The following is a 217,461-nucleotide window of genomic DNA, read 5'->3' on the forward strand; positions in this document are numbered from 1 at the left end:
CTCCTCGCAAACGAAACGTTTTACGTATCGTTAAAGAAATGCTCACTAAAGTACATCTCTCAAACATCGTTTTTAAGGGTAGTTCCCAGAATTCGAATTCTGCCCGTTTGAATAATATGGTCAAAGTGTGATGTAAAATTTTTTTTTACCTTCTTCTGTTACAATTTGACTTCATGTTTGCAGGAGGGTTACAGCGTCTAAAAAATTATTCGTTGAGCAAAATTCATATCTCAATCGGATCGAAGGTTGTAATTAAGCCTCGCACGTCTATTCGTGTAAACATTCACCTTTTAACGTCTCAAGTGGCTAAACTTTTGACATTACGGTAAACATTGAAGTGATAAATTGGCGGGCAATTCCCCATAGAAATGCCTGTAGAGCAGTCTGTGGCTTCCACGGCTTACGAGTCATCAGTTCCGTAATTACATAGATGTATATGTATGCATAGAAAGGCCCCCGCCTTGTTCAATATCTCGAGAAATTACCAGTATAGTGATTGAAAAAACTAAGTATAATTTTCGGGCACATTCTTTATCAACGTATCACGAAGGGAAATAAATTTTCATTATTACATGAATCAACAATATTAAAAAAAAAAAAAATGTGTTTGCCAATTACGTGAAATCAATGCATACTTTAATTGAATCGCTTGTTTTGTAATCTTAGATTAGCAAAGTTTGATAATATATTGTCGAATGATAGATTTTGAAGGTTATCGTTTTCGAGTGATCGAAATCTAGAAAATCTGCATTTTTTTCGTACGTCTTCATCGACCTCTGACCTTCTTCACTAATTGATTTGCGAAGAGTCTATCATAGGAATGATAGAATTGATTCGAAGTTTGTCTTTTGCTGATAATCATCGATATCTGAGGCATTGCTCTCGTCATTTTTTCTCTAACCCTTTGTCTCTCATTTGCAGATTTATAATCCACAGCTGGTAAAGTTTCTACAGCCTTCTGTTCGATTTCGTTAAAATGGTTTCTAGTATTTTTTAAACAAGCCGATAAATTTGCGTGTAGTTACGTACTCGATGGTGTTTGAGTTCACTGTAGGGTTTTGCGTGGTTTATTTTATTTTTTTAATACTTCATTCAGGAAAACTAGCATGCATAAACTCGTATTCTTCCGTTTCGTCAATTTATATTTTCGACTGGTTTTTTTTTTTTTTGTGCAGCCACTTTCACTTTTATCGTACTGAATTTCATTTGAAACGTTATTCATTGTACCATAATTATTTGTAGTTTCTGCGGTAATTTTTGTTTCGTTGAAATAGGAAAAAAAGTATTTTGCTGTAGCACAGGAAATAAATTCATTGTGTATAAACAGCTATTAACTGCAGTTCGCACCAGCTGCGTTATCGTATGATTTTTCTCTGCATTTGTTAAAGTCAACGTTACATTCGCTAATAATATAATCAAGTACCAGATTAGTTACGGTTCCTTGAAAACGGTTATCTAATGAAAGAAATTGTGAAAGAAGTGAATTTCCTCCAAATGCATTAAAATCTATTTTCGTAATGATTCATTATCCATTTGTTTAGTAATATCAGAAACCAAATTTTCAAATTCTGTGTACTGTGTCGCAATATTATTACAGATTTGTATATTTTTTACTAAAAGTGATGCTGTTCTTGATAGTGTGATTTTTATTTCCAACATAGAAGCGTATTCGAATTTCAGTACTAAAGCTTACAGAATTTAGTGTACAAGGTTCGTAATTTAAAAATAATTAAAGCGCATCGATTGGATGCGTCTTTTTTTATACCAGAACAGACGTACGTCGCTTATCACTTTGTTCAGTCTATTTATACTTATCCGCCTGGTGATTAAAATGCATTTTCAATCTGATTAACGTCACATAATTGTCATGATCGGGACTTGAACTCAAAACAGACGCAACACTCGCATTACTAGCCGCTCGCTCTGTACCTGTTGCGCTAATCGTAAACGCTGGCATGAAAAATGATGAACTTATCTACTCTTTGACATTAAAGGCATGATTATAAAAGCAATTTTCGAAACAAAATTCATGAATGTTTCACTTTTCTCGTCTCTTTTATCGTTCGTATATCTACACTTGACAATCTTAGACGTATCTTATAGTCAACACTTGAATCAAGAATGTAATAATAATTTTAATAGAAATGATGAGTGAAATTGGAAATCGTACAGATGATAATTTTTACTCGAGTAGGCAAAACTCGACAAATGTTAGGAAATTTGAATGAAACGTTGATTGTGAGGAAGCTCAGATCGTTGCGTCTAATTTGATCGGGTCTCGCACGTTTGCGATAGCAAAAGAATCGTGTGTGCGATTGAAATGCGAAATTGCAAGTCAAAAGAAAAGAACGAAAAGTAATGCTAATTTAACAAATCGAAATAAAAAAAAAAAAAACTGTGACTCCAGACAAGGGCATCAATGCTCGCAGTTCGATTGTTAACTCTTCTTTTCCTCTGAAGATCACGTAGTACTTTTTGGCCCCTGAAATGCGGAAAATGTGAAAATAGTAACACATGTCAAAAAACCGCACAATTTTTTGACGATTTTCAGGATTTGAGTAACTTTTCTGAATGTCGCTACAAAAGAGCGATGCACCGTCAAAATTTGAACCCCTTCCGATGGTTTGGTTATACAATCTAGGGAAAAAAAAGGTCGAGATTGCTCGGTCGGTAAAGGTGGCAGTACTACGTGACCTTAAATTGAGGATTTACCGAAGCGAACGAAGCTCGTAGTGTCCGAGGCCGAAATATCGGTTCTACGTTTTCCCATTATTGTACAAGTAATCCAGGAATACTAGTTTTAGTACCTACTACGAGGTTAAGTCGAGTGTGGATGAGACCACCGCACGAAGATGCAGCGGAAGAATACTGACCAGTAAATTTTCTTCGTTACTTGAAATTTCATGGCTAGTCTTTGTTTGTTTGAAGCAAGTCACGCTGCAATTCATAGATACAACGTGATCGATGATATCACTCGGTTCAATTCCGTGAAAATGATAATAAATTAATTTTTGACGTACGTAATAGAAGAAGAAATATCGCGAAATTTCAGAAAAATAAAGTAATGGAAATAGACTGTAATTGACTTGACAACAATTACTAGTCTTAACTATCGTACGATTGTCTCGCGGGTTGGCTGCTCGTCTGTCGATTGTGTATTGCGGGCTGTCTACCTGCAGGCGTCGTTCTCTGTCTATTCTAATTGAATTTGGCTATGCTTTGTACCACGCGCGTTTTGTCTTGTTCATTAGACTGGTCCTTTGAGTCCTTGGTATGGCGTATTGTCTGTTGGATCGGTTACCCAGGTGGTTTGATACTAGATATAAATGAAACGTTTCAAACTGTTTCACAAAAGATTTAATATTCATGTATTCGTTCAATTTAGTATCATTTGCTGTGAATTCAACTGAATATATAATACGTCCAATGAATTATCGGGTTGAATATTAATAAAACAATATACCATAGTAATTGTTAAATCATCACGCGTCGATAATATGTATAGATTTTACCGCAGGTTCATTGTGGTTTTTGGCTGATAACGACTTATCGTTGTCATCCTGAACGCGCTTAACGTGGGATGAAATTCTTTAAATGAGTCTGAAATTTCATTTCGTTCGTTGGCCATTACAAGAACCTCCATGGCTTTTGAGAGAGTCATGTTAATTACGTATTCATTGTTAATTACGACAACTTTGGAAAATACACTACCATTAGTTTTAATTAATTTCCGTATATGAGTTATTCCACGTTAAACCACATACTCTCGAAACGGTCAGGTTTTCAAATTTGACGAAAGTTCGTAATTATATTGTCTTTGATCCGAGAGAGTTCTTGAAGTTTAGGGTCGAAAGCTTCAAAAACTTTCCTCGTGATCAAATGTATTTGTCTATTGGTATAAATATTCAAACAGATTTTTTATCATGACTTATACAACCCGAAATTCTCAAAAAGGAATACTAGCTTTTTGCTCCTTTATTTTTCAACAGAAACTGAAATTTTTACGATTCAAAGACGATGGAGTGTATGTGAAAAAAACGTGAAACACTAAAATATGCACCGCAGCATTCGCTCGCTGCCACGCTAGTTCTGAGTATTAAAACGAGAAAAATAAACCTGTGTTGCTTTACTATTTATATAATTTAATCATTTATTATTTTAAATCTTATACAACAACTGTAAACGTGCGAGGTTTCTTTAGTTGACGTTTATATGTTCAGTTTCAATATTCTGCTACCATGAATGTGCTACTCGATTCATGAAGATTTATGAGTAATTTGACAGATTTATTGTATTGCTACAAGAGTATTCCCTCCTTAGTGTAGTACAAAATATTTTTTCGTTTGCTGAGATTAGTTTACTAAAACTCGAAGGGAAGTTGCGTACAACAATTTATTTTTGAAGGACCTTCAACGATTTACTTTTACGATTTATTATACAATTTATTTTTGAAGAACCTTCAACAATTTACTCTAACAATTTACCTGTAAAATTTATTGTACAACACATTAATTTTTAAAGAGTTATAACGAAAAATTGTCACACAAAACCCTTGGAAGAGTGCTGTGCGATTAGAAAAATGAACAATTTTTTCGTGGTTTCATTCAACAATTAACATCCATAAATGTATTCAACTTTCAATGAGTTCAATGTAAAAGTGCAAAAATGCATGAGAAGTTTCTACTGCCGAGCATCATACGACGGCTACACCCATTTTTTTTCAAAACGATCCGCGGCACGCTGCCATGTCAGACCATTTTGCTTTTCTGCCACGATCAGAAAATAAAATAACTGCCAACACTTCTCCTTTTGCAAAAGAATATATTTATTGTAGCCAACTCTCGAGTTGGTCGGCAAAACCGTATTTCGGTTCGGGGCTGAAAAAAAGAAATCGAGGCGTGACGCCCAATTTTCGGACGTAAGATTGAGATGGAAATTTCGCACCTTTTGTATCCCTCCATACTTTTCGGGAATTTGCTTACCTGATTGTAAGCAGGGTGTTTTTCTGCAATATCCTGGAGGGAAATTTCATTAGCTACAAAATGAGCTCCATTCAGACCTTGTGAACAGATCCGGAGATATGAGCATTTTAAGATCACCGCGCGCGATTGTTCTACCGTTTTTTATTTAAAATTTTAGATCTTCTATAACTCCCAAAGTAAGGACACTAAATTTCGAAAAAATTAGAGGAATTACATTGACGCAAAGACGATATATTCTCAAACTTTTGTGAAATTTGAAGATATCAAAATAAATTTTCCCTCTCAAGTGTGTGTTTGGCGTGTAATATGACGATTTTTTTTTTGTTATGAACCACTATAACGGATCTAGGATTATAAATTTTGGAAGTCTGATCTTGGATTCGTTATCGGTGACCCAAAATCGCCGCTTACTAATCTCTACTACAATCGGAATATTTTTAGATTTTTTCAGACCATATTGGACCCCCGTTTTGGATTTTACAATCTGACTTCAGATTCATAATCAGCTACCCATTTATGCATTATCGAGTTATCATTATTATTATATGATTCTTTGGAACGTTATTATTTGAATAATTGAAAAAGTACCGAACCGACCAACGTCAAAATCTAACTGGTTCTAAGTTTGAAAAAGCCGCGTCGTTTGAGACCAACGTCAATTACGTAATAGGTAATTCGTTCTCGAGATATCGTCGGATAAAAAAATTGAACACGCAAATTCAGAAACACACAAACGTGCGTCCGAAAATGGTCAGGGGTGATTCTCCAGGCCTCGAAACTCAACTTTTCATCTCCGGGGTGACTGCAACAAGTTCCTTTTTGCTCTGTTCTCAGAGCAACGGGAAGTTAAAAAAACGCATGAAACATGCTGCGTTATACCAAGAATATCATCGTCAGTCAGTACCAGAGTTGTCTAATATCGGAGCGACTGACTCGATATGAGGCGGACGCCGGCTTGCGTTGCTACCCTGCAAGCACTCGACTCTTCAGCTACGCTCCCTGGCTGACGCTACGTTTACTCACACCTTGTAGCTTCGACCAATCGAATGCGCAGTAGCCGTGTGTGCGTGCCCGACTTGTAGCGTAGCTGCGCAGCGGCGAAGTGCAAGCTGTGTAAGCTGGACTTTACTGCCGCCACGGTCACACGACGAACTTCGGAGTCGAGCCGCGGAACTTGCGCACACACGACGGAGAGGACGATCACTTCGGCTGGCTACGATGTCGATGCCGTTCCCGGATTCGGCCCGAATTTCCATAAGTTTCTAAGGATGAAAATGCTCGTACCGAGGGATTCGAAGACGGTAAATAATAATTTTCATTATCAAGATATCACTGACAATAAGTCGAACAACTATGTTCACATGAGGCTTCTTATACGATAATTTTTTCTTTGTAAATTTCTTCTCGTCTATTTCGTGATATGAATTAAGAAAATGCAGATCTTGCCGACGTGAAAAGATAAATTTCCGAAATCGGATATGGAAGATAACTAATATTTTCAGTCATGTGTTTTTTAAGTAAATGTGTCGAGAGTTTAAATTTCAGGTCGGTGAAACTTGGGTAAATAATATTCGGAAAGATTAGAAATAACGAAACGCCGAAATTCCTGTAACTAATGTACTACATTTTTTTTTTTTTTTAGCTTACTTTTGTAATTTTGTTTAATTATCGCTAAAATTTCCTTACACCGCTTTTCTAACTGACAAAAATCAGAAGTTTCTTTGCTTGTTTCTTTGTCTGTGTGGGAAATTCTGATGTTTTCTTTTATGCGTTTAAATGAGGCACCTGGTGAACTGATTGCAATGGAATGAAACCTTTCGTAATTGCTAAGGAATCACTCTACTTTTGTGGTTAACGTTGATTTCTGACACTGTTTTTTATTTTACGTTGATCCCTAGCTTACTGACTAGAGATGAAACCTGCTGTTTGTTTTCTATTTTTATTTATAACTGGAGGGTTTTCATATCAACTGAAACCGAGAACTTACCGTAATCCCAGGAACAGTCCTTGGTCAATTTTGAAATAACCACTAACAAATTATAAAATCCAAATACTTTTCAAATTAGTTACATTTTCAAAATGTTATTCAAATTTCGTCAGAAATCGTAATGAAAGTTACTAACGGTATTTCCCAAAGAATACGAACAGTATCTGTCGATCATATTCCACGACGTTTGGTTCCGAGTAGCAAGTACGCGTGATAAAATAACTGACACTAACATTTAGAGTACTAAATTGTTCTGCGAAAGAGATTTTTACGGTTTTTTGAAAAAATAGATGTTTCAGGTTTAGGTTGCGTCGAAGGCCATTCACAGTCACCCATTGATATTAGAAGTGACACGTACATATCCATCAGACTGTTACTTGAAATTTTATTATATATCAAATTCCACACTCGTCGAAAATTTCCCACTTCGTGAATTTGTAACACCATATACTATTCCAGGTGTTTCAGAAGTTGTTTTTTTACTCGAAGCGCTGTTTGACAGTAATAGTTTTGATCATTTTGATAATTTTTTTGAATCAGTGAAACGAAGCGTATCTCATGTATTCGTTTCTCGTCGCATATGATTTTGAGAATTTGAGATCAAGGCATCAAAAGAGTACCTACACTTACCTGAAAAATTTCCAACATGACCCATAAATGTTCAGAAAGTATACACCACGAATACAATATTTTCGAGGATTTCTTCTTCAGTAATGCCTTTGCGCAGTCCACTACCGAATATCAACTTGATAACAGAAATAGATAGAGAGAAATATCGGAAACCGTCGATACGTAATACGGGGGAATTAATTTCACGACACGGCATTTCAGTCACAAAATAATTATTCTGCATTTCATGATATTCACAAGTCAATGCATTGTCATCATTGTTCGAAAACTTAGTTTGCTTTTTCATCATGAAATACGGGACAAAGCATAAGTTTGATCAAATTCAATACGGACACTACTTGTAACTTATCTTCTGTCCTTCGGACCTTACGGTATGAATCCTAAAAGGATGTAATCAAGTCTGAGTAGCAGTATGGAATGTTATCTCCTTGCGGAGACGGCACTCGCGTTCACTGTTGTAGTACTTTCTGCATCAGTGGTGATAGTGGTGACAGTGGTAGTTGACTGCTCGTAATCATTCCATCTGAGGATACGAAAAAGGACATCAAAATTCGGGGGTGTAATCTTAGATTGATTCAAAGTGAATTAGCATGGGGAAAAGTGTTGAACCGATTTTTCTTAAATCTCCCAAGATTTTTTTTTACAATAAACAGAGTCTGGAAAATGGTAATGCCATGTAGCTTATAGTCTTGATTAACGAATCTGTATAGGTTTTTAAATAGTAAACTGCCTTAAAGTTGATTCTATGCTCGGAATTATCACACGTTTTTACACGGGAAATACATCCGGTTCAACTTTTTTTCCGACGACAGGAAGTGCTAAAAATTCGAAGTCAAAGGTCCAATTTGAAAAAGTGATTAACTGATTAACTTGTTTCTTAAAAACAATAAGGGCTAGAGACCGAAGAATTGCAGTATTTTCATATCTCGATGCACACTACGATAAATCCAAATTTTTACCATATCGAAAGTTTTACCAGAAAAAGCTGGCTGTAAGTTCGTGGATCAGCTTATACATAATACATTCAGTCTCAGTGTGTCAAGACAGCGACTTCTAGGGTTAATCACTATTTCAAGGTTACTCAAAAGTAGTAAATGTCATATTCGAGGCGAATTATATACGACAACTACGGTATACGTGGCTCGAAGCTCACTTCGGTTCGAGGTATAACAGTTTTCTCCTAGACCTACTGCACATGTGATAGAACGATACGCGAATAGAATATAAAGTTTTACTCACTCTATAGCCGTCTGACAAGCTCCTGCTGTCAAATTTTCCGCTTCCTGAGCATTACCCAATTCTTGAATATCTATAATATCCTCATACGGCGACTCACTGGCCAGCGATGTACTAACCTGGACAGAAAAAGATTCATCGTATTAATACAGAACCAACGGTGGTCCCGTTTTTTCAGGCGTCAACTGACATTTGACGTGCACGGCACTGGCAGCTAATGCAGGAATTTTAAAAGAAACTGTTGGATGAAGAAAATGAAACTGTGATATGAAATCGGACAATTATTTTACTGGGTAAATCCCCATTTTTTATGTGACTGATTTTTTGAAACGCATGCGAATGATTACTTTTCAAGAATTGACGAAGTATTTGAGATAGGTGTGACGGGGCTTTCTCATCGGAAGCTCAAGAAGCACTCACTGTCAGCAGTGACGCATGATCAATTATTTTATCATCGTGATTTTCAGATCTCTAAATGGTAGATGAAATTGTAGTCAGTGCCGATTTGTATCTATATCGATAAGGCATGACGTGCAACAAATACCAGCGGCAGTCAATAGCTAATCCGCAAGTGTGTATCGTATAATAAGAAGTCTTTGATAGCTTCGATGTAAAGCTCTTGTGCGGGTACACAGCGATTACAAATATTCGCAAGTAAAATTCCGTAACTCACTTCTTCAATAGCTGTGAAAACTCTGATAAGATTCCGGCCAGCTAAATTTTCCAGATCCTCGTTAGTCCAGGATGGCTCATCGTCCAGATTGTTATAGAGACGATCAAACAGGTCTGGATACTTGGAAACGTCCTCTAATCCGGTTGGCATGCTGGGAAGAATTTCAGTATTCAAATTGAAATTAACTTTTATAACCATTTAACCAAATTGTACAAATACTAATTAATTACCTACTGACTCCGTCGTAATCTGCTCCAATACCAACGTGCGTGGCACCAATCCGATTTCGAATATAATTTATGTGATCTGTAACGTACGAAATAAGATGAACTCGAACAAATTGACGGTTGTGCACGATTTGTGAAAGCAGCTGCTTACCAACAACATCGTCAATGGTTGCGTTTCTACTGTCGTTGCAATTTACAAATCCGCTATAAAAGTTGACCATCACGATTCCATCGTTTTCTTTCTAAAAATGTGCAGAATTTTCCAGAAAAAATATTACCACTCCTAAACCATTTGCTGTTTGATCAATGCTAATCCATGCAAACTGATATCGTAATCACATCATATCTAAATAGTTGTTGAAGTAGAGTGTAACTCACCACTAAATCTAAAACGTCATCCGGCACATTTCTGTAATGATCGCAAAGCGTGTAGGCTGATGAATGGGAAAATATGACCGGTGCTTTTGTGATCGCCAAAACTTCCCTCATCACGTTGTGAGAAACATGTGACAAATCGACCATCATACCAAGACGATTCATTTCCCAGACGATTGTCTGTCGATTAAAACTCCTGTGAGTACTTTCTTATATACCGCGAGGATTCTGTGAAGGTGAACGATGCGAACGACGTTGTACCGGGAGATAGGCAACCACGGTTACATCTGGTTTTTGTTAGGATGGTACCCATGAGACCGTGCACAACATAAGCCACAAGTCCGTCTAATTTAGCGCTAATCTAGCAGATGTGGACTTTGCAAACATAGCTTGGAACAGCTTCAAGAAGAATGATGGATTTCCTGCGCTCTGTGTTGCTTTCCTGAGACACTTTTACTGGACTCTGATCAATATTTCCTATACGTCAAAGTTTCAAAACCTTTTTTCTGTTTGTCCTTGTTGAAGGAGCTGGTTTATTTGGATCCACCGACATGAAATTATCTACGATATGTTGATGACTAGCTCTTGCTCATCGCCAATTCCCACTATAGGAAATAATAATTCACGTCCAGCACTGAAAAACTATTTTCACCCGTCCACCATGTGGATATAAAATTCAATGTATACCATAAACAACTTTTGTTAAAATTTCTAAACCTGATTTTCTAAACACTATCCGAGGTCGTTTTATGTGAGAAGATCAGTTGTGTTACACTTGTCGTTAGCCAATAGAAATCGACCCCCTGCTCCGATAATGGATAGGGAAGTGAAATAAATTTTCCACCTTATTTGCGTCTTTTCAATTGCTTCAATTCCGATGTAAATGTCCAAATGTTCTATAGAAATATTATTACGCCAACTCTAACTTCTGTTTGCAAAGTTCGGACCGGCTACTTAGACGGACTTGTGGCTTACACCGTATATGGTCTCATAATTACCGTCCTGAAAGAAATCAGATGTCACTTCAGTTGTTTATCTGCCGACACAGCGTCGTTCGCATCGTCTGCTTTCACACGATCCTCCCGGTATATTGTCTGGCTTGTAAGCCCCTAATCAATTGATTCAATTGTTTCAAGAGCATATCTCTTCTTTTGATATCATGATTTACGACGCTGAGTCTTCATTAGATTAATACTGCTAATCCTCGAGATTGTACGATAATGTAGGAGAGCAGGAGTGAGTCAATAATCAAATAATTTTATATTCCGTTGCTCTCGGTAGAACGTGATTTTCCTAATCGGGAAGCCCATCGGAAAGTAACCAACCGGCGTAAAATGAATATGGTTTTCTCATCAATTACCGGGTAGCAACTGTAAGTCAGAAGTCAATATCGATTGAATTGAATTCGTTTGAAGATATGAAACACTCCTAGCGTGGGTATTTCGAAAAGGTCTTTAGCCATACTATTGGTTATGTGTGTCTAAACTTTTTTGGCAGTTAAAAGGAAGAAGTGGAAGAAGTCATTAAGCATTCGAGCTCTGATACGATTCATTTGATTTTGCCACGTCAAGTCAACGCTCTTTGTAAAATGAATCTTTTGCTTGGCTGTACTGAACAAATCCCATTTCATGTACCTGACCAAACTCCGTTAAATTGTAGACAGGTGATCCAGTTGCTGGCGAAGCGTCAGCCCTAGAAATTGAATAAAAAAGTTATCTGGGAACTGCTATTCAGAATGGCTCGATCAACAACCGGATTCCAGGATGGCTTGCTAAAGTTGTAAACCATGTGAAAAATTTCTATTAACATTCTTGGTGTGGAGGGTGGTGAACACGAATCAAACAACATTTCCGCTATTCAAAAAAAAAAGAAAAAAAAATTACTCTAACCAAATTCGAACAAACACTACAAGTCTAAAATTACAACAATTTGAGGAAAGTTTCAGCAATTAATATATCTAATGAATCTCGGTTGTTGTCCCTCAAGCTTATTTGGTTCACTATGTAAGAAAGAGTGAGTAAAATGATTCCAAAAAACATCACGATCGGACCAAAAACACTAGAGCGTCGTCATATCAGATTTTCTGATTACAAAACCTTTATCTCAAATTGTTGATATCTTTTGTGATTCGAATAAGGCCAGATTCATTTGTGTTCGATTGTAGATATGTTTTCAATATATTCGTATATTCACTGGAATTGGCATAAAGAATATCTTTGTACAGTTTCGTCAATTTTCGTAGTCAGACGGCACGGTTCGTACATTATTTAACGAATGACCTTACCATGGCGTGTTGCAGCTGTGAGTCAAAGTGAGGTAACGAGCACCGAGCTCGTAGTAAAGTCTCAAAATTGCCAAGCTAGAATCCATCGAATGTCCACCTTCAACGCCGATAAGTGACGCGATCTTTCCACTACTCCATGTTGTCTCGATGTCAGCAGCGTTGGTCACCAATGTCAGGTTCTCAGGGTAATTGTTGATCAGTCGTTTGATCACATCGATCTGTCGGAGCGTCAATTGAACCGAATCTTTATACTGCGAAGAGCAGCTCGTGTAAGCCACCCAGAACTGAAACAATCCGTTGAAATATACACCTGTTCTCAATCCAACAAGTTATATGCAGACAAGAGTTACACTATGCGATAGTAGATGTTGCAAAGTCCCCAAAATCCGTAGCTTTATATGAACCGTTTACTCTCGGCACGCTTTTACAATTTCTGGGACAAGTCGAACATGACTTTTTTTTCACACACAGTGCTATAATGTAGAATTGCGGATGATCAAAGTTGGAAGAAATCTTATATCTTTAAACCGAACGTAGTACCGTAGTATCAGCATGCGAGGTTACATATTAAAAGGACTTGAGCTTAAATTCCGAGCGAGTCGAGGAGGACCTGAGTGGTAGACGGAAAAAGTTATAAAATGGGTAATGTCATTCACGCGTTGAGTCGACAAGCTGAGGTTTAAACTCTCACAATTAATTAATTGGACTACACTTTGACAAGATTTTGTACAGTCTTTCTTGCTCCCTTTGCGAATGTGGATATATTATTGAGAACCTCGAGATGGCTATAGACGTACAATGTAGATGGTTGCCAACCCATCCCTTCATCGATCTTTACAAGCTAATCCGAGTCCATCAGAAATCGCTAGAAGTGAGGGTATCAAGTGCCCGTGGCTTCTGATAGCGCGGGCGCGTATACTAGCGGAGTCATTTCGTTATTTGATAAAATCACGAAATCTTTTCAATTTTAAAGCTTCGTGTATCGATGGATTAACATTGTATCAAATTTCAGGTTTTTTAAATTACTTACACGAATTGATTTCCATGATATGAAGTGGTGGACTTTTACGACACTAAACAGATACAATTGTAAAGTAAACTCAACTAAACCAAACTAATGCGGTGGTGCTGACGCGATGTTGCCCATCACTGCGCTATCTGATTATTCTGCAGTTTTTCATTGCATAGAGTACTTGTGGATCAATTTTCAGCATCTTCCACACGTTTTAATGACACCCATTTTTTTTTTTACGTCTTTCGAAGCGTACTGACATTAGATGTGTCCGTACCTGACTTTCTGACTGTAGTACGTAAATTTATACTCTGAATATAATCTACTATTAAAATTCTGCTCTATGAAAATTTTTGCAGTTTTTGGTCAGGTGCTTGTCCACTGTAATGAATCGAGCTTACTTAAAATTAGATATTTTAAGTGACTTACCTGACCCCCAACTTTTCCAGTTTGTAGTCGAGGTAAATCCGTGAAGCAAGACGAGCATGCGGTCGTTCCCCAAACGGAATCATTTTCCAAATTGGCGGAAAAATTGAACTCCGACAATTTATTGTTCAATAAAGCGTACAAATTGTACGGCAAATCATTATGCCTGCGTTTCAAAATATCAATTATGATTAACTGAAACGGCCATCGCACTGAACATTTATATAGCGTACTAATACGGCAATGGTTCCGGCGTTAAAGTAGTTTCGGCCAGCGTTTTAGGGTAAAATTTTTTACACGACTGACATTTGAATACGTTATAATATAAACTGAGTAATCTCTAGACGTCACTGTTTTCGAGAAATACGTCGATCAATTTTATTAATTTTTCGAATTAGAACCTTGTCTTGGAATTATCAGCTCTCTTCTAAGAGTTGGTTGGTTTTCTACTTTATCATTGAGAAATAACCGGGAGAACGAACAGAAGGGTTTGATTAACGCTGATTGTGAGTATAATTGATAAAATACGTGTTTGGTGTTAAATACTCGTCGAAAATGGTGACAAAGTATGGGGTTTAGAGAGTGGGGAAAAAGTTTACTGTTCATAAAGACGATGCAAAGTGACTTGGAATGATCAGAGCGAAGTGTTAGTGATCGCAGAAGTGAAATAAAAAGGCTTACGGATAAGTGGGACGGAAAATGAGTTGTGGGTGTGATGTGAAAATGAGTACGTAACTCGATCTACTCTAAAACTTTAAAGATCCACTCCAAAATGTGTACTTTCTTGCTCATGAAAATCAAAACAATCAATTTTTTGATCCGTTATTTGTATACTACCGATAAAATTATAATCTCATATTTATGCCACTTAAAAATCTTTTGCATATACACTAAAATATTTATTTCTTGGCATAAAAAAACAAACAACCTATTGTACAATTTTTTTTTTTTCACAAAGTTCCGAAACTACGACCTCTAACGTATTTACACTAATTCAATTGAGAACTCATTTTCATACCACTCCTAAATTCGAAATGTATATTTTTTTAATCAATAAAATTGAAACAATTTACTGTTTGGGCCTCCATATGTACATTGCGTATGACTGAAAACGTGAAAGAAAAGTGTTTCGAAATGCATTTCATATTTGGAAAGATTAGACTCTCTTATAAAATAAATACTGTCGGTCTCATTATTTCCCGACGATAAAAAGCGCTAAAATTTCGAAGATGAAGGTTCAATTTGAGGAAGTAATAAAATTGATCAACGTTTTTCTCGTGGGTGGTGAGGTCTAAAAAAGCTGAAAATTGAAGGAATTGTACTTTTAGTGTACAACGAAACATGTCAAAATTTCAGCAAGTTTGAAATTTTTCATGCAAAAAGTTGGCCGAAAGTTCGTGGATCAGCCGAAATACGTTATCGTCATTCAAAAGACCAATTCACCCGTCGATTAGTGGCGCCGTTGTCAATGCCTGACTTCCTGAGTACGTGTCCGACGTGGCGGAAGAATTAGAAAGTCCCACGGATAATCCAATGATCACGATGAGAATAGCGACGATTGCCGCTCCGCCGACGTACAGCGTTTTCCCTGAAACGAAGATGAAAATACACGGGTCATAAAATCGAACAAAACGTCCAATTTTAATTGAAAATACCCTGCAAATTGAAGGTTGCGTGATTTTGCAAAAAATTCGTGAAAAAAAACTGTTTGAAAAAGAATTTTGAAGCCTCAAACCTCAGCTTCAAGATAATTTTTACTGATTTGATCTACGTCAGTTCAAAATTGAATATCTCGGTAAAAATTGATTGTTAAATAAATTTGAAACAAACGTTATTAAGGGATCGTTCTAATCTTCAAGATCATGAGCCACCCAAGTCACGATTATCACGTGAGATTCTTACTGAAACTAGTGAAACTTGTTTGAGTTGATGATTTTCGAGGGTACTCTTTGACGTAGTCTCAGCAGTGCCAAAGGAATTTGATTAGATGTTTAGGTGTGCGATGCAGAAGACGAATATTTAATTAGGTTCAAAACCTTTCATCAGAGACCCTTGAAAGATGATTTGTTAAGATTAGAATTAGGCTAGATCAGACGATTCCTTCATCATTACAAGGATGTCACTTGATTTCTAATGCATGGCACTATTTTGTCTTACATATTTTAGTTTGCATGTTTTTTCAGATTTCCGACAAGCTTATTAACGTAACTTATGGCCGTGAATTTCTCTGTTCTTTATTTATTTCCAGCTGTTGTATCAACTTACTTTTGGTTACTGTAAAATTGTCCTTATACGCTTGCGCGAGTTCCTTTTAGTGATAATCGATTGCCGCCAGAATGTATTTTTCACGTAGTTTCAGTGGCTTTGCACCTACTACATTAGTCCGGTTCCGTCGAAAGGTTATTAATTTTATTACGTACCTACTGCATTCAACGGACCAATGACTGTTGTAGACGCAGACCCCCGGGCTATGATTTCATAGCGTGCCACACTTTAGTACAGCCCATAAACAATTGCACGTATAAAGTTTTTTAGTGACAATAATTTTTACCTCATTTTTTATCATCCCAAGTTCAAACGATGATGCCTAAGTATTTACTAACAATAAGTAGTACCAAAGTAATAGCCTGAATTTTTTTGCTAACGTCTAACGCCATAACATTTTTATCTAGCCACTTTGTTTATCAATTCCAGCAAGTTTCAAAACTACACTGCACCACAATTTAGTAGTAGGTATGTATGGTAGTAAAACAGTATTATCCGGGAATGATATTGAACCGCACTCTTTGGTATTTCAGTTTATGATGTCAATAATAGAAATGATAAAGAGAAACGGTTGTAGCATCGCACCTTGTAGGACGCCCCTTTCAACTTTCATGACATCATTCAGTTTGACAAGTGTTTTACACCTTCTAGATAATTTCTAATAAAGTTCAATGTCAACCTTATGCGTACAATAAATAATAATAACACGATCAGCGCATGAGCAATTTTTTCCTTATTCTGGCAATTGACTAAACAAGCCCGAGCCACCGTCTGAAAAATATAAAATATTGAAAAAAAACTCGCGTCTACTTTAACTCGTTATTGTTGAAAGAGTATTTTCGGCGCCAAAATCTTCCCCTTTGCACTGCTAAATTAAACATTCTTGAAAAGTATAATTTGTGAACGGGTTTTTAAAAAAGTTGCAGTGTTTCGGTCTGCGGCGGAAGGATAAATAACTTATCTACTATCAAAATTTTACCGGAGATACAGTGCCTTTAATACTTTTGAGATCCAAAAATGCGTAGGTTACTTTGCTTCGTTTTTTTTTTTTATTTATTAAAAATGTTCTTAACTTGTTTTATCGTCGACTGGAAAACAGTTTTTATTTCCTAAAAAATCATGACTGACTTACTTCTTGTTAGGGTTTTCATGGGCTTAGTAGATGCGTATTTATGTATGGAATTTCCTAAAAATGGAGGCAAACAGTACCCAACATCAGTAGCAAATAATAGCATGTAGCGAAAGTGTCTCAGTTTTGTTAATAAAATTTTCAGGCTATGAAAATCAAACTCTCAAAAATTCATATTTTTAATACTTATGAGGCTCGTATTTTATTGAAGATGGTCCTCTGTGTTTCAGTTTTCTGGAAACCAGCTTTTGCTATTATCAAAAAAATATCTCAACAAAAACGATAAAACATACTTTTCTGCCGGGAAACAACCACTGCCGTATATTTCGAACCTCTGGCTGTATGTTGTAAGCTCTATGAGCAATAAAAAACACGCCGCACCGCTAACAATAGAATAATATAGAAGCCCCGATTTTCATTACGAACCGAATCACTACTTCCTATTTATTGTTATTATTATTACCATTGTCGTTGTCGTTTTAATGACATATTCTTGTAGCTATTACTTTTTTCAAGAAAATCCCTTGAAACGTAAAAACTATGCACATGAAATAAAAAACGGATGAACTGATTCATATTTAGATCTCAAACCGTATGAGCATGAACGCGTCGATTTATTCGATTACTGATCTCACTATCATTTACTAACTGCAAGAATACACAATAGTTGTGTGACAGTTGGAGCTTCAGCTTACGAATGCCATTCAAATATCACTAACATTTCATTACGTATTTCCAATCGATGACGACAAAGAATTGTGTGTATTTATTAGTTATTTCTCTAACCAGTAATCTGTGACTCACTTTTTGGGTTAACGAATCTCTCCATCTTCAGCGTAACGAGGGATCAAAGTTTTGCGGAACATTTAAGATGAAACTTAGTTGAGTAATAGAACAGAAAATATTGAGGACTGTCTGCTAACGTCTGTGACGTGGCAATGCCGATTCATAGTTCACCTACCGTTCCGTGAACAACCGAGGCCTCAAGGCGTATTTAACGAAGTTACGGCATATACTGTACTATTTAATGTTATTAAAGTAATGATAACTCACGCGGATTCTACTGGCTTATGATCTCTCCGTGTAGCCAAACAATTACCAAGCAGTATTGTCCGCAGACAATACAGTTCATATACAGTTCGTGTAACAGAGGTTTATTTTTGTTAAGGATATCTAGTACTCCTACCTTTACCGACCGAGCAAACTCACCCCTCTTGTCTTCCTATATTAAATGCACAAATGAACGAAAAGTGTTCGAATTTCGACGGTGCATCGCTCTTTTGTAACGGAATTCAGGAAGGTTACTCATCTCGAAAACTGTAAAAAAATGTGCGGTTTTTTGACACATGTTACTATTCGCACGTTTCAAAAGTCAAAAGTCAAAAAGTGCAAGTGTTGAGATAGTTTGTGAGCCATCGTGAGACCGTTTTCATGCAATACTGAGGTCCCTAGACGAGAACTGGGAATTGCAATAATTTCGCAAACTAAAGATGCTCTCATGATCGGCTGGACGCACGGCTGAGCGTTTCTTGATTGGCTTGGTCCCCGCAGCACGAAGTAGCGCTTGCGGTCAGTGGGGCCTGCTGCAGCTCGCCCAAAAGCGTAGTTATTCATTAGGCCCAAGATCAGTGGCGTTACGAAAATCATAGAATACGACTACCGGATTTTTTGACCCGTGGTAAAGCCGAATGAATAACCGCGCTTGGCCACTTCGTGCTTGCGGCGACAACGCAAACCAAGGAAAGCTCCGCCGTGCGCTCAGTTGATCTTGAGTACATCTTTTATTTACGAAGTTATTGCAATTCCTAGTTCTTGTCTTGCGACCTCAATATTGCATGAAAACAGTCTCACAATGGATCAATTTAGTTCTCATTTTTTCCGGAGTTGTGCAAAGTAGGTATCTCAGTTATTCGCTTTTTGACCTCTGAAATTTGGGAAATGTGGGAATAGTAACGAGTGTCAAAAAACTACACATTTTGCCGAAGGTTTTTGGGATGAGTAACATTTCCTGAGTCCCGCTACGAAAGAGCGATGCACCGACGAAATTGTTGATTCTCAAGTACTGCAGTAATTCAGATTTTTGGAGCTTACGTCGAAGAAAATTATTTTTTGAAAATCATGAATCAAAAAGTTACGAATCTTTAAGCCCGTGAACGACTTTCGCACATTTTCGCTTCGATTCCCACTTACGAAAAAATTCAAGACGATAATAGATCTTATACAACAAATTACCTAGGTTCTTAATGCCTTCGCAAAAAATGCTTGTATTTTTTCAGGTTTTTTTGTCAGAATTACAGCAAGCCGAAAGGTCTCAACTTGCAGGCGGATTAACAAAATTCAACTGTATACATGAACCATCACAAAAGATAATGATTTGAGTTCTCGGTGAATATTCACAAATTTTATGGTGGAGAACGATGAATTTACGACTCAAACGGAAGAGAAATTCCGAGTTTTTTAGTTTTTTCCAAAGTGACTTGAATTTTTCATGTCAATAATTTTGACAGTCAGTTGAAACGTTGTTTCTCGTGGCCAGTTCTTCAAGTCTCGCAAACGATATTTTCCGATTCTCTCCCTTCCAACGGACATCGCTAGCATTGTTCCAATCATTTAAGAGTAACTCTAAAGAGACTTACAGATAGCTATGTCCTATCTATTTTCAGGCCTGTAAGCACAATTTGATGTCCCCTGCATTGAAAACAACAATTAATAAACGAATTGGTTTTGGATCATTGTTACGTATGTAGAGACACTTAGATCGATCCTGACCCCTTCGATATCCCTAGTAATTTTGCGACTCACGGTTCCGGATGAGCACCGTTGGCACTACTGGCATCCCACTTCGGGCTTTTTCCACTCTTTTTTCCGTTTGTTGCTCGATCTGAGGCGCAAAGCCGGCACTGTCAACGGTGCTCATTCGGAACCGTGAGTCGCAAAGTTACTAAGGATATCGAAGGAGTCAGGATGAATCTAAGTGTCTGTACATGCATCAAGTCAGAAGCTACAAGGGTTTAACAAAGTTCGTTACATGTCAGTATTCCACGAAGTGCATTTGACTGTCGTTATTAACGTTGTCGCAGCTGACGATGAGTTCGCTAATTGGACTTCGAGTATTGTTCATTCTGTCGCTCCTCGTGATACGGCTGTTTGCGAGATTGTTGTTTCCAAATAGACGTATTCCTTTACAACATCTTTTTAAGAGTGCGCAATTAAGAGCGAGGGGGTATTTATTACTATGGCCATGTTCACCTTTATCAAAAATGATGATTATTGTTTTTCTTAGATTCGTTACTAGTTTGTTTACATTACTGTATCGGGGGCGGAATCCGCTGGAATATCCAGATCATTAGCATATACTAGCCTTTATATTCCAATTCAATGCGTTACTGAGACTCTCCTTGCTCCCCTGAACCTCCGAAAATCCTTAGGAATTTCAATAAGCGCAAAAATTAACGGTCTTAACCCCTTCAGCAGTCAGGGAAAATGAGATTTTCGTGCCACTTTTGTGTTGGAAAACAATGTCATAGATTTATCCTATAATTCAGTGATCTCAAAAATGATGATTTACCAAATTACAGTCAAATCGATGCAGTAAAAACATTTTTTTTTTTTTTTTTTTATTTAAATACCAACATATGTGTCACGATACAAAAGTTGCACGACTTTTTTCTGCCCATATGTGTGTCACTGACAGTCAAGGCGTTAAAATTTCTCTTTAAATCACGGTTTTCGTAAATTTTACCCGATAAGAAATTCAATTACTTTTCTTTACTGCGTTATTTCATTTCGAACATACAGCTTTAAGTATTTTTATAATTTTTGAACCTAGACCGGTGTTTGATAATTTTTTCTTGTGTATTATTGAATAGTAGGTTTATATGAAAAAATCCAATTTGGTAGACACATATTGAAGATATTGATAATCAGTAGAATTATATTGCCGTTGAATGCTTCACTAAGCCGTATTAGAGACTTATTTCGATAACCTCATTTGTGGTATTTATTACCCTAATACGTCATTGATCGTACTTGGGAGATAAAATTATGATATCTAGTAAACAATATAAAAAAAAAATACGTGTGATTCTAGTTGACTGTATTAATCGGACAGAGACGATGTAAAGGGTTATCGACAGCAATGTCTGAAAGCTTGCAAAGTTTTTCAAGAATTTTTATAGCAGACAATATTCACTGATTATCCCTAAGCAATCCAAGTCACAATTTCGTTTTTCCTTAAATTTTGATATCACATAGTAGATATACTATCAATAAGATGCGAGTAATAGACCTAAAGATTAATATCAAGTTCATGATCAAGTCCACCTTCTCAAGTCCGCCCTCTTTTGCATTCCAACATCTACCATGAAAACTTAATTCTTGCAAGTTATTCAAGAGTTCGGGTATTCTTAGGACACCTTGTTTACAGGGGGAGGACTATGTCCCAACAGTTCGATGCATTTTCAATGGGATTGAAAAAGACTCCGGTGTAATTTGCGACGTCAAAGATAAAAGAAAAACGTCGACATGTTTCCTTTACGTTCATATAACTTTCCTGAGATTTTGTCTCAGTCTATGTGCGATTGTCGACCGCACAACGGTCTCTATGTATTTGAAAATCCGCCAACTGTACACCTGTATTGTAATATCTGACATCACATATCGATGCGAAAGGTGAGGCGACGATACAGAAAGGCATGCACTTGCTAAATTACGACAGGGGTAAGGGTATTAATTCGACGTTAACTGTCACGAAGAAAAGGAAAAGTTGCCCGGCAAAGCTCCGGAAAAATCGGAAGACTCGCATCGAGTTATAGGCGACAACTTTCATCATCTACCTCTCATCGATACCGTCATTTATACACATGTTGTACAAATTATACTGAGAAAATCCGTTCAAACCTCGGATAATCAGCTTCGAACGTGTAATTTAAATACCAGTATGTCACGCTCGTACACGTCTGCCACAGCATGAATCGCGTAGCGTTTCATTTGGTGACAATAGTCAAATGTACTTATAAATCACGTACAGAAATCGGAGATGTTTCCGTTTCTTACATCGGCTCACGCTCTCGACCAACATCCTAGCGTAAACACGATATGATGTATCTACGAAATGTGTTTTAAAAAAATCGATCAGAATCGTCACGTAATAATTCAAATTATCGTACGTTTTTGGTATACCAATTATTTAAAAAGAAATTTGCATCGATGCACATTCAAATGCTTAGTATTACCGAATCAAATTTGACAATGATCGTAAAGCATATTCCTCTGCGACTTGTGGTTTGTATCGTTCAATCTTCTAAATAATACAAATTATACGCAAATTAATTCTTCGTCGTGAGTTAAATTACGTGGCTTTGTGCCAAAACGATCAGATTGTAATGCAGCATTTTCGGTATCTTTTTTTTTCTAGATTTTACAATTAACGAGTTCTGTGACGACTTTTGACAATTATTGCTCTTGCATTTTTTTTCCCCAACAGTCTAGAAGACTACATATTATAATCGGAAGTCGGTGGATATTCAAAGAAGTTGTGTCGTATCTCCATCGAATAATGCATTTTTTCCCGAAATTTTAGTGAAATCGATTTGTCCGCTTGTTAGAAATTCGGCACGCACGTAACTGGATGTAATTTAAGTTCCAAAAGTCCTGTGACTCATTTTTATCGAATACTTGACATATAATTACTAAAATTTCGTCCCAACTGGTCGTGATATTCCTGTATAATTCATGATGCGCAAAATGATTAGTATCGAGTTTAAAAATTCGCCGATCTGTAACCGGAAACGGTTGAAGCTTGAAAAATTTTTATCTCGTCGCCCGCCAAACACTTTGTATTCATGTAAATTTCATTCGAACGGATTAAGCCGTTTTCCTCCAATTCCGGAAATAAAATTTTTCGGTAAAACCATTGTTTATATTTTTATTACGACCTTTACTTAAATTCGAATTCATAATTGCCACGTGATGTAATTTATAACGCGATGGCGTTGAAATAAAAATCTAATAAATATATATGCATACGTATACATTTCGTTACAAAAAACTCCTCACAAATGTTATTATAAGTACCCTGAAAAATACTCAGGGATTTTGAAACGAAGGACCGGTAGACACTCCGATCAAGCATCAGAATTAGAATTTTTCAAGTTATTTAGGTTCTTTTTTTAAACAAAATTGCGGTATTTGGCGAAAAAATAATATTTCGAATTGTATCGACGCAACGGTACTTCGGTGCATCGAATGTAAAAATTTTCCGTCACCGAACGACCCTACGATGCATCGAAAGTGCACCAATCGTGCACCTGATAGATCTCGAAACCGTAAAAACAGCAATATCCTAGTTTCAACAAGGCATATACATCCACTTTTAGACAAACGGGCAACTCGCTTTACGCGCACGCATGGCCAGACGTACGAGACTTGTGACTCTTTGTTGCCACTACAAACATGTTTCGTCGGCGCTGGCTCGTCTATGCTTATCAGTCTCTTGAAAAAATAGATACTCACGCGTTGTGTGAAAAAGTCCCAACACGTTTACGTACTCGGGCATTACGACTTGGGCACTGAACTGCTGGAAGTCGACACAGATCACTAGTCGTACTTGACGACTGACAAGAAGAGAAATACCTGATATCCAGACTGGCGGAGTACCATTTTCTTATCAACATCAGCAGCTCGATAAGATAAAATTTTCACTATTTTACTCGTGTTCTGTTATGCACGAGAGATGGGGCTCCGTTCTGCTTATCATTTAGGCGTTCGTTCGTACATCTGCTGCGATATTCCAATAGTTACTCACCGACTTGAATGAATAAATAAAACATAAGCTCGCTGTTGTCTCAGCTGTACTGAAATTGTTGCTCGGCATTACCTTGTTCGGTAATGTATATCGGATTCTACAATTCTACAAAGAAGAGAAAGGCCATTGCCGGTTAAGAATGGTCGAACGGCACCCGACAGAAATTTTTCTCGAAATTAATCTGAAGTTCCCTCGTAACGAGAAACTAATCCATGCCAAGTATTTAATCCCATCCGCAAATATAACTAGAGTACTCAAGACAAGAGATTTCTTAATTTTCATTATTTATCTTCTTCTCAAAGCGAACGATTTCGATGAAACAATTGCATCACGTCAAGAGCTCAAACGTCAAGAGAAAACATATTTTTTGTCCAAAATGGATCGGTTCGAAGAAAATGAGGTCAATTTTTTTGTGTCACATGTTTTCTGAAAAAAGTTTTATGAGTGTACTAATGGAATACAATGGAAACTAGCATTCGAAAATCGAGAATTAAAAAATGTAACTCGGACTGTAAAATCTAAGAGTTCAAAACAATTTTTTCACTATTTAGTTTTGAGCTCTCAATGCAGCATAATTTTTTTTACTCAATTTAAAAAAAAAAAAAAAAAAACAAGACCGCGTGCCTATCGAACTATATTTGTTCAGTAGTCTAAAAGACTTGTATGAGTATGAAAATATAGAAAATCTCTTTGCCTAGATGTAATTTAAATGAAGATAAAAATAAGGAGGTACGATGTTTTTTGTCCAAATTCTGTGTCCAATATTTTTCGATAAAATCGAGGTAAACGTGTAGGGTAATACTTGTATTGAAAAATGAGTTTGATTTATTTTCATTGACAGTTTAATTCAGACTTCAGACAAGTATAATGAGATAAAAGTAGAGCATAACGAACGAATTGAGTGACCTCCTCCCCACTTTTGGCTTAAATTACGTAAGAATCATGTATCGGGTTCACAGAATGATAATCTTTCGTTTAAAAGGAGAAATTTATTTCTACCAGCGAAAAGATGAATAACAGGTCTGTGAAATATAACTTTTAATTTTCTTTCAAGTAATAATTTTTCAGGTATTTTTTTTTTTTTTAGGTATTTCGGTATGTCGAATTACAATATAGCGCAAGTTTTTTTATAGCACATCCAGATTTATTTTTATCCATTTTTGGTCTATTTTTATAGAAAAAAAAAAATAAAATGAATGTAAAACTGAATGCTTGGGTATAAAATGAACGGCATTAGGTCCAAACAAGACTTAAAAGATTAGATAAATAAAACAGACTTGTGATATCTTCTTATACTTTCTTCAAAACTCCTGTTCAATCATTTTCTTTCGTAATGACGATTCGGTTCATCTCATCGTTAAAAGTTATACGTCGCTGGCCTGTGTTATTCGTATCACAATATAAAAAAATGTAGCATGAAAAAATTACCCAGCAATTTGGAACAATTGTTATGTATTACAAATATTCCTGACCCTGATTTGTCACACTAGCGCAATAACTCAGACTATGCAATTTAGTGCTTTTTGTGCTATTACGAAAATGTCAGAGCCTTAATTCGTGACGTTAGCTGCTTGTTGCGAGACGCCTTGACGAAACCTTAGAAGCCAAGCTGTCTTTATATTCTGCGGTTGATATGACAATAAAATTCTATTTCACAGTTGAATTCGACGGAAGTCTGTATCCCCGGAATAGAATGACAATATTTTGGATGCTCTACATATTTCTAATCACTGTCTATTGATACCATTATCGAATCCACTAAAAATAATTGCATGTACTTTACGAAATTACCCATTTTAATTGGCGATAGCTGAGTCAGCGCTGTTGACAGTTGAATCCTTCGAAACGTCTCCCCAAAAACTATGACATTCTCCGTCGTCTGCTTCGCTCGAGACCTTTGAGATTTTTGCAGCTTGGTGGGGCAGATTTTGAAGACTCATCATCCACGTCATTCGAACCGAGTGACGAAATTACTTCACGTTTTTGCCGAAGCTATACGACGCTACATACTATGATGTAAGTGTAAGGAATTCCACACTCTGAAATGTAGGCTGAATGATGTCGAATGCGATCTGCTGGATTTCCGATACGGCATTCATACGGTTGGGGTACGCGATTCGTTCTCAGAGATTTCTGTGCAAGAGCACACGTTATATTTTTTACACCATGCGACTTCGCATCGCATCTTAAAAACCAAAATACTCGCCTACTAAAAAAAGAAAATATTTTTTTTTAACAGAACTACTCCTAATATCTATCGAACTCTTGCGCTCGCAAACCACAACACTATTAGCCTGCATTAACTGAGTGCGAGAAGAAGGAAGTTTCGCATCATTAAATGCATGTGCCAGTCGTTATTTCGGTGACGAGGCGCTAACAACTAATTGCGTTAACCGCGACACCGCGAAGAAAACAAAATAAGGAAAACAAGTGATATTACTCGAAAGCACTAATCGCGGACAAGTATTTTTTCTTCGCTCGGTATTGTTAAAGAGCACTGATTTCCCCGCAGGTCGCAATCGTTCTTTCTTTGTGCACTCACTTGTGAAGTGTCGACGTATGGAATTGAATTATAGCTAGACTTACCGATACAAGTTGAAAGTTCTCCAACGCACCATTGTAAATCACTATTTCATTTGCTGGGACATATTTCAACGGTCTTCGGTAGCAACGCTTCAGCCGCAACACCAAACAAATTTATTTTTGTTATGTTTTTGTGTAGGTATAGCAATTGCGGAAAATAGTTTTGAGTTTAAAAATCCTGGCTGAAATGAATTGTAAGATAATGCATCGAGATGATCATAGTTTCTGAATTCGTACACGAATTAAAATGCATAGATCAACGCATTTTATTATCAACAATTTACATCAAAAGATAACATGTTCAAAAGTAACTGTATATAGTTTGTGTATTATTACTTGTCACTTCAATAAAAATTATCCACCTATCTACATGATACATAGTAACATACATAACTGGAAGCCCTAGCTACTAGGTTGACATGGACGACGTGTTCGGGTCAGTGAGAGGAATCGATGCCCTTTTTGTAAAAGAGCTATCTGCTCCAGGTTGCGGCTGCTGCCAAGGATAACATGAGGACGCCAATCTCTAATAAAGAGTTCGGACGGGATCCACTTGATTCTGTAAAACGAACATTTCACTCGCATTTATGTATGATCTAAGATATTCATGTATTTTTATTGTGATTGCTACACAGGGTAGGAGTATTACAATAATAATGTCAACAGGGTGGCCACTGGTCCGGGAATCGTGGAAAACCTGTAAATTTCATGGAATTCTGAATTTCTGGAATAGTCAGGGAAATGTCAGGGACTTTTGCGGAAAATCAGGGAATCGTTTACTATATTGTTTTTTCATAGAAATACGTTCCGCAATTTTTCCAACCCTTAGACGAATTAGAAGGAATACAAATTTTTTTCACTATCGTGGGGAAGGTTCTCTTCAAACTTTGAATATTCCCAAACATTACCTTACAAACGATTGTGCGTATCGGCTAGATGGGACAGTGTAATTTACACAACTTATCCGAATTGGTTAGGGAAAATTAAAAGACTTTGATCTGGAAAACCTGGAGAAGTCAGGGAATTTCGTGATGGAGATTTAGTGTCCACTCTGGTTAGGTGAAACGAAAGCATTCTTATGTCGCTTGTCAAACTTATTTTTATATAATATTTATCAAAAATATGGTAAACTGAAATAAATATTTGTTTCTTTCGTACTGTGCGGTTATCACACAATTGCAAATGCACGGATACCTCTGTTCAGAAAAATCTCTTCATAATAAGATTATCGTACCCTTATCAAGTTTGGTTATCACCTGCAACGATACCAGGCATCATTGAAAGGCCACCACTAAACGTGTGTATTACATATGTAATTGATAAGCGTACACTTTGTTAATATGAAGCTCGGCTGGAATGGAATTAGTACCAAGTAATTCGACCAGGTGAAGAAATATTCTGTGGCGGCCATTCGCCCTCACACTCGCACTGGTAACAATTTCATGTGGCAACTATACGGCAGCTACACGGTCGAACCCCTTTTAGGTTTGTGGCTACCATGTGAGCGACTGATAATTTCATCTTGGCAAGTACTCGGTAACGACTGCAAACATATGTGGCATCTAGGTAGTAGCAGGTTGTGGAAGCTTCATTGATTATTATAGTTTGTCTTGGGTCTGACATAGTGACTAACAAGGAAGGTATCCCAAGTAGATCTCTCCGATTTCATTTCTTTTCTAATATGTTATGGTAGACTAAAAACTAAGCGACTCGTATTTTTTTTAATACGCCATTAAACACTTTGAGAGATTGAAACCAACCTCCAAAGTAAGGCGTGTCGAGGGGCGATTTGACAATTTCAACCACAGGAACATGACATTTTTCAACCAATCCAACTGCAAAAGTCTTCTCGTAACGAGAAATGGAAAATACAATTTTATCAATTTAAAAATAAAAAAAAAAAACTGCCAAATCGCTCCTTGACATGCCTTACTTAGGAGGATGGTTTCACCCTCTTAAGGTGTTTAATAGCAGATGAGAATAAAAAAGAATTACGTGTCGGTTAGTTTTTAGTCACATAGTTGTCACATGAAATTGTTGTCCAGGACGTGATTGATATACTCAACAAAATAAAAATATCTAGCATAGTGAAAAAAGAATAATGGCCAAAGTGAGACACGCAAATGGTCTTGAAACTGATTCAATCACCACTTTACTTTCAGCAATTCACGCGGAATAATGTAGTACCGATAAATAGCCCATCTTTGTGCGATAAAAAATTTCAAGTCTTCAGTATTTTGCCGTCACTGATACCGTATTGTATTCTGCGATTTGGTAGCGTGGATAAAGAGTGGCAAAACTGGAAACTGTGACTTCACGAATACGCTTCTATATGTTCGTGCCGAAGCGAGGCTAATGCTTCGTTATTTAGTAGGAACGTCACATTCCACTATCACAGTCACGTGACTCGGTATCGACTTGTAAATTTTGAAACTAATGTTTTCATTTTTCACATCTGTGCATCTTCACGTGTCAGTGACAGCTGAATTTTGCGGACTTGTGATACAAAAAAAATCTAGCATTAATTAAAAACGTGCGCATTAATTTTTCTGCGCACCCGAGTGCTCTATGGAATAATTGATGGATTATTCACATATCAACCTAAAACTAATCTGTGATATCACGGACACGTTCTTCTCTTACGAATTATTATTCTTCACCAAGAGCCAAAAATGCTGGACCGTCAACGAGACCGATACCATGCTCGATACTCCGCAAGTGCTGTTAATTTTTGCGAGTAGTGAACGACAGACACAATTTGCACTTTAGAATCGGTATCAGTAACGTCGCATAAACTTAAGCAGCTTTCTCAATTTCCTCTTACGCGGAAACGTAAAAAGATGGGGTCTCAGAAGAAAACCTGGGCGCTTTTGTGAAAGTAGAAAAATTATAGGTGTACCTAAGCGAAGGGCGGAGGAAGGAGAAACGATTCGCAAAGTATACGGGACTTACGGCGTAAGTGTGGCGAAGCGTTGCCGGTGATTGATGCAATGAGCGGTGTGTCTTCAGCGACAACTAACTCAGCGGAAGCCGTATAAACAGTCGGTATTGCTGCAAAACATCGAAGCACGAGTTTTCCTTCCTTGAAAAGTTCCGCGGTCGTCTTGAGTTCCAGAGTAGATTGTGTGGCTTTGATGTCACCTTGGCCCAAGAACCGTGGCCACGTTTTGAACGCAAGATTTGTTCGATTCAACTGCAACATTCGTAAATAGCCGTCAATATAATGATAAGTCGAAGATCTTCGTGTACGGAAATGATTTTCAACGGTGGCGTTGTAAAATCAGATCGAATACTTTGTACGTGAAATCTCAATTTTTTCATAATAACAATAATGAAGAAATATTTTTGTGGGATTGCTGAACAGGTGTAAATGAAGTTTTGTTTTAGAATACGATGGTTTATTACTACGTGGGTGATTAGACAACTCGTACTGAGATATACGTTATATTATATGCGACTTGACGTTGCATTTTTAATATGTGGTCAAAAGCCATCTTCCGTCTGCTCGTTAATTTGATGAGACTTCGAAAAATTGTGGCTGGTATTATATAATTTTTTACTATCTCTGCCCGTAGACATATTCGCGTATAAACATTCGATCGTCTTGAATATCTCTTAATCGATTAGAGTTAGGAAAATTTTGAATTAGTACTTTTTTTATATAGCGTAAGATTTCCTATAACAATCTATATTTTGATAGCTTATGAGTCAAGCCGTTGAAGAGAAAAAAACAATAACAAAAATTATCCGATTTTCTTTACGTGTATTTAAATGGAAAATGAATAGAATAAAATAGCCACCTCTAAATATCAATATTAAAAGCTTACATTTGGCTGAGATATTCTATTTGAGATAGTCTAACGAAATTTTGACACGCGTTAGAAATTTTTTTTTTCTTTTTGGCACACTCTATTACGTACACATGTGGACATTAATTCAGAGCCGGCTTTTTTTTCGGTCGAGTTGGTTACGTTGGTAACGCTGATTAAGCCAGTAGCGTCCGGCCGACAGTGGCACTGTAGGCTGAATCTGCATTACCAACGTAATTGATTCGGTCGAAAAACTAGTCGTCTCTGAATTAATGCCCACATGCATACGATACCTCGCATATGCCCAGAATTTGGCCATTTCACAAAATATCTTATAACGTGTACCATAATTTTGATGGTTAGAAATGGTATTTGGATTTTTTTAGGATTTTTTCTTATTTACAAGAATCAACTTATTGCATATCGCTGCGGGCTACGATCTACGATAGCAAAAACATTTTCATGTGTTCGGATAGCGTTGAAAGTTCACGTTTCACGGAAAGTGAGGATTGAAAATAAGTTGTTGAAAGCTTCCGTTCTAATATAATATAACTTCGTTGATATATTCAGTTTTTTCTCGTTCAAAGAGAAACCATGATAAATATTTTACAACTTGTCTTTCAAGTAAACACGTGTTTAAGAACAAAAAATTATGAATAACCCTTACTGATTAACTTGCTCTCCTTTCCTCGTACGATTTGTACCGCGAAAATACTATGATTTCACAACCCTGATTCCATGATACGATCAAAAGGTGTCGGTAACACTTTTACGCGGTCTTTTCATCGCGACGAGAAGCCTACGGCCTATACAACGAAAGTTTGATCACATAGTTCTCCGCCGTTACGATTATCTGCGACATTCGAGAATTCTATTTAGAATTTGATTTCAGAGAGCTTTTGAAGTAAGCTCTATTTCAACGCGATCCGTAAACGGACAGCTGGGATATGTAATTTGTTGTATTTCTGATTTAGTCGAATTGGTCAGTTTACTCGACCATTTTCATCTTTTATATATAGACCACAAATATATTACATTCGCTGAAAGTTGTATGATTAGAAAGATAACATAGAGAGGCACCGTTCTATGCAGAAGTTACACCGATCTATATAGATCAGTGAGAAGTTACATGCAAACAGCAATAAGAGCACACTTCGATCTAGCTATATCTAATCTATGTCATAGGAAATTTGTACGACTATAAAACTGACATAGAGAGTCGTTAGACCCATGTGGAAGATGATTGGAGATGAAAATTAGGGTTATACCGGCGTAGCTATAATCTCGGGCTAGTGCGGTATATGACTCAATTTCGTAAACAATTTATGAGCTGCGTGACATGAGATGTGAACGACCGGATCGGGAAAAGTTTATAAATATAGGAAACGATGATCTGCAACTAATTAATATCGTTTACATGTTATTATTCATATCTTCGATGAATAATCATTCTTGTTCAAAGACTTATGATGCCTGTAATTTTAAGGCGATGAAAGCAAAGTTACTGGAATGATTGTGATGATCGAACGTGCGTGTGAAAAATAAGTCCAACCGCGTCGCAAATATTTTCAGCATGACGTAAGCAAATGTGTGCAACGCAGAGCAGCATGCCCCGTGGAATGTATTTCCATTGTTAATCATTAAGTATCGTGCAACGGGACAGTGATGGGAGGTAAGATGAACGAGTAGTAGAACATGAATCACCAAATCAAGAATGATTTGATCGAAAACTACACCGACACACGTAATAGAATAAAAACTATAGGTAAAAGTAAAACCCTTCAGGTAATAAATTTGTGGTGGAAAAAAAATTTCGAACCGTTTGCCTCCCACATTATACATATATATGTGTACATATTCAGTCTCAGTGATGCTTTTACGATATATTTTTTGTTACAATTTAGTTGCGCTACTTCTGAACCGGATCGCACGTCCCATATATCCCAGCAACGATACGACAGATGGCATAAAAAAATGTTCGGAACAGGGATATCCTAGTACACCCGTAGCTTGTGACAATAAATAACTGTTAGGAAATATTGATTGATCGCCACGTTAACAGGTCCAATAAATTCAAGCGCAGAGCCAAAGAGGGGGTATCGTAGAATTGATATGTCTTACCAGCTTAGACGCTGAAAACTTAAATCATCGAGTATGGTCACGTAGGATACTTACAGGATCTCCGTTGAGCGCCCACGTAATGGTGGGGGCGGGATTCGAAGCGCCTGACGTGCAATTCGCCCGAAGAGTTTCACCCGCCGGTAAACGTTGTTTCTCTGGCTCAATCCACGGATCCGCTTCCGGGACATCTATTGATTATATAATTCAGTAGATGCATTAAAGAGATGAGGTTGATTTTGGCGCGACGCCAAGCCACCGAAAAACTACGGACTGCGATCGAGAGGCAGAGATTGGGTACCGAAAAACACGATGGAAAGAAAGGTGGAGGGAGGGAGTGTTTGCTTACCTACAACCTTCATCTGCGCTTCTTCTATCAGGGTGTGAAATGACGGGGCATCGGCCGAAATCTCGCATTTGTAGGTTCCAGTCAGGTTTCTAGACACGTTCACCAATGTCACGTCCTTCATGTTTGAGTGTTGTCTCTGCGAAGTTTCAAAGTAAGAATATAGCCTCTCTGCCTTCGGCTTGTGCAAGTTCCTACTTCAAATCATCTTTGCAAGTTAACAATTCTACGTGTTCAATATCTGTTTTATCACCGCCACACCTTATCGCACATTTTATGCAATGGTTTTTTTTTCGATTTCTAAAATATGACGCTTTCAAATACATCCCACTGTGTACAAGGTTATCCAATCGATTACTTCAGACGTGGTAAAGTTTATTGATTGAAATTGACTTCTTTTTGTTTCGGCACCTCTCGTTTAGAAATACAATTGGTCTAGGTTATTAAGCTACTTCAAAAGAACACATTAAACGAAATGGCTGATTGAAAAAACAATGCTGAAGGATTAACAACTGCAACGATACCATTCCAACAGGTTTTTATTCCAATAGAAATATTTCATCTTACATCTACTTTCGTGATAAATAATTCCTAAGTTTATATCACAGACACGAATATATAGTTACACCCACAGAATTTGGGATTAGGAAAAATTGTTTTGTGAAAATAGTAATCACTAAAAATGAATTTTCCTGAAAATAACAGCGGTCGAACGTAACCTTGAGAACACCTTGGGAATTGGAAATTGAATTCTCTACACCGGATTTCTGTTCTGGAGTGTTTGTCACTGAAAGCCACGAAGAAAGCACGGAGGCTGTAAGCTCCAGAATCAATGAAAGCCATATTGCATCCATATAAAGAAATACCTCTGAAGAAAATCTCGTACTACTGCACAGTGATATTTCAACAAAAAATTTTCTATCCGCTTTTCGTACTGAACTTCCATCTGCTTCACTTCCTTTGATCTGCATTACCAGCGCAAAGCTAGCTTGCTGTTTAGCCCCCTAGCTCACGTCTACCTGCGTTCAGACCGTAGCGTGATTTGGCAGGTAGGGTGGCTGGATCACGTGGATCCTAATCTTACCCTTTCGTACCCGTATACGCGACACGGGCGAATACCTCAAAGGTTGGGAAAGATAAAAGAAAAAATGGTTCGCAAAATTGAAAAAGATTCGAAAGCGAAAAATTATATTTAGGTACATAAATCGAATCGTAAAATGTGCCATGTACGAGATCAAGCAGGTAACTTTTGATTTCAGGTTATACGAAACACGTATATACTTTCATTATTAGCGACTCATAAGCGGAATTTAAGACACATTCAAACACGCCAGACACAAATTTTTTTAAGAGATACCACTCCAATCACGCGAAAGCTGGAACAAAATTAGTTGTGTATACCCACTGAAGAATATTTTGTGTATGTGAGGTACCAAGGACGTAACATCGTTTCGCTTAGAATCATATCTGCATTCTTCAGACTGTAAGTGTACAGCATCAATAAACTTAGAAACATAGAAGAAGCATCGCGCTAAGACGACTTCAGCCAACAGAGAGAGATTATACTTGATTAAAGCAGGTACGGTTTATTATGCCACAGTGAATAATAAGCTAAAGGACGGCGTACGTAATACAAAATAACATTTATCCATAAATTAAGTAAATAATGAACTGCTAGCTACACATCCCAGTAATTTAAAATTCACACGTCAGTGTAAGTACCAAACCCGTTTTCAGAGTTTCAGGAACCGTCAGGCATAGACAGTAGAAAGCTAAGGCAACACTGAAGAATAATACTAGGCAATAATAGAATTTCGATGACGCGGTATAGAGGAGCTTAAGACATAATTGACCCTCTTAGAAAATATGCCTCCTAGATTCTGAAAATGTACATGAGATATTTTACTAATTTCTAACCTACAAAACAGTTTCCTATCATTGATATTTACTGGACCATAAGTATTTATTTTTCCGAAAATTCGGGACATATTGGACTAGATGAAAAAATGTCGTATGTATGTTTAATTTTTCTTCTTGTCCTAGAGCCTTGCTAGGCTTTCAACACTAAGTTAAGCTGGGATTCGCAGGTTATTCGGAAAAATCTATTTTATTTCAGAGATTAAAACAGGTCTAATTGGAAATCCGTTATAGCAGCCGCAAGATTACGATAACAGATATCTTGCCATCGCGTTTCATATTATAGAATATTTGATTATCTATAAAATAAAACCAAGAACAGCTTCCTGACTTGTACAGTTTTCGAGATATTTCGATCAGAGTGTTAAAAAAATTCAAACTGGATGAAGCACGTTTTAGAATTTTGCTACCGAGTTCCGATTTCACGAGGCTTCGTTTAAGGCTAAAAACTAACTTCTAGGAGGGGTACGTAAGAAAAAAAAAGTTCAAAAAGACCACTCTACTGTACGTAAAGATTTGATTCAACTAAAATACGGCGTCCATAGAGCCTCGCCTTCAACACTTCTAGAGAGGATGACTTAAGAATTGAGTTAGGTCAACTTTTTCATGTGTACGAAGTCTAAAGAACAAACGAATGGCGATATTACGTTGTTCTGTGATCCTGAATATCACACGATACGGCATTTCTAGATAGCACTAGCCTGAACGAACGACATAATTTGGGGTCAAGGTCTAGGAAGAGTTCACGCAGGTAGGAAGAAGAGGGAGCAGGTAGGATTGGGTTAAAGAAAGTGCACAAGTAGAACAGACGCTGATCCGGTATCAAGAATCAGTTAAGTTTAATGAATTCAGTTCATTTAGCTACTCAAGATAAGTCAAGCTACCATAGATGATGGCTTTGGTCTTGGTAACTTACAATTTAAGGCTGTTATAGTACGGTTCAACCCGAGACAGCATCGACGTCACTACTTATTCTAGCGATAGCAGCGTTGATATCACTGGGCGAGCATGTAAGTGAACTTGTAGATCATCTGAAAAAATTATATGACTGGTACGTTTGATCACGCATCTGATGTCACTGATCAGAAGTAGAACAAGTGAAGGACAAAGGACCGTAAGGTACGCTTAAGACGTTATCCAGAAAGGGGAGAATGATTCCCATAGAGGTCTTGTACCGCCTGTGACTTTTCAGATGAGTATTTATGAAACGACATAGGTAGCTGACTCGATAACCATTAACGTGATAGCTTAGCGGCCAAAGTTGCTGATTTACGCTATCAAACGCTTCACTGAGGTTAAATATAAATATAAATAGCACGAGTGTTGTATTGCACTTATTATCGATAGCTTCCTCACATTATCGGCAGACTGCTCTTCGATATCGTCATTAGTATCCGTCAAAGAAATCGAGACATTTTGATTTAAATTGCTGCTTAAGGCTACTAAGTTGTAACGTTGGAAGTCACGGAGCTTTTCATGTGGCTCACTTGGGTCAAGGCGGGAAATTTGTACTGAAATTCAAGTAGGTCATGTCCCGCGATGAATGGGCCAAGAAACTTTGCAAGTGATTGACGATTAGCTATTCTTTCGCTTTCGCGGTAACGTTGCGTAATTATGCATACATTGTCAGTCCTTCGGTGCTAAAGTATACTGCCTCCCATTTAATTTTTATTGCAAGCATTGTTTTAGTTTTCTATATTTCACGACTTTTTTTTTGAATTACCCTAATTTACTCGCTTTTTTCACTTTGATGCTTGAAATATTTCAATACTTTTTTATTGTCTGGTGATCGTTTGTTCTTCTTCTCCTGTTACCTGTCATTTTCATATCCTGCTTCACGTTCTTCTGGTCTGCTTCTGTTGACTTATATGTAAATGTGAGCACATTATACTTTACTCTTTCTTCTACGCTCATGAAGCATGGATTGTGTTTAGAGTATTTTTAAACCCTGTATCTTTCTTCCAATTTAAAATGGCTTGGACGGATCCATTTTGGACTTTTCGTATTCTGTCCCATACCGGTGTCATGTCGTTCGGTCTGATCATTAGTGATCCGCATATAATTCATCACTCGCGTCTGTTGCAGCATTACTGGCTTTGGGTGAATGGCAGACAGCCATTATTATTCCTGAAAACTTCCTACTGTTTATTTTCACGGCCTTCATCCAGAAGTTCCTTACTGGTTTTTTTTTTTGTTTGCTAAGACTTTTAAGTCGATTTCCTGCCTAAGGGTGAGATCCTCTTATTATGGAATTGTCAATTTTGCTGTTCTGATCCTGCATTATCTCGGTTTTCCTGGTTTCGGCAAGTATCAGAACTGCTGGCCTTTCCACTGAAACTATTCGAACCGTTCTCTTTCCTCTACGTTTCTAGTGACATTTTTTACGTTAAAATAGAATAGCGATTTTCCTTCATTGGTCCTTATCACTTAACCAATTGCTTGTTTTACTTTGAGTGGAAAATAGTTGAAGAGTGGGTAATCCTTACAATTCGCTTGGTATTTAACGTCTAACTATTGAAACGAGATCCAGCTTCTCCGTACGGCGTGCCATATTTTTCCTCCGTATCGTGGCAGCTTTTCGTATTATGGCTTCCAGAACACTTTTTTCCTTCCCAGAGCTTCTTCGTTATTTTTATTTTTCCATTCTTTTTTTTTTTTTATTTTTTCTCGGGTATCACCAGCATGTAGTGATTCTTCAGTTCTTTTTCGCAAGCTAAATTTAGTTCGCTACGTCCTATAGTATCTTTGCAGTTGATAACTATTTTCCCATTTGTTATATTGAATACTTGATTTACTTCAAAGACTTTCCTTCTGATGTCGACATCGCTCTTTATCACCTAATTTCGTATCCTTGCTTTCTTGTTGCTTTCTTGGTTTAAAAAGTTGCAAAAAATGTAACTTGTCTATACTTCATTTATTGCCTGTTCTTCTTAATTTTTCCCGATCAGTGTATACACAACTGTCTTTAAGGCTTTCGCCATTTGCATGTGTATGAAGTTCTTCACTAATTTGTTCAACTCCTTTAAATCATTTCTTATTTGCTTTACTCGTTTCAGATCTTACGTTCAACTTTATTTATTCCTTTCCTCACTGCATCACGCACAAGCTTTTCGAAATGTTCTCTTTCCGTTCCATTTCTAACAAGCTTTATTATCGTTTCCGCTGTCCTTTCCAACTTACTTCTTGTACTATTTCCCTCACCCTCATTAATGCTTGAAATTCTCCTTCTCTCTCCTTTCTCGTCAGTGCTTTCGATGTTGGAATCGTCAGATTCTCCACTGGGATTTCTTCCCCTGGAATCTTCTATTCCTTTTCCTTTTTGAACAATGTCAAGCGTGTCGAATAACCCATGGTACTTTACAAGCTCATTGCTCGCGGCATACACTCTATGAAATGTGCGGTATTCTGGATAGAAAGTAGAATTTTAGACATAACCTACAACTGACTATTTCATTATGTAAGTCGTCATTGCATTTTCTGCATTTATATTTTCGTATCTGAAACTGCGCGTTACTGATTCTGCGTTTACAATCTCTATGCTCGGACCCAACTGTCGGAAAGGAATACCCTCGTCTCATTTCTTCGTCGTTGGCATGAAACTTTTTCTTTCTGTAGAGTTACGCTTCCAATTAATTTTCACCACTAGTTTCTATAATTTAACGATTAACTCACGGTGTAATAATAATCGCGTACACAGAGAGAGGGTGGAGGGAGAGGTAGAGAAATGAGTATTTTTTCAGAATGTCCTACCAGTGTAACGCTAAGGACAACAGGAGCAGATCACAAAAAAAAAGAGAAAACAACATAAAATGCATAAATCAGCATAAATGTATGCAGTAGCGACATTAGGGTAGAGCGCAGTCGGGCGGGGCCCAAGGCACCAAATCTGTGGGGGTGTTGTTGCCCGGAGCTTCCCCTTCCGTTTTGCACTCCTAACAATATCGCGCTCTCTGGGAGATTTATAGATTGTTATCCGTTCACATTTGTCAAGCAATAAGTTGCTAATTGATATTCGTGCCCTTAAATGAACGCCACGATCATTTTGGCGAGGGTGCCAGTGGTACTGGACCAACTGACGGTGTGTATGTGTGTGTATCTCAACTTAAGTATAGGTCAAAACTCGCAAAATAATACTTAACATAGATTCTACATTTGTTGAAAACCAAAATACAGTTTACATACATCAACCTGCATATCACGAACGGAGAATATTGCTTGCGGAGGAGCTTCTTGGGGTACAAATCGATAAAACTCTTCGTCCCCAAGATACCATCTTATAGAGTACAGATCTGCGGCCTCCAAATCGTAGTCACAGGTGAGGAGTGCTGAATCTCGGGACCGAACCATGGCCGGTACAGTGATACGCACGTCTCGGAGTCCCATTGCCCCTGGAACCAAATAATACAAGAACAGTTGAAACGTGTGTCGTGAGTTATTTGACTAGCGTTAAATCTCATGTATCTTCATCGTACTGACAAATGAGAACACGAGAAAACTCCGGTCAAATTGATATCGTTTCGTTCGTTCATTTTCACAGTCAAACACTGATTGTTCGGACAATGTTGAAAGTCGGCAAAGAATCAAGCATATATGGTCGTACATGTGCATGTGATTTACCGGGCCCAAACTTCGTATTATCGCTATAGGTAGCGCTATTGGGGTCTAAAATTTCGTGCTATGCCGACCGGTGACGCTGTCAAGCGTGTACGTATAGAAAATTACACATACATCGATAGAGTGCGTCATAATTGTTGCGGGAAGCGAATACCTAGAAGGATTCTATAGGGGACCGAAATTTTTTTTTTTTTGTCAATTAAACAATTCTTCCTGAAATAGATCAGAATTAACGGAAGTACGGAATGTTCAGTATGCCTTAATGTCTGCTCATTATATAGTGACGGTGGCTTAAGGGATAATACCACTTTAAAAACAAAAGGAAAGCCTTTTGCGACAATTTTTTTTTTTCGGATGGATGAAAGGTATAAAAATGATAATATTTAAGAAAGTTATTAGGCACATATTTAAGTAGAATACAAAAATTATTGTCAACCCAATATTGCAAAATGGTGACATTGGAGTCAGTCTCGTAACTCATGTTGAATTTACTACAGTCTTTCACAAAGGTTCTGCACTATTTTCGCACGCGTTTTGTTTGGAAATCAGTGACATTGAATTTCTGCTTCTGCAAATCACATACTACTGTCAAGTAGATGTCTGGCAATTTACAATAAAACCGTGATTGAAACTTAGACCTTAGCTTCCACATGTCTCTGAAATCTGATATTCAACAGTTGTGATGATAGGTTAGAAACAAAATTAAATTAGAATTTTTAGTATCTACTCTGTACTGTAGATGAGTCGATTTTCCAAGTTCATATTTCCCCACTCAAATAGAAATGATTTGAGTGTTCAACTAGGGTAAATATTTGGTGAATGGATATCAATCATTTGACGATACAATGGAAATTTATTTAAAAAAAGTGTTCATTGACGGATCTAGTCTAAATTGTCCATTTTCATGCTAGGATATTTTGGAAGTAATATCAATATTAGAAGAAAAAAAAAAAACAAAAACATACCTAGCGAAAAATCGTTTCTTTCAATTTTGAGGCGCGGTATCGTATTTCTCATTTTTTTGTTTAGGGCTAACAGAAAACTACGAGCCAAGGGTGTGATATGTTTGTGATGTTTATTTTGACACGGTCACAAACTCTGAAAAGTGAGCTGCTTCTTGTTAAGAGAGCAAAGGCTGCAAATTCATCGTAAAACTGTCCAGGAATTCGTTAACGACATTTCGTGCCGCCGTGGTCGTTTTCCGAAGAGTTGTACGGTAATAAATTTTGTTAGTCGCCAATTACACCACGGTATCGGTGTTTTGTGCGTTATGCGAAGATTTATTTTGCTAATATCTTATACCGTCTGAAATTGGTTCAGGCATCAAGTTCTCAAGATTCTCCGTTATTCCACGTGAGATGTTTGCTGGCAACGAACTAGCGTTTCCTCTCAAACTGATTGAACACCGTTTAATTATTATTCAAGTCGAACAAAAGATTTACTTTACGTGTAAGAATGAGCGAAATCTGGCGCGCTGACAATGAGTCGAATCAACGAGCCCCTTACATGAATTCTTTTTTTCAATTGATAGCTGAAACGAAATAATTCAATCTTTAGCTGCTTTTTTATACTTCGAACCTCGTTTAAAAAAAAAAAAACGCTGGTGCTTACGTGCAACGAGTTAAATTCCAACATTTTTTTCGCGATTTGTAAAAGTAACGACGTAGCCTCGAATTGAACCTGGCATCTAAGGACGCTTTGCCGGAGACTTACTCGACCAGGGAATGCTCAACTGATTACAATTCTTATATATTATGTTGTGAAGCGAAGGTGCGTATTTAGAGTGTATTCGAGTTCGCGTACCCCCGAAAGAGGGAGTGCCGATAAGAGGGGGGGGGGGGGGGGGGGGGGCCTACGACGTACCTTTGACGGGCGACGCTCATCAGTCGGACAATAACACGCTTACGCGACGTATCGAATTTGGCAAATTTGCGAGTGAAGTGCCGTCATGTCGGAATACGTGTGTGACAGTGTGCCGAGTGCTAGGTGAAAATTGGATTAAGTTTGTGATAATCGTCGTGGAAGAATCGCCGTTTGTAAAGGTAATAAAATATTCGCATATCTCACAATTACAACATCACGCGTAGCCATCTTGTTTGTTTCATGACCGCGTCCTACCAACGCACATCCCATAAAACTATCATCTAAATCTTGAACGGTTGCCGTTGCATCAGTCGCGAATTTGGTTCAAATTAAACTTGTATCGAAACTCTCAAATTAAGATGTTGCCAATCCTTTCATTTTATTTACAGTACAACCTCTCGATAGTGCCGTTTTCCCTAATCCGTGCTCGGGCGCTTTCCCCACTGCCATATTACGCTCCGGCGATTTCCGCATTCTCATTCGACAATGCCACTGGTGACATACATACATACATAATTACTTCGGTGGTTCAGTAGTACGTACGTAAATGGAACGCAAAGGTACGAAGGTTAAACTTTTTCGCGCGGCACTATTGAGAGAGTCGAGAACGAACGTTTGTATCGGAGTAAGGGAACCGAGATTCTGAGAAATGTATTCCGTTCACAGTCCGTGAGCAGCTTTATTGAGAGGTTGCATTGTACCTTTTTTGCGTTTTTTTTTTTTTTTTGTTAATAAACAGCATGAAGATGGTTTTTCTCGACCCAGCCAGAATTTCGTTTCCAATAATATTGGCTGTCCTTTATTTGACCTTACTCGATAAAAATTGAAACACATATGGAACGTGATCTCGCCTTCTTAAGATTGCTCTTCTGGACGGAGGCTGCTCTTATGGGATTTATCTGTTGAAGTTGAGATCCGTCCTTGTAGCATTTTACACCAATTTTATGGTTTACACTTTTTTGGTTCTTAGCCTTCGATGTGTATCCGAAAGTGCGTCTAATTAATTCCGAATGGCCGAGTAAGAGATGGATCCGAAATTTTCGAGGGTTACTTAAGTAACTTCTGATTCTGTAGACACGCGAGATGTCCGTATAACCGTAAGGCTCAAAAATACTTGGTGGAGGCGCTTGGTTCGTAAATAAATGAGCAAAATTCTGGAACCAAGTTTCGATGAGGGATGAGGGTTTCGCTATGTTAGAAAAAATCATAACTTCGTAAAATGTACTCGGGGGAACGCCCTTGTTTGAGAAAATAATGAGCGAAATGATACGACCAATTTTCAAATGAATTACTTTTTAATATTTGCGGGAAAATTATAACACCATAAAAACGCCGTCTACAAGAATAACATCTCGGTCTTCGGAATCAGTTTCTTCACGACCCTCAGCCGCGCATTCACATTACGAGTCAAAAGTTCACCATCCTTAGCAGCCACGCACGCGTCTCTGCTTCGTGTTTACGAATCGAGCATCGAGTAACCACCACATTTACATGTTCTGTAATCATCGGGTAAAGCCTGGAGTGCCTCCCTTATCACAGTTTCCATAATCAGCCATCGAATACCGCGTTCAAGTGGCGTGTGCTCTGGATCCAGCGCCATCAGGCAAATTTCTCGATGCTCGATGAATCCATCAAAGACGAAATTAACAAACCACGTGTTCCTTAATTCAGGAACATCCGCAGTTCCTGATTAGACTTTGGATCAATTTTTTTTTAAGGAGGGGCGTTAGTGCGCCATGACAGTTATTTGTGAGCTATCCTTGTCTTCCGTGAAGCTGTGTATACTTGCAACCTGTATCAAGCTTGAGCAATACAACCTATTGTGCTTGTATGCAGTTGCAGTAGGTGCTAAATTTGATTGACTGCGTTTTTCGGGATTAAATTGCCTGCTTGCGCTATGAGTATTCCCTTTAAATTCGGCCGATTGTGTAATTTGGTAGCTGGAATTAGCATGCCCTGAATTTAGCTTATTATGCGTGCTCAACACGACTTCGTTTTACTCCCCAAGGGTCGCGTTCTTTCCTTGGTTCAGTTTCCTCACGGTTTTTCTTCAACCCGGCCGTTCCAAGCAACGCAGTGCGCTTGCTCGGCTTTTACGTGAGCCCAATGTGGCGGGCAAATGCTGCCAACTTAACGATAACGACTTCCTGCTCAGCGGTTTTGAGGGACAGGTTAGACTTAATTTCGAGACGCAAGGATCGTAGATATCTCACGATATGTGATTATCGATTCGGTTTCAAAATGTAGTTAAAATAATTGGATCAACAACGATTATTAAAATAACTGGGAATTGTTATTGCGGAGTAAATAAGTTTTGTGGAGAGTGTAATCGAACAAAAATGAAGCAAATGAGTACAAAATGTGAGTGAAACGATGTTTGATGAAACAAATTTTACTACAGATAAATTAGTTACAGTAAAGCGAGTAATTTATTCAGTAACGATCGAGTCAACACGTTAAATCAATTCAGAGTTCAACAACTGAATTTACTAAAATCGAAAACTGAAACTACTACGTTTAACCGTTTGACACACAAAATTATACAGATTCATTGAACTTAACTGTGAAGGTTGGCCTATCCTGACTAAGCAGCGTCTAAAAAATTAGGAGTTTTTGTAAAAGTTGGAAAGGAAACACGAAACAGTCATTGACTGGTAATCGAAAATTGTGAAGACTCGTAAGATATTGTTTTGAAGGGGCAAATTAATGCGTACCACGATTAAAATTTGTTCGTTACATACTCATATAAAAATACCTGTTTGAGAACATTTCGGAGGCATTTCATCACAGTTTAACGAAGTAATCAATCGACTGTTTCAAATGCGAAGGAGTTACATCGCATCTCGTTGATGATGAACGATCGGATATCTCTGAGGAGCTATGAAATATAAACGAAGCAAGGAATAAAAGACTTCTATGAACTAGAGAATGTCTCGGTCAGTCATGTTTTAAATACAAAACAACGCTCACTCAAATAACTAATACGGAAAAGTAACCGAGGTTCATAGGACCGAAAGGTCAAACATTTTGCTAACTGTTAATTGAACTTCGACACGGAGAAATGCTGTTCCTAACTTAGGTTCAGTAACGCTAGCTCATGCGCATGCTTGACTTGGCGAGTTGCTTGCGAGTGTGCGCAAATGAGCTCGAGGCAAAACGAATGTTGAAAGAACGTGGGCAAATGTAAGTCTCTCAAATTGAAGACGAAAGAGCTCGCGACCGTATCTAGGGACTTGTGATAAATATGGTATTTTGGTTTAATAAATTATATGGAAATCTTTCAATAAGTTGTATACTGTTCTCCCATGTATTTTGTTATTTTAATATTCTGAAAACTGTCAAACTGATCAGATCCAAAGTGAAATCGGTTTTAACCTCAGTAGCCGCATGTCGATTAAAATCAAACTCATGAGAATCCATGCTCGAGATATCATCTCTTAATCCTTTTTTGATATTTTTGTTCGAATGACTCGAAAACTACCGAAACGATTAAATCTAAATAGTTTCATCGATTCTGAGTTAGCAAAAATTTTGTTAATAGAGATCAAAATCATCCAAATACGTTCACTCGTTCTCGCGATATTGCCGCACAAGAAATGAATGGTACAGAATGATCACGCCTCGCAAACACAGCTTTCATCCGAAAATTGTCAGAGCTGATTCTCTAGATCTTAACTATCCTTATTCCATTTTATCGGGGAAAAATGAGAATGTGGAAGCTGAAATATACAGCGGTACAATTAAACATGAAATTGATATTCGTATATTCGAAACTCCTAATCGTGATACTGCAATCTGATTTAGTCACGTTCCGAATAGCGCCAACGGAGTCTTACTCGAGGAAAGAGCTGTGTGAGAGTGATAAAGTGATGTGAAGGTGATGAGGTGATTTATTATCGAAATCAAAACTGAAAATCGGTGCTTGACGTCTTATTAGAGAAACCAATGTTTTTGGTTTAACGACTTTAGGGTCTTCTATTCCCAAGCGGCAAGGAATAGAGTGTGATTAGGTTCAACTTCGTTGTTGCATGTAAAAATAACCGGGATAAGGATTCGCGATTGAGGTATTTGAAGTAAATATGGGTTTCGAAGGTGAGATGACACTTGGTAATCTATTGATTGTAAACGTATGTGTCGTCAATATAAATAAAAAATTTAATTACAATTAAAACAGCATTAAACTAAAGAAAAGTATTATTGAAGGTGAACCAGAAGTGAATCGAATGAATAGAACGCAGCGTGAGTGAGTGTGGGAAGTAGAGTGCAGGATCGGAGTTCTGAAAATAAGAGGCGATAATCAGGTGTGCACGGGGTGTGCGAGGGATTGTATAGCCTGGCGAAATAGAAAAGCTTCTAGACAGAAGGGACGAAAGTTGAGGTATGAATAATAGAGGAGAGTGAAATGGTGATGAGCACGTAACGTTTGGTAGCGAAGAATCACAAAGCCCAGGCGCAAACTAAAGGCTGAAACAGAACTGAGTTATGAGTTGCGATTTCAAAACCCGAGGAATTTACGGAATATTAGAACAAAGGATAAAAACAATGAATACAAATAATTCAAAATCCAAGCGCTCAACTCTTTTGCATGAAACAACGGAACTCTGCATGGTAAGTGAAACTTGACACGCAGTCAACGTTTTCAATGTTCGTCAAAAAAGTTCACCCTGACGTCAAAATATTACAAGCTGTATTTACGTATCGTTGATTCCATGCAAGGTTGTCAAATTTTTTCGGTGTCATTGCGCAGGGTGGGAAGAGTGCGTTAATCGTTGGTATAATATTTCATAATCACGGAGAGTGCTGAAGTAAAGTGAATAATTGAAAACGTTTCCAAAAATACAGTACTTGTTTTTAGTGTCGCGGTGAAAGCCCGCCTGACAATCGGATTGTTGATAGGGAACGATCGTTGAGTGCGATTCGAACAAATCGCACATCCTAAAATCCGTTGAAGACCTAATTCTTCGCAACTCCTCTGTTTGCTGCTGCTGAGCAGCGTGCAAAGGAGTCAAATTATCACCCAGCGGCTTGATGAGTCAGCATCGACTTCGTCGGGAGTAATAAGGTTCGTCAATAGGAGTTCATCTGGCAACAGGCTTTCGGTGGCCACTCAAGCTCCTGTGCCAAGAGACGCTCAAAGTGTTTTTTTGTAATACCTGCTCCACGAGTCCCCTTATATGCGCCGAATACTTCTGCCATCTTACCGATTATTTGGCCAGCCATATTTTGCAGAATATAACGGACCTGGTTTTGAAGTGCCTGGAGTTTTGGTACGGGTACTCCTGGTGCTCCTTTTGCACTTTGATTATCGACAAATGATTTTTTCGGTTTTGCGGCCGTTCGAAGCATTAGGCGCTCTCACCTTTTGATTTCGGAACTTTAATTTTTTTGTATCTCCACATTCTGTGCTTTGGCACTGCGCGCTGGTCGAATGGCGTTCCATTCTGCTGGTAGTAAATTTGATTTCCTTACGAATGGAAAAGCACGATGTTAACTTCAACGCTTATAACAGTTTATTTTAAACCGTCTGGATGCTACAAAAAACAAGATCAAACAATACAACTCGCCGCTCACAATCAATCGTTCTCCCGGTTAGAAATACTTTCGGTAATCTGGAGTCAACGGTGTTTGTCGAATAGAATTTTTCAACTATTCGCTCGATCATATACACTGATCGCGATTTGAATGCAATACCGCAAAGTGATCCCTGATACGCAGGAAACTGACTTTCTGCCCACGATGTCGTACCATGTCCCTCTTTTCCTCCACCGTCAACACTATGGTCGGTATTTCTGCACTTTTCACCTGCCTTATTACAATTCCGTGCTAGTAAAGAATAAAAATGCTTTGAGTGGCAAACGCCCTGTAATCCTGATATCATTGAATATTATGTAAAACAGCAATTTATCACTTCACTAAGAACCTCTGTAATTTATTTGCAATTCCGACAGAGGATTTATTTGGAATAAGCCAACTCGATCTGAATTGAACGAAGAGGAGTTTTAGCCTGCAACTATAGCTTTGCCGAGACAATATTGTTTTAGCGTACTTGGCTGTAACAATATTGTTCGACGATGGGTAATTGAAAATTTAACCTTCTACCCAAGCGCGTTTCACCGAACGATAAATAAATGTAAGTCGGTTTTGAGAGAAATCCGTTGTGTTGTGAATCACCAGCTGGCCCCACGTTTCGTAAACCAGATACGGATTCTCCCTGGATGTGAACTAATCGGATCAAAGATATACTAAGGAAGCCCGTTTTTATAATTCAACAACTCTGTTTAGTAAGCCTCCGTTTAGTGATTTTTTGGCAGGATAGTATTCTATATTTTATAGTAACTGATAACTCACTACTGTTTCAGCCTTTAGTTTTCGCTTAAGTTTTGTGATTCTTCAATACCAAAAATACCGGTCTCGTAAAACGTGCCGCAGAATGGGCGTAGGAATTCTGTAATAAGACGTCGAGATCCCGTTTTCACTTTTGATTTGGATAATAAGCCACCCTGCTCCGTCACACTTCACATCACACTCCTCTCTCACACCATTTTGTGTTCGAGTAAGACTCCATTAACACTGTTCGGAAGGTGGCTGAATTAGATTCCACTGTCTTTGGTTTGGAGTTCCGAATATACGAATATCAACTTGATGTCTAATTGCATTAGTATATTTTTTAACCTTCCGCTTCTTATTTTTCGTCAGCAAAACAGAATAAGGGTAATTATTAGAATCGGCCTAAAACTTGTAAGTGAAGTTTTGACTTGATTTCGTCATTTTAAAATTTAGAGAATCAGGTACGACAATTTTTGGATGAATGCTTTGTTTGTGTATGTATGTATTCGTGCGATTCATTCCTTGTGCATAAATATCTTGCAAACGAGTCGGTTGATTTGGATGATTTTGGTCTGTATCGACGAAACTTTTCGTGACTCAGAACTAATAAAATTTCGAATCTTATCAGTCCAGTAATTTTCGAGTTCTTTGAATTGGAAAATCAAACAAAGGAATAAAAATGATGATATCTCAGAAATGGATTAATGGATTTAAATTATTTTGGTCTCTACCGACACGGCCATGTCTTTTGACCGTGGAATGACTAAACTTACGATCCAATTGGACCGATAGTCTGCGAGATATTTAAATGACTAAATAATAAAAAAACTCCAGATTTTTTTAGTACACTATTATGGGTCTAGAAAAAGGTTCACATGCGCGCAGAGTGTGCATTCTGGACTAGAGCCTAAAAAACAAAAATAAAATGAATAACTAAAAAAGTTTTGTGGATAATCTTAATTCAGAAGAAGCTTACATGTCTTTTCATTCAGTTTTTTTGTTCGATAATGATAGTTTTTTTTATATCGCTCTGCCTTAACGGTCTGACCTTCTAATCACACTCCGAATCTCGTTCTCTAAGATTACGATTTAATAGCCCCCTGCTTGGCCATTCTAACCGCCACTTTTAGAGCCAAATGCCAAATTTGCTCGCGGATATTCTCAAGTATATTCACCTATTCAGAGGAAGTGGAAGCTTTGGCAACGATCCTGATTTATAATTTCATAAGCTCGCAACCTGTTTTCACGAAAGTGGTTTACTTTCATCTTTTTTTTTTCCTACTCGTAACATTTAGTAACTTTGTGAGGCATAAACGATTTCAATTAAAGAATGTTTTCACGGTATTGAATAGTGAATGAAAAATACATTACTCGGACGACGTAAATCAATACTTCTGTAAATATACTGACGCAACGAGCACGGTTCCGTTCCGGGAGATGCCTCGGCGATGCCGCGAACTGCCATCACACGGCTCGGCTTTCCTTTCGCGGAAGTGACGTTTGCTATGTGTAAAACGGGACGCTAGGTGCTCTTTGTGTAAATGCATGTAGTGTATGGAGTTAGATGTGCTCGGTAGGGAAATAATTTTCGTACATGCTCGCGCATTCCGCCAGTTGATGTCACGACCAATCACAGTGAGCCCGCAGCGCAGGCGCGTGGTCGCGTACGCGATATAACATAACCTCAATCGTTACGTCACAATCCCATGAACAAACGCGGTGGATCACGCGTCGTTTTCCGAAATTAATAAAATGTTCAACTGTTCGATTCGGGGTTGTAAAAATCGTGTCGGGGCTCGCAAAGGTAAAAGTATTCGGTACTTCCGATTCCCCAAAGACCCTGAAGCTGCTGCGAAGTGGTTAAAAGTTTGCAGGAAACAAACGTTTTTCAAAACGAAACAACTGTTCAAGTTGATATTGATCGATGAACGAACGTGGCGATGAATCTGATTGCTTTTACCAGCTTCATTGCTGAGATAGAGAGAACTTCCGTTATGATACTCGAAAACAGTATTTAAACACAAACAAGTGATATGAATATTGAAATAATTATTTTCAGAATTCCTGTAATGCAGGTTCGGTTATCATGGTGACGCAGGCCAACTTAGTCAATGTCATTTTTTTGAATGTTTTTATCATTGTTCCTAAGATTCTAATTTTATTTACAAAATTAAAATTTATCTGTGTAGCCGAATGAACTGATCTACCGAACACATTTAGCACAACGAGACAATTGATTGAAATCTCGTAAGAATACGGTCTTGGAGTTAGTATAATGTTAACGTAGCTAAGCCTTGGAATAAAACATCACTATTTTCTAACTTTACAATGATTTTGAAGCAGTAGAGTTTGCTAATATGAGTATATTTTGGTGCGTCCAAGTTCACTGAATTTCGTACTACAAACTTAGAGTTGTGAAACAACGATCAACGCTCTCATACATGCATCATATTTTTTTTCTGTTCAGTGCGTCGGTTCACGTGGTTGGATGGAGCAATAAAATTATTCTCAATCACTCTCAATTCTTTTCTCAATTCTGGAAACTAGATGTTATCTCATGCGAAAAATAATCTGTTTCAAACATAAGTCCTGAATCACCGAAAAGGCATAACATTTACAATCATTTCCGTGCAGCAACTTCTTTCGTAATTACAATCGCGTTACAACCCAAATAGCTTCAGTTTCCAATATATTTTAACTTCGCGCTCGAATCGGCACGTGCTGGAAACCTTTTTTCGTACATTCGAGGAATTGGGGCCACCAATGATCGTCCATCGCCTCTGGACTTCAAATATCGTCTACGGTGATGTATATATGTATTGGAGGGAAGCATTCCGCCGATGTCTTCAATGTGAAAAAAAATGTAGAAACGAACCCGATCGAACAATACTTGCTAACGCTCAACGACGTATTGCAAAGAGAATTTCAAACATCCCAACGAAGCAATTTATTCGACGAAGTAAAATTTATTATTGCCGATGAACTTCGCGAAGGAGATGTTCCTCCAGCAGATTTTAGTACCTACATGTGCTCCGAGTGCTGACGAATATCTTTGCCTGCAACAATTGGATGTTGCAGAGAAAGTGAATAATGAAAGCCTAAAAAATGAAAATAGCTCGAGTCATAGACAAAGTATTTTGCGTCATTTATAGAAATATGTTGACCCAAGTCATCAAGGATTTTCAAAAACGTTGCACAACCTGTTCGACGCTCGATGGTAAATTATTAACTTGAAAAACATTACCTAGGAGGTTTTGATTTGTTTAATAAGAACTCGAACATATGAATATCAGGGTGCGAGAAATTAATAGAAAAATGCAAAAGGATAACTATGAGAAAAAGCAGGAGAAATGTTGAAAATTACTAACAGGATGGTGTAATATCCAAGACTCGTACTTTCTCCCTTGCATTGTAGTCACGTAAAATATTACTGTGTTTACCTGTCGGAATGCTACTTGGTGAATGAATAACCTATACCGTCGACTCTTTACCGAACCTTATTTTTCTAAACTTTACTAAACTTTGCTTATTACTGAACTGATATCAAAAAAACTTTACTTTACCAAATTTTGTTATACTCAACCGGAATACTAAATATTATTTTACCAAACCACTTTACTAAAAATCTTATCTACGCTTTAACTAATATTTTTTAAATATTGTATAAATTTACATCTCACTTTCAGGATATAAATATGACGACTGAAATAATAATTAATAAAAAAACAAAGAAAACCACGTATCAGTCAACACCACGAGTGTTCGATGCGTGGACTGAAGATTTAAACACCATTTCATACGTAGCATTCTTATATCCTTCGGAATCTCGACAGTTTTGAACTGACCGCTTGCTGTGACGTCAACCGGCGGAACTTTTCCGCTGCGCTGTAGTTATACCTAACTCCTTACACTATGGGTAAATGTACAATAACTTTAGGTACTCCACTTTCTGGCCCGCAGCTTCGAACTACATTGAAGACGTCCTCAAACATGACCCGAGTCCTCTTTTCCTTGCCCACTCTGTGGGCAGTGGACGAAACGTGAACCTGCATATCTGCCATTTAACCACAAATTGTAGGCAACGGTATCTATATAATTTAACCCTCCACCGGAAACCTGGGTCTTACAGGGCCAGTTGAGGTTCACCACCAGTTACGGTGCTGCCAAAAATCTAAGAAAATTCAAGTGTATTTTCGAAGATCAAGAACCTGAGTCAACTGTTATATAGGTCCGATTTTCGCTTTGGTGGTTTTTTTTTTCACGAGTCGGAGTTACAGCAAAAATATGAAAGAAACGTTGGCGGGCTTTAAAATCCATGAGTTTTTAATATGCAATTTCTAATAACGGAACCAGTGGTTTGATATAATTCAGTCTTTACTTGAAGAAAAATATACTTCGGTGGCGTTAGCTTCAGAATGTTGAATTATTTCAGTATTTACAAATTGACAATTTCACTGATAAGGATATCGGGTCGTTTAAAAAAAAAAAAGACTGCGGAAATAGTATTCTGACTATTAGAAGTGCGGAAAGTGGACGATTTTCGATCGGGCTTTGAGTTAAAAATTTTACTTTTTTGTAGGTCGCAGTATACTGTTAATATACTGTGGCCAAAATTAAAGCTGACCATGCCTGATTGCGAATTTAGAGATATAGATAGTAGATTTACGTTTAGTAGAATGAATAAGGATAATACCAATGTAAACAATGCAAGCGAACTTACCTCTGATCGATGCAGATGACATCGAGCTGTGTGAGTGTATGTTTAGCAGTGTATGTGAAGATTCGAAATTAATTGTGATAATTGTCTGTTGTAAAAGATTATTTATAGAAAGGCTAGAACATCCTACTTATAATTGCAAGTTTGACCCAAAACGCTTCGTTCGTTAGACACAAGAAATTACATGTCACCGCGTTACGTAATTAATTGTAACGAGAAAGTACAACGATTGAGATTAAATACGGTTCTATTCCAAAATATGAAGATTTTCATGTAAAAACGATGACGCAAAGCTGTTTATTTCCGAATTTTCAAATTGTTCTGTTCATTTCGAGTCTCCGATTCTTACTATTCGTTTCGATTCTTTGTTTATTACTAAGCACTTTGACCCTTGACTATTACTCCTCATTTCGAATCTTTGATTATTGTTGCTCAAGTCACTGATTCCGACTCTACTGATTCTTGATTTTATTCATCAATGAGATCACAAAGAATGGAAACTCTCACTTCTTCGCGAGTCACTTGTTTCTAATAATACAAATTTCTAAACATATTTGTTGTGATAAACACCAAGGTTCACGAGTGAAAAAAACGGTTTGTAAACCCCCACATAACGAAAGCGACTGCTTTGATAACAGTAAGCCCTTTTACTAATCGCGCCTTCACACTCAACCCATTCCATAAACTATATATGTAGTCTCAAGACAAGGGCACGCTAGCCCCGCTCGTAGGATTTGGTGTTTCGCACTAAGGCTGCGGATTTGTCGAGAATTCGGCAATAATACGACGGAAGACTTCCTTGTATTTTGAGATCTTGGTAAAATTTTTTTTAAATACGTATAACTGAATGAGACACATGCAAGAAACGATAGTATTCGAAATTTTTAGGGTCGGTGTGAGCATAAATTCATTATTCTGTAGAGGCTATTCTAGCAAAAAAATTAAAAAATTACGAATGAAAAATGTAAATATGACAAAAAAAAAAAATATATATATATATATATACATTATTTTATCAGTTTTCAATATTGGTTCTTCAGTCCTACGAAGTAGGATATAGCGATTTTTTTGGACACAGATTAGTCCTCGGGTTGTTGAAAATGACAAAGGTTCTAACGGTGATACGAAAATTGAAGGCAGCTTTGCTCGATGAAGAATGAACGAGGCGAAATGAAACGGTCAGACAATCGATAAGAAAAAAATGTCTAGACTTTCATTCGACGCTTTGCGACGAGCTACAATGAAACAATTTTACTTATATGGAAAATATTTATACATGCAAGTTTTAAGCTATCCAGGCAAGGAAATGAGAAATGATGAAACGATTTCATACAATCAAAAATATGACATCGTTCAAATTTGTTTAAACGGCATTCTTGGGTTGAATTTTAGAAATTTTTCTTTATTAAATTTTTTTGATAAAGTGGTAATTTTAGCGAAATCCGGTCATTGTCAGAACTTGATCATCGTCGATTTTGACTCAACTTTTCGCTAAAGCTTCCGTCACCTGCAGGTTTTGTTCTCGAGGTATGAATTTGTGACGGAAATCGCCTGAAAATGAGTAATTCTTCTTTTTCTCAAAAAAAACCATGGTGTAGTAATAAACAAAGAAAAAAAAATCCGTGTAATGTTTGGAAAGATCTGTTACCAAAGGAGTTAATCCTCCAGCTAGAATTCAGCTTTTATTCACAGCGAAATTGAAAATTATTGCGAAGAAATACGTTGCTTTGAGTAGCCGGAAGGTCTTCGAAATTTCAAATATTAATGCTATTTTACGATACATTGTCAAATATACAAAAAAATACGGTAAATTTTTAAAATTTTTCGGGAAAAAAAACCATAACAATTTCTCAATCCCTTCACTTTTGCGTATCGCATGCGGTTGGAACAAAGTTGGGAGGATTTGCAAGTCATTGGAAAGAAATTTTAAGTGGTCCATAAAATATTTATTGTCATATTGAACGACTTGTTTATTCTTCTTTACGTGTCGAAATTCCATCCTCTGGCACAAGGCACGTATTGTACACAAGTGAAAACTTAACTCGGATACTCAAACTTTTACATTTAATTACCGTAGAAGATAGTTGTTTAAACTTGTGAAATGATAGCGTTCTTGGTACAGTGTCGAAGATAACCTTGTCTTAATTGCATCGTGGGCAATATACGACTCGTTTTTGGATCAGAAAATTCTTCGTTACCGTTGAAACGGAAACCTTTTTTTGCTTTAAGAAGTTCTTTGTGAACCTGCAGAAAGAAGAGTGACGTTGGCCAAAATGTAATAAAAGAACCCCGCTACACTGTACAAGCATTAGAGACGTTGCCTCGATTTTTCAACCTACGAAGGACACGCAATACGCGTAATATAATACATGTATGCATATCAGCCCAGTCACTATGCCCAAATAATCGACCGGAAATAACATTAATTACGCCGTCGCTTTTTCTTTGTAAATACTAAATGGCGACCAAGTCCGGCTGTTGCTTATTGTCCGCCATTTTCAATTTTAACGAAAAATCTCGAAGACCGAACTTGTAGGAAATTTAATTTTCTACAACTTTGGTCTGTACATTCTTTTTCGAAGATTGACAGTTTTCGAATTAAACTTGAAAAAGGTGGCGAAGTAAAACTGTTGCGTTATGAAGTTTATTTTTAACTTTAGGGCATAAATAAACATAAAAAAAAAAACTTGCAAGGAACTAAATTTTCTACAATTTTCATTTTTGCCTTTTTTTTCCTACAGTCAATATTTAAGGTCGTACTCCAACGGCAGAGAAAAGGAGAACCATCAAAATATTTCTTCGCGAACCATTAGAGAACTGAATGCTTCTGTGGAATGAAATTCAAATTGTTTTCATTGTTAAAGTCCTTTTCCATATCACCACAGGGGTAGAGTTTCAGGCGCGTTGTTTTTTTTTTTTTTTTGTATTCACGTGGTATCCCCAGTAAGCCTAATCCACGTATCATTACTTGCCAGTTTATTTCGTTTTCTGACGTTCTCTTCCTTATAAGATTTTGAAATGGGAACTCCGTTTTTATCTTGCCAGTGTGAAGGATCCGAGCGATGTATTTTCATTTATTTTCATTCTTTTTCTTATAATGAAAGAAAAAAACGGCGTTCCCATTTCAAAATCTTATGTGGAAGGGAACGTCGGAAATCGAAATAAACTTGCTAGTAATGATACGTGGATTAAGCTTACTGGGGATATCGCGGCAAAGAAAAAGAAAATAAATAAAAACGCACCTGAAACTCTACCCCTGTGGTGATGTGGAAAAGAGTTTTTTCAATGGAAATAATTTGAATTTCATTTCGCAGCGGTTTTCAGTTGTCGAATGGTTCGCAAGAAAATACTTTGACGTTTCTCTTTTCCTTTGCCATTGGCGTACAACCTTAAATATTGAATTAAAAATAAAAATAAAAATTAAAAATTAAAAATAAAAAATAAAAATTGAATTTCCTACAAGTTGAGTCTTTGAAATTTTTCGTTAAAATTGTAAATGGCTGAGTTAATCAAGAAAAAGAATCATTCTTCGTATGATTCAAAATGGTGGACACGAGCAGCAACAGGATTTGGTCACCATTTTGAATTTACATCGCCAGCCGTGAAACTATTATAACAAGAAAAGGAGACTGTAGAATTACTGCAAGGATAAAAGTACAGAGTCACTGGGATATATGCACTATACAGAGCCGTATACAAACATAACGTTATCCGATTTGTTCCTTTTTTATTTGTTCACCCTCGAACAAGTGAATATAAACAATAATAATAATAGACACAGATATCGTACATTCAACTACATAAATACACAAATACTATAAATGGTAGATTTATTACTTAAATATGGATGGAATAACGGTGCGGTTTTGCGACAAAACGATTGCATATCTCACTACATAATATCGTGATTTGGCTAGAAAAAAACAAGAACAACGTCTGTCGGCACTCTCGTTCGCATAAGAATATGTTCGTCTTGTTACGTACTTGCAATAGTAACTGCTAGTAATGTTAATACGTAACGATAACTCTTTGAATTGTAATTGAACCGTGATGACGATAATTATTACGCATTCGTAAACAAAATTAAAATATCCGTCTTCCGCGGTTATTCCATGGAATCAACAAATCGGAAATTTCAACGTGAAAAAAAAAAAATTGACGAAAATCTACAACTGTTTTATAGGCTATTTGAAATCTATTTGCCGTTATTCAACAACCTTTTCAACTTACTCTCGTGTGCGCAGGGCATCTAAAAGTAAAGAATTCGAAGTAATACTCGCACGTTATTTTTTTATTGAATTTTCACAACCTCCTATATCGTCTGTGTGCCTGACAATGTGCCGCGAAAGAGCAAAAGATTGAGATAATTTTTAAACCAATCCAAGTTAAAATAACACACTTTTTTATACAATGATTGAAATAGAATTAAATTCGAGAAATTGAATATGTTTTTTCTTGCGAATGAAAGCTTGATTTCTAATTCTAATAGACTTCTTCAGCGGTGGATCTGTTCAACTAGTACTTGGGAATTTTGCATGTACTGATACGGGAAACCATGGTTTTTTTAGAAAAAAACAAAAAAAAAATTTAATTACCGATTTCGAGACGTTATTCGTCCAAAGACAATGTCTCAAGAACGGAGTCCCCGTACATTCTGATACTTCGGCGTTCAGTTTCTATAGATACGGTAAGCTCGAGCAAAAAGTTTCGTCAAAATCGATGGTAGTCTGCAAGTTCCACGAGTGGCCGGATTTCGTTGGAGTTACCCATAAGCAACGGTATCTTATTCACGTTATTCCTCAATATTTGCCTTTGAAGAGCTAATTGAAATGCATAATAAAGCAATTCGAATACGGCGAATAAACAAATAATTTGGCAACCCGATTGCAAGCCTGCAAAATTTTATCTCCGTTTTATAAACTCACGATAAATAATATTTTTAAATATATAAGGTAGAAAACCTTTCCAAATCTTTCGAATTACTCATTTTAAAACCGCCAACGAAAGTCAAATTCGTTGTGTTCTATATGTAACAGATTACGCGAACTTGTTATGGCACTGTACGGTTCAATAAACGATTTGAAACTATTTAAAAAGGAACAATGATAAAGTCAGAAAGAAAAAATGAGTAAAAAGGAAACAAAAGTGATTTGTAAAACTTTGTTAATAATCCATAAACTTTTATTTACATTTTATCATTACCTTTTATAAATCTTAAAAATGTCGTCTAGTGCGGAATGTTCCAAAGTGAGGCTACAAGGGTTAACTTGAACAAGTATAGCCTCGCGAAAATGGTTTCAGTACGACACAAAAGGTTCCTATAATTGGTTTCCAAGCTTATTAAAACGGAAACTTTCCACGCATCATTCGGTTCCGCAAATTTTGCAAGGCTTGAGCTAACGGGCTACTTGAAGCACTTTATTGACTGCAGAATACCTACAATGTGAATTTGTAATGCCTTGGTTAGTTGGTAACGTGTGAACTACCGACCGAGCTGTTGTCCTCCGCTAATTAGCAGAGTAAAGGACGTAGCTACGAGTAATTGATGAGACAATGAGGAGAGAAAATTACATTGTGACAATCCCGATGTCAATAGCCAAAGTTTACGGGTATAAGTCTAATAAAGCGTAAATCGAAGACGAATCGATTTTTAATGTACAATCGATTGTGATATACCTGAGAGAATGCCGCCGAAATGTTATCGCGCTCTTTATATCAATTAAAATCAACCATCGATTCCGAAAGTTAACCCAATTGCCGATTATTGCTAGCTTGAATTGGGTGGAGTAATAAATTGAAAAATGAAGTATCGTTATCGTGTTCCAACGGTACTGAAAATTTCTCGGACAACAATCGCAATGCCGGCTTTCAACATTTCAACTCTGACGAAAAAACGAATCGGTTTTGGACCACGCTCGAGAAATCGAATAACAAGACTTACCGCAAATCGTCGGGCGAATCGTGACATAACAGGGATAACCAAGTTTCAACGATATATCGATGCACGAACCGATTCATTTTCTTTATCTCTCACAAGAATCTAACAATGAATCAACTTACCCCCAGCGGTGAAAACAACGACGAGGAACAGGAGTCGTCGAAAATTCCTACCGCTATTACTTTCCACCACACTTAACGGTAACATCGCGAATGACTTGTGCGAAAACATCAATACATATGTATTCAAATGTATGATATTAGGTAAAACACATTATCACAGAAAAAAAATTCAATCAATCGAAGCCGCGGCCCGGACAAAATCCTCGCTGGACAATAAACGTGATTAATCTACACCGGAAAACTTTCAAATAACGGGGGTTTTTTCACCCTTTATGGGGTACAAAAGAAATCCAGCGTACGCAGACACAGCCTCGCCTCTATTTCTCTGACTTGCAACTGACGAGGATGCTGCATGAGGAGCTTGCGCCGGACGCGCGCCCGCGCAGATAAACCCTCAGAGCTATATACCTAGGGACTTCCTCTCTCTCTCTCTCTCTCTCTCTCTCTCTCGCTCTCTCTCTCTCTCTCTCTCTTCGCGAAAATCCTTTTCCATCCCTCGTCCCTGCCACCCCGACTCATCCCCCTCAATTCCCGCGACCCCGTTACACTTTTCTCTCCCCACTTTGCCCTCACATCTTTTCAGCGGCTGTATCTCAAACACTAAAGAGTTTCTTAGGAAATTGAATTGAATTTCCTGAACTGATTGTTCCGTTAAACGGCAATTTATATGTTAACAGGACGAATTGAGTAGAAGTCATGCATATCTTTACAGAGATTTGTTTTCACCTAAATTTATTCTGAAAGATCAGGGCTTAGGGTATGTAGATATATGAATAAGAAATTAGGTTAGCAAGTGCGATTAATTTGAGCGAAGAATCAACGGTTGACGCGGAATCAAATTGAAATATCCAGAAGTTATCCAAAGTTATCTAACCGTACTGAGGGTAAGAAATGATTGAACGGTTTCGTCGTACATTTTCCATTTTCATCACATTTGACGAAAAAAACAAAAAAAAAAAACAAATAAAAAAATTCGAAATTTGAATTCTCGATACAGAGTGTTTTTTGGTACACGCGGTGTCATTTTCAATCTTCACCCCCGTTGTCCATGCATCATAGAAGTGAACGGTGTGTTTTCATTTTATACAGAGGGCTCTCGCTGTTGAGAAATATGTATATTTCTCACCGCCCGTGTGAGGAACATTTGATGAAAGTGGCCACCTACACTCACAATCAGGCAGGAAGCAATCCTCCCGCGGTAGCCCACGACACAAAGTCATTGCGACTGACTAAAGTGGCCACTATCATCAAATATTCCCTTGATGTGCTATGAATTACGTTGTTTTCTCGACCTTAAGAATTGGCTCGTTATGAATTTTCGATATCGTATTTAATATTTGAATTGCGACTAACCACTTTAAGAATATACGTAAAATCATTATACGTGTTAACAATCATTCCATCAAATGACAACGAGACTGGTTAAGAAATTTGAATATTCACGCTAATGCGAATAAACTTCAATTTGATTCCGTTGTACGTAATATTTTACAGTCACTTTTAAAAAATGCTTCATCGCTATGTTTATTACTGATTTCGTAAAATTTGTTACTTCAACTCACGAAAATAAATGACTCACTCACATATGATGTATCGAAATCACGGTTGTGTCGTGAGATCGCAGATTTCTCCGTGATTTTTGGGGTTATCATTGATTGTCACTACCCCACGTAGCATATTCATGTGGCAATGACGTGACAAATATTCAGATATCGATGCTTTCAGGATCACACCTACATCACGTGTGCTTCACACGAACCATCTACATTGTTAAAAATTTCCGACATAAATTTTCCAACATTGTGCGTGATGCGATTGTCATATACCTTTTGGATATTCGAATTTAACTATTGAAATTATTGAACATTAATATCGCAGTATTGTGAATTTAGAAAGGTTATAAAAAAGGTTATAAAACCTTAGGTTCACACATATTACATACGTGTCCTGTGTGTGAACAGTGTCCGACCGTATCTTGTAATTTCATAGTTCGTTCCGCATTTAGTCAATAATTCGTCGTATAGTTTCTATGTCAATCTTGATGTTGAATACAGTGTGTAAGACTTGTCCATTTTAATTTAACATTGTTTGAGTTTTCTTTGTTGATATAAGAGGTGAACGACAACTAGGCACGCGTCGCGCCAAACGTTCGCGTGTATTATTCTCACCGAAAACGGCTATCTTAAATTTGGCTAGACTCGTTATCAGTCTTATTTGACGACAAAACGTGCAATCGTGAATTCAAGCAATGCCAGTAAAAAGTACCATCCATACGGTCAGTGTCATATTTTTTTTCGGCATATTTTTCAAGATGTATCACACAAGAAAAATTCATCAATTCAATTCGATTTGCGATATTTGACAAAAATTTATTGCATTTATCTAAAAATTTATCATTTCACTATTGTAAAAAATAGTTACAACTTCATCGTATTATACATTAAATTACGAATTCAGAATAACAACAAAAGCTATAACAATGGAGATAATAAACATACAGCTAACATCTAATCAGCATTTGTAATAACTAATATAACCACAAAAAACAGGTTTTTGTTTTCATGCATCCTAGTCTACGAAGACTTATGCACAATTTCCACAAAAAGTCCTTCAAAATTGAACTCGAGTTTTAATTAAGCAGAATAAGCGTCGCGCTGAACAAGCGATATCCAGCATATTCGTTCTTTTCCGTTCGCTATTTTCGTAGGTAGAACAAAACGTCATATGCGATAAGTTATGCAATCACTCGTTCCGTGCCACGCTCGTTCCGCTCCGCACAAATCTACCCTAACATTTAGAATAGACTTTCCAAACGAACACGTGTCCAGTATCTCCTACGTTCCGTAAACGAGAACAGTATGCATTTGTTTTGTAAATAAATATTCCTATGACGCATTTTAATTGCCAGTGGAATAAGCACCCTCTACTTGCAATAAATGCAACATTTCTGTACTGCGAACGACAAATCAACGCCATATGAGAAATAATATAACCATGTCCTTATGACTTATTAACACTCCTAGAACACAAAAATCACAATATGTGACTCGTCACAATCATCACTCAAATTAAATTATTCAGAATTTGATGTTAGAATCTAATCATCTTCCAGGTTAGATATTGTACAACTTTGTTCGTTAATGTAAGAACTCTGTCTTGTACAAGCAATTGGTGAGTAGACTCATATCCATTCACGCATATTTTTAGTTCTACGTACATGCATACATTATACGTATCGGCAACATTCTTGAAAGTTCCCATACAGATCTAGTTACAGAAATCCTTTTCGTATAGTAATTTTTTGATGCATTACATTATCCTCCCGCGGAATAATTTTTTCTGGATAGGTGAAAGTTTTTTTCAAGGTATAAAATACTCGTTGTGGTGTATCGCATTTTCGTACTCAGCTTACTCGAATAAAGATTATTCAACCCAGTCGATCTTATTGCTTTATGTGCAAGTTCTCGGTTGGCAACGAGCACTCGAAACATGTGACACGAATGCATTCGTAATACTTAAGCAAGTGTAAAAATTAATTGAGCAATTCAACGGTTATTACTTTCACACACGTTGTTAAGTTTGCATCTATACATGCTACGAAAAATAAAAATAAAAACGAAACGACCAGAAAAAGTAATACACACATTCGTCTCTTGAAGCCTAGCTTCAATTCACCGATATGTTGATATTCACAACAATTTGATTAATCCGTTTAGCTTACATGACAAGAGCTAAAAGCTTCGTTATAACTTTGTAGAATCGATTCTGCTCAGACTTCCTGGATTAAAACCTGCGTTTGTCACACCTAATTTCTTTCTGTAGGCCTTCTTCTTTTCCGGAGTCCTGCAAAATCCATATTAAATTATACCACGGTTTATTTCGTACTTTGTTATACCGTTTTTTTCATTTAAAATCAGTGAAGCAACTAATGTTTTTCTCTAGCTTTGCTTACCTGCTGATGCACGGAATCCACCAGAAGCTTTGCTCTTTGCCAAAATCATTACCCTCTTGAAGACTTTCTGGCAAATCTTGATCCAAAGTTTCTGGTAAAAATAGAGTCAGAAACGCTGTGGACATTGACAAAAGACCCAGCACCACAAGCGGCAGCTGCGGAGCGACATCAGCCTGTAAAATGAGAAAAACTTACATTATTATACGGTGACGAATATTCAGATTTCGATTATAATTCAGTCTAATATTCTAAAAATGTTTTGAAGATCTTCCGAATGCAATTTTTCAAATATAAAAATGTTTAAGTACTTTCTTCAACATTTCTCAATCTTGTTTCTGATTTGGAATTTGATTTCAATTGAGAAACAAAAGAACATTTACTAAAGTGCGTGTCCAATTATGGTGAAAGACGATTTCAAATTTTCCACACAAAGTTTGTGGCTTGATGACAAACATAATAAGAATTTCTGCTTCAACTGCAGTGCCAAATTTTTCATCTGCAAAGATTTCCGGAGATAATGCGGAAACTAAATAAATATGAATCGTCTTCTTTTAAAATCATGAAAGCACTCGACCAGAGCTGTGGTCTACGTTTCACAAAACATGAACCGTATGATTCAAGATTTGAGAAAATACAATTAGACCTAGAATCGTGATTTTCTGGAATTTTTTAAATGTTTTATTCAGTTCTAATTTAGAAAAAACTGCATCTGTAAATATATAAAATGTAATTCCCGGCTTATATAATACGGATTCTTTTTACTTTCAAATTCTCCCAAATAGTTAACCAATTTAGATAAACTTACCAGGTATACAATGTAGGGCCCGATTATATGTGCGAAGTAACCGATGATGTGGATAAGTGAGACACCCTGAGCTCGTACAACTGTAGGTAACATTTCAGCGGCATACTGGAAGCCAATATTTGCGGCAATATTTACACCCAAACGGGCAAAAATAGCCATAATTACGGTTGGCCCTCCTGAAAATATTATACAATATTTATTAATCACACTTCAAAATTTACGTAATGAGAATGTCAGAAATAACGTTAGTTGAACGTTGATCGGTAAAATGTCAGTGAAAGTCTATGAGTTTTTATTTCTTCTCAACGTAAATACTTCGATAAAGAATTATGATTGTAATTTTGTTTCTTTGTCTTCTTCGGTTGATAATGCATAAGCAAAACTTTGTCTCTACAAACCGGCAGGAGTAGCGACGGCTATGAAGGAGAATATACCACACATTGCCAAAGACAAGAAACTCATCCATCTTCGACCCCAACGATCCAAGAGAATTGCAAGAATTATAGCAGCCGGAAGTTCGGTGAGAGCAGCAAGTGAAAACGACATGAACACATTGGGGTCCAGAAGTTTCATGTTCCAAACGTGACCGTCGAAGACAATGATCATTGCAAGCCTGTAATCACAAGGATGTATGAAATTAACCTGAATCACGTTAGTGGAACGTGAAGAATCTTCATCCACCGTGCCACTACTGAACAGTACATTTGAAATATGATGGCAAAGTTGGCTGAAACATTACAGTACCAACGATTCCATTCATATTGAAGCATGCTTTCGACAAGCTGTATAATTTACGTTCAAAACGACATGGTTGGAAAAATGTGTAAAGGCAGTCAATCACCAACACGACACACTTTTCATTTTTAACCATAATTTCACAATTCATGAAAACTTCAGTATGCAGACAAAGCGAGATATATAACGATACATTGAATCTTGACTGAATTCACGGAATCATTCCACAATGTACAATTGCAAAAAGCGATGATCTTTTATTTTCCAATTATGCGCAACTTGTTCATCTTACCACCAGATAATCAGCATCACTGTTATCCGTGCAAGTCGTGGTTTTTTGAAGAGATCCAGCACTGTGTAATTGTTGTGTGACTTGTCATTTTTGATGATGTTGTTGCAGCTTTCCCGAAACTCTTCATAAATTTCTGGCTGTACAGTTTTGCCGTTCACACGCTCAAACCTCTTGAGCATATCAATAGCTTTGTCTACCTTACCACTTGAGATGTACCATCTGCAACAAAGAATGATTTAGGAATAATTCTATTCTTCGTCAGAAAAAAGACTTTCAAGCTGACTACTGACGTAGGTTAAATGAATAATTGGACATGAAGAACGTATAATTCACATGACAAATGATTTCGCATGCAGCCGAATGCGAATGACCCAACTTAACGAGCAAAAATAAGTCGTTATAAGCTTACCTCGCACTCTCTGGAACGATCCATGGCCCCACGAAGGCAATGGCTAATGGAGCCGCGGTTACAACACTAAGAATCCTCCAGTCAGCAATCCAGTATGCTATCCATGGCAGAATACTAGATGCAACCGCGAAGTATATTCCAAAGGACAGATTGGCTATTAAGGTCCGGTATTTTGGGCCCACATATTCTATGACTGTAAAATGGAAATTGAAGATCAGCGTTAATATTTGCGTGAAATATTTTACAGCTAATCACTGCATTCGCGTCTACAGATATTCATATTGTTTAATCATTGAGACTGTATGGTTGTGTTTAACCGAAGACGTTTCATCCACCTTGTACATAATATGCTTTCCCCCTACTAAAAATATATTTTAGGAGGCCGGTATCGGGTTGGGAACATGGAGTTTCCAATTGACAAATTGGAACCCAGAGAACTTGAACCGCCGTTCAAATTTTATCATTGATCGTTAATACAGTGGCGGCTAAATTTGACTTTTGACTAAAAGTATAAAAATAAATTTCAGAACTCTTACCGATTATGAAGAGGATGTTGAAGCAGTTATCGAAGGCCGTTCCAACAACCAATCTGCACAAGCAAAAGGACCAAAAACTATTTGCGAAAACTGTTGCAATTGATGCAAAGAAGCCCACTGCGTTGCACGCTACTAAGGCGGGGATCCGTCCGTAATGATCAGCAACGTATCCAAACACAAGGCCCCCTATCATACTACCAGCAAAAAATGCAGACTGAGCTGCAGAAGATAGGTAAGTCTTATCGCAAACCCATTCCAACTGTAATCGTAAACATAAGATTCGATTAACACAAGTGGCATAAATACAATGGTTTGAGTACGATGGAAGAGCAAGCAATCCTTGAAACTACCCAACTGAAAATGGTAATTCACTTACATTGGGTTTTAGGAATGAACAGTATCGAGGGGTAACCACTATTGAAGTCAGATCCACACCGTCAAAGAAACTCACTCAAAGTCACTCACAGTTATGATGAAATCTTTCGATGTTTTCAAGCCATCAAGTCTTTCAAGGTTTAAAGTCGGATGTTCGCTCTGCTTCAGAAGTGGTTACCCGTTCGGATGTTACAATCATTGAGAAACTTTAATGAAACAAAGCCGTATTTTTCTTGTGGAAATTCACCTCAGCAGCGATTGAGGCATATGGAATATTCGTATAGTTGAATGACCAGCCGTGTTCACACTTTGTAGTCGCCCACGATGGGTCAGCTACTCTCACACCTGTCATGAGAAGTTCAGTGTAGTTGACGGCATACATTTGACACCGAGAAACAGCCGTAGCTCCTTCTAATTTCAGTTCATCAGCATTCGCTGCGGGAATAGAGAGGGCGATCCTGAAAGTTTTATATTGGATTAACATCGTGTGATTATAAATTATTCTTCCAAATATGACATACAATTAGCAAACATAGGCAATGATCTGGCGTAGATGATCAAATCTGCAATAATTTCGGTTCGATGACGTAGAGTATAATTTTATTTCGAAATAGATTTCGTATCACGGGATGAAACAGCAAGATATGATTTGATCCCATTAAATCTAACAAGATCCAAATTTTGTTTCTATCTAATCGGATCTGATAGTATTTACCACCAAATCTGCTACGCGCTTTCGGGTACGTTCCCGTAATCATTTAGCTTGTGCGGGGTGAGGGGGGGATTAGTTGATAACCATCATTATGCCTTTGTAGACGTCGTAAAATTATAATGTTTAATGCAGGAAAACTGTAGAAAGCTTTAACAAGGTGTAGCTGAACTGATTGCGCGTTTCAAGCTCAGCTTACCGATTCGACGCCTGAACGATGTGACCCGTCTTGCAAATTTTGCGGGTTGCCTCTCGGGTTTCCCTTCAGGCGCTGGGGATTTGAACACAACCTCTCGTTCCGTAGTCCAACATGCTACGCTACTACGGTCGGTATATCATATGGATGTGTCCATAAAAACTATTGAAATCTAGATTATTGCCAAGTCCGTTTCAGTACTTGCTTGGATTCAAAATTCGAAATTGAATGATGCGATTAACACAGTCCTAAAGAATTTCAAGAGAAAACTGATGAAGTAGTCAGAGAAATTGAACAAAAATTTGAAGCTGCTCGTACTTGGGGCGTCGTTAATAATTCATACACATTTATGCATAAAAACGGAGTAATAGAGGTTTAGACATTCCAAAATGAGTTGTGTTAGTTAAAGCGTTAGACATCGAGATTGAATATTAGAATAATTTTTATAAATCGTAGCACTCGATTGATTTTCACCAGAATATGTTGTGTTTTAAAGAAAAAACATGACACATTTCCGAAGCGTCAAGAAAAATGTAAGCTAACACGCCTACTTGCAAATTGCTCTATACTTATGTTGTAACACGACACCTTGCTGTTTTTTTCGCTACAGGTTTGGCCTTGCTTCGTATCAAGGAAGTCAGTGCGGGAAGCATGTGTATAAAGCGGAGGAAATAATAGAGATAGTAAATGATAACTCGTGAGAGAGTTGCATCAATGAACTTGAAAGTAAATCTGGCACCGATACAGTTTATACAATATAAGGCGACTGGACACGTGTTCACGTACTTATCTGACCCAAAATTAATTATGCGTCCCTTGAGTTAGTAATCGATTGGTTATTTCTTATTGCCGCATTATAAGAGACTCGTTATTAAGTATTCGTAAACAGCCGTTATCTTAACAGTAAGAATAAGGAGTGAAATCTAACTTAGGATAACGTGCAGGCAAGTAATAGTTGGATTATTTGGCAGCAGATGATCTCTGGTGAAAATTTCTGTGACTACGAATTTTCAGAGAAATTGAAACATTTCGCATTATTTCGTACAAAGTTGTAAATATGCTAGTTTTTCATGAAGAATTGATAATTTTCATGAAAAATTGTATTGTCTTGTAGATGTTTTTTTGAATGACAGGATACAAATTTTCATGAAAATCTACAAGGTTTTATGAGATATTATCTATATTTACAATTTTGTATGAAAACAATTTTTTCTACAAAATTGTACGAAATGTTCCAATTTTTCGAAAAATTCGTGGAAAATCGTGAAAATTGTTTTCAGTGGGCTATTCGTAAAAAAAATATTCATTCATAGACAAAGAAACTCTGGTCTTGAAGACAGGTGGAACATCATTTGCGGTATATTCAAACTACAAATGACAAAACTCACCTTAATTAAAATATACAATCGATATAATTCTGTTATACAAATTAGCTGTATGATTAATCTTCAGGCGTATCAAAACGCGCGGTCGAGACATTTTCAAGGAAACTATTAGCATTCTCGATGCGGTCGTCGCCAGAAAGTGGAGAGCACGTTGAATAAATCAGGGTATTTCCCATTGTATGTAAACCGGTTTCTTCCTACGCGATTCTTAACCGAGCGTATTGAAAGTAGCTGCAGGCGAACAAAGGAAACAAGAAGATTCAGCTTATAGTGAAATGATTTAGGTAATTTACAGGTGAGGTGTGCTAAATTAAACTACGTCACTCGCTGTTTCTCTATAAATTCTTTATTACTGACTCCGTCCATTCTACGAAACTGCTTCGTTCTTGCGTAGGATCTTGTCTCGTAAAAACTTGTTTCTACGTATTACAATTAACCCTCAGCCATTCTTTGATTGTTAAAAACAAAAATTTGACTCGTTCATAGAACTAACTTCGTCAGTGCCGAATTGTGGCAGAAAAAATGAACATGAACAAATAGTCGGTTGGTTTACCACACCAAGTTCTCTATATTCATTTTTTATCATAACTGCAATGAAAATAATTCTGGATACAAAGTGAAAATGAGTGTGTCGTCGTAAACAGAAAATCTAGTATATGTTTCTGTTCTTTTCGATTACGGCCACTTGTACCAAATTTTCTTGTAATTTCTACAATACAATCAATATTCCGACTACACGTATTTCACTAGTTGCAGAGGAACTGTAGGAAATGAAACTTCTTTCAGAGCAGATTTTTACAACTTTATGACATCGCGTTCAACAAAATAATATTTAATTGAAAACAAAACACGCCTATGATACTGTCATCCGATTCGTCGTGCTTGATGTTTCGGAATATTCTACGATTACCGAACAGTAAAAACTTGTTTCTACAGACAGGCATGAAAAACTCATATTTTTTGACCTGTGAAGCTATATAAAAGTGACAGTTATTGATTGGGCAAATAAACGGGGCGATAAACTCTGTCGGCAGGGAAAAAAACTTGTAAGGTGCTGCCTCTAGCACAAAAGTAATGTTTTCAGGACGAGTCTTATCGATATATTTTGACCGGTTATATCGAAAAGTCGAAGCAGCCGTTCGAACGGTTCTAACAGTTCTAGCCATCTAACTTTTAATCGCGTTTCGGTTTTTCAATTAATGGAGGAAAAGAATGGCATCGGACACGGAAAATGATTGTCGATCTATGCCATCGGATATACGCGAATCAGCGGAAAAGGTTACGTGTTAGTTGTTACCGGACAAATGAAAAGAAATTTATGAATCCACTTGCAAGGCACGCATGGAATAGAGAACGTCCAAAAGCGCAAATTCGTCTTTGAAATCGGTTTTACCGGCATATTTTGACGCGATGGCGAAAAAATATAAGCCCGCAACTTACGTGGTCAACATATTCAATGCTTAAAAGCGGCGTTAACATCGGAGAAAAAATTGGCATAAGCAGCTATAAGATATTATCTACTTTTTTAAAAATACAATGGCGTAGATTTTGCAACAAGAAATCCAATGTTTTTACGACAAATATCTTGCAACAAAGGTAACGCTCTACGCACACTATATACAACACACTCTACGTATTTATAATTTACTACGTTATTTACAGATCGTTATAGTTTTTATATTATATTATACATATTTTTATTTTATAATAGTATGACAACATAATATTGGATAGTCCATAGTAGGTACCTTTCGAACCTCTTTTTTTGTAACTCGCAAGAATTGTTTATTACGGTTTGAAATGAAAGAATATTACATTCCTGATAATCTATCGCGCATTCAGCGATTAACATACTGGATTTACAGGACTTGCCTGCCTAAGATACTTGTTTGTTAGAACAAAACATTTCCTTGGACACTGCGAGAATATATTTTTTTCCAATGCCTGCTCGGAAATCTCGATTTTGGAAGCCTGTGAATCGTGTGTAAAATACGCCATTCTTGAACAGTGCGGTAAATCGACTTTGGCTCATGCGCAGGAGCGATATGACATATTTTACACTGTAGGGATTTCTTTGACGCATGCGCAAACATCGAATAAATCGGTTTTACGCATTGTGTCATTGAGCGTAAATTACCGAACCCCAATTTTACTCGATATCTGTGATGCCTTCGTCGCTTCTCAAATAAAACTTTCCGTCACAGGTGACAGAAAAAACAGCGTGTGATACACGTGTGGATTGGCGATATCTGACTCATGTGATTCAGCGCTGATCAGATTGGCTCACGTTGCGTCACATTGGTACTCGTGTGCACTCGCTTAAAATATCAGACTTATCAGAAACCGCACACTTTTCGCACTCGTAACACAACGCACTATTCGGCTGCATGATAAGTTATTGGTGAGAAAACAGATTTTCCCGGATCAGCCGAAACTCGGATTTTTTCTTGGGCCAAAAGAAGGTTCGGTGAGACAAATTACTTTGTACCTACGTACACGGAGAGAAATATCTGAGAAAAATTACCCTGCTGTTACTATAATCGTGATGTAAAAGACACCTAATGCAGTTTTTACCGTGCTGCATCAGAAAAATGCCTCGTCACATTTAAAATTTTGTGCTGCCGAAATACATAGTTTCTAAGCAAGGCAGTAATTTTTTTCATAAAAACGCATAATTTTTGTAAAATGCATCAATAAAAACTGCACTAGGTGTCTTTTACATCACGATTAGTAACAGCAGGGCAATTTTTCTCAGATGTTTCTCTCCGTGTACAGTTGATTTGAAAAAAGAAAGATTTCGCTAACCGCACCAAAATATTCGCTTCATTCAAACAATCTATGCTTTCAGTGTATCTCTAACTAGTTTTACGAAATCGCGTGACCTTTACGATACAGGAACGCTACGTATTTCCTTATAAAAACTCCTCGACGAAATACTTTTCGAAGAAACCTGCTATCCGCCGCAGGAATATAATATACATATGCAATGGACTCAAGCAGACGTCTTTGCTTATATTTATCTCTGACAGCGTATGAGATTTGCATGTTTATTATTAATATTTTCTAAAATATCCGGTTCCTGCTAACAATTATGTTGAATCGAATATCTCGGCGAAATACCCGTCTTTTTACATACACTGATCGTTTTCGTGATTTTTGTAGAAGATGGAATTGAAGATTTTTTTACAATGGCAATAATCCGATGCCGCTCAATATTTAAGCTAAACAAGTGTTCAGAGTCTACATAAATGAATATATAAATAAAAAAGTAGCAAAAAACATTTTCATCTCCATTCTTTAACACGATTTTGACTATTTGGAAGAATTGTGCTTTCATTATATTATAGCATGTAACTAATAAATAATTCTTCTTAGAAAATATTCTCGATTATTAACTCGTTCGCATTAGAGGTCATGAAATAAATTTTGAATGCAAGATTATTGGGTTGTTGATTAAATGTAAGTGTTTTCGTTGTATTATAATAAACGAGTTTATAATGAATTTCAATTGAAGTCGAGTAGAAAATATCGCACTCGGATGATAACAGTGTCAATTGTTTTTCATTGCGATTTATTTGCCTAGATAGCCGATCAGTTATTTGTATAATTACATTGCACTTACTTCTCGTGGTCGGTGAGATTCCAGCCATCAAGTTCGGGCACTTTACACCAATATTGTTCCGGTGTAAGTGTGAGGAAGAATTGAGTAAAGTATAGGAAAGCGTAAACGACGGTGAAAGGCAATAACAGAATAAAGAGTAGCCATTGATATCGGCCGGCTTCTCCGATGTAAGGCAAGATGTCGTCGAAATTTTCGATTTTCGACCGTTTTCCATCTTCCACCTTTGAGGGCTCAACAGCAACCGTCATTTTTATGCCTGAAAAACAAAAATACAAACTATAAAAAAATTTGTCTGCAAATAACAAAAATCCTCAGAAGTCTCGCAGAGTGTCAAGAAAAAATTTGTCGAATCGCAATATAGTTGAAAAAAATTTTAACAACAAAGACGAGTTTTCATCGAACTTCATTAAAATCTTCTGAAACGGTTGCAAAAATCGAAAAATAAGCAATCAAAATCCGATCAGCATTTGAGAGAAATCAATCTCTGCCTGTGACCTCAACATGAATTTTTCTCCCATATTCTTCAAGTTTATAGTTTTCAGAGTGAATAAAAAATTGTATGAGAATTCTTTTTCTGTTGAAAGACGTAATCGCAAGAGTTCCCGAATAAAAATTTGAAAACTGACTAAAGACTGTCAAGAACGTTTACGCTAATGGGGGTCTTGTGTCTTAACGAATTGTGTATTAAACCATTTCAACCGATGAAAAAGCTACCGAATTATTTGTTGTGGACTGGTTACAAAAATTTACCCAAGGATAACCGTGTTTAAATTCTTCCCTCGACACCCCGAGCAACCAAACATTACCTAGTCTACGGATATAATCCCTCATTCCATGGATATTTCAATAATGTTCAATGAAGTCCTTTATACCTAGACGCGACAACAGATCCATAAAACATTGAACTCTTAGTACACATGCGGGTACATGATAAGGAAACATAGTCAATATGAATTTATGCAAGTCAGACTATCCGAACAACATGCCAGTCAGTGCAATCAAAAGCTTTTTTACGTATTGGGTAAATCTCGAGTTGATGTTCTATTTAGATAAGTTGTGCAGTTTATTAAACAGGTCAATGCAATTATGCAGAGCATAAAAAGATAGATAAAATACTTTTATCAAAGCAACAATTCATACCCTTTAGACTAACAACCATCGATTCAATGGTTGAACGCGATATTATTAATCGGAGTGAAATATTCATCGAGTAATTACTACCTATTTCCAATCAGGATTACATTGGTACGCTTATGTTGTACACGTGGTGTAAGCAATTAGGCGTATTACAGTGCAGCTTGACTAATGAACCAATAGAAACGTATTCTCGCTATATGCGGTGGTTCAATTACGAGAATACGTTTTTGGCATTATTCTTGCTGTAAGAGAACTTTGGATATATTATATTTCGTACTCGGCAATGCATGTAAAATTGCTCCGAATGCAACGTTTTAGCATCGGTGATGTGTAGTATTTGACAAAAGTCTTCTCGTAAACCTACGACAATAAACCTAAGCGTAATCTACAATATCTTTTTGTTTGTCTTGACTTATCAAACGCGAATATACTTTTATAATGCGGAATAGTTACTTCATCGTAAAAGGTAAACACTGACAGAAATTTCCTCAACTACTTAAATTTCCTACCACAATGAGTTTAGTCGCTGTAACCAGAAAACTCAGCACCTATAAATATACTACTCTTTTTGATTACGGTCACTTGTGCTATATTTCTTTACAACAGCGATGTTCCGACGTTCGTGCAACAATAAATTGATGTTGACGGCTTGGTTAACTGACAAATGTAGTCAACTGAACACACAGACTTGATGTTGGAATAACCAGACAATGTCATATTGACATCTATAATCACACCTCATAGTTACCGGTACCACAATATTTCGTAATTCCTACAATGTTAAAAAAAATTTCATAGCACGCTGTAATTCCAACTATTTATACCCACATGTCGTTCAGTATTTGAGACGACCAAAAAATGTGTATATAAGCGATCCGCTTCTTTCATTATTATTGGATTCCGAAACACTCTCATTCATACGGTTACTTATGTTTATTTATTGTTGTGAATTATATTATTAACACAGCCTCGCATTGGACAGTGCAGATTGAAACTATTCTGAACAAATCCGAATTACTGGGCACGTCAAATTATCAATGATGAGCGAGGCAGTTTGTACAATATTCATGATAACGATGGTGACGATTGTACATTCTGAAATTTGCGATCCTATCTTCACCAGTCTGGCGTACTGTAGCAGAGACGTGTAAGCGTGAAAAAAAGTGACATGTCGAATTGAAAGGCCGCAATTATGCACGTCGCAAATGTTCATTCGATAGTCCCATTATCTGCACGAATGACCTCGCTCAAATCCAAAACGCGGACGCGTCTAACGAATGAGGCATAGTTACACTCATCGCGATTCGTTTTGTTTCAAGAACAAATCCATTCCTTAACGATTAATCGCCGAAAATTTATTTCTGCGACAATGCCACGCTTTAACTTGAACTCAAATTCAGTTGAACAATAATAATGCCAGTGGGATGATGTTCGAAAACCGGATTTTTTTTTTTTTTTGAGAGTCACGTTTTTGGAGGTCCATTACGCTATCAAATTGCATTCTCGCAATACTTGATATATCTGACCATTCCACTTCGCTTATTCTAAACCTGCGATTTCGATGCAATGCCGATGTTACATCGATGCAATTTTTCATCCGCAGTCGAAATAACCGCTACAAAATACTCACCGGTTATATCAAGTTCGGCTTTTGCAGCAGACACACGAGATACGAACTACGATGCCGGTATTTTTATCGGCGAGTATTTTGACCGCAGGTCGAATTTTACGCAACCAATGTAATGATGGCGATACACGTTTTTCTTACCATCTTACGAGGTATTTGAAAGACAAGCAGGATCGTCATTACGTCACGTACGTTCTACATATCGTTATTCTGATTTTCTCCATTTTGTGTTATTACGACAAGCCACTCAGTTATATTCCGTAGCGATACAAGCAGCTTAATTATTAAAAGCAATGTAGTTTTGAACATTGATATTCTGGTATGAACGAAGTTCTAGAATCGAATTAACAATTAATTTATTGTCTGAACAAACAGATGAGACCTATTTTTTGAAGGCTTACGGTTAAAAGCGTGCGGAAGTATAATAATTCGTGAGAAAAATCTACTATTTCAAGTGAACTGAAATGTCGTGAAAAGGTGGTATTAGTTAATCGTTACCTGACAAAATAAATAGCTAAACAATTTCGATTGTAGCCTTTCGTTGTCTAACGTAATATCAGTATGTCAGTTTTTTTCTTCGCTAATTCTCCTCCAATTTGAACTCTCTTGTAACAAAATAGAATGTTTTGATGGTTCGGCATCTGACATTCAGCGCAAAGCAGAAACACATATGTATATATACGGGAAAGCATCGCTTCAACCGGATTCTAGTGACGTTGAATTCTCGGAATTGGACGTCACATCGATCTGCTCATAGCCATTAACTAAATCACGTCCCATAGTTTTAATTTTGTCTTGAAAATTGTTCGATAGCTTTTTTCCTTTACATAATTTATTCCATCGAAACACATACAGAGAGACTACACTTTCATAAATTTGTCTCTGTATATTTCTATCGGGAAAAAGACACCAGAGTGACACGCGGAAGCATGTAACAAAAATTGTTAGTTAATTGATAAGAAATAACGAATAAAGTTGTCTGATAGATAACGAATACGCAAAACGTAGCATTATTATGCTCGGCATACAAAATAATCACAATCATCCAATGACTGACTGTCTTAATTTTCCATGAAATACATTTTCAGAATCTAGCAAACGTGAAATAAGCTCTGCAATGTTGTTCTGACTAAACAAAGTTTTTATCAACTTCTTCTCTCCGTTCTAGTACAATAAAAGATATAATTAAGCTCAAGAAGAGTCACGTGTTGTTAGATGTAATTAATTTAGGACTTGAATAACCGTTCGTTGAACCGTGTCAGTCTTCTCGCGTGTGACTGCAATAAAATTTGTCATACAGTGTTCAAACAATTGACACAAAATTCGAAATCATTAGTTGAGACTAAATTATTTGTGACAGACGAATTCTATCGTATAAACAACTCAAGATAAACTGACTACATTGACGTAGGTGCAAAGAAATATCATCGGAATGAAATGAAGATTTTACGCACGTATTTTCATGATTTGCGCTAATATTGTACAATTATAGTAATTATGTTGAATTCGATTAATAAATAATTGTACCGGAATGAAAAATACACCAACGACGATTGCTATTCTTTACTCGCATAGCTGACTGATATCAAAACAAAAAGATCGTACAATTCAGTCAATTTACACTGTTTAGAAAATTAATTAAATAGATGGCATGACATTGTCTTTAGCTTACTCTCTTAACTACAAGTCCTTGTACGTCATCTAACGAATGATTTAATTCTGTTGATTACACTAATGACTGGAACCCATATTAACAACACTTTATATTTTACTTCGCTTGCGAGAAAGAATTTTTCATGCATTACAGAATATATTACCACTTCGACAAATGTTTTTGTAGATTTACGATGTAACATATTTTCTGATAGCGTCGATCAATTAGTAGCTCTCACGATCTTGTAAATTTGACCACTCTTTATCCACCGAATACATTCAGTGAAGTGTGTGAAGCAATTTAGTTGAATCTACCAGAGGCTATTTAATATTTTCATAATACCATAAAAAAACTATTATTTCACCAAATGGACTGAATTAAAATCGACATTTCGTATTTTTAAGTATATTTTTTTCAATGACATATTTTTCGTGATTGTGAAACAATTTATTCATCAATTTTGGTATTTACAACACAATATTGTTCTCCCACGAGTCAATTTTCTACAAAATGCGTTTAAAAATTGTTTTTTTTTAAAAAAGCAAAATTTTTCTCAGAGAATAAATACTCACACTTCGTTAACCTGCGACTGACTTCAAGCGTTGATGCAACCAAAGGTTGCTCTCTAGTAACTTGCTCTTGAAATCCTCGAATATAACGGGTTTGTTGATAAAATTATCACGACTGTAGTCACTTATCAATTTACTGTTTTATTATATTTGTCAATGAATTTAAAAATTGACCAACTCATTCATTTATTTACAATAATTTTATTTAAAATAAATCAATTCGTTCGTTTGTTTACTTATTCTTCGTACACGTTTTGAGTCTCGTTCAAGAGCCTTACAAATCACGTCATTACGGTAATATCCAATTAACAGCCGAGACGAGGTGTAATACAAATGTTCAAACAATACCCTAGAAAGGCGCAAAGTACATTCAGGAGTAACGATTGTTCAGGAACTCACAACAATGACTCTTGTCGCCAAAACCGCGGTTACGAACGAATCGGCCAAACTGAGGTGAAATTATTTATAAGCTGCATCGCGAATGAATTGAGGGAACTGTTGAATTCACGACTCCACAGTCTTTATACAACCTTGCCCCTCCGCTCATTCACCGAGTCGATTAGTCACGTGGTGTACCGGTTACCCGTGACGTCAGTAAGATACTCGCCACGGGGATTTTACTTGTTTTGTTTGAAATTCGATGACGCTTAACGCCTGGGTTTTACTTGGACTGCTGCCTGGATGCGTTACGCAGACGTTCTCTATGGCGCACATGGCGATTCGCGTTGTCTTTCGTCACGATTAAGTTATACCATTGCGTAGGTACACGAGGATATTCGTTTTTTATGGAACAAAGGGAAAAAAAAGCGCCGGATCGCTAACAAGGAAATACCAACCACCTCTCTGTAAACGTGCTATGCATATCGCGAAGTCTCGTGCGGGGTCAACATTTTATTTCTGCTTAACTTCGCAAAATTATTTACGTAAGCGACGTGAATTGCGAACGGAATGTCTTCGTGTCGCGGATAAATCTAGATCGACTGTTTTGTTGCATCGGTAATTAATTAAACAATTCCTCACTCGATGATTCACGCTTCTAAAGGCATATTATGTTATTCCGAATAACTAATATGTATAACCAAGCAATTAAGGAGGTTCTACCACCTTTCCTAAAGACGATTAAGCGAAGCTGAGAACGTCAAAAAAATTCTTATTCATCGGTTTTGCCAAGAACAAGTAGTTATTGAAGTTTCGTGAATATTAGGGAGTTGGCTCGTAAACTCAATTCAAAACTCATTGTGCTGCAATCTAAGGAGCTTTTTCTCCGTAAGAATTTACACAATATTTGAAAAGTTTCGTAATTTCAACAAATGTAAATATCGTACATTGCTTTGGATTTTTTTTTCCCTCATTCAAGTGATACTGTACTTGCGAAAATTTTGTTACCATATTTTAGTAGGTAATGAATTCTTATTTCATTGGCTTATTGGTTGAATTGATTTTGGAATTTCTTTTCAATTTGACATTTTTTTGCCATTGATACCTGAGCTTTCGTCCACGATTGTACTTTCAATTTTATTGCTTTTTTTTCAACACGTCTTCCTAGCTTACGAATGTAATGAATGATCCGTGTTTTGCTTTGATGAAATATCAATGCCTATGAGAACCAGATCAGGAAACCAGGGTACCCGTATTTCTATGTCATTTGGATTCGCGCCTTAATTTGCCAATCTTGGACTTTGTTGTTGCAACAGTTACTGTACAATGCCTCGTCGCTTAGCGTGTGATTACACCTATGTGCATACGTGTAATTATATTATTTTCATATGTTTACTTTCCTGTCTCGAAACGTCTGATATCTTTTGCTTCTCGTTGGTATCAAACAAGCTTAATCTTTGCCCTTATCTCGTGATAATTCAAACAAGTCCCTTGCAATTCCAGCTTCTGAGTTGCAACTCCAAAATATTCAACGATTCGTTTACACGTTCATTCGCGTATGTTGGTCTTATCAGTCCTTCGGTTATTCTAAAAGTAGCTCAACCCTCGCAATCAGCCGTAAAACGTAAGCCAGCTGCATACAAGGTGTCGTGTATCTTATGATTTTTCACGACCAAACAAACATAGCTATTTTAAAGCATAAACAAGTGTAGCCGCATAAAAAACCGTTTACCGACAGCCTCGTTCAAGTTGACCCAGCTTACGTAGACGCAGATTTCACGGACACGGCCGAATTTTTAAGAGCCTGGTACCGCGGAGCTATTGACATGATAAAAACGGTCCTGTCACGTGAAAAAAAACTTTGATCTTCACCCTCGGCTTTGTCACCCGAAAGGCTTTCCGTCGTCACTACGCTGCGAAACTCTGCGCATCGAAAAACTGGCGCCGAGTATTTTTCAGACAGACCTGGAGGTTTTGTTGATAACGATTGCAAATTATATCGCCATATTTCTTCCCCGAAGCTTACGTTCACTTTCTTCTCTTCCGGTATGCGTAAATAAACTTGAATTATCTCATTTGGCTGCAAAGTTATCATTTTTTTTTATTTTTTTTATTTTTTTTTTTTTGTGACTGATACAGAGAGCCGCAGAATAAAATTTCTCGTGGTGTATGGAAAAAAGAACAGCAGCCAATTCAAACACGAATAAACAAGCCGTGAAAACAGTATTCTTCGGACTTTTTATCACTTGACAAATCAATTGATTATATCATAATTGTTTCGTACTGCATTATTTTATTTGCTGCATAGTAATTTGCATATCTTTTATCAACATGATACAAACTGTGACGGAGTGCTTAAAATTGATCGAAATTCGATTTTCTTCGTAAGAAATATTTGTTGAAAAAAATTAAAACCTAGCAATTTTGATGCCCATTATTTGAATAGTAAAGTCGTGTAAATTTTAGAATTTTTTATCCGACCATTTCCGAAATCGTCGTTCGAGTTTTTCGAGGCGAACAAACAGACAGACTTTTCTAAAAACCTGTTTTGTTGTATAACAGATATCAGAACTCGTCAATATTTATTGAAATTAGAAAAATTTATTCTCGACCAAAGCCAATGTATGGCGATAGAGGAAAAGTAAACGAAACTTGCAAACAAAAGTCGCCTTTAACACATTTGCGAGATTGAATCAAAATACAATTTTTTTTTTTCATTGGATTGCAAGAGATTCGACTGCCTATCCGTACCCCAATAAGCAAGTGCGACAGGAAAGTCATCCGGGTTCGACGCCGATCGGATGTGAACGTATCCAATCGAATACGAGGGTCAAGCAGCCCTCCCTTGAGATCAATGTCAGGCTTCACCTGACGGCAACAATCGTATGTAATAAGACATGTATTTACACTAATTTCCAGCCTTGTATCCCTCTTCGTCGCGTTAGTAGATTTTTCGTCGTTGCTTTTATTTCCGCTTTGTTACTACGACCTTCGGTAGGAATTCATCCTGGGAAACACAGGACTGGCACGACGGTCAAATGCTAGCAAAGTGTCGTTGTGGCTTGCCTTTGTTCTGCCAGTTATAGAGGCGAAGTGATTGTCATCCGGTAAATTTCAACGGGCAGTAAACCGTTGGCCTGCCGCTACTGACCGATACACTTATCGACTTACTGCTCGATGGAATAAGGCATTCGTGCGAGTATTTAATTGCCGTGACTCTGTCTTCTTGGAACATGACATTGTCACTGTTTCGATGGACCGTCGTAAGCAACGCCAAGCAACGATCGGTAGCAATATGCCACAGACCTTGGGCTGATGCAGGTAATCTCCATTTATTCATTGTGTAGAATTTTTTCTCAACTTGTCGCACTTAAGGTGGCATTATCACGAAATCGTCGAAAGTGGATCATACGGTAATATCGGGCAATGAAAGTTAAGACGACTTTTTGACTATTCCGCATAGTGGCATTCGCTGAAGAAAGCTTCCTCGCATGGGAAAAGTGTTTCATGTAGAGAACTTCGATACATCGAGGACATATTTACGGAAATCGAAACTTTTTAATATTCAACGAGTCTCGCGTAGTAAGATGAACATTTTTCTGGTGCCCAAACTATTCATAGCGGAATGTCGTGCCCATGGAGATTTTTGTTCAGGATGCCAAGATCTGTAACACGTCAAAAATCCAGACGGTTTCGCTGAAACCCAACTCCCGTAAGATTATTGCGGGGTTCTTTGTGCATAATAAAACTGACGTTTATATCTTTTCATACGCAAAACTTAGGACCAAATCAGTCGGCAAATAATGCAAAATGCAAATTTAAAATTTTAACACAGGATTTAACGGAAGAACTGCAACCCACGATAGACTTATTTTAGCTAGCGAACATATTATTTATGAGATATACGTGTCCCTAAAAGTTAAGGCTTACATTGTGTCGTTCACAGGGATTCTAAATTTTATGTAGCAACATCAAAGCACGAAATGGTGTGAAAAATATATTTCATCGCGATACTTGAAAGTGAAGTTACGTTACGTGATTCATAGGCAAAATTTTGATAAAAATTAAACGAATTTCAAGGTTTGAGGTAATAATACACTTTGTAAATAACTTTCCTAAGATAGGTAGCAACATCGATAAGCGACATCAACTCAATTTTATGTTGAATAACATGTTGCGTAACGAGGAGGCATACTCGGTCTTTTCGGGTTGGGCGTCAATTTGCATTATGATTGCAATACTTTTCATCGCCGTGACAAGGGAAGAGTCTGTCGGTTTGATCGACAAACTTCCGGGACGATCTGAAAAACTGGCGATTGAAAAATCTGAAAAAGATTGAACTTGGCAGCCAAATGAGAAAGTTTTGAAGCAAAGTTGGAAAAAAAAACTTCTGAAAGACAAAAAATTTATAAATAATTCTTTAAATAAATGTATAAATTGGGAAAAACATATTCATTTATTTAGAAAAAGTAATGAGGAGGAAAAAGTGTAGGTGTGTCGATTAAACACTGAAAACCGATTCGTTTCCGGTAAAATCGCAAATTCAAATTAAACGGGACATGGCAATTTTTCATGCCCATCATTTGATTGTAAAATCCTGTAAGCTTAAAATTTTTTCATCCAGCCGTTTCCAAGATCATCGCGCTAGTTTGTTATATTATCTGGAGGCATGCACATTCAGGATCGCTGACCTTTAAATTTTTTATCCTCGTGCGTCATCGGAGCAAGGTAACGATCAGATGGTCAAAGATGCGAATAAATAACATAGAAAGTTGTGTCAGTTGCCAAGCAGGCAGGTTGTAACGGTTGAAGTGCGTAAGTCGCAAAGCGAGCGTTCACGGTTCGAATTCCCTCCTAATTGCAGTCTTTCGTTCGGAGAACTTGGCAGTGTTTTTACCATTTTTTCTTTTTTTTACTACGGGGATTCCTAGGTCCTGTATAAGGAGGTCGGACGAAAACCGCTACGTTGCAACGATGTTATTACGAGATAGCGTCACATTGAGTATTTATTAAAGTATAATTCTCGTAAGCTACGAAGATCTCTTTCAGAATATAAAAATCGAAAATGCCGAAATTAACAAGCTTAAATATCAACGCTTCATTTCGAATCGCTTAACCGATAAACAATCTGGTACTTATAAATTCGTTCAATTCACTCTACGATGGTACCGTTTATTCTAAAGACTTTCTGTAACGTCATCGAATATATTTTTATTTCTTTTCCAGAAATCAATTTAATACTACTATTAATTCATTGTAATCAATATCGGTGGAACGTTGGGGAATCAAATATTTGACGATGATAACATTATGAACAAGTGTTTTAATGACTTCCTAGAAAATAGTCCTTTGAATAAACTGAGCCGCCATAAAGTGAAGTAGAACGAATCTCCTAGATTTTTTAACATTTAGTTGAAATTAAACACCGTTATCTAAGCTTTTGTTTATATATGAGTCGCCATATCGTGGCCTCCGACAGCTTGCGAAGTATTCAACCGAATACAATTTCAAACCCCTTTATAGGATAATTTGTCGTGCATCTTGTTACTCGTTTTAGACAAAAGTTCTAAGTTTCATCGATTCTCAGATAAACCAAAAACAAAAAAGGAATTCAGAGAAACACGTTTCAAGTTTAAAAAACGGATGGTAGTCATTGAAATCTCCACCCTTGTTGACGCTAAAGTAAATCTGAATCTATACTCAAGCGGTAAAAAATAATAAAACTCGTTACTGATTAGTAATAATATGGATGTATTGTTGATTAATAATATTACTATTAATACTGATCTATTACAAAAAGTACGAGTAAGTAATGAAACCTAAATAAAAAATATTTGAAATGCGGAAAAAAGTGGACAAGAACAAAATTAGCTCACACTTAAAAGGCAGGAAAAACTTATCGTGAATTTCCACAATCCGCGCATTCTCCTATAATGAACAGCAGAGATTTTTTCCACTTAAACTTTTTCACTGTCATCGACACAGTGATAACGAAACTCGCATACGTACGAAGCACAATATAGTCAGATCGTTGTACAAAGATCTCGTATTTGATGAGCAAACAGGGGAGCAGCAGCTTGTAAGCCAGTTGGAAGCTACTGCAAGTCATTTACAGTTTCAACGATCGAGAGATAACTTGAAGTATTTCCGGAGGCATGAATGTATAACATGATCAAACCATTTATAGCAAGTAATTCATTACATTTCATACGTCGTCGGTGTGTGAAATTTCTGGCAAAATCAAGGAATATAAAATATATAATAAATACAAAACATCCTCCCCGCAATCGAGAGGCGAATGCTCGAAGGCGCAAAAGAGGCACCAATCGGGGCTAAACTACAATAGTGCGGAACGAAGCTTTTCTCACCGTCCTTTGGGCGCCAGATCGGGTGCGATTTTACTTACCTATCTCCGAACCAAACTACGAGATACCGGATAACTCCGCACAAGAACCACAAAATAATCTGGATACACTGTAGATTTATCGGTAACAATGTGATTTAATTATCTGGATGCCGATGAATACCGTGATTCTTACAGATTGTATTCCAGATTCACGCACTCACGAGGTGATCCTTGACTCCGTCACGTCAAGTGTAGCTTTTTACGAGTTGGGCATCTTACCCCCTTCCGCCCGTCTTTTTCGGGTTACGCGGACTCGATTTTGAACTTATTTCGCGCCTGGCGCTACAACACGTACACGTGTACGAGGTCCAGATGTATTCACATTTGGTTTGGGCGATGTTTCAATCAAATTAAACAATAACAATTTCTTTCTCACCTACTGTCGATATACGGCGATAGATTGAAATCATAATTCGTTACTTGACCCCCACGTCACTACGGGGTTCATTAAAGGGGATGTAGATTTTCGTGTTGTAAGGTTTTTTGTAATTGAAACTTATGGGAAGTTACTTTTTTTTCAAAATTTATCACTCGGGTGAGTCTATTGATGTCTTGACAGTATGTGGAGCTCAGTTTACGCGCAGCCCGCGTTATCAATGGTGGACCATCTCATCTAACAACCATGGAAAGTCTGGCCTACCTTAAATGTTCGTCTGGAATTTTCCACCGCAATGACACACGTGTGTTTGAATTTATTTCGTTTAATTATATGCCGGTTAGGCTTTCCATTTATTGTTCTATTAATTAAGTTGAGTACAATAAAATGATTGTGTTTAATTGCTCGATTCGTTTATTATAAATGCTGTGTCACGTCCAGGAGTGAGATGAATAAAAGCTGTAAACTGTAAAAAGTAAATGAAAACCTGTGAACTCAGCGCCGCCTTTTGCTATCCAGAGAAGCTGATGGTATCGAGTCAATATTGCTTTAAGTGCTCTATGATAACGATGTGTCTATGAGTAAATATTAATATCTTATTTTGAGGGTGCATGGAAACGCGTGGAAATTATCAGTCTGTAAATTAGTTATAACGTTCTGGGAAGCACATCGCGAGAAATCTGTCATTCGCTGCGTGATACTTTACTAAAGCTCGACTTACAAAACCTTGCGGTGTTTAGGTTCGAGAACTTTGATGATCCGTTCGTGTTGATTCCTCGTGCAGCATGACTCGATCTGCAATTATGTTGTTGTGGGTCGTGCTAACTATCACTACGCGCGATTGAAATAATTCTTTTTACACAACACTTTAATTTAAAATACACATTCATTAACAACAAGATGTTCTTTTGATCGATTTTCAAGGTTTTGGTTTTACAATGTTGTTATTCACTTAATTAGTTGTACCAAAGGTCGAAGGTTCTGAATATGAGCGTTTTATAATTCAACTCAAATGGTCCGAAGTCTTAATTTGTTCCGTTTTTAAATTAGTTCTGTTCTCTCCGGTGTCTAAACTGATTTTCTGTTGCAAGAATCTGGTTTGAAAAAACAATCTTGAATAGTGGGAGTTTTGGAAAAGACTCCCGATTGGTCTTTAGCTACACCGGTGCGAGACAATTGGTCTTGAAGAGGTCAATGTTTCTCCATATTTCAAAAGAATGCCAATAACTCTACAAAATAAGACCGAGATCGAGTAATTGGGACAATTCGTTCCAAAGACATAGCGGTTTTTAGAAAAATGTGTTCGTTTTTCAAGAAATTCGATAACGAGCGATTATACTTTAAAATAACCGTAACTTCGTAGCAGATAATTTTTTTTTTTTCGAAAACAAAAAATCACGGGTCACTTTTTTTTTGTTAAAGAACAAAATATTTCAATTTGAAAGAATCCCGTGACATCACGATTTACCTGCCCGCTCAATTTGAAGTAGATTCATTCTATTATTATACTGTAATTACCTTACTTTTAAAGAGAGATAAATGGCTAACGAGCAGCTATAATATCAGGTCAATTTTCAAAAGAAACGAATACTTTCTCGAGAATTATTGCTGCACTGTATGACGGTGATTTGCAATTAATTTTTTACTTTTCACAAATTCGTGTAAAAATTTCAAAAAATATCGTTCGTTGTCAATTTCCTTTACGATTGAGTATTTAAATACTTTTTTGTAGTGTGCTTCAAGCGTTAAACTGTTGAAAGTATTTGACCGTCTCAAAGCTCGTCAAATTTCTTATCCGGCGAAATACTTTTTATTTGTTATCTCGGGTAAATCATGGTCAAATTCTTTTCTTTCCGTGTACCCGCAACCTCGATCTGACTGTGTAATTCTTCACGGAACCGAACAGGAAATTGGCTAGATCGAATTAGTTTTGTTACTCGTTACAATATTGTAACCACGACGAATGAAACAAGGTCGTGATACGACTACGTGATGACCTTGCCGATTAGTTATTGATATACGTGATGCCTTGCAGCCTGCCCTTTTTTTCGTTGAATTGGACAATTTAAAAGATAACAATCTTTCTACACGCTGTGTCTTCTGCTGTCAAGAAAACACCCCAGAGAAAGCATACTTTTAGTTGTTTTCGAAAAAAAAAAAAAATCTACCTTATTTGGAAACTGTGAAAAAACTGATTGTTTATCCATTGCATTCGCATCCATTTTACATATTCGGAACACTTTCACAGTCAGAGATCTGATTGAGATTTTATGAAACTCTTTCGGACGGAGAATTTCCCAGACATTTGTTCTTACGTAGTCAAAATATTTTTCTACCAGGGAATTCATAACGAAGACGAGGAATTTTTGAGGCTAAAATCGATCGTAAAATTCAAAACTCAAGAGACTCAACAACGTCGGAAAATTGGTTTTCAACGCAAAAATACGTGTTTTTACGAAAAATATCTCAAGCTTGCGTGCAAGTTTGATTGAAACCTGAAGCGAGATTGAGAACGGCATATGAGTAGAAAAAGACAGCGATAGGAAAAAGAGAGAGAAGTTTCTTCAGCTTTATCGGCATCAAAAGACGTTCCACATTTCTGCTTTAGATAAACATGGTACCCGATTTTCTTATCACTCCCTAGAGGATCGCTTATGGATGAGCGTACGCGTTGCTTTGTTAAACAAGGCAAAAACATATATCCGAATACCACTGCGATGCAATAGGAATGCCCTAGTCGATCTGTAACTATGTTTGCATCAATACCTAGAAAACGGAATTAATGGTGAAACTACGCAGTAATTTTAGTCGATTTTCTTTTCACAGATGTTTATGTTAAGCTGATGAATAAGAAAAAAATTTCGAAAAGAGAATAAAATATCGACAACACAATATTTTGATCATGTTCGATGGTTCCTCCAGTAATTCAATTTATTTTTAAGGTCATGAAAAGTATTACGAAAAATACTATTTTTTACGGCTTTTTGTTTGTGGTTTTAAAATTACAATATCATCCAGCAAAAAAAAACATTTTCCGATAAATACATGGCACTTATGTAACATTCTGCACTGTAATAGGCTTATTGTAAAATTGTAACAACGCCGTTTATATCGCTCATATGATTTCGCAATTATGTTTGTAACAGCTAACTATAGCTGTAGTAAGTCTGTTTATAGACACGTTTCCCACGTACTCCATTGCAAAGACGAGTAGATCCGGTTCCATGAAATCTTTGCTATAGTCTGTTTATCTAACAACAAGTGACAGCTATATCTAATGTGACATTTGTTACGACATATTTAATGACATCAGGTTTAAAACATTCACGGCTCGAACAAAAATTGGTGGTCAACGAAATATCTGTCGGTATTTTCGAAGTGACGTCTTTACAAACTGTCGTTTGAAAAACTTTGGATTGTATTTAAAAAATCCAATCTTCCTGTGTCTGAAGCAGAAATATACAAAATAATCGGATCATATTTTTTCCAGCTTATCAAAGGAGCGACAGTTGAATATTCATAACTGTTGCATCGCTTTCATTGACTAACAAAAATTCAGGGTTATACTTTGGACAATATAGATTAAGGAACAATCGTTGTTATGTATAAGGTCTAACGATAAATGGTGCCAAGAAGACTTTTGCATTTTTCAATATTTCTCGATAAAATGTATAGGTGATACTCTTGAAACGTGACACTCTTAGAGAAAAAATAGCTTGATAGTGAACGATTCAAGAAAAGTATTTATTCTGAGATTTGAGATGGGTTTATTTTGGACTAGAGTAAAAATGGAAGATGAATTATTTTAAATTAGTATTTTATTTATTAGTATAGTATTGTTGTTAAAACGAATCCTGGAAATTACAGGAATAGTTTTCAGAGCACGTTCGGAAAAAACTAGGATTTTACTACGCCGGTATCACAGATTAATTTTTTGTTTAATCGAAATAGAAAAAACAAAAAGTGTGATCCAATTATTTTTTGTTTTTCTGGTTTATAGGTATATTATATAATATTTTCATACCAATCGATTTAGCTGCCGACAATTTCGAACCACTGCAATATCTTTCTTTCATCAAAGTTGCATCCATATCTTAAGCATTCCGGGTAATCTAGGGTGAGTTGTATGACTAGTTTTTGAAAAATTTTATTTTTAAAGAAAATTCACGTACTCGTTTTTCCTTCAACTTCGTATTTCTTATAGCTCGCAATAGTGAACGGGGCAATAAAATCGTCACTAACCTTCTCACGTATGTCGTGTGCGGGTAAAGCTATGCTCGATGACCTTGGGTCTCGTGTGATGTAAATTCATAACTCAACATTAGGAAAGAAGTTGAAGTATTGGAACATAAGCGGAACTTTCACTCTGATTCATGCTTATTTCCTCAATCGCGGTAAGTGTCACAAGATCATTGAACGATATTCCGGACCAAGTTCATTGCGTTTGTAATTGGATTTTCAGAGTGTTCACACTCGTTGAGTAACACTGCAATTACACCTTCTTGGTATTGTATCTACCGAATGTACAGCATTCACTCGTCGCTTGTCGTTAGCCGTGTCGTTGCAGATCAAAAGTCATTGATTATTGATTAATAGCGAAAAAAGAAGTAATTTACCAAGTTAAATCTGCTTTGCATCCTGCCGTGTCGTTAATGTTTCATTAAAAACTACGAAAAGGAAGTTGTTGCTGCAAAACGATACCAAATACAGCACGTATGTAGTTACATTAGAATTAACCTTCGACGAACACTTGCTTCTGTGAAAATTTTTTCTCTGCTATCAACTGCGATTTCTCTAATTCATGAATTATGAATTTTTCTATATTCGTGAAGATTGTATTGTATGTTACATATGGTGCATTCCACGTCTTCACCCTCATAATCATTGTGCTACCCGAACAAACTGTATTATTTTTTATTTTAGCTTTTGTTTTTTACGGAAATTTTTTGTGGGTACAGTAGAATCTCAAAAATACCTATATTCATTTTTTTAAATATTGTTCTGAAGGATCCCTAGCGAGTAGCGATTGTCGCCAGTCGTGAAAAAACCCATGGATAGTAAACATTTTCCTTGACGGGTCTAGAGAACTACAACATTTGTTGTTCGACGAAAACGAAAAAATATCGTTTTTTTTTTATCGATTATTAAAATTGAATCTCAAATGTTTTTCGGTCAGCGAAAATTCTTTCAAATTTCCTTAAAAAGCGGAGTTCCTAGTATTTTGAATTTGAAAAAAAATTTTAAAATAGCAACTTCATTTAAACCTTTACATTCATTTAAAGATTACATTTTTCCACGCTTTGGTCGAATAGGAAATATTCTAGGTGTCCAAGAGGTTGTTTACTATCACGGATCCTGTGCCAAAATAATTGATATAAAATACAGCATTTTTGGTATTTTTTCATATATTACAATTACAACGTATTTTTCACGTATTACGATAGTTATTGCACCAGAAGATTTTTCAGGAAATTGAAAAAAAATTAAAGTAGGTGTTTTTCAGGTCCTACTATATCCACACAAAATTTAGAAAAAAATGAAAAATATGAGGTTTAAAACTTTGTTGAAGCGACATGGAATGCCCTATATGTATACTATCAAGAAATGTCGCCCAATATGCTAAACGTTTAGCGTTTAGTAAACAAAACACGAAATATGTGTATGTATAAGAGGCACGTATTGAAAAACATAAACCTATACTTAGATTACTACAAATTTAATGATCATTTTATTTTAATCAACAAATTCTTCGATATAAATGATTAATTAATTCTCACGTCTTTACGAAATAGCGTTGAATATACGTTACGTAGGTACATGCAATATTATTCATGGTGGCGACAGACCGGGAATTTTACCGTGATTTCATCTATCCGGAAAAGACAGGGAATTGTAACGGTCCACAGGAAAAAACGTATGTTTTTCATAAATAATATTGTTAGTCGCATTCCATCGCGGACTGTTTGTAGAGTTCATCGAGACCTGGACAACTTTCGAACATAACTTTCGTCTATCTGTAAGAGTTTAGTCAGCGTTCGCACAACTGTGTGGTGCCTTTCCGATTTGGCGTACAAGTATCGTTATATCTCCAAAACTATTGATCTCGTTGTAACGAAACATAGCCTACAACCTAACCAGACGTTGTGGTTATCCAGAGAGAAAAAAGGAATGAAGATCGGTTCAGTAATTCTGGAGTTACGAGCGAAAATACGGACGGACGGACAGAGATACGTAGAGATTATATTCCTTAATCCTTAGTGTTGAATCTTTAGATACTGATAAATTATGAAGAATCGAGATCTCGCGACGATATTGGACTTTGAGTTTCTGGATTCGGCTATAGTATCACATACATTTTTTCCAAAAAAATTATGGTATCGTACTTTTAGAATAAACTCATTTTTCACTTTGGAGTAACATGGATCCATGTAAATTGTTCAAATGATTTATACAGTATTTTGTTACGAAAGCTATACGATTCAATAAATCGCGAACGGCACGCTTACTTTTTTCGCTGAAACGTGATGAGCATTTTGAATTTTCAAGGTCAAACATTTTGAACAATCAGTGACTCGAGATTGGATCAAGTGTTAAATCTCAAACAAAAGTAATGGGAGTTAGTTTAAATCGATACTGAAATGAGGAAAAATCACCGAAATCGAAAGTGGACAGGGTTGATCGTATGTCGAGTTGTTATGGAATGCCCCAAAGACACGGTGAATCACGTGATATATGTGTTGAGAATTGGAGGAACTCAGTTAACACAAAGTTCATCCCTTCAGCCCGTCAGAGCAGCTATGAGACCCCTCCGAATCAATACTACTATGGCATGAATTGTGTGTGTGACTTAAGGGTATGCGGTACTCCCACCCTTACCGACCGAGAAAACTACCCCTTGTTTTTCACGTATCAAATAAACAAATGAACGGGAACGTTTCTCTTTCGTAGCGGGATTTAAGAACCTTACTAATATCCCGAAAATCATCAAAAAAAAAACGTGTGGTTTTAATTTTAATAAAATATCCAATTCCGTCAAGCCAAATGGAGAATATTGAATACAATCAACGTTGGAAACTGTCTTGAATGTCTGTCGGTACGAATTGCTTGCTATGGATGGTTTATCACACTACAAACTCATGCTTTCGCAAATATTTCAAGTTATCTCTTAATCGCTGTAACTGCAAATGACGTGCATATTCCGTAAACATATATGGCTCACACGCTGGCGCTTCACTGTTTGCTTATCAAATATGCGTTATTTTACAACGATTAAATCGTATTCTGCTTTGAGCGTTTACGTTTTTCATTATCACTGTGTCGATGACAGTGAGACAGTTTCGTCGGAAAGAAATTTTTGCTTTTCATTGTATGCATACAATGTATATCATGTGCACCTAAGGAGGTGAAGGAACCTGCGTAGCAGAAACCACATCCATACATGTACATATTTAGCGATGCGCAGTTGAAGTTGTACTATGAATCAAATTTGATAATGATTTAAAAAGAACGAGAAACACTTCGTCGTCAACGAGAAATTAGCACGTCATTTTGCCATTTTTCGCCAAAAAATCGAATCGATTGGTGTTTGTTTTATTCAAAAGTATGTAGATCGAGCTTTATTGGCATATTTTTTAATTTTTAAACAGACAATGAGTGGCATTGTCATTGACAATAACGTCTACCATTTTAATCAGTGACATTTTTACGGCGCCCACGGTGTCTCAGTCCACAGCAACCTAAAACCCATGCAGGACACTTTGACACCCCGTTTGTTTGCGAAACGACCTCTTCGCACACGACACGATTACACACGCAAATTATAATCTACACGATACTTTCGCACATGGTATTATTGTACGTGAAATATTTGCACGCCGGATTTGTTATCAGGTGTGCTTTAGCCGAAAGCTACCCAACTCTCCCGATCCTTACGAAAAATCGCAAAAGATGATTATGATAGAGTTGGGTACACTCATTTTTTCTCTTCTTAACGCAGTGCCGCGGGTAAAAGCTTCGTTTGCAATATTGCTGAGTGCAAAAGTGTCGTGTGCATCGAAGTGCAAAAGTGCGGTAGGCAAAAATTACCGTGCGTAAATAATACCCTCTCCAAATACACCTCGACAGATTTACTTTGTGTTTTTAGAAAGTATTCTTGTATTACCGATCCTCTTTGCCACGATCCTCCATTTTTTTTTTTTTTTTTATATTATTCGTCGTATTCTTTTAGTAATTTAATAAAAAAAAAAGGGGGGCGCAAATGTGGACGAAAGATCAACGGTAGCTATTTCATTGAAACGAAAAATGTGATTATGGAAAAGCATATAAACTATGTAAGAATAATGTCTCTAAATGTGAAGTAAAACTAACGTATTTTCTTGATATACACGTTTTATGAAGAATTCATTTTTTCTAAAGAAAAACAAGCGGTACTTTTCATCACTTTGTTACAACTGGCCTGCCAGTACCACGTTTCTCCCATTATTTCCGATCATTTATTACCTATTATTTAAACAGTATACTTACAAACTCTTCCACATTCTTTACAGTAACCTTGTAATTTCATTCCTTTCCTCTTATTTCCATCCTGCCTGATGCACGCTAACAATAAGACGAATGCAAACGGCATTCTCATTTCTCTTACTCGTTATCAGCTAATTTTGTTCCCCACTATTTATTTACTGTTGCATCTTTCCGGCATTTATACTATCTGTCTCAGATACACTGCTATCTCAACTTCAAACTAGTCAACTTCGAATATATTTCTCAACAAAACCAATTCCTAATTCCAAATACCAAATCCATATCATATACGGTAATCAAAATGACACTTTCTTCAATAAAACGCTCTTACACTGCTGAATAGAACTTGAATAAATCATTGTTATATTGAAATATTTCGTAAAATGCTTCCTTCATTTTTCATGACACGGTTTCGTGTTGCATTAATTTATTCATTTTATAGCAATTTGTATAAAATCTTCCATAAGCGTCCTATGAACTTTGTTGGAGTACTTCGAGTTCATGAATCTTTTTCGAGAGAAGCATACGGTCGAAGAAAACGGGCATGGTAGTTTTAATGCCCATCATTTGATTGTAAAATCGTCTAAATTTCAGATCTTTTTCATCCAGCAGTTTCCGAGATCATCGCAAGATTTTCTCACCGTTTGACGTTATTCGAAAAATTTGTGTTTCGAATACTTGAGGTTCAAAAATGTTTCATCGAAATTAGAAAAAGTAATTCGCCATCGAAGCCAATACATACATTTCTCGTATCACCGTAGATGATGAAAAGTAAAAACGCACCATTTAGCGACACGTTCAATTGACTTTATACACAACAAAATCTTAAATGAAATTATATAATCTATTACACAACTGATAGAATTATATTTACTTAATATATAATAATTAATAATATGTACGTTATTACATTTAATTTCTGATCTGCTACTAAACCCACGTCGAAATTTATGAACGATCTTTAGGATTTGATAGAACATGCTGTGCATAACGTTCGGTCGAATCGATTAAGGTACATTTGTACTCAAAATCATTTGGGCCGATTTTCAATAAGAACCGCGTTTAAAAGTTTTAAAAAAATTTCTTGAAAACGGGTACGGAAATTTTTATACAAAGCCACAAGGGTTTTCTCAGAACTTTTTTCGTGGATCACCTAGATTTGAAACTACGTCAATCTGTAAACTCTCGAATCACTGCAGCACTTGATTTATTAAATCTAAAAACATTCGCGGCCGACCGTTTTAACAGATCGTGTGAAAAGTGAATTTTGACATCTTTCAGTTGTACAGTCACTAAGTTGTCTCTCAGTATTTTTTTTTTTTTTTAATTCGATCCTGAGAAAGTTATTTTATTCAATTTTTGGTGTCACTTCTTACACTGAAAATCACGTTTAATTTGTTTCAGAGAAGCCATTTCGCCGGAATGTCAAAATAAAACCCTCTTTTCAACCAGCCGTCGTGTCAATTGCGTAAGTATATGTAAATCATCATATATACTTGTAAATATACATGTAAATTCATGTACAAAATACCCGTTAAAAAGTATCTTATTACGTTACCTGAGCCAATGGTACTGAACGCGTATGAAAGAAGAACCCTATTATTTGACATAAATGTGAAAAAATTCAATGGGAAGAGGGGTGCGCAACGGAACTCTCTTTGTACCGAAACGGGCGAATATGGTGAAGAAAACGTCAGTCCTTGGAACTGACCCAGATTTATCATTCAAAATCGTTTCTTTTCGGACTTTTACTTATTGAATTGAGTACAAAGATTGCTCACAATCAGCTTAACAAGCGCTTACGAAGGTAACTTCCAAATAGTGAGAGTATATTATATCAATTACGCAGTACACAAGCTTTTGAAAATACTTAGACAAAGTAATATTACTCACGGTAAGATTACATTGCGTCGAGGTTTTGAAATATTCTTAGAAACACCACGTTTAATAAATGATACTCATTGAAAAAAAAGCGGTTTCACCAAAAACCCTTGCTTTTTTCGGCAAGGCATGATCCGCACAGTATCTAAGCCGTTTTTTTGCGAACTTGACAATTCAGGCGAAGCTTAATGGAACGTCGTCTCGATGAGAATAATATTTTTTACAAATTTCTACACAACTCAAATACAAATATAATTAATAAAATAAAACAAATACAAAAACAACACAAATACTTGCAAACGATTATGATGGTGGAAAAATATGTTCTCAACGTCGTTGCAGATTTTTTTCTCAATGCCACGTTTTTGCAAAGTCAAACGTGTATGGAACTCCGTTTGCAAATGCCTAATAAGTTATTAGATCACAATTTGTACAGTAACTTTGATTTCCCACGCTACTGTAAAAACTGTCCAATAGGTAGAACTGTGTTCGACAAAATTTGCAACGAAGAATATGGCTTCGAAAAAACATCTCATTTCACGTTAATCACACCGATAATTCAGCAGATATTAAAGACGTTCAAACGATATAGAATTATAAATCGGCACTTGTCTGTGACATTGTTATGAGTTATGGATGAATTTTTTTTCATCTCGTCGTACGAACAAAGACTTCATCATTTGAGAAAATGTTACGATTCCCGTGAAAAAAATATTCGAAACGTATAGAATTTTTGGGATTGGACAATATTATCATTGTCCCTTGCAAAGATGAGTAATGAAGTAGCGTAATTTGAAATGATATCATCGAATATATCGAATGCCATTGAGAAATTTTTTATTGATTATATCAAACTTCTTGTATGCTGTAATCCGTTGCAGTGTAAATAAATTTTTTTAGAGATTATACAACGAATATTTACTCACAATAATATTTAAGTGGCTCTTGACATAATTGACACCAACAAATCGATACGATCCAACCGGGAATCCCGCTTCTTCACCCACCGCCAACTAACCTTGCACTAAACTGAGCCACCGCGTCCATATTCAGCACCATCCGTTTCGCAACAACAATGCCAATTTATGGGTACCGATTAAATTTAGACCCCTTGATTTAGTTTCAAATAAACAAATTGCCCTGAAATGATAACAGCTACTTAAATCTGGGCATATTGTATGAAAAGGATGATTACTTTTTTTCCCGTCTCATTATCTTGACAACATGATGTTTATGTTGGTGACATTAATACAACGATGCGTTTTCAGGGATAATTGTAACTTCGCAACTCTAGGATTGTCTTGAACTTGAGTGACAGTATTTAAACAATACCTGCTCACAATTTACAAAAGAAGCGTAAACGAATGGAAATCAAAACTCCTCTGTAATATTTCTGTAATATTACAAAAGCATTTCATAGTGAAACTGGGATATCGGAATCCTTGCAAAATTATGTCGCAGTAATATTTCCGCAATATTTCGTGCTGATTCACGTTAACTATCCTAGTCATTACGTTCCTGCATGGTTACTAAACACAGTTGCGTTGAGATGGCACCAACGCGAAGGGGCGAATTCCGTGGGTGCTGCAACAGGGCCCAGATTTTATCTGATACATTCTCAAACGTCGAAACAAGGTTGTGAATGATCGTCAACTAATCAATTATCCTAGAATACTTAGTCGAAAAACATACGATTGCATTTGCAAACCTTGCCACTGTTCCAATTTGCATTGAAAATTGTGTATAAATCACGCAAAATAACCTTTTAACTTCGAAATTAGATATTTTTTCATAGTATCGGTTGTCCTCAAGTTGTTCTGTAAACTTCAGAATCCTTATGAAACACATAATGTCGAGCCCACTGAAATCCGTTCATTATTCAACTTGAATTTACCTGCAGGAGCATAGTTTTGCATTAATATAAGATCTTGTGTTGGAATCGGAATCTTAATGTTTTTTTTTTTTGGGTGTGGGGTTTCATTTCCAGCCCTATGAAACCATTCGTGAATTGTTCCGAGGCTGAAGTTGGCAACGATAACGCGACGATGCACGTTTATGAAAAACTGTTTATTCGTACCTTTAAGATTATCTGAAATTTATAAAAGCTCTGTAAAGCAGAAAATAATCATATTTTGAAAAGCAAACCCCTTAAAATTCATTCTAAATTTGCAAAGCAACCATTTTTTATTTTTTTTTGCAATGTTCAGTCAAGCCAACGTTACTAACTTCATCCTCGTGAATCATTGGAGTCTGACGGGAACTCTAGCAAAACCAGACATCCTATATTAAATGGATACAGTCCTTTAGCCCTTACGGCAAAGTTCGTGGTTGAGTGGCTCGCAGTGTCAAGTAGAACCTGTAAGTAAACTCGATTAATTCTGAAATCTGGCTCCGTAGTCTAATCATAAACTTTTGTCAAACCTGTTATTTTTTTTTCACCCAACCGACTCGAGTTTCATTAAAGCGCTCGCGCAACATACATTTTCAACACGTTTTAACATTCAATCGGTTAATAATAATATCTTGCCTGAGACGAGCCCATTGCAGTTTATCAATTCAATGGTTTTCATAATTTCGAACTAATTATACTTGACGCGAGGAGCTGCACTTGCACTCTGAAAGGTAATAAATAATAACCTCGTGTGTTGTTTACCTACGACTTGATACTGGTATTTTATATAGGCTCATTTCACGCGGCTGCCACGTGTATAGATAATAATTAAAACAGCAGTAATAACATTATTTTTATCTAGGTACTTCAAAATTTAGAAACTAAAAAATCGTACTCGAAATGCGATTTTCATTATAATTCAACTCTTTGATCGGCAGTAATATTCAGTATTGAAGATCAATTCAGAATCACATGCTCACGTTTCATCAATTTTCGAAGTGTTGTAATTTTATATTTATCATACCAATGTTAGATTATTACTTTCTGAGACGTAATTTTCTTGTAAAATATGATATTTTTTCGTTTCAAATTCTTTATTACACAGAAAAAAACCTGTTAGATTTATATGTGCAACGGTAACTGTATGGACTGCGCTTTTTTGGAGTAACGATTACTGGGATCGTGGTACATTTGACACGTTCGAAAAACAATTTCAACATATTAATTAGTAATTCTCACAGCAATGCCTGTAATATTCACACCAAAGAAGTGCTGTCTATACAGTTACCGTCACGCGTGTAAGTCACACAGGTGTTTTTCAGGGTATTTTTATAATTTTTTTATTTAAATTTTGCACACATTTGTCAGAGTTTTTTCTTTTTTTTTATGGGTTTAATTTTTTTCTTCAAACCGAGTGTGACCTTTAATATTGGTTTAAATTCAAGGCACCTTATCCCATTAAATTTTGACGTACAACACATAAAAAAAAAGAAGTATAACATGTCAACAATCTGTACAGAAGGTAATAAAATAAGCAAAGCTAGCGGACTCGAAAGGAAAAAAAAGATCATAATATAACCTCACTTTCTTCTTTTAAAAATTGAAATTGATCTTCTCATTCAAAATCTAATATGACCAAAATAAGAATAGAAGTGATATTCGAAGCAGGTAACTATTAAGTTTAATCATAGTTATCAATATTAGATTTTCTGGTAATTGCAACATAAGATCTGTTTGTATAGTTAATTACAGGGTTTCAGTTAAATAAAACCTTAAGAGAAATTTGTTGCTATGCCACCATAAAATTATCGTAGTAATCGCAAGAAAACACAGTAAGCGTGATCATAATCTACAAGAATAGTAACTGGACCTAGATTTTGCGGATACATCTACAAGATTCCTTTTCATTTTGTACTCAGAACTATATTTCTCAGTTATGGTAAAAAAAAAAACAAAAGAGTTGAGTACCGTACAGTTGTCCGTATTAAAAAAAAATTTCATTCATAGTTTTTCCCTGTATTATATCCGCGTAAGGATAAGTAATTTCACCAATACTGCGTACATTTAGAATGAGTGTAATACTATCTGGGTACTGCATTTAGAAAAACGAAATGACAGTTTAATTTTTGGCTAGCAAATGGCTATTGTTGTTCTAATTCAACAGCATACAGAGGCAAGGAAGCTATACTGTGTATAAAATATTACGTGATGTTCGGCCCTATTAATCAGATAGATTCAAAGGACCAGTTAACGTAATAACGCTACTTCCATATATTCTCCTTGTTTCGAACAACGGATGAACGCTTTAACGTCGTATTGAGATCAGCACCTAGCACTCTAGTGCCGTACCTAAAATCTGTTGTGCTGTCAAAGATGAGGGGAATCCGATAGAATGACGGTAACGAAAATTAAATTGAATTCTACGCATAGAAAACTGTACAAATGCTTAACACGTGACGGAAAGACAATTTTACGAATCAGTGTAACAGAAGAAATCAGTGTGCCTGGAACATTTATCAATCACTTTTGTTCGACAACTCAAGTTGTCACAGATGCCGAGGTTTGGTGACAAATTTTTAGTGGCATATTCATTGAAACTTGCCAAGCTGCCAAGGGTAAAAATAGTATATTCTCTGTTAACTTGAGTCGACTTTGGATACGTGCCGCGATAATGTAAGAAAACCATACAACAAAGCTCGCATGCGTCAAATAATTTCATTCCATAACTTGATCGTACCAAATCACGATCAGATTTTCGTTTGCTCGTCGGGTTCGCCAACTCGAAAAAATGTCTCTAATTTAAAAAATTCATGAAATTTCACGCCCTACTGAGGTAAAGAAATTAAATAGATAAATTAGTTGATAACTATTACGTTGAAGGGCCATGGAGGTCAAGGTCAAATGCGGTGCACTTTGGAAGGGTTGCTTTACACCAACCTGATCAGGTCCAGATCATGCGTGCTCTAGTAGAGTTTGCCTTATCTACATTTTAAGAGGCTGGTGTGAAACAAGACTCAGAGCACCCCTGACTTGTCGCTGATCAGAATTGATTCACTGACTGCATCATATTTTACAGTTTCTTTCCTCTTCGATAATGAAATTGTTTCAAACTTTGGCAAACGATAGTATTTGCTACTGTACTTGTGTGATTTAAGCAACGCCAAACAGTAACATAATATTGTTTTTGTATTATGCGTCAGTAATGTCTCAAAATGTATTGCTGTAATTGAATTACCGCTGATTGCAAAAATAGACTTTCTGCCGATGTTCGTGCGTAAAACAAAATAGTTCTTGGATTTTTTTGGTCTGTATCGAACGTAGAAATACGCTATCTGCAACGTTTGCAAGTCAATAATGTGTAGGATCTGTTAATAGGCAGAATAGGTGGCAGTTTACTCGATCGGTAATGACTGATTATAATACCCTCCTAATTATGATAATTTTGCATAATTCGTCCCAACTTTGTACGCGATCCGTTAAAATACTTTTTTACCATTTTACGACAATTTAGTACAGTTGGAAACAGGGAGGATAGAATAGTCGTGCTATACGTGTTGCGGACAGGTTTTATTAGACTGACTGGGATTAGGTGTGATTCGTCCGTATGCACACTCTTGCATTTACCCCGCACAGCCTGTACGCACATATTTTGTTACAAGTTTTCGTGATGAAGAACAAAGTTTGAAGTATGATAATGGTCGAAATGCGATTTTTTTTTACAATCTTTCCACTTGCACCGTTGGAGCGACGCTCCTACGTGACCTGACACTTGATCTTTGAATCATACTGCTCCTGAGGGTTTCGCCACGCAGTGATGCTCGCATGGAACCTCGAACACTTCCATGAGCCAAAGAACGAATCATAGGTGGTGGAACTTCTTCATCGTCAGCTTTCCTGTATGAAGAAATTGTTACATAAATATTGCTACCAAACGATGCAAACTTGCACAAAATTAAGACCTGCTGTTTCCGAGAAAAAGAGTTTTGTAAATTTTACCAGGTATCTCCACACGGATACCAAACCAAACTCTCTGATTACACAGATCAATGCTTGTACAAATTTAAGAATCAAAATTTTCAACTTTGACAGACCCGACAAAGTGTTGACTGAAATCTCGTTAAATATAAAAGGCTGAAGACCAGAAACGCGTAACCAGCGGCGTTTCGACTGAAAACGGGTTTGCCACCATAAAGACATGCAGCAATTTTGAAATTCGAGCTCCAAAATACGAAAATTCCATTGCATTTTGCCAGCATGGCGTAAGTGACAATATTTGAAAAATAATGTTACGCCAGAGCTCTAATATTAAAATTACTATTAAAGCTTTTATGACAAGATACCCACTTTTTAAGAGTTACGCCCTTCTGGTCCTCATTCTACAGTATTTTGAAATTTCGTGAAATCTATTGAAATCCCAACAAATCTTGTGAAATCATCGGAAATTTTTGCAATATTTGACATCATATGAAATCCCTCAAATTTTATAATGAAATCTAGTAAAACCTGACGTGAAATTTTCTCCATACTTCTTATGAAACTGCTTCGTAATAAAATGCTCTTAGCAATCACTTTTTTTAAGTTGAGAATAACTTGTTGAAGTTTGAAAAATTTAGCCCAATCAAAACGGTCGGAAAAAAACGTATGGATTTACTGGTACAACGGTAGTTGTACTGCATGGACAGCACTTTTTTGGAATAGAAATTACATGGAGTAGAAAATCATTTATTAGTATGTTGACGTCACGTTCGCGAGTGTTCTTTAAAGTTGTCAAATCCCACAATTATAGTAATTTTTTCTCTAAAAAAGTGCGTTCGTGTAAATCCAACGAGTTTTTTTTTCCGTGCCACGTGATTCACGTCACTGATGTACCCGAAGCTAACCTAACGTCAACCTATCCCATTCTATAACTAAGTAACTATTCAAGAAAAGCATTTTGATCCTGCGTCAGAAATGTTTACGTACTTTGCCAAGCAAGGCATGTCCCATATACCCTGATCCTTTCCAAAATCTTCACCGTCCTGCAGCGTCTGTGGGAGTTCTTTGTCGAGAGTCTCCGGTAAGAAGAGAGCCAGTCCTCCGCCAAGTATGGCGAGGATGCCGAGGACTAATAGCGGCACTATGGGTGACAAAACAGCCATGTAAACGATGAAGGGTGCAACAATGCTGGAGACGTAACCCATTATATGAATCAGAGCAACACCCTGGGCTCTGACAACAGTAGGCAGAAGTTCGGCAGCATATTGCAGTCCGATATTGTAAGATATGTTTACGCAGAATCGTCCCATTATAGCCAGACTCGCTGAATAAATGCCTGTGGGTGTTAAAACACGATGTTAATAAAAATGGGCTCGAGTCAATTGGTTTCGAAAAAAGAGTCACCTATTCTCGTGTGGCAAGAGAAACTTTGAGAAACTTTTAAGTTCCATTATGGATTGCAAGTGCATACCATTACTAGACGTCATAATGCTACGATACGCCTCCGTTTCCGGTCCTAATATGTAAAAGAGTAAATTTAAGATTACCTGTTGGAACAGCGCAAGCCCATAGGCTGAAAATTCCGGAAAACACCATTGAACCGCAGGCTAGCCATCGACGACCCCATTTGTCAAGAAGAACCGTAAGCAATGTGTCGGCTGGAAGTTCTGTGGCGGAAGCTACGGTGAATGTCATGAAAACATTCAAACCCAAGCTGCCAACGTTCCGAACATGTCCATCGAAGACCAAAGATATCGCCATCCTGAAATTAGATTCACGAAGATGCATAGGAAAGAAATACATCGTTGCTAGAAATAATTGTGTCAAGCCGGATCCATTTACTGTCGCCAGCTACTGAGTTTTTACTATTATATATGGAAAATACACGGAAATGGTATATTGTCTTACAGGTGCAGAGAGTAGGCGGCTTCTGACGAGCTTGCACTTTGCGGTGGAAGCCAAGGCAAGCCAAGCTCTGTAAAAGCACGTGCCAGATATCGCATATCCACTAATGTAACACAGGCTTTGTTTGCGATACCTGTTTGAAAATGTCTAGTCTCAACGCCTGTGAAGCGTGCGTAAGGTAGCCTAGTTCCAAAGAGTGCAGGGAAACAATGGTGATGAATGCACAGAGGTGAAATACCCGATTTTTCACACGAACGTATTTTCTTGCATACGCGCACTTTCAAATCACCAAATTTTACGTACTGTGTCATTGAGTGTAGTTCAGTTATGGAGATTAGTAAGAATAGATGTAAGCGCTGTAATCACACGAGTCAGATATTGTCCATTTGCAGGTGTAACGCTAAAGACAGCGTGCAAAATTGGGGTTAGGTAACTAACGCTCAATGACACGGTGCGTGAAATTGAGATATTCGAAAGTGCGCTTGCGCCGAAGTAACCCTAGTGTGTAATATACAGAACGCATACAGCAATTCAATCGCGCGCATGCACCAACGTTGGTTTACGGCACCATTTGGAAATCGGTGACCTTCTGCACGCTCCACAGGTTTCAAAGATCGAAATTTCGAAGCAGGTATAGAAAAAAATTTCGTGTGTAGCTCGTGTCACTTACTGAAATGTCGCTTACTCTCCGCACTTGTTACAGAATATACTATTCTGAAAGGTTGGAAATGTACGCGAATCTTACAAGCATGTTGTGAGGAATTTTTCAAAAAAACATTACTTCGATTTTTATGAGAATTAAGTATTGCGCGTGTTTGCGGGAAAAAATTATGAATTTTTTATTTAAATTTAAAAATTTTAAATCGTGGCTCCAATATGGTGAAATCATACCCTTGAAAACTTCTTTGGCAAATGTTTCGGGTTAAATATAAATATCTTGCACAACGAATATGATACTTGGTAATTTTTATACCAGATAACTATCAGGAGAATGGTGATATTCCGTAATCGTGGTGTCTTGAAAAGATCCAACACAGAATGAGCTCTGTCAGTTTCTTCTTCCTTCTGAATTCTGGCACAAGTGTCCTATTCCAAGGAAACAAAATTTGAAATTAGCATTTCAATAAGGAAAAAATATAAACTCTGTTCTCAACGTTCCATATCAAGTAATATCGCATGTGAATCATAAGCTTGATGAAAAATACCATATTTTGGGTTCAAGTCACCCATAAAATAAAGTGGTGGTGATGTGCCCAACGATAAAAACAAGTTGGAACTCCAAAATCAACTCATAATGAAAGTACAGAAAAAACTCGTCACACGCATTTGGCGTAAAGAGGATACTATAGACCATTTTAACCACCGCGCAACCGAGTAAAGTGCCACTTATTTGTACTATTATCAGAGCCTCTGAAAATGCCGCAGGTAGCACGATTCTACATGCAATACCGAACAAAAATATCCAAAAACTTTTCTTTTTCTAAAAAAAGAACACAGGCAGAAAATTCATTTTTGCAATTAGTGGTATTTCGATTAAGGAAATAAATTTTCTGGCATTATTATTGCATAAAACCAATTTGTATTTTTATGGATCTTTGCTTTCGACACTGCATGTGCAATTATTGTGCTAGCTGCAATTTTTTCCGATCGACGTTGCGTGGGCTTTGGTAACAGCCAAAATAGGCGGTAAAAAGGCTTTTGGTAACGGAATTATTCGAAATGGTCAAAACTCCTACCCGAGGTTTCTTTTGCAACACTCATTAACTGCGAAAGACTTTTGATCGAGGCTCATTCAGGCTTGACTTATTGAACATGCTAGGTATTCGCGCGTTCTTTTCGCAAAAATTAAAAATATTTACCCATATTACCCGTCTTAAGTGTCACTGATTTTGGATATTATCAGAGCCTATGCATCGTTGATCCGAAAAAAGTCGCGGCTAGCGTGATAGCGCCGAAAAAAAATACTTAAGAAAATGTTTCAATGTAATCCAATCACCACTAATAGTAGGAATGCATTTTCTGGTGTTATTAACGCACGAACGGAAAAAAATTTTGATGACTTTTTTTGTTACTGCGTGTAGATTGCGCTATTTGTGGCATTTTCGCGTCAATGATACTAGGTTATGATATCAGTCGAAATGATTGAACTTTGATCGGTCGATAAAGACTAACAATAACATTCTCTTGTGGGATTCACTCGGGAGGTTGAACCGATTTTTTACTCTCGTTGTTAGTGACTACTGATTTTTAATGTAGTTACCTTGAATTCTTTGTAGATGCTTTCAGGGACGTTTGTTCCATTGATTCGTTCAAACTTCCTCATGATTAAGACAGCCTTGTCTACCTTGCCCTGACTGACTAACCACCTCGCACTTTCCGGAACTAGCCACGGTGTTGCGATAGCCAATATTAAGGGCCCGGAAGTTGCGATACAAGTTAAACGCCAGTCAGCCAGAAAATATGCTATCCAGGGTAGAATGCATGCGGCAAAGGTGAAGAACAAAGCGATGGACATGTTCGCAACAAACGTTCGCCATTTAGGTCCCACGTATTCGAGAACTGAAAAGAAAAGGGTATGTAAAAACCGCTCTATGAAAACATTGTAAACTTATGGTTCTGTCCCGTCAACCGGCATGCTGGTGATGTTAAGGCAAGCAGCGTAGCTATGAATATTGAAAAATCTGATTTCTTGTTATTAAGCCTGGCAGAATTGCTAAACTGAACTGAAACTAAAATTTGAAATCCCGCACTTTTACAAGTCGTATCGGACATCGAAACTGCGTAAGAAATTTTAGACGAATTGCGCAAAAGGCATGTAAAAGTACCGGATCCGTAACATCAGTCAAAAGTTTCCTACATTCGCCACTTGAGGGACTGGAGTCAGGCCCTATAATCACGTAAATATGACGCGACGGTTTTCAGGATCGGCAGTCGAGTTCCAGACACGGTAGAGACGAGAGGTGTCCGAGACAGTCAAGTTGATAACGGATTCTAAACAAAAACAGCAAGAGGGGGGAGAGAAAATTGATGCATTGTCACGTACTTCGTATTAGTCATTCGTACTTCGTAGATAGTCATCTTTGTGCAAAAAAATGCCTCAAGTTGACAACTTTCAAATATTTGGAATTTTTGATACTTCATTCGTGAGAAAAATTAACGCAAAAAACATTTTCAAGTTTAATCTATGAGTGAAAGTTCAGAATTTTTTTGACTTGAGGGAGAATTACGGATATATAAATTTTTATTAATTACACAACGTATAAGATTTTACAAATATTTGTATAAGGTGGTTTTATTTCCGTTTTCCATCACTGAAAACTTCAATCATTCGTAAGATTAGTCTGATGGAAAAGACCAAGTAAATAATAAATACACTCGCTTAAGGATTGTAAGGAGCCCGTACAGCTTCAAATTAGTATAGATAAAAAAAACTCATGGAAACTGATTAGCAGCTAATTGAATTTGATGCACCATAACGAAACAAAAGTAAAAAATCACCAGGTTGCCGTAAAGAATCAGTTCAACCGGTTGATCGATTTCTACGCTCTTAGTCTTAAACTTGAGAAGTTCGGAACCGGTTAGATGACGAGGTCCAAGGGCTGTAGCCTCCTTATCCCTCCTTAGCCACCACCTTAATCAAGAATTATCCGTAACATTTCAATGAAAGAAAGTAATTCAGTTCTGACGAACAAAAAGTGGTAAATTTTGCGGACCTCGATGGACGAACCTAAGATCTTAACTTTCGGATGAATTTTGAGCCCACAAAACGTTAACAAATGAAATTTTCTATTTTTGAGTATGTCTCTTGTAGCTAATTCTATAAGAAATGCGATAAACGGAAAACACGACAAGTGCGTCGAATGGCAAGATTACCGCGACAAATATCGACAAAGGGCTTGAAACTATTCTTTACCGAGCTTTATTCTTGACGCTTCTTTTATTTCTTCGTGTATTACTGTGATCGACAAAATTAAATTCATTACGAAGATTCACTACGAGCGATAAAACAAACGAATGAACTCTAATAATGGTAAAGGGATCGTATAAACTCTAATTTTCAGAGTAACAGAAGTGATTAAGTGACCCGAAAAGTATGTAACACGAGTTAAGTGACCGCAATCAAATGAAATAACTAAAGTGATTTGTACGGATCAGTGAATCTTCCATATTCTGGCTGTTCTAATAACGTTTTGTTTACCTCATTTATACATCTATGACTGACCTTCTATTGCATTTTATTGGCTCTCGACTGCTCTGTTAGCGGTTTGGCTCAAAGCATGTTAATTAGTGTTTTCATGTACCATCAGACCTAATTTTCAGCTACGAGATAACGGTGATGTTTTTATAATTCACTTAACCGTGAAGGTGCACAGTAGGATTTATTTTTCCAATACCAATCAGGTAGCACGGTAATAAAATCATTGAAAATGCAACTAATTAACATTCAAATGTATCAAGACTGACGATTATCTCTATTTATATGCAAAACTGTAAACCAAGCCACCGATCGAACAATAAAAAGAAGAAATAGGCTCATTTTTATTTTTTTAATGCCGAATGACATAAAAAAATATTCAGATTCTAAGCTAAAAAGTGAAGAATGTTACGCGACTTGTGCACAATTCTCATAAAAATTGTACGAGCTGCAAGGGTTGAGGCAACGAAATAGTTTTTAAATGAGACTTCAAGGATAAGTGAGTAAATTAATAAGCATTATTTAGCTCCTTTGGACGTTTAAGAGTTTGTTAATTTACGTAACATCTGGACCCTGCTACGACGCCTGTAGAATTCACCCCGTCGCGATGTGCTTAGTCATTACTGAACGAGTAAAATTTCACTTACTTTGACTTTTATCAAAGCCTATGCAACACTGATGCGGAAGTGCCTGGTCGGTGCAATTTTACGTGCAATTCCAAACAAAACTATACGAAAACTTTGTGGTATCATGGGAAAACAATGTCACGAACTGTATTTCTGCAATGATTTGTAATTCGAAACTAATGTGAAAATGTTTTTAGATATTCGTACGCGGCATTGCATGTAGAAATTCGATGACTTCGGTATTTCGGAAAAAATGTGACGCTTACGCGGTTGCTAAAGACTGACTGCATCATCTTTTTAACTTAATTCCCTGTTTAGTCGCGATGCTTGCTTGCGCCGTCGAGTGCTTATGCTGCTTATTCCTGAGTCAGAACGATAATTCGGTTGCCTATGTTCAGGCGTTTTTGCTGTACGAACACTATTATATCAATACACATGTATCAGGCTTGCGTGCCTATATTCGAAGTTAACTTTGTACAGATCTTAATGCGAAATAGGATTTTTATGAATAAAAAACAACTTACACTTGAGCGCATCGTGTCTGTGTTTTTTTGTTAATAAAAATGAAAATGAAAATTGGTACGACGAAATTTTTTCTGAGAAACTGTACAGCTTCTTTCACACGTTTCATCGCGTGCTTCAAGCAGTCATAATACTAATCGCTCGGAACGTCTCTTGAGACTTTCGAAGACACTTTTTGGTCTCATCTCGGTATTAGGGTCGGATTTCGGAGGAATTAACCCATGTTAAATTGCCTAGGTGATAATTCCACGGAATACCCGGCCGAAATGGTTTATTACGTCAACTATACTCTGCGAAATTTTCAACAATAAATCGAAAACCGTGCGCTGCGATCAGAAAGAAAATGCAAAAATCACTGGTTTAGGTGGGGCAGGCAGTGCTTAATGAGGAGAGCTTAATGTACGAAAATCGGTTGGAACTGAAAGACGTTGTTTTCCAAAAAGAACTTTCGTTTCAATATTGCCTTGAAAGCCGCTAATAGCATGAGCAAATTATTCACAAACCTAAGAGACCGTAATTTAGTTTAAATAAATGTAATTCGTAAAGCTCAGTGCAAACACTATGACAGCAGATCTGATACTAATCTCTGGCCAGTGTGAGATTTGATATGTTAAGACATACGCTGGGACAAGTTTAACGTGAATAATTACTCCGAGGTGTATGCCAATGACTATTTGGTGTAACGGACAGTAACGATGTGAGTGACACGAGCAATAAGAAATGACCCACATATTTTTTTCCTAATGAGGCGAGTAATGTGATTAAACGTATTTGTGTATTTGTTATAAGAGAATGAAGTGAGTGTAACGAGAGGAAGTGTCGACGAATAAAAAATGTTTTGGCTTATTCTTTTTTCTGGAGTCTCTTGATTTGGCACAGAGTGAATTCTCCGTCAGGCCACTTTTTCGGGCCCCTGTCAGATATCAATCATATTTAATCAGTTACCACACTTTAATGCTCCTTAAAATAAGTAGCTGCGAATTCTTGTATTTTGTCAAATTAATCCTCTAAGAAGATGAATTTTTCTTCATAATCAGCATAACGTACGTTGAATGGAAAAAAATGTTGTCCAGCACTGAAGTTTGTAATGCGATAAATTTTGGACTTTTCTTGTCATATTTACAAATATTGTTATTAGAAGAAAAAAAAATTGACATAATTTTTTTTCCCTCAATCGAACGCCTTTGATGTAATACTTATCTTTGTATAAACTACAAGGATATGTATAAAAAAAACCTACAAAAAAATTTACGCAGCGGGCATCGTCTATTCAATGGACCTGATATTTTTTATTCGAAAGCCTAAGCAAGAAATCGCTATTTATTTATACATGTGTATATATACGCAAAACCGTAGTTTTAAATCTAATTTTTGCATGTTGTTATTGCTAAAACAATTTAGGTAAGCCAAGCACGCATGGACTACCGCAATGATTGGACTATCGCAAAAAAATTTTTCGCTCCATTAAATAGTTGATGCCCATATTGCCAATTTTTCTGTAGGCTTTGTACATATCATGTTTTCTTTTTTTCTTTTTTTTTCATCTGCAAGCAAATACCTAAGTAGTGGAAAGTTCAAAAACTGGTTTTACTAGTTTGTTCATCTATTAATCATTGATACAAATTTTCTTACTCGGTTCAATTCCTTTTTTTATTCAATGAACTTTGATTTCGATTACGAGTTGCATTACTCAAAACTCTCCAACGTAAGTAAGATGAAAATTGTGAACTGAAGCTTATTTAACAAGTTTCTTCAAACGATTTTTCATAAGTACGAATTAATTTTGCTATTTGGGTGACACCGGCACGCTAATCGAAATCGGCTAATTTTGACAAATATATATTTTTTAATAATTCGATCAGATTTTTCGGTGTTTTCAACTGAACAAATGCGTGATCGCAATGAAAATCTTGAAAAAATCAAAACCAAAGAACGAAGCTGAGAAAATTGTTACGTAATTTAAACAAAGAAAAATATCGTGGAGGGAAAACTGAAAAAAACAGCGCCACTTGCATAAAAATTTTAAAACGTTCCTAAACGAAGTTTGAGAATATAATATCGGCTATACCCGCATGATTTACGATAGGCGCAGTTCAGTGGTTTCTGTTATAGCCCTAAGTGATGCAAAAAAATGAACAAAAACAGTAGAACTGATTTATGCAGTATATATATATACGTACTAATGTATTTAGTTAAGTGCCTCGGTACTTTGTACCGACACATGGATAAAAGAGCAGATTTGGCGTTTATAATGAATGGTCACACCTGCGAATGTCAAGGATGCGTAAAATTGTAACTGAATATCCGCACTCTGGCGTAAAGGCAATGAAAAAGGATGAAAATATGAACGTCCGTATAAAACCAGGAAATCTTACCTAAAATGTACATCATCGTGAAACAGTTGTCGAAAGCCAAGCCAACTAAAAAACGGCATAACGAAAACTCCCAGAAGCTAGTGGCAAAAACCGTAGCGATTCCGGCAATGAAACCTGCCAGATTTGTACCGACTAGTGCTGGAATTCTTCCGTATCTATCGGCGATCCATCCGAAAATTAATCCACCGAATATTGCTCCGACGAAAAATATACTCTGTGCTAAAGATGGCAGAGCTGCATTGTCACAAACCCATTCCAGCTGAAATGTCAGAAAAGTATAATTGAAATAACATTTGAAGTAATAATTAAAACGGTAAGCGAAAAAATTGCAGTTCCGATATTTCATTCAAGTTGTAAATAATCAATCGAGTTTTACGAAGAACAAACCGCGAATAAATGAATATAATTACACGTTAAAAAAAGAATATTCTGAAGTGCGAGTTATTGATGTATCAATTATTTCACGTTTCCTTTGGAACAAGTATTTTTTTCACCCCCATCTGAAACAATGTAACAGCAACAAAAAAATCCTTGTTAAGAGATATCCGTTGGGCCCGATTTGAGAAGGTCACTCTCAGAATTCAAAAAAAAAAATTCTAAATAAATAATGTGAGGAAGAAGTAATTTTTTCACTTTTTACCACACACCTGCATTTTTTGGAAGAAAAATTCTGCGAAAACAAGTGTACATTTGGCAAAATTCGTAGCTCAAGCAATTTAAAATTTATAAGCTTTGGCTCGAAAGTCAGTTGTACGTGAAAATTCATCTTCAAACGTCTCCATTGGCTGTACTATTGACTTTCTAAAAAAAAATTGGAAAAGCATTTTTGTAACTCTAGAAAGTACTTCATCAAATGCGGCTGAATGAAAACACAAATTTGGTTTTTCAAATTATAGCTACTCTGCATTGTTTAAATGGAAAAATTTCGAATTAGGAGATCGAATTTTTGGTATTGACTTTAAGAGTTTATTCTTCAGCGAGGATTTTTTTTCCCATTACGTACAATGAGTCCTTCGAGGGGAGCAGGAAGAAAAAAAGTTATTCCCAAACGAGACACCCTCGCGCATGTATTAAGTATATTATTATCGACTAGTTGTAGGTGTAAAAGGCGTCGACTTGGTATCTAGATTCAAGGCTCGTGTGATAAACTCAAAGCAGCGCCGTGTAACCGCCGAAGATATATCTAAGATCATTCCTGTTCATTCGTCCTTGAACTACATAGAGTGCCCACTCACCTGTACTCAACTCAGTAGTTCTCAGGCACGGTGACAAATGTCGTTCAACCGTAGCCAAGTGTACGCCAAGTAATTAAATACAAGCATAATCTAATAAGCCCGAAGGAAAAATATTCGTATAGCAGTTAATTCCCTTATCGGCAGCCTAGAGACGTGCAAAAATATTCACCCGATTCTAAAAGTTTAATATTTTTCTTCAACTAAATACGCTTCCCACCTACGAATACGTCATAAACGTGCGAAGGCTCTCAGGGTAAAAATATAACAGCGTTTAAGAGAAAAAGAATTTTTTTTTTGCACGATGAGTAGCAAATCGGATGAACAATGTATGTTGTAACGTTACGTTTTCCTCAATCTCGTCTAGGAAGCTTCGAAACTGAACCACTACTCTCTTATAGACCGAACGTTGAATTAATAACAATTTTCCGTCAATTGATTCGATAAATCACTGCAGTTGTTCAAGGATAACCAGTACCGTAACCAATTTAATAAATATACTCGCGTTTCGTAGGTTACCTCAGCCGCAATACTGGCGTACGGGATTTCGGTAAAATTGAATTCCCAGCCATGTTGGCACTTTTGAATCGGCCAGGATGGATCGGCTGCTGTGACGCCCTGCTCTAAGAGTTCGGTGAAATTGACCGCGTAGACGGAACATCTCGAGTACGTAGTGAAAGATTCCTCGCCGTTTCCATCAGCCGCGGCCGGAGGTATAGCCAATGATATCCTGGAACAAACGAACGTTGACGATAATTAATGCGTAACATCTATAATTGGCTCATTGATACAATTATACCGCGGGTTGTTCTCAGGTCAGAGATTGTAATATTCTCAAATCATTAATCATCGCTAGGCACGACCTCGTCGAACGAAGGCTGCAATTAAGGTGCACATAAAAAATGTAAACGTCGAGAGTTCTTTAAGGTATAAAGACCTCACGATACAGTTGCCCACCACAATTATTTACCCGATATTTTTTTTTTTTTTTTTTTTCTACATTGTTCTTTTTTCTGCCAAACTATTCATCCGTTCGTTTTATAAGAGATTTAGCCCGCACGGGACGGTGTTGTATAGTTACGAAAGCAATATGTTTTAAACTAATACATATTTACGTTCACGCTCTCATTGCTGCGACGAAGGTTCTTCAAAATTGATCGTATAGTTTGGAAGTTAATTCACGATCACGTCCATGCTAAGTCACCTCCGTGACGTCGATAACCGGTATAAATGAAGGAATCATGAAACGCTTAAAAGAATCGTGCGTGTGGCATTCGTAAAAACTGTTCATTTGTGCGTTAGGCTGATCGGAAATTCTACGAGCGTCAAGTTGCAATCGTTATATCGTATCGTAATAGATATTATCGTTGCGCATCACGGCTAGTACCGTTAGTTGGAAAAAGACACTACAGTAGTCTGTTCAAGATTTTCAAATGTAACTGGAAAATTGGACTATTTTATAAATGGTACTTTGCCCTGGATTTTCATTGATTCTCATTCATGACGTCCTTCTATATATATTGTCACCAAATGTTTCTATCTCAGATTTCAACTTGAAGTTGTACCGTTAGGCGTTATTTCTTTGATAATGATTTTGCAGCTATATTATCATAAGGTCGTATGCAAGACTGCGGAATTGAACGTAATACGTGTAAAATTATTTGTCATTACTGAATCACTGTTCGATCGCAAAATTTACTTTTGAAAATAAGACGATGCAGTTCGGTTTTATTATCTCGAAGGGTTAAAGACGAGCAGACCTCAGCAAATATAAGTGAAATTCGGTCATTTTTTATCCCGAAAATAGTTATTTAATTTAATCCGATTTTTTTTTTTTTTTTATCACAAATTTGGGACAAAAAACTAACATCAAGTTCAAACAGGCGCTATTTCAGTGAAAAAATACTTTTCCTAAAAATCCTCCAACGCAAAGGAGACAAACCATCCCGAAAAATTTTATGAAAATTTGATGCCAATCTGTCGAGTCCGTTTCGAAATATTTTGCAAATCGCGAACCGTATCCGTAAGGAACACATTTACGCTGACTACAACGGTGCTTCCAGAGCAAGAATGGTCATGAAAAATTTTGTCTTATTAAATTTTATCTTAAAACGTACGTATCTGAACCTATATTCTTTTAATTAACAAAAACCGGGTCCAATCGAATTATCAGTTTTCTCGATAGAAATATCAAAAAAATACCTACTTTTTACCGTCCATTCGTGTGTCAGCCCATTAATCTACGAAAGTATTAGAAGTTGCCGGTTTCGACAAAATTTTGACTATATGTCTCGACTACCTTACTTTAATACGTTTGGTTCTAACCCTGTATTCGAGCTTCAGCCTCTTTGAATGAAGATATGTTGTCTACTAATTAAGCCATTGGACTTTTTTACGTTTATACTATAGAAGCACAATTAAATAACGTATGAATTATGCTACTGAGTAATTGACAGTTAATCGATGTTTCGGATTCAATCATTTCCGAGATCATTGGGCTCTATAAAACAGTTTTGGCTAAGCCCCCGCTTTTTCGCTCCGGGTGTGAAGACTTCCGTTATCATTATTATCGTTGTTGTTGCTATCATCATCATCATCATCATCGTCATCATCATCATCATCATCATCATCATCGCCGTCGTGTTCGTCGTCGAATGAATGCCCAGAATCAAATATCTCCATCACGTCAAACAAAATGTTTAACTCACTTCTTCGTATTTCGAACTACGGTTACAAATTCTAAACGAGCGACCATAAAAATCTGTATGGTACGCATTTGTTTTATAATTTTTGTCTTACATAAACTCGGATTCATTAACTGGATATTCATGCTAAAACACAGTATAACATGCAACACGTAATATTCGACATATACATTATATAAATGAATAATATTGTGAGATGTTGAGAAACGAACACATGCTGCCACGTGTATAAAAATATGAGCGCGAAGACTGCGATAATGGGTGAATTATGAGAAGAAACACATAGTAGGCAAGTTACTAGAGGGACGTCTACAATGCATAAGTTGTGCAATGAAAACTATACGGTGGTAAACGTATGATAACGAGTCGCGTTTTGTCGACGTATGATGACATCATATACGTATAAAAGTACACGTATTTTTTAACTAATGGTGCAGCGAGCGCATTTGGCCATTTAAATTTCGTTACACTTCAGCGACGACAATGTTCTTCAGCCTTGGGAATGAAATGTGCCACTAACGGTTCCCGTGAAAAGTTGTGAGAATGGAAAGTTTTACATGTCATACGTAAAAAATGTCGGTAGACGTGTCGATAGTATGAACTTTGATTTATTATCTGCAAAATCCTGACCGAATGTATTTCGTGCGTGAATAACGCGGAAAATGAATCTACGTGATAACCTCGATGATGCGGTTAAAAAATTAAACCAATGTTGCTAGCAATTTTGCTTGGATACGCACCAAACCGTTACTGTCTACACAAATAAATACGGCGACCTTACTTTGTGCCATTCCTTTTGCAATCCCCCGTTAAGGATGCATGCGGCGTATAGTCAGCTCGAAAACGTGACGGTACAAAAGCACGAGTAAACAGAGGTTCAAGAAGTGTAACTGAACCTCGTTAAGTTGAAGATAATTATGAAACTACTTGTGATACAGGAAAAAAAAAAATTTAAACACTCATTTTCAGCTGTGAACACCTTGTTATTAACAATATTACAGAGATCGTGTTATTCTACTACTTGTTTTACCGAAAGATTATTTTATTGCAAATGCATACGGTGGAAATCGTTTTAGACAGTTCTTTAAGTCATCGCTTGGTGGACAAAAAAAGAAACGAAAAATGAAAGACCTTGATCATTTACGAATGATGATTATGACTCAACAATGTACGGATTGCTGTTACTCAAAATCTAACTTACAGTATCTATGGAGAATCCATTTGCGAATAAAATGAATAATTGTTAATATAAGGATCGGAGAAACATTGTGAATTTTTCGGTAAAAAATTAGGGAATATTATTATTTGATTAAAATTGTTAACACAAGGTTTTCACAAATTCAGCGTTTTCAAATTTTTTCCCGTGTCACAAGGATTGTTTCTGTTATCTGCGTGTAAAAGTAACTCAAGTGAGACTTTCTAAGCCCCTGTTTCAACACGTTTTCGCGACAACCACTTTTCTAACCCGACTGTACGTCCCTTGTATCCTTAATGTAGCCTGTTGCCAAGTTTACTCTCGCGAAATTGCATTTGTTTGAAAAATTATTCAGCGCGCATTGCCCTGAAAGCTTTAACCGTCGTGTGATAACGTATCATTCTGCATAATCAAGGAGTTCTACTGCAGTAATTGGGATATCCATAGATTTACATACACTTTCACAGACTTTCGATTGATACATGAGGCAACGGCGATGAGGACTTGAGCCTATGACCATGACCTATGCGTACCTTATACTTTAAGCAGATGACTAGCAATAGCGTTCGTAACGTTTTCTGCGTTGATCCGGGTCGAGTGATCTACGCCTGTACAATAAACTCCTTGGTTCCCAGCATTTTCAGTTTCACTTCTTAAATTTCATTTCAGTCGTCAAAATCTTGGATGAAAGGGCATGCGATCACGAAAGTTTTGTAGCAATGTGACGTATTATGACATACGTATTCGACGATTATGGCACATGGTAAAGATCATTTAGTTCCAATTCAAAGTGACCATGTCTCGAAGTGTCTTCATCGGTTATTCGCATTTTATTGAGCCTTGAATACGTTCGCAACCTTCGGAATTTGGATTCGAATCTAGGTAATCATTTAAATCTGTACGATATTAGATTCAGATAAGAGTTGCACCGACGATCATTCAATATCTTTATTGGATTCTGTCTGTGATGAAAGCCGAGGTCGAGTCATTGTGTAAATACCGTGTGATTCATTTTTACTATTTTCCTACAAACTTGAAAGTTGTTTTTTCTCAAGCGTCTCATCGCTGCAGTATTTAACTGCACGAAATACATTTTTTCAACGCAAATGTCTCTCAACAAAATTTTTATTTCGACACTTGCTGCGGTAATAAAATATATGGAAATATGTCGGAACTGAAAGTAATTGTAGTTATTATAAACACTTATGCATATTCAAGACTACAATTTATATCTTCACGAGAATTCAGGTGTAAAATCGTACCCCGAATATTTACTTCTAGTAATATTTTCTCATCATTAAATCTCAAGGATATTCGAAGCATCAAAGCAATAAGACAGCATAACGTGAGGATATCGCAAAGTGAGCCTTTCGAGCCGCACGAAGTGATTCCTCGTCTTGCAGTTGGCCCTCACTTTAATTGTGAAAGGCTCGCTAGATTGTATCTCTCTGTGTAATTCCAACCCATATTTACGTTTAATTACCTTGCAAGAAGTACCGGCGGTCTTTTTTAAACTCACAATGTGCTTTCGGATATTTTTATTACCGATTTCATACTAACTTAACAACAGATACGATAATGATTATTATTTTTGAAATTGAACGGATTTTAAGTTGAGACTTTAATTGTTTTTAAAAAGACGTAAGGACACACAGAAAATATAATATGAATCATCAGAAGTCTATATTTTATAGAGGCTCCCTTTTATTTATTTATTTATCTATTTATTTATTTATTTGTGAAAAATGCGGGATGAACAAGACTGCTTCAGTTTTGGAAAGGAGATCTAACAAAAAGTGCGAAGGAAAACCAAGATTACAAACCTTCGACCAACTTTTCACTGCGAATATTTCGATTTGGCTATAATTTGGATGTGTTACGATGTACACTGATATACGAAAATTCTCCGATATCCAGATCTCTAGACCTCAACGTTTAACAAACACACGCTGGTCAATATCATCACTTTTTCAAATTGGACCTTTGTTTTCGAATTTTTGCACTTTTTGTCGATAGAAAATTAATACGATCTGATATGTTTCTCGTGTGAAAAACTCTGACCTGCCCAAATATTGAATCAATTTTAAAAGAAAAGGTACAAGTGTTTTTGATATTTTCGTTCCATACTTCCAAAGACCCAGAGTTTATATTGATTTTATTTTCTAGTATTGACAAATACAATTTGGAGAATATTCTGTAATTTTCAGAGTTAATCGAAAATTCTGTCATTCTTAACGATAAACCGGTCTAATGTACCAGAGATCTCAAAACTCATGAATTTGTTTAATATCCCTGTAACATTTACATTGACTTAATTATGATATCGCTGTCCTCCCACTTTAAGGTATCCTTCAAAATGTCTACACTTAACACCCCCAGAAAAAAAATAAAACAATTTTCTTTTTCAAATTAAACTATGTAGTCCGAAAATTTCAGCTAAAATTTAAGTTATAGTGATTTAATAATTATCTCATTGACATCCCACTGTGAAAATTTTAGAATTATTCCAAAATGTCTACTAAAAAACAAAAAATAAAAATGATTTTTGGGTCTGCGCATCAACAGGACTCGAAATTCAAAAAATGAGTTAATCCGAAATTCCGGAGGAAAATGCAAGGTAATGCATGTGGTGAAAGATCAAGACCGGAAATTCTATGATCCGAATACCCATTCAGCCATTTCCTCTGATTGAGGCCACCAAACTTTCAGAAAATAATACATTTTCAAGGAATGCTTAATCGCTAATAATATATATTAATTGATTATTACATATCTAGTTAATGACTGCTTTGGCTGATAACGAGTGAGCATCTAAATAACACATGGTTAAAACATTGATTTTCAATTTCAAATATTGTGGAATGTGGGTCTGGGGTGAAACTGTGTTTTGACCAGTGATGGGTAAAATTTCAATTGCTCAATTACAAATTACTAATCACAAATAAAATAAGATGCAAATTTAATTTGCAGTTTTTGATCACAACAATACAAAATAAAAGTTACATTCATATTTTGCAATTACGGTGAAAAGAAATACAGATTACATTTGTGTCAATGTATGATACGAGGAATTTGATTAAAAATCATCGAACTTTTGACCCAACCATCTTTAATTCAGCTATTCTTTTCAATCTCAGAATATCCATTTAAAAAAGGTTTTCTAATATTTTGCAAATATTTGTTCCACTCCATTCAAAAATTACTAATTTTTCGCAAATTTTACCAAGCAATGTAATTTGTATTTTATTTCACCTTGACTTCAAAATACTATTCTAATGTGTATTAAATTTGCCCCAATTACAAATTACACGTGTAGTTTGTTCACACGTACGAGCAATAATTAAAACGCAATTAATTTCATGTTTGCAATTAATTGTCCGGACGCCATTCGATCGTGCTGTGCCGAAAATGTAACTGAAAATTAAATTCCAAAGCAGATTTGTTGGACACATAGTTTATAGTGTATCTATTTCATGCAGCCTCATTTAAAGGCAAGAAATACAACAGCTTCGTTCACACAGATCTTGTGTAAGCACCGAAATTCAACGAATTTTGGAAAAGCAATCAGTCATATCTTAATTATACCGGGAAGCTAAATGATTTTTGATACTATAGCGGTAAAATACTTCGGATACGTAGCGGGAAATTTCCTACGTCTGATGAGAAAATGTGAAATGATTTAGCATGTTATTTCTCCATTCTTTTCAGAGTGGACCCTAACTGTAATTATCAAAAATTCCTTAACATTGAATAAACACATATCCTGGCTTTCTACAATGCAGTAACAGATGAGATAGAAAAACATTCAGTATGTTTACCATGAGAATAACCCGCATTGATAAGACATATGTACACTTTGATTAAAGTCTCACTGCAAAAAATTTTTATTATCTCTTCATTCCTTACAGATTGGACTGGATTCCTACAAGAACTTGATGAACAAATGGATTGAGAGCGAATTACCTGAGATATTATCGCCACCCGTAAGTATATTGATAAGATTATAGAAGAATGAAGTAGTTACAATTGAATATGCATATGAAAATGTCGAATCACGTCATTCATCAAAATGGAGTTTGACAGAATTTTTTTGATCACATATTAGCCTGATCAGGCAATATATTATGTAAATAAACGGCTCATCCATTAAGACCCGGCCTTCATAAAACCCTCTAGAAGTCGATGAGAAAAAAGCGAGAGAAAAAAGAAAGTCTACCAAAATTGAACAGCAAGTTCAGCCACTCATTAGATTTCGTAGCATTTCATTTGATTTGCGAGATTCACATACCTGTGTCAGATTATTTCATACGATTCCAGGGATGGTCTTACCTCTGCCGGAGGGCCAAGGAAAATATTGTACACCGACAAAATGACTCGCAAATTATATTGAAATTCTCTCAAAAGATAAGAGAAGACAAAACTTCCTTTTCGACGTTCGAGATACAGTCTTGAATTTTTTTTTTTTTCATTCAATTTATTCCGAAAGATAAAAATATAGTCAGGTTAAAACCTCAAAGGCTGCGAAACTCGAAATTTCATTCGAAATGAAAAATTTCAGTACGTACTTACTGAATCCACTATACTAGATTAAAAAATGAGAAGTTACTGCAGTTCGGTAAAACTTGGAATTGGACTATTAATTTGATGCTCAAAATTCTTACATTAAATACGAGATCGGCGACCGAAACCAACGAATAGAAATCAATTTGCACGCAAATCTGATCGCTTTTGGTATTCTGGATAGTGTTATTGGATCCACCTTTACTGAATTTGTCAATTCCAAGTTCAACGTGCTTGAAATCGATGACTACACAAATCCCAGCTTGGTGAGCCAATTTTCATTCGCACCCGATCACGAATCATGTTTATTGAGCCGTTGACGAGAATAAAAATATAGGATAGTCCACCTAAACTGAAACGGGTCTTGTTTTGATAGAATTTTGCGTTGTAGAATTCGGAAACTCAAATAATTCAGCTCTCGAAGACGTTAAAGGCTTCCTTTGATACCAACAAAGAATCTTCATTCGGGTGTTTTAAAAAATGTGACAAATTTCAAAGGAGGAGCAAGTTTTTATTTAAGCTTTCTACTCCGTAGAAATTTTTCGATAAAATCATTCAGAAAGGACTTCAGTTAAGTAGTTGACATTTTAGCAAAATCCGCGAAGATGATACAAAACATTTTCAACTATTTGATAGATAATGAAGATTAGGATCCGATGGAGTTGAGATGCGCTGTTTGATACAAATTGAAAAATCCTGACTCTGGAATCGGATTCGGAAATAATTTCTTTATTACTCGTGCATGAAAATTGGAGCTTTGCGTAGCAGTTTAGTGGAACGAAAGTAGCCAATTTCATCGTCAGTGTCGTAAAGTTAGTTTCTTTTTTTTTTACAATCTCTTTGTAATACTATTATTCCTGAATGTTACATTTTCGCTATTCTGAAATGCTTCGTTCTAATTATGTATCCTCAATTTTCCCGCTATTTATACATATTGAACAAAGTGATACTCCATCACATATCATTTCACAGAAAGTGAAATAGAAGATCGAGTGAGAACACAGAAATATTATATTGTGTTACAAGTGCGGAGAGTGGGTAACTTCCGACGTTAAGTTTGCAGCGTGAGCCGAAGACGAACGTTGTAATCACACGAGTCAAATATCGTCCATCCGCACGTGTAAACACTCCATTTTTCCCAACAGCTTTGAAGGAAAATTTAATTTGCGAAGCATCGAAGGTACCACTGACAGCTTGTAAGATCGAAGTTCGGTAACTTACGCGCAATGACACGGTGCATAAAACTGAGTTATTCGAAAGTTTATCGAACACCTGCTTGGAAAACTCAATTTTTTGAAGTCTGTGGAACATGCGTATAAAGCGCCCTAACTCCAAACTGTGCGGTAAAACAACATTGGCGCATGCGCCAAATTTCAATGCTATACTTTACACACCAGGAGTTTCTTTAGCATGCGCACTTGCGAATAACTCGGTTTTACGCATTGGTCATCAAGCCACTGATATATATATTAACTATAGCAGTGTATTAAGCGTAAGTTACCTAACCACAATTCTATGCGCTGTCAGTGGCACCTTCGGTGCTTCTCAAATCAAACTTTCTCTACATGTGCTGGAAAGAATAGCGTGTATCTGTGGTGCGGATGGGCGATATCTGACTGTTGTGATTACAGGCCTTACCTTGGCTCATACTGTGTTCACACAAGTACTCGTGCGCTTGCAGCACTCGGATTTACTGCTCATGCTGCAAACTTCCGCACTTGTTACACAGTATACTACTGCTCGTTCGATGGGACCTGAAAAAGTACCATTTTTTAACCAGTTTTTTTTTTCAGAGAAAAAATTCTACTACGAAGACACAAAATGTTTTTCAAAAATAATTCACTTTTTTTTTTACTGAAAATGGTTTGCCTCATTTTCGTCCAATTTATTTGTAGGTTTGAGAAATAATTATCACAGATATACGAAGTCGCTGCATAAATGAAGAATAAACATTTTTTTTTTTTGTTTTGAAGTATTGTGCAGTTACACCGCTTACATTTTATAAGCCGGTTACTATTATCACGTCAAATAAGATACGATGATGGCAGACGAATCAAATCAGATTCTAGGTACATACGAACTAGTGGATTGACCTATATACCCAGTGACTCGGGACTATCGCTCCATCCGGGCTATCAATAAGTACCTCTTGAAAATCTGCGACTGGAGCGTTTTTTAATTTTGATAAAAACTTTGTTGTTTGCAAGTTGCAGCCGTTTGAAATCGACCAATCCGGTAGCACCTGCAGGTTCAAAACATCTACCGGGTGCATGACGGATAAATGACTATCCAACAGCCCTGTTCCGAGCCATCGGATGCTACCGGATCGGCCAATTTCAAACGACTGTAAGTCGCAAACGACAAATTTCGTATCGAGAATTTAAAAAAAAAAAAAAAAAACGTTTCAGTTGCGGATTTTCACGACGGACACATTGATAGTCTATGCGATGATAGTCCTGGGTCATCCTTTATAGTCTTTCAAATTCGTATGTGGAAATTATATTATAAGTGGGATAACGTGTTTTAGATTAAGAAAAAATGTGAAACGGGTATAGGATTTGAGCTTCAAAATTTAGAAATGAGTACCTAGTATAAATGGCTGCGTCGAAAATTTTAATGGAAGTTGATACCTCAAAAACACAAATTTTCATGTTGACACGTGACCAAAACCCTTCGATATAAAACTTTACATTTAAAACAGCTCGAAGTTTCAGCGACGTATTTTTTTAGGTGTATGTATCATTAAAGTTACATGTTTGTTTTCCATGTTATAGCAATTCAAGCTTTCGCAAATTACTCTTTTAAATTCAATTCAGTGCAAATGCGGATGCTTCTATCGACCACATGTGGTCAGTGATTTTAAAGCGATTAATTTTTTGAAAGTCAGTGAATTTGGTAATGCAGATTCAGCCCGTAACGGTTGTCCAACGTTGTCCAAAAAATTAACCGTCTTACAATTAAAGTCATCGAGCCTTACGTGAAATGGTATATTTTGTTTACACGATAGTTTTCACAACAAGTGGATGAAAAGTGGCGAGGCTTTGCGTGGTAGTTTTGCGGGACGCGAGTGGCCAATTTTTTCTCCCTAGGGGCGAAAGTAAAGCAATTTTTGACTGCGCGTGCGCGAACCTATCCTTACAACGCTGAAATGAGATTGGCTACTTTCATCCCGCTAAACTGCTGCGCAAAGCTCCACTTTTCATGCACGTGCGATAAAAATATCTCACGACGGCTGCAGACGCATAACGATGGTTACTGATCCGTCCCCTTTGTTGCTTATCACTATTATTATTATTATTATTTTTATTATTACTTTTATTATTATCATTACCTTTGGTCGACCGACAAGTTCGCCAATTCTGGAACTTTACACCAATGTTCTTCGGGTATTAAAGTGATGAAAATTTGAGAAAAGTAAACCCAAGCCACGAAGAAAGCGAAAGGGATCATGAGAATGAAAAGTATCTTCTGATAAAGTCCAAATTCTCCAACGTATGGAAGTAAATCGTCAAAGTCGATATCCTTATTGACATTGCCATCCTTATTGCCACCGATCGATACTGATGAATTAGCTATTTTAGCGGTTTGACAAATGGTTCCTTGAGATGTTGAACAACCATTTTCCACAAGATCCGGGCAAGTTTCTTCATTCGTTGTAACGCGTTCTGATACGTGGTTTTGAAATTTTTCCTGTGGCGGCATGGTGATTGTATGATGGTACTTTTTACAGCAACTTCTCAATATTATTTTCAACTTATTTTATGCTTTTCTTAAAGTATAGAATCCAATATTAAATCTATTTAGAAGACAATTTTTGACAGTTTAGTTAAATTTAAATGTCATTTAACCTGACAAAAAAAAAAAAACAAATAAATAAATAAATAATGAAATACCCTTTGAGGTATTTATTTGATTTTAACGCGTCCAAAAAGTCATCAAAACTTAAGACACTGGCTAAGGATCCTGTATGTTATTCTGGGTAGCCCGAATTTCTCGTTTCACCGTCACCTCTGCAGTGTAATGAATACTTGGATAAATAATTTATACATTATTAAATTTTCATATCACTTCGATGAAATAAAATCTTTCTATCACATAATTTTGTTACGTTATTTTTCTATTTTGATTAATATTATTATTTCGAATTATGTTTTGAAATTTATGCGGTTAGTTATTTACAACGACGCGTGAAATCTTATTGCGTTTCACTTTTTGCGTAGTTCATTGTTTTTAATAAAAAAAATTTTCTCCGTCCTGACAAGGAAAATACTGGACTAACCCCGGCAGGGTAAATCCTAGCTCGACAGAGCAACACTGCACCGTCCGAATATCGCGCGTTAGACTATATAGGCGTTCACCACTCAATGACGCCCCTCTACGCAGCCACCCAGCTACTTATTTATGGCCAGAAAACTATTCAATGTTCATAGATTGGCATTGAACACCGAGGAGACAAGACCGCTCACAACTGCATAGAAGGCACGCTCAACACCGTTACTGCATTACAGAGATACAAGGAACGTGCAATCACATGATTGAGAGATGTCTACCTTGTTCGAATGTGAAATTATTCAATCGTTTGTTTACGGTGAGCAGATTTTTATTCATCGGAATATGGAATCAAATCAAGGCGAAAAAAGCGTTGAGTGCCCAGCCACGAAATATAATTATCAATTCGGCTCTAGTGGAATTAAATCGATCGAACCAAATACACGGTTATTTCAAACTCCTCGGAATTTTAATAAGATCTCCGTTAAAGATATTCGTACGAAGCGAATAAAGTATTAATTAGTAGATTTATATTGTAATGCATCCTTTCTCTCAAAATCTTGTCCTTGAAACTATGACCGACCTTTAACCGGTAACACCTGTTTCTCATTTGTACGTAAATATTGTTCGCGCTAAGAGGTGCAGAGGATATTTTTCAGATAAAATAGTTAATCGCGTGCTGACTATGAATGCAAAGATTTACTATTCTTGATAGCAAATGAATAGCTTCGTAGCTTTGTTCGGCAAAGATTGTTCCTAGGTTTATGAATTCATAAGGTCATTCCTTGTCAGTCCACCCAACTTCCCATCTCTCACGTTCGTTTTCGTCCAAAATACAGGTATGAGGATCCGCCTAGTCCGTTGGAAATGAACTTATATAAGATCATTTAATTGCATTCAGTGACCGCTCGTTTCAAGGCGAGGATTCAAACTTTTATTAACTTGGCAAAAAAATTGACGGCAGGATTATTATTCTAAGCGTTATTTGATTTTAAAGACTTGAAATTTTTCTTCAGGTTCCCCCTCACCTCGATTTTCCCAATTATTTTATACCGAATAGATTAACGTGCTATGGAATTATGGGGAAAAAAAATTATAGACTACATTTTTTCGTCAGTAACGTTAGAAAAAAATATCTGAAACGAAGGTGTATCTACTTCGAAGAGAAGAGAGTATGGTAGCAGGGTAGAAATCTGATATAACCCAAGAACTGGTGACGAATTTGGGGAAGTTATATTAGACAATATAAAATGATAAAAAACAAGCCTATATCAATGATATATATTTCGCTACTGCGCAGCATATGAGATTAGCAAAAAATTATTTCCAAAAAATAATCTTCAGGCTTTTTGGAATTTTTTGAATTTTGTTATTCAGCATTTATAGAATCCAGAAATAAAAATCCCAGTTTATTTGGACGGTTTCGAAGCATAACCCGATTGCCCCGAATTTTTTTTTTTTTTTTATCAATACATGCAAAAAATATACTTTAGTCACTCTGAAATTTTTATACCAAATTTATTAATTAATATTAAACATATGTGCAAAACGTCAGACGATTACAACGGTTTTAAATAATTACCTGATATGAACAAAGAATTTACACGAGTGCGACAAAAAAGTCTTATGCGTAAACACAGGTACGAGAGAGAAAGTTTATCGGCACCTGTCAGCAGATCCTGGGACCCTGGCTCGCCGGGCTGTGATTGGTTGCTGAAAGACCAACGTGACTCGAGTACAGCATGTACGTACCTCGGGCTGTTTGCAGAGGAGCAGTTTATTTTTTCTGAGCAAACGTGACCACGCGGAAAATTATTTTGAATTTCTTTTTATATTGTTTGTGTCCAATAACCGCAAAACACCCTTCGAGACTTTCGATTTCAGATTCACCAACACAGTACTGTTTTCCATCATTTCAAATTACCCAAAATAAAATACCTCCCCCAAATTCGTCGCCACCTCTTGGACTGATGCTTGTTCGCGTCTTTATTTTCTACAAGCATGTATTTTATGAGCATATACGAACAGTGGTTTTGTTTTTTAATAAAATCCGCGCCGGATTATAGATGCTAACTGGACCATATTTTGTACGAGGCACCATCGACACAGTTTCTACATTACGAAAAATCATCACTCTGCATCGGGACTCGAACTCGGAGGCTGGTAACCGCTTGTTGCAAGACACACGTTCTCGCCACTATACCAGCCTCCGATTTCGTAATCAAGACAACTTTTCTTATTCAATAGCTCTTTGATTTTTTCAATGACCTTGCCACTCTGCAGCATAACTCGGCTATTTCATAATATTAATACGAAAGTCATGTAGGCATAAATTGTGGAAGTTCGTGTCGTATCAACAGCTAGGGTTTTTTTTTTCTCTCTACGCCGTTCGTATTGTCACTTTATCTTGTGAAACCAATGGTTCTAGAAATCGACTAGAACTGTTTTCCAATTTTTCTTTATCATCTATGTTGGGGTTTTAAAAAAATATTTATACATACTTCGATCATTGACATCTTCTTCACTACTTATCCGTAAAAACTACACTAACGATACATCAATGAAAAAGTCTTAGAACGTACTCTGTAGTAGTATTTTAATACGTACATTTTGATGCAAGCATACTCGATCAAACTTCGCTTCGTAACATTCAATGCGATTTTGGCCAAAAATAACCTCAGAATTCATGTCCAAATTTTTGTATCGATATCTTTATTATTGTATTTTATAATTTACCTTGAAAGTACCAAGTCCATACTCAACGCGTTCAACCTACTAGACAAAAAATGTCGTAGGACGTAATATTCTATTTCTGTGTTCTAGCTTAGATTTAAACATATTCACGCCAGGTTTATAACTCATAAGAGTGTAATGGAAAATTAATGTTTACTAGCAATTTTCAATCTCATTACTTGTTTCTACGCCATCTTGCGGTAAAGCATATAGATGGAATTTTTGATTTGAATGTCAGTTATTTTGTTGATAGTCTTATTGTCAGGAATGTGGATGATTTTTTTAATTAACTTTTTGTTCCAATTATTTTCCTTGTCTATTATTTTGACATTATCAAAATTGAAATTGTGACCTTCGGTAAGAAAATGAAAAAGTAGAGCTGAGTTGTCTGGATCATGAGATTTAATGTAATATTTGTGTTTTGAAATTGGTTTTTTTAAATCTTGACAGGATTGTCCGACATAGCATTTTGTACAATTATTGTAGTTGATTCTATAGTTTACGTTGCTTTGGTCTAATAGGCGTTTTAGATTTCAAAGAAGAAAACAAGCAGTTAGGAGTGTTGTAAATTTTGTAAGTTAATTGAATTTTTTCTTTTTTCAAAATATAATTGATTTGCTGTGACAAACTATTAAACAACGGAATAGAAGTTACATTAAAGTTATTGTTTAATTCTGTGTGGTTTGGAGTTTCGTATTTTATATTGCTATAGAATTTTTCCACACTCTTCTGTTTGAATTTTAGTGATGACTTTTTGTGGCCCAACCAATTTCCTTTAAGGAGTTAAACAAGACTTGTATTTTTTCCCTGTGGAAACATGTGATAATATCATCAACATATTGTTAGTAAAAAAGCAGCTCAAAAAGAGAAATATTAATAACAGACTGCTTCGGTTTTTCCATAACAAAATCAGATACTACAGGACTTATCGGAGAACCCATCGCTACTCCAAATATTTCTTTATGAAAGCAATCGTTATCTATAAAGTAAGTTGAGTCGAGGCAAAGGACCCCGCAGAAACATATCCTCCCGATCAAATGTTCTCATGGACATAAGTCCCAAAAATTAGCATTTTCCGAGATAGAGGCTTCGAAAGGGGGTGTATTAATTTCTTTATGTCTATGGATTACGCGATTCTTACGAATTACAAAGCTTCAAGGGGCACGTAAAATCAAATATATTACTCAAAAACGCACACGCGTGAAAAACACGTCTCGTTTTTTCATATTTAATTTTCGTTCTTCCCGCGAAATCTGATAATGTTGAACTTCCTCTGGTATTTTGATATTAGTTGAGTTTTTACACCACTCCTTGCTAAATTCTACAATTGATAGTGTGAATGGTTCCAGTTGATTAGGTTTATTGATGTTCGTTGTTTTAGTGAGGTTAAACGTGAATTTTTGTAAATCTAAAGCTGAAGCATGTCAGGAATAGAATTCAACGAAAAGCTGGTCGAGAGATTGCGTTAATGATGACACTTAACGATATGCATTTGCTATTTCTAGGTCAATGGGATGCCCTAGTCGATTTCGACGTTGAGATATATATCTCCAAGTGTTTAAATTCACGTATCTGAAACGCCAAAAATGGCTTAACAGCCCCATTCGATACACAATTTTGAACAAAAATCTCCAACTCGTTTTGGTTTAACACAGAAAGATAGAAATAGCTGCATGGATTGTACGAAATCGCATATTAATGAACATCATCTGCTAAACGAGCAGAAGTCTATTCACCTGCATTTAAATTGTCGTAATTAAGGATTCGACGAATTAATTCTACGTGTACGCGTATGCCAAAAAGAAACGAGTATAATTGGCAATTAATAAATGTATAATTTTGCATTTCAGAGAAGCATTTTTGATGGCGCAATTACACTTTAAAATGTGCAATAAGAAATCGTATATTCGGACAAGACAATACGGGTGACGTTGCGCAAATTACAATTGTCGGAAAATTGTACGAGGTCAAGACCCTTGTACATTGACAGACCAATTACAGTAATTTCAAGATGAAAGGTATCTCAGAAAGAAAGGCCAAACGCTGGATCCATTCTGACCTAATGGATTAGCAATGTTAATTGTACAGTCATGGGCAGCAGGCCGTGTCTCTTAGGTTTTTTCGTCCGCGCCTGAATCACTCTGACAAGCATTGATATAGATATTCGCCTTGCTAGTCGGACGTTGCCAGGGTAGATACCGTACAATAGACACGAAAGTTGGCTTGAATGCATAACGGCAGGAAGGGATACGGCGGTCACGTGGGCATAGATATTCCAAATTTGCAATAACTCTGACATTGGACATCCTGTTAGAATAACAATATACGTACTGACGGAATAAGGCAGTAAACACAATCATACATACATAGTATTGAAGTTCGAAACCAAAGTTTCGATGTCGGATGTTGGGATGATCAGAAAGTGACGTCGACCAAAATTTTTCTTCTCTTGACGTCATCGATCTGTATAGACGAAAATTTGCTAGCCGAATTCCTCAGTCCGGAAACAACCGCGCAGTAGAGCGGACGTATGAGAATCGCGCTCCGCAGATTTCGAGTACCGGGTTCTCTACCTCCTGGATCCTGGTTCAACTTCATACCTGGTGAAACTCGACTTCCGGGACAAGCGCTCCGTAGTTCTGGCTGTCCAGGTCCTTGACCTGATGACTTTTGACCTTCCGGACTAATTTTCAAGTTTACAAGTTTGATTATTGGAAACGTCATATTTTGTACTATCAAACCAATATGCATGCTTCAGATGAGATTTTAAATCGGAAAAAAAACCGAACGACCAGGATCAAGAAATTGCAATTGGTGAGTGGTTGGCATTGTGTATATAGGAATACATGACAATAACGTCGTTCAATTAGAGATAAAATTGCTGTGCGTCGTGTTTCAAATCTGTCGGCACTTAGCTGACTGTTCCGTGGTATTTTTTGACGAAATTTATTGTCATAAAATGACAATACGTTATACTTACATGCATGTGTAAACGTGATTTGTAGCATTATATAGAAAAAATCTTACGGGCAGATTTGGTTTGCGTCACATCCACAAAGACAGTGTTCATTCTGTATGCTTTGAAGCAAATACCAGAATTTTTTGGGAAGTCCATCGTGCTCCAGTCTCCCCTACAACTATGTCATCTCGTAAAACACTGACAACTAGTCAGCGAGTCACGAGCACAAAAACCAGTTACACTAGGCATCTGACCCCGAGCGAGCTTTAGCAAGCGAGTGTTTTAAAACTAGTTAATATTGATTATTCAAAGCTCCCCAACAAGATTCTAAACACACTTGAGGTGTTATTACGTATGGAAATGCGTAAACAGTGTAATTGACCGTTGTTTAAACACTGATTTATCGAATAATGATAATCAGTATAATAATGCTCAACGACGGTCAAGTGAAATATCTAACACTCGACCGGAAAAACACAAATATTCTGACAAGGAATTTAAATTTTAATGTTTTAATGTTTATTGCTGTGTTAACGATGTGCGATAAACAGATTAATCATAGACTTCAATTATTTATTGTTTTTTTTTTTCAATTCATCGCTAATCGGTTCATTTAATTCTACCTTTAACATAACTTTTGTTGACATTTAAGCCTAGAAACACGGAAAAAGGCACTTACGAATTACTCAAGCTTTGATACTGCGATCAGGACATAGATATTATGCTGATTTGGAAAAGCAATTTGGTCTGTAATCGTGAGATGAAAAAACGTACACGTTCAACTTGCAACTTGATCCTTTCAGCGGTACATTTTCATTTACATGAAATATAATAATCATCAGTGATTTATAGATTTTTTTGGTTGGTGATTACGATTCTGAAGTTAGAATTAAAAAATTCAAAATCACGGATCCAATATGACGGTCATTTTTAACTAAATCAGACTTTTTATGTTCAATTCGCATAAGATAAAAAATGAAAGCGTTTTTGAGATCACTGGTTTTTTTTTTGGTAGTCAGGTTTGAAAAATTTTAAACGGCGGACTCAATATGGCAGCCATTTCTATTAATGTCGGATTCAGGTTCAGGGCGTCAAAAACCATTAAGGAAATATAGTCTGGTTTCAGGATCGGACGGTCAGATTTGGTCGGCCTATATTATCGGGCATGTAACTGACTTTTTTCAAGGAAATGAAGCGTTGATTAAAAAAAAAAAATACGTCAAAAATACTTTCGATTAGAAATGGCATATAGAATAAGGTAAAAAATTTTTCAACCCCAAATTTTTGAATTCCGAGCCTATCACCCGCCAGTTTGATTTTCCAAATTTTCATACCGGATTCGTAATCAGCAACCTCAAAAACCTCATTATATGAAATTTGGCTCTAATTCAATGAAAACTGCCTTCAAACCCGAGTTTTTTCTAAATTTTTTTCGGACATCGATTGTTCATTAACAAATTATTGTGAAGTTGTTAAGTCAAAACACATAGTGCATTACAAGCCCACGAGGTAAAAACCCCAACTTGGGTGTAAATTCGGACCCTCAATTTATAGATAATGCTAAATTCCCGTAAGAAAAAAGTTGACGACATTTTCCTTGAGGTTATAGGAGTCTGGAAACTAAATTACTTGCCTATTAGTTTAAAATGTACCAGTAGTGCTAGAAAAACTAAAACTAATCTGGTTCTGCACGCATGCAAAAGTTAACTATAACTAACATTTATAGTAAAATTGTCAGAAATAAACCTGTTTTACAAATGAAAATTTTTATTTCACTTCAATAAAACCATAACTAATAGTTGGTTTAAGTTTTTTATACACTGACTATGAAACCTTCGTTCGCTAAAGCTCGCTCAGGGTCACTGAACACAAAGAACTCGTATTTCATTGCATGATTATAGCTGGTTTGAACTACATCACTGTACAAAGACGTAAAAATCGGTTCCAATTGCATCGCTACACATATAGTAACAATATCCAATTATTTTAAATTATTAATTCGGAACACTTCCTTTATTAAACTCATTATGCGGAATAGTGCTGAACAGCTGGGATGTGGCATTGATTACCTATCTACAGGTCAGAATATTGCAATAGAGGATATTGTTTCATTTGCTCGTACAATTAGCTAACAACCGCATTCTACTAATTGGCGCGTTAGCAAAATTAAATGGTAAGATACCGAATACCGACATGGTTAACTGACATATCGATAATAATGTCTTATCCTCGTTCATCTCACTCTTTGAACGAAGATGAAAAAAACCCAATTATACCGACGAAACGATTACTGACGCGTATTTTGCAATCGAACACTCTCAAATTGCTCGTAGTATCGACTAGAACTTCATCCACTTCGTCTCCCGGATCTAACGGACAAATTTTGGGGTAACAGAATATAAATTTTTTTTTTTCAAATTTCGTCACAATAAAGTCAAGTTGTTTGAACAAATAAATGGAAGTACGTATTGTTATGGAAAGACTGCTCGTTCCCGATATCTCGGAGATTTTTGAACTGTAGTTTCTATTTTTAAAAATCATAAATGATTGTCATTGGATTCTATGAACGTAATTTCATCAAATTTTAATCAACAATAAGCGAATGGGCATCCTTTTTTGTTCGATTCCGAATCAAACATGAAATTAATGGTCGTATTGAATGGAATAATAAATCTTTTAAACTAACGTTGCTTCAATTCTAATTCTTCCGGCAAATTGGAATTTAAAAACAGTGTTTCCAATCCGTTTCGGTTTACTGGAAAGGTACGCCACCAATGTCAGACCAACGAACGCTCGCCCATCATTATCAAGCTACAGTGATGAGTGACTGGATTAGTGCTGGCACAGTAGAACCGCCGAAAAAAGAAAACGTGATAAAAGCAACGTCACAAAATGTTGCATATTGACAGATGATATACATACGTATGACAATTTTGACCATTTTTTAAAAGAGCGCACAGTCAAGTTTATACCGCTTATAGAAGTATAAATGTTTTCAGCCAGCCTCAAGGTTACGACCTCGCTTAGCGTATCCCATTTTGTACGAACCATATGATTCCAATCCCTTGACGGCAAATACCATGACACGATCCTAATTGACCTGCATTATTGCGTGCGGTATTTATGAATAGCTGTAATGAGCGGAGATCGATTCTCGCGGTCAACAGCTTCTGAACGAATGAACAGTGGTTATTTAATTACCCAGGAAGCCGTATGAGTGTTTCATTAGAGAATGACAAGAATAGCAATGTGTCATGTTACATGTATCTACGCAGGTATAAAGTATGCAAAAACAAAGGCTTGGTAAAACCATTTAAATATGCTTTGGTGAGCAGCGAGATAGATGATTTAATCCTGCTATCTGATATGTCAAAATCGTTTTTTGTGCAAACCCATGCGGGATGAATGCATCGAATGATGTTCAATTTGCGTGGCTGAACATTTATTTCGCGTATTCAAGCCAGGAGAGTGAGTTTGTCTTCGTGCAGAATATACACACAGGGTGTTCTAGTTTGGAACCATCGGTCGAATGCCTGCTAAATCAATGACTGCATGCAGGTAAATTTTGCTACTAAAAGTCACGGCTAACAATTTTTTACAATTTCATTATTCTATTGCTAACTTTTGTCTTGTTTGATAAAACGTGGTAGTTTCTATCATTCGTAATATTCAATTCAGACCTACCATCAGTAAGATGGAAAATGTAATTTTCAAACAATAAAGATGGATATGTTGAACGAAAGGTCTCACTCGCTATATGATGAAACTCAAAAATAAAAAAAGTCTCAACAATAGAGATTTTCTTTACACAGGATCATGTGATTTAGAAAAAAATGTATTTGTAGAGCAAAAATGTGTTTCTTCGAGCATTTATTTAATTCTTTATTGATTTCCCAAAAATGACCCATACTTTTCACGAAATATATATAGTTACTATAATTTGAGACCCAAAATATCGATTATTCGATTGGCCTAGGTTCTTAGTCGCGTAGGAGATAATGAGAATGCGATAATTGAGATATTCCGCTATTGTCGCAGTACTCTATTCTTCCACCTTGCTTAAAAAATAGTTCATAGAAAAGAGACACTCGGTATGTGGTGTGTACAGCTTTGATAGCCTAGAAGAAAATTAGAAGATTGAAAAGGCAACATACATTCTGAAATTAATTAGAATTAGAATTTTAAATGGACCAATGAAGGCTCATTCATCAGATTATCATGAAACTCGAAAGTTGTTTAACTTGAATCAAGTTATCTTCCGATCTCGTATCCCCAACTAATTATATACATTCAAGCCTCCAACCGTCGGCACAATATTTTAACATCCTTTTCAGCGTCATGTCTATTTTTATGGGTCAAACAGATCCTGTAGCAATTACATATGTCACAAATAAAAGACTGTAATATGCTATAGAAAATGATCACCGAATAATAATTAGGGTTAATTCCGCCAGCTATAGGAAAACGACCAGGTACGGGAATTTCGATTCGCGGCTACAATTTCGACGCATTATCGGGTGTCCTTAAATATGAAAGTCCCCCGAATCTTGGATATCCAGGGTTTACCGCTTATGAGAAACACGTGAGTTCGTTTTCCCATCGAATTTTACAATTCTCATTACTTGCTACTGTTTGGAAAACAATACATCGAAAATCTTTCAGACAGTGAAATTCATGTTTTCCTGTATCTTCACCAACAGTTAAAAAAATATATAATTTTTTGTCTATGGAACCTCGGTAAAAACCGTATTTTCGCGAATAAAGGTATTTTCTCGACTGTTACGGGCCATGTATCCCAAATCATAGTAGGATTCTTATTCAAAGTATCGAACTTTTTAACGTCCTTAAACATTTACAAACGATGCAAGTTTTTATGAGAGCTTGATAATGAAATTGGATCTTAATTAGCACACCAGAGCAAATTCCCAACATTGACATATTTTTCCCGATCGAATGAAGGCGAAGGCTGATAAACGGCTTTCCCCTATCACCTAAAATACATTCGGTCTAACCTTGCCGCTAGCATCATTGTCAGCTGCAATTGCGCACTAGGACCTGAGTATCGAGTGTTTATACTCACTCGAGTTTCGTATTTGCACTCGTGTGCCAACAACGAATATTGAGTCGGTGCCTCGCTAGAAATGGAGTACTTCTTACTTCTTCTTTGTTGATTATTGTTAGTGTACATCTCAATTTCGGGTTCCGCACATCTTAAACTCAATTTGTGCGACTGCACACTTATTTTACAGAGGACTAGCTGATTCACATCTTAGATCTAAGAACACTAAACTAAATTAGGGTACTCTTCAAACAATGGATACCCAAAAACTCTCATAAATGACGTTGGGATAAAAAGTGAACAGGTTCGACGATTCGGGTAACGTGAATTACACAACCTCGGTCTAAACGAAGAATGTGGTGCTGTAACGAGTTCAATTCCATGTAGAAAAATACTATTGCAACAGCTTGAACGGGTGAAAAAGCGACAAAATTTGAATGGCATCCGGATAGAAGGGATTAACATAAATTAATAGATTGTTAATAAACAACACAGGCAAACTTTTCATCAAAATACTGTATACTTGACGAATCAGTTACAATCCGTCATCATCAAATGATAATTATAATATCAGACGCTATGTTAAATACATTTCAATAATTATTCAAGGTGATAGCCCTCGAATTAATATCAATTCAATGCCTGAAACTTCCGTAGTTGGTTCAGTTCAGTTATCTTGGGCAATTTTGGAAGATGATGAATAAAGTTTCAAAAAGTGATATACATCACGTTTGTTGGACGAATCTGTAAAAAGTTATTCATTAACTCGAAGCAAATAGTATATATAATTGAAAATCTCGGTATTTGCCGAGTCTGACTCAGAATAGGGTAAATGAATTTCTTATTCAAATTTGAAAAGAAAAATATTCCTCTTACCAAAGCAGTAAATATTCGGGGGGATAATTGGAGTACAAGTCAAAAGCGATGTTGTAGTAACTTTTGCAGTACTAGATGTCGATGACAATGTTAAACTCCACGAAGAAGGTGATCTGCATGAATAATATTTGACCATCGAGTGTTAATCAGATTTAACCTTGATTTTTCCGTTCCCAACTGCAATTTTGTATTCTTGAAGGGGAATGATTCGATACTCACCCTTGTATAATATCTTCCACCACGATCGTTGGTATAACGACTTTCAAGGATTGTATCGATTTCTGGTTTAGAATCGTAGAGGATTTGAGAGTTGAATTTTTGCACGTATGTTCTCGAAAAGCAGGTCTAAGGATGTGCTTTAAATTGACAGTCGCACAATTCAAGTAGTTTTGTGCAAACAATGTAAACTCTAGGCACAAATGTATCTCTACCAGTGATGTCAGCTTATTTCTGAAAATGAAATAATCCAATTTAACATTGCAGTTCTCCATGAACTATCATGAAAGGTATTCTCACTATTATGGACTTTACGAGTATGTTCAACAATGGCAATCTAGAACCACGAAGTTTTGCTAAAATGACAACGAAGGAGTTACAATGCATTTTGGGCTGTTGAAAATCGACTTGTCATAAATACTCATTAGCTTCAAATTTGATATTGATTTTCGAGTAAAATTAGAAAGCGAAGTTTCTGTTAGTTTTGTGTACGTGCATGCGTGTTTTAATTTTTGTGACAGAGAATTTTGTATCCTGAATTGCGTGAGAATGAATTCACGAAAGTTTTCAAGCTTTTACCAATTCTGTTCACGTTATTTCCATTATTTTAAGATTTCATTACCTCTTACGTTGTTTGTAATGCATTTAGATTAGAATACAATTTCTGCAAAAACTAAACAATGCTTTCTAAGCTGTTATTGTCTATTGGTATAGTAATACGCTGGATTTACAAACCGGTAGTCTTCGATGTGAAACGTCCCTTCCTGTGGATTGCACAGCGTTGCCCGAATATCGCAAAGATCAATCAAATCTGCACACGATAATATGTAAGTATAATCTTTGCAGAGTTTTCGCAAGCCGGCATCTATCAAAAGCTCCAATAGTAAGTTTTCACTAATTATGGGCATCGCTTCTTTTTGAAAGATCACGTTAGATATTATTTTGTTGATTTTTGCTGAATTAGTTGAAATAGCCTGTGAAATTGGTGACAGACAATTCATCACCCAACCCTAGCAAACGCTGTATTCTACGTATATTTGAGTAATGTTTGTTACTATCTACATACCTGAGGTCTAGCGTAGCCTGATTGGACTTCCTGTAGTAGGGTAAGAAGACAGCCAGCTACTTGCGCGTAATCATGACAGCCTAAAAAGTATTGGCTACATAATCAGGTCGTCCAATCAGTTCTATTTATTGCAATTATGACGTTACAATTTTAGAAAGCAATTTTTCGAAATATCAGTTTACGGACAGAACAGAAATTAAAATATTATATAATATATTACCTGTAAGGAATTCCCATAACAAATCGGCAAAATCCATGTTTTCTCTGAATTTAATATCGGCGACAATTTTTTCCAATTTCACGTCATCAGAAACGTGTCCATCGTTTTCATTAGTATTATTTTCACAAGATTCGTTCCGCTCATTCTCTCCGTTTATTAATTTATTTAATTTTCCTCTATTTTCCTCTGAAATCTACGTGATTGATTATAAGTTTCGTTGAAAATAAAAATACAAAATTTTATGAAAAATTATAAAGTGTAAGTGATAAAAAATTTACCGCAAAAAAATTAAAACTTTTAATTGATATTTTAAAATCGTGATTTGAAATGTCAATCAACATATTGCAAGTTCCGGAACAATTGTATCAAAATATAAAAGCCCGGACTAATTAAAACATTAGCAACTTCATGCGGAGATTTGGACAGAGTGATAACGAGTTAACTGATTCTCAAATCAAATTTGGTAGGTACTCTCCGACTTATACATTTACTGGAGTGGATACAGGGTGAACAATTTTTTCGGATCGCAAAAAAGTTAAATTCGGATTCGCAAAAAGAATGAATCCATCGTAACAATGTGTTATAAAGTGTTATAAAACAATGCACCGTACGATTATCGCTCCACGAGTATGCACACCAAATTTAAAGTGCGAAGGAAACGAGATTGTTATAATACAACGATGACTTACAGCTGAATTTAATGAAGCAAGTTTGGGCAGTTTCTCATTTTTCCGAGATTGCTCTAACATGCTTAAATACTGATCGAGTACTTTCAATTCTTTCCACAAATCTTTCAAACGGCTTCCATCCCAGTACGGTGTCATCTCCATGACCTGTGATAATTGAATTTATAAGCAATCGATACATGTTTACCAAACAGAATTCACGAGTATATCAGAGGAAAGTAAAAACAGCTGATTACCAATGTAGTTGTTGAATCCATAACCGGAGCGTAAAATGATAAAGTATTCCAGTTTACTTCAATGCTCAAATTACCATTGAAACCACCCGGTGGCAGATCCGACACATCTGTAATCCCTGGTCTCTTCCCGCATAATTCGTAGGTACTTTTCGTGGCTATACATACCTATTCGATAAAAGGAAAGCATGAGGATGAAACACGGAAAAATGGAAATTCTTCATTTGTGGAATAAGTAATTGTCAAGCTAATGTTTGCTGTATTAACCAGAGGTAAAGGACGGAGAAACGGACGAAAACTACCAAACGTTTCTATTAGCCGATACTCTAACAGGACAAGTAATTACAAAACGAGCTTTCAATGTTAAATTAGTGATAATTGTTAGACGAATTTTGAATTCAGCAGAGTAGATTCGGTTTTTCGTTGTAGGTACCAGTTTTGGTCACCTTAGTATGGCCATCGTTCAATTCAGTTGTAGCTATAGTCAAACAAACTTTCGTCGTATGTCTTGTGCTTAGGTCTCACGCTAATTTGCTTCTGCATTTTTTATTTCAATCGAACAAATAATCGACAAGTTTTCTCTTATATGTTTATTTTTCAGCAAATAAAGTGACACTTAAGAATATTTCATATCGATTAGACATGTTTTGCACCTCCTAACGTTTTACGAATTTGTTTTAGTTGCAGATGTATTCTTTACGGATGAACCGACAAGGCCTAATATCGTAAATCCTTAACACCAGGGCACGCCAGCAGTCTGTATAAATACAGGTGAGAATACGAGACGACCCACTCATTGTCAGTAAGTGATAAACACCAAAATATCGACTCCTTACCCTCGCGGAAAAACCTTGAATTGGGATGTAAATTCGTACCGCAAATTCATAGTTCATGTTAAATTTTGATAAGAAAAAAGTTGAGGGTAATTGCATTGAAATTCTTCAACTTTTTTACATCAAATCTATACACACTGGAATATATGATCCTACCTTATGCTTTTGGACTGAAAACGTGTCGATATATTCTTTGAGCAGTGCGGCAGGAAGCTTTTCAATGCTTATCAATTTTTGATCATCCAAAATTTGTACTTGTGTTGTAGTAAACCATCCATCCTCATAGTAAGATCCCAATAATACCGTTTTATCGGCATCTTTTCCATCGCATATCGCCAACACAGGCAATTTCCAGTCGTCATCGGAAGTATACTCAGAACAGTAATTCAATGCGGCACTGTTCAAACACAAATATATAAACTCACACTTTATACATCCATGATACGATTACTGGTTAATCTGTCGCGTAATTTCTATAAGCTTTGGGTTAAACAAGATGTTTATTCATAATAGACGCGTGCTCTTCAATATCGACGTACCTTGCCTAAGTGTACATTGTCTCTACAGATATATATATATATATATATGGAATATACAAGTATGTCTCGGCAATAATAGCAGACCACCAATGTCGGACACCCGGGAATTGAAATTTACAATTACAAAATACGTTTGAAATGTAATTAAATCGAGATCAATTACACAAACACATTTGTAATTTGTAATTGAGCTGAAGAGAATGACAAAATTTATGATTTAATATTAAAATCTGATCAATTATGACACACAATTGCAATTTGGAAATTGGAATAGGAAAATTATGATTTTGTCCAACAATGCAGATCAAAAGACGCTGCAAAGTAATAGCACCAGTGCCTTCAAGTTATAGGTATAGTGACAAAGACTCGATTTTGAATTAAAACGAGGCGGTGAGAGGCAGCCTATGCCTTGAAATATTGTAGGAAATCATTTTAAATCTCTGAAATACCCTGTTTCGTGAAATCCTATGAAATCATTTGAAATTACGCAATCTCGAAATCTGGCATACAATCAATCGAGTGTATGAGCGATTAGTTTAAAGCTCGCAGAGTGATTAAATGTCTTAGAAAATGAAAATTTTAAGTCAAGTCACCACGAGACCATCACCATATACCATTCGATGTTTTTTCAGGGAAAATTTTCGTGTCATTAGAATAAAAAAAAATAAACCACACGAATTATGTTCAATATCGTTTATTATATTCATAGTTACAGACATACAACGTTACATCATTTCTGACATATTTTACAAAGACCATGAGCCAGTGTGGTAGCTGTTACAAAAAACAGGGGAAGCAGTAAGTCTTCCGACATCTCAAACACCTCACAAATAATGACAAATCTTTGCAGGTGTAGGAATTTTTAAGTGCGGGATGTGGAAGTAAATTTCTTTGACGTATATCAAAATTCTTCTGGCGCTATATCGTCCCAAGATTTGGTAGTGGCCCACGGGTATTACAACGTATCATGAAAAACTGACGCAAACAATTGATGGTACACAATTCATTGCATTTTTTATACAATCCTCGCATGGACCAATGTCACGGTTTTTCTTGATCAAGTGAGTACAATTCTGTAGATGCGTGATGAAATTAAAAAGTAGACGATGCAAAGCTGAACGAGTGACGTACATCTTGGAGATATAACGTTGATGCTTTATGTTGACAGACCCTCGTCATCTTAAAATCTCGTTGTTCATCCTTGAAATAGGGTTTTACCCTTTCACAAATTTGTCAGCGGCAGAAACTTAAGAGTGACCTTCTTCATGTCCTCCGTAAGAAAATTTCACTTTGTTTATTACATACCGCGGGTTCTGCTGTAAGTTGACTGGGATTAGCACTTTGAAGAAATTTTTCGAAATGTTTCAGACGATGGCATTGTTTTGTTTGCAGGTTTTCAAAACTTTATGTAGTGTGTTTTTTTGTAAAATTCCCAGACTTTACTTTATAATCAAACATAATATGATTTATTTGTTTTTCTTGGTCTTTTTCACACGGCAAATAATCTTTCAATTCATCCAACTCGTACCCTCCCGGTATGTCATCAATGCATTCACCCTTAGTCCCTTCTGCCGTGAACAGCTTCTCTTCAGGTATCTGTTCTTTATACACAAGCATCGACATTGTGGGTTCGTAGAACTCTTCTTCCATAAGCATAGCTATATTTTTAATCACTACACATGTTTCGGATGCCCCAGGGTTATTTTGCAAAAGGAGCTGCTTCTAATAAAAATACAGCATTTTTTAACCACTTGTTTGAGACCTAATGATGATCTCATATTTCATCTATGATTCCACTGTTTTCTTTTAGCGAAGAACGAAGCTGATATGTTGAAACTTCCATCTTTTCAGATTTGATTGTAGAACTCCACTGTCAATATATTTGATACAACTCTACCAAATGCTGATAGTCAGATACAATTTCCAGTGGTTACCTGCAAACCCTTGCCCTTTTGCACTACCCTCTCCCCAGACTAGTCCTAAATCTTTTGTATTTGAGCAACTACTCTTCGCAGTTCAAGGCATATACAAACGAAATTTTGTGGAATGTCACTTACATTTTGATCTCTGAAGCTTGATCGAAAACTCGAATTGTCATGAATCCTAAGCTCTGCTAACAAGTTCTGATACATAGAGTAAATAAAACCTGGTGACGTAATTGTGAACTTGAGGCTTATGTTGAAATTACTAATATTCGTTCATTATCAAAATCCTATAATAGCGACAATTTGAGTTTTCAAACATCCAACTTGATACACAAAACTTTCAGGTACATCAAATTCGTTCCACCGTTCCTTTATTTGCTAGCGTAAATTGATGCAAATAAATTTGAATTTGAGTAACCTTGCTTCTAATCTGGATAATGGTGAATGAAATTCTGCTTCTTTTCTCCAATTCTTGCAGTCATATACAGTTTCGTCAAGTTTTGGATAGCCCAGCTCATATTCCAGTGGTGATCCAGTGACGTCTAAGTCTATCACATCAAAATAGTAAAATGTGTTGAAACATTGTTTGGTAAAAATCAAGTTTCAATCATGACTAAGAAACATCGCTTACCACTCAACTCTGACCCATCGGGATCAGATGTTCTCTCTTGAAAGGTTTTGGAAGGAGTAAGCTTGAATAGAGTAGTGAAAACACGATTAGAGATTAGCTGTCAACATATTGTAATATATTGAAATTGAATGTGATGTAAACCATTTCATAACGAAAGCAGATACAAAATAGCACTACACCACTTTCTGCACTGCACAGCTCTCAATTACTAAAAATTATAAATTACTTCTGGTTGCCTTAATTTTTTTCGATTACTCTTATTTCAGTTACTCTTTGCCATTTTTAATCAATTGAAAATGACTTTTATAGGGATTCTATTAGCAGAAAACATGTATTTTGCTAGAGTACTTTCGTTTGTTTTCTTAAAAATTGATACTTGTGCTTACATGACTATCCATAATAAGATAAGAGTAGATGATTTTACTTCGAAACTAAAGACTCAAGGGGTCATTAACAACGTAGAAGTTAGCAACAGTGAAGTAACGAATTGTCGTAGAAAATAACAAATCTTTCACACATTTAGAATTAGTTTGCGGTAGCAAAGTGAATATATTTTGTATCATCTGGATACCTCCAGCAGTTTTTATTATATGGTTTGATTGTATTCTCAGCTTTGATGAATGCTTTCAGGTTGTCGAAATTCACCTTTTAATTGAACTTTATAACACTTTGTATGTAACCAAATTATCATATCACTTGGATACAGAGTCCTATGAAAAAAAATTCTTTTGGGTGAATTTTTAGAATTTAAGATTGAAATTTTTCAGTATCAAGAAAAGATTGATTTCGAAAATGCAATTTTATTGCTCTGCCCTATTATATTGTTGAATGCTAGCTTCAAATTCATTTTTAAAAAAACCATTGCAAACGTGACAACACTAACTGTATTGTTAAATGATTGAATTTTTAATGGCTGTAAACAATTTCCTGCAATTAATACTTGAAATTCTCCTTTCAAAGTTTAAATTATCTGAATGTTTATTGACATTCAAATCGTGGAAATATTTTTTATTACCTCTCTGTGCAAAAATAACATCTTTTTCGACTTTAATGACAATAAGTCTAAAAGGTTATCGTATGAGAACTTGGCAGTCTCACTGACTATTATAGTTTCATCTGGAAGGATGACCCCTCTCACTCCACGAACACTAGCCATTTTACAAGTTTCTAAAGCGACAAGTGCCCAATGCCCATGTAGCTCAACTGATTTGGTAAATTTGAATTATTGCCATTGGCTGGATATCTGTAAAGACAGTAACCCCTGATTGAATTTTTAGAACTCCTGAGGTGGCGGATGGGCCGGGATGTGCTCTGTAACGGTGCCATCTCTCTCACTCTGCATTTGATTGGCCTCACTCTCTGGTGGGCACTGCTGAGTTCACGAATAGCTCTGCCTTTGTCCTAGGGAATTTTCAGTGCTGCAGTTAGTTTCGGAACATACCCCGAGCATGATTTCGGAACACAGCTCAAATCTTGCAATCGTTTCCGTTCTCAACATTTAAGCTTCATGGAATACTATACCAAGACTAAGTGCATGGAGACTAGAGGTAAGTAGTCCGAACCACGGTGAAAGTGATGAACGATCCGAGGATTGTAGCCGCCTGGCAGCGCTACCCCTGCGGGCTCCGTCAGCGCGGTGATTTTGAATCGTCGATCCTCACGTATGTATCATATTCGTAACCAGGCGCTGGTATCGTTTGCGGATACATCCCGAACTACAAGATCTTTCATCGCTTTCACGAACCACTTTTCGACGATTCCGCCATATGCGTTCGGACTCCTTTACTCTAGTCTTCATGACCAAGTGTATAAATGCCATTTCGTTACTATAACCTACGTATGTGACGAAATAATGTTTATAAGTATACAAATTTGACATCTTTCTGTTTCGTGTAACCTTCAAATTAATTACACTCATAGAATTATGTGATTAAGAAATTGCTCCCTGTCATGTTAACTTAATTTATTCTCAATGTTTATTTTTAAATTGTAATATACAAGTTATTTAAAACACAAAGTGCAGTTAATTGTGGAAAATGACAACAGGCCAAAGTGGACATGACTACGCTCTTGCAATTAGACAAGAAATCCAGCGTTTCGAAAGTGTTCATCCCTCAATATACGCTATTTATGACCTTATAGATCTCATATCTGATACACACATTGCCAAACAAATTCGAGAGCACGTTGTTGCTATTGAAGGTACGCATATTTTCTTATCTTGACTGGAACTGGAAAATTGATGAAATTTACCATGTAGGATGACGTGATTTGCCAATTGGCATCGGAATCTCAACATTATTCAGATTCAATCATACAATACGGTTATCACTCACTCTGTGATTTTCCATAGAATTTCTTGTGTCTTTACATAAGACACATCTTACGCATACCAAAAATAGGGTGTTTCAAATTTTTTACTGTGATCTAAAAAAGTTTGTGCTTTGGTACACCGTCATTAGTATTCTCATGAATCATATTTTGTAATAACCTGAAACAATTACAACACATACATGAAGTACAAACAAAGCTGCCAATTTCCATCGTCCGCCAAAAGACAGGGCCTTGGTCATGGTATTTTGATAACACAATGTGTTCATAATTACACTTCAGACCCTGAATGACAGACCGTCTTGCATGTGTTGTATTACAGCAAGATTTAGAATTTGTGATTGAACGATACTAAAGTCAGCCTCAGGTTTTGGATGAGAATAAAGTCAGTAACGTTGTCGTACATAATGCTTGTTTAGGGCAAATCGTAACTTCGCACCTTTCGGAATGTCTGAAATTTGGTAAACCATAATAAATAAAATATACTCATATTTATTAAAGCCAACTAGTTGAAAGTCATTTTAAAATTGCACAATAATAATTTTTTTCCCTGTTGTTTTCTTACGTTAACGTTATTACCTTCAAGCTCATGATTTTGGCCATCTATCATATGAGACCATGTAGTTTTAAATTTATCATTCAGTGAATATTTTTACTAATTATTCTGTATTGTTTCAGACTCCTTTGTTAACAGTCACGAATGGACTTTAGCAAGAGACGTCCCAGAATTACATCTAGGTATCATTGGCTCATCAGATTCCGGGAAGTCCGCCCTAGTTCATAGGTACCTCACAGGATCTTTTATGCACGAGGAATCTCCGGAAGGCGGTCGTTTCAAAAAGGAAGTTTTTGTCAATGATCAAAGCTATTTGCTCCTTATTAGAGATGAAGGCAGTGTTCCAGAATTGCAAGTAAGAAAAGCCAATTCTCTTTCGATTGTCATTGTAGTAAAATACTAAACTATGAGAGAACAACATATGAATAAGTTGCGATTGATAGGGCTCAATCGAAACTCAATCGTAATGGTGTCCCAAGCTTATGGTCTAACTTCAGGATGAATAGGCCCCACCATTTGAATCGAAGGTTAAAAAAAAAGAGGAAAAATCGTTTAAAATAATTCCAGAAATATTTTTTGCACCAGTGAAAGTTAAATGACGTCTCTTCTATGTAATAGAAACATATTCTGTGTCCGTGAACTGAGCAGACTGATGGTGAAAAAGTTGGTTATAATCCACAAAAAAATGGAGTACTCTATAGGTGATCATTAGGTGTCCCATCCAAAATTTTTGTACTCCACCTATCGTGCAGGAAAAACTGCCACTGGAACATGTAGCTAGTAATGCACCTATGGGAACTCATTCAATAAAGATGCCAGGAAAAATTTATTCACTCAGGAATTAGGCGCTATTCAAGTGATGATCAGGTAACCAAAAAATGTTGGTGCTCCATTTTTTATATCAGAAAGTTGACGTTTACGTACAACGCCTCACACACTCAGCTTAATAATGTGATAAGGCACATCACTTGATGCAGGAATCAGGTACTCTTAAGATCGCTGTGAAGTTGACACACAATTTAAAAAAAAATGGATTCTTCCAAGAGTTCTGAATAGTTTCCAAAAAGTTCTACAGGTATATGCCTGTAACAGTACATAATAGTAGTGGATATCGACCATGGTAAAATAAGAAATAAAAAAAATACCAGCATCCCGTTTTTACAAAATCACTAATTTCTTATGAATTCTGAGAAGATTTGGAGCGTTCTAGTTTTCTTTCCCTAAATTGCTTCAGCTAAATAAAATCATAACGTCAATTTATTGTTGCACCATCATCAAAAACCATTCGAATTATCGGTAAAATTCTCATTAAAACTCAGGAAACTTTCAAACAAAATTTTATCATGGTTCTCAGTCTGTCAGTGTGACTGAAAAGAAAATAGGTGGAGGACTTTACGAATTTTGGTCGCATCTAAGAGAGTCATTCAAATTATGGGTAGAATTCTTGCCATGGCAACCCAAAACTCTACGTTTATCAGAACCTCCGGAATATTGGAATTTCATTAATAATTTATTAATTAATGGAAAAAATAAATACTTCCGTAACCTTACCAACCGAAACTATTTCTGAAAATGACCAGGAATGCTAGAACTATTCAAAAGGATTTCAGAACTACCGAAAAAATCTATTTTTCCGAATATGAGATGCCAACTTAACAAACATTTAAAGTGTACCTAATGCCTGCGTCGCGAGAACTTTGGCATCACCGTCGTCAAGCTGAGTTTGTAAGGCATTGTAGGTAAAAGTACATTTTTTTGGTATAAAAAATGGAGCATTAAAAGTTTGGACGGAACTCCTATTTAGCCTCTGAAGAACACCTAATTCTTAACTGGAGTAACAACTTCTTTTCAAAAATAAGCACAAACACATTAAAATCGCATAAAATAAACACCAGAGTTTAATCATTTTGAATATCATGAATACAAAGCCTCTACTCAAATTACTGATACCTTATTGTTAGCTTGTGTTAATGAAATTTGCTCAGAATCATTCCTGTCACATAACAGAGATAACGTTTCTTTCGTGTTCACTATCATCAGCCCAAATGAAATTACTGGAGATTTCTTAAAACGTTTTACTCATTTTCACAACTTTTAATTCTGACAGTACAAAAGATTCATCCTTAATGTAAATTTCAGTAGACCTAGTGCTTATCAGGCAACAGTAAACCATTGCAATCCACAAACATGCGAAGAAGATCGGAATTCCTATTGCAAAACAAACGCAAAAACCATGAAAACCGACGCTACGTGCTTATCTATCTCAATAATTCTTGCGCGAGTCTCTACCAAGCATTTCCTGTGAATTCTGACATTCCATATCTTCTAGCAGGCGCGTACTGTATACAACCGAAATGTTTGGATACACAGAAAACTCTCGGTATAAACGGAAATTGATGGATCAGATTTTGTATTGTACAAATTATTGATGCCAATCTAATTGTCATGAATTATTAATTTAAACGTCATAAATGTCACACAAGAGGTGTTTCACTTAGAAAAAAGTGACACCATAATTACAATACTCCATGATTAGTTACATTTTATAGAGTGATTACGAGGATTACTTGACAAATAAATTTTACCCAGATTTTGTATAATTTCTTAAGATTATATAGAGTTTTCCGTAATCCTAAATGATTTGTCATGACTACCAATCATTACTAATCTAGAATTATGTTTCAATATTACTGAGTTTAATGTGATTTCGGAGATTACGAAATCATTTCGAATAATGTTGGCACCATGATTACTTGAATGGAAGACCCCTTGATGTCATAATTAAATATTATTATACCAGACTTTTCAAGTAAAAAATTGACGTCATTTTAAACGGCACAAATTAGCCTGTCATCTTCAAAATCGTTTATTTACACCAGGAATTGAGTCGCTGGATTGTGAAACAGCACATAAAATTCTGTCACGCTTTCGAGATGGCCCCTCAACACTTTTTGAAATATTCAACCAGATATAAGGTTTGAACTTACCTCCTCATCGAAAATTTCATGGCATATCTTCTTTTCAAAACAAAAACAAGCCGCGATTTCGCAAAAACCAAAGTTGTCACATAGTCGTTTCCCTTCATCTCGTTCCGAAATGTAGAATCCAAAAAAAAAAACCATTCTCCATAAGGCAGGTCTTATTTTGATGAAATAACTTTTTAAAACTACTTATTTAGCAGATTTAGTACCAATCTGTACAAAGTAAGTTTAGAATAGTATATTGTGTAAAAAGTACAGAAAATAGGCGATATCTAAACAAATGTATGAACCAACTCTTTCTGACAAATCATTTGCTTGATTCGAATTACTAAGAATTCTTGCGGTAATTACGGCTTATTAAGTCCACATTTTTTTGAACTACATAAGTTAGTATGTTTGAATCAATGACTTTTTTTCTCTCTGTGTATGAAAAATGTAAATGTGTAATTTGCGAAATTAAAATGATACGTACCAGTGGGATTTATCTTGTTGGTAATTGGTAATTGGAATATCTACCCTAGATTGTTTTGAACAATCATCGGTGGCTTAGATCGTAAATATAATGAACTGAGCGTATATTGCAATATTTATTTATGTATAATATATTTTAATTGCAGTTTTCTTCATGGATAGACGCAGTACTATTGGTATTTAGTTTAGAAAGTGAGGATAGCTTCTCCCGGATATACAGTTATTACAACCGAATGTGTTCATTTCGAAACATGATTGATGTGCCGAAAGTACTTGTGGGTGTACAAGGTAAAATATTTACAATGGTAATTTTTGTTTCACTTTGGCAGGTAAAGGGACAGCATGTCTTTAACCGATTCCTTTCAAACGTGACAGTATTCCCTTTCTTGAAAACTGATGGAAAGCATTTTTTTTATACCTTCGTATAAAACACAATTCGCAATATTTATGGTTCAAAATTCAGTCGCTCCACCCTTTAACCGTTCAACGGAGTGAACGGGGTCGCAACGCGTGGTATGAGTACCGAAAAAAAAACTGTGAAACTTAGAGTGTTGAACGACCGATCGTGCATGCGCCAAAGCAAGCGCTAGTATGCAAAATCGAGTGCATCAGTTGTGCGCCTACACCAACATCGTTTTACCGTACTGTTTTGAAATGGGGCACTTTGCGCACGCTCCACAAACTTCGAAAATTAAATTTTCCAAGCAGGTGCTGCTAAAACAAATTAGTACCAGAACTTTGAAGAATTCATTTCATCAAAATAGAACTTACCTTCTGATTATTTGAGTAATTCAGTATTGAATTAGCTTATTCCTAAAACTAAAACTACGTATGATTAAAAAGTTTAAATATAAAAATGCCAATTCTCACAATTTAATGTAACAAACGCATAATGAAATCATCGTGGTCGAAGCGATTATCCGTGCTAATGAATATTTATCATTCAATTTAAATCATGAACTGTTTAAATTTATTCAAGATGACGATCCAAGAAAAAAGTTACTTTGCATAATAATAGATGTTTTTACCTATCCTAGATTTCTCAGGTTAAATGTAGAGGGTTTTTGGCAGTTCTCCGAAAGTTTGATATCATGAGTCTCCCAAGAGCTGAAAAATAAGGAATGAAATAATTAAATTGTAAGACGGTTGATAATGAGATTATGAAAATCTCTTGTAACTTTCTTTCCGTAAATTATTTAGTTATTCTCTTGGAGACCAATACTGGTTTGTCCTCTCATCATTATGGGCCATCAATTATTAGAATCGGTTCAGAAAATGATTGTAGTATAGAATGAAATATGATCCTGAGACAAATATATTTACTAAACCGTTGTAACAAAGCGTTTACTTTCAACTGAACTGTACTGCATACCACAGGACTAGCTGACCGAACTTAACTGCACTGTATGGAAATTCTCTTTATATTCCGTTTACATTTTGTAATTCAAAGCAGTTATTCAGCTTATATAATTTCTTCCATATGTTCTGTTAAAAATTCTTTTCGGCTTTCATTTTTTTATACAAATACTTATTACTACGTTACATTTTTTAGATTCAATCAATGATACAAATCCTCGGATAATCAAAGATATGAGGCCTCGTAAGCTGGCAAGTGAATTAAAATGCCCTTATTACGAGACATGTGCTGTATACGGCTTAAATGTTGAAAGAGTATTTCAAGATGGTCAGTAAAAACTTAGAAACACTTATGATTTGTACAAGTTATTGCATCGCGACACTATCATTCATCAAGGCGTATATTTTTCCAGTTTGTCAAAGAATAATTGAAAATATATCTTCAAAACACTTTCGATGTAATGGACAAAGCTCGGGAGAAGACGATAAAAAACACTCTGCGCCTGTGATTACAAAACATGTACAACCACCTACCAAAGACATGGACATAGTTTGTCCGATTCCAAAAGATAGTGTCAGCAGCAATTACCATTCACCTGTGAGTACCCTTAAAGAAAAATATCATCAAATTTACTGTGAATTTTAATTCATTGGGAAAAAGTTGGGCTTATGATCATACTGGTATGTGGTCACACACTATAAGAAATCTTCGAAAAAGGACTTGGATTTGGACAAGTTTAAAGGGTACGTGTATTTGGGTCAAACAGAAAATCTGATGAGAATCATTCGATACGTCAGTAATGCGTACACTGGTGCTGTGTTATATCCAACCTGCTCAAAATGTTGGCGTAGTGAGCGCGTTACCAACCTATCAAACGGTTTTCATCTGATTTTGTACACGACTAACATACGCGTGGCCCTGAATCAGTCAAAATCCAAAACGTAAGCGTACCACGATAACGAGCAACGAAATGATAATAAAAGTGAAAAGTAAGATGACCATGTTTCATAATTATAAATATAGCACAAATTTAACAAAGTATAAAAAATTATTTTTCAGGATAAAACATGGTTCAATTAAAAAGGAAATATCTGTTTGCATACATTAACTATACGAGAATGGTTACGTGTATATGTTTTCACGATAATGTATTCGAATAAAGTTAATTTTGTTGAACATTCATTCTCTGATACATATTTACAAACAACCACGTTATAATACACAATGCTGCTCTTATACTCGAATGACTAAACGACTAGGGAGATGATTCATTGAATTAACTTGAGTACTCCTAGGCAATTTAAACCAAGTTTCAGCTAAAGTTAAACTTACAGGGAACTGAGAAAGATGATGAAACAACGATTCGATCTGGAAATGATAGCAGCTCTCATGTTGACCCTGTAACCACCAACGATAGTTTTCAATATATACAAAATCAACATGGAGAACTGCGAACGTCGATATTAACTCCAACAACAATCAGGTCCGAATTGATTTACATGGTCATATCAATCGCCGTACCATGTATAAAAAGTTTCAACAGGTCTCATAATGTACTTCCACTCAACAGGAAATTTAGGAGAAAATCAAATATATTCACGCCGTCTAAAAAAGAAAAATATAATATGGGTGAAATGGGTGTTGGCAGAGAAATACCTGCCAAACAGGGATATCTGTTTAAACGAAGCAGTAAATCTCTCAAAGAGTGGAAAAAAAAGTACGTCACCTTGTTGGAGGATGGACGTTTAACTTATCACTCCAGTTTACATGTATGTATTTAAGCACGTAGGATAGACCGGGGCAAATTAGACAGGCGGGGTAAAGGTAACATATCAAATTTTGTTCCTAACGTGTACACAAAAAAGATGCTTGTTTGCGCCTCCAGAGCGAGTGCATCCTGGCTCTTTTTCGCATGTTCTACGTTAAACTTGCACAGAACGTTCTGCGCAAATCTAGTGTGTGATATTGGTTCTTGTTACACGCAGAGTGCAAACAGGAAACCTTCAAGTGCGCTTGTTATAAAAAATATTGTTCAATACCCGTGTCACATGGAGCGTGCGATGTTTTCAACACTTGCCTGGAACGCCTCACATTACGCACTCGTATCCAAATGGTCTATTTTAGTTCTAGTTTCGCACTATTTGGAAAAACGATATACTTCAGCATCACGAAAACTGCGACACGAAAAAAGAGCATTGAATATTTGCGACTAACGAACTGTAAAATGGTAAATTCGATCGACCAGAATTTTGAATCACCGTGACTTGAATAGAATTTCTGATCCGTTTTCATTTATTTATTTTCAATTTGTTGTATTTGCTAGTTCATGTCAAAATGTTAATTTAGATTTTTTATTACATTGGAAGTATGCCATCCTTTTCAGACTCCTGTGCACATTATTTTCATCAGCTAAAACTTCTAAACTGTGTAATAGATTTGAAAACTGTGCAATAAATGTTAATGATAATGAAAATGACCTCTTTAAATCATTTTTAAGTTTTATGTGCACCATTTCAGATACACATGAACAAGATTGTGAATTGAATTTTTTTAATCGTCATCATTTTGTTACAGAGACTTGTCAATTTTGTCTCATGTGCAGAGCAAAGTGTGCATTCTGCAGGTTAGGTTTATATGAATTATGCATGCACACATGCATTTTGCAAAAATATTGGGTTTCTTAAAGGTACCAATTACGATATCCATCGTAAAGCATGCGGCGTAAATTGATATTTGATTTTTTAAGTCCTACTTAGTATTTGGATACCTGCTTTGCCCCGGTCTCCCCTATACAATATATCATTTTGCTTTAGTTGTTTACAGGTATGAATTATTGTAGATTAGTTTGATGATTGAAAAAAAAAACAAATTGAAGTAGAGTGTTCATATCATTTGATTTGGTTTGGTGGATTCAATCTGTTATGTTTTTCAGGATTACATGAACGATTCTAATGGGAAAGAGATCTTACTTCAATACGTAACTGTTAAAGTGCCTGGGAAAACTCCGAAGGGGTCCAAAGCTACAGTAGCTCAAGGTATAAAAGAAACATTCAAACTCAATTAATTTGAACTTACGAGATATTTGGAATACTTAGTGTTTCAACAGTCAGACATGAAACTATGAAAGTCCTTGTGAAGTATCTTCATGCTGAAAGCCAAAATACAATCCTATTTAGACCCAAAGTAGAACCAATGAGAAATCACACCCTACAGAAGAGCGGATAGTTAGCAATTTGTAGAGTTCAGTAGTGCCTGCGGCAAAACAAATACACGAGATATTGTACGAAAGATCCTGTCCGTGGTATAAACCATTAATTTTTTTTCGAATTCTATATCGAACGATTTCAGCGACATACCACGATTTTGGACAAGAAGTGTATTTTTAATTTGTATTCTGCATTTAGTCATTTTTCACGTAGATCATGTGCGGCAATACTAATTCTAACCAGTACACTGTTCTCTAGTCATTTTTGTAACTATGAGCGATTGTAAAGCGCTTGAAAACCATGATCAGAACTGTCTTGACACAGACTGTAGACTGTTTAACCGACACATCAATTCGCACGCTGAGAAGTAAATCTCACAAGGTGTTACTTGCTGAGATTGATCAAAAGTTGCATGTTCGTTAGACGCGTCATGATATATAGAAGAACATGCTACCAGAGTCATGATATCAAAATATGATTTTTCCAACACGTGCTTAGAAAGTTCGATTTCGGAAGTCTGTGGAGCGTGCATAAAGTGCTTCATTTCCAAACAGTGTGAAAAAGTAACGTTGGCTCATACGTACAATTGAAATGTTATATTTCACGAGAGTGGTTTTCTTTTAGATGATGCGAACTTTCGAATAACTCAATTTTACGCACTGTGACATTGAGCGTGAGTCTCTTAGCCCCAATTTTACATGCTTTCAGTGACACCTTCGCTACTTCTCATATGAAACTTTGAATGTTGGTGACTTTGCTGTTGAATCCCGACAAGGAATATCACTGATTTTACTTGAATATCTACGATCATCTTTTGCACGCTAATGAGGTTATTTAAATGCTGTTTTTTGTTTATCTCCGTAATGATCTTAATTACAGAAGACAGCTTTGAGTTTTCCATTATCTCCCTGGAAAACAAAACATGGCACTTCGAGGCAAATAATGCAGACGATAGGGATAGCTGGATACTAGCTATCGAGCAACAAATTTTGTCTAGCTTGCAAAATAGTGATACGGATAAAAAGAATGAGACAGATGCCTTCAAAATGCATTGTATTAAATACAAGATTTCCGGTAACGACGCGTGTGTCGATTGTGGTGCACCAAGTAAGTACTGACCTATATAAACTAAATAAGTTATGCTTCATTATGATATATATAGTTGAGGGTTGCCTAGTACGAATTCATGAGCTCTACCGCGTCTCGCTTTCAGCTGAACCCCGTGATAGAAAGTGAAAAAATAGAAAGAGCTTACCAATTGGGTATAAAGACGGCTTGGGGTAAAGATGATACAAGCCCTGCATGTATAATAAGATGTTTATTCATTCTCATACGAAACTGACCAAGGGGTTATAACTTCAAGATTGCATAATTTGAAAATATTTCAGTGACCCTAAATTATTCCACAAGAATTCGTAGCATTCCAAGGGATTTCACAAGATCTCAGAGGTTTCATGTGATCTCAAAGATTCTAGATGATTTCACAAAATTGTTTTTTTCGCTGCCAATTACGTCATTGGGCTAAGTTCAACCAGAAGTTTCTGTGTTCAGATTGGGTTTCATAAAGTCGTACCTATGCTTCTGGATCTCTTGATTGCCCTCGATGTACTTCTTGTAAATTATTATGTTACATTCGATTTCTTCTCAAATCAAACTTTCCTTCACTGGCATTGAGAAAATTGCATGTCTCACATGTGCGGATGGGTGATATCTGACGATGCACGCTACAAACTTCACACCCGCCGAAAATCGCCCACTTTCCACATTAGTAATGTAACATAATATTCTGTCCGAACAAAAGGCGTCCCGCACGGCGCTCCGTCCTCTACGAAGCCTCGCTCACTAAGCTACAGCTCACAATCAGTATACATTTCAGAGACGTTCTCAACCTCTTTCTGCATTATAATTCGCTACCTATACGAAAATATCATACCTGTACAATGTAGGATAGAACGGTACATCATTGGGCTGATACATATTTACCAACTTACATTCTCAAGACTTCTAACAATTTAGTTGAATTGATCGCAGATAAACATTTTTTTCACCAATAAAAAATGATTATAAGTTGATAATGTATGTACCGGCAAAGAGAAATTATGTCCATTCGTTTATATTTACCTTTTTTCTTTCTCACGAGTAAAATTTATTTACCTCAACGTATACATTTTTCTGGGAGCAGGGATTTATTGTTTCGTGTAATAAACAACGTCATAATAAAGTACAAAATTCAATCTCGTAGAAAATTCTGTTACCTGTAAAAGTGTCAAAACCCGAACAACACAACGTAGACCATTTTTCAAATTTCTGACCTTAGAATAAAAATGAACCTATGTATTCATAGTTTTCCGCAGTCTTCTCCCCATAAACGTGATGGGAACGTCACTGATAAATTTTGCGACTCGAATGGGTATTGAAACATCTTATGCCCTTCGAATAGTTCGACATAACAAAGTAAAATATGTAATCGCGAAGTAATTGGTGTGACAGAGATGTGGTTAAAATAGAAATTTAGTATACAAGAAGTTACAGAGAGCTAACATTGTTTTTTTTCTCAAAAGTGTACAAATTATACAATGAAACACTCTAATTAACCAGAGTTTACATTTATCCCTCAGCGTCTGAATAATTTTCTGTTGGCATAAAATGTATGTACCTGCATAACCAAAGTATAAGTTGAATGTTTAAAATAAGATAAAACCTATAAAATTTATTTCCAGACCCCGACTGGGCAAGCCTTAACATGGGAGTGTTAATGTGTATCGAGTGTTCAGGAATACATAGAAATTTAGGGTCTCATATCTCGAAAGTCAGATCTCTTGACTTAGATGATTGGTCGTGAGTATATAATATGTTATCGTATTCGTTAATCTCATTGGCCTAGTTATAGGTATAGAACAAAGTTAAAAAAAAAAATAATAATTTAATTCGAAATTCTTAAGAGTGTCATCATTTTTGTAGTTGCGCAACATTCTTGCCTGCTCTAAGCCTTCTATCAGTTATTAGAGGTTGGTTATGCCTTGATATTATGTTAGGCACATATTATATATTAACATAATATTACATGTTCCATAAAAATTTCATAATTCGTACTGGTATCCGTTATATGTTATTTCGACAATCTATTTTTTACTGAGCTCCGAAACAGTCTCACAAATACGACACTCCCAAAACTTTGAACATGAATTTAATGGACTTTAATGACTTACGTTTTAAAATTATAATCGAAGCCAATGCAGATGTCAATTTGGTACTTTTGAAAATCGCATAGCACCAAGTAAATACATTCACTTCATAATTTTCTAGGTCCGGACAACTGAGCGTGATGTTAGCATTAGGTAATGACATAGCAAATAGTGTTTGGGAATATTGTCTGAATGGTAAGCAAAAGCCGAATTCTGAATCTCCTAGAGAAGATAAGGAACAATGGATTAGATGGAAATACGAGGAAAAAGCTTTTTTACCACCTATCAATCCTAATATTTCATTGGGAAAATTATTGATTGATTCTATTTGTCGGTATGTACTTCAACGTTATCTTGCTCATGTGATACAATTCTTTACATTCAAATTTTCTAACTATATTTAGTTTCGTGTATTCGGAATCAATAAGACTAGCCAATGTACAAGTTGATCTAGGTCTTTTATGTGTGGGTTATTCCACGTCTCATCGGTCGGTGGATGGATATCGCAATTTCCGATCTTCAAACAGTGTTTGTTTCAAATTTAATCGGAACCATACGAACTATTTTTTACTTTTTATTATGCATATGTATGTATACATACTGAGAACAAACGCTAAAACTTGAGGCAGGGTAAGTGACCGATTGAATATGCCTAAAATAATTAAACTCTATTGGGCGACAATGTCATACACTGGCAATATCTTCGTCCACAAGGTGAAGGAACCAACTTCAAATTGTTATTAATATTGTATGTTGTTATAATCACTCGCAGCAGTCATAGTCAGTTAATTAGTTTGCTAAACCTTCCCAAATCGCCACATCAACTCTTTACACCAAACACTAAGTATTCATTATTCAACTAAGGTAAAGTGAAAATTCCCAACGTTTGATTATATGCAAATTTGGTTAAAATCGGAGGTGACAATGTCCAACTACTGATCCATTTGACGTGAATTGATCCATGTAAACCTTGTAACTAATGAAGTCTTGTTGATTTATTGTGAACGAATTTAAAAAAAAATTGTAACGTTACAAATATAACACGTTACGTATCTCATTTATTAAGGGGCGACACACGAGCATTTACTTTATGCCTGGCGCGATGTACCTGCGAAGATATAAATATTTCTGTCAGCGCTGAAGATCTTCGAACACCACTTCATCTTGCTTGCGCAACTGGAAATCTTGCAATGGCTCAATTGTTAATATGGGTGAGCCAAATTACGAAATTTTTTAAGAACAAAGTGCAACACTGGTCGAACTAGTGCTAATATTTTTACAAAGATTTTTTTCTGAATAGATATCATTGAGAAAAATTGTATTTGATATAGTTGCTAGAAAATTTCTGTAACTTAAGAACCATTGCAATAGTAACTTAAATGTTATCGGAATTATAAGAAAATGTGGTACAAGTAACTATTCGGTGTAATTATAGTTGTCAATGCTATATTTTTTGGATATTGCAACAATGAATCTATCTATTTAGCTAACGAAATTTTTTCAGTTAAATAGGGCCTTAACATCAATTTATTGTTCCACCACCATCAAATTATTGCGATAATTTCAAGAAAGTAGGACATGAGTGATCACAATCAAAAGGAATAGAAAGCAACTAGATGTTTTGATTGAAGTTACAAAACTAATTTTCATTCAGAACCCACAACCACATTTTCCGATCATGATAGAGAAATGTAAATAGTCCAGGACTGTATTGTTACCAAAACTAGAAATTTCTCCCACTGTAAGAAAAGTTATCATAGGTTTAAGATTTATAAAATGATCTTATCTTCTATATATTATATTTCAGCAAAAAGCAAATCCTCATAGTTTAGACCATGAAGGACGAACTTGTATGTCTTATGTGCAAGCTCTCGAAAGGACAATCGACAATTCTTCCGATTCAATGGAAATGCAAAAACTTCTGGAGGTTTTAGAACAAGCAAGTATCTCCGGTGTTGATGATTCCGAAACTGTCCAGTATTAAACATTCTAACACCTCACTCGATTAAGATTATCACATTTTATGACACAGTTATCATGTACTTATTGTACACTACAAAATACTTTAACGGGTTTTGTGTATAAGTAAAAAAATTAATTAGTAACATTCTACAATTAATTAATAGATATAAATATATATACAAAGTATATTTGTAGATATAAATGAGGTAATCCACGCCAATGCGATAAATTCCAATTCGTCGCGATTTCCAATATTGGATTTTTTTTTATAACATAGTACTGACGGAGATTAAAATTGCACTAGTAAATTATTTGGAATTTTTGTCTCGCTCTTAGGTAAAATACGAATGATTAAATTCCGTACATTTTCAATTTTTGAATAATTTTAGGCAATTTCATTCCAAAAACAAATTATTATGTTATTTCTAATTATGACTCGTAATTTTAATCATAAATTTTTCACATTCGATAGAAAGCAGTGAATGCGGAAAAAACTATTTTTTTATGTTAAATTCAATTTTTCGTGTCTTTGGGCACGATTCCTTTTTAAAAATAAATTGTAAAAAATTCAATAGAGCACGATGGAGATTTGAAAGTCTCGTTCATTGTCGAATAACTATTCGTGTATGCCGAAGAATAAGGATAACAGAATTATTGGTTGTGATGGAAGAGCACCGTTACAAGAGTTGAATCGTTTAAGGATATGTGCAAGCGTTTTCCGAAACATCCGAATTAAATTAGTTGTAATTGAGAACAAGTTTAGGAAGTTATTATCAATTGATGAAAAATGCTTGCTGCCTATTACTGTATGATGATAGCCCATTTTCAAGGTTTAGCACATTCCTCAGCTACGAAATTTTTCTCGTTTAATGCTCCTATCAAAACCATTAATCCCATTACACCTGAAGGTTAACTGATTTGATGGTACAAGTCTTGGTAGTTGCTAATACTACTATTTCAGAATTATTGTCAAGTTACGGCGTTAAGTACAACCACGGTCAAATCGGGAGTATTTACGGACCGTTCCCACTGTGGAATTGATTGCCCGTGATGCTTGAAGAATGCACGAGCAAGACATGTCTGTTTTTTAGCAGTTTGAAAAAGAGAGAAAATAAAGCAATGTACCGAGTAGAATAGTCGTAAATATAACGAGGTAAACTTGATTTGGGACGCCTGAAATCAGAAACTTCAATTAAGCTGGTTGATTGATATTGACTTATTAAAAATACTATATTCCATATTTTAAATAATTTAGTCACTAAACATGACTCCCTCACTTTTGCTTTGGTATATATAACGTGCACAGATGGTACAACGTATATTTTATATTTCGTAAAAAGTTGCAACAGTACAGTAGTATTTATTTTTAACTGAGTTCAATACATGAAATCTACGACAAACAAAGATATAAATCACGGAAGTTTTTTATATGATATTTTTAGTAATGATTAGATCACATAAGGACCAAATGAGTCCGGTTTCATATTACAATGTGGGGATTGGCTTCATATGATCCCAGTAAAATTACTCGGTTGCAAATTCTTACCAGCATCGATTTTGTATTTTTTACTTTCAGCTTTTTCACACCCACTGAGTCTCACGCTCTCTGATTGGTCATGGACTAATTCTGATTGCATGAAGGACCACGAAAGTTATTTGAAGGACTATAGTATTTTATGCCATCCAACGTTTTCATTACTTTAATTAAATAAACTGTAAGTCTTTGCCGATCACGACTGATATTGTAGATCGAGTAGAAGTGATGAAGAAAATAGCACTTGCTTATTTGAAAGATAAAGTAGCATTTATGAAATGAGTTTTCTTGCCGATTTGTGCATCATAAACTGCATCGGGTAGTTAAGCTCATTTAGAAAAAGAGAATATCATCACCTGTGAATAAGCTGCTGACGGGCTTCTGCGCCAACGATTTCTACAAACCTACAACTTACTGTGTATGCGAAACGGCGGTTAATTCAGAATCCTACAAACCGAATCAGAGTCATCATTTTCTACAATATTCTCCGGTGGGTTCAGCGGTAACGAGTGATTTATACCAGTGTGGTACAAGATAATGAGAATTATGGGTACAAAGGGGTATAATCAATTCAACAAAATATTTCTTTGCGGGTGGCGAAAAAATTATATTGTTTGATGCGAATTATTTTTTATTGAAGCCACAAAGGATTTGACGGTATCAATTAACCAGTGTTAAAGTTACGTCCGAAACACATGAAAATGCACAAAATTTTCATAGAGGTAAGTAAAAAAATTGAATAGTCATAGACACAGTTTCAGACCCAATCTAGTACAGTTTATTAAATATGCCTTAATGCTAGCGCAAGTGTTTTAATACCTGTGTGTAGCAGCTCAACAAGGTGACGAATAGAATTAAAGTGACAAGACATAAAGATACGAACAAATATGCTATGTGTAATTACGCCTAAAAGACGATACTGTTTAGTTCAAGGTCTAATTCAACCCGTGAGTTCGACGACTGCTCGTCAGAACTATCACTGATAAAACGCAATTACGAATCCACTCAATTGTTCATTCATTGATCCATATATTATAAATTTTACGGACTAAAAGTCTTTTTCACATAGAAAGTACAGTTTAGCATTGATAGGCGAGCCAGTACCTACCTAAATGTAGAAGTTAAGTATCACTTCTGAATTTTTATTCCTAGACTCTACATGTTCAGAAATTAATACTACGAAAACCCCAAACATAAAACAAAGTTTTTCTTCTATGACAAAAAGAAACCAGTTACAGTTTCTGAAAATTTCGGGGGAAGATACCTGCAATATAAATTCTAGCAAACACAGAGAGCACACATTATGAAACTAATATGACCAATAGATTTCAGATGTAATAAGGTAGTACTAAGCTTCTTTGTGAAAATGTATTTATTCATAGGTATAAACAAATACATAGACGATCACATATCACTGTCACATGTTATGATTATGCATCATTGTTCTCAGGAAACGAATGAGTCGCTACAGTTACTATTGCGGATAATACCAGTTTTGTTTATAACATCCTTAATATTAGAAATACGAAATTATAGAGTATTTTTCTCTCATCTTCTTACAAAAAATAATTAATATAGCTAATTCGAATAAGCCAACGACTTAGAAGTTGAGAAACATGCAATTCAGAATGGCCAATTTGAAGGAATTGATCCGCTTTTCAGCACGGTCCGTGCATACGCACAGTAGATCCGTCCCTCCCAGCCTAATCAGATATGGAGAGCTAGGATCAAGCATGGAGATATAGACATATATACCGACTATGCTAAGAGTTTGTTGACTGATTATCAAACAATTGCGTGTGGAATATCGCAAAGCTCTCTTCTTCTTCTTTCTACTTAGCTAAGCGAAGCATTGTACTGGATGCCATACACCATACTTCATAGTTCTCAAGTCAGAGCTGATTAGTGATCCTTGAATCTCAGAAATGGTCGCTCGACCTTGGAAAATTTCGATAAGTTAGTTGAAATAGTTGCAGTCAAACACGTTTTGTAATCATTTGGAATGCCAAAAAATTAGCTTACGACGTTTTATCGTTAACAAAGTGTTATTTACATTTATTTTGAATGAATAAGCTTGTTTTTCCAGCGCAGCAAACTGCCTGGTTTTGGAAAATTTTCATCTGTCGAATAGATAGAATTCGGGTAATGTGTTGGTCACGTAGAACAATATACAGGTTAATGTGCAAATGCAATGAGAAATATTATTTGCAATTAGTATTGGATTCAAAAATTCTCAAACACTGCAGTTGAGAGCCACGCTCAAGAAATCTTCAAAGGCGATCGATATTGTGCCACTCTGTTGAGCATCTCTTTGCCTGAATGCCTCTGAAATATGATAAGAAATTATGAAAAGATTTACTATAATATGGCTTTTATCAGGAATACTGGATAAAATATTTTGACAATGTCTGTCTTACAATTAATCAAATAAAATTTATTTTATGCAGAAATGATAAACGTTACCTGTAAACCTTTGAATTTGTACACATAAAACAATGAACTGATCAATACTGATGGATTGGTGTTGATTAAAATCACTCTTCTGTATAAGGAATTTTATAAACTCAGGGCTAAATCTATAACCCATCTGCGTTAGAGCAGCTGATAGCTCACTCTCCTGAATGCTTCCAGAGTTGTCATGGTCGAAACCTCGAAATACACCGAGCCATGCATTAACATAGTTAAATAAGGCTTGGAATTCTTGAATATCTATCGTACCCTTCTTTTCCTTGTCGAACATTCCTATCAAAATCAAATAAAAATATCAATAACAAGGTAAATGTCTAAAATAAGAATGTAAATTTCAGTTACTGAATTTCGCATGCTCTGTCACGGATAAGATTATGCTAATGAAATATTCAACTTCACATTTGGTGATATTTTCGTAAATTTTTTATGTAAAATTGAATCATTGTTTCTGTTCATATGTAATTCTTTTTTACAGGTTTACTGTCTGAGTGGGATGTCCTTAATACGCCGTATCACGACCTATCTAACTCTTGAGCCAATATTTATTTTTCCAATCTTATCACAATTGAATTAGTTCTTTTTTTTTCTAGAAAGAAATTAATCTTTCACCAAGCGATAATTGTACCCATAAGTAGGAAGTATTGAGAAAAAGGAGTTTCGAAGGGTCGTGGTTTCAATATAAATCTATTGGTATCTGTAATTAGGAGAAAATAATTATATTTACGGACATACCAATCATCAGCTTGCAAGCTGTGTCAGAAAAAGTGCTCCCTTGTCCATTTGCTAAGGCACTCTTTAATTCAGTAGCTGTTATCCGACCACTGTGATCTCGATCAAGTGTTGCGAACCATTTTTGAATCTCCGGACTGACCTGGATATGACCTTGCGTTGAACCGAAAGTAGCACCCTGCTTTAATTGTTTTCTTTGTCAGTATTGTCATATGTATGAGGCTGATGAAATGCTTAGAACCATGAACAAAATTTGATGATCGAAATGAAATCTAAATATAAAAAATACAAGAATCAATTGCCCAGTTGAGGCAGACAACAAAATTACAAACCTACCAACTTTCATAAAATCTTTACATTTGAGATGCGAAGTTTGAATTTACTGTCAAATGTGAGGTTACAATGAAAGTCGAACTTATATTCATACCTCAATTCAATTGCATATTTAAAATACAATCACAAACAGATACTTTGCCTCAAGATTAAAACTAAAACCACTTAATATGGGACAAAACTTTGGCTATTTTCATCAACAAGATTCATATAACAATATTGCGTGATGTTTTTTTCCAAATATAAGTTTCCAAGAGGTGAAGAAAATGTGGTTACTTATTCTGTAACTTTACAGTCCCAACACAGCAAACAATGCTAAAACTAATGGATTGTAGCGATGGTGAAGCAGCATGCCTGTCTGATTCAGCCTAACGTAAACTGTTGTTTTAGCGTTGTTGACTACCCAGAAACTGCAAAATACGCACCTTGAGGTTACAAAATAAGTACCTTGGTCAGCTATTTAGTGATCAAAAATAGCAAAACTTTGGCTTAAAGCGGCACTAAACTATCAGTATAGTAGCGGAACTCCTTACAATCAAGCTTGATCGATTCAAACTACAGGTACGTTGTTTATTATTGGAACTTCAACACCATGATGTTATAGTATATCAGCAACATTGTCGTGATCAAAATGAAATATGTACATAGTTAAAATTATAAATATTATGAATGCATTATACTGTATATCAGTGTTCACCAAGATAACACACCAAAGCTTGATTTAACCCAAAATACAAAAGTCAAATTGTTCAACCTCAACCTCAAGCGGATATGAATTATGAGTAACGAAGCGTACAATTGTAACTAAAATATCATGAACTATGAACACTGAACAATGTGAAGAAAAACAATAAGTGTGTTCAAGTGAAGTGATTACTTAATACGTCAATGTAAATCTAACAGAAGTTTTATTATTTTTACAAACAAAATAGCTTACCGAATAAGCCATAATTGGTTGAAATATAACGCGATCGCGTACACTCACAGCTACTTGCGGAATGAAAACAGGAAAGGAGTATATATATATATCAGTGATGAAGTACTCCTCTGACGTAAATTACGCAATACGGCATCTAAACCACGAGTAGTTCATGGAGGTGAAGAGAAAGGCGAACTCGACGCGACGAATGAATGACAAGACCACACAGTTATGCATTCTTTGCTGCCATACGCGGCAAGCACTAGGACCAGATAGAGTCCCTAGGCTATATAAAACAATGGACACAATACGCGCATTCATTACACAAATTTACGACTATGCAGATAAATTCTATGTGATCGTAGGTGAATATTTTACCCAGGTATGCATGTATTTAGTAATGTTTATAAATGCCACGGACTTATGCCTTCTCTTTTCGGCTACCTTATTTTCGGTCCGAAACAAAATGCGAGTTCTAATACGAATTATGTATAGGTATGTATACCAATACAACCACTTTCTCGAAAGGTCAGTGATTTTCTCGCGTCAGCTGCATTGCCAGTCACTGTTACACAATCCGTATAAAATAAAATTCGCATTTTGTTTCGGACCGCAAACAAGTTAGCCAGAAAAGGGAGGCATTAATGAACATTACTGTTCAAAGATTTACATACATTCTGACATGTTCGATATCCGTAGGAATTTTACGACGCACGGGATTGGATGTGCAACCCTTTGCACTACCGATCGTGTGCTTATCACCGAGCAGAAAACAAAATTAAAGAGTCTACGGCGGGTGGCCGATTTCAATTGTGGTTGAAGAAGGGGACGAGTCCATAGACTTCAAGTAGTCATGTCCGGTTACGGGCCTAAATTTTATAAATAAGAAATAATAATATTTTTTGGTCGATTTTCTTGCACAAAGGAATACTGGGTATAGGATGAGTATTTTTCTAGCTCCCAAACTGTTCATAGCGGAAGGTCATACTCATGGAGACTTGTTCATAATGCCAAGATCTACAACATATAAAAAATCCAGACCATCTGAAAATCTGGGCATTGGTCAAAAATAATCGATTTGCAATTAATTCGATTATTTTTGCCCGATTAAGCAAGAACAGTCGATTATTTTTCGAACTTGATTAATCGAGTACAGTCTATTATTTTTTAAACTCTATTAATCGACCGACTAGATTATTTTTCTTAACAATCGGTTTTTGTAATAAATAAATTTTATAAGTTTTACTCCTATGAACAATGCAATACAATATCAATTTATTTGATGAGAGTATCAATTATTACCATTGTCTTACTTACCAAGTACTAATTTTTAAAAGGCTAAAAAGGTGATTGTGGACGATTTTTTTTTTTTGATAGGGAGAGAGAAAACGAGTCTACTTCATCACACACTTGAAAGGTGTGAGCAAAAATTGTTATCATCGAACTGTCGCAGAACGGCAGCGTTATTAGCTAACCTATTAACTGAAGAATATATCTTCAGTCAACGGCTGACCATCGAAAGGCCTAGCCGCTTGAGTCTGGAACCGGCAGGAAATATAAGGTGCGCATTTCTTGTCTGAAATGTGAAAACTAAAATCATCATACATCATACCATCATACATCATACATACATAGTATTAAAGTTCGAAACCAAATTTTGGATGTTCGGATGTTCAGAAAGTGACGTCACCCAAAATTTTTTCTCTCTTGATCTGTATAGACGAAAATCAGTTGGCCGAATTCCTCAGTCTGGAAACAACCACGCAGTAGAGCGGACGTATGAGAATCACGCTCCGCAAATTTCGAGTACCGGGTTCTCTAACTCCTGGATGCTGCGCTCCGGGTCCGCTTCCTGGTGCGACTCGACGCCCAGGACAAGCACTCCGTAGTTTCTGTGCTCCAGGTCCGCTAGCTGGTGAAACTTGACTTCCAGGACAAGAGCTCCGTAGTTTTTGTGCTCCAAGTCCGCTACCTGGTGAAACTCGACTTCAGCAACAAGCGCTCCGTGGTTTCTGCGTTCAGGATCCATTGCCTGATAATACTTGACTTCCGGGACAAGCACTCATTTATAAGTATGCGAAGTACAACCCGAGGTGATTAGCGGTGGTTGTTGGTGGTCGGAGGTGGACGAGGAGGAGGACGCGGAAGACGAGGAGAACAAGGTTTACGAGGAGGACGAGGATTTGTGCTTGGTGAGTTTAATATTTTAATGATATTTAATGGCAATTGCAATTATATTTCATCTGAAATTTTTTATTTCATCTAAAATTTTTCACACTTGTCATGTTTGTAATAAATGATTTCGATTCATTTTTCGCGCAAGCACAACTTCAGTAGCTATAAATGCGCTGATAAAATTTATTATATTATTAATTGATTAATTAATTATAGTAATCCTTACAAAATATTTTTGATGTGTCCTTATACTGGAAATATTTATTACTATTCAAGGTACAACCCGAAGTGGTTGTCGGTGGTTGTAGGAGATGGTTGGCGGTGGTTGGAGGTGGTCGGCGGTGGACGAGAAAGAGGACGAGGATTTGTGCTCGGTGAGTTTAACATTTTAGTAGGAGTAGGAGGATTAAGAGTAGTAGGAGTTGGAGTAGGGGAAGGAACCCAACCCAACCCAACCCAACCTTACCCTACCCTACCATACCGTAACCTACCCTACCCTACGCCCGACCCTACCCTACCCTACCCTACCCTACCCTACGCCCTACTCTACCCTACACTACCCTACACTACCGTATCCTACCCTACGCCCTACCCTACCCTACCCTAAGCTAGAAGCTAAGGAGATACAAACGAAAGTTTCCATTTTTAGAGCTTAACTTTTAACGCGCTGCTGCTGTACTTTTCAAAATCGCGAAAATTTTCGTCCAAACTGCAAAGAGATTAGCCTCATTTTTTCCTTCATGTGCAGAGCTGAAAATTTTTCGTCTCAGATTCTATTTGTATGACCCTTTCCTGAGTAATTGGACCCTCAGAAACTAGGAAAATGTATAAAAAAGAGCGTGGGATCAACAGCAGGAGAGGTACGATGGAAATCTTCTGTTTTGTAGCTGTAACTTTTGATCCGTTCATCGTAGCGTATTGGGACTACGCCCAATCGATTCCGCTCGCAAAATTACGTCGGTATAGTGTACCAAATAATTTATTCCAGCACTTCAGAATCGCGAAAATTTTCGCTAAAAGTGCGAAGGGATGAGCCTTCCTTTTTTTTTACGATTTTGGTCAAAAAATCTATTGTCTCAGATTCGATTTGTATGACTCTTTCCTGAGCTTATTGAACCCCCATGATTGCAGAAAACGCACCAAAAAGAGCGTCGGATCAACAGGAGAGAAAATACGAAGAAAAAAGCACCTGCTGAAAAATGTCGAAAACACAGGTTCTCGTTTATTGGCTGCAACTTTTGATCTGTTGATCGCGGCCTATTGGAACTTCGCCCAATCGATTTCTCTCGCAAAATTACATCGAAATAGTGCATGAAAGAATTTATTCCAGCTACCTGGTGCAACTCGACTTCAGGGACAAGTGCTCCGTAGTTTCTACGCTCCAGGTCCGCTACCTGGTGAAGCTTGAATTTCAGGAAAAGCGCTCCATGGTTCCAGCGCTCCAGGTCCGCTACCTGATGAAACTCGACTCTCGGAGGACAAGGAAGACGAGGAGAACAAGGTGGACGAAGAGAACAAGGATTTCTGCACGGTGAGTATAACATTTTTCTACTATTCAATGGCAATTGTGATTTTATTCTATCCAAAATTTTTGAACTTGTTATGTTTACAATAAATTATTTCAATTCATATTTCGCCCAAGTCGTAATTCAGTAGCTATCATCGTGCTACTAAAATTTCTATAATTTTTTCTAATTTTCTCATAATCTTCTTGGTAAAATCTGTCCATAAAAAAATGATATTATTCGTTACATAATATTTTTGATGTGTTCTAATACTGAAAATATTTATTACTATTCCATGTATAACCCGAGGTCGTTATCGGTGGGTGTTCGAGGTGGTCTGAGGTGGACAAGAAGGAGGACGAGGAAGACGTGGAGAAGAAGGTGGTGGAGGAGGATGAGGATTTATGCTCGGTGAGTAAAACATTTTTATAATATCTGATGGCAATTGTAATTATATTTCATCTAAAATATTTCAAACTTGTCATGTACACAGTGAATTATTTCAATTCATTTTTTGTGCAAGCACATATTTAGTAGCTCATGAAATTTATTACGTATTAATAGATTATTTAATTATATTAATCCTTACATAATACTTTTGATGTGTTCTTGTACTGAAAATATTTATTACTATTCCAGTTATAACCCGAAGTGGTTAGCAGTGGTCGTCGGGGGTGGTTGGCGGTGGTTGGAGGTGGTCGAGCTGGACGAGGTGGAGGACGAGGATTCGTGCTCGGTGAGTTTAACATTTTTACAATATTTGATGAAGTAGAATCAGCATCAGGAGTAGGATCAGGGGAAGATGTAGAAATAGGAGTTGGAGTGGGATTAGGAGTAGGAGTAGTCGGAGTAGGAATAGGAGTAGTCGTCGTAGTAGGAGTAGGAGTAGGAGCAGAAGTAGGTAGGGCGGGGTGGGTCGTGTGAGGGGAGGGGAGGGGTGGGAAGGGGATATTATCATATCAAGTTATCAGTAATAAGCAATTGCGGGTAAAATATTAGCTTACTTTTGTAAGTATTTATGAATATAGCCTCTATGAATATTCATTGTTGGTATATAAGGTGTGGCGACGTACCTACCTTCTGTAAGAGATGTTGAAGATTTTTAACATAATTATGTTTCAGTTCTGTGCCCCACCTAGTGATCCACTAGTACATATCCTCCGACGTGACATCGCTGTGCTACGTATAAAGAAGAGAAGATTGATTAAGACACAAATTGCTCCTCTCTTCTTGCCATTGTGCTTTCAGCCATTGTTGTGCCGTGTGTTTAAAATTTAGGACAGTATATAATATAGAATAACAGGTACAGCTACGAATATAACACTACAATAAATCTTATAGAAATGAGCTCTCATTGAGATTTCTCTGTTTTTATAACTCGACGAGAGAAGGCAAAAATCAATGTAATGCCATCTGTAAGGTAATTTGACTCGTGTTTGCAGCACGAGAACTCGTTGGGCATTTTGCGGTGAAATTTGAAAAATTGTTGTACAAGAAATTAAATAACTATAAAAATGGAGAAATAATATTATCTCTAATAGTGAATGTAGCTAATACAGCTTTAACCGTATATTGATTATGTTAATGATCTATTGTGACAAGATCGGAATTAGATAAGCTCTCTAAATACTCGTTTCTAGACTATTAATTTATATCATGTATATGTAAATGTATATTTCTTCAGTTTATACAATCACTGCACTAGGATTACCCTTGCCACGTTTTATGGTGCGCTTGTGTAATTTGTATATTATTAACCTTACGTTTTACTCTATTTGCGACAAGTTGTGAGTGTTTCTAATTTCTTGGCAATTATTTATGTACATGTATGTGGATATTTGTATATGTATACTTATGCATGTGTATATACATATGTACACATATTTAAAACTAGATTTTTACAATAAACACAGAGGTTTTAGTATATTCACATACGGATTTCTGTGTATAGGTATACTTGAACTAAAATATCTTTATCTCTAATACGGAGTTCTTCGTAATTCGCATTTGTTCTTGTAACCCAATGTCCTACATGTGATGGAAAAAATCGAGATCCAACTTAACTGAGTCTCAAAGCTCTGTTGACATAAAAGCAGCTATTTGATAGAAATTATAGTTTATAGTTTACACAGCCCATTGCATGATATTTCATTACAAATACATATGTTTCAATGTATTTAGGAATAATTTATCAAATAAACGATAAAATTGATGCACCGGATCATCGTCGACTTTAACTTTTGAAATGTCCTACCATTTCCGAACACCTCCAACCATCCTATTTACCTACATTACCAGATTAGCTATGATATGAAAAGAGAAGAATTATTCATTTCGAAATGGGATTCTATTCGACGCGCGCTCGATGTATTCCATAACATTAGTATTCATAATTATTCCAACAACTTTTCATTTGCTCTCTCGATCTTGAATTTTCATAGGCATAGAATCGAAACGTTGTTTTAGCTGGTCGCAAGTGAAGTATCTGCGTTGGGTAGAGGAGCAGAATTGTTTTTCGAAAAGTATTCGGATGGAAAAAAATTCAGAGTAACTCTAATACATCACGGATGCGCTAATTTTGAACGAGATGAAATGGATGCTTCGTATATGAGACGGTATTTAACGCTGCGTAGTGGTTTAAAGACCTAGAAAGGTGATAGTGAGAGAAAGAACGACGTTTCTTAACACTTCGAGTGTATTTTAACACACATTTGAAAGATACGAGCAAAATTTTTCATCATCCAACTGTCGCAGAACGGCAGCGTTATTAGCCGACCCGTTCACTGAAGAATATATCTTCAGTCAACGGCTGACCATCGAAGGGCCTGGCCGCTTGAGTCTGGAATCGGCAGGAGAGATGAAGTGTGTATTTCTTGTGTGAAACGTGAAAACTAAAAGCATTATTCATCATATCATATCATCATACATCATACATCGTACATCGTACATCATACATCATACATCATACATCGTACATCATACATCATCATACATAGTATCAAAGTTCGAAACCATAGTTTGGATGTCGGACGTTCAGAAAGTGACGTCACCAATTCAAAATCAGCTAGCCGAATTCCTCAGTCTGGAACGAACCGCGCAGTAGAGCGGACGGATGAGAGTCGCGCTCCGCAAATTTCGAGTACCGGGTTCTCAACCTCCCGGATCCCGCGCTTCGGGTCCGCTACGTATTTCGAGTACCGGGTTCTCAACCTCCCGGATCCCGCGCTTCGGGTCCGCTACGCGGTGAAACTCGACTTCCAGGATAAGCGCTCCGTGGTTCCTGGTTCATGTTTACAATAAATTATTTCAATTCGTTTTTCGCGCAACCCCAAATTCGGTAGCTGTCAGTCCGCTAATAAAATTTCTCGACTTCCAGAATAAGCGCTCCGTGGTTCCTGGTTCATGTTTACAATAAATTATTTCAATTCGTTTTTCGCGCAACCCCAAATTCGGTAGCTGTCAGTCCGCTAATAAAATTTCTCGACTTCCAGGATAAGCGCTCCGTGGTTTCTGGTTCATGTTTACAATAAATTATTTCAATTCGTTTTTCGCGCAACCCCAAATTCGGTAGCTGTCAGTCCGCTAATAAAATTTCTCGACTTCCAGGATAAGCGCTCCGTGGTTCCTGGTTCATGTTTACAATAAATTATTTAAATTCGTTTTTCGCGCAACCCCAAATTCGGTAGCTGTCAGTCCGCTAATAAAATTTCTCGACTTCCAGGATAAGCGCTCCGTAGTTTCTGGTTCATGTTTACAATAAATTATTTCAATTCGTTTTTCGCGCAACCCCAAATTCAGTAGCTGTCAGTCCGCTAATAAAATTTCTCGACTTCCAGGATTAGCGCTCCGTGGTTCCTGGTTCATGTTTACAATAAATTATTTCAATTCGTTTTTCGCGCAACCCCAAATTCGGTAGCTGTCAGTCCGCTAATAAAATTTCTCGACTTCCAGGATAAGCGCTCCGTGGTTTCTGGTTCATGTTTACAATAAATTATTTCAATTCGTTTTTCGCGCAACCCCAAATTCGGTAGCTGTCAGTCCGCTAATAAAATTTCTCGACTTCCAGGATAAGCGCTCCGTAGTTTCTGGTTCATGTTTACAATAAATTATTTCAATTCGTTTTTCGCGCAACCCCAAATTCGGTAGCTGTCAGTCCGCTAATAAAATTTCTCGACTTCCAGGATAAGCGCTCCGTAGTTTCTGGTTCATGTTTACAATAAATTATTTCAATTCGTTTTTCGCGCAACCCCAAATTCGGTAGCTGTCAGTCCGCTAATAAAATTTCTCGACTTCCAGGATAAGCGCTCCGTGGTTCCTGGTTCATGTTTACAATAAATTATTTCAATTCGTTTTTCGCGCAACCCCAAATTCGGTAGCTGTCAGTCCGCTAATAAAATTTCTCGACTTCCAGGATAAGCGCTCCGTGGTTTCTGGTTCATGTTTACAATAAATTATTTCAATTCGTTTTTCGCGCAACCCCAAATTCGGTAGCTGTCAGTCCGTTAATAAAATTTCTCGACTTCCAGGATAAGCGCTCCGTGGTTCCTGGTTCATGTTTACAATAAATTATTTCAATTCGTTTTTCGCGCAACCGCAAATTCGGTAGCTGTCAGTCCGCTAATAAAATTTCTCGACTTCCAGGATAAGGTTGCTGGGTGAGTAAAACACTTTTATAATATTTGATGGCAATTGTAATTATATTTCATCTGAAATATTACAAACTTGTCACGTTTACAATAAATTATTTCAATTCATTTTTCGTGCAAGCACATATTCAGCAGCTATAAATAATCTTATACAATTTATTATATTATTGAATAATTAATTAATATTCTTATAATATTTAATGGCAATTGTAATTATATTTCATCTGAAATATTACAAACTTGTCACGTTTACAATAAATTATTTCAATTCATTTTTCGTGCAAGCACATATTCAGTAGCTATAAATAATCTTATACAATTTATTATATTATTAATTAATTAATTAATATTCTTATAATATTTAATGGCAATTGTAATTATATTTCATCTGAAATATTACAAACTTGTCACGTTTACAATAAATTATTTCAATTCATTTTTCGTGCAAGCACATATTCAGTAGCTATGAATAATCTTGTACAATTTATTATATTATTAATTAATTGATTAATTACATTAATCCATACACAATATTTTTGATGTGTTCCTATACTAAAAATATTCATTACTATTCCAGGTATTACCCGAGGTGGTCGGAGGTGGACGAGGAGGACGAGCTGGACGAGGAGGAGGACCAGGTGGACCAGGAGGAGGCGGGGTGGGTCGTGGGAGAGGACCTCTCCTCTCCTCAGAGGAGGGGAGGGGGAGGGGCAGGGAAGGGGGAGAGGTGGGAGGGGAGGGGGAAGGGAAGGGAAGGGAAGGGAAGGGGTGGGGAGGGCGGCGGGGGAGGGCGGCGGGGAGGGAGGGAGGGAGGGAGGGAGGGAGGGAGGGAGGGAGGGAGGGAGGGAGGGAGGGAGGGAGGGAGGGCGGGAGGGAGGGAGGGAGGGAGGGCGGGCGGGGGGGAAGGGAGGGAGGGAGGGAGTGGAGGACGAATGTCAGTGCAAGCCCGTTAGAGTTAATAGAGCAGAATACGCCCGACCGCCAGCCCGCCCCTTCCCTCTCCCTCCCTCCCTCCCTCCCACCCTCCCACCCTCCCGCCTCCCTCCCCCTCCCCACCCCTCCCCTCCCCTCCCCTCCCCTCCCCGCCCCTCCCCTCCCCTTCCCTTCCCTTCCCTTCCCTTCCCTGCCCTTCCCTTCCCTTCCCTTCCCTTCCCTTCCCTTCCCTTCCCTTCCCTTCCCCCTCCCCTCCCACCTCTCCCCCTTCCCTGCCCCTCCCCCTCCCCTCCTCTGAGGAGAGGAGAGGTCCTCTCCCACGACCCACCCCGCCTCCTCCTCGTCCACCTCGTCCTCCTCCTCGTCCACCTGGTCCTCCTCCTCGTCCAGCTCGTCCTCCTCGTCCACCTCCGACCACCTCGGGTAATACCTGGAATAGTAATGAATATTTTTAGTATAGGAACACATCAAAAATATTGTGTAAGGATTAATGTAGTTAATCAATTAATTAATAATATAATAAATTGTACAAGATTATTCATAGCTACTGAATATGTGCTTGCACGAAAAATGAATTGAAATAATTTATTGTAAACGTGACAAGTTTGTAATATTTCAGATGAAATATAATTACAATTGCCATTAAATATTATAAGAATATTAATTAATTAATTAATAATATAATAAATTGTATAAGATTATTTATAGCTACTGAATATGTGCTTGCACGAAAAATGAATTGAAATAATTTATTGTAAACGTGACAAGTTTGTAATATTTCAGATGAAATATAATTACAATTGCCATCAAATATTATAAAAGTGTTTTACTCACCCAGCAACCTTATCCTGGAAGTCGAGAAATTTTATTAGCGGACTGACAGCTACCGAATTTGGGGTTGCGCGAAAAACGAATTGAAATAATTTATTGTAAACATGAACCAGGAACCACGGAGCGCTTATCCTGGAAGTCGAGAAATTTTATTAACGGACTGACAGCTACCGAATTTGGGGTTGCGCGAAAAACGAATTGAAATAATTTATTGTAAACATGAACCAGGAACCACGGAGCGCTTATTCTGGAAGTCGAGAAATTTTATTAGCGGACTGACAGCTACCGAATTTGGGGTTGCGCGAAAAACGAATTGAAATAATTTATTGTAAACATGAACCAGGAACCACGGAGCGCTTATCCTGGAAGTCGAGAAATTTTATTAGCGGACTGACAGCTACCGAAATTGGGGTTGCGCGAAAAACGAATTGAAATAATTTATTGTAAACATGAACCAGAAACCACGGAGCGCTTATCCTGGAAGTCGAGAAATTTTATTAGCGGACTGACAGCTACCGAATTTGGGGTTGCGCGAAAAACGAATTGAAATAATTTATTGTAAACATGAACCAGAAACCACGGAGCGCTTATCCTGGAAGTCGAGAAATTTTATTAGCGGACTGACAGCTACCGAATTTGGGGTTGCGCGAAAAACGAATTGAAATAATTTATTGTAAACATGAACCAGGAACCACGGAGCGCTTATCCTGGAAGTCGAGAAATTTTATTAGCGGACTGACAGCTACCGAATTTGGGGTTGCGCGAAAAACGAATTGAAATAATTTATTGTCAACATGAACCAGGAACCACGGAGCGCTTATCCTGGAAGTCGAGAAATTTTATTAGCGGACTGACAGCTACCGAATTTGGGGTTGCGCGAAAAACGAATTGAAATAATTTATTGTAAACATGAACCAGGAACCACGGAGCGCTTATCCTGGAAGTCGAGAAATTTTATTAGCGGACTGACAGCTACCGAATTTGGGGTTGCGCGAAAAACGAATTGAAATAATTTATTGTAAACATGAACCAGGAACCACGGAGCGCTAATCCTGGAAGTCGAGAAATTTTATTAGCGGACTGACAGCTACTGAATTTGGGGTTGCGCGAAAAACGAATTGAAATAATTTATTGTAAACATGAACCAGAAACTACGGAGCGCTTATCCTGGAAGTCGAGAAATTTTATTAGCGGACTGACAGCTACCGAATTTGGGGTTGCGCGAAAAACGAATTGAAATAATTTATTGTAAACATGAACCAGGAACCACGGAGCGCTTATCCTGGAAGTCGAGAAATTTTATTAGCGGACTGACAGCTACCGAATTTGGGGTTGCGCGAAAAACGAATTGAAATAATTTATTGTAAACATGAACCAGAAACCACGGAGCGCTTATCCTGGAAGTCGAGAAATTTTATTAGCGGACTGACAGCTACCGAATTTGGGGTTGCGCGAAAAACGAATTGAAATAATTTATTGTAAACATGAACCAGGAACCACGGAGCGCTTATTCTGGAAGTCGAGAAATTTTATTAGCGGACTGACAGCTACCGAATTTGGGGTTGCGCGAAAAACGAATTGAAATAATTTATTGTAAACATGAACCAGGAACCACGGAGCGCTTATCCTGGAAGTCGAGTTTCACCGCGTAGCGGACCCGAAGCGCGGGATCCGGGAGGTTGAGAACCCGGTACTCGAAATACGTAGCGGACCCGAAGCGCGGGATCCGGGAGGTTGAGAACCCGGTACTCGAAATTTGCGGAGCGCGACTCTCATCCGTCCGCTCTACTGCGCGGTTCGTTCCAGACTGAGGAATTCGACTAGCTGATTTTGAATTGGTGACGTCACTTTCTGAACGTCCGACATCCAAACTATGGTTTCGAACTTTGATACTATGTATGATGATGTATGATGTACGATGTATGATGTATGATGTATGATGTACGATGTACGATGTATGATGTATGATGATATGATATGATGAATAATGCTTTTAGTTTTCACGTTTCACACAAGAAATACACACTTCATCTCTCCTGCCGATTCCAGACTCAAGCGGCCAGGCCCTTCGATGGTCAGCCGTTGACTGAAGATATATTCTTCAGTGAACGGGTCGGCTAATAACGCTGCCGTTCTGCGACAGTTGGATGATGAAAAATTTTGCTCGTATCTTTCAAATGTGTGTTAAAATACACTCGAAGCGTTAAGAAGCCTCGTTCCTTTTTTTCCTGTCACCTTCTTAGGTCTTTAAATCACTACGCTGCGTTAAATACTGTCTCATGTACGGAGAATCCATTTCATCAATCAAAATTGGCGCATCCGTGATGTATTACAGTTACTCTGAATTTTTTTCCATCCGAACACTTTTCGAAAAACTATTCAGCTTCTCTACCCAACGTAGATACTTCACTTGCGACTAGCTAAAACAGCGTTTCGATTCTATGCCTACGAAAATCCAAGATCGAGAGAGCAAATGAAAAGTTGTCGGAATATTTATGAATATTTATGTTATGGAATACATCGGAATATTAATGTTATGGAATACGTCGTGCGCGTGTCGAATAGAATCTCAGTTCGAAATGAATAATTCTTCTATTTTCATATCATAGACGTATTATTGTAGTTAATGTAGTTTGTCTCCTGGAAAATTATCAAATTCACAGTATGCATCACGTATTAATCATAAATGGATCATATATATATGTCGAAGTAAAGCCTCGGAAAGGCGGAGAAGATGTAAAGTGTTCATTCTGGCGTGGATCATTCATATTTGAGCGTGACGATCCCGAACACGTCCGGTATGCTCGCTAGCTAACCCGTGACTGTCGATTTCGTCTATGCGTTGTTATCAACAAACCATTTGTTTATTGCTAAGATTCCGTCATTCAGCTATACTCGTAGCTTGCTAATAACGCTTGATGCTTGATACGGTGGACTCATCGAGAGTTTAATTTCAAATGAAATATCGTTTTATTCTTAAAGACTAAATACATTTTAAAATGGAATTATTAAACAAGATTTGTGATACTCCGACATATATTAATATCGTACATGGACCGCATATACAGATATACTTTTTGGTCTCTGCATCATTACGTATACGTTCTTTCTGCGGGTATCTATACTTCAATTAAATCACTGTTTTGCTACAAATTTTTGAAGCTATTTATTCTTATTGTTAATTTCTTGTATCGCCGACAAGTCGGTAACGCTGCAAGTCGGTACGTACACACAGGCTAAGTACTGGCTTGGGCTTAACCATTGCCAAGACTGTGTTACTCGGAAGGTGAATACAGCCAGCATCGTGTCTAAATCGACAACTCTGATGTTCTGCAATAAGTTCTCAACTTACTGTCGTTGGAACATCTCAGGGGGCGCAAGCGCACGACGATTTTCGGTTGTCACACCAAAGCCCATAAAGGCAACTGAAGGCAACTGTCTTTATATTCTTCAGTCAACGTCCAAGGTCTAGTAGCGTCGACGCCTGTGAAAGTGGGCAAACATATGCGCAAAGTCTTCGTCATAACCGTAAAAATTTCATACTCCCAAAAAGTCACGAATTTGTTTTGACGTGTATCGTTAACCAAGGTAAGATGCCACTATAATCTAATTTCACCTCTACATAAAATGTTAATTTCTTTATCCAAACTTATAAAATTCAAATACAATTTGTCGCGCGATAGGTTAGAAATTATTTGCAATATAATGCAATAGTAATTTTCGTCACAGCACGTGTTACGTTGACCGAAAGTTGCTCAACAATCTTCAGTCCATTTAATTGTCTTTTTTGTGAGATACTTGTGTCTATTTTCGAGGCCAATTATCTCTTGTTTCTCATTTTCAAACCAGTTAGCTCTTACAACAAGTTTTGATATTTCTATATCGTTTTCATAGACGGGCACTATTTGTATCCAAGTCTGACCATTGATAAAGTGACGATGGAGCAGCAGGTATACAATAGCTTACAGTAGAGTAAGCAGGGTGTCTAGCGGTCAGGGTAAATTTGCAAATAGAAGTTTGTATCATTTATAGAATTTCACAGTTTTGTATTTACATCATGTAATTATCAATTCTCGGTTTCTCAATACGATATGATTGAGCTGTTTCATTTGCTGCATGTTATTTCATTGATTGTGATCAAATAGCCCTTCAAACTGGATTACCTTTTAAAATCCGGCAGCTTTTCTGATTCAAATTACATGCGAACTCAAATAACAAAAACAAAAAACACATCAGCGCCTATAGTAAAATACAATAATTATATGGTGAGCCTCCTCAGTCACACGACTACAAATCTTCTGCACAAATCATCCATACCAAAATGCACATTTCCAAATGCATACAAGTTACACATCCATTCCACATTGTATGATCGACATACTTGAGCAGTATAAAAGACGGCATTTTTATTCAGTCTAATTGGGTTCTGTAAGATCTGAAAATTTCAGAGAATTTGGCATTACTCAACTGCTAGACATGCTGTGAATTTTCTCATTAATCTAAAGTTTGGCTTGCAGCTCCGATTTATAACCTAACTGCATTATTTCAATCTTGTAGAGTTGCAAGCCTAAGTCTTCAACGTAATACTATTTTCTTTGAATGCTGTAATTAATCGCAATTGCATATTCAGATTCATGCTGTGCATAATAACATAGAGCGAAACATTCCATTTCTTTTGTCTATTGCAACATGTTACAAAAGTTTTTTGCATTGTGCAGACATATTGCAAATTTGTGCTTGGCGTATGAAATTACCTACTTTGCTTCCTTGGTAAACAATCTACTATTATAGTGTCTTTGGCAATTTTTCCCCTCAAATCATTGTAATAATTCTACAGATTTATTTCAAAAAATTATTGATGACTTTGTTTTACTCTCCATTTTTAAATATTTTTCTTTCACCAACAATAAGCATTGGAACATCATATTCCACGTATCTGGTTTAGACAACAAAGATTAGGTGATGAGTTATTGTATTTACAATTGATGGCAAATTACCTGTAATAACACAATTTGTAGTAGTACAATACAATTAATAATAAAAAATTTTGCTTCGCTCCACTCTAATATGCAGAGTATGATGTAACAGGGTTTTCATGGTTTATCTGCAGCTCATGTATATCTCATAACCGCTTTTTTATTAATATTATGGACATTTTTGTCACCAGACCAATTCTGAAGAAAATAATTTATATTGAACCCGATTTAAAAATCCGTAAAATTACATGTGTAAGGGTGAAAGTATTAAGAATTTTATGTTTATATAATATGAATATTACTCAGACATTTTTATATTTCTAAATTACGTGGCTCAAATTTAATGCTTCGTTGCGGAAATCTATTGAAGAATGTGGATTGATGGAGACACTGGGTCAGTTCAATTATAATTAATAAAATTCGTTAAGTTTAGTTTAATACCTATAATTCGACCTAACTATTTATCTTATGAAATAAAATTATCACAGTAGCTTTGAAGCCGTATTTGTTGAAAAACAATGTCACCCACAATTTTCATCAAATTTCTCGTTATAGCTTATGTATGAAGCCTGACTTACTTTCTGAACTTATATAGCCACGACCTTTTGAAAACCCAACTGTATTGGTAGAACAGATGTCATGCTCAGAATCCCTGATTGTGTTTTGGTCAACCAAATATGTTACAAAATTTTCCTTCAACTTGTTTAGTATGGCCCCTGTTGATGAAATTTTTTAATTTGATGGATTTGAGCGCGAATGTAAGATGTATATGAGTGTTTAACAAGCATCATTTTAAATACATCATCTTTCATATTTTTACATCAATTTTACTAAAATGTTACTATTTTGATCATTGGTTACTTTGTAGAATAGCACTAATCTTAAATATGTATTTTGCTTCCTCACAAAATTTCTGTGTCAGAAGGTGTGCTGTTATCTTATATGTTATCTATAAGTAAGTAAAGGTTCAATATCCTCAGGCTACTTATTTGTTTACTCTAATGCAATTTTTAGTCAACTGAAGAAGCAAAACAACGGGTCAGTCGCTCCAAAGCAAGACATTTACGTCGTAAGCGTCTTATTGCTGCACGTAAATCAGCAAATGATAGCTCATCGCTAAGTCACTTAGATACAGAACAAAATATCATCATAGAGGGAACTGATGTACTTACCAAATCAAAAGCCAAAAGGTTACGAAAAAAAAAGAAAGCCAAGTTAGCCAAGGATCCAAGTCAGGCACTGCAAACTGACAAGGATACGCTTGAATCTAAAATAGAATCCGAATTATCAATCAATAATCTATCCTTGAGTGATGTCTCGGAGTATGAGAAGTTTAATCAAAGTGCGGTGACAAATTATAACAAACCTAATTTCTTGCCTTCTGAATTAAAAAAACAAGCGTCAAAAGCCGTCCTTGATGATGCATGTAAGAGCACTTCTAGAGGGAGCAGTACACCATCAATCTACGAAAAAACTTGTACTTCAAACACTGTCTCAAATGATCAGAGCTTGAATAAAAAACAAAATATAAATAAGTCTGAGAGTCCTGGCGATTGGCATATTCGTGGCCATTGTCAAAATCCGCCACATTCAGACTTTGAAATTTCACCTGAAGGTGAGTTGGTTGATGATAATCCAGGAAGCAGTATAACGTTGAACCTTAACGAAAACAATAAAAATTCTGAGCTTAATAACGAATTATTTCAATCTTGTTTGAAAAATGATATCTATTCCAGATCTTGTGATAATAATCAGATTTTGCGGAAAAGTGAATCATTATCCTTTAACAAAAATTTGGGTATTGTTTGATTAATAAATAGTGTCAAGCTTGCAAATTACTATACAACTGCATCAAGTAGAAGTCATGACAATGTTAAAAGAGGTGAACAAAATCCAGAATCTCAGCTCAGTGAGACAAACGATAGCAAAGTAGAAAGTGATTTATGTAATTGTGACCTAAAGCAAGTAACTCAAGTAATAATAATTTATTGAACAATGATTTATATTTGAATAAACTGCTAAATTGATTGGAAATGAAAGAAATTTTATTATCAACATCTCGAACTGCCATTTTGTGTTGCAAACAAATGCAAAAGTACCAAACTTAACGGCTTCTTCCAATACTCATCCGAAAAGTGTAATGATTCGCTTAACTGTAAAACTGAAAAGCAAATATTAGTCCAGATTTAATGTCCTGTATGAGTTCAAATTGCGGTTGAGATCACAAAGTTTTTCCTGTTCAAGAACAAATAATTTCGAACAAAGAAATTCAAAACAATAATAAAAGTCAGAGGGCAACAATTCCATAACATTTAACGTATTTGGATTATTTAACCTTAACTAACACTAAGAAATCTGACGGTCACTTTTCAATTAACTTAATCCAAGACTGTGATATACCATGTTTAAGTACTGATAAAAGTATTTTATGCGTAAATAAAAAATAAAAATAAAAAAAAAACCTTATAGGGCACAGTGACGTCAGTATTGATCTAGCCAATGGTCAAATTTCTGTAAAGTCGGAAGGAAAAATAAATCTGATGATGGAAAAATCTAGAGAACAAGTCAAGGCAGAACGCGAAGCTAAGAAAGCAGCAAAGGCTTTGGCTAAGAGTAAAGCAAAAACGCCGAAAACCAAGCAAACAATTGATGTTAAAAACAGCCAGGATACACAAACTAAGATTGTTCCTGCTGATGCTATTGAAAAAGGTGTGAAAGAATTTGTTGTTGATAAAGATGCTGTACCACCTAAAGAAATACTCAAAAGAACAGAGAGTGAAATAGTCTCCAGTGCAAGTGATAAAAAAAATGAATTAGTAACTAAAGCGACTGGTGAAAAATGTAAACGAGAGGCCCGAGCTGAGCGTAGAGCTAAACAAGAGGCTCAAAGAGCTGCCAAAGAAATGCAGATGGCACCAAAAAATAAGCAAAAGACAGTTGAACCTCCCAAATTAAAAGCCTCACATGATTTATTGGAGCCTGTTAAGAATATTGTGAAAAAAAACCAGTCAGATAGTCACCTACATGAAGTGAAACTTTTTAAACATTTGTATCGTGAAAGGCAATCGCCGTTAGTGAATGTTCCTACACTGAACTCTAGTATACACCCTGCACTAATTAGACTAGGAGTCCAGTATGCGAACAAAATAATCGTTGGGAGTAACGCAAGATGTGTCGCGTTGTTGTCTGCGATTAAACAGCTCATCGATGATTTTGAACGACCTCCACAAGTCGATTTTACGAGAGGCTTAGAAGCTAGCTTACAAGAAAGTGCAGCTTACTTACACCGTTGTAGACCAATAGCAGTTTCTATGCAAAATGCTTTGAAACATCTCAAGTGGCAAATGAGTCAATTATCAACAACCATCTCAGATGAGGACGTAAGAGTTTGTTCTAAATATTTCAGTTCATCTGTTCACGTATCGATTATGTTTTTCATGTAGAAAAATTTCAGGCTAAAACAAAATTGCAAGATGCTATTGATACGTATATTAGAGAACAAATTGAACTTGCTGGAAAAGCAATTTCAGACACCATAAAATCGAAGATATCCAATGGTGATGTTATCTTGACTTATGCATTGTAAGTTTTTATAAATTACTTTCTTGCATAAAGCTTTTTCTTTTCGTTTATGTCATACTTCAAAGAATCTTTGGTTGAGCCTAATTTTTTGGACTATAAATCTTTAAACGCAAAAAGAACTTAAATTCAAGTTTTTTTGCAGCTTTACGGATACCGATTGACAAAAGAATAAATACTTGTAATTGCGTTTGTTGCAAAAGAGTTTTACTATATGAGTAATTCAATGATCTTGTATTAACACACACCAAATGTAATTAGATTTTATGAATATAAAACGCGATGAAAGAACATGGACTACTTATCCAGAACTTGGGAATAGTACTGACCAAACTAGTAAGTTAAATGAATAAAATCGATAAAATAATGCATTAATCGTACTGCTTTTTAGTTCATCTCTAATTCACAACATACTAGTTGAAGCACATAAGGATCGTAAACAGTTCAGAGTTATTATAGTCGACGGTAGGCCTTGGTTGGAGGGAAAAGAACAAATGAGGCGACTTGTGAGACATGGGATCGAATGTTCCTACGTATTAATCAACGCGCTTAGTTTCATTATGCCTGAGGTAAGTTACTGTCTCTACCATTGCATTTAAGCTCGATATAATGAGACACTTGACTTTTGCATCTAATTTTTTTGGATCCAAAGTATCATTAATCAATTAGGCAACAAGTGTAAGGGAGAAATATATGAATTTTAATCGAAAAATAACTTACGACATATTTCTAAAAGCCTCAAATGTTATAAATTTCTGTAACATTATATAGCTTATGTAAGAAATAGCATGATTCACCTGGTATGTGTAACCATTATTATAGGTCAGTAAAGTATTTTTGGGAGCACATGCAATTCTGGCAAATGGTGCTGTGATGTCGAGAGCAGGCACAGCGCAAGTCGCTCTCATGGCAAAGGCATTCAACGTGCCCGTCTTAGTTGCCTGTGAAACGCACAAGTCGTGCGAGCGTGTTCAAACAGATTCTTTTGTCTACAATGAAATTGGTGAATATAATTCTTAAAGGCACTACAAACTTGTTATAACATATGTCACTCCCGAAAGATTGAAATATGTTCATCCTGTGTGGAATATTTTTTATTCAGCAACCTCTAGATCTAATTAAGAGCAATGATATTTCTACAGTAATTGAAATTTCTAATATTGCATGTTGTTTGTTATTTCAGGTGATGCAGATGAACTAGCTTACCATTGGTCAAACAATGCCAAGAAATCTGTGCTTACCAATTGGAAAACAAAGAAATCTTTGGATCTGCTGAATATAACATTTGATGTTACCCCCGCTGACTTGGTATCAGCAGTAGTTACTGAATTAGCGATCCTACCTTGTACTAGTATTCCAGTTATACTCCGAATCAAACCATCCGAAATTTAAGTTTATATTTATGCAGTACTGTTTTTACTTCAAACCAACATTACTGTTATCATGAACCTTAATTATGATGTAAACTTAGTCTTGCAATCAGTTGAACTGTTCATATTTATGAAATTAAATGTATTAAAATGTACATTGTTTTGAATACTTTCGAATAAATGTTTTCTAAAATCAAATGTTCCTAGTACTGGTATTGCAGGGGCCGTTTTGCAGCCAACTTCTAGTTTAGCGGAATCTGCAAGAGCGGAACCAGAAAAATTTGTTAGTAATCCTGTAAGGCAACCTTTCCCAACCTGAGGTTCGCCGACTCATCTCAATGTCAAACTCTTAACCCAAATATATACTTATTATCTTACGTCATAGGGGTCCGCAGTTGTGAAAAGTTGGAAAAGGCTGCTGTAAGGCAACAGCGGCTCAAGAATACCCTGCAGATCGAAATATCTCAAACTATAAACCATAAAACATTCATAAATTCCAATTTCCGGAACTACAATATTAACTTAACTTTTATTATGACTACTACCTCTGTAAATTTTTGGGAAATTTCTTACAAAAAATTTGTAAACACAAAAGCAAGAGTACACATAGTAGTAGGTGCAACGAGATGTGTCAAATGAGGAAAAATATACATCTCAGATAGATTTTTTTTTCAAGATTTAAGCATAGCAAATAAAAGCTTGCGGTTTCGTCAATTTCAACTAATCCCACTACCATCTGTTTCAAACACTGTCTGTATAATGTAAAGTAGAACTAGCAACCTTTATTTGTTGTTAACTATACCTAGGACGGTATTGACTTAGTTTTCGAGATGTCATTATCAATTACCCAATCGCAAGCCTTAATTGGTTTCATGAATTCCAGATTTGCTAATTGTAAGTCAATTTACATGGACAAATGGCTTTAAATAGAACCTTCAACACAAATTATCTTAGTGTACAGACACTACAGGCAGCGAATTAATATACTGAAAAGAAAAGATTCAGCATGATTTAAGATGAGATTAAGGAAGGGTGATGATATACAAATGTCACTCATGTATATTAGTTTTTTTTAAATTTATTTATACAATAAAATTGTCAGATGGTCTAAGTTATTTTTTCTGTGCTGCAGCTGCTTCGTCTTCACGCTGGTAGGACTGCAGGAGTTCTTGTTTCTTAGTGGCAATGCGCTCAGCCCTGCGTTTACGTGCTTCCCGAACCTTTGTACGGCGAGCCTCAGCTTGGTCGGACAACATTTTGGTCCTAGCCTTTTCAGCCTTTTTCTTGTGGATAAATTCCATAAGAACACGCTTGTTTTTGAAGACGTTACCTTTAGCCTTCATGTACAACGAATGGTACAAATGGCGATCAATTTTCTTCGCCTCACGGTACTTTTTCAGCAAGCGCCGAAGGACTCTCATACGTTGAATCCATAAATCCTATCCAACAAACAACATTAATTTAGTCTACTAAACAAGACCTTAATGCAATATTTGTGTTGTTTCTTTCAGCTTTAGTAATAGTTAAGGCGCTGATACGTTTCGACGAAGGATATGAGAGAAATCATATGTATAATTCATGTCCTCAACAATTATTACAAGAGGTCGGTAATAATGTTTGATCGTAATTTTTGATTGGATCTATAAAGTCTTATTGAAAATTGCAATATGCTTTAACAACATGTTGATCTGATGTGTAACTTCTCATGTGAAACCCGTTAGTTTCCAAAAAGGTAATTCAGTATCGAAAATTTGATGAGGGTGTTCCGTTTCTTTACATTCATATTTTGTATAGGTTCATCTTTGTAAATAGGTAGAATAAAATACTGTGCAGTCTATAATGTGTAGGTACTTTGGTAGGTATAGAAAAAAAGTATGAAAATAACCTTTTTGCCGGGCGACTAAGTCTCAAAATCGATTTCTGCGAACTCTTCGCACTTCGTTCAGCAGTATTTCCATTTTTAATCGCGGGAAAGTTGGAAGTTTTGAGATCAACGTACTCGTTCCAAACAACAATCACTTTGTTTGAAAAGAAAAAATATCCCCAAGCCAGATTTTTGGGTTTGGAAATATGAACAAGTCAGGAGAGGTCAATTCTGGAGGATAGGGTATAGGATGAGCGATAATACAAACCCACAATTCATGCAGTTTGACCATTGCAATAGTTGGCTTCCGTCAAATGAAGGGGTCAACAAGTATGTTGAAGGGCTCGACATTTACTTTTTTTACCAAAAAATTCAAAAATTGGAACACTGCTAGACCAAGTGTGTGGAGCTCAAAGCAAACAATGTTGGGAAATACACGAGACTTTTTCTGAACACGAGTAATCAGGGTGGCCACTCAATTCCGCTCACGGAATTCCCTGACATTTCCCGGTTTTCCCTGACTAAAATCATTATTTTTCCCTAACATTTTGATGCACAATTTGTGCAGAAATCGCTAAAAACTATAGTAACCTAGGTAAATTATGGCCAAATATATTAAAGTTATAAAAGTTTTTAAAAGTTGTTCATTCCGTTCATTATGATTTTTGAAAGTTGACAAAAAAATGAAAATTTCCATTTGCTTGGTCTTGTTAAGTATATATTTAAGAAGGGGCTCCAAGAAGCGAAATATTTTTAGAGCTATTATTTGAACATTTATGCTGTTTGCAATGAAAATCGAGGTTCGAAGAATTATGACTAATTAACGAATGTGTAACTTTTTGAAAAATAAACTTAAAAATTTTTTTCCAACGGGACATTTTTCTTTTAAGCGTTAAGAATACGCCACAATTTATCCAAATTTTTAAATTGATATTTAATACAGCAAAACAATTATTTTATGCAGTATACTGTCTAGACGCGGTGTGTCTATGCCGTAACAGTTGCGCAGAGCCCTATGTTCAGCATTAAATTAAAATTACTAATACTGAAGTTAGAATTTCGGGTGCTTGTACTTCTTTATTGGAAATTTCCTCCTCTTTAAGAATCTTTTTAAAATTTTCGCTAGCGCTTTTACTTTTTGAGTTATTGCCAAAAACCCGAGGCTTCGTTTTTTCTAGACTATTAGGCGTTGGTGAACTTGCGTCTCCACACGCAGTGACGGCCATAGATAAATCAAACCGATGTCTGCTCGTACTACTGAATTCCTGTGACAATCAACAACTAAGCTTATAATCGTCAATAAGAAGAGAAGAAAAATTGTGACGACGCGTTGATAGCATCTCAATTTTATGGACAAAGCTTTTGAAATCCGTGAGTTCTATAAAGAGTCCCTGACCAACCAAAAAATTCCCTGACATTTCCCGGTTTTCCAGACGGGTGGCCATCCTGGTAATTGTTTTGTACTTTCAATATACTTACTTATTTATTTGATGAACAGGGACACTTGTCAAAAATCATTTGAAATTATAAAGATAAAAGTGAGACACAAGTAGCGCAAAATATAAGACAAAAAATGCCATCTCCAGAGGTAGTAAGACCTATGTTTGATTTTTAAGATTTACACACCTTGTTAGTGCGATGCTGATAGCTGCGAGGTAAGTGTCAATGTAGTAACAGTCTCTCCCATAATTTTGCAGTTTTTCACCAAACTTGACTAAGGTAATTCTGGAGACTACCTCTAACTTATTTCAATAAATGGCTACTAACTCTGGATGCTACAGCTTAGGTTTTATCGTAAGTTACTTACTTTTTGTGGCATACGAGCGTTTGCAGTACCCTTCCTCTTACCAAAGCCGCAATGACGACCCTTGCGTCTGGCCTCGGTATTCTTGCGGACACGAGCTCTAGAGTGAACCGCTACAGGCTTCTTGATAATCAAACCATCCTTAATGAGTTTACGAATGTTCTGACCTAAGAAAAGACAAATCAGCCTCAGATCAGAATAAAAGTTATGCCAAAGAAGAATAAAGTTTTATAGACAGGTCTAATCAGATGAATATAACATTTATATCAACTAGATTCATAAGAGGTGTCAGAAATCATAGTTTGTATCATCACAAATTTGAAACCAAAGCAAAATTAACATTGGATTATCAAGGTTTAATTTCATTTACGCGCAACATATACATTTACACTGGAATCGTATACTTGAGGTTTCGATCGACCAAGCTTAGAAAACAAAAAAAAAAAATAAAAACTAATAATAAATGAACAGATCAATGTAATGTTTAGCTACAGCTTTGCCATTTTATACCCTCAAATATCGAACTAAGCTTCACTGACTAATAAAAACTTCATCATCGATACTCAATCGTAGTATAACGACAACAGTTTTCAAACAAACAAAATTGATCAAAACATTATATTATATACATCTTGAATCAATCCGTCAATGTAGTAAGAGGGATAAAAAAAAATACAGGGCTTCTCTAAAATGTAGCAAAATTCTATGGCTTGCAGTTAGTCATAATCATTTCAGAAACTCATATCAACTTCTGTTTCACATTATATACTACACGAGTTACTCGAAAAGAAATTCATCTATAAAGAACTAATTATACATTATTCAGAGTATTTTTTAATCTGAATTACACAGTTTCAAATTTCACAGGTTTTTCACTTGTTTTTCTATATAATTAAACTTTTGTACGTTATACCTGCATTTTGAAAGAAATATGCCGACTGAAACATAATGTTAATACCCTAATTTATAACTGTGTTAAAGGCATACTCCACAGCATATGATGCTAACTGCGCAAGCACCTTTCATATAAGTTTTATCATTATTTAAAAATTGACAAGTCTTTCCAGAGTTTGGGTAGCTACATTCAGCCTATGCAAACTAGAATGGGCTGAACTCAAGAGTAATCCAAAAATTCACAAGACAGAACGATCAAAGCTGCAGGGATAATATGCTAACAGCATTGTTGGCAGATCACTATCGTATTTAGCAACAAACAGCAATACGGAAACTAAACTTGTTTGACTTGTTTAACATGATTTGTAAACGTTGGCAACACCCTTGCTTTACTCAACAATATTACAAAAGCATACAAGCATGTTACTTTAGTTCATGCAATAAAATAACTCGGCAGATTGTTTAGGAATTACATGGCAGTATGCATCAAATGTAGTATATGGGATTCTGAAGGACCTAAAAGCTTACGAACAGCCCAAAGATCAAAAATATTCAGTATTTAAGCGTGCATGACAAATAATATGGAAGATGGAAACAAATTTGTGAAATGAAAAATATCACTTACGGGAATTCGTATTGGCGATTTCGTTGATTTCATTCGGATCTAACCAAACCTTCTTTTTACCGCATCGCATAACCGAGGCGGCTAACCTCTTCTGTAACTTCAAAGAGCTGAAAAGTAAAGTAGGATTAATCGGGTTTTGGTAGTTGAGGAAAGACAGTAAATTTATTACAGAATAAAGAATTGCATTTGAGATACATCGCGATTTATAACAACATGGGTTTTCCGATACCGCGCCATGTGGTTAGTCGTCACAACTTTGTGTCATTGATTATTTCGAAAATATTTGGATTTCGACACTTAAGGTAATTCGATATCAGAAAATAATTATGTTAATAACCCTAACCGCGCGACTAATACTCATTTTTCCTAATACCCGTGCTAAATAATAGATTTTTACTGTCGGGAAGATTTACCTCATGATGGAGTCTCTGAATCCTTCGTGGTAAAGAAAATCAAGATGGCTTCGGGCATGTTTCCTCCAATTTTCTTATTTTGTTTACCAATTTGTTACTGCGCTAACAAGTAAGCGACATATATTATGGAGAATGATAAAATTTAAATCAACGAAGTTGGATACTTATTATCTTAAATTTTTGAAGTTGCAAATAATCAGTGTTTGGATTATATTGTAACGAATATGACTTGCTTAGTTATGCGGTTGAGCCGAAGCTGCTTCGTGTAAGTTCGGCTGACTACACGTTATAAGCGTCACATCTCGTGAAATTTTTATATCTTAAGGGATCGCGCGCACCCTCGCCCACATTCAAATGCTTCAAAAAGAAGAACAATTTTTTATAACAATATATGTTTTAATTTTCAGTTGAAAATGCAGCTTACACCTGAAATCATGACATAGCATGTTCTAATGGGTTTCAGATGGAGATAAAAGATGGCTCTGCACGTTGGCACGGTTAAAATAAGAAAGCGTGTTATGGAATATGCAACTGACGTCTGTCAGCAGAAGTTCAATTCCTCTAGTACAGAGTAGATCGTGAAGCACGGACACGGAACGCGTTTTCATGAAAAGTTAAAGATTTTTTATCCGCAAGAAGACCGCGTGGTAATAAGTATTTCAAGTTCAGGTAATTAACGCTTGATGCCAGAAGTTTTTAAAGTTCTATAAAATTTATTGCAAATTAAGAATGACAACGGTAAACAAAGATTTGCAAAAAGAACGAGAAAGGTGTACATTCGATCCTTTGGAATTGACACATTTACTTGATGGTGGTGTAGAGAAAACTGCTATCCGGCGAGAGAGAGGTACGTAAACAAGTTTTATCCTCGTTCATATCTCGTAATTTATCTATAACGTTATAACTTCCAGCTTACGGTAATTTTACGTATTCGATCATTTGAGCCTGGCTCGCTTGCTTTAGGTTTTTTTTATTATTATTATTTCTTTACTTTTTATGCCCATAGAGCTTATTAAGGCCACATTATACGGGGCATAGTCCATCCCGCGCCCGTTAAAGATAACGTGTCAAGTTGCACATGCGTAAATTTGCCAACGACATCGTAAATGTTATTCGGATGCGTGTGTTATTGGGTACTTCTTATTCATATTCCCACTTTTCCATTGCGTGCGAGTTTTAATATTGCGCAACGTGTGCTATGCGAACGTGAGATAAATTAAATTCCATCTGCGTCCAGCGAAGAATTTTTTTCGTTTTTTTATTTGTACGGGACGCCAACAAATGGCAAAGAATGTAGGATGTTTCAGGTAAAATTGCATATAACGAAGCAACGCAAAACATATATAGTACGTTTGCATATCCGTATCGAAATCGTCACTGAACTAAATCCAGTCAACGCGTTGTATAAGAATCTGATAAATGAGCATTGCAGATACGTCTGAACGAATCGCGCGAGCTTTTTTCGTTCTCAGAGGATCAATTACACCAAACTTTTTGACGTCATAACCTCAAGCTCCATGTCATTGTAGATATAATAATTAGAACTGATTTTGAAGAGGTGTTATCGGAGCTGAAAGGAAATCACTATTTTAGAATTCTTTAATCACTGCAGGAATTAACTTTGCAGATAATTTCAGATAACCCTAACGTTGTGAAATAACGATTTTTCTTAAGTATGCATTGTTACAATAAAATTACTAGTTATCATAGCTGTTATCCACTGCTTCGGTGTTCCATTATACCTATATGTATGTACATATGATACAGTGATGTATTCCGCCTGACTTGTTTTGACCACATATCGTGATGGATCACCTACAGCCCGTAACGTTCACTCGCCCCAGACACCAATCAATCAGGCACACGTGTGAGTGAACTTTATGGCTTGTCGGTGATCCTGCAAACGGTACAAGGTAACACGGCATTCCATGTGCTGCACCTTTTGGAATTCCTTTAGGGTGTATTCCGAAATATACTTCAAGTACTGCCGACCGTGACGCCAGGCAGTCAACTGCGAACTGCGTTCCGTTTTTACTTCGAGTTGCCAGTCGCAGTATAATCGGAACGCTACACCGAGGACGCGGCCATCTCTCAATTGTTGCACATGACTGCAACTGCCTCGCGTCCCAGGCCGTAGTACTCACAGTCACAACGTCACAAATTTCATCTCTGTCCTTTATATGTAATTGTCAGTGCCTCTTATAGGAGCGCTTAGTCTATCTTTATAAGTCTATGGTCATGAAGACCGTGTAGTCGTGCCAACACGCCGCCATTAATTATCGATCAGAATACGGCGCGCTGTTTGAATCACGGTTGGGGTCAATTCTTCCATCATATTACAAGTGTGTATATAATCTTAAGATTTAGTTTTCACATAAGCACGACGTGCAGCTAACGTCGTTTCAGCTGAAATAATTCTATAGGTTATACTATTTTCGGTATTTTCGTACTGAACCAAAAACAAGTATGCAGAAATAATAAATCACTTCATATAAATTGTAAAATTTCGTGGCGTGTTCGTACGACTCTTATTAGAGGGACTATAGATAAAATTTTTGGGCAAAATAATGACTACGTCTTCACATAGCACGATTAAATCGGAATTTGTGACAGAAGATTAACCAATTGCAACAGTGTTACACATCATATGGATCGAGACGATTGTAGCTGTATCCGTATAGAGAATGACTGAGTTTCCTGATCTCTCGGCAGCAGTTGCGCATCCACTACCGTCTAACTTCTTATCGCTGCCTCATTCCATAAGATGATTAGAGCCGTGTAGCGCGAGAGAAACCTCATGGCGCATGTGCTGTGTAGAGTCATAATACAAAGCATTTGAAAAATCGCTATTTCGTAACTTTAAAATTACTAGCTTTGAAACCCTTATTTTGCTCGTGCGCTCGCTTACTCATTGTCAGTGTTTTACCAGATGACATAGGTACACAGTACCGCTTGTCCTGGAAGTCGAGTTTCACCAGGTAGCGTTCCTGGAGCGCTTGTCCTGGAAGTCAAGTTTCACCAGGTAGCGGCCCTGGAGCGCAGCAACTACGGAGCGCTCGTCCTGGTGCTCGAAATTCATGGAGCGCGATTTCCGTACGTCCTATCACCTAAGCGCTCATTTCCGCACTGAGGAATTCTGCTCACTGATTTTCGTTGTCATAGATTCTCGAGCTCTGACGTCAGAAGAGAAAAAAATTTCGGTTACGTCACTTTCTGGACATCCGGACATCCGAATTCGGTTTCGAACTTTAATATATCGATTTTTCAAGGTTCAAAATTGTAAAATGATAGCAATACATGCTTCCTATTAGGTATCTTTACCGCGACGCAAAGCTTACTGCATTTAGGAAAATTTCGAATTTGCGAAATAACAAGTTACTTAAAAACCGTTTCGTTACGGGAATTTCTGCCAGAGCTCAACCAGTGTATTTAATTTGCAACCAACTTCGAATCTACTATGGAGGATTCGAGTTTTGAGAATCTTTTGAAAGGAATAAATTTTCTTCCAAACTGGAAAATCGAGTACAATAAAGTGTAATTTCTGGACTTTGACTACTTCGTCGAGTTACGTAGTTGGATGACGTAAAAAATAGTTGATAGATTTTAGTGGAATTGTGCAAAAACTCGAGTATTTGATGGAGATATGGCGCAACTTTTTCCAATAGTTCTTAACTTCTGGTTATCAAACAGTGTTCGCACAAACTTAAAAAAAACTTGATAATTATTACAATTTAAGGTGAATTTTCATAGAATTCCGTACACCATAAGACCTATTTCGTTTTCATTTTCTACTAATTGTTCTTTTCTTGCACTTATTCTTGAAATATGCACTAATATAGTGGAAATAAATTCATGGGAGTTCATTCTCATATTTAGTTTCATTAATGTGTGAATAAAATCGACTCCTAATGTAAGCGCAAACATCGAATACACAAACCAAGCAATTCATATCTTTTGAAGGCTACGAATGAAATTATGCGGTCGTGCGTGTTACAAAAAGGTGGACTTTTTATTTTATCCGACTAGTTCACAAATGGACTGCCAATGACAGGGTACCTTTTTATGTAAAAAAAAAACATTGCTTTGATTTTTTAAGTTCTGGACAGTACTCAAGTAGTTCTATAATTTTATGCTAATGCAAGCAATGAATAAAGAAAATAGCATCCTATTTTTGCAAAATCGCTAATTTCTTACAGATTCTGAAAAGATTCAGACGAGTTCTAGAGTCTGAAGATGAATCTGAGACGAATTTATACACTGTTGCACGAGATATTGAACAATCCTATTGCCGCACATTGCTTATCTATGACGAAAGCTAATTTGATAGAAGGTATCATGCCATCGATTTTTTTTTTAATTCAAATCCCCACAATTTCAAAATTCTGAGGGTCATCAGCGACCGATTAGCGGTAAATTTTGGTGCTTTTAACAATTCGCTGCGTTCAACCCTTACTAGTTATTCTTCGTATGGCTATGCTATCTGAATGTGAAGTGGGCATAACCCTGGATCACATTTGCGGGTAAAACCTCATGTGCACCAATGCATATAGACTCTGATAATGGTTATAATAAGCGAAATTTAACACGGTTGGTATAAATCATTGGCTACGTCATCATCTCCGTTGAGGTCTTACTCTCTTGCAAGCTCAAAGACTGCAAAAAGATTACAAATATTATAAAGAGATTACAAGATTAAAGGATAAAAGGATGACAAATATTAGTATATCAGTTTCACAATCGGGGATCAGATTAACTTATCTATAGTCATTCCGTATTCGATCATGATAAGAATTGGCCCGTAAGAATTCGAAGATTGTAAGTTTTGTAGTTCCGGAAATATTCCATTTATTATTGATTATATCTGCAAAGACTTTGCTATATTCTACCAGCTTAACCACCAAAAAATCAATCCCAAAAGGTGATGTTTTAGGAAAGTGAAAAATAAAACTATGAACGGTCGAGAGAAATCTACTATTGTGCAGACTAACGATTACTGCAGCATGTCAATTATTCGAACGAGTTAATTTAATCACTGTCTCAAGCCCTGCACAAGGTGATTTTCGAGAGAATTTTCCGCTCAGACTTGTCTAGACTCGAAAGGTGTAATTAATTTTTCAAGATTGAAAATCCGTATATTGAAACAATCTTCTTTGTACTTCCAATAAATTGGCGTAAGTTATAAATTTTTAAAGAAGTCAGTGTTCAATAAATATTGTAAGCTTATAAAAATAATGTTGTCTACTCTCTGATGGAGAGGTATATGAGTAGATTTCCCGATAGATCCATTCTTTTTTTATAGTATGGTGTTTTTCGAGAATGTTGTAATACCAGCTTGAAGTAAAAATTTAAACAATTAATACAATCATAGCTGTAATATGCAACATTAAGGTGGACATTACCATGCCATACCATTGATTCTTAAACTTTCAAATAAGACCGTGGAACGGTTATTATTTTGGCAAACAAGAAAAGGGTTAAAAACCTTCCGTGTGGGCTTGTGTAATTAATGGATTTGATATCTTTGTCATTGGCATCTTTCTGAGAGAGTCCGATTTTTTTTTTACATGCTTTTGGTAGCTATATTAAATCATTGAAGAACCTCAGATCTAAATAATACGTAAATATCGGTTTATTATCATTCTTTATCGTGATTATTACTATTATTTATACAAAACATAAGTCATTAACATAATTTTATATCTTTTTTCGTGTACTAGTATCTTTATGCTTTATTGATATTGTGTCGAATAAAAAATTTTCTTGAATGTAAGTTATGTGTGCTCAATATGGTTGGAAAATTTGTGTGTATTTTTCTACATAAAAGATTTATCTCTTTGATAGCGGATATCTACAATTCAGTACATTATATGTGGTTTCAGAGGAATTCTTTTTAAGTGACCCCCAACTTCAGGACACCGTGCCTGCCGAATATAAGAGTCATAAAGAGAAGTATGAAGATGCTATTCGTAAAGGATGTAGGGTTCTCGAAAAAGTGCAGGAACTTCAAGAACAAGGGAAAGCAGATATGGATGTATTCTCGTAAGACAAACACAGATACTGTTTACACGATAAATGTATACTTATATATTTTCAACGCACCGATTATACGTTTGTATCATCTTGAAATAATGAAATTATCTCGTGATCTATTGGAAAACATAATCATGCGACCTGAACAATCACTCATTTTTCGTCAGCTCAAGTACCACAAATGCCTGCAATGGCGTAATTTCCTCGGTAAAGAATTATTGAATTTATGAATTTGTAGCTGCAAGGCCCGCGTGTGGATTATTTTAATACACGAAAGTCTATCATTTTATTGCAGTTTATACATTATACTTTCAGACAAGTACTCGGTGGCATGTTGGGATCAGCTATCTTAAAAGATGGGAATCCGTTGACTTTACACTACGTTATGTTTATTCCTGCACTTATGGGACAAGGCACCGTGGAACAACAAGGATATTGGATATCGAAAGCCTGGTCATGCAACATCATTGGAACATATGCACAGGTTAATGGAGACTTTCATTATAAGATTCGAAATCAAAAGGTTCCACTATACCAGACCCCAGGATTTAACCCCTACAAGTAAAAGATTAATAACCATATTAACAATGATTTACAGACCGAACTTGGTCATGGAACTTTTATTAGGGGTTTGGAAACGACAGCCACTTACGACTCTTCAACTCAAGAATTCGTTCTCAACAGCCCAACTTTGACTTCTTACAAATGGTGGCCCGGTGGATGTAAGTTGCGTCAAAAATAAAATTATACCATTTTCATTCCTCACATAAATTAGTTGAAAATACGAACACACATCAATTTTTTATAGATCCTGGATATCACATTGAACTCAACTCGCGCTATAATTTAATCATTATTCTGAACTTTGTTGATTAATTCCTAAACCTTGCAGATTAGTAATGTTATAGTGATTAAAAACCGGTTAGCCAAGGTCCCAACTGGGTTTCGGTGTTGTGATCGTTCATATTATAATCCTTGAACTGAGCATAGATAAACTTTATTTACAGTTACAGGTGTATAAATAGAAATGATGTTAAAAAGTTCGTTATTGAAAACTTAAAAAAAAAATCAGCCTAGCCGCTAAAAAAATTAAGCAAATATATACTCCAAATATGTTGTAACTTGTGATTTAATTTAAAAGATATGTTTCCCCTTGTTTTCGTCGGAAAAATATTTTACTATCACGTACCTCATTTCACGAGGTGACTGGTTGAAACTAAAACTCGTTAATTACATAAGTATCAGTAATTCAAGTCTCTGACTGAAACGAAGTCCGCTTTTGCTCTCTCAAAACCATTAAAGGTTTGCAAGGCATGTTTAATCTTTCTATATGCTTTATAGTTTGCTACATATCTCTGTATGCTTTATTAGTTTGCTATATGCGACATACTAGTGTAACGGAATCTCCGCGAAGAAAATTATTTCATTTTAAAAGCTTTGCACAACTAAGGAAAAACTCTATAACAGAAGTATTTCGATCCTTCGGAAAGATTTATAACTGTTGAATACATACGAAATATTTTATTACTGTCGTATTTTAAATCTGCATTATGTATTCTCCATTCAATTATTAAAGAACACAGAGACAATTTTCCTGTATACTTGCGCGTTACCCTTAAGTCACCACGTTTCTTTGTATGAATTAATAATGTGTACATCGTACTTGACCACCAAATATGCTTATAGTGGGTCAAACAGCCAATTATGCTGTGGTTGTGGCACAACTATACACCCAAGGGCAGTGCAAAGGTATCCATCCGTTTATCGTCCAACTCAGAGATGAAGATACTCATGAACCGTTACCTGGTAAGGTATTGAAAACCCTAAAAAGGAATTGCTTATTACTTACTTATAATTAACTACATATGAATTGAATCCAAGCAAAAGCTTTTACTTATTCATATAACGCACTCATGTGTATTTTCTAAATTATGGAAATTTTAATTGTAAAAACTTTAAATGAAGTGATATCAGCAAATTTGTAAAATCATGATTGCATCCTTGTATAAGCTAAAAATTCTGGTATTCATTCATTTTTTTTTCTCAATTTTTCAATGTAATTACGGCATAAACAACAAGCTTGAGTATGTAATGCACGATTTTTCCTACTTTTAGGCATTAAAATTGGAGAAATTGGCACGAAATTGGGTATGAACGCAACAAACAATGGATTTCTTGGTTTTGATCACGTTAGAATACCCAGAGAGCATATGTTGATGAAAAATTCACAGGTTCGTTTGAATTATTTATATCAGTTATGAATAACGTGTGTCATATTTAGAAGTATATCCAAGGTCATCCATGTTATATTAAAGGTGTTAATATACAAGCAGGTGGATAAAGGAGTAGCTAAATTTGGAAATTCATATCTCGAATAAGGAATTATTCAATTCGACTGGGATTTTTTTATTCAAAAGTATGTAGATCGAGCTTCATTGACACATTTTTCGACTAGAATAAATCAGCAGGAAGTATTGTTACTGACAATAACGGCAAACATTTCGTTCTGTGACACATGTTGTGGTGACCACGATATCTAATAACCGATGTACTTCAACTTTGGATACACTAATTTTGGATGATTTATTCGATAGGATCCTCTTTATTACCAGCCCGCTTTTAAAAATGATATATTGCTGTCAGTTGAATAAAAAAACTCGTCAATTTATGAAGAAAAATCGAGTTTCAACTTCATACAGTCGACATTACGTTAAAAAAAATTATCGCGGCAAAAATGATGAACTATCCGAGGATACTGCCTTCAAATTCGAATTAATTCAGTTGAGCCGTTTTCGGAATATCGTTAGCATCGCGAAACATATTACTGAGTGAAAGGATTGACGTTATTATTAGTGAAAAAATACCCCCCCCCCCCCCCCCCCCCAATTGAACTAAATAATTGTTTGCCGAGCTATAAGTTCCCAAAATTCACGCAGTTTTCCATCCGTCAACCATCTCGATTCCATTGCACCTATGTAATTGAAATCCAAAGAACGTGTAATTGCATTAAATACATATTTAGGTCTTGGAAGATGGAACGTATATCAAAGCTCCAAGTGATAAGTTGACGTATGGTACAATGATGTTTGTACGTGTGGTGCTGATAAAAGATATTGCGAGATATTTATCGAAAGCGGTTACAATTGCAATAAGATATAGCGCAATTAGACGACAGTGTCAAATTACATCGGAGTAAGTATTACAATGTTCCTTTAATTTTCATTTACAAATCCAGCGCCTGTTTCCTGTGTTAAACAACTGGTAGCAGACGATACAACTGGTCTTGAATGTGTTAGAATCAATTTAAGGGTTTGTAATTCCTCTTTTTATCGTAGCAAACCAGAGGTTCAAATAATCGATTATGTTACACAACAGTATAAACTGTTCCCTCAACTGGCTACATGTTTTGCATTGTCAATGTCCGCGGAATGGATTTGGGACATGTACAACAACGTTACTGCCGAATTAGACCAAGGCGAATTAGAAAGACTTCCTGAGGTATGTTCGCTGAGGTTTTTCAATTTTTTATCTGGTATTTAATGAAAAATAACACTTTTCTATGATTCTCTACGAAAATCTCTACGATTTTTATCGAATTTAGAACACGGTCATAGCTTTTGAATAAAATTTTTTGTAAAATGCGTAGTTTTTTATAGATATAGGCATATCCCCTGGAATCTGAGGGACCAAGTTCATACGCTTATACATCCTTCAGGATAATTACGGGATATTATTTAAATTTTTTGGGGTAGTTCGTTTCTTATTTTGTTGCGGTTATTAATAGGTAATCACAATATTTTGTAATATTTCATCGGTGCGTATACGAAAAATCTTTAATAAACAACGATTTTCTACGATTTGCTATTTGTCCGGGTTTTTGTAAAATATCGTAAAAATCATTCTTACGAAGCACCTCATATACCATAGAAATTTGCCTCTGCATCACTTTCAGAACTGTCTGAAAAGCTAAAAGAAAAAAAATATAAAGCATGTCGTTCAACGTCCATGATTATCTGATTACGACTAATATATTACGAATAATTCTGTGGTTTAACATGATAAAATTATGTTAGACAAATATTCAACTTCTCATTGGTTGTAAATATGTATTCATAATAAATGTATTTCAGTTACATGCATTAGCATGCTGTTTGAAAGCAGTTGCATCCTCAGATGCAGCAGGAGGAATCGAAGTAGTGCGATTATCTTGCGGTGGCCATGGTTATATGAGTGCAAGCAATTTGCCAGCCACCTACGGCTTGGTTACAGCTGCATGTACATATGAGGGTGAAAATACTGTATTATTCCTTCAAACGGCTAGATATTTGGTCAAAGCTTGGAGGCAAGCAATCAGTGGTCAAGATTTACCACCAACTGTAAAATACTTGACGCAACTTTCTCGTGGTATCAAGCAAAGGCCTTGGAAGAATACGCTTACGTGTATCATAAGGGCTCATCAATCGGTTGCAGCTGGGTAAATATAAATATAATACTTTAAATAACATAAATATAATGCGTTCACGATAAAATTTTACCTATTTTCACCATTCTTCAAGGTTTATATTTTTCCGAGTAAAAACTAAGAAAATAATCTGCAAGTAGCAACCGGTGTCAAAATGACATACTAACTCAGATAGCTGAAACAAAAAACTACAATACGATTCTGTGCGAATTTTCACGTCTTAATTGCGTTTTTTGCACTTTCTATCCGACTTTATCCGAAATTTTACACAGGGTTCTTCTCCAAATAAATCATAGATTTCAATCCAGAAATTAAATAAAAAATTGTTAACTAATTGTCGGTTGTTGACAGTGACAATTCTGTAACTCTGCCATTAGTCATCGACGGTCTGTACTTATGAGTACCCGACAATTTGGTCAGTGAAAATGTGATTTCCTACACACAAAGCCATCTCGAGAACGCTTATTCACAAGTTTTAAACAATTACGAAGCAGCCTTTTCGGACATCAATTAATTACAGCATCTTGATTCCCAGAAAAATTCGGCTCGCAACGGAAAATATGGACAGGCGAATACGTAGCGGTTTATCGCAGGAAGAAAGTTGGAACCAAACGAGTATTGAACTGGTACAGGCAGCAGAATCCCATTGTCGACTGTTTATCGTCGAACGATTTATTACAGCCGTACGAAATTTGACCAGAATTTCTAAACAATTGCATACAGTATTAACACAACTGTGTGAACTTTATGCTGTCTACTGGGTATTGCAACGGGTGGGCGACTTTATTCGGGTATGAAAATTAAATTATCTGAAGTATGAGAATTAGGTATGACAATAATAGCGAAAACAAATTAGGTAACAAAAATAATTCCTGTTTCGCGTTCCCGTAAAGTTATCGTCGTATCTACTAATCGTATTCTGTAGATGCTATCTGGATAAATAAACGAGGATTATTTAGAATTTTTAGTGTTTAGAATCTGAAAGTCATTAATGATATTGCAGTAAAACCGTCAAAGCTAAGTTCGATCAAAGAGTCATTGACCGAAGAATCAGTCAAATTAATCGTAAATTTTATCCCAATTGCAGTAATATAAGGTTTCATGCATTAATTAACATGAAATTTTCAAAAAGTGAATCGAATATCATTCGTTCCAGTAATATGACGATTTGATCATTTGTTCCAGCTTCAATGAGATCAAATTGATCAGAGAAAGTAATGAAAAAAATTGAAATAGCCTATAAATATAGATAGCCATCATTTTCTTTTGTGTGTTGCAGCCTTCTTTAAGAACAAAAATTTTTTACTGTCCACAGTTTTCATGTCTAAATGTCGAAGATGTTCCCGTACTCCAGTCTCACCTGGAAGAATTATTGTCTCAAATTCGTCCAAATGCTGTTGGAATAGTCGATGGGTTTGATATTAGAGATGAAGTCTTGGGGTCAGCCCTTGGAGCATACGATGGAAACGTGTACGAACGTCTGTATGCCGAGGCGATGAAAAGTCCACTAAACCAAGAGAGTGTTAACAAATCGTTTCAGTTGTATCTCAAGCCTTTCCTGAAAAGCAATTTATAACAAAGGAAGAAATGTGAAAATATCAAGATGCACTTGAGCAGCCGAGCTACGATCAACTGATCATCACTGATGTAAACGAGTTGATGATAATTAATCCACGCAGGACTCGAATACATCAGTCGTATGATTTCTATACAAATCACAAAGATCCTGCACAATATACGTGGGTACTACATTGATCTGAAGAAGATAAATCTCTACGAATTCACAAGCCATGACAGTCGGTACTTTATACTGAAAATACATATCATTTATGCCCACAACATTGCAAGATTTTTATGCTGCCACTTTATAATATGATTAAAGAAATGTTTGACCTACATTCTTTTGCAATCATATTCGAGTTTTACTAACCATTTTCTTTTTTTAAAGTCCATCAATTGAAATTTCTTCATTATTTTACTACTATTTACTACCATATTTGACAAAAAAGGATCTCAAGTCGAAACAGAAGTCAGGTAAAGAAAGAGTGAGAAGTATCTTATTCAGAGATATTTTAGGTTCAAACAGTAACGTACTTTAGCTTAATTGTATCAGCAACTAGCTTGTGCATTGAATAGTTTGGGTAAATGGAAATTTGAAAAATAAAATAAACGTTTGGAGTGAATGTTTACGATGATCTTTGTGGAGCACGTTGTGATTTGTATTTATGTATTAAATGTAAATATACTCATTGTTGGAACTAGGAAATGTTGAATTTATTCGATGTTATTGCAAATTATTTGTACAATACATAATGAATATACGATACACATTATGTTCCTAGTTTTCTTTCTTTTTTCTTTCAGTAATATGGGATTTGAAACAATTAAAATAGAACCCGATAGCTGTGTTACATCACGATTTAAGCTGAGATTAGTAATATCACGAGTAAGTCGGTTTTTAATCGTACGACTGTGAAGTAAACGCAAACACCAAATCGATATACACATATACAATTAAACAGACCCTCCCGTAGGACGCAAATATTTCAGAGCCTAGGGGCGCCCAAATTATAAATCGACCCTGAGATGGTAGCAGAAAATTAGCCATAAGTTGAAGTAGGTCAACATTGAGTCCACGAACTTCCTTTGTACTGTCAAATGACGAAACAACGCAATTAAACTTCGTATAATTATCATGATTCTGTGGCCTGTGTTTGATCAACTAGTTATTCCTATAAACAATAAATTGATGATTATTCAAAGGCATTGTACTTGGTAAAATATAGCACAAGACTCAAAATAAAAAACAAAAAAACTCGATTTATCGAATACTTAAATTCATAAGTAATCTTAGTATTATTGTATTTTATTCCTCATGTTGCAATAATTGGGACATCTATCCTGTAGTGAAAATTCAAATTTCTCGTATTTTTGAGTACCATAGGTGAACTTTGTTTGAGTTTTGTGTTAAACTAGAAAATTCTTGTTCGCACACGCAAAACTATGCTCCAATCGTTCGTGATGGCTATGCTGAAGGGCTCACCAACAAAATTTCTTGTACACATTAATTCTTTAATAGACAGCATTCACGGAAAAATACTCAAGTCCGTTACTCTACTTTACACTTAATAGAAACAAGATCCAATAGCGTTGTCTGCATCAACAATTTATTTACTTTCATGTCAAGCCCCAATCGGGGAACCAACATTATCACAGGCAAAATAGAATATCTTTGTTCAACATTGTTATTTAAGGTTTAATCGATAAAATTGGTGCAAAAAAATGAAGGACTACAAAAATAGCGATAACCAACAATCTTGTACTCGCATCTTTCATTCAAGTACAAGGTGTGTAGCACAAGTTAACATTTTTTTTAGCTGGTAAAAGGAATGAATACAAATGAAAATTACGTAAAATAATTTATATAGCGTATATATAAATAAATATATGTGTATGCATATATACATATATATATATATATGCATATATTATGTGTGTATGTATATGTACATATTACAATAATTAACAGGCGATACATGAAATATGTAATAACAATTTAGAATACAATAATTTTTCTGGTTGGCAGTAAAAGACTTTCTAACTGTTGTCGTGGACGATGGAGATTTATTTTATTAGAACAATTAGAATAATTGTTTATATGAATTAAATCTCAATGTGCAACGGTCAGGAGAAACTGCTTTTTTATGTTTGTATTTAATGTGTACATAATACTGAAACCCGAAATTTTATGAGGAGGGACAGAGAAAATTGAATAATACATCATAATGTGGCCGACTTATTTTGCTTGGTTCGAGTTTATAACTTTTTTTTTTCTCTAACTAATTATGAACTGTAGTAAATTGAATCATCCTAAATTGTTATGAGTTAACGTATTACAGATATTTTCATAAATTACTAATCTATTACTCAAATTCCAGTATAGTTTATCATCAACCAACTAAGTCCAAATATAATTTTCATTTTAGCATATTTCAGATAACATCAAAATGTCATAAAGGAAAAATTATGAAATAAACTTAAATAAATGATAAAATCAAATATCTTTATAGGAAATATTTTTGTTGCCAATTGTTTCAATCGCACACCTCGGATTTACATAATTCAAGTTAGTTTCTAAAACAAACAAATGAATACTTCGAAAATGGCACATCCTATTTCCCATGACATAAACTATGCACTTAGCACGAAAAAACTGATCAAATCGCGAATTATACATTGATGACTTCACTGTAGTACCTAATATTCCATTTCCGTCTGGTCGAAAAAATCATATTTAATACTAGACTTTTCTAGTTCTACGAGGGAACGGGAAAAATAAACTTACCGCCTGGACAAAAATGAGTCAGTGTGCAGTCGTATAAGATTGGCATCATCACGAATTTTCAATAGAATTGAGGGTTTCCTTTCTTTTCACGATGAAAATACTAAAAATACGTAAAATAATAGGAAATATGCTGATATGTCCAATCCTTCTGCATACTTAGGACGAATTTCAGATTTGCATACAGTTTTTCGTTCTTTAAGCAGCACCTCTCATTTCAAGGTATACGTGAATCCAAATACATCACCATCAAAATCAAGTTACGTATTCAAAATTTACCTTAATAAATGAATTGCAAAAAATATATGGTTACCATCCTTGTATACCTTTTAAACAGGATAGTTGGACAAAAATTCAAGTTGGTTGATTCGAATTTGAGATACTATAGTGTATAGATTTATGAAATGGGTGGTATTTCGAAATTCACATTAAGATTGGCAGACTGTGCCAACTTCACTATAGTTGACAGTTTGACAGCGACACGAGCTGCTTCATCCAGATCATCAATTGGTACGATTTTCAATCCTGCATTAGCAATAAGAGCTTTTGCCTCATCAACATTGGTTCCCTGAAAATATACAATACATGGGTAAAGCGAGTGAAAATATGATTCAGACTAAAAATATGAAAACATTGAGATATTTTACGAATTTTTATGAGGTATTCATTTCGCATTATACAATAGCGAACAGTTATTATTGGAAAATACCTCTACGTGGGTATTACAGTATGAAAAAGGTTATATGATATCGATGGATGTTACGTGATAAGCAGGGGATCAGAGGAATGGGATAAACAGGACTTTTCTTCAATTAAAATGAAAACTGTCACGAGTTTGTATCTGGCCATGCAGCGGTATCCGCAAACCACCATAAATTTTCATGATGGCTGAAATTTATAGTGCTAAATTATTTTCTGGAATGAAAGGATTTTTTTAATGTAAGTGATAAAAATTTGTATGCGAAAATATTAAATAAAAATAATAAATCTGGTAGCTATATGTGAGATGTACCTGAAGTCTCACAACCACGGGAATTTTGAGGCTGAGCTCCTTGGTGGCTGCGATAATACCTTCAGCAATCACGTCACACCTCATAATTCCACCAAATATGTTGACCAGCAGTGCATGTACCTGTAAAAATATTGTATGCATTGAGAATGTAAGTGCAAATAATTTTTGGCTTGATTGAATGCTGAAAATGATTGTATTATGAATTACCTACTTTACAAATTTTCTACCAAACGAACAAGTTTTATGGGCAAAACTCAATAAATTTCAATCGATTCAGTGAGAAGTTATCAAATTTCAATGATTATATAAGTCACTCAATATGTTTCTTACACTTGGATCAGAAGTGATGATTTTGAAAGCTTCTTTAACGGCAGAAGCAGTAGCGCCACCTCCAACATCCAGGAAATTGGCAGGGTCACCTCCGTGAAGTTTAATTATATCCATAGTAGCCATGGCTAAACCAGCTCCGTTGACCATACATCCAATGTTACCATCCAAAGCAATGTAATTCAATTCGAACTTTGCTGCTTCAACTTCCCTTTTGTCCTCTTGAGACCAATCTCGTAAAGCGAATAGATCCTTCTGTCTAAATTCTGCATTGTCGTCAAATCTACATTTACAGTCTAAAGCATAGTCTAAAACAAAAAAAAAAATGTTGTTCATGAATATGATCCTTCAAATTAAATTTGATATATTTTTTGTGTTTGTAACACTGGAAAATCTATTGTGTTCAGAAAAAATTTGATATGAATTTAGTTATCGTTTAACCAGGCTCCGCCCAAACTTGGAGGACCTTTCTAATTTATTATTTTGTCTTCCAAGATATTATTTTCTTTTTCATTATTTGCCAGGTCTTTGGATGCAATGTTATTCTTTGTACTTGGTATTAAGGCAACGAATTATTTATAGTAAAATATCAAATTTTTTAAGCGGGCCTTCGCCATGGGCTGAAAATTCAAGAGTCAATTTGTTGCATCCACCCGACATTAAAAAATTTACTTCCTATGAACACAAAGGAATAACTAAAGTACCATTTTGGAAATGAAAAATCCCCAAATTATTTGGAAGCAAGCAATGGATGACTTATACTTTAAGCAGGTATACTTATAGCAGTACATGGCTGAGAACATAAATCAATTTTCGGTATTTACATCTCTGCAATTAATCGTTTCGGGTTTGTTTTTTATCGAAAGTAAGTAGATGAAGTTGCATTTACATATTTTCTTTCATCAGAATTGATTAATAGAAAGCATTGTTATTGGCAATGACATAAACGGTTTTGGGTGGTGAGATGTTTTACAGTGTCCGTGATTCGTATTTCAAAAACGGTTCTACCAATTTACTGCACCCATCGAGCTTTCAAATGACACTTCGCTTGGCAAATGAAAACTCATATTTTCATAGATTTCATACTAGATACATAGATGCATAGATTACCAACTATAGGCTTCAAAGGAACAAGTGTAAAATAGAATCAAGATGCGAGCTTACATTTTCCATTAATGTCTTGAGCGAGAGGATTAACTTCAAGAAGTAAGGCATCCTTCTTCTGGAACATAGCGTATAGATCGATGATCATTTTAGAAATATAATCCTTAACATTGCCAAGGCCCATCTTTGTTGCAATGCGACCAGCTTGATCCGGAGTAATTCCTTTCTGGATGTCGATTGGCTCATATGTTATTGCCTCAGGATTGGTAGCAGCTACCTCTTCGATATTCACGCCTCCTTGGCTGGATGCAATTATTACTGGGCCCTGCAGAAGATACTTTGCATTGTAATACAATTATCATGAAATTTTTTAGCTACTTAATTATCTATTGAGGTCAAGTCCAGTGATTATATAAATCATTTACTGAAACTTCAAAGTGAAGTTTCCCTGATTTTTTCTGCAAGAATAAAACTCGGTGAAAATGTGAATAATAATAGAAAGTATTTTACATGGTCAACGTTTAAATAACGAAAGTTTCAGATCAACCTCGATTATTCTGATAACTTTCTATTTTGTTATAAGTTACACAGTGTTAAAGAATATTCATATTCATTTTCAGTTAGGGTTAAAGATTCGAAGTGGAACAAAGTTAAGGTAGAAGAGAACACAAATCTCTGTATTTTTTTAAGCTTTATGTTCTCACATCCGGGATTAAACTTGGTTCCTTGAATAACTTGAATTAGCTGTACGGGAATGAGGTATCAATCGAACTTTATAAAAATGACTTACACCAAATGATCGCTCCATCATAACAGCAAGATAAAACTCCTTGCGTGGAAACATCCGTTGCGTCACCATAACAGCATTGCATATCCTACCAGCTTCCCCAGTCTGCTTTGTTATCAACAATTTTCCCAGCATTTTTGAAGCTAGTTCTTTAGCCTCCTGAGGTCTGTAAATTGAAAATTGTAAAATTGATTACAATTTTGTAACATTTCTGATGATAAACAATGCATTGTAAATTTTTTAACAAAATAACGATTCGACAATGCATTTCGAAAGACTTTAATCAGTTATTACTGAATCACCACTAAACTTTTGGAGGGTAGAACACGAAGTCCAAAATTTGTAATCAATGTAATACCAGCAGATCTTAGACAATAAACATTTGGTTCAATCCAATATATAACGAAATAGAAAGCTACGCCACATACAAGATTTAAACACCAACATTCTGTTTGTGCAAAAGGCAATTTTCTGTAAACTGAGATTGATTGGGTTAATTTTTCCATAATTTGAACTTGAAATTAAAGATAATTAACTTATTTTACAAAGGCCTCAGTAAATTAATTCTGAGTCAACGTGAGAAAATAAATAGTTTGCTAAGAGCTGTACTCAGAACAATCGAATAAACTTTTTATTTTTGCAACTTCTTTATATCGTACTAGTTATATCTAGTAGAAGTAAATGTAATTTTTTTGTTTGGTATTGAATATTTTCTAGGTTCAAGTGCCCGATACCCATATATGATTTTCCTTTTCAATTTTGATACAATTTAATTTAATTTATAAGTTGTGATCAACTTGGGAGATGATACAATCTGTTGATGATAAATTAACTTTGATACGTTTTTTTATTAAGAACGTACAAAACGGCATCAAGAAAATATGCTTGAATGTCAACATTTTTCATGATGAATATTACAATCATCGGTATTTCAGTCAATTCTATGCCAGGAAGCACAGTTGCAACGTATGTGATCTAGAAGCAATACCGGTTACTACCTTCCTCAAGTAACTTACGTTTCGCACATTTTGACGCCACCAATATTCGTGCCCTTGAAGTGTCCCTTTCCTCGCCCACCGGCAAGAACTTGAGCCTTCAATACTATGTCTTTTGTATTGAGATCAGCTGCAAACTTGGCAGCTTCATCAGGGGTTTTCGCCACACCAAATTTTGGCGTAGGAATCCCTGCCTCGGAGAGTAAGGTATAGCTGATGTGTTCATGAACATTCAAGTTTCGAACTGGCTGCTTTGCCAATCCAATTGTGCCCACCAAGATCTAAATGAAAATTTCACATGAGGTTTAAGGATTTGATAGGAATCGATCGCCAACTTACTTGTGTACTTGATATTTCAAGTAAAAACTAGGCGGTAATTATATTATGCAGTTAAGCGAGGTCATTCTATATATTCTATTGCATTTCTTGGTGCAACTAAATACTTGGAGGATACTGTCCAGGTTTTACCCTGTTAGCCAAACAGATAATTTGTATTTACCTTTTTGTTAGTTTAAATTTTAAGATAATGCAATTTCGTGGTATTATTTTGAAGGTGAAAATGAGGTGAAATCACTGTTATGATTTCGATCAAATTTACAAACATAATTTAAAAATTTCGAAAAAAAACACCGATGCACTCTGGTATTTTTTATCCGATTGTAACGTTTTTGAGATTTTTGAAACAGTATTTTATCCTTTCCTAGCATTTAGTTCATACAGTGTGGCCTTTTCATCCTTAAGCAGCCACAATTAACAGACGTTTTTTTATTGCAGTGTGCGCACTTTGTTTTTTCTTTACCAGTTGCTACAATGCAGATAGTATAACGCTATCTTAGGCTACAAGTCTAGTGGCAAGCATCTTCCATGCGGTTCAGTTGAGTATGGAATACAAAAGAATCTGTGTTTTTCAATACAGGTGTGACTTGAAATTTTAACTAAGCAACATCCTTGAAAACAAATCTTTGTGCTGATTTTGATGATATACAAAAAAAAAAAATAAAAAATAATTTAAAGTCAATAAAGTCAATAAAACATGAAATAACATATTTCTCCAGTTGTTATTTCATTAACTCTGACGATGGCAAAAATTATTGTTGAACCAGTTATATGAATAAAAAACGAAAAGAACTTGAAAAAAAAAATAGATATTGCAAGTCTAATTGTAAACTAAAGTACTAGACATCTTAAGAATTAAATTGTCATATACATCAATCCAACTTTTTCATTATATTGACAGAAAATTGATAGCAGCCATATCACAGATTCTTTGTTAAACAAATTTGTAAGTGACTGCAGAAGCACGAGGTTTACAATCGGAGGTCAATATTTTATGAGATTATTATTTCTATGATCATTATAAATATTAGTTTCGTGGCAATAATAAAACTGTTTCGAGTTTTAGTACAGTCGTGAAATTGAGCTTGTGTGACAATCTTAGATAGTATCTAACTTTGTAAGAAAATTTTGCACGACCATATGTAAGTCTTCCATCAGTTCTCAGGTACATATGCCCCTTGAAATCGCATCAACAGTATTTTCTTATCTGTGCTCACATTAGCAAACACAAATTTTTATGCCCGTTACACATTTACGTATGTACAAAATTATGAAACAAGTTGCTTATATTACTGGATCTAATTTATTTCTAATACGTTTTTAAACCATATAGTACGGAATTTCTCATTTCTATTCAGATAGATATCAGAATTAACGCTGCACGATTATTCAATTAATCTTATACGTTGATAAATTGTTTTTGAATTAGTTGATTAATCGAGAAAACTGTCAGTTGCATGGACCGATTATTTGATCAATTGAAACACGATTACTAAATACTGCAATGATCCATAATTTAATTAGCTATTAGAAGGCATTTTGATCAAACTGGATCAACCGAGACTTCAAGCGCATATTGTGTACAGTATAGATTTTTCCCTCTTCACTCCAGTGATATATTAACTGTTATTCAAATCATCTCTTATCATGATGTCTTAGGTCGATTTGGGCATAGGCACCAGCAGATTTAAAGGAGTCTATCTCTCCGTGGGAAAGAGCATCCAGAATTATCTCGACAACACATTTCTTGTTGTTTGCAATGAACAGTATTGGTACGTGTGTCGCTCCGCATTCCCTTACTGTTTGATTCAAAGCCTTACTGCTTCAATTGTGGTAATCGATCACACGTGGTTCGTACAAGGTACCAAACGGAAAGTGAAAACAGGATCGCGACAGAAATCACAGGATGAAATTTCATGAGAGTTCTCAGATCTCCAATACCTACAATGTATCATGCTTCAAAAATGGAAATGTAAATGCTGTTCAAGGTAAATTGTAGAGAGTAATGAGATAAAATTGAGCAGACGTCATATCAAAGTGAAAATCGAGAAATTAATTGTTTTATCTCAAACAAATCAGTATTTAATTTACTGCCAACTATCATTAATAAAACAAATAACTTTGATAGACAAAACAAAAATATCTTTCCAATATTTCCCCGAGATTTATGAAGATTTAACAAATTTTCCTGAGATTTCCTTGATGTCTTTGATGACCCAGTTCTGTTGCTACCGTGAAAACGATTTTATCTGCAGTACATGGATTTAGCTTTTTTCCTAACGGCAACCCTGATGACAATTAAATGATATTGGATACATGGATATGGAGTTCAAAATCCTCACTTAGAGATTTCTCATTGATGAATAGGGTTTAATCCATCTGAGGAGACAACAATGCATTCCCGAATATTCGCAGTCTTCATAAAATCATCAAAGATGCACTAGTGACATTTTCGGTGCAAATGAAATGGAAACCATGAGAAACCGTATAAAATTCGAATATCATTTATTTATTTGCCAATGAATAGAGTACCAGTAATCGTCACATTATTAGAAATATCTAATTTGTGAATTACTGCAAAAATTACTGCACTTCTGTCAAAATCTATCTACTTTTACAAAAAAAAACTGACTGATCTATTCAGATACCACCAGAGTTCCATCAATATTGATGGCAGTACAATAATTCTGACATACACGCAGAGGCGTTATGACGCTGAGTACCTTTAGTCCAAATGAGATGCAAAGATGATGCAACTCTTGATGAAGCGTGTGTCAATCTTTCCCAAATGTTTTCTGAGTACCAAATATTCGAAATATTCCGCATTGATTTATTTGAGCCAAGAAATGCAATTTTTATTTTCCAAGACCAAATCTCTGTTGAAAGGTCCTTTGCATTTAGAAAACATTCGGTGTAATTTTGAAATTGTTCAAAATGATTTCATTCATTTTATCGACTTCTAATATTTATTGAATAAAGTGATGAAAAAAAAGCCTGTCTGATACAAACACTTCGAAAGGAGATTTTAAGATATTTCAAGGTTCGAGAATATTAAAAAAGGCCTTTGACACTTAAAGGAAAAGGTTTTAGCAATCTAAATGAATTGATTGTTTAAATTATTTTGCACAGATAACAATTTAAAATACATTGCTTTGAAGATTATTGAAGAAATATTTTACAAAAATTTTAAATGTTAACATTTTAGTTCTGGAACAATTATTCGAAACTGCATCCTAATAGGCATTATATTCTGTAACAAAGCGTTTGGAAAGTTTGATCTGCCAAAGATGTAATAAAAATATTTGTGGGAATATCTCTCAACATATTGAGGAATATAATTGCTAGTTACCCATACTTCTAAATGAATATGACGGAAAAAATATTAACAATCAATAATACCACTAAACCTAAGTGCAAGTAGAAATGTTGAATGTTGATGTCTTGTTAGAATTGAGTGTTTCCTTGGAATTGTAAAAACGAGAAGTTTTTAATGCAGTTGATAGGAAAGGAAATGAAGTATTGCAAGTTGAATAGTTCTTTTAAATTCAATAACTCAAAAAAAATTTAAGATAAAGAATAGTTGCAATATTCATTTGCGGAATTGTTGAGCTTGATTCATTGTAATATAGTCCGTGTAAGTACTTAAAATCAATTTGCTTATTATACAACAGTTATTGTTAGCGAGGTTAGCATTGAGCTTAAAAATAAGTTTCATGCTACGACCCAATAACAGTCGCTATTGTATGTAGATACAAATAAATGAATACTTCCCGCATTATAAATTATGAACTGAAGAACAGGGAACATCAATTAAATCCAAAATTGCATAAATTATGTTAACTTATCGGTCGAATATAAACGATTAGATTTTAAATAGGACTTGGTGATACTACGTAAATTAATTTGGTATTTTTTTGGCAATCGAAATAAGGTTAGTGAAGTGAGTTACATTGGAGAGGAACCTTGGCTTCAAATCACTTGACCCTGGCGCCCAATTTAGCAGACTATAAATCTAATATGGTGATCGCCCCTGTAATCACTCACTGAAATTACGACGCGCCCAGATATTCCTTTAGTGAGAGAATATTAAAAACTGAAAGCTGGTTAATGCAGCGATAATATAGCGGCATAGATTTGTTTTAAAACTCACCTTAGACCCATTAAAACGGGAAAAATTCTCCACTATGGCAGCAGTGCGGGACAACATCGTAGCCATCTTACGTACTCTTGAGCTGAACGGCGATCAACTGCCAACCCGAGTCCCAAGTCCCAACTGCCAAACTAACTAACTATCAAGCACTATGCAAGTAGAAACATGGCCAAACAGTAGGGCAAACGTCGTTCCCACGCATGGAATGCACAAAGTGTGGTACGGTTCCCAATGACAGTAATTGTCAAGTTAGTGATGCATACATTTTTTTCTTTACAGTACACACATGTTGTCACAAGATACCGCCACTAGACGTATGGGATTTCGATTCTCTTTGCGGCGCGTCGATTTAAAATGAGCTGCGAGTAGCCTAGGAATGTTTGTCGACATTTTTTTAGATCACAAATCCAGTAAGCATATCCTATTCAGATGGCACTATCGCAAAATCATAGAAAGTGTAACTCACTCAAATTCAGATATAATAAAATTGACAATTATGCCGTCGTACTTCCAAAACTTTAGAAAACAAGTCACGAGAAATCAGGCGGGTATAAAAAATTTCCATAGAAATTTTTCAATAATTTTCTACAATACAGATACAAAAGCGAAGATCGGCGTTAATTTCTTATAGTATTTCATCTTGTACAATGGGCCTTTTAGATGGATCACCCCTATCTCGAATGTAAAAAACTTTAACATCGATCTTTTTGTAATTTCAGTGGCCGGTTTTGAATGAGCTTCGTTTTTATGTTCTTTGTCGTTTGTCACGGGAGACGTGCTCATTTGGTATGCAAATATCGTGTTTTATTGTAACAACTTGTATCGACTGCGAAAGGTCAAGCGGGAAGAAAGATGCTGGAATTCCCAGTTTACAAATTACCGAAGGTATGTGCACCTTGTTGACTTTAGTTAGGAAATAAAATTTATCAAAAAGAAGAATGTATTTACATAGAATTCACTCTGACTAAACTAGAGAAATCCAAAGTATTAAGATTCAAATTATCGAAGCATGAGTTTTATTGACAATGAGTTAAATTCACACAATAATGCAATTGTCATTTGGAAAACTACAATACGATATGTTAGTACTTGACCAGTGAAAATAAGTTCTCTCATACTCGTTTCCACACCACAGTAAGCGGTAGAGCACACGGCGCGTTTTTTTTTTTTTACGTGATATCCCCAGTAGGCCTACTCCACGGAGAATAATAGCAAGATCGATCTTACGTTCTTCGAAAAATTGCAGATGACTTTTTGCACATGTTAATTATTGTAAATTGTCTTTCCAAATCAATTTGTACTCGTGTATATTCGCAGTTCGTTCGGAATTTTTCGAACTGACCATTTATTATCGATGAAAGATGACTGTTTTAATTATCGATGAAAGATGACTGTTTTAATTATGGATGAAAGATGGTTGTTTTAATCACGGATGAAGAATGATTTTTTTATCGTATAAGTTGACAGTGATTGACTTGGGATGTTCGCACACGTTTTTTTTTTCTTATCAGGTGTGAGATGATCACCAAAATTGAGAACCTGGTAAATACGCGAAACAATCAAAAACTAAACCAAGATCGAAAATACGAATCGCTGTAAGAAGTTGGCATTTACCTATTGGAAGAAGATGCAGAAATCTTTGAAGGAATGAAAACAAATCGGAGTAGAATAAGCACAACCACCAAAATAAGACAGAGCTGTATAATTCTACAGTAAAATACAAACCGAACATGACCTGTGAGCCACTCGAGAAAAAAAACTCAATCACTAAAACAATCGCAATAAAAGACTGTAAAACTATTAAGAAAAACAACATCTGAATAACTTTTACCACACTTTGTGATCATGATGATTCTGACCTACATCGCTAAATCTATCTATCGGTGAAAACAAGATCACTGACCCTGAACTAGGCCTAAACCAGACCTAAGCCTAGGAAAAGGAACGATAAGTTTTCTGTACAGTCAATAAAATGCAGTTACCTGAAACAGATGGAATATATAATTAGTGACATATATCGATACAGTCAAAAATATTCTTAACTTACAGTTAGATAAATAAAAAATATAATTAACGAAAAAGGAGACAAATTATTTACTCGAAACAGATAGAAGATTTGATTAGCTAAAACAGACAAAAAGTTTGATTGACTGAAACAGACAAAAGGTTTGATTAGCGAAACGGTCAAAAAGTTTGATTATCTGAAATAGACAGAGGTTTCGGTTAGCTGAAACAGACAAAAAGTTTGATTTCCTAAAACAGACAAAAGGTTTAATTATCAGAAACAGATAAAAAGTTTGGTTAGCTGAAACAGACACAGGTTTTATCAGATGAAATAGATAAAGGTTCGATTAGCACGATCGGACAAAGGGGTGATTATCTTAAACATGCAAAAGGTTTATTACCTGAAACAAACGAAGGTATGGTTAGCACAATCACACAAGTCCATACATTGACCAAAAATGGGTCGAGTCTAACATGATATTCACGTTAATATTCGTTGCTTCGATTATTAATTGTATTGATGAATGAAAATCATTCAAAATTTGTGTTGAATCCATATCTTTTTCTGCATTGAGTTATTGAAGTGAATATCTTTTTCGACTGAAAATTCTATAGTTCTCAGTGCATTTGTTGAAAAATTGGTTTTGTTGCCCTAAAACAAAAAATAATACGATCAGTTAAACGAGTGTTTCGTTACGTTTCATATACATTTTATAAATACTTACGTCAAGATTCTCCACTATCACTGAATACTACCGAGATTTCTATACCTGCGCGTTGAGCTCCGGTTGTAAAATAACGCGCTTTCTCTCATGACTGAAAGGTATCAAGTCCACGCGCAAAAGGCGCCGTGGAACTTGAAAACTTTATTTTTCGTAAATAATTGACCGAAGAGTTGAAAGATTAAGACATCGACAGTATGTAACTCTTTTATATACCGTTTGCAAAATCGACGCGTAAAAACGTGTCCGACTCCCATTTACGCGCAAAAGGCTGCGTCCAACTCTCGTGATTAATCTACGCGCAAAAAGGCGCGACAGATTAAACTGTCAAAAAATTTGTATTATGTGGAACTTGTCCCAAAAATTCTGTAGAAGCCCAATCCGCATCTGTATCTTTTTGAATGAGATACATTGCTATGCGGATTGTTGTTCTCAGATTACAAATCAATTTGAAATGAGGAAGGAGATTGGAGGGCATGCATTATTGTGTAGCGTGACGGTCGGCGGTCCTCTTCGACGCGAAGTCTTCGAGCTCAGCATCTCTCCCCATCTAGCGTACCACGGAACGCGATAGATGGTCCAGAGATGCGTTTTGCCCATTCAGACGATCACAGAGATCAATTGGATGGAATAATGATCGGTAATGACTTAATAATTGAATTGAATAACGAGCCCAACAACTGAAAAAGAATAGAAACGGAATTATTAGCAGAATTATGGATCCCGTTTCTGTAGGTTACCGAATTAAGCATGTTTTATTCCAATGAGAAACTGTTCGTTTTAATCTGTTTATTCGTTTATATTCGATTTTATCTGTTCTTTCCTATCCCGTCCTATCCGCGACAATGCCACCTCTTACAACCTATTCGTTTCAATTATTCATTTAGAATAGGGGGATTGCAAATTCTAATCCGATTCTGTTCTTTCCATGCGAATCAATTCGTTTCAAAGAATATGAAAGCATACGAATCGGATTCGGATGAGGTGTATTTTTTGAAACGAATGGCTTCGGATGGAAAGAACAGAATCGGGAAATTGCAATCCCATATTCTAAATGAATAATTGAAATGAATAGGCTATAAGAGGTGGCATTGTCGCGGATCGGACGGGACAGGAAAGAACAGATAAAATCGAATATAAACGAAGATACAAATTAAAACGCACAGTTTCTCATTGGAATAAAACATGCTTAATTCGGTAACCTAAAGAAACGGGATCCATAATTCTGCTAATAGTTCCGTTTCTATTCTTTTTCAGTTGTTGGAATTGAAAAATGGTTGCAGAGTTACAGGAAATAAGAAATTCAATCTCGTTCTTATTCAAATGCTTGGAAATGGTCAAGAGACTCGAATACGGAGTCTTTTGAGAGCAAGATTTCTGTGATCGTTTGACGCTGTGGATTACAAAAGTCAGTAACATCACGGTATATCGCGACCTTCCTAACCTTACCCGTTCCCCAACGGAACCACCCAACGGAAAAGAGAGACTCACACACACATGCATAAACCCCGCGACGGATCCCAAAACGTCCACCTACCTACTCGGTTACCTATATTCGATCTAAACGATTCGCCATTTTTTCCAACACACATCATTCTTCATCATTCGCGCCGTGGTCGCTGACTTACATTTTCGTTGGTTACCTGTTGGGAGCAAAATGTTTTTATATCATAGTCTGCCTACTCAGAATACAGTATCGCGGTTATGTCCCGTCAACTCTAGTGTTGTATGTATTATTTTAGTAAATGTTGGCAGACTATCGGTACATTAACATTTTGTAAAATAGATTAAAAACATCCTGTATGCCAATTAGCATTTTTCTAAGCGAGCTAAGCCTGCAGTTGATCAATATTTGTTGACTTTTAAAGGATTGAAAATGATATATAATAATATAAGATGCAATTTCATTACGTTACGTTATACCAGACTTTGGAATTTTATCGATTTAACAATATTGTGAATAATTGAATACGTTCAAACCTCAGGTGAACCCATCACTTAAACGACATCATCGGTAAATTCAAACGTAGATTATTACATCATTTGCGAAACACAATTCGATCTCGCGAGTGCCGAGTAAGCGATGGTTACCTGTCGCGATGCTCATTCCACTTTTAGCAACGTGCAAAATTTCTAACTTCGAGTAAGCTACGGTACATTAAATTGC

General features: G+C 36.2%; 12 protein-coding genes and 1 long non-coding RNA gene across 26 annotated transcripts; 5 read left to right on the forward strand and 8 right to left on the reverse strand.

Annotated features, from left to right (window-relative positions):
- Positions 1–7,794: 7,794 nt before the first annotated feature.
- On the reverse strand, positions 7,795–25,939 carry LOC107218380 (dipeptidase 1). 3 transcript variants are annotated; one of them, XM_015656231.2, is made up of 11 exons: positions 25,823–25,939; positions 15,276–15,420; positions 13,836–13,998; positions 12,395–12,678; positions 11,745–11,802; positions 10,114–10,290; positions 9,887–9,977; positions 9,739–9,814; positions 9,509–9,659; positions 8,839–8,954; positions 7,795–8,122 (listed from the first exon to the last, which is right to left on the reverse strand). In XM_015656231.2, the coding sequence occupies exons 1-11, from the start codon at positions 25,824–25,826 to the stop codon at positions 8,020–8,022; spliced, it is 1,368 nt and encodes a 455-aa protein (XP_015511717.2). In that variant the 5' UTR covers positions 25,827–25,939; the 3' UTR covers positions 7,795–8,019. The 3 variants fall into 3 exon arrangements, with proteins under 3 accessions (XP_015511717.2, XP_015511715.2, XP_015511716.2); XM_015656229.2 differs by lacking the exon at positions 25,823–25,939 and adding an exon at positions 23,740–23,978; XM_015656230.2 differs by lacking the exon at positions 25,823–25,939 and adding an exon at positions 18,031–18,246.
- A 917-nt stretch (positions 25,940–26,856) lies between these two features.
- Positions 26,857–59,292, reverse strand: LOC107218372 (basal cell adhesion molecule). Of its 2 annotated transcripts, none has more exons than XM_015656220.2 (6): positions 58,386–59,292; positions 38,987–39,192; positions 32,891–33,026; positions 32,599–32,732; positions 29,567–29,807; positions 26,857–27,173 (listed from the first exon to the last, which is right to left on the reverse strand). In XM_015656220.2, the coding sequence occupies exons 1-6, from the start codon at positions 58,492–58,494 to the stop codon at positions 27,088–27,090; spliced, it is 912 nt and encodes a 303-aa protein (XP_015511706.1). In that variant the 5' UTR covers positions 58,495–59,292; the 3' UTR covers positions 26,857–27,087. The 2 variants fall into 2 exon arrangements, with proteins under 2 accessions (XP_015511706.1, XP_046593379.1); XM_046737423.1 differs by lacking the exon at positions 58,386–59,292 and adding an exon at positions 58,267–58,342.
- Positions 41,329–65,306, forward strand: LOC124294012. Its single transcript, XR_006903904.1, has 2 exons — positions 41,329–41,460; positions 65,106–65,306. It is a non-coding gene; the product is annotated as an uncharacterized LOC124294012 (long non-coding RNA).
- On the reverse strand, positions 60,729–97,794 carry LOC107218374 (carcinine transporter). 3 transcript variants are annotated; one of them, XM_015656223.2, is made up of 10 exons: positions 94,876–97,794; positions 71,402–71,657; positions 65,737–65,947; positions 65,115–65,373; positions 64,579–64,771; positions 64,170–64,388; positions 63,541–63,755; positions 63,143–63,318; positions 62,338–62,510; positions 60,729–62,228 (listed from the first exon to the last, which is right to left on the reverse strand). In XM_015656223.2, exons 2-10 carry the CDS (start codon positions 71,647–71,649, stop codon positions 62,129–62,131), a joined length of 1,794 nt encoding a protein of 597 aa, XP_015511709.1. In that variant the 5' UTR covers positions 71,650–71,657; positions 94,876–97,794; the 3' UTR covers positions 60,729–62,128. The 3 variants fall into 3 exon arrangements, with proteins under 3 accessions (XP_015511709.1, XP_015511708.1, XP_046593369.1); XM_015656222.2 differs by lacking the exon at positions 94,876–97,794 and adding an exon at positions 76,392–76,882; XM_046737413.1 differs by lacking the exon at positions 94,876–97,794 and having other exon boundaries at positions 71,402–71,677.
- Positions 91,465–123,450, reverse strand: LOC107218373 (organic cation transporter protein). 2 transcript variants are annotated; one of them, XR_006903902.1, is made up of 9 exons: positions 122,462–123,450; positions 111,190–111,400; positions 109,439–109,697; positions 103,981–104,279; positions 102,694–102,806; positions 101,363–101,577; positions 100,803–101,151; positions 99,417–99,734; positions 91,465–91,475 (listed from the first exon to the last, which is right to left on the reverse strand). XR_006903902.1 is itself a non-coding variant. In XM_015656221.2 (8 exons), exons 1-8 carry the CDS (start codon positions 122,830–122,832, stop codon positions 99,557–99,559), a joined length of 1,995 nt encoding a protein of 664 aa, XP_015511707.1. In that variant the 5' UTR covers positions 122,833–123,450; the 3' UTR covers positions 99,389–99,556. The 2 variants fall into 2 exon arrangements, 1 of the variants encoding a protein (XP_015511707.1); XM_015656221.2 differs by lacking the exon at positions 91,465–91,475 and having other exon boundaries at positions 99,389–99,734.
- On the forward strand, positions 93,502–160,955 carry LOC107218375 (centaurin-gamma-1A). Of its 3 annotated transcripts, XM_046737408.1 has the most exons (15): positions 93,502–93,536; positions 118,479–118,553; positions 138,129–138,218; positions 144,385–144,617; positions 147,861–148,002; positions 149,267–149,398; positions 149,484–149,668; positions 150,406–150,554; positions 150,642–150,840; positions 152,004–152,106; positions 153,157–153,384; positions 154,998–155,115; positions 155,584–155,796; positions 156,529–156,673; positions 157,270–157,996. In XM_046737408.1, the coding sequence occupies exons 4-15, from the start codon at positions 144,510–144,512 to the stop codon at positions 157,444–157,446; spliced, it is 1,899 nt and encodes a 632-aa protein (XP_046593364.1). In that variant the 5' UTR covers positions 93,502–93,536; positions 118,479–118,553; positions 138,129–138,218; positions 144,385–144,509; the 3' UTR covers positions 157,447–157,996. The 3 variants fall into 3 exon arrangements, with proteins under 3 accessions (XP_046593364.1, XP_046593363.1, XP_015511710.1); XM_046737407.1 differs by lacking the exons at positions 93,502–93,536; positions 118,479–118,553; positions 138,129–138,218 and adding exons at positions 143,154–143,577; positions 159,001–160,955 and having other exon boundaries at positions 157,270–157,401; XM_015656224.2 differs by lacking the exons at positions 93,502–93,536; positions 118,479–118,553; positions 138,129–138,218 and adding an exon at positions 143,155–143,577.
- Positions 134,659–142,660, reverse strand: LOC107218370 (protein zwilch). Of its 2 annotated transcripts, none has more exons than XM_046737412.1 (12): positions 142,391–142,660; positions 141,376–141,472; positions 141,163–141,292; positions 138,437–138,677; positions 137,451–137,615; positions 137,218–137,361; positions 136,529–136,721; positions 136,309–136,388; positions 135,978–136,216; positions 135,246–135,476; positions 135,027–135,139; positions 134,659–134,894 (listed from the first exon to the last, which is right to left on the reverse strand). In XM_046737412.1, the coding sequence occupies exons 1-12, from the start codon at positions 142,529–142,531 to the stop codon at positions 134,818–134,820; spliced, it is 1,851 nt and encodes a 616-aa protein (XP_046593368.1). In that variant the 5' UTR covers positions 142,532–142,660; the 3' UTR covers positions 134,659–134,817. The 2 variants fall into 2 exon arrangements, with proteins under 2 accessions (XP_046593368.1, XP_015511703.2); XM_015656217.2 differs by having other exon boundaries at positions 141,376–141,436; positions 142,391–142,658.
- LOC107218381 (peflin) lies at positions 160,313–163,570 on the reverse strand. Of its 4 annotated transcripts, XR_006903903.1 has the most exons (5): positions 163,427–163,570; positions 162,160–162,337; positions 161,422–161,700; positions 161,012–161,283; positions 160,313–160,896 (listed from the first exon to the last, which is right to left on the reverse strand). XR_006903903.1 is itself a non-coding variant. In XM_015656232.2 (4 exons), the coding sequence occupies exons 1-4, from the start codon at positions 163,436–163,438 to the stop codon at positions 161,192–161,194; spliced, it is 561 nt and encodes a 186-aa protein (XP_015511718.1). In that variant the 5' UTR covers positions 163,439–163,570; the 3' UTR covers positions 160,313–161,191. The 4 variants fall into 4 exon arrangements, 3 of the variants coding, with proteins under 3 accessions (XP_015511718.1, XP_015511720.1, XP_015511719.1); XM_015656232.2 differs by having other exon boundaries at positions 160,313–161,283; XM_015656234.2 differs by having other exon boundaries at positions 160,313–161,283; positions 162,160–162,298; positions 163,427–163,560.
- Positions 163,571–166,926: 3,356 nt separating this feature from the next.
- LOC124294011 lies at positions 166,927–168,430 on the forward strand. The gene is made up of 3 exons (XM_046737425.1): positions 166,927–167,114; positions 167,728–167,824; positions 168,211–168,430. The coding sequence occupies exons 1-3, from the start codon at positions 167,011–167,013 to the stop codon at positions 168,364–168,366; spliced, it is 357 nt and encodes a 118-aa protein (XP_046593381.1). The 5' UTR covers positions 166,927–167,010; the 3' UTR covers positions 168,367–168,430.
- Positions 168,431–176,927: 8,497 nt separating this feature from the next.
- Positions 176,928–183,621, forward strand: LOC107220371 (translation initiation factor eIF-2B subunit delta). Its single transcript, XM_046738982.1, has 8 exons — positions 176,928–177,086; positions 177,393–177,448; positions 179,489–180,089; positions 180,944–181,854; positions 181,929–182,056; positions 182,445–182,622; positions 182,876–183,056; positions 183,237–183,621. The coding sequence occupies exons 2-8, from the start codon at positions 177,437–177,439 to the stop codon at positions 183,443–183,445; spliced, it is 2,220 nt and encodes a 739-aa protein (XP_046594938.1). The 5' UTR covers positions 176,928–177,086; positions 177,393–177,436; the 3' UTR covers positions 183,446–183,621.
- An 864-nt stretch (positions 183,622–184,485) lies between these two features.
- LOC107220392 (60S ribosomal protein L19) lies at positions 184,486–189,132 on the reverse strand. Its single transcript, XM_015658967.2, has 4 exons — positions 189,024–189,132; positions 188,611–188,717; positions 187,095–187,258; positions 184,486–184,862 (listed from the first exon to the last, which is right to left on the reverse strand). The coding sequence occupies exons 1-4, from the start codon at positions 189,026–189,028 to the stop codon at positions 184,536–184,538; spliced, it is 603 nt and encodes a 200-aa protein (XP_015514453.1). The 5' UTR covers positions 189,029–189,132; the 3' UTR covers positions 184,486–184,535.
- Positions 189,133–189,554: 422 nt separating this feature from the next.
- Positions 189,555–202,784, forward strand: LOC107220381 (probable peroxisomal acyl-coenzyme A oxidase 1). 2 transcript variants are annotated; one of them, XM_015658957.2, is made up of 11 exons: positions 189,557–189,870; positions 194,903–195,062; positions 195,369–195,537; positions 195,652–195,775; positions 196,740–196,859; positions 197,169–197,284; positions 198,076–198,245; positions 198,389–198,551; positions 199,184–199,527; positions 200,051–200,306; positions 200,831–202,784. In XM_015658957.2, exons 1-11 carry the CDS (start codon positions 189,753–189,755, stop codon positions 201,089–201,091), a joined length of 2,001 nt encoding a protein of 666 aa, XP_015514443.1. In that variant the 5' UTR covers positions 189,557–189,752; the 3' UTR covers positions 201,092–202,784. The 2 variants fall into 2 exon arrangements, with proteins under 2 accessions (XP_046594937.1, XP_015514443.1); XM_046738981.1 differs by lacking the exon at positions 200,051–200,306 and having other exon boundaries at positions 189,555–189,870; positions 200,831–200,984.
- LOC107220401 (succinate--CoA ligase [ADP-forming] subunit beta, mitochondrial) lies at positions 201,468–212,816 on the reverse strand. The gene is made up of 7 exons (XM_015658978.2): positions 212,569–212,816; positions 208,104–208,363; positions 207,091–207,253; positions 206,361–206,625; positions 205,200–205,504; positions 204,870–204,989; positions 201,468–204,425 (listed from the first exon to the last, which is right to left on the reverse strand). The coding sequence occupies exons 1-7, from the start codon at positions 212,632–212,634 to the stop codon at positions 204,255–204,257; spliced, it is 1,350 nt and encodes a 449-aa protein (XP_015514464.1). The 5' UTR covers positions 212,635–212,816; the 3' UTR covers positions 201,468–204,254.
- Between the last annotated feature and the right edge of the window lie 4,645 nt (positions 212,817–217,461).

This window comes from Neodiprion lecontei, chromosome 4 (assembly GCF_021901455.1).
Source record: "Neodiprion lecontei isolate iyNeoLeco1 chromosome 4, iyNeoLeco1.1, whole genome shotgun sequence".
In the NCBI taxonomy this organism is placed as follows: Eukaryota; Metazoa; Arthropoda; class Insecta; order Hymenoptera; family Diprionidae; genus Neodiprion; species Neodiprion lecontei.

What these genes read in the sequence shown, in the direction of transcription:
- LOC107218380 (XM_015656229.2), bottom strand. Translation starts at nt 23,782, where the DNA reads ATGCCCGAGTACGTAAACGTGTTGGGACTTTTTCACACAACGC. An exon ending in GGGACTTTTTCACACAACGC is followed by an intron (nt 15,421 to 23,739) that starts GTGAGTATCTAT and finishes TCTTCGTTTCAG; the next exon opens with GGAAAACGCTGTACGTCGGC. An exon ending in ATTTAACGGAGTTTGGTCAG is followed by an intron (nt 10,291 to 11,744) that starts GTACATGAAATG and finishes TTTAATCGACAG; the next exon opens with ACAATCGTCTGGGAAATGAA.
- LOC107218372 (XM_015656220.2), bottom strand. Translation starts at nt 58,494, where the DNA reads ATGTTTTCGCACAAGTCATTCGCGATGTTACCGTTAAGTGTGGTGGAA. An exon ending in CGTTGTTTTCACCGCTGGGG is followed by an intron (nt 39,193 to 58,385) that starts GTAAGTTGATTC and finishes ATTTGGTTCCAG; the next exon opens with GGGCAATGGGACTCCGAGAC. An exon ending in AGCGCAGATGAAGGTTGTAG is followed by an intron (nt 32,733 to 32,890) that starts GTAAGCAAACAC and finishes TATAATCAATAG; the next exon opens with ATGTCCCGGAAGCGGATCCG.
- LOC107218374 (XM_015656223.2), bottom strand. Translation starts at nt 71,649, where the DNA reads ATGACGGTTGCTGTTGAGCCCTCAAAGGTGGAAGATGGAAAACGGTCG. An exon ending in CAACATCCTCTTCATAATCG is followed by an intron (nt 64,772 to 65,114) that starts GTAAGAGTTCTG and finishes TCCATTTTACAG; the next exon opens with TCATAGAATATGTGGGCCCA. An exon ending in ATCGTTCCAGAGAGTGCGAG is followed by an intron (nt 64,389 to 64,578) that starts GTAAGCTTATAA and finishes TCTTTGTTGCAG; the next exon opens with ATGGTACATCTCAAGTGGTA.
- LOC107218373 (XM_015656221.2), bottom strand. Translation starts at nt 122,832, where the DNA reads ATGCCGCCACAGGAAAAATTTCAAAACCACGTATCAGAACGCGTTACA. An exon ending in ATTCTCCTGATAGTTATCTG is followed by an intron (nt 101,578 to 102,693) that starts GTATAAAAATTA and finishes ATCTAATTTCAG; the next exon opens with GATGGCGATATCTTTGGTCT. An exon ending in GACATGCCTTGCTTGGCAAA is followed by an intron (nt 99,735 to 100,802) that starts GTACGTAAACAT and finishes TTCTTCATACAG; the next exon opens with GAAAGCTGACGATGAAGAAG.
- LOC107218370 (XM_046737412.1), bottom strand. Translation starts at nt 142,531, where the DNA reads ATGGCTAGTGTTCGTGGAGTGAGAGGGGTCATCCTTCCAGATGAAACT. An exon ending in TTATCCAGATTAGAAGCAAG is followed by an intron (nt 138,678 to 141,162) that starts GTTACTCAAATT and finishes GTGTTTGAACAG; the next exon opens with TGCCGCATTGAATTACTGTT. An exon ending in CCCGAATATTTACTGCTTTG is followed by an intron (nt 134,895 to 135,026) that starts GTAAGAGGAATA and finishes AACTTTTTACAG; the next exon opens with ATTCGTCCAACAAACGTGAT.
- LOC107218375 (XM_015656224.2), top strand. Translation starts at nt 143,412, where the DNA reads ATGACAACAGGCCAAAGTGGACATGACTACGCTCTTGCAATTAGACAA. An exon ending in TGTCGATTGTGGTGCACCAA is followed by an intron (nt 153,385 to 154,997) that starts GTAAGTACTGAC and finishes ATTTATTTCCAG; the next exon opens with ACCCCGACTGGGCAAGCCTT. An exon ending in TTGATTGATTCTATTTGTCG is followed by an intron (nt 155,797 to 156,528) that starts GTATGTACTTCA and finishes TCATTTATTAAG; the next exon opens with GGGCGACACACGAGCATTTA.
- LOC107218381 (XM_015656232.2), bottom strand. An exon ending in AGCTTGCAAGCTGATGATTG is followed by an intron (nt 161,701 to 162,159) that starts GTATGTCCGTAA and finishes TGATTTTGATAG; the next exon opens with GAATGTTCGACAAGGAAAAG. An exon ending in ACAAATTCAAAGGTTTACAG is followed by an intron (nt 161,284 to 161,421) that starts GTAACGTTTATC and finishes ATCATATTTCAG; the next exon opens with AGGCATTCAGGCAAAGAGAT.
- LOC124294011 (XM_046737425.1), top strand. Translation starts at nt 167,011, where the DNA reads ATGGTTCCAGCGCTCCAGGTCCGCTACCTGATGAAACTCGACTCTCGG. An exon ending in AGAACAAGGATTTCTGCACG is followed by an intron (nt 167,115 to 167,727) that starts GTGAGTATAACA and finishes TTACTATTCCAG; the next exon opens with TTATAACCCGAAGTGGTTAG. An exon ending in AGGACGAGGATTCGTGCTCG is followed by an intron (nt 167,825 to 168,210) that starts GTGAGTTTAACA and finishes ATTATGTTTCAG; the next exon opens with TTCTGTGCCCCACCTAGTGA.
- LOC107220371 (XM_046738982.1), top strand. An exon ending in GTTATCTTGACTTATGCATT is followed by an intron (nt 182,057 to 182,444) that starts GTAAGTTTTTAT and finishes ACTGCTTTTTAG; the next exon opens with TTCATCTCTAATTCACAACA. An exon ending in TTTTGTCTACAATGAAATTG is followed by an intron (nt 183,057 to 183,236) that starts GTGAATATAATT and finishes TTGTTATTTCAG; the next exon opens with GTGATGCAGATGAACTAGCT.
- LOC107220392 (XM_015658967.2), bottom strand. An exon ending in AATCGCCAATACGAATTCCC is followed by an intron (nt 187,259 to 188,610) that starts GTAAGTGATATT and finishes GTCTTTTCTTAG; the next exon opens with GTCAGAACATTCGTAAACTC. An exon ending in ACGCTCGTATGCCACAAAAA is followed by an intron (nt 184,863 to 187,094) that starts GTAAGTAACTTA and finishes TTTGTTGGATAG; the next exon opens with GATTTATGGATTCAACGTAT.
- LOC107220381 (XM_015658957.2), top strand. Translation starts at nt 189,753, where the DNA reads ATGACAACGGTAAACAAAGATTTGCAAAAAGAACGAGAAAGGTGTACA. An exon ending in TGCTATCCGGCGAGAGAGAG is followed by an intron (nt 189,871 to 194,902) that starts GTACGTAAACAA and finishes ATGTGGTTTCAG; the next exon opens with AGGAATTCTTTTTAAGTGAC. An exon ending in CAGTGTCAAATTACATCGGA is followed by an intron (nt 198,246 to 198,388) that starts GTAAGTATTACA and finishes TTTTTATCGTAG; the next exon opens with CAAACCAGAGGTTCAAATAA.
- LOC107220401 (XM_015658978.2), bottom strand. Translation starts at nt 212,634, where the DNA reads ATGGCTACGATGTTGTCCCGCACTGCTGCCATAGTGGAGAATTTTTCC. An exon ending in TCAAGACATTAATGGAAAAT is followed by an intron (nt 205,505 to 206,360) that starts GTAAGCTCGCAT and finishes TTTTTGTTTTAG; the next exon opens with ACTATGCTTTAGACTGTAAA. An exon ending in CCGTGGTTGTGAGACTTCAG is followed by an intron (nt 204,426 to 204,869) that starts GTACATCTCACA and finishes GTATATTTTCAG; the next exon opens with GGAACCAATGTTGATGAGGC.